The 270,738-nt window shown below is 58.1% G+C and overlaps 18 protein-coding genes, 1 long non-coding RNA gene and 2 other non-coding genes across 41 annotated transcripts in view; 8 read left to right on the top strand and 13 right to left on the bottom strand.

Annotated features, from left to right (window-relative positions):
• Positions 1–10,488, bottom strand: part of LOC134554288 (uncharacterized) — a 15,748-nt gene extending 5,260 nt beyond the window's left edge. Inside the window, exons 1-7 of the mRNA XM_063404827.1 lie at positions 10,421–10,488; positions 7,573–7,700; positions 4,891–4,994; positions 4,070–4,154; positions 3,059–3,158; positions 1,418–1,522; positions 133–271 (exon numbers count right to left, since the gene is read on the bottom strand). Of these exons, the coding sequence (XP_063260897.1) occupies positions 133–271; positions 1,418–1,522; positions 3,059–3,158; positions 4,070–4,154; positions 4,891–4,994; positions 7,573–7,700; positions 10,421–10,461 (702 nt within the window). The 5' untranslated portion in view covers positions 10,462–10,488. The remainder of the gene's footprint in view (positions 1–132; positions 272–1,417; positions 1,523–3,058; positions 3,159–4,069; positions 4,155–4,890; positions 4,995–7,572; positions 7,701–10,420) is intronic.
• A 266-nt stretch (positions 10,489–10,754) lies between these two features.
• LOC134553471 (thimet oligopeptidase-like) lies at positions 10,755–31,736 on the top strand. 3 transcript variants are annotated; one of them, XM_063403166.1, is made up of 15 exons: positions 10,755–10,912; positions 11,485–11,688; positions 16,198–16,346; positions 17,353–17,460; positions 18,236–18,338; positions 18,415–18,575; positions 19,739–19,874; positions 21,476–21,842; positions 24,411–24,612; positions 27,027–27,213; positions 28,387–28,515; positions 29,245–29,381; positions 29,466–30,669; positions 30,827–30,904; positions 31,003–31,736. In XM_063403166.1, exons 1-13 carry the CDS (start codon positions 10,897–10,899, stop codon positions 29,619–29,621), a joined length of 2,055 nt encoding a protein of 684 aa, XP_063259236.1. In that variant the 5' UTR covers positions 10,755–10,896; the 3' UTR covers positions 29,622–30,669; positions 30,827–30,904; positions 31,003–31,736. The 3 variants fall into 3 exon arrangements, with proteins under 3 accessions (XP_063259236.1, XP_063259237.1, XP_063259238.1); XM_063403167.1 differs by lacking the exon at positions 30,827–30,904 and having other exon boundaries at positions 30,986–31,736; XM_063403168.1 differs by lacking the exons at positions 18,236–18,338; positions 18,415–18,575.
• Positions 31,705–35,976, bottom strand: LOC134553473 (inactive serine/threonine-protein kinase PLK5-like). 2 transcript variants are annotated; one of them, XM_063403173.1, is made up of 8 exons: positions 35,758–35,969; positions 35,358–35,465; positions 35,073–35,189; positions 34,171–34,300; positions 33,825–33,912; positions 33,553–33,648; positions 32,605–32,803; positions 31,705–31,919 (listed from the first exon to the last, which is right to left on the bottom strand). In XM_063403173.1, the coding sequence occupies exons 1-8, from the start codon at positions 35,854–35,856 to the stop codon at positions 31,713–31,715; spliced, it is 1,044 nt and encodes a 347-aa protein (XP_063259243.1). In that variant the 5' UTR covers positions 35,857–35,969; the 3' UTR covers positions 31,705–31,712. The 2 variants fall into 2 exon arrangements, with proteins under 2 accessions (XP_063259243.1, XP_063259242.1); XM_063403172.1 differs by having other exon boundaries at positions 35,073–35,465; positions 35,758–35,976.
• A 363-nt stretch (positions 35,977–36,339) lies between these two features.
• Positions 36,340–42,348, top strand: LOC134553472 (ADAMTS-like protein 5). Of its 2 annotated transcripts, none has more exons than XM_063403170.1 (12): positions 36,340–36,539; positions 37,375–37,435; positions 37,790–37,935; positions 38,302–38,362; positions 38,439–38,547; positions 38,626–38,753; positions 38,842–38,965; positions 39,410–39,493; positions 40,279–40,584; positions 40,680–40,917; positions 41,177–41,248; positions 41,864–42,348. In XM_063403170.1, the coding sequence occupies exons 1-12, from the start codon at positions 36,391–36,393 to the stop codon at positions 42,333–42,335; spliced, it is 1,950 nt and encodes a 649-aa protein (XP_063259240.1). In that variant the 5' UTR covers positions 36,340–36,390; the 3' UTR covers positions 42,336–42,348. The 2 variants fall into 2 exon arrangements, with proteins under 2 accessions (XP_063259240.1, XP_063259241.1); XM_063403171.1 differs by having other exon boundaries at positions 36,343–36,539; positions 40,421–40,584; positions 41,864–42,249.
• Positions 42,349–46,105: 3,757 nt separating this feature from the next.
• LOC134553502 (proprotein convertase subtilisin/kexin type 4-like) lies at positions 46,106–52,435 on the bottom strand. Of its 2 annotated transcripts, none has more exons than XM_063403254.1 (15): positions 52,070–52,435; positions 51,585–51,689; positions 51,408–51,503; positions 50,690–50,818; positions 49,699–49,775; positions 49,507–49,595; positions 48,782–48,954; positions 48,500–48,703; positions 48,229–48,329; positions 47,849–47,952; positions 47,635–47,752; positions 47,295–47,465; positions 47,017–47,141; positions 46,669–46,788; positions 46,106–46,595 (listed from the first exon to the last, which is right to left on the bottom strand). In XM_063403254.1, exons 1-15 carry the CDS (start codon positions 52,313–52,315, stop codon positions 46,207–46,209), a joined length of 2,247 nt encoding a protein of 748 aa, XP_063259324.1. In that variant the 5' UTR covers positions 52,316–52,435; the 3' UTR covers positions 46,106–46,206. The 2 variants fall into 2 exon arrangements, with proteins under 2 accessions (XP_063259324.1, XP_063259323.1); XM_063403253.1 differs by having other exon boundaries at positions 48,491–48,703; positions 52,070–52,434.
• Positions 52,436–52,462: 27 nt separating this feature from the next.
• LOC134554317 (receptor expression-enhancing protein 6-like) lies at positions 52,463–56,736 on the top strand. Of its 2 annotated transcripts, none has more exons than XM_063404868.1 (5): positions 52,463–52,697; positions 54,822–54,915; positions 55,136–55,274; positions 55,432–55,600; positions 56,296–56,736. In XM_063404868.1, exons 1-5 carry the CDS (start codon positions 52,583–52,585, stop codon positions 56,343–56,345), a joined length of 567 nt encoding a protein of 188 aa, XP_063260938.1. In that variant the 5' UTR covers positions 52,463–52,582; the 3' UTR covers positions 56,346–56,736. The 2 variants fall into 2 exon arrangements, with proteins under 2 accessions (XP_063260938.1, XP_063260939.1); XM_063404869.1 differs by lacking the exon at positions 56,296–56,736 and adding an exon at positions 55,776–56,162 and having other exon boundaries at positions 52,506–52,697.
• A 75-nt stretch (positions 56,737–56,811) lies between these two features.
• C8H19orf25 (chromosome 8 C19orf25 homolog) lies at positions 56,812–58,126 on the top strand. 3 transcript variants are annotated; one of them, XM_063404880.1, is made up of 3 exons: positions 56,812–56,873; positions 57,695–57,867; positions 57,944–58,126. In XM_063404880.1, the coding sequence occupies exons 2-3, from the start codon at positions 57,720–57,722 to the stop codon at positions 58,123–58,125; spliced, it is 330 nt and encodes a 109-aa protein (XP_063260950.1). In that variant the 5' UTR covers positions 56,812–56,873; positions 57,695–57,719; the 3' UTR covers position 58,126. The 3 variants fall into 3 exon arrangements, with proteins under 3 accessions (XP_063260950.1, XP_063260952.1, XP_063260951.1); XM_063404882.1 differs by having other exon boundaries at positions 56,819–56,853; XM_063404881.1 differs by lacking the exon at positions 56,812–56,873 and adding an exon at positions 56,881–56,896.
• Positions 58,127–59,069: 943 nt separating this feature from the next.
• LOC134553547 (granzyme M-like) lies at positions 59,070–61,738 on the top strand. Its single transcript, XM_063403363.1, has 5 exons — positions 59,070–59,321; positions 59,397–59,541; positions 59,951–60,211; positions 60,430–60,612; positions 61,495–61,738. Exons 1-5 carry the CDS (start codon positions 59,071–59,073, stop codon positions 61,507–61,509), a joined length of 855 nt encoding a protein of 284 aa, XP_063259433.1. The 5' UTR covers position 59,070; the 3' UTR covers positions 61,510–61,738.
• A 74-nt stretch (positions 61,739–61,812) lies between these two features.
• APC2 (APC regulator of WNT signaling pathway 2) lies at positions 61,813–78,385 on the bottom strand. Its single transcript, XM_063404826.1, has 15 exons — positions 77,561–78,385; positions 73,987–74,145; positions 73,801–73,891; positions 73,559–73,727; positions 73,374–73,482; positions 73,171–73,284; positions 72,740–72,817; positions 71,494–71,574; positions 70,723–71,104; positions 70,311–70,406; positions 70,077–70,216; positions 69,549–69,626; positions 69,350–69,466; positions 68,203–68,417; positions 61,813–67,497 (listed from the first exon to the last, which is right to left on the bottom strand). Exons 1-15 carry the CDS (start codon positions 78,383–78,385, stop codon positions 62,112–62,114), a joined length of 8,040 nt encoding a protein of 2,679 aa, XP_063260896.1. The 3' UTR covers positions 61,813–62,111.
• Positions 78,386–80,376: 1,991 nt separating this feature from the next.
• On the bottom strand, positions 80,377–84,056 carry RPS15 (ribosomal protein S15). The gene is made up of 4 exons (XM_063404875.1): positions 83,984–84,056; positions 83,594–83,679; positions 81,583–81,817; positions 80,377–80,538 (listed from the first exon to the last, which is right to left on the bottom strand). Exons 1-4 carry the CDS (start codon positions 83,984–83,986, stop codon positions 80,425–80,427), a joined length of 438 nt encoding a protein of 145 aa, XP_063260945.1. The 5' UTR covers positions 83,987–84,056; the 3' UTR covers positions 80,377–80,424.
• A 2,196-nt stretch (positions 84,057–86,252) lies between these two features.
• On the bottom strand, positions 86,253–112,704 carry DAZAP1 (DAZ associated protein 1). Of its 4 annotated transcripts, none has more exons than XM_063403328.1 (12): positions 112,658–112,704; positions 107,143–107,183; positions 106,528–106,694; positions 106,212–106,277; positions 105,474–105,584; positions 103,064–103,112; positions 98,808–98,890; positions 95,298–95,451; positions 93,417–93,446; positions 92,854–92,994; positions 91,309–91,491; positions 86,253–87,203 (listed from the first exon to the last, which is right to left on the bottom strand). In XM_063403328.1, exons 1-12 carry the CDS (start codon positions 112,687–112,689, stop codon positions 87,031–87,033), a joined length of 1,230 nt encoding a protein of 409 aa, XP_063259398.1. In that variant the 5' UTR covers positions 112,690–112,704; the 3' UTR covers positions 86,253–87,030. The 4 variants fall into 4 exon arrangements, with proteins under 4 accessions (XP_063259398.1, XP_063259400.1, XP_063259397.1 ...); XM_063403330.1 differs by having other exon boundaries at positions 105,474–105,581; XM_063403327.1 differs by lacking the exon at positions 86,253–87,203 and adding an exon at positions 87,212–87,716 and having other exon boundaries at positions 105,474–105,581.
• GAMT (guanidinoacetate N-methyltransferase) lies at positions 112,138–117,382 on the top strand. 3 transcript variants are annotated; one of them, XM_063404850.1, is made up of 7 exons: positions 112,138–112,223; positions 114,172–114,385; positions 115,162–115,307; positions 115,387–115,450; positions 116,208–116,275; positions 116,358–116,468; positions 116,705–117,382. In XM_063404850.1, exons 2-7 carry the CDS (start codon positions 114,202–114,204, stop codon positions 116,843–116,845), a joined length of 714 nt encoding a protein of 237 aa, XP_063260920.1. In that variant the 5' UTR covers positions 112,138–112,223; positions 114,172–114,201; the 3' UTR covers positions 116,846–117,382. The 3 variants fall into 3 exon arrangements, with proteins under 3 accessions (XP_063260920.1, XP_063260921.1, XP_063260919.1); XM_063404851.1 differs by lacking the exon at positions 112,138–112,223 and adding an exon at positions 112,232–112,310; XM_063404849.1 differs by lacking the exon at positions 112,138–112,223 and adding an exon at positions 112,354–112,602.
• Positions 117,383–117,571: 189 nt separating this feature from the next.
• NDUFS7 (NADH:ubiquinone oxidoreductase core subunit S7) lies at positions 117,572–125,690 on the bottom strand. The gene is made up of 8 exons (XM_063404858.1): positions 125,580–125,690; positions 125,322–125,358; positions 124,854–124,922; positions 124,440–124,554; positions 121,812–121,991; positions 120,038–120,084; positions 118,437–118,525; positions 117,572–118,085 (listed from the first exon to the last, which is right to left on the bottom strand). The coding sequence occupies exons 1-8, from the start codon at positions 125,593–125,595 to the stop codon at positions 117,988–117,990; spliced, it is 651 nt and encodes a 216-aa protein (XP_063260928.1). The 5' UTR covers positions 125,596–125,690; the 3' UTR covers positions 117,572–117,987.
• A 203-nt stretch (positions 125,691–125,893) lies between these two features.
• Positions 125,894–125,967, bottom strand: TRNAN-GUU (transfer RNA asparagine (anticodon GUU)). Its single transcript has one exon. It is a non-coding gene; the product is annotated as a tRNA-Asn (tRNA).
• An 836-nt stretch (positions 125,968–126,803) lies between these two features.
• Positions 126,804–126,876, top strand: TRNAF-GAA (transfer RNA phenylalanine (anticodon GAA)). The gene has a single exon. It is a non-coding gene; the product is annotated as a tRNA-Phe (tRNA).
• Positions 126,877–127,261: 385 nt separating this feature from the next.
• Positions 127,262–138,764, bottom strand: PWWP3A (PWWP domain containing 3A, DNA repair factor). Of its 2 annotated transcripts, XM_063403255.1 has the most exons (15): positions 138,619–138,764; positions 137,742–137,820; positions 136,959–137,054; positions 136,423–136,514; positions 136,101–136,171; positions 134,599–135,567; positions 133,458–133,571; positions 133,125–133,195; positions 132,609–132,685; positions 132,077–132,137; positions 131,754–131,829; positions 131,479–131,529; positions 129,873–130,303; positions 129,152–129,240; positions 127,262–128,921 (listed from the first exon to the last, which is right to left on the bottom strand). In XM_063403255.1, the coding sequence occupies exons 3-15, from the start codon at positions 137,013–137,015 to the stop codon at positions 128,846–128,848; spliced, it is 2,235 nt and encodes a 744-aa protein (XP_063259325.1). In that variant the 5' UTR covers positions 137,016–137,054; positions 137,742–137,820; positions 138,619–138,764; the 3' UTR covers positions 127,262–128,845. The 2 variants fall into 2 exon arrangements, with proteins under 2 accessions (XP_063259325.1, XP_063259326.1); XM_063403256.1 differs by lacking the exon at positions 138,619–138,764 and having other exon boundaries at positions 137,742–138,142.
• A 4,425-nt stretch (positions 138,765–143,189) lies between these two features.
• LOC134553504 (calcium/calmodulin-dependent protein kinase type IV-like) lies at positions 143,190–160,633 on the bottom strand. Its single transcript, XM_063403258.1, has 11 exons — positions 160,384–160,633; positions 157,065–157,143; positions 156,715–156,777; positions 152,844–152,926; positions 152,692–152,764; positions 151,119–151,209; positions 150,952–151,026; positions 148,805–148,880; positions 147,651–147,777; positions 145,661–145,813; positions 143,190–144,648 (listed from the first exon to the last, which is right to left on the bottom strand). The coding sequence occupies exons 1-11, from the start codon at positions 160,521–160,523 to the stop codon at positions 143,446–143,448; spliced, it is 2,163 nt and encodes a 720-aa protein (XP_063259328.1). The 5' UTR covers positions 160,524–160,633; the 3' UTR covers positions 143,190–143,445.
• Positions 160,634–178,659: 18,026 nt separating this feature from the next.
• On the bottom strand, positions 178,660–243,882 carry EFNA2 (ephrin A2). 2 transcript variants are annotated; one of them, XM_063403367.1, is made up of 4 exons: positions 243,111–243,882; positions 185,766–186,055; positions 182,818–182,883; positions 178,660–181,513 (listed from the first exon to the last, which is right to left on the bottom strand). In XM_063403367.1, the coding sequence occupies exons 1-4, from the start codon at positions 243,461–243,463 to the stop codon at positions 181,392–181,394; spliced, it is 831 nt and encodes a 276-aa protein (XP_063259437.1). In that variant the 5' UTR covers positions 243,464–243,882; the 3' UTR covers positions 178,660–181,391. The 2 variants fall into 2 exon arrangements, with proteins under 2 accessions (XP_063259437.1, XP_063259438.1); XM_063403368.1 differs by lacking the exon at positions 243,111–243,882 and adding an exon at positions 225,475–225,891.
• Positions 193,290–195,460, top strand: LOC134554331 (uncharacterized). Its single transcript, XR_010081219.1, has 3 exons — positions 193,290–193,693; positions 194,605–194,753; positions 194,952–195,460. It is a non-coding gene; the product is annotated as an uncharacterized LOC134554331 (long non-coding RNA).
• Positions 243,883–245,188: 1,306 nt separating the features above from the next.
• On the bottom strand, positions 245,189–250,399 carry FAM174C (family with sequence similarity 174 member C). 3 transcript variants are annotated; one of them, XM_063404865.1, is made up of 3 exons: positions 249,837–250,379; positions 249,083–249,244; positions 245,189–248,442 (listed from the first exon to the last, which is right to left on the bottom strand). In XM_063404865.1, exons 1-3 carry the CDS (start codon positions 250,250–250,252, stop codon positions 248,439–248,441), a joined length of 582 nt encoding a protein of 193 aa, XP_063260935.1. In that variant the 5' UTR covers positions 250,253–250,379; the 3' UTR covers positions 245,189–248,438. The 3 variants fall into 3 exon arrangements, with proteins under 3 accessions (XP_063260935.1, XP_063260937.1, XP_063260936.1); XM_063404867.1 differs by having other exon boundaries at positions 249,083–249,199; positions 249,837–250,371; XM_063404866.1 differs by lacking the exon at positions 245,189–248,442 and having other exon boundaries at positions 249,079–249,244; positions 249,837–250,399.
• A 1,539-nt stretch (positions 250,400–251,938) lies between these two features.
• CIRBP (cold inducible RNA binding protein) lies at positions 251,939–256,607 on the bottom strand. Of its 4 annotated transcripts, none has more exons than XR_010081215.1 (8): positions 256,456–256,607; positions 255,667–255,775; positions 255,464–255,570; positions 254,914–255,052; positions 254,738–254,822; positions 254,568–254,632; positions 252,231–252,326; positions 251,939–252,091 (listed from the first exon to the last, which is right to left on the bottom strand). XR_010081215.1 is itself a non-coding variant. In XM_063404873.1 (7 exons), exons 2-7 carry the CDS (start codon positions 255,767–255,769, stop codon positions 254,199–254,201), a joined length of 516 nt encoding a protein of 171 aa, XP_063260943.1. In that variant the 5' UTR covers positions 255,770–255,775; positions 256,456–256,607; the 3' UTR covers positions 253,447–254,198. The 4 variants fall into 4 exon arrangements, 2 of the variants coding, with proteins under 2 accessions (XP_063260943.1, XP_063260942.1); XR_010081216.1 differs by having other exon boundaries at positions 252,231–252,323; XM_063404873.1 differs by lacking the exons at positions 251,939–252,091; positions 252,231–252,326 and adding an exon at positions 253,447–254,215.
• Positions 256,608–270,738: the final 14,131 nt, after the last annotated feature.

Raw genomic sequence — 270,738 nt, 5'->3', positions numbered from 1 at the left:
CCACAAGGAAATTCCACCTCCCAGGCTGCCCGAAATTCACATTTTTATTGAAAAAAAACAACTTCTGTGTATAAAAAAAATCAATTTAATTTAATTTTTAACCTTAATAAATCCCCAAATTCCCCGACTCACCGGACTGGGGCTCTCCTTCATTTTCTGTTCAGCGATTTTGAGGTTGGATTTGTAGGATTCGTTCTCCGGATCCAATTCCAGAGCTTTTTTATAATAAACCACGGCCTCGGTGTGTTTGTTCAGGCTGGAGAGTGCCAGGCTGGAAATAAAATAAAATAAATTAAATTAAAATTAAATAATAAACCACGGCCTCGGTGTGCTTGTTCAGGCTGGACAGCGCCAGGCTGGGGGGAAAGAAAAATAAAATAAATTAAAAATAAATAAAAAAAAAATAAAATTAAATAAAGAAAAAAAAAATTAAATAAAGAAAATAAAAATTAAAGTCCTAGAGGGCTTTTTGTCACTTTTTAAACTAAAAAAATTTGAATTTTTTTCCAAGTTAAAAAGCTGAAACTGCAGGAATTTTTTCAGAGTGGAACAAATTGATAAAATCTTCATTCTGGGGTGTTCAGGGGTTAAAATTCCATGGGGAAAGGTGGGAAGAAAATAAAAATTAAATTCATAGATGGGGTTTTTTTTGTCACTTTTTAAATCCAATTTTTGTCCCCAGCGGCTCTCTAAAAATTGAAAAATGTGATTTTTTTCCACTCTAAAATTCCAGCAGGAAAGGTGGAAAGAAAATAAAAATTAAATTCATAGATGGGGTTTTTTGGTCAAATTTTTATTCAATTCTTGTCCCCACCAGGTCTCTAAAAATTGAAAAATTTGAATTTTTTTCCACGTTAAAAATCTGAAACTGCAGGAATTTTTTCAGAGTGGAACAAATCGATAAAATCTTCATTCTGGGGTGTTCAGGGATTAAAATTCCAGCAGGAAAGGTGGAAAGAAAATAAAAATTAAATTCCTACAGGTTTTTTTTGTCAATTTTTAAATCAAATTTTTGTCCCCACCATCCATCCAAAAATTGAAAAATTTGAATTTTTTTCCACACTTAAATGATGAAACTGCAGGAATTTTTTCACATAGGAACAAACTGATAAAATCTTCATTCTGGGGTGTTCAGGGGTTAAAATTCCATGGGGAAAGGTGGAAAGAAAATAAAAATTAAATTCATAGATGGGGTTTTTTGGTCACTTTTTAAATCCAATTTTCCCAATTATTGTCCCCCACCATCCATCCAAAAATTGAAAAATTTGAATTTTTTTCCACGTTAAAAAGCTGAAACTGCAGGAATTTTTTCACAGTGGATCAAATTGATAAAATCTTCATTCTGGGGTGTTCAGGGGTTAAAATTCCATGGGGAAAGGTGGGAAATTCCCAAAAAAAAGGGAATTTCATGGCTCACCCCATCCTGCCGTAGGCTTTGCTGTAGCCCGGGTCGATGGCGATGGCGCGCTCGCAGTCCCGCACGGCCCCCGCGTAATTGCCCAGCTTGCTGTAGGCAGCAGCTCTGGAAAAATGGGAAAAATGGGAAAAATGGGAAAAAACAGGGGGAAAAATAGGGAAAAAATGGGGGGAATATGGGGGGAAAATGGGGGGGAAATGGGGGGAAATGGGGGAAAACGGGGAAAAAATGGGGAAAAAATGGGGGAAAATTGGGGGAAAATTGGGGGAAAATTGGGAAAAAAATGGGGGGAAAATGGGGGGGAAATGGGGAAAAAATGGGGGAAAATGGGGGGAAAATGGGGGAAAAATGGGGGAAAAAATGGGGGAAAAATGGGGAAAAAATGGGGAAAAAATGGGGAAGAAATGGGGGAAAATTGGGAAAAAAATGGGGGGAAAATGGGGGGGAAATGGGGAAAAAATGGGGGAAAATGGGGGGAAAATGGGGGAAAATGGGGGAAAAAATGGGGGAAAAATGGGGAAAAAATGGGGAAAAAATGGGGAAAAAATGGGGAAAAAATGGGGGAAAATCGGGGGAAAATGGGGAGAAAATGGGGGAAAATCGGGGGAAAATGGGGAGAAAATGGGGGAAAATCGGGGGAAAATGGGGAGAAAATGGGGGAAAATCGGGGGAAAATGGGGGAAAAACGGGGAAAAAGGGGGGAAAACGGGGGGAAAACGGGGGGGAAACGGGGGGGAAACGGGGGGGAAATGGGGGGGAAATGGGGGGGAAATGGGGGGGAAATGGGGGGGAAATGGGGAAAAAATGGGGAAAAAATGGGGGGAAAATGGGGGGAAAATGGGGGGAAAATGGGGGGAAAAAAGGTGGAAAAAATGGGGGGAAAATGGGGAAAAACAGGAGGAAAAAATGGGGAGGAAATGGGGAAAAAATGGGGAGAAAATGGGGAAAAAATGGGGAAAAAATGGGGGGAAAAGGGGGGGGAAATGAAGGGGAAAAATCCTCAATTCCCATCCCAAACCCCCAATTCTCACCCCAAATTTCCGAATTCTCACCCCAAAACCCCCAATTCCCCCCCCAAATCCACGTTGCAAACCACAGTTATAATCTTAGTGCTATTATTGAATTTTGGAAGGATTTTTAAATTTAATTTCCAGCTTAAATTCAATGTTTTCTTGGGACTCAGTGCCTGTCACCACACAAACCCTGCAATTCCCCTTGTCCAGGGTTCCAAAGGGGAATTTTTGGTTAAAAATGGGATTTTGGTATTTTTGGGGTATTTTATTTAAACCACACACTCAGAATCTCTTTAACTTTGGATTTTTTTTACTGTGTGATATTCCACATTTTTATTTAAACCACACACTCATAATTTTAGTGCTATTATTGAATTTTGGAAGGATTTTTAAACTTAATTAATTTATTTTTTATTTAATTTATTTAATTTATTCAATTTATTTAGTTTATTTAATTTATTTAATTTATTTAATTTATTTAATTTACTTTTTCTTTAATTTCCAGCTCAAATTCAATGTTTTTTTGGGACTCAGTGCCTGTCACCACACAAACCCTGCAATTCCCCTTGCCCAGAGGTTCCAAAGGGGAATTTTGGGTTAAAAATGGGATTTTTGGTGGTTTTGGTACCTGTTGCAGAAGTAGACGGCGTTGGCCGGGTTTAACTCGATGGCTTTGCCATAAAAACAAACGGCGGCCTCGAAATTCTCTGCCTTCATCTGCTCATTGCCTGGGAGAGGGGAAAAGGAAAATATAAAATATAAAATATAAAATATAAAATATAAAATATAAAATATAAAATATAAAATACATATTTTATATATAAAATTTATACAATATAAAATATATATAAATATAAAAATATATAATATATAAAATAAATATAAAACACAAATTTTTATATATTTTATAAAATATAAAATATATATAAAATACAAAATATATAAATATATAAAATTCCCTGAGAGGGGGGAAAAGGAAAAGAAATATAAATATAAAATACGTATTTTATATATATAAAACATATAAAATATAAAATATATATAAAATATAAAAATAATATAAAATACAAGAATATGAAAATATGAAAATATGAAATATAAATATATATAAAAATATAAAAATGTAAAATATATAAAACATATAAAATATAATATGTAATATATAAAAAGTTTAAAATGTAAAGTGTAAAATAAATAATGTAAAATAATGTAAAATATATAAAATATAAAATAATATAAAATATAGAATATAAAATATAAAATATAAAATATAAAATACGAAATAACCCCACGGGTTATTTTGGCTGGCTCGGGTGGGGAGGGATGAATCCAAGGTCAGCCCAGGAAAATTGGGTGGAAATTGGGGAATTTGGGGAATTTTTTGGGGGAATTGGGGAATTCTGGGTGGGAATTTGGGAATTTTGGGGGGGAATTGGGAATTTTGGGTGGAAATTGGAGAATTTGGGATAAAATCCCCACCAATCCCCCACTCCCAGCACCAAAAACCCCCCTGAGCAGAGCAAGAGGCAAAAACAGAAAAAATTCCCTTTTCCCCATCATTCCAAGCACTCCCCAGGCACCAGGGAATTAAAATCCCCTCCCAATTAGCACTAATGAACCCATTAATTATCCAGGGCACCTTCAGTCTTGAGCCTCTCAGCCTCGGCCACGTCGTCCTCCGAGGGCGTCACCGGCTCCGAGTTCGTCCTGGAATTTTCCAGCTCCTTCCAAGGAGAGGGAGAAGCTGAGGATTCCCAAAATTCCCATTTTTCCAACCCAAAATTCCCATTTTCCCAGCCCAAAATTCCCATTTTTCCAGCCCAAAATTCCCATTTTTCAACCCAAAATTCCCATTTTTCAGCCCAAAATTCCCATTTCCCAGCCCAAAATTCCCATTTTTCCACCCAAAATTCCCATTTTTCCAGCCTAAAATTCCCATTTTTCCAATCATCGATTCCCATTTTTCCAGCCCAAAATTCCCATTTTTCCGGCCCAAAAATTCCCATTTTTCCAGCCAGCAATTCCCATTTTTCAACCCAAAATTCCCATTTTTCAACCCAAAATTCCCATTTTTCCAGCCTAAAATTCCCATTTTTCCAGCCCACAATTCCCATTTTCCCAGCCCAAAATTCCCTTTTTTCCAACCCCACGAATCCCATTTTCCAGCCCAAAATTCCCATTTTTCAACCCACAATTCCCATTTTCCAACCCAAAATTCCCATTTTTCAACCCACAATTCCCATTTTCCAACCCAAAATTCCCATTTTTCAGCCCAAAATCCCCATTTTCCCAGCCCACAATTCCCATTTTCCCAGATTAAAATTCCCATTTTCCCAGATTAAAATCCCCATTTTCCCAGCCTAAAATTCCCATTTTCCCAGCCTAAAATTCCCATTTTTCAGCCCAAATCGTTCCCCCTTCCTGGGGAATCCAAGGGAATATTCCAGAAGTTTTTCCCACTTTTCCTGCCACAGCCTGGAATATTTCGGGGAGGGTCTGGGACAGCGCCAGGCTCTGATCCTCCATGGAGACCCCAAACGCCGTTTCCAGGCACTGGATGGCCACTGGAGAAGGAGAATTAGGTCATTAATTAATGAATAAATATTAATTTAATGTTAATTAATTCCTCATCTCTCAGAAAAGCAGGGGGAAAAATAACCCAGCTTCCAAAATTATTCTAGATTTCAACTCTGGTGGAGGCAGAGCCCCCAAATTCTCCCAAAATTCTCCCAAAATTCTCCCAAAATTCTCCCAAAATTCCCCAAAATTCTCCCAAATTTGGTCCTGATGGAACCAGAGCCCCAAAATTCTCCCGAATTTTCCCTTTCTAACCAGACTCACCTTCCAAAAATCTCCCAAAATTCTCCCAAAATTCTCCCAAAATGCTCCCAAATTTCCCCTTTTGGAACCAGACCCACCTTCCAAAAATCTCCCAAATTTCAACCTAATGGAGTCAGAGCCCCCTCCCATAATTCTCCCAAAATTCTCCCAGATTTGGTCCTGACAGAGCCAGAGCCCCAAAATTCTCCCAAAATTCCCCAAAATTCTCCCAAATTTCCCCCTTTTGGGGCAGCCCCACCTTCCAAAATTTTCCCAAATTTCAACTTGACAGAGCCAGAGCCCCAAAAATTCTCCCAAAATTCTCCCAAAATTCTCCCAAAATTCTCCCAAATTTTGCCCTGATGGAGCCAGAGCCCCAAAATTCTCCCAAATTTTCCCTTTTAGAACCAGACCCACCTTCCAAAAATCTCCCAAAATTCTCCCAAATTTCCCCTTTTGGAGCCAGACCCACCTTCCAAAATTCTCCCAAAATTCTCCCAAATTTTCCCTTTTGGAACCAGACCCACCTTCCAAAATTCTCCCAAATTTCAACTTGACAGAGTCAGAGCCCCAAAATTCTCCCAAAATTCTCCCAAATTTGGTCCTGACGGGGCCAGAGTCACCTCCCAAATTTCTCCCAAATTTCACCCTGACGGAGCCAGAGCCCCAAAATTCTCCCAAATTTCTCCCAAATTTCTCCCAAATTTCAGCCTGACGGAGCCAGAGCCCCAAAATTCTCCCAAATTTTCCCTTTTGGAACCAGACCCACCTTCCAAAAATCTCCCAAAATTCTCCCAAAATTCTCCCAAATTTCCCCCTTTTGGGGCAGACCCACCTTCCAAAATTCTCCCAAATTTCAACTTGACAGAGCCAGAGCCCAAAAATCTCCCAAAATTCTCCCAAATTTGGTCCTGACGGAGTCAGAGCTCCAAAATTCTCCAAAATTTCAACTTGACAGAGTCAGAGCCCCAAAATTCTCCCAAAATTCTCCCAAAATTCTCCCAAATTTCAACCCTGGTGGAGTCAGAGCCCCAAAATTCTCCCAAATTTTCCCTTTTGGAACCAGACCCACCTTCCAAAAATCTCCCAAAATTCTCCCAAAATTCCCCTTTTGGAGGCAAAGCCCCAAAATTCTCCCAAATTTTCCCTTTTGGAGCCAGACCCACCTTCCAAAAATCTCCCAAAATTCTCCCAAATTTCAGCCTGATGGAGTCAGAGCCCCAAAATTCTCCCAAATTTCCCCTTTTGGAACCAGACCCACCTTCCAAAAATCTCCCAAAATTCTCCCAAATTTGGTCCTGATGGAGCCAGAGCCCCGAATTTCTCCCAAATTTCACCCCTGACAGAGCCAGAACTCCAAAATTCTCCCAAAATTCTCCCAAATTTCCCCTTTTGGAGGCAAAGCCCCAAATTTCTCCCAAATTTTCCCTTTTGGATCCAGACCCACCTTCCAAAAATCTCCCAAAATTCTCCCAAATTTCGCCCTGATGGAGCCAGAGCCCCAAAAATCTCCCAAAATTCTCCCAAATTTCTCCCAAATTTCACCCCTGACAGAGCCAGAGCCCCAAAATTCTCCCAAATTTCCCCTAATGGAGCCAGACCCACCTTCCAAAAATCTCCCAAAATTCTCCCAAATTTGGTCCTGATGGAGCCAGAGCCCCAAAATTCTCCCAAAATTCTCCCAAATTTCTCCCAAATTTCAGCCTGATGGAGCCAGAGCCCCAAAATTCTCCCAAATTTTCCCTTTTGGATCCAGACCCATCTTCCATAAATCTCCCAAAATTCTCCCAAATTTTACCCTGATGGAGTCAGAGCCCCAAAATTCTCCCAAATTTCCCCTTTTGGAACCAGACCCACCTTCCAAAAATCTCCCAAAATTCCCCAAAATTCTCCCAAATTTTGCCTTGACACAGTCAGAGCCCCAAATTTCTCCCAAATTTCCCCTTTTGGAACCAGACCCACCTTCCAAAAATCTCCCAAAATTCTCCCAAAATTCTCCCAAATTTTACCCTGATTGAGTCAGAGCCCCAAAATTCTCCCAAATTTCAACCCTGACGGAGCCAGAACTCCAAAATTTTCCCAAATTTCTCCTAAATTTCTCCCAAATTTCCCCTTTTGGAGGTAGCCCCACCTTCCAAAATTCTCCCAAATTTCACCCTGATGGAGTCAGAGCCCCAAAATTCTCCCAAATTTCCCCTTTTGGAGCCAGACCCACCTTCCAAAAATCTCCCAAAATTCTCCCAAATTTCGCCCTGACAGAGCCAGAACCCCAAAATTCTCCCAAATTTCTCCCAGATTTCCCATTTTTGGCCCCAGCCCCACCTTCCAGGCTCTCCTGGGCGTCGGGGCTCATGGCTCCCCCCTGGAGTTGGCTGTGCAGGAATTGGATGATGGAAAAGGCCAAACGCCTCTGGTCTGCCATGGCGGGAGAGGGAACGGGGAAAAACAACCTGGAAAAACGGGAATTTGGGAATTAGGAAAGAGCCTTCCCCAAAAAACACCTGGAAAAATGGGAATGAGGGGGTTAGGGATGGAAAAAACACCTGGAAAATGGGAATGAGGGGGTTAGGAATGGAAAAAACACCTGGAAAAACGGGAATGAGGGGTTAGGGAGGGAAAAAACACCTGGAAAATGGGAATTTGGGAATTAGGAAAGAGCCTTCCCCAAAAAACACCTGGAAAATGGGAATGAGGGGGTTAGAGATGGAAAAAACACCTGGAAAATGGGAATTTGGGAATTAGGGATGGGAAGAGCCTTCCTGCCTTCCAAAGAAACATCTGGAAAAACGGGAATGAGGGGGTTAGGAATGGAAAAAACACCTGGAAAATGGGAATGAGGGGTTAGGGATGGAAAAAACACCTGGAAAATGGGAATGAGGGGGTTAGGAATGGAAAAAACACCTGGAAAAATGGGAATGAGGGGGTTAGGAATGGAAAGAACCTTCCCAAAAAAACACCTGGAAAATGGGAATTTGGGAATTAGGGAAAGAGCCTTCCAAAAAAACACCTGGAAAATGGGAATGAGGGGGTTAGGGATGGAAAAAACACCTGGAAAATGGGAATGAGGGGGTTAGGGATGGAAAGAACCTTTCCAAAAAACACCTGGAAAAATGGGAATTTGGGAATTAGGGATGGAAAGAGCCTTCCTGCCCTCCAAAAAACACCTGGAGGGATGGGAATGAAGGGATTAGGGAAAGAGCCTTCCCAAAAAACACCCGGAAAAATGGGAATGAGGGGGTTGGAGATGGAAAAAACACCTGGAAAAATGGGAATGAGGGGATTAGGGAGGGAAAGAACCTTCCTGCCTTCCCAAAAACACCTGGAGAGATGGGAATAAGGGAATTTGGGAATTGGGGAATTGGGGAATTTGGTATGGAAAGAGCCTTCCTGCCTTCCCCAAAAAACACCTGGAAAAACGGGAATGAGGGGATTAGGGATGGAAAAAACACCTGGAAAATTGGAATGAGGGGTTAGAGATGGAAAAAACACCTGGAGAGATGGGAATGAGGGGGTTAGGGAGGGAAAAAACACCTGGAAAATGGGAATGAGGGGGTTAGGAATGGAAAGAACCTTCCCAAAAAACACCTGGAAAATGGGAATTTGGGAATTAGGGATGGAAAGAGCCTTCCTGCCTTCCAAAAAACACCTGGAAAAACGGGAATTTGGGAATTAGGGAAAGAGCCGTCCCAAAAAACACCTGGAAAATGGGAATGAGGGGATTAGGGAGGGAAAAAACACCTGGAAAATTGGAATGAGGGGGTTAGGGATGGAAAAAACACCTGGAAAATGGGAATGAAGGGGTTAGGAATGGAAAGAACCTTCCCAAAAAACACCTGGAAAATGGGAATGAAGGGGTTAGGAATGGAAAGAACCTTCCTGCCTTCTCAAAAAACACCTGGAAAAATGGGAATGAGGGGATTAGGGAGGGAAAGAACCTTCCTGCCTTCCAAAAAAACACCTGGAGAGATGGGAATAAGGGAATTAGGGAATTAGGGAATTAGGGAATTAGGGAATTAGGGACGGAAAGAACCTTCCTGCCTTCCGAAAAAACACCTGGAGAGATGGGAAATAGAGAATTCGGGAATTCAGGAATTTGGGAATTAGGGATGGAAAGAGCAGAACCCCCTGGAGCACCGAGGGGTTCACCTGGAAAAATTCCCATTTTTCTGCTCCCCGAGCACGGCTCGGTGCTGGAAACCAAATCCAAGAAGGGATTCTTAGAAGGAATTCGTTATTTCGAAGGGATTCTTTAGAAGGAATTCAATTTTAGAAGGGATTCTTTAGAAGGAATTCGTTATTTAGAAGGGATTCTTTAGAAGGAATTCAATTTTAGAAGGGATTCTTTAGAAGGAATTCGTTATTTAGAAGGGATTCTTTAGAAGGAATTCAATTTTAGAAGGGATTCTTTGAAGGAATTCAATTTTAGAAGGGATTCTTTGAAGGAATTCGTTATTTAGAAGGGATTCTTTGAAGGAATTCAATTTTAGAAGGGATTCTTAGAAGGAATTCAATTTTAGAAGGGGTTTGGGCTGTCCTGGCAGGGCAATCCCACAGCAGAGACCCCAAAAGCGCAGCCCGGGAGCTCCCGAGGGGTTCCAGCCCCGGAACTTGAACCGGGTTTGCGGCACATCCCGGCTGATTTAATTAACAAATGAGCGCGAGTTAATGAGCCCGGGAGGCACCGGGACAGCGCCGGGCCCGGCTGCGCTCCCGTTCCCGGGACCCCCAGACCCGCCGGGCGGACCGGGGGAGGCACCGCGCCCCCGGTGCCCGTCCCCGCTTCCCAAAGCCCCGGGAGCTCCGCCCGGACCCTCCCCCGGTGGGGACAACCGGAGACCCCCGGTAACACCGGTGCCCCCCGCCCTGTGCCCTCACCGGGACCGGGACGGGCGATTCCCAGCACGGCACCAGCAGCACCGGGGACAGAGAACTCCTAACGGGAGGCACAGCCCGCCCCCGTCCGGTGCCGCCCCGCCCCGTCCCGTCCGGTGCCGCCCTCCCCGGCCCCGGTGCACCCGGTACCCCGGCGGAGCGGAACCGCGGCTGCCGGCGGGCAGCACGGCCCGGCACCAGCGGTCCCGGGGACAGAGGGGTCCCGGCGGGGGCCCCGTCCCGGTGCTGGTGCCGGTCCCGGTGCCGGTCCCGGTCCCCCCGGTCCCCCCGCGCTCACCGGACACTCGCCTGGGCCGGGCGCGCTCCCGCACTGCGCATGCGCCGCGCCCTCCGCGCGCCGGCGCCGCTCCAGCCCCGCCCCTCTGTTATAAGCCCAGAGGGGCGTGGCTTATAGCGGAAGCCACGCCCCCACGGGTACCATAGAGATGCGGCGTTGTCACGGCAACGCGCGGGGGCGTTGCCATGGGAACGGGCGGGCGGGACCCGGGGATGCTCCGCGCCCGCCCCGCGCCCGCCCCGGGGCCGCTCCCGGTGGGCTCGGAGGGTCGCGGCGGGGATGAGCCGCCCCCTCTCCCCGGTCCCGGTGAGGTCCCGGTGAGGTCCCGGTGAGGCCCCGGCGAGGCGGGAGCGGCCCGGTCCTCCAGGCTCCCGGCATGCCCCGCTCGGGGCACATGCTCGGTGCGTGGGGCCGGCCCGCGCTCCGCCCGGCCTCGTCAGCACCGCGGGGCCTCCGGGACCGCCGGCACCGCCGACATGGCCCCGCCGACAGGTACCGGCGGCACCGGGAGCACCGGGAGAGGCGCGAGGGGCTGGAACGGCGTGGGGAGAGCGGCGGAGGGGAGAGGGAGGGGGCAGCGGAGCCGGGCCGGGGGCAGCGGAGCCGGGCCGGGGGCAGCGGAGCCGGGCCGGGGTCAGTGGGAGCGGGCTGGGAACAGCGGCACCGGGCCGGGGGCAGCAGAACCGGGCTGGGGGCAGCAGAACCGGGCCGGGGGCAGCAGGAACGGGCCGGGGGCAGCAGAGCCGGGCCGGGGGCAGCGGAGCCGGGCCGGGGGCAGAAGCGCCGGGCCGGGGCAGCAGAACCGGGCTGGGGGCAGCCCCTCAGGGCGCCCGTGCCCTCCTCTTCCCCCCGAGTCACCTCCGTGCCCCACGGCCCTGTCCCCGAGCAGGGACAGCCTTGGCCCGGGCTCCCGGCGGCGCACGGGGTCGGGTTTCGGTGCAGGATTTATCCACCCAGCCGCAAATTCCCAAAATACCCGCGCTGCCCGCGGCTCCGCGCACTCCCCGGAGCTGACCCGCTCCATATTCCTCCTCCCCGTGCTTTTTTTTATTCCTAAAATCAAGGGAATGTGGTGGACAGCCAGGCGCCGCGGCTGGTGGCCAGCCAGCTGCGCTGGGACCTGACGGCCGAGCAGATCGAGGCCATGGCCGCGGAGCTCACCGAGAGCACCAAGCTCGTGTACGACCGCGTGGGAGCGCAGGAGCGCGGGGAGGTCTCCTACGAGAACACCCTCAAAGCCCTGGCGGACGTGGAGGTGGAATACACAGGTAGGGATGTCGCGATAATGGGGAGGAATCGCTGGAGGTGAGGGGCTGGGGTGGAATTCCCAGAAAAGCTGTGGTCCTTGGGAGTGTCCAAGGAAAGGTCAGGGAGCAATTCCAGGGTCTAAAGGGGCTCCAGGAGAGCTGCAGAGGGATTTGGGGTGAGGGATGGGATTCCAGGATGCAGGGAATGGATTTAAACTGGGAAAAGGGAGATTTGGGTGGGATTTTGGGAAGGAATTCCTGGCTGGAATGGGATGGAATTCCCAGAGGAGCTGTGGCTGCCTCTGGATCCCTGGGAGTGTCCAAGGAAAGGCTGGAAAAATGAAACTCCTCCAACTTGGGGCCACTTCCAGAACCTAAAGGGGCTCCAGGAGATCTGGAGAGGGATTTGGGATGAGGGATCAAATTCCAGGACGCAGGGAATGGATTTAAACTGAACAAAGGAAGATTTGTGTGGGATTTTGGGAAGGAATTCCTGGCTGGGAGGGTGCTGAGGGAACAGGATGGAATTCCCAGAGGAGCTTTGATCCTTGGGAGTGTCCAAGGAAAGGTCAGGGAGCAATTCCAGGGTCTGAAGGGGCTCCAGGAGTGCTGGAGAGGGATTTGGGGTGAGGGATCAAATTCCAGGACACAGGGAATGGATTCAGACTGGGAAAAGGGAGATTTGGGTGGGATTTTGGGAAGGAATTCCTGGCTGGAATGGGATGGAATTCCCAGAGGAGCTGTGGCTGCCCCTGGATCCCTGGCAGTGCCTAAGGAAAGGCTGGAAAAGAGAAACTTCTCAACTTGGGGCCACTTCCAGAACCTAAAGGGGCTCCAGGAGATCTGGAGAGGGATTTGGGATGAGGGATCAAATTCCAGGACGCAGGGAATGGATTTAAACTGAACAAAGGAAGATTTGTGTGGGATTTTGGGAAGGAATTCCTGGCTGGGAGGGTGCTGAGGGAACAGGATGGAATTCCCAGAGGAGCTTTGGTCCTTGGAAGTGTCCAGGGAAAGGTCGGAGAAGCTCCAGGGAGAAATTCCAGGGTCTAAAGGGGCTCCAGGAGAGCTGGAGAGGGATTTGGGGTGAGGGATGGGATTACAGGATGCAGGGAATGGATTCAGACTGAACAAAGGAAGATTTGAGTGGGATTTTGGGAAGGAATTCCTGGCTGGGAGGGTGGGGAGGGGCTGGGCTGGAATTCCCAGAGGAGCTGTGGCTGCTCCATCCCTGGAAATGCCCAAGGAAAGGTGGGAAAAATGAAACTCCTCCACTTTGGGGTCACTTCCAGGACCTAAAGTGGCTCCAGGAGAGCTGCAGAGGGATTTGAGATGAGAGATGGACAGACAGGACACAGGGAATGGATTTAAACTGGAAAAAGGGAGATTTGGGTGGGATTTTGGGAAGGAATTCCTGCCTGGGAGGGGCTGGGATGGAATTCCCAGAGGAGCTGTGGCTGCTCCATCCCTGGAAGTGTCCAAGGAGCCACCCGGGATTAGTGGAAGATGTCCCTGCCCATAACTTTGAGGTCGCTTCCAGCCCATTCCGTGATTATTTAGAATTTTTGATGGATTTTTTTATTTTTGCTGTCACCTGCTTTTCCCTCCCCGCCGGCTGCCAGCACAATGTTGGGTTTTCTCCCAGTTAATGTTTATACAGCACAAAGAGCAGATTTGGGAGAGCAAATTGACCCAAGGACAGCTCCCAAGGCTGTCCCGGCTTTCGTGTGGCACCAGCAGGAACAAATGGCAGAAAAAATCCAAGGAATTCTCAGCTCCTTCCTCCTCTCTCCCTGGGGCCAGGCAGAAATAATAACGTGTGCCTTGTTTCCTGCTGGGAATTTTTGGGGAGAGTAAATCATGCTGGGATTTTCTTGGGAGTAAATCCTGCTGGGTTTTTTTAGGGAGAGCTAAATCCCACTGCGATTTTTTGGGGAGTAAATCCTGCTGGGATTTTTTTGGGAGTAAATCCCACTGTGATTTTTTTGGGGAGTAAATCCTGCTGGGTTTTTTAGGGAGAGCAAATCCCACTGGGATTTTTGGGGTGAATAAATCCCACTGGGATTTTTTGGGAGAGCAAATCCCATTGTGATTTTTTGGGGAGTAAATCTTGCTAGGAATTTTTGGGGAGTAAATCCCACTGGGATTTTTGGGAGAGCAAATCCTGCTGGGATTTTTTTGGGAGTAAATCCCACTGGGATTTTTGGGGTGAATAAATCCCGCTGGGAATTTTTGGGAGAGCAAATCCCATTGTGATTTTTTGGGGAGTAAATCCCGCTGGGATTTTTTTGGAGAGCAAATCCCACTGTGACTTTTTGGGAAAGCAAATCCCACTGCGATTTTTTGGGAGACCAAATCCCACTGTGCTTTTTGGGGAGTATGTCCTGCTGGGGATTTTTTAGAAGAATAAATCCTGCTAGGATTTTTTGGGACAGTTAATTGTGCTGGGATTGTTTGGGAGACTAAATCCTGCTGGGATTTTTTTGGGAGAGCAAATCCCACTGTGATTTTTTGGGGAGTAAATCCTGCTGGGATTTTTTTGGGAGTAAATCCCACTGGGATTTTTTTGGGAGAGCATATCCTGCTGGGATTTTTTGGGAAAGCAAATCCCACTGCAATGTTTTGGGAGAGCAAATCCCACTGTGCTTTTTGGGGAGTATGTCCTGCTGGGGTTTTTTTGGAAGAATAAATCGTGCTAGGATTTTTTGGGGAGCAAATCCCACTGTGATATTTTGGGAGAGCAAATCCTGCTGGGATTTTCTTGGGAGTAAATCCTACTGTGATTTTTTGGGGAGTAAATCATGCTGGGTTTTTTTTGGGAAAGCAAATCCCACTGCGATTTTTTGGGAGAGTAAACCCCACTGTGATGTTTTTGGGGTGTAAATGCTGCTGGGATTTTCTTGGGAGTAAATCCCACTGTGACTTTTTGGGGAGTAAATCCCACTGTGACTTTTTGGGGAGTAAATCCCACTGTGATTTTTTGGGGAGTAAATCCCACTGTGATTTTTTTGGGAGTAAATCCTGCTGGGATTTTTTTGGAGAGTAAATCCTGCTGCGATTTTTTGGGAGAGCAAATCCCATTGTGATTTTTTGGGGGAGTAAATCCCACTGTGATTTTTTGGGGGAGTAAATCCCCCTGGGATTTTTTGGGAGAGTAATTCTTGCTGTGATTTTTTAGGAGAGTGAATCCCACTGTGATTTTTTGGGGAGTAAATCCTACTCTGATTTTTTAGGGGGTAAATCCTGCTGTGATATTTGGGAGAGTAAATCCTACTGGCATTTTTTGGAACAGTAATACAGCAATACTGCTCTGATTTTTTACAGGGGGGTAAATCCTGCTGGGATTTATTTTTTTTCCAAAACCGTGCTGTTTTGGTGTCTTTCTGGACAATTATTTGCAGCAGGGTGACAATTCAGGCAGCCCCTCCTCGTGACACCTGTGCTGGAGCTGTCTGGGGCGGGGAGCAGCCCCATCCTCCTCCTCCCCCTGTTCTTTTTTCCTAAAATAACAGAAAAAAAACAACAATTCCTCTTGCTCAGCAGGAGGAATGTTCAGCTCAGCAGGACTGTCAGCATTTCCCTGTCCAGCAGCTCCTGGGGGAGGATCCAGGTGCCTGCAGAGCACCTGGAGTGCTGCTGGTGGAGCTTTGTGCAGGGAGAGCAGCAGGGAATGTTCTCCCAGTTTTCCCAACTGGAATTGTGGCAGGGCAGGGCCCTGCTGGATTTTAGGGAGGGGTCTGCAGGACAGGATTGTCCCACCTGGAGCTGTGAAGGAGCTGCTGGATCAGGAGGGATGGAATTCATTGGGTCCAGCTCCCAGCCCTGCACAGGACACCCCAAACCTCCTGTGGGGGGCTGGCAGGCACAGAATTCCCGTGGATTTTGGGAGGAGGATTGTGGTGGGAATCCAGCAGGGAAGGGCCAAAAACCTGAGTGAGATCCCAACTCTCCCTTACCGTGTGTGGGAAAGGCTCTGGAGCTGCCAGCCTGGTTCTGGAGCTGCCAGGATGGTTCTGGAGCTGCCAGGATGGTTCTGGAGCTGCCAGGTTGGTTCTGGAGCTGCCAGGATGGTTCTGGAGCTCCCAGGCCTGGTTCTGGAGCTGCCAGGCCGGTTCTGGAGCTGCCAGGGTGGTTCTGGAGCTGCCAGGGAGGCTCTGGAGCTGCCAGCCCGGCTCTGGAGCTGCCAGGGAGGCTCTGGAGCTGCCAGGATGGTTCTGGAGCTGCCAGGATGGTTCTGGAGCTGCCAGGATGGTTCTGGAGCTGCCAGCCCAGCTCTGGAGCTGCCAGGGAGGCCCTGGAGCTGCCAGCCCGGCCGTGGAGCTGCCAGGATGGTTCTGGAGCTGCCAGGCCGGCTCTGGAGCTGCCAGGCCTGGTTCTGGAGCTTCTGGCCGGGTTCTGGAGCTTCTGGCCCGGTTCTGGAGCTGCCAGCCGGGTTCTGGAGCTGCCAGGCCGGTTCTGGAGCTCCCAGCCGGGCTCTGGGCATGCACTGGGACGTGACCCCACCATCCCAGTCCCCCCCTGTGCTCCCAGTCCGTAGGAACATGCTGGACTTCCCCCAGCACGTGTCCCCCTGCAAGGCCATCCGCGCCGCCAGCACCGAGGCCGACAAGAAGCTCTCGGAGTTCGACGTGGAGATGAGCATGAGGCAGGACGTGTACCAGAGGATCGTGTGGCTCCAGGTGCGTCCCCTGTCACCAGGTGTGGCACTGGAGCCCCCCTGGCACTCCAGCAGATCCTTTTCCCCCGTGGCAGAGCTGAGGAGGGAGGGATGTGGGGCAGGGCGGTGACGTGTTCTGCCACCGGGCAGCAATGGCAGGACAAGGGGACACAGGGAAGGTACAGGTTGGATATTAGGAAAAAATTCTTCACTGAAAGAGTGATAAAGCACTGGAATTGTCTTGCCAGGGAGGTGGTGGAGTCACCATCTCTGGATGTGTTTAAAAAAAGACTGGACATGGCATTTAGTGCTATAGTCTAGTTGAGGTGTTAAGGCATAGGTTGGATTTGATGATCTTAGAGGTCTCTTCCAACCTCATTATTCTGTGATTCTGGGATTCTGTGATTCTGTGATTGATTCTGTGATTCTGTGATTGATTCTGTGATTCTGTGATTGATTCTGTGATTCTGTGATTCTGTGATTGATTCTGGGATTCTGTGATTGATTCTGTGATTCTGTGATTGCGTGACTCTGTGACTCTGGGATTCTGGGATTCTGGGATTCTGGGATTCTGTGATTGATTCTGTGATTCTGTGACTCTGTGACTCTGTGATTCTGGGATTCTGGGATTGATTCTGTGATTCTGTGATTCTGTGATTCTGTGATTGATTCTGTGATTCTGTGACTCTGTGACTCTGTGACTCTGTGATTCTGGGATTCTGGGATTCTGTGATTCTGTGACAGTGAGGGGTAGGAAATTTGAGATCGAGGGCTCTGTCCCTTCTCAGAGCCTTCACCTCCCCTTTGCTGTTGGTAAATCCAACCCACCTTAGCACTAATTCCCCCCCAAAATGCTGATGTGGCACGAAGGTGACGTGTTTAAAGCAGTCCAGGAGGTGACAGAGGAACCACCAGAGCCTTCCCTGGGGGTGTTTCCATCATCTCTGGTGCTCCCAGAACTCCCAACCTCCTGCAGCTCCTGATCCTGCAGCTCCCTGAGGACGAGGAAATTCCTTTTCTCCTTCCAGGAGAAAGCAGAGAGCGCAGCCCTGAAGCCCGAGGCAAAGAGGTACCTGGAGAGGCTGATCAAGCTGGGGAAGAGGAACGGGCTGCACCTCCCCGAGGAGACACAGGAGGTGAGAGCACGGAATCCCGGCGTGGTTGGGGTTGAAGGGACCCTAAAGTCCATTTTCCACTGTCCCAGGTGGCCCCAAGGTGGCCTTGGACGCTTCCAGGGAAGGGGCAGCCACAGCTCCTCTGGGAAATCTGTGCCAGGGCCTCCCCAGCCTCACAGGAAGGAATTTTTTCCTAATATCCCATTTAATCCTCCTTCCTGTCAGTCTGAATCCATTCCCCCGTGTCCCTGTCACAGGGAGAGGGGCCCTGGCAGGGCTCAGGGCAGGGTCTGAGGCTCAGGTTTGGGTTTTGCCCCTGATTCCGGTGATTTTGGGTGATGTCTCCTGCCCCCACTCCTTCCTTTCCATCCCTAGGAACAAAGTGGGAGTGAAGGAATTCCTGGGGAGCTGAAATTGGGGAATTAGCCCCAGATCCCCACGTGCCAAGGGCTGGAGTTGGGGCGAGGGGGTGGCTGAGCTGCTCAGGGGCCTCCTTTCTCACCATGCACCAGCAGAGGAACCCAAAACGGGGTTAAAACCAGAGGAAAAGGTGAAATGAGGAGAGAGCAGGTTGTTACTGCAACACCTGCAGCTCCTGAGGCAGCAGGGGACAGGCAGGACCTTGCTGAGGTGGCTGATCCTGCCAGGTGTGACCCCAGGGAGCCTTTCCTGGCTCCCTGCACACCAAAATTAATTCAGGCTGGCTCAGAGCCAAGGGCAGGCTCAGTGCTGGGCAGCCCAGCAGGGTGGGGACAGCTCCTGGCTCTGACTTCTCTCCTGTTTTTACATTTTGAAGAAAATCAAAGCCATCAAGAAAAAGCTGAGCGTGCTGTGCATAGACTTCAACAAGAACCTCAACGAGGACACCACCTTCCTGCCCTTCTCCAGAGAGGAGTTAGGTATGGAGGAGTGCACGGGGTGATCCCAGAGCATTCCTGGAGATTCCTGAGCTCTCCCTGGCTGCTCTTTTCCCAGGGGGGCTCCCTGAGGATTTCCTGAACTCGCTGGAGAAGACGGAGGACGGGAAGCTGAAGGTCACCCTCAAGTACCCGCATTACTTCCCCCTGCTGAAGAAATGCTACGTGCCCGAGACCAGGAGGAAGGTGGAGGAGATGTTCAACTCCAGGTGCAAAGAGGTGGGTGGGTGTCACAGTGGACACGGGGAGAACCACACGAGGACACGCTGGTGAGCCAAGCAGGAAAAGAGAGCGAGTTTATTTACAAAACAAAGTTTTATACATTTTTTATGGTGCCCGTGGATTGGAGGATGGAATTCCACCTCTCAATCCACGTTGGTCGAGCTGTCAATCACATTTCTCTTCTTACTTAGAAATATGTAAACAATAAAAGACAGTTAGCAAAACATGGCCAGTGTTTATAGTAGAAAATGTGATAAGGTGAAATTTCTGACTCTAATATGAAGAATATAACAGAAGGCTTAAAAAAGTCTTCAAAACCAGGGTGACAGGTGGGCACCTGCTGCACCTGGTTCTGAAGATAAGAGAGGAACTCAGGAGACATTTTCTGGGTTGTGAGCAGATCCGGGCAGTAGGCAGGTGTCACCCTGGTTTAAAGACTTTTTTAAGCCTTCTGTTATATTCTTCATATTAGAGTCAGAAATTTCACCTTATCACATTTTCTACTATAAGCACTGGCCATGTTTTGCTAACTGTCTTTTATTGTTTACATATTTCTAAGTAAGAAGAGAAATGTGATTGACAGTTAGCTCGACCAACGTGGATTGAGAGGTGGAATTCCATCCTCCAATCCACGGGCACCATGGGAAATGTATAAAACTTTGTTTTGTAAATAAACTCACCCCTTTTTCCTGCTTGGCTCACCAGCGTGTCCTCGTGTGGTTCTTCCCGTGTCCACTGTGACAGGCAGGATCTCCTGCAGTTTATTTACAAAAAGAAATTTATATACACCTCCTATGATGTCCATCCATTGGAGGATTAAAGTCCCACCTTTCAATTCCACTGGCCAAACTTTATTACCTTTATTCCTTCCATCTAGAAATATATAAACAAAGAGAGACAGTTAGCTAAACACAGCCAGTGTTTACATGAACAGGCATGAGAAAGGCTGCATATTCTCCTTCAATATGAACACTTGGCATACAGGAAAAGCTCATGGCAACAGGCACCCAGCGGATCTCCCCTGGGGTTTGGGTTTCTTTCCTGTTGGAATTCTGCTCATTGAGGATTTTATTTCGAGCATTTAATGCTGACTGTGGCAGGAAGGAGGATAAAACACAATTTTTCCCTTCTCCCCATGTGCTTCACTCTGTGCCTTGCAGGAGAACTGCCTGATCCTGAAGGAGCTGGTGGACCTGAGGGCTCAGAAGGCAAATCTGCTGGGCTTCAGCACCCACGCCGACTTCGTGCTGGAGATGAACATGGCCAAGAGCAGCCGCACGGTGGCCACGTTCCTTGGTACGGCCTGGGGCGCCCCGGGGACAGCCTGTGCTGCTCTGAGCCCACAGCCCAACCTCTCAAGGTTATTGTTTCCCTGAGATTCTCCTTGGGGTTGCTGTTCCCCAAGGTGCTCAGGGTTCCCCCAAGGTTGCTGTTCCCAGAGTTAATCAGGTTTTCAGGCTTCTCTTTGCCCTGGGTGTTTCACACCAGAGGCAGAGACGACAAGCTGAGTCCCCAGTGCACATTTCCAAGGTTGTTTATTCTTCATTATCTCAGTTCTTTCTCAGCTCTGCAGGGCATCCCCAGCAGAGCAGGACTGGGCGGGTCAGAGAGCCCCACACCTTATGTACAGTACCCCTGACCCAACCACTGTCTGAGACGTATTTTTTATTTACAAAATTTTACCAATGTCTACTCCCTATGCTAACAGGTCATTTCTACTCTAAACCAATCTCTAAAACCCAACTCAGCACAAAATGGGGGATGAGAGCAAGAACAAGGAGCACAGGGGCCACTCCCCAATTCCTCCATCTTGTCTCTTCAGCCCTCTCAAGGTTATATTTTCCTTGAGATTCTCCTTGGGGTTGCTGGCCCCAAGGTGATAAGGTTTTTCCCAGGGTTGCTGTTCCCTGGGAGTTTCCCCTGGGTTGCTGTTCCCAGAGTTAATCAGGTTTTCAGTCTTCTCTTTGCCCTGGGTGTTTCACACCAGAGGTAGAGACGACAAGCTGAGTGCACCAGTGCACATTTCCAAGGTTGTTTATTCCTCATTATCTCAGTTCTTTCTCAGCTCTGCCAGGCCTCCCTGGCAGGGTCCCTGATCTCAGTTCTGTCCCAGCTCTGCAAGGTGTCCCCAGCAGAGCAGGACACGCGGGGGACTGGGTGGATCAGAGATCCCCTTATGTACAGTACCCCTGACCCAACCACCGTCCAAAATGAACTTTTTATTTACAAAATTGTACCAATACCTACTACCTATGCTAACACGTCAGTTCTACTCTAAACCAACTCAGCACAAGATGGGGGACGAGAGCAAGAACAAGGAGCACAGGGGCCACTCCCCAATTCCTCCCTCTTGTGTCTTCAGCCCCATATACTGAGAATCCTAATTTCTATATTTATATTCTATAATAAACCATCCGCTACTTATTCTAAATTCTTAGGATTTGTGATTCTTCCTGCATGTGAGTGTTCACTGCCATGGCAGGGATCAGAGTCAGTGTCCTCCTGGGATCTGTGTGGGTCTAACTGACCCCCCTGGACAGATCCCAGACCCCCTGGACAGACCCCAGACCCCCCCTGTACAGACCCCAGACCCCCTGGACAGACCCCAGACCCCCTGTACAGATCCCAGACCCCCTGGACAGATCCCAGACCCCCTGTACAGATCCCAGACCCCCCTGGACAGACTCCAGACCCCCCTGGACAGACCCCAGACCCCCTGTACAGACCCCAGACCCCCTGTACAGATCCCAGACCCCCCTGGACAGACTCCAGACCCCCCTGTACAGATCCCAGACCCCCTGGACAGACCCCAGACCCCCCTGTCCGGTCTCCAAACCCTCCAGGGCGGCCCGAGGGATGTTCTAGACTCCAACACCAACCCTGCCCTCCTCCCCCAGATGAGCTGGCCCAGAAGCTGAAGCCCCTGGGGGAGAAGGAGCGGGCTGTGATCCTGGATCTGAAGAGGAAGGAGTGCGAGAAGCGCGGGCTGGACTTCGACAACCGCATCAACGCCTGGGACATGCGCTACTACATGAACCAGGTGGAGGAGACCAAGTACAGCGTGGACCAGAACCTGCTCAAGGAGTATTTCCCCATGCAGGTGGTCACCACGGGGCTCCTGGCCATCTACCAGGAGCTGCTGGGCCTCACCTTCCACCTGGAGGAGAAGGCTCAGGTGTGGCACGAGGACGTGCAGCTCTACACCGTGAAGGACACGGCGTCCGGGGAGACCATCGGGAAGTTCTACCTGGACCTGTACCCACGGTGAGGCCTGGGGAGGGGGAAATCCAGGGCCAGGGGGGCAGGGACTGAGGAAAAGAAGGTTCCAGATTCTCAGGGTTAATTTTCCCTGAGATTCTCCTTGGGGTTGGTGTTCCCCAAGGTGCTCAGGGTTCCCCCAAGGTTGCTGTTCTCAGAGTTAATCAGGTTTTCAGTCTTCTCTTTGCCCCAAGTGTTTCACACCAGAGGTAGAGACAACAAGCTGAGTCCTCCAGTGCACATTTCCAAGGTTGTTTATTCTTCATTATCTCAGTTCTTTCTCAGCTCTGGCAGGGTACATTATCTTAATTCTTAATTCTTAATTCTTTCTCTGCTCTGCCAGGTGTCCCCAGCAGAGCAGGACACGCGGGGGACTGGGCGGGTCAGAGGGTCCCAGACCTTTTGTACCATTCCCCTGATCCAACCACTGTCCACAATGAACTTTTAATTTACACCAATCATACCAATATTTACTACCTATGCTAACAGGTCATTTCTACTCTAAACCAATCCCTAAAATCCAACTCAGCACAAAATGGGGGATGAGAGCAAGAACAAGGAGCACAGGGGCCACTCCCCAATTCCTCCAGCTTGTGTCTTCAGCCCCATATACTGAGAATCCTGGATTCTACATTTACATTCTATGATAAACTAAATACTGCTTATTTTGAATTCTCCCAGCTTGTGATTCTTGGTACATTGTGGGCATTCACTGCCATGGCAGGGATCAGAGGCAGTGCCCTCCTGGGCTCTGTGTGAGGCTCTGACCCCCTGTGCAGACCCCAGACCCCCTGTCCGGTCTCCAAACCCTCCAGGGTGGCCAGAGGAATGTTCTAGACTCCAATACCAGATTTGTGGAGGGGAGGGGGCGCCGTGTGCTGAGGCAGGGGTGTCACCAAGGGGGTGTCACTGTCACTGTAGGACACACAAAAAAAAAGACTCCAAATATTTCAAAAGGCAAAGAGCACAGAGAAGCTTTATTGTCTAATTCTTACAACTTTTTATAAGGTGTTCCCATACATGATTGGTGAATAGGAACAACACCTCCCCAATCCCATTGGTTAAACTAGAAAAGCAGCTAAAATGGGGTTTTTTTTGACTAGAAAAGCAAAACACCACCTGGAGAACAGATTGTTTTGAGAAAGGAGAGTCGTTTGCCAAGATTATTTTGAGAAGAAGCTTTCCTGAGAAAAAAAAAGGAGAAAAAAGTCAGCAGCTCCTAGCAGGCTCAAATCTCTCAGCCCCAGAAAAATCAGAGGGGGTCACTGAGCACCACAGGGAGGGGGCCATGGCTGTGTGTGGCTTTGGGGAGATCCCTGAGCCTCTCCTGGATCTTTGAGAGGATCCCTGAGCTCTCCTTGATCTTTTGGGAGATCCCTGAGCTTCTCCTCCCTCCCCAGGGAAGGGAAGTACGGCCACGCCGTGGCTGTGTGTGGCTTTTGGAGGATCCCTGAGCCTCTCCTTGCTCTTTTGGGACGATCCCTGAGCCTCTCCTGGATCTTTTGGGAGATCCCTGAGCCTCTCCTTGATCTTTTGGAGATCCCTGAGCCTCTCCTTGATCTTTTGGAGGATCCCTGAGCTCTCCTGGATCTTTTGGGAGGATCCCTGAGCCTCTCCTTGCTCTTTTGGAGGATCCCTGAGCCTCTCCTTGATCTTTTGGAGGATCCCTGAGCCTCTCCTTGATATTTTGGGAAGATCCCTGGGGCTCTCAATCTTTTGGGGGATCCCTGAGCCTCTCCTTGCTCTTTTGGGAGGATCCCTGAGCCTCTCCTCGATCTTTTGGAGGATCCCTGAGCTCTCCTCGATCTTTTGGAGGATCCCTGAGCCTCTCCTTGCTCTCTTTGAGGATCTCTGAGCCTCTCCTCCCTCCCCAAGGAAGGGAAGTACGGCCACGCCGTGGCTGTGTGTGGCTTTTGGGAGATCCCTGAGCCTCTCCTTGATCTTTTGGAAGGATCCCTGAGCCTCTCCTTGATCTTTCTGAGGATCCCTGAGCCTCTCCTTGCTCTTTGGGAGGATCCCTGAGCCTCTCCTTGATCTTTTGGAGGATCCCTGAGCCTCTCCTCGCTCTTTTGGAGGATCCCTGAGCCTCTCCTTGATCTTTTGGGAGGATCCCTGAGCTCTCCTGGATCTTTTGGGAGGATCCCTGAGCCTCTCCTCGCTCTTTTGGAGGATCCCTGAGCTCTCCTTGCTCTTTTTGAGGATCCCTGAGCCTCTCCTCGATTTTTGGGAAGATCCCTGAGCTCTCCTTGATCTTTTGGGGGATCCCTGAGCCTCTCCTCCCTCCCCAGGGAAGGGAAGTACGGCCACGCCGTGGCTGTGTGTGGCTTTTGGAGGATCCCTGAGCTCTCCTCGTTCTTTTGGAGGATCCCTGAGCCTCTCCTTGGTCTTTTGGGAAGATCCCTGGGGCTCTCAATCTTTTGGGAGTATCCCTGAGCTCTCCTCGATCTTTGGGAGGATCCCTGAGCCTCTCCTTGATCTTTCTGAGGATCCCTGAGCCTCTCCTCGCTCTTTTGGAGGATCCCTGAGCTCTCCTCGATATTTTTGAGGATCCCTGAGCCTCTCCTCCCTCCCCAGGGAAGGGAAGTACGGCCACGCCGCCTGCTTCGGCCTCCAGCCCGGCTGCCTCCTGCCGGACGCCACTCGCCAGATCTCGGTGGCCGCCATGGTCGCCAACTTCACCAAACCCACGCCGGACGCGCCTTCCCTGCTGCAGCACGACGAGGTGGAGACTTATTTCCATGAGTTTGGGCACGTCATGCACCAGCTTTGCTCCCAGGTGAGGCCTCCCCGCTCTGGTGTGGGTTGGGTTTTCCCCCCTGTTCGAATTTGGGAGGAAATTCTGAATTTGGGGTCACTCTGGAAAGCAAACTCAAGTGCAAACAAAAGCAACTCCTCTCCCCAGCCAGGAGGGAAAAGACTTCCTGGAAAAATCTCTTTATTTAACAAATAAAATGCCCACAAGCATAAAGAGTGAATAATATGAAATAATAAAACCTCTCACTGCTCTGAAGAGAGATCACGGGGAAATCTTTGCTGTGGGTGGCTCAGCTCACTCAGTTTTTATCAGTCCCAGCCCCTCTGGAGTCCAGACCCCCTCAGTGCTTCTGTGGGGTTTTCAGTGCAGAGCAGATTTAAGGAGTCCCAAGAAAAAGGGAAATAAAGCAGTTTTCTGCCCTAGCTAGGTAAAACTACCTAAAAAGCAAAGAAAGATCTCTGTGCTTCAAAGGCGGGCTCCACCTCCCTGAGGAGACACAGGAGGGGAGAGCAGGGAATCCCGGGGTGCTTGGGGTTAACGGGACCCTAAAGCCCAAATTCCACTGCCCCAGGCTGGACATTAGGGTCAGGGTCAGGGTTAGGGTCAGGGTTAGGGTCAGGATTAGGGTTAGGGTCAGGGTCAGGGTCAGGGTTAAGGTCAGGCTCAGGATTAGGGTCAGGGGTCAGGGTTAGGGTCAGGGTCAGGATTAGGGTTTGGGTCAGGGTCTGGGTTAGGGTCAGGATTAGGGTCAGGGGTCAGGATTAGGGTCAGGGGTCAGGGTCAGGGTTAAAGTCAGGGTTAGAGTCCGGTTTAGGATTAGGGTCAGGCTCAGGGTCAGGCTCAGGGTTAGGGTCAGGGGTTAAGGTTAGGCTCAGGCTCAGGGTTAGGGTCAGGCTCAGGCTCAGGGTTAGGGTCAGGGGTTAAGGTTAGGCTCAGGCTCAGGGTTAGGGTTAGGGTCAGGCTCAGGGTTAGGGTCAGGGGTTAAGGTTAGGCTCAGGCTCAGGGTTAGGATCAGGCTCAGATTTAGGGTCAGGGGTTAAGGTTAGGCTCAGGCTCAGGGTTAGGGTCAGGGTCAGGCTCAGGGTTAGGGTCAGGGGTTAAGGTTAGGCTCAGGGTTAGGGTTAGGGTCAGGGTTAGGCTGGCCTGAGATCACTGGAGGGGCTCCAGTGGGATCAAACATTCCTCCAAAGCCCCCTGAGGTTTGGGATCACTGGGGGGGCTCCAGGGGGGTTAAACATTCCTCCAAAGCCCTCTAAGGTTTGGGATCACTGGGGGGGCTCCAGGGGGTTCATTCTGGCCATGTTCCTCAATATCGCTGTGAGCCTCGCCAGAAAGACACACAGAGTCCAGAGTTTGGGGAGATCAGAGCAGCAGGGAGAAATCCTCCTGCTTTGTTTATTCCTTCCTATTATAATTTCTAGCAAGGTGCCCATGGATTGGAGAGTGGGCATTCCCACCTCTCACCCACATTGGTCAAGGAGGCTCTCATTCAACCTCCCCTTCTCTTGGAGAAGGAATTCAAAACAATATTTACAAAATATTTACAAACCATGATCTCCTGTTTACATTAATGAGCATGAGAAGATGCACACTTCTACTTTAGTATGAACAAAAAGCGCTCAGCAAACCAGGAGGAGCTCACGAATGCAGACGGAGTTTGCCATGTTCAGTGGCACACACGTGGAGCAGGAGTTTGGGTTAGGGTTAGGGTTAGGATTTGGGTCAGGGTTTGGGTTAGGGTCAGGGTTAGGCTCAGGCTCAGGGTTAGGGTTAGGGCCAGGTTTAGGCTGGCCTGGGATCACTGAGGGTCTCCAGGGTTGTTTATCCCAGCCGTGTCCCCCAGGCCGAGTTTGCCATGTTCAGTGGCACGCACATGGAGTGGGATTTTGGGTTAGGGTTAGGGTTAGGGTTAGGGTTAGGGTTAGGGTCAGGGTTAGGGTTTGGGTTAGGGTCAGTCTCAGGCTCAGGGTCAGGGTTAGGCTGTCCTGGGATCTCCAGGGTTGTTTATCCCAGCCGTGTCCCGCAGGCGGAGTTTGCCATGTTCAGTGGCACACACGTGGAGCGGGATTTTGGGTTAGGGTCATGGTTAGGGTCAGTCTCAGGGTCAGGGTTAGGGTTAGGGTTAGGGTTAGGGTTAGGGTCAGGGTCAGGGTTAGGGTTGTTTATCCCAGCCGTGTCCCCCAGGCCGAGTTTGCCATGTTCAGTGGCACGCACGTGGAGCGGGATTTTGGGTCAGGGTTAGGGTCAGGGTTTGGGTCAGGTGTTAAGGTTAGGGTTAGCGTTAGGGTTAGGGTCAGGGTCAGGGTTGTTTATCCCAGCCGTGTTCCCCAGGCGGAGTTTGCCATGTTCAGTGGCACACACGTGGAGCGGGATTTTGGGTCAGGGTCAGGGTTAGGGTCAGGGTTAGGGTTGTTTATCCCAGCCGTGTCCCCCAGGCCGAGTTTGCCATGTTCAGTGGCACACACGTGGAGCGGGATTTCGTGGAGGCGCCGTCGCAGATGTTGGAGAACTGGGTGTGGGAGAAGGAGCCGCTGCTGCGCATGAGCCGCCACTACCGCACCGGCAGCGCCATCCCCGACGAGCTGCTGGACAAACTCATCCGCTCCCGGCAGGCCAACACCGGTGAGGGGTGGCATGGGCCGGGGCGTGGGGTAGGGTTAGAGTTAGGATTAGGGTTAGGGTTAGGGTTAGGGTTAGGGTTAGGGTTAGGGTTAGGGTTAGGGTTAGGGTTAGGGTTAGGGTTAGGGTTAGGGTTAGGGTTAGGGTTAGGGTTAGGGTTAGGGTTAGGATTAGTCTTAGAGTGTGGGTTTGAGTTGGGGTTAGGGTTAGGATTAGTTTTAGGGTGTGGGTTTGGGTTAGGGTTAGGGTTAGGGTTAGGGTGTGGGTTGGGGTTAGGATTAGTCTTAGGGTGTGGGTTTGGGTTGGGGTTAGGGTTAGGATTAGTTTTAGGGTGTGGGTTTGGGTTAGGGTTAGGGTTAGGTTTAGCCTTAGTCTTAGGGTGTGGGTTTGGGTTGGGGTTAGGGTTAGGATTAGTTTTAGGGTGTGGGTTTGGGTTGGGGTTAAGGTTAGGATTATGGTTTAGAGGTTAGGGTTAGGGTTTAGGGGTTAGGGTTAGAGTTACGGTTGGGGGTTAAGGTTAGGATTAGGGGTTAGGTTTAGGCTTAGGATGTGGGTCTGCGTTTGGATTTGGGTTAGGGTGTGGTTTTAGGGTTAGGTTAAGGTCCTATTAATGTTAGGGTTAGGGTTAGGGTTAGGTTTAGGTTCAGGCTTAGTCTTAGGTTGTGTGTTTGTGTTTGGGTTCGGGTTTTATTTTTTATCCCCATATGATCCCTCCCTACTGAAACCAGCAGCGGGCAGCAGCCTCCGTGAGGCCCCTGCTGCCCCTTCCAGCCTCACTTTGCCTCCTCCTCTTCCTCCTCTTCCTCCTCTTCCCCCTCTTCCCCCTCTTCCCCCTCTTCCCCCTCTTCCCCCTCTTCCCCCTCTTCCTCCTCTTCCTCCTCTTCCTCCTCTTCCTCCTCTTCCTCCTTCTCCTCCTCTTCCTCCTCTTCCTCCTCTTCCTCCTCTTCCCCCTCTTCCTCCTCTTCCCCCTCTTCCTCCTCTTCCTCCTCTTCCTCCTCTTCCTCCTCTTCCTCCTCTTCCTCCTTCTCCTCCTCTTCCTCCTCTTCCTCCTCTTCCCCCTCTTCCCCCTCTTCCTCCTCTTCCCCCTCTTCCCCCTCTTCCCCCTCTTCCTCTTCTTCCTCCTCTTCCTCTTCCCCCTCTTCCTCTTCTTCCTCCTCCTCCTCCTCTTGGCTCCAGGGCTCTTCAACCTGCGCCAGATCGTCCTGGCCAAGGTGGACCAGGCTCTGCACACGCAGACCAAGGCCGACCCCGTGGAGGTGTTTGCCCGGCTCTGTGAGGAGGTGCTGGGTGTCCCCGCCACCCCAGGTACGGTGCCACCCTCCCTGCCCTCTGCGGGGCCCTCTGGGCTGGGGACAGCTCCTGCTGGGCTGCAAAAGGAAGTTCCTCCCTTTGGTGTGGGGTTTTTATCTCCTTTTCTTCCTGTTAGAGCTGGGATTAACACATGGGAGTCGCAGTTTTTTGTGTTTATTAATCCTTATCTGTGTTACAGTCTCACCATTTGTGAGCTCTGGCTAACAAGGTAGAAAATTGAGGTGTCTCTAACTCTTTCCAAGGTTATTTAAGTGCTAATTACCCAATAACGAGATGACACCTCTATTATTTATACTTTTGACTCAATAATTGACCACACAAGGTCCACAATGAAACCTTTTTCACCCAATTAGAAAAAACCACCAAAACCAAGAAGAAGAAGGTGAAGAAGGACTTAGACAACACCCAAAATCCTCCATATTGCCCCATATTTATTCCTAAATAATATATTACTAAATAATACATATTTACATATACTAAAACCTCAAATTCTACATTTTTCACCCTATGAGATCACACAACACCATTCAAACCACACAGCCACAACCCCCCTCAATCTGGGGGAAGCTCCACAGCCTCAGTTCCTGCCTCGGTGCCTTTTAGCACAGAAAACCCAAATTTTTTTGCCTCCAGCTCTCCACCACCTTGAGCTGTGCCAGCACCTTCTGTGCCAGCGCTGCAGGGTGATTTTTATTCCCTTTTTAACCCCTCGTGTCCCCTCAGGTACCAACATGCCGGCCACCTTCGGCCACCTGGCGGGCGGCTACGACGCGCAGTACTACGGCTACCTGTGGAGCGAGGTGTACTCCATGGACATGTTCCACACCCGCTTCAAGCAGGAGGGCATCATGAACTGCAAGGTAGGGCCAGGGGGGGTTTCTGTGCGTGCCAGTGGTGGGCAGAGCCGGGCTGGGGGTCCCAGCCGTGCCCCTGTGCCCCCACAGGTGGGCATGGACTACAGGAGGTGCATCCTGCGCCCCGGAGGCTCCGTGGACGCGTCGGACATGCTGAGGAGGTTCCTGGGCAGGGAGCCCAAGCAGGACGCGTTCCTGGCCAGCAAGGGACTGAAGGTGGAGAGCAGCTCGGTGCCTTCAGCCTGAGGTGGCCCTTCCTGGCCACCCCCGCCCGGCTGCTGTCACCAAACACCCCCCGGGCCACCACTGCCTGGAGCTGCCCCTCGTGGGCTGTGGGAGCCTGGAATGGTGACACAGAGGTGACGTGCCCCTGTCCCCTCGGGGCTGGGGGTGGCCCGCAGCATTTGGCTGAGTTTTGAACCTGATTTCTGCACCAGGGTGAGTTTTGGCCTCGTTGGGAGCCGGGGAGGAGGGGGAGAGGAGTTCCCAAACTTGAAGCTTTGTTTTTAAATCCCTTCTCTTTTAAGAAGCCTCGTTGTTTTTGTTGCTGTTGCCACCTTGGCTTGGTTTGTGCCCCAGCTGTCACCAGGGCAGGGACAGTCCCTCTCTCCCCATCTTTGGGCAGCTCTTGGCTGTGCTGCAAAGATGGGGAGATCCCAGAGCTCCAAACCCAGAGGGAACTGACTGGGACCTCCTGCCCTGAGCCCCTCGGGGACCCTCCTGCCTGGCAGGGGACAGAGGTGGCCGGCGCAGGCGTTCCCAGGACAGGGGGACATGGCCTCTGTGTGCTGCCAGATGTCCCAGGGCCATCTCGGGGCCACCCTGGGGCCACCCCAGGCCAGCCCGGGGCTCAAGGCCGTGGCAGCTGAGGCTGTTGCTGTTGCTGTCAGCTCCGAGCCGGGCTGGGACAGGGGAAGGTCGGTGTTTATGACTGAAAACACGGAGCTGACAGCTTCAAACAACACAAATCCCGGGATAAAAATACCCCTGGGCCTCGTGCCAGGCCTTGAGCTGGGCTGTGGCGCCACGGGCAGGGACAGCAGCCAGCCCGGGCTGTGTCACCTGCCCCGGGCTGTCCCCAGCGTGCCCCAGACCCTGCGTGGCACAGGCTGTGGTGGCACAACAGGGCAGAGGCTGGGTTTGGCTTGGGAAAGGTTTGGGGCGGCTTCCTCGGGGGCTGAGGAGCTCCAGGAGGGGCTGAGGAGCTCCAGGAGGGGCTGAGGAGCTCCAGAGGGGCTGAGGAGTTCCAGGAGGGGCTGAGGAGCTCCAGGAGGGGCTGAGGAGCTCCAGAGGGGTTGAGGAGTTCCAGGAGGGGCTGAGGAGCTCCAGAGGGTCTGAGGAGCTCCAGGAGGGGCTGAGGAGCTCCAGAGGGGCTGAGGAGCTCCAGAGGGTCTGAGGAGCTCCAGGAGGGGCTGAGGAGCTCCAGGAGGGGCTGAGGAGCTCCAGGGGAGGCTGAGGAGCTCCAGGAGGGGCTGAGGAGCTCCAGGAGGGGCTGAGGAGCTCCAGGAGGGGCTGAGGAGCTCCAGAGGGTCTGAGGAGCTCCAGGAGGGGCTGAGGAGCTCCAGAAGGGGCTGAGGAGCTCCAGGAGGGGCTGAGGAGCTCCAGGGGAGGCTGAGGAGCTCCAGAGGGTCTGAGGAGCTCCGGGGGGAGCAGGGATTTGTGTCCCACCCCTTCCAGCCTCGGGGGCACCGTGTGAGGTTTGAGGGCTGTGGGATCCATCCCTGCCACTCCGCCGTGGCTTGGGGACATGAGTGACCACCACCACCCCAGCCACTGCAGGCTGTCCCTGTTCCCTCTTTGTCACCAGCTGGGATGAGGCTCCCCCCTGGTGCAGACAAGGTCGCTGCTGCCACCTCCCTGCCCCCTGGACTGTCCCCTGTGCCACTTGGTGCTCGCTGGGGCCACCTGGAGCATCTTGTCCTTGTCCCCCCCAGCTCCGTGTCGGAGGCGTGGCCGGGCGGCCCCCGGGTGTTTTTAGTGTCCTGTTTTACTGAGCTTTCCTCGTTTTCTCCGACTCTTCTCTCCAGAGAGAGAGAAACGAAGCCCAGCAGGGAAACCACGCACTTTCCTCCCTCCTTCCCAGCCCACGGCTCCCTCTGTCCCCTCTCCAGCGTCCCCGGGACGTGGAGCTGCACCTCCCATCCCCACCCCAGGCTGGCAGGGAAGAGAGCTCCTTTTTTGGGGGGTGGGTTTGGATTTCGGGGTTGTTTTTTTGGTTTTTTTTCCTGTTAACAGTTTTAAGGGCAAACTGGTGTGTGTGTGTGTGTGTGTGCCGTTCGTACTGGTCACGTCCCGCCCCGCTTGTTCCCATGGCTGGATTTTAGACGGTTCCCAGCACTAATAAAGGTTTTCCTCCGCGGATGTTCGGCCTCGGCTCCTTCGGGGAGGGGCGCGGCCGCCCCCAGGGGTGACAGAGGTGACAGGGACACAGCCACACCCCCGCCAGCACCGCAGCCCCCGCAGGAGCCGGCACAGGGGCTCCTGTCCCACGAAGATGGGCACGGAGTGGCAGGCGCGGGGTGACAGCGTGCGGGGCGTGAAACCCTGGGGGGGACAGCTGGTGACCCCTCGTGTCCTTCAGTGTCCCTCAGTGTCCCCCCCTTGTCTCTCAGTGTCCCCACTGTCCCTCAGTGTCTCCCCCGTGTCCCTCACTGTCCCTCAGTGTCCCCTCAGTGTCCCCCCCGTGTCCCTCAGTGTCCCCCCCGTGTCCCTCACTGTCCCTCAGTGTCCCCTCAGTGTCCCCCCCGTGTCCCTCAGTGTTCCCCCCCGTGTCCCTCAGTGTCCCCCCCCCGTGTCCCCCAGTGTCCCCACCATGTCCCCACCTTGTCCCTCAGTGTCCCTCAGTGTCCCTGCTGTGTCCCTCAGTGTCCCCACCATATCCCTCAGTGTCCCCCCCGTGTCCCCCCAACCCTCAGTGTCCCTCAGTGTCCCCCCCTTGTCTCTCAGTGTCCCTCAGTGACCCCCCCGTGTCCCTCAGTGTCCCCCATTGACCCCCCTGTGTCCCTCAGTGTCCCCCCCCATCCCTCAGGGTCACTCAGTGTCCCCCCTATGAACACCCCGTGTCCCTCAGTGTCCCCCGTGTCCCCCCCGTGTCCACCCCTGTCCCTCAGTGTCCCCCCCATGACCCCCCTGTGTCCCTCAGTGTACCTCAGTGTCCCCCCCTTGTCTCTCAGTGTCCCCCCCGTGTCCCCCCCTATCCCTCAGTGTCCCCGTGTCCCCAGCCGCTCACCTCTGTGAGGAAGGGGTGTCCCCGCACGCCCTCCAGGCTGGCCCGTTCCGCGGGCTCGGGCTCCAGCATGCGGGCGAGGAGGGCGCGGGCGCGGGGCGAGAGCTGGGCCGGCAGCGGGTACCGAGCGCCGCGGATGCGCCGGAACAGCTCCGGGCGGCGGCGGGCCTCGAACGGGGCGTGCCCGGTCAGCGCCGTGTACCTGGGAGGGACCGGGAGCGTCCCTGTCCCCCTGCAGTGTCCCTGTCCCCCTGCAGTGTCCCTGTCCCCCTGCAGCGTCCCTGACCCCCTCCAGTGTCCCTGTCCCCCTGCAGTGTCCCTGTCCCCCCGCAGTGTCCCTGTCCCCCCTCCAGTGTCCCCGTCCCCTTCCAGTGTCCCTGTCCCCCTCCAGTGTCCCTGTCCCCCCTGCAGTGTCCCTGTCCCCCTGCAGTGTCCCTGTCCCCCTGCAGTGTCCCTGTCCCCCTCCAGTGTCCCCGTCCCCCTCCAGTGTCCCTGTCCCCCCTGCAGTGTCCCTGTCCCCCCGCAGTGTCCCTGTCCCCCTGCAGCGTCCCTGGCCCCCTCCAGTGTCCCTGTCCCCCCTCCAGTGTCCCTGTCCCCCCTCCAGTGTCCCTGTCCCCCTCCAGTGTCCCTGTCCCCCCTCCAGTGTCCCTGTCCCCCTGCAGCGTCCCTGTCCCCCCTGCAGTGTCCCTGGCCCCCCTCTGGCCCCCTGTCCTCTCTCCATCCTCCTTCCACCCTCCCGTCCTCCTTGCATCACCCCCTGTCCTCCCTCCAGCCTCCATCTTCTTTCAGCCCTCCGTCCTCCCTCCATCTCCCCTCATCCCATCCTCCCTCCCTCTCCCCTCCCTCTCCCTCTCCTCCCTCTCCCCTCACCCTCCATCTCCCCCATCCCACCCACCCTCCCTCCCTCTCCCCTCCCTCTCCCCTCCCTCTCCCTCTCCCCTCCCCGCTCACACAGCACAGCCCAGGGCCCAGATATCCGAGGGCACCGCGTGTCCCCTGCGGTCCAGCACCTCCGGCGCCAGGTAACTGAGGGTCCCGCAGAGCGCCCTGAGGGCAGGGACAGCCCAGGTGACCCTCGGGGACACAGCCCAGGTGACCCTCAGGGACACGGGCAGGGTGACCCCCGCAGCCCCCCGGCCCCGCTGACCCCCAGGGTGACCCCCGCAGCCCCCCGGCCCCGCTGACCCCCAGGGTGACCCCCGTAGCCCCCCGGCCCCGCTCACCCCCAGCGCCGCCCGGGCGGTGCCGCCCGCCGGGCCAGCCCCAGGTCCGCGATCTTCACCCGCATCCGCTCCGTCACCAAGAAGTTGCCTGTGGAGGGAGGGACAGAATCGTGTCACCCGAGGGTCACCCCCAGTGTCCCGGGTCTCCCCCGGTGCCTCGGGTCACCCCCGGTGTCCCGGGTCACCCCCCGGTGTCCCGGGTCACCCCCAGTGCCTCGGGTCACCCCCGGTGTCCCGGGTCACCCCTGGTGTCCCGGGTCGCCCCCCGGTGTCCCGGGTCGCCCCCGGTGCCTCCGGTCACTTCCCGGTGTCCCGGGTCGCCCCCGGTGCCCCCGGCCCTGCGCACTCAGTTTGAGGTCCCGGTGCACCAGGCCGTGTCCGTGCAGGTATCCCAGCCCCGAGAGCAGCTGCCGCAGGTAGAACCGAACCTCCGGCTCCGACAGGCGGCCCCGGGTCCGCACGATGGCAGCGAGGGACTGGGGACAACGACAGGGGAGGGGGACAGTGAGACAGGGGATGGGGACAATGAGACAGGGACTGGGACAATGAGACAGGGACTGGGGACAGCGACAGGGGAGGAGGACAGTGAGACAGGGGATGGGGACAATGAGACAGGGACTGGGGACAGTGAGGAGGGACTGGGGACAGCGACAGGGGAGGGGGACAGTGAGACAGGGACTGGGGACAGTGACAGGGGAGGGGGACAATGAGACAGGGACTGGGGACAGTGACAGGGGAGGGGGACAGTGAGACAGGGGATGGGGACAGAGCAACAGGGGATGGGACAGAGTGACAGGGGATGGGGACAGTGAGACAGGGACTGGGACAATGAGACAGGGGGTGGGGACAGTGAGACAGGGGATGGGGACAGCGACAGGGGATGGGGACAATGAGACGGGATGGGGACAATGAGACAGGGACTGGGACAGTGAGGAGGGACTGGGGACAATGAAGGGGGTCGGGGGACAGAGTGACCAGGACGGAGATGGAGTGACAGGGCCTGGGGACAGAGCGAGGCACCGGGCTGGGCCCTGCTGAAGCCCCGGCCTGAGGGTGCTCAGATTCAGGGTCCAGGGGCTCGGTTTTGGGGTGTTTGGGCTCAGTTTTGGGGCACAGGGGTCATTTTCGGGGTTCAGGAGCTCGGTTTTGGGGTTCAGGGGTTCATTTTCGGGGTGTAGGAGCTCAGTTTCAGGGTGCAGGGGCTCGGTTTTGGGGTTCAGGGTCTCGGTTTCGGGGCGCAGCTCTCACCCCCCGGCTGCAGAGCTCCAGCAGCAGGTAGAGGTGGCCGCGGTCGGCGAAGTGCCCGTGCAGGCGCACGATGTGCGGGTGGCGCAGGTGACGCTGCAGCTCCCGCTCCCGCTCCACCTGTACCGACAGCAGCCCCGGGGGGACCCTCGGGATCCGGGGACCCCCGGGCACGACCCCGGGGTGGGGCGGGAACCCACCCAGAGACCCGGGCAGGGGCTGTGGGGCTCCGCGGGGACCCCGTGGGCGCTGTCCCCTCTCCCTGGGGAGTGTCCCCCCCGCACTCACCCTGTCCCCGATGCCCGGAGCCGCCAGCCGGGCTCGCGGGATGGCCTTCGCCGCGTACCGCCGCCCGCTGGTCACCTCTGTCACCTGGTAGCAGCGGCCGAAGGCGCCCTGCGAGTGACCCCGTGGGAATGGGCAGCGGGGGGGGGTCAGGTGAGGGTCCCGGGGGTTGGGGTGCCCACCCAGGTACCTCTCGATGTGGGGCCAGGAGCCCCGGGCACCGGAGCTGCAGGGGCTCGGTCCTCTGCCTCAGTTTCCCCTTCCCCAGAGGGGATGGGGTGGGTCCCCCTTGGGGAGGGGGACACCTCGGGGACACCCGGGGGTTGCGGGCGTGTGACCCCCCCGGGTGCCCAGCGGGGAGGGGGCGCTGGGGCGGCTCGGGGGGGCACGGAGGGGGATTTACCTCTCCCAGGAGCCGTCCCCGCTTGTAGAGCGTCCCGCTGGCCTCGTCCCGGAGGAGCCAGCCCGGGGGCGGCTCAGCCGCGGCGCCCCCCGAGCCCATCCCGCCCGCTCTGCCCGGCACCGGGGACACCCCGAGGGAGGGACACCCGCACCCCGCCGCTGTAACCCCTTCAGCTCCGGGCTGCGGGTGCCCACGGCGCCCAAGGGGGCTGGGATCCCCCCCCCGGCACCCAACACCCACCGCTCTGGCCCCCCAAGCCCCCCCAGAAGACCCCGATGACGAAGCGGAGACCCCCTCGGGAGTCCCGGCCCTCGGGGATGCCCAGCCCCGGAGGGGTTCCAGATCGGGACACGACCGTGCAGGGGGGTCCTGGTGCCCCTTCCCCTCTGCCGCTGGGGCTGGGGGGGTCCCGGGGGGACCCTGATGTTGTTTTACAGCACCCGCGCCCCCCCGGGACGCCACCAGCCCCCTCCCGACCGCCGGAGCTCCGGGCCCCCAAGGGTTAACGGGCGGCCGGGGAGGGCTGGGCGCACCTTTGGGGCTGGATATTAATAACGCGGCGGGGAGGGACGGGAGGCGAACGGGGAGGGTGGGGGGGGAGCCTCGCCCGGCCCCCCCGGAGCTGCGCAGGCGATGCCCGCTGGCCCCGGGTCCCCCCCGCTCGCCGCCGCCGGGACGCCGCGCCGGGACGGAGCCGCCGGGACGCCGCGGACGAGGGGCGGCATGGCCGGGGGGGGCTGCGGGGGCGGCTCGGAGCCCCGCCGGGGACCCCACGGTGCTGGGTAAGCTCCCGATTTCTGCTCTAACCCCCGCGGAAACCCCCCCGCTCCCCACCCCCGCGCACCCCCGGAGCTCCTGCGGGGAAACTGAGGCACGCGGCGCCCCCCGCGCTTCCAGCGGCATCACCCACCCGGCATCGCCCGAGCCTCGGCGGGGCCCGGACCCTCCCAACACCCCCCCGGAGCGGCGGCACCGCGACCCCCGGCCCTTCCCCTGTCCTGCTGGGGGGGACCCAGAGCCGGGGGCTGCCGGTGGCCGCCCGCGACCCCCCGGGCGCCGCGGGAGCTGCGCGGCGGGACGGAACCGGCTGGGCCGGGGATTCCCCGACACGGGGATGGGACCCCCGCACCCCCCGGCACCTCCCGCACGGCCGGGCTGGGCGCTTTGCGGTGCTGCAGGATCGGGCGCTTTGGGCCGGGGGGCCCCGCTGCCCCCCACGGCGGGGCCGGATCCGGATCGGGGAGCGACGCGGAGCCCCGGCGTGCAGGTCTGGTCCTGCCCCGGCAGGCAGCGATCCCGGCCCGGCGCCCGCCGCGGGGCCCTGGGGGCGGCGGGGCCGTCGCCCGAGCCGGGGCTGCGCGGGCCACGCGTGGGGGACACGGCGGGGCCCACCCGGCGTCACCCACTGGGTGTCCCCCCCGCGCTGGTGGCACCAGACCCCACATCCCCTCCCCGGGGACCCTCGCGCGGGGTCTGGGCCTGTCCCCACCTCACCCCCGTCCCCCTGGGGGGGGCTCGGCCGTGGCCCCGCCTCGGCGGCGATGCTGGGCTGGGGGACAGCCCGGTGCCACCCCCCTGTCCCTGGGCACGGTGGGCTCAGGGCTCTCTGCTCCGCAGGTCCTGGTGGCCGCGGCGGCTGCTGCTGCTGGCCTGGCTCAGCCTGGTGGGCACGGCACAGGTGAGGGGCTGGGGGACAGGTGAGGGGCTGGGGGACAGGTGAGGGGTTGGGGGGCAGGTGAGGGGCTGGAGGACAGGTGAGGGGCTGGGGGACAGGTGAGGGGGCTGGGGGACAGGTGAGGGGCTGGGGGACAGGTGAGGGGGTTGGGGGACAGGTGAGGGGTTGGGGCACAGGTGAGGGGCTGGGGGACAGGTGAGGGGGTTGGGGGGCAGGTGAGGGGCTGGGGGACAGGTGAGGGGGTTGGGGGGCAGGTGAGGGGTTGGGGGGCAGGTGAGGGGTTGGGGGACAGGTGACGGGGTTGGGGCACCCCTGGGCTCCTTCACCCCAGCACTGACCATCACCTTCCTCACACAGGACCCAGCCCTGGGGACACCAGCGAGGGTCCCCGAGCCCCCAGCCCCTGCTCGGCCCCGGGGGTCCTGGGGGTCCTGGGGCCCCTGGAGCTCCTGCTCCAGCTCGTGCGGTGACGGCGTCGCCCTGCGCAGCCGGAGGTGCCTGCGGTGAGTGGGGCCCGGGGCAGCACAGACCCCCCCGAGGTGTCCCCAGGCTCCCAAACCCCGTGTGGCACCCGTGGCACGGACTTGCCACCCCTCCTGTCCCCGCGGGCCCTCAGCGCCACCCAGAGCCTGGTGCGCCACCCTGGGGTGCGGCTCCAGAGGGATGAGGGACACTGGGGGACACTGGGGGACACCGGGGGACATCGGGGTCCCCTCTTCTGCTGCCCTGTGGGGACGTGTCGCTCCCAGCACCGTGGAGATGGGGGGTCCCTGTGGGTGACACGGGGGGGACACGGGAGGGACACAGAGGGGACACGGAGGGGACACGGAGGGGACACGGAGGGGACACGTCTGTCCCTGTGCCCGCAGGAGCAGCGAGGAGCAGCCGTGCCAGGGGGACCCGCGGCAGTACCGGCTCTGCCAGCTCCAGGTGAGCGCCGCGACGCCGCCGCGGCTGTCCCCAGTCCCCACCGCGGCCCCCCGGCTCTATCCCGGTGCTCCCGCAGGGCTGCCCCGGCGGCTCCGTGCCCTTCCGGGCCATGCAGTGCTCCCTCTACAACAACCGGCCCGTCCTGGGCGCCTCCGCCCGCTACCGCTGGGTGCCCTTCCACGGAGGTGAGTCCCGGGGCGTCACCGGGGGGCTCCCGGCTGTGCCCGGCATCCCCCCGACCCCTTCCCACCCTGCTCTGGCAGCCCCCAACCTCTGCGACCTCAACTGCCTGGCCGAGGGCCACAACTTCTACTACAGCTTCGGCCGGGTGCTGGACGGCACCCGCTGCGGCCCCGGCTCCCCGGACCTGTGCGTCGGCGGGCGCTGCCTGGTGGGTGATCGTGGGGACCCCCAGAACCCCCCAGAGCCCCCCGGAACCCCCAGCCCCCGTTCTGAGGGGGTGTCCGGGCTCCCCGCAGAGCGTGGGCTGTGATGGGATCCTGGGCTCGGGCTCACGCCCCGACGCCTGCGGCCACTGCGGCGGCGGCCACGGCTCGTGCGTGCTGGTGCACCGGCTCTTCCAGGGCTCGGACCCCTCCTCCGGTGAATGAACCATTGCCCCGGCCCCCTCCATGGGTGAATGCTTTGGCTCTTGGCTCCCCTGCCCTCCTGTCCCCACCCGTGTCCCCGAGGCATCACCCCGTTGTCCCCGTTGTCCCATCCCCTCTCCGTCTGCCCCATCCCGAGGGTCGTTGTCTGTGGTCCCCCCTGTCCCCAACACGCAGGGACAGGGACTGGGGGCAGCCCCTCCACCTGGGGGGATTTAACTCATGGCAGAGGGGTCACTCCTGGGGTGGGTGGGGGCGTTGTTGTGTCCCCAGGGGTGTCCGGGGGTGCTGGGGGCACTCACAGTCCCTCTGTCCGCGTGTCCCTGATGTCCCAGCTGGGTTCGTGTCCCCTCTGTGCCCCGTCCCCTCCCTCTCTGTCCCCCCGTGGTGTCCCCTGGGCCCTCCCAGGCTCTGCCCTGACTCTGCCCACCCCACCCAGGATATTTGGGATACGTGAATGTCACCAAGATCCCGGCCGGGGCCACCAACATCAAGGTGACGGACAAGAGCCGCAACTACCTGGGTAGGACCTGAACTGCCTCTGTCCCAGTCCATCCCAGTTCATCCCAGTCCATCCCAGTCCATCCCAGTCCATCCCAGTTCATCCCAGGACATCCCAGTCCATCCCAATCCATCCCAGTCTGTCCCAGTCTGACCCAGTCCGTCCCAGTTTGTCCCAGTCCATCCCAGTCTGTCCCAGTCCATCCCAGTCCATCCCAGTTCATCCCAGGACATCCCAGTTCACCCCAGTCAGTCCCAGTTCATCCCAGTTCACCCCAGTTCATCCCAGTCCATCCTAGTTCATCCCAGTTCACCCCAGCTGGCCCGGGCTGGTGGCAGCCGTGTGTGTGGGCAGGGCAGGGCAGGGCAGGCAGGGCAGGGCAGGGCAGGGCAGGCAGGGCAGGGGTGGCCGTGTCACGCCGCTCTGTCCTGTGTTTGTCTCGTTTTTGTCCCATGTTTGTCCCCTGCCGCGCTGTCCCATGTTTGTCCCGTGTTTGTCCCGTTTTTGTCCCGTGTTTGTCCCTGCCGTGCCGCTCCCTCCCTTGGATGCTGTTTTGAGCATGGCGGGGTCACTGAACTCGCGAGCGCTCGGGGCGATTTTCCAGAGGCTGCGGCCGCGTTTTGGGCAGGGCTGAGCTGGATCGGGGCCAGAGCAGCCACAGCAGCTCCAGGACAGGGACCCCCATCCCCGCCCCCGCCCCCTTTTACGCAGCTGGAGCCCCTTCCCCATCCCGGGTTTGGGGGCTCACGGCCGGGTCCGCACACCCGGGCTCGGCTTCGCTCGGGCCCCAAGCCAAGATCCTGCAGGAACGCGAATTCCCGGAGCCCCGAGCGCCGCTCCCCGGCCCACGCCGCCCTCCCGCGCCGGGAGAGGCCCCGCCGGGGACCGGGCCGGGGGTCCCGGGGGCCGTGCGGGGCTCGGTTTGGCCGGAGCCGCTCCCTCCCGCAGCGCTGATGGCGAGCGACGGGCGCTACGTCCTCAACGGGGACTGGGCCATCGCCTGGCCGGGGCCCTACGAGGCCGCCGGGACCCTCCTGACCTACAACCGAGCCCCCGACGGCACCGAGAGCCTGGAGGCGCCCGGGCCCACCCGCGACGACCTGCACGTGCTGGTGAGGGCAGGGGGACACCGCGGTGGGGACAGCGCCACCACCCCAGTCCAGGCTGGGCTTCTCCCAGCGCCCTGCCCGTGTCCCCCCCTCACCAGGTGCTGCTGCAGGAGCCCAACCCCGGCATCGAGTACCAGTTCTGGCTGCCCCGCGGGCACCCCCAGCTCGGTGCCACCAGCCCCCTGCGACAGCCGCAGCCCCGCGGCGCCGGCAGCCCCCCGCCCCCGGAGCCGCCGCTCAGCCCGGCCCCCGCGCCGCCCCCGCAGCCCGGGGGCTCTGCCACGGAGACACCGCCCAGGAGCGCCCCCGGCCCGGGCCAGGACGGGGCTGCCGCAGGTACCTCCTGGGGGTCTCCTCGGGGGTCCCCACAGCCCCCCTCGCCCCTGCTGGGAGCATCCTGGGCCGCCCAGGGGGAGCGGTGAGATGGGGACCCTAAAAACAGACCCTAAAACCCCTCGCCAGGGCTCTCAGGAGCCCCCTGTGACCCTCTCTGGGGTCTGGACCCCCAAGCTCCCCTCCCGAAGGGGCGTGAGGGGGTTTTGGGGGGTCAGGAGTCCCCTCTGCCGCCCGAGCTGTCGCAGCTTTGTCCCCGCAGGGCGCTGCGGGAGGTGCCGCCAGCCCAAGGGGCGCTCCCAGCGCATCCAGCACTTCTGCCAGAGCGACTTCGGTGAGCGCCGGGCCGGGAGGGGCTCGGTGGGATGTCGGGGGCGGGACAGGGCTGAGGACACCGCAGGGACAGCGACAGCAGCGGGAAGGAGCTCAGGGTGACACCGGGGGGCGGTGCTGGGGACGGGAATGGGCTCAGGGTGATGCCAGAGGCAATGCCGGGGGTGGAAAGGGGCTCAGAATGGTGCCAGGGATGATGAGAGGAACAGGAAGGGGCTTGGGGTGGTGCCAGGGATGATGCCAGGGGTGGGAAGGGGCGTGGAGTGCTGCTGGGACAGAAAGGGGCTGATGTGGGTGACAGGAAGCAGCTCAGGGCACTGCCAGGACAATGCCAGAGGTGGGAAAGGTGTCAGGGCGATGCCAGGGGTGATGTCAGGGATGGGATTTGGGCTGATATTGGTGATGAGAAAGGTCTCAGGGCACTGCCAGGACAATGCCAAGAGTGGGAGAGGCCCCAGGGTGATGCCAGGGGTGATGCCAGGGATGGGATTTGGGCTGACATTGGTGACAGGAAGGGTCTCAGGGCACTGCCAGGACAATGCCAGGAGTGGGAAAGGCCTCAGGGCGGTGCCGGGCACAGGAAGGGGCTCAGGCTGCCCCCTCCTCCCCCGGGCAGTGTTCCACGGGCTGATCCTGGCGCAGCTCGTGGTGGGGCAGGAGACCCGCTACGAGGTGGAGGTGAAGGGCCGGTACCGGCAGCGCTTCCCGCTGGTGGCCCGGGAGTACCTGTGGGTGCCCAACACCTGCGGCTGCCCCGCGCTGCGCCCGGGCACCGAGTACCTGCTGATGGCGCGGCGCCACGTGAACCACGAGCACACCCTGAACCGCCTCCTGCTGCAGGAGCACGGCTACGCCCGGCCCTGGACGCCCCGCCAGGCCCGCCTGGTGCGGGAGGCGGCCCGGCACTGTCCCCACCCCCGGCCACCCTGAGCCCGCCCCGGGGTCACCGCCCCCGAGGGCGATCCGGGCACCGGACCCTTCCCACGCAAAGGAAACCCCCCCTCAATCCATCGCGCCGTCCTTGGGGTCCCCGCGTGGCAGCGGGGAGTGGAGGGGGGGTGGTAATTTATTATTTTTGCAGGAAATAAATTGTTTATCCCCTCACTCGCTGCGTGTCTCTTCCTGGCTGGCGACAGCCCAGAGGGGTCCTCCCATTTCAGGAGGTCCCCTCCGTGTCCCCATGAGCTGGGGGTCACCTCCATGTCCTTCCAGTTCAGGGGGTCTCCTCCGTGTCCCTCCACTTCAGGAGGTCCCTGCTGTGTCCCCACGGGCAGGGGAGCTCTTTGGTGTCCCTCCAGTTCAGGATGTCCCCTCTGTGTCCCTCTGCTTCAGGGGGTCCCCTCCGTGTCCCTGTGAGCTGGGGGTCCCCTCTGTGTCCCCACGGGTGGAAGGTCCCCTCTGTGTCCCCGTGAGCAGGGGAGCTCCTCAGTGTCCCTTCATTTCAGGATGTCCCCTCTGTATCCCTGTGAGCTGGGGGTCCCCTCCGTGTCCCTCCATCTCAGGGGGTCCCCTCTGTGTCCCCTCGCGGAGCCCCAGGGGCAGCTCCCCCCCGGCGGCTGTCGCTGTGTCACTGTGTGGCTGTGTCACTGTGTGGCTGTGTGGCTGTGTGGCTGTGTCGCTGTGTCGCTGTGTGGCTGTGTCGCTGTGTGGCTGTGTCGCTGTGTCGCTTTGTCGCTGTCCCCCTGGCCGGGTGCCAGCTCTGCCCGCCGGGGTCGCGGCCCTCGCGCTTATCTCCCTTCCGGCGTGTCCCCCCCTGCCGTAACCCAACCCTCGGGCTGGTGGCGGCCACCGCGGGGCCCCTGTGGGGACAGGATGTGACCGAGGGCGCTGGGGCACCCCGGGGGGCTCCCTCGGGGTGGGTTTGGAGCTGCTGCCAGGGGAAGCTGAGACCTCCCGGCTCGTGTGGGACTGTCCCCAAAGTGGGGTCCCGATGGCCCTGGGGTGCTCCGAGGGGCAGCTGCCAGCACAGGAAGGTCCTTGTCACATCGGGGGACATCACCACGAGCCGGAGATGAGCCCGGGACCAGCCGGGGAGCCCCGGACGAGCCGCAGCCGGTGCCGGTAAAGCCTGAGTGGCTCCAGGTGCCCCGCGGTGCCTCCGCCCTGTAAAGATTCTCCTCCCACCCCACCTCACGTTAATTTGGGGCTGCTGGGGGTGGGGGATTTGTCCCCGGCAGGGTCCCAGCCATGGCGGGTTTGGGGGCCACCCCACGCACGAAGAAGCTCCCCCGGGAGGACCCGGGGCTCTCGACCCCGCGGGCTGCGGCCCGCGGCCGGGCCAGGAGCCGGCAGAGAGAGGGGGAGCAGGGGGAGCGCGCCCCGCGGGGGTGGGCGCGGGTCCCCGGCTCCCCCACCACGCCCGGGAAGGGGCGGCTGGTCCGGCAGGGACCCGAGGGCTGTCCCGGCCCCGGGGGGAGTGGTGAGCGCGTCCCTGCCCGGGGAAATCCCTGCCGGGGGCGGGGGGCTGCCCTGGCTGTGCTGACCGGACCCCTCTGCCCCACAGACCCCGCGGGACCCCCAGCGCTGCCCTGCCCCGGCCGCTCCTACTTCTCGGGGCTCCCCGAGGCTGAGCATTGGGAACCTGCTGTCCCCGTGGCCCCCAGCCTGTGAGTGTCAGGGGGAGCCCCCCAATATGTGTGGGGGTCCAACAGCCCCCCAGCACTGCCCACCCTCTGCCCTCCCCCTCCAGGCCGAGCCCTTGGGCCACGACCCCTGGGAGGGACGGCCCCCGGAGGATCCGGAGCAGGCTGCAGCACACCCTGGTCCTGGAGCTGGTGAGCTGGGGAGGGGTCTGGGGGGCTCTGCAGGACCCGGCGCCGGGGGCTGAGCCCGGCTCCCCGGGGCTGAGCCGGTTCCCGGTTCCCAGGACGGGACCCTGCTCTACTCCTCCCTCCTCGCCCGGGGCCAGCAGGGCGCCACGGCCACCTTCACCATGGGCTTCCAGGCCACCTCCTACAAGGTGGGTGTCTGGGGGGGCTGGGGAGCTGTGGTTTGGGGCCGGGGGTGACGTGGCTCTTCACTGCCACCCCAGTGTCACCTCTGTGACAGTGTGGCTGAAGGGGAAGGGGCTCTGAGGTCCCACTGGTGAGGGTCCTGCTGAGGGCTCACCTTGGGGGTGCTGGTGCTTTTCCAAAATGCTGCTCCCCCCAGGTCCATGTGAAGCTGCGTCCACACGTGCAGGAGTTCTTGGAGAGCCTTTCCAAGACCTATGAGGTACCCAGAGCCCCCGGGGCCTGTGGGGTGTCCCCTGGGGGTTTGGGGGGACTCGAGCAGCCCACGCAGGGACCTTCACCCCCTCTCTGCCAGATCTTCATCTACACCACTGCCAAGAAGGACTACGCCAAGAAGCTCCTGGAGGTGCTGGACCCCAAGAAGAAGCTGATCAGGTGATGGCTCTGGCGGTGCCCTGCTGGGGACCCCCTGTGGGACAGAGCGGGGTCCCCACGGCTCTGTGTCCCCTCCAGGCGCTGCCTCTCCCAGTCGGACTGTGTCTGCTCCCAGGGCTGCTACTGGAAGGACCTGACCTGCCTGGGCAGGGACCTGGCCAAGACGGTGGCCCTGGACTACACCATGCAGGGCTTCCCTGCCCAGGTAGGGCAGCGCTGCCCCCCGGGGGGGATCTGCGTGTCCCGGTCCTGCGGGATCCAACCCTGCTCCCTGTGCCCCCAGGCCGCCAACTGGATCCCGGTGCCACTGTGGTCTGGGGACCCTGAGGATGAGGAGCTGCTGCGCCTCATCCCGGTGCTGGGCCGGCTGGGCCAGGAGGTAGGACTGGGGACGGGGACAGGGAGGGGACAGCGCCCTGGGGACGGGGACAGCGCCCTGGGGTCGGGGACAGGGAGGGGACAGCGCTCTGGGGACAGGGACAGCGCCCTGGGGTCGGGGACAGGGAGGGGACAGCGCCCTGGGGTCGGGGACAGGGATGGGGACAGAGCCCTGGGGACAGCCCGGCCCTACCCCGTCCCTCTCTCCCTTGCAGGAGGACGTGCGCCCCGAGATCCAGCGGCAATTCCAGCCCCAGCCGCCGCCCACTGAGGATTAGGCCAGCCTGGAGGAGCAGGAGGGGGAAAAAAAACCCTGGAGAGGCCGTGGGGAAGCTGGGGGGCATCCAGCGCCCCCTCCCATGGAACTGGGCGGGATGGGTGTCCCAGGGCTCTGCCTTGGGGTCTGCAGGGATCCCAGCTCACCCCTGGGGGTGTCCCCAAGGAGAGCCCCTGCCCTTGCAGACAAAGCTCCATCGCTGCTCCCTCCTCTCCCTGCTCTGTAAAGTCCAGCCAAGGCTTTCACGGGTCATTATAAACTTGGAGAAAGGTCTGGCTCTGCCTTAATTCCCAAAACTCTTCAGCTGAGCAAACACGCTGCACTGGGGGTGACACAGAGCACGTCCCCAGTGTCCTGGGGCAGTCCTGCCACAGGGCCGGTGTCCCCGGAGGGCCCCAGCTCCCTCTGTGCCACCCCTGCCCGGTGCCACGGGTGCCGGGGCACAGCTGCCACCGCGCCTCTGCCCATCCCCGTGGGACAGAGTGGCACGGGGGGTGCAGCCACCCTGAGACCCCTTTTTGAGCCCTAAAACTGCCGGTGAACAGGAACCGGGGACTTTGGAGGGGTCTGGGCTGGCCTCTGCTGGCTCCTGGCCGGGCGCCTGCCATGGCCACACGGCTGCAGCTGTTTGGGGACATGTCACATCTCGTCCCTCCGCGCCTGGGAAAGGGCACAGGGCTCCCGGCCCCTCTGTCTGTCCCCAGGGTGTGGGAGGAGCCCCCCGCCTGTCCCCTCGCACAGCTGGACCCGGGCTGGGACCATCCCCGGCGCTGCCGGGAAGGGGAATCAGCCCTGGGGGCAGAGCGCGGCTGGAAAAAGCAACAACCGCTTTATTTGGGAAGCCAGGCGCGATCCCAGCTCTGCCCCCGGGCTGTGTCACTCTGTCACTCTGTGTCACTCTGTGTCACCGGGCCGGTGTCACTCTGTCCTGGCGGCGCGGGGACAGCACGGAGCTCCTTTCCCGGCGCGCAGGGCCGTGCGGTAGGTGGGGTACAGCACCCCCGCCAGCACCAGGCTGCTGCAGGCGAGCACGGTGAGAACCACCAGGGACCAGCGCAGCCCCAGCGGGCTGGGGGAGCTCTCTGCCGGCTGCTGGCAGGTGTGGGTGCTGTCCTGGAAGGTGCGGCCCGACGGGCAGGACGTGCAGTTGTCGGCAGAGGCGCCCTGGCAGGTGTAGCAGGACGGGTGGCAGCTGGCACAGACGAGGGCGGTGTCCCCAGGGGTGGCACTCCGGGCCCGGCCGTAGTAGCGTGGGGGGCAGTAGGACAGGCAGGAGCCGTGGTGGATGTACAGGGAGCTGCCACAGTCTGTGGAGAGAGGCTGGGGTGAGGTCCTGGGGGACAAGAGCGTTGTCACTGTCCCCCCCAAAGCCTCGCTCACCCCTGCAGGCTCCCTGCTGGTCCCTGCTCAGACACTCGTCGGTGGCGGTGGCCGCGGAGCGCCGGGCTGGCATGTCCTCGTCCGTGCCGTGCAGGTGCAGGATGAAGCTGGTCAGCTGGCCTGGGGACAGGAGGGGACAGGGGGCTGGGAGCTTTGGGGTTGTGTCCTCCTCCCGGCCCTGTGCTGGCCGGGGGAGACCCTCAAAGCCAGCACAGGCTCCTGTGGGAAAGGAGGGCTGGGTGCCAGCAATAAGACAACAAATTGCCCATCCAAGTGGGGGAAGGGAGAATGACCAAACACGGGGTGAGCCCAGTAAAAATGGGGTTCACCCCGCCATGGGGCTCCCACCTGTGTTCCGGTCATCACCCCTGTTCTCCAGGTGGAGCGTCCAGGTCCCCTTGGGGTTCTCGTCCCAGAAGTGCGTGGACATGAAGGTCCAGTCCTTGTAGCCGTCCTGGCTGGTGTCGTAGGGGCTGCAGGAGGAGAGCAGAGCTGGGAGTGCCAGCCCAGGGGCCTGGAGGGGCGGGGTGTGCCCTGAAGGGTCACCCTGTTCTCGCTCTGAGGGGACATTTCCCCATGGCAGGGGCCCAGAGGAGTTTTGGGGAGTCCCCTGGCCCTGTCCTTACCGCACTGTCACCAGTGTGGACGTGGTCCCCATGGGGCTGCTCAGAGCCACCACCAGGTCCCCCCTGCGGCTGTAGCTCAGGGACAGCTGGACCTGGACGTGCTCCAGCGAGCGGATGCTCTGGGAGCAGGAGGAGACATCTGTGGAGATGCTGAGCCTGGAGCCGATGTCCCTGTCCAGGACGAGCTGCAGGTCAGGGCATTCCCTGCATGTCACATCCCACCCTTCCCCGTGGCCTCCCAGCACAGCAGCCCCTGTGCAGCACAGACACTTTTTGGGGTCCCTGTGGTGGGCACAGCAGGGCCCTGTGGGAGGCTGGACCTGCTGTCACTGTCCCTTACCTGGGGACCTGGACAGCCTGGACCGAGCACTTCTCCTGGGGCCGCGTCCCCGTCCAGGTGGCGGCCGCCTGCACCAGCAGCCCCGCGTCCAGCAGCCCGTAGCCGTAGTAGTGGCTCACTGGGACACAGGTGCCACCCAAGAGAGGGACCCGTGAGCCCCTCGGTGCCGTGGGGGGCTGCGGGGAGGGGTCGGAGGGGAGAGCCCTGCACTCACCCCGGCGCCCCACGCCGTTCTGGGCCCAGTCCTCTGCCTGCAGGTGCGCGGGTTTGGAGGCCCGGATGATGAGGTGCTGCAGGTCACGCCACGTCAGGGCTGGGCTGGAAGCGAGGAGGATGTGGGGACAGAGGTCCTGGTTGGTTTTCAAGGGGGAGGTTTGGCTCTTCTGGGGTGGGTAGAGCAACTGTCTGACCCCATGATCTCCTTCAGTGCCAAAATGGGAGCAAAGGGCTCCAGAGGAAAATCATCTGCTCTCCCACAGCCCTGGGAGAAGGCCGAAACTCTGCCCCCCAACCTTCCTGCTGTCCCTCCCTTTTCTCATCCCTGCTCAGGCACCAGCTCTCCCTGGGTGCTGTCCCTCTGTCTGTGTCACCTACTTGGCCTCCAGTGCCAGGGCCACCATGCCGGCGGCCAGCGGGGCTGAGGCCGAGGTGCCGGTGTGTTTGTCCGTGCAGCGGTGGTGCAGGTCAGTGGTCACCTGGGGGGGACAGGGGGGCTCAGAACTCTTTCCAACAAAGCCACCTGAACTTGGCCACCTTCAGCAAATTCTCCTTTGTGCATTTTGCGCTCTGCACAGGCACCGAGCTAAAGGCAGGCTGGGCCCTGTGCCTGCCGTGGCACAGCTCTGGTGGCACTCACAATCTGCACCTTGCTGGTGGTCCTGCTGCTGTAGGTGGTGGTGAGGATGGCGGAGCAGCTCTCGCCGTAGCGGGGCCGCTGCCCGTCGCCCAGCACGCTGCCCACCGACACCGTGTAGATGCTGTTGGTGTACCCGTCGCAGTTGCAGTTGTCGTAGTTGATGCCACCGTTGCCTGAGGCCCAGATGAAGATGGAGCCGAGCCCGCCCCGTCCCTGTTGAAGGGCAGAGGAGGTGAGCATGGTGTCCCCGTGGTGTCCCCGTGGTGTCCCCGAGGGCGGGGCTGGCCTTACCTGCATGACCCCTCTGCGGAAAGCGGCAGTGGCCAGGATTCCCGGCCCGTCCACCGTCCTGCCGTCATCCTCGGGGCCCCAGCTGGCGCTGTAGACGTGGATGTGCTGCGGCTGCAGGCTCAGCGCCTGCGCCTCCACGATGTCCATGATGTTCCCGTCCAGCATCCGCACGCCTGAGGGGCACCGGGAGCCGCCGTGGCCAAGAGGCGGCAGCACCCGCCAGGGCCTGCGGTGGCTCCGAGGGGACAGGAGCCACGGGGACAGGAGCCACGGGTGTGCCATACCCCGGGAATGGCCTGGGGGCACCTTGCCAGGTCCCCCCACAGCTTCCAGCAGCTTTCACATGACCCTGCCCTAAGGAGATCAGGCCCCCCCGTGCTGCTGCCGTGAGCTGGTTCCCAAAGCTCCTCGTTAAGCCTTTTGTCATTAAGCCCGGGGAGTGCTCCCGGATTTTAACCCCACTTTGACACCTTCACTTCCACAGCGGAGCCTGAGCCTGCCCTGCTGGTGCTGGGCTGGGCACTGAACCCCCGAGGGTGATGTGGTGAGCTCCAGTGCAGGATGAGCACAAAGTGGCACTTGGGGACAGAATGGAGTCCTGGGGGGCCCTTGGGGGTCCCTCGCTCACCCCTGCAGCACCCTGGGCCCCCCGTAAACCCCAGAGCAGCCCCTCCTGCATTCTCACAGGGCGCTGGAGCTGATTTCCAACTTCCCTCCCTCCTCACCTCCGATTTTGGCGTTGTAGGCAACGCCTGCGCCGCAGATCCCGTTGTTGGCCACCGCTGCCACCTCCCCTGCACAGCGTGTCCCATGCCTGGGGGGGACACAGTGACCCTGTGAGGGGTGGGGGGGCTGGGACAGCGCCGGCTCCCCCCAGAAATGACCCCCCCAACTGTGGGGAGCTGGGCAGGACCCACCAGTTCTTGTCGCCGTCGCCGTATCGGGGCTGGGGATCGGGGTCGTTGCTGTTGAAGTCGTAGCTTGCCAGCGGGTCCTGTTACAGAGCGAGGTGTGAGCCCAAGGGCCCGGCAGGGCTGTGACAGCTCGGCACAGGCGCCTGGCACCCGGCCCGGGGCTGGCACCGCCTGCCAGCCCGCGGGGACAGCGGGGCCCCTCCGTGCCCGGCTGCGCGGGGAGCTGGAGCTGAACCGAGCCCCGAGGGGGAAGGGAGCAGCGGGAGGGGCTGCGGGAGCTGGGGAAGGGAGAAAAGGAGGAGCAGGAGCGACCTCCTGGCTCTGCACAGCTCCCTGACAGGAGGGGACAGCCAGAGGGGGTCAGGCTCTGCTCCCAGGGGACAGCAGAGGGGACAGCCCCAAGGTGTGCCAGGTGGGACATCGGCAGGAATTCCCTCATGGAAAGGGTGGTCAGGCACTGGCGGGGGCTGCCCAGGGAGGTTTGGGGTCGCCATCCCTGGAGGTGTCCAGGGGAAGCCTGGAGGTGGCACTCGGTGCTGTGGGCTGGTGACAAGCTGGGGCACAGGTGGGACTCGGTGATCCCAAAGCCCTTTCCCAACCTCAGTGACTCTGGGATTGGGCAGAAAGGGGCGAAAGCAGCACAGCTTTGCTGTTCCCCTGGCAGAGCCCAGAGCCACCTGAGGGTGACAGGACAGAGGAGCCACCACCCACGGGCGCTGTCATCGGCACCGGGGCTGCCTTTCCCTCCCCGTGGAGCCTTTACCAGCTTTACTGGCTTTGCAGCTCGCTGTAATTACCCCAATTCCGGGGGCTCCCATGCGTGTACAAGTTCTAACATTTCCTCAGAGCGAGATTTCACTGTGGGGAGGCTCCAAACCTTGGATCCAGCCCCGGAGAGGCCGAGCTCCCTCCTCACACTCCCGGGGGAGGGACGAAGGCAGCGACTCCCACCCTCCCTGGAGGAGCTGCTCCCTGCAAACCCCCCCAAAATTACATAGTTGGCAGCCAGGTCGGGATGATCCTTCTCCAGCCCATCGTCCAGGACCGTCAGCACCACGCCCAGCCCCGTGTAGCCTCTGCTCCAGGCCGTCAGGATGTTCAGGTCGGGATGGATGTCGTTGTTCTGGAAGACAGATTAAATGTGACCGGGGTCACCCTGCAGGGCTCCTGCTGCCTCATCACTGCCGGCATTATGGTTTGTGTCTTGGCAGGGCACTGGGAAGGGCAGTGGAGGGATCCTGCCCCTCTGCTCGGCCCTGGGGGCACCTCTGGGGTGCTGTGACCAGCTCTGGGCTCCTCAGGACACGGAGTGGGCCCAGCAGAGGGTCACAGAGCTGAGGAAGGGGTTGGAGCATCTCTGGCAGAGCAAAGCTGAGGGAGCTGGGGCTGTTCAGCCTTGAGAGGGGCCCTCAGCCCTGCCTGCACTGGGGGCTCGGGAGGGACCAGGCTGTGCCCTGTGGGGCCCAAAAATGGCACCAGAGGAATTCCTGATCCCAGGAATTCCCCCTGCACGGCAGGAAGAACTTCAGTGTGTGGTGACCAAGCCCTGAACAGAGAGCAGAGAGGCTGTGGAGTCTCCCTCCCTGGGGATATCCCACAACAATCCTGTGCCCTGGGGATGGTGCTGAGCAGGGAGGTGGCTCGGGATGCCCCACTGCGGTCCCATCCCATGATCTGGGCGAGGATGAGGAGGGGAGGCAGCCTGCTCTCACCATGTACCACTGCTTGGGGAACCAGGGGTCCGTGGGCACCACGCCCGTGCCTCTCTTGGAGCGCCTCTTCGCCGTCTGCTGCTCAAACCACAGGACCTGGGCGGTGGGAGCAGCGCCGTGGGCACCGGGCAGCGCCTGCCCGCGGCCGTGCCCAGCTCCCCGCGCCCCCCTCCCTACCTGGGGGTCCCTGCTGAGCCGCGTGTGCCACCCCCAGTGCCTGCTCAGGGCTCTCTGCCGGGTGCCGCGGTGGCTGAAGTGGTGGAAGGGCTCTCCCTCTATCACCTGCGGGCACAGAGAGCGGTGCTGGGGGACAGCGGTGCCAGCCCCGGGGTCCGTACAGGTTGGAACGGTGACTTTGACGTGAGCTGTGGTGTTAAAAGCGTCCCTTGGAGGCAGAGTGGAGCCCCGGGGAGGGGCTGTGTGCCCTCGCTCACCCTGCCTGCCCAGAGGCCCTTGGCTCTGAGGGTGGGGGGACACTGGCACGGTGTCCCCCGATGCCCAGCGAGCGTTTGAGGCCAGCTTGGAGCAACCTGGTCTAGTGGAAGATGTCCCTGCCCATGGGACAAGCGAAGGACACAAACAATGGGGCGGGTACGAGCGAGAATGTCGGGCCAGGGGCACACGGGGTGGGCCGGGCCCGCCTTTCCCCGCCCAGGCCGCACCTGGCCCAGGTAGAGCAGCCCGTGCCGGCGGGCCAGGGCCCGGGCGTCCCGCAGCCCCGCCGCCACCCGCACGGCCCAGCTGCTCAGGAAGACGCGGGGCTTTGCGGGGGCCGGTTGGGCGGTGGCGGCCACCGTGAATAGCGCGAACAGCACCGGGAACAGCGACAGCGACAGCGACAGCGCCGGGACCGGGCCGGGCCGGGCCGAGCCGCCATGAGGCCGCGCCGCCGCTGCGCGCGTTGCCATGGCAACGACCGGCCACGCCCCTCCGCACGGCCTCGCCTGATTGGCCCACCTTAATCCCCGCCCCGCCTTCTCATTGGCCACGCCCCAGCGTTAGTCCCGCCCCTCCCCCTGTTGTCCCCGCCCCGCCGTTTTGCCCCGCCTCCTTTCCCCTGGCCACGCCCCCGGCCCCGCCCCCCGCGGCCGCACTGACCGGGGCGCGGGGTCGGGCCGGGGCCGCTCCGGGGCCGCCGCCGCCGCTTCAGCACCTTCATCATCGCCACCGCCGCCATGGGCTCCGTGCAGCAGCGCCTGGAGCGCTTCCTCCACAGCCCCGGGCCGATCGGAGACCTGCTGGGCCAGCTGGAAGCCCGTACCGGCGTCCAACGGCTCTACCTGGCCTCAGGTGCGACCGGTACAGCGGGGCCTCCCCGGTTCTCCCGTTCTGTCCCCTTCTCCTCCGTATCCTGGGGCGCCTTGGCAGCTGCTCACCGTGGCTCTGGGCTCAGCACGGGGCACCGGGAGGGCAGGCAGGGCCGCCCTGGTTTGGGGGTGCGGAGCGGGGCCGGGCTGGGAGGGGGCTGGGGGTGCCGGGGGTGGTGTCGCTGTCACCGCGCTGCCCTCGCCTTCCGCAGGCACAAAATCCCGAAATCCCAAAGCTTGTAGGGTCTGAATGTCAGAGAGACCCTCGAGACCCCTGCCCCTGACTGAGAGGGTCCCCGTTCTGGGTGAGCCCCCAGATCGTGGTGGGTCAGGGCGGTGGGAATGGGAGCTCGTCCCCGTGTCCCACTGCTGGCGCATGGGGATCCGGCCTTTAACCGGATCCCTGTTGTTCATTAATGAGGAACCAGCCGGATTCTCCCTGGGGTTCCTCCTCCTGGCACACCGTGCCCCCTCTCCTCTGACCCTCAGCCCTGTGCCCTCGCTGCCAACTTGAACTGGCCTCACCCTCGAGCTCCAATTTGAGATTTCATATCAAACCTCCCATGGGGACTCGGGGCTTCCCTGTTTCCCGTGTCCCTCCAGGCCTTTTGGCCTCCAGGTGTGATTTCCTGGCCCTTCACCTGCAGCAGGGCTGCTGCTCCCGCTCTGAGGGCAGGAATGTCCCTGAAGGAGCCCGTGCTGTGCAGGCTGTGGTGCCACTCAGGCGTCTTCTGAGCAAAACAACCCCGGGGGTTTGATCAGGCTCAGCCCTGATGGACTCCTGGGGTAGAACAAGAGTGGAGGCACCAAAAAAGTGATGGTTCTGCATTCTAGATCCCTGTCCTGGAAAGGAGAAGCTGTTGCTGGACTAAAAATTTCCCGATTTCTCCCTCCCATGGCTCTGGAGCAATCCCTAATTTGTGTTTGGACCCATGGGCTGGGGTCTGGTGCAACCTCTGGGCACCACCACCTCCAGCCTCTCCCTCGGCGGAGCCTTTTCCTGGGTTTTTGCTGTTACATAAATTTCTCTGGGGGTTAAAATCCTGCGAAATCCCTTCTAAGGCTCTTGGGGAATGAAACCCAGCACTGCCTGGACCTGCCTGCCCTCCTCGGAGGGAGCTTTGGGATCGCTCCAAAGCCGCGCTGCTCCTGCCCATCTCCCGGGAAAGACCCGGAGCTGTGGCTGCCCCGGATCGGGGCCGGAGCTCAGCCCAGGAATGCTGCAGCGAGCAGAGCTGGGATAATCCTCCCTCCAAGCCCCAGCAAGGACTTTTAATTGGCCAGCACAGACAGGTTAATTCCCAGCTCTCTTGCCGCCCATGGAGGGGTTTGTTCCAGCGCTGGGGAGAAGCTGCTGGGCTGCACAAAGTGCTCCATCCCGTGTGTCCCTGAGGTTTTCCTGCCCTCTGAGCCCTGCTGTGGAGGCTCTGCCGTGGTTTCCACCCCAAAACCTCCCTGTCCCACCTTCCCCACCCGCCCTCTCTCTGACCCAGCCTCCTGCGAGTGTCCGAGCGCCGCGCAGGCTCCCGCGGCTCGAGTTTAATTAATTGAACGATCTAATTGAGCAGCAGCGAAGCGGGGTCGGATTGCCGCTCCCGGGGGAGCCGAGCCTGCCTTGGCCGGGGCTGCGCGGCCGCGGGAGGAGCCGCGGGAGGAGCCGCGGGAGGAGCCGCGGTCCGGGCGCCTGGGCCGGGAGCAGGGCTCGTCCTTGAGCCGGAGCTCTGGGAACGCCGAGCGGGTGCGGGGGAGACGAGCGGAGGGAGCCTTGACTTTGGACCGTGGCTGTGTTTGCTGCCAGCGTCTCCGGTTCCTGCCGGAGCCCTGGCGCCGCTCCAGGGGTGAAAGTGCTGCAAGATTGGGGTGGTAAAAGTCCCATTCGAGCCAGGGGAGGGGACGGACGGTGACAGGAGGAGGTCACGGGGCCCTCGGGGTGGAGCAGGCTCCGCCACGTGCCTCGGCACATCGAGGCATGGTGGAATTAATTGGGGTTGGTCGTTATCTCCTGTTCCCGCCCTGGGATGGAGAATCCCACTCAGGAGACCCAGCGGCGTCTGCCCCTGGTGACAGCAGGCACCAAAGCGCCACCACCGTCCCCTGTGCCCCGCAGGCTCCGTGGCTTTCCTGGGGCTGTACCTCATGTTCGGCTATGGAGCTTCCCTGCTCTGCAACCTCATCGGCTTCGTCTACCCCGCCTACGCCTCGTGAGTACCTGTCCCACACCTGGGGAGCCTCCCCTGCCCCTCGCCGAGGGTCTCCCTGCTCACTGAAGGGTTCATTATGGCTGGGGAGCTCTTCCTGGGAGCGCTGGGACCGCGCCAGCCCAGCGGGCAGGTCCCCTCCGGGGCTGGGAGGGTTTGGGAAGGTTGGAGCCCGTGCCGGGCCTGCAGCAGCCGTGTCCTTCCCTCCCCTGTCGTGCCGCAGCATCAAAGCCATCGAGAGCCACAGCAAGGAGGATGACACCACGTGGCTCACCTACTGGGTGGTGTACGGCGTCTTCAGCGTGGCCGAGTTCTTCTCCGACCTTTTCCTCTACTGGTTCCCCTTCTACTACGCCGGGAAGGTAAAACGGGATCCTCCCGTCCCGGGGCTCTGCCCGGGAGCAGAGTGGGCTGCACCCAGCTCAGACCCTGGCACCTCCAGCGATCTGCGCCCTTGGGCGCTGCTGTCAGACCCATCTGGGGGGTCCCGGAGCCACTTAGCCCCTCGTGTCCCCACAGTGCGTGTTCCTGGTGTGGTGCATGGCCCCCGTGCCCTGGAACGGCTCCCAGGTTCTCTACCACAGCGTCATCCGGCCCTTCTTCCTCAAGCACCACAAGGCCGTGGACAACATGATGGGCGACATCGGCACCAAGGCCCTGGACGCGGCCTCCGCTGTCACCCGAGAAGGTGACTCGGGTCTCCTGTCCCTCCATCCTGCCCCGTGTCCGGGTGGGGCAGGGGCGTGGGCAGCTCGGTTTAGTTCCCAGCCAGCGATCGTTTCCCGGTGCCCGTGGCGGGAGCCCCGGGGTGGGTCAGGGTCCCCTCTCTAACCTCTCTCTCCTCTCCGCGCTGCGCGGTCCAGTCCTGCAGACTCTGGCCAAGAGCAGAGCCCGGCTGGCGGCCGGCGTGGCCCCGCAGCCCAGCCTGCCCGTATGTACCGAGCCGCGGCTCCCGGTGCCGCCGCGTGGGGACCGGGCCGGGCCGTGCCGGGCGCCCTCCAGTGCCCGTGCCCGCCGCGGCGCCGCTCGGCGCCCTCTGCTCCCGCTGGCACCGGCGCGGCTCCCGCACGCCCGGCCCTTTCTCCCGTGGCGTGGGTAGAGCAGAGCTTCCCTCCCGCTGCTCCGTAGCCAGACCCCGTCCGTGTGTCCGTCCGTCCGTGTGTCCGTCCATTGTGCATCCCCTGTGTCCCTCAGCGCTGCTGCCGACCTGGGGCTCCCCTCCGGAGCCTCCCCGGGTGCGGGGAGGGCAGGGCTGGCTGTCACCGCCGTGCTCAGCGGGACAGCGAGGGAACGGGCCGGTGACCGGGGCCGGGCCGGGCCGTGCCCCCGGGACACCGGCCGCTGCCCCGGGGACGGGCACTAACGCCGTCCGTGTCTCCGCAGGCTTCAAAGCACACCTGAACCTGGCAGAGTTTGCACAGAAGGCGAAGTGAGAGAGGCATCGGCGCCTCTGGTACCGGCACTACAGCCCCGGTACTGGGACCGGTACCGGCACCAGCGGCCCCAGTACCGGCACCCAGCACGCTCCCAGTACTGGTACCGGCAAACCCCATTCTGGCACCGAAGTCCCTCATACAGACGCCGGTACCGGCACCGTGCTCCCGGTACTGGTACTGGCATCCTCCGTTCTGGCACCGAAGTCCCCCATACAGACGCCGGTACCGGCACCGTGCTCCCGGTACCGGTACCCTGTGAGCGGTACCGGCCAGCGGGGCCGTACCCGTCCGGGACCCCGAGTTTGTCCAGTCCGAGCCCGTTGTTCCCCAGCCCCCCAATAAACGCCGGTGCCCACCGAGCGCCGCTCCCGCCCCGCGCGTTCCGTGACACCGCGCGGCGCCTTTAAGAGAACCGGGGGGCGGAGCCTTTGGGAGTGGGCGTGGCTGTCCTGATGACGTAGATGGGGCGTGGCGGAAGTGCGGCCGGACGGTGGCCGGAAGGGGGGTCGGTCTGTCTGTCTGTCGGTCCGTCCGCGGTACCGGGAGGGGTCGGTCTGTCCGGCGGGGGGGATCAGGGGGCTCTGTCCGTGTGTCCGGGGGGCGGAGGGGGCCGGGTTATCTCTGCGGGGGCGGGGCTCTGTCTGTCCGAGGTGGGGCAAGGAGAGGTCTGTCCGTCTGTCTGTCCGTCCAAAGGGCGGGGGAGGGGGGAGTCTGTCCGTCTGGGGAGAAGGGAGTCGGTCTGTCTGGCGTGGTGGGGGGGGCAGCACAGGAGAGCTTTGTGTCTGTTTGGGGGTGGGCAGGTGTCCGTCTGTCTGTCTGTCTGTCTGTCCGGAGGGGAAGGTGCAGGGGGTTCTGTTTGTCCATCCGGGGGGACAGCGAGGGGGCTCTGCCTGCTGCGGGGTGTCCGTCTGTCTGTCCAAAGGGCAGCACCGAGGGTCAGTCAGTCTTGGAGGGATAGAAAAGAGGGAGTGTCTGTCTGTCTGTCTGTCCAGAGGGGAAGGTGGAGGGGGTTCTGTTTGTCCATCCTAGAGGACAGCGAGGGGGTTCTGCCTGCTGCGGGGGGTCTGTCTGTCTGTCTGTCCAAAGGGCAGCACCGGGGGTCAGTCTTTCTTGAGGGGATAGAAAAGGGGGGCTGTCTGTCTGTGTCCGTCTGTCTGTCCAAAGAGCAGCACCGAGGATCAGTCAGTCCTGGAGGGATAGAAAAGAGGGAGTGTCTGTCTGTCTGTCTGTCCAAAGGGCAGCACCGGGGGTCAGTCTTTCTTGAGGGGATAGAAAAGGGGGGCTGTCTGTGAGTCTGTCTGTCCGCCCGGGCTGGGCGCAGCGCCCTCACCCTCCCCTCTCCTCAGCCCCTCCCCATGAGCCTCCCCCGGGATGAGCCCCAAGGCCAAGCGGGTGCTGCCCACCCGCCCTGAGCCCCCCAGCGCCGAGCAGATCCTGGCCGACGTGCAGGGCACCGACCCCACCGACCCCGTGTTCGTCCTCCCCGCCGAGCCCCCCCAGGAGAGCGGCCCCGCTCCAGGTGAGCCCCGCCTGGGGGGGAAAAGGGGGGCGTGGGGACCCCCCGAGCCCCGCTGAGCCCCGGCTCTGCCCGCCAGGCTGCCCCGAGCCCGCGGCCGAGGAGCGGGAGCGGCTGTACCGGCAGATCCGCGCCTACGTGGGGATGAACCAGCGGCTGCAGCGCTCCCGGGAGCAGCTGCGGGAGCGGCGCCGGGAGCTGCAGAGGGTCGGGGAGGCGCTGGACGGCGGCATCGCCGAGATGAGGCAGAGGGCGTTCTGAAGGATCTGCCGTGCTGCGGTTTCACTTTCCCAAAAACTTTTCCCTCGGGAGGATCCGGATTTGCCGGTGACCTTTTCCCAGGGATCCTCCCTCCTTTGCTGGAACAAAGGCTTGTGCCCCTCCTGCTGCCCCCGAGCCGGCTGCCATGTCCCCCGTTGGTGGCAGGTCCTCTCCTCCCTACGACTTTTCCCTCTGGTACTTCCCCGAGGATGACCACGTCGCCTCCCGCATCGCGGAGCGCCTGAGGGAGGAGGGGTTTCGGGGCTTCACCGAGCACCAGGACCTGGTGGCCGGGCGATCTGTCATCGTGTCAGCCGTGGAGGCCATCGAGGCCAGCCGCGTGGCCATCCTGCTCCTCTCGGCCAAGTCCGTGGGTGACCGGTGGTGCCAGCGCGTGTCCCAGTGGAACCTGCTCTGCAGCGTCCGCCAGCGCGGCCCCAGGGTGGTCCCGGTGTGCGTGGGGGTCTCCAGGGCCGAGGTGCCCCCGTTCCTGCGGCACCTGGTCCCGCTGGAGTACCAGAACGAGTTCTTCTTCCCGCGCCTCCTGGCCAGCCTGAGGTCCCGCCCAAGGAGCGGGGCCGGGCGGGTCCCGCCCGAGGGGACGAACTGAGGGACCCCCGGCGGGGCTGGGCGGGGGCGGGCACGGCCCCACGGTGTGAAAACCCGCCCTGTTTCGCTAATAAAGGTGGTGGGAATGGGTCACTGCGGGCTGTCATAAATCTCAACCCCCTCCCATTTCTGGGAGCTGGAGCTGCCGCCTCCTGCCCGCAGAGCCGAGCGCTGGCGGGGCCGCGGGTGTTGCCCACCCCCTCAGGTGTCACCTTGCGGGTGCTTCTTCCCCTTCCTGCCCCCGAGCGGGATCCGTTCGCCGCTCCCGCTGCTCTCACACGCGGCCCGGGGCTGCTGCAGCTCGAGAGCAGCACCGGGAGGCGCGGGGCGGGCGCGATGGGGGCGAGGCGCTGCCTGGGGCCGCTGCTGCTGCTGCTGCTGCTCCTCCTGCGGGGAGAGCCCCGCGGCTCGCAGGCACTGGCCGGGGACCGGAGCTGGCTGCAGCCCTCGATCATCGGGGGACACGAGGCCAAGCCCCACTCGCGGCCCTACATGGTGTCCCTGCAGTTCGGGGGGGTTCACGCCTGCGGGGCAGCGCTGCTGCACCGGCGCTGGGCGCTGACGGCTGCTCACTGCCTGTCCGGGAGGTGAGTCCGGCCCCGGGGAAGGGACGGCGCTCCGGTGAGCGGCACCGGGCTGACGCCGCTCCCGGGGCGCGGCAGGTCGTGGCACAAGGGGGTGCTGGTGGCGGGGCTGCACAGCTGGCGGCACCGCGGGCCGGACGCGCAGAGTTTCGCCATCCGGGCTGCGTGTCCCCACCCCGGCTTCGACCGAGAGAAGATGGAGAACGACCTGCTCCTGCTCCAGGTAGGGCCGGGCCGGCCGCGGGGAGGGCTCCGAGGAGCGGCGGCGGTGCCGGGAAGCGCTGCGGGGAAGGGGCGGGAGTGATCGCACGGTGCCGGTGCAGCTGCGCTCGCAGCCGAGCGGCTCGCTGACATTTCCGCTTCTCACCCCCGAGAGATTTCACACCCAGGTGTCATCTCCCCGCTCCCGTGGGCGCTGCACCGGCTCCGTGCTCCCCTTCCCCCCGCGGCCTCGGGGGGCTCCTCCTCAGCCCCCCACTTGCTCCCTCTCGGCCCCTCACCTGCGGTATTGGGGGCTCCCCCCAGCCCTCCATTGGGGTGCTCCCCTCTGACGCCCCACCCGCGGCTCTGGGGCGCTCCCTGCCCGCCCCTCTGCCCACGGGGAGGGGTCTGACACCGCCCCCCGCCCGCAGGTGGACGGGACGGTGACACTGAGCAGGACACGGCGGCTGATCTCGCTGCCGAGGCGGGAGCCGAAGCCGGGGGCGCGGTGCAGCCTGGCGGGCTGGGGGCTCACCCACCCCAAGGGCGAGGGCCCGTCGCCCACCCTGCAGGAGCTGGAGGTGACGGTGATGGACACGCGGGTGTGCAACAACAGCCGCTTCTGGCGCGGAGAAATCGGCCCCGCCATGATCTGCTTCCAGGGGCAGCCCCCCGGCTCGACCCCCGCCAAGGTGAGAGTTTGGGGCTCCAGGGGCTGCGCAGGGTGCGGGGAGCTCCGGAGGCTGCAAAGCTCTGCCCACCCCCAGCCCAGGTGCGGGGGGCTCCGGGGAGGACGCTCACCCCGAGCAGGTGAGGTGTCCCCCTGGCCATGGTGGGAGGGACACCCAGGACAGGACAGGTCCCTTGTCCCCTGGCCGGGGTGCACTGGCCGGTGTCCCCTCCCCTCCAGGGTGACTCCGGGGGCCCGCTGGTGTGCGGGAAGTGGCCGGCAGTGGCCGGCGTGATGTCCTTCGGCGGCGAGAACCCCACCGACCCCTCCAAGCCGCCGGTGGCCACCTCGACCGTGAAGCACAAGAAATGGATCCAGAAGACGCTGCGGAGGGGCTGCAAACCCAGCGAGCTCGAACACACGGTACGGACCAAACGCTCTTTCCTATTTACACAGGTTGGCTTTTAATCGGGAATACTGTCCAGACTCTGGTAAAATAACATCCTTAGTACATAGATACAGCCACGGCCCGCGGAGCCCGGCGGGGCTGTGGGGAGGGCGGTGGTTCGGACCCTGGGGGCGGTGCTGACCCTCCTGCCTCCCCTGCGCTCCCTCACAGCCCCCGGGAGTGCCGCTCCTGGGATTTTCCTCCTTTTCTTCAGTCCCGGCCGCTGGTCCCTCCGTGCTGGCCACTGCCAGGGCAGGGGGGCTCCAGTGGGCACCGGGGTGTGCCCGTCCCCAGGACCCCAGTGCACCCCCCTGGGGACCCCCTGCATGTCCCCACGGTCCCGGTGTCTCCCTGGCTCTGCTCTGTGTCCCCAGAGCTGCACAATGTCCCCACAGCCACCACCCAGGTGTGTCCCCATAGCCCTGTGTCTGTCCCTGCAGCCCCCAGTGGCACTGGGGGGGCACAAGGGTCACCCCACCCAAAGCAGGAGTGATGCTGCAGGATGGGGAGGTATCCGAGGGGTCTGGGACCCCCTGAATTGGGGGTTCCACTGCAGCCCATCCCGGGGGGTGAGGCACTTCCCACACACCCCAATTTCGGCCGGGCTGGCAGCAGGAGTGGGGGTGTCCCCAGGGTTTTGGGGCTGGGACTCCTTGTGCTCATGGGCGTGATCCAGTCCTGGATGGATCCGTGTCCACATCCCCAAGGACACACCGGGAATCCCGGCTGCCAGCCCAGGCTCTGCTGCCCTGGTGGTGAGGCTGGGGGGCTGGGGGTGAAGGTGAGGGACCCCAGACCCTTTCCTGGGGGTTGGGAATCCCAGTGCCAGCTCAGCGTGCTGTCCCCTCCCGGAGCAGCCCCCCAGCCTGTGACAGCACCACGGGATGAGCTCATCGGGACCCCCGCCACCCCCGCGAGCCCTGCCCAGCTCCTCCTGCACCATTTCCTGCACCATTTCCTCCTGCCACCACCTCGGACCGGCACAGGTCACCCGTCAGCAACCAGGAGCCTCCAGCAGCACAAACGGGGGTCCTGGTCCCCATGTCCCCTCCAAAGCCTCTCCCCTGCGTCCCTTCCCCTGCTAATAAACGAGCTGCCCTCGCTGGCAGAGCCAGAGCTGGTGCCAGAAGAGCTGGAGCGTGTGGGGTTTTCCTGGTTCTGGATCATGTGGGATCAGGCTCTGGCCCAACCCCTGGGCGAGCACGATGGGGGCACGAGGGGACACCTCAGCTTGTCCCTGGATGTCCCTCAGGGGGAGGAGATGGTCCACGAGAACCACCCCAGCTTGGGGTGTCAGACCCGGAACATTCCCAGTCCTGTCCAGTCCTTACTGGGAATTGTGATGCTCCAGCACAGCAGGACCCCAGCCGGGGTTGGGGTGACTCAGTGCTCCCCAGCTGTCCCACATCCCCGTGGGTGTCCCCAGCACAGCTCCCGTGGCGCTGGGGGTGTCACAGGACCCTCCCTGGGACAATCAAGCTTGGATTTTCTCGGCCGCCTTGTCGGCCGCCGCCGTCACCGCCATGGGGCTGGGGACGTAGTTGAAGGGGGTGACACGGGCGGCCTTGCTGGGGGAGCCGTGCCGGCTGCCGGGGAAGCTCCCGGCGGGCGCCTCGTGGCCGAACGAGATGGGCACGGCGGCCTTGGCGGGCGCGGGGGCTTCGCCGTCGCCGGTGGCGCGGGGGTGCGGGGGTCCCTCGCGGCTCTCCAGCGTGGGAGAGGTGCTGGAGTTGGTCTTGGAGGTGGCGAAATCCTCGGTCTGCACCACGGCGTCGCTGGTCTTCCTGGCCGTGCCGGGGCTCCCGGGGCTGCCGGGGGGCTCCTCGTCGGCGGAGCCCGCCAGCGGCAGCGCGGAGGAGGGCAGCGTGCTCTTGAGGATGTGCGGGATGTCCTCGTCGCGGATCCGCCGCCACGTGCCCTTCATCATCACCACCGGCGGCTTTCCCGGAGGGCCCCCGGGAGCCGCCTCGTTCTGCCGCCGCCGCGCCGCCGCCTCGGAGCGCACGGAGGACGGGCTGGCCGCCCGCCGCGCCACGCTGATGTTGGGAGAGGACGAGTAGCGCTTGAAGGGCTCGGCCGCGGGCGCTCCGGTCTTCACCGGCAGCCGGGACGGGCTCTCGGAGCTGGTCCGGCGCGGCGGCTTAACCCCGGGCGCGGCTTTGGCGCCGGGCTGGGCTCTGGGGATGAGCGGCCGCTGGCCGGGGGTGGCCGGTTTGGCCGCCTTGAGCTCGTCGCAGCGGGAGGAGCAGAGAAACACGGCCGGGAGCGCCGCTCGGCTGCGCTGGGGGGAGCCCCGGCGGGGCAGCGAGGCGGCGGGCGGCGCCGGGGACAGGTCGGAGCGGTGCCGCAGCAGCAGGCTCGAGGATTCTTTGATGAAGGTGAGCTGGCGCAGGAAGCCGGAGCGGTCCGAGTCGCTCCCGCTGGAGCGGGCGGATGACATCCGCACCAGGTTGAGCCGGCTGCCCCCCGGCCCCCCGGGCCGAGCCTTGGAGCCGTCCACCTGCTCCTCCAGCACCGGCATGGTCCCCCGGCCCGGCAGCACCTTCCTGCTGGGCTTCTGCATGAAGGGGATGCGCACAGGCGACTTCTGCGTCTTGGACTGCTTGGGAGCCGGGGATTTGGGGGCCGGGGCTCGGGCCGGGGGTCCCGGCGGGGAGGAGGAGCCGCTCGCCTTGCCCGCGGCCGGGCCGCCCTGCTTGGTGACCTGCGAGGGCGACGGCAGCTTCTTGGGGGCGTGCTGGGAGGGCGTGGAGGTGCGGGAGGAGCCCGAGGAGGGGGGCCCTTTGCCGATGCGGGCGGGCGGGGTGGTGCTCCGCTTGGGCAGCGCCAGCTCCCCGCTCTCGGGGGCTTTGCCCAGCCGGTGCAGGCTCCGCGAGCGCTGCTGGCTCAGCGAGAGGTTCTTGGCCGGCGGCGCCTCGGGCTTGGCCGCGGGGCTCCTCTTGGGCGTGGCCCGCGGGCTGGGGGCATCTTTGGCCAGGCTGGGCATGTAGATGACGGTCCTGCCGCGGAAGACCACGGGCAGGTTGGGCACCGGCTTGGCGGGCGCCGGGCTCCGCTCCGCCCTGGAGGCGGCGCGGCCGGCGGGGCGGGCACCGGCCGCGTCCTTGCGCTCCGGGCGGCCCTTGCTGCGCTCCCTCCTCGCCGGCTCCCGGCCCGAGGCGCTGCCGGGCCGCTGCTTGTCCTGCCTGCCCAGCGAGAGCTGCAGCGTGGAGCCCACCGAGAGCCCCGACATGAAGGACAGGATGGAGTCGGACTCGGAGGAAGGCTCCCGGGACAGGGAGGCCGCAGCCTGGTGCAGCCAGGTGACGATGGAGTTGGCTCCCTCCTGGATGGCCTGCCACTCCACGCTGTCCAGGTCGGAGCCCCGGTCGGAGCCGGCGTCCTCCTCGGGGTGATGCCTGCTCTCGGCTTTCCTCTCCCTCCCGCCGGCGCCCGGAGCCTTCTGCTTTCTGTCCACCAGCCTGCGGCGAGCCGCGGGCCGCCGCCGCTTGGGCATGGCCGAGCCGATGCATTTCTGCAGCAGATCATCCTCCGAGTTGAGGCTGGGGGAGCTGGGCGAGCCCCCCTGCGCCTGCCCCGCCGCCGCCGCCCGCGGCCAGGCGGCTTTGCCGCAGGGCTGGCCCCGCTCCTCGCCCTCGGACAGGTTGGCGTCGCTCAGGGAGCTCATGGAGGAGCTCAGGGAGTAGCACGGCGGCGTCTCGTCCGCGATCAGGTTGTTTTGAGGCTTCGCTTTCACCGGACGAGGCGCGGGCTCGGGTTCCTTGTGGGGGACGGAGCCTCCCCAGCGCTCCCTCCGCGCCGCCCGGCCGGGCTGGGCTCTGCTGCCGGGCCCGTCCCTGCCCGCCTCGGGCAGCTCCTCCAGGTCCGGATCGTAGAAGCAGTAGACGGCTTCCTCCGTCGGCGTGGTGTGGCACAGCGACTGGAACACCACCCCATCCTCCAGAGCGTCCTCCTTCCTGCCGGGGGCACCGCTGGCCCTGCCCACCCCCAGCTCCAGGCTGGACGCGCCCTTCGGGAGGGTCTGGCCCCGCTTCCCCTCCCTGCGGCCCGGGCCCGCTTTGCCCTTCCCGGCCGAGCCGAGGCGGGCGGGGGCTGAGCTGCCGGAGGCGGCGCGGCGGGCCGGGATGGTGCCGGGCTCACGGCGGCGCTCGGGCGGGCCGTGCTCGCCCTCCTCGCCCGCCGGGTACCGCAGGGTCTCGTCGCTGAGCGAGGCGGCGCTGGAGAAGTTGACGGGGGTCCCGTCGGCCGAGTCTGTGAAGGAGTCGTCGTCCTTGAAGAGGTCGCGGGCGGCGGCTCGCAGGTGCCTGGGGACGCCGGGGTGGGCGTGGGCCGGCACCAGCATGTACACGGGGACGTGCAGCGGCTTCTTGGTGTGCGGGTGCAGCACCTGCCCGGACAGCAGCGAGGTCTTGACCTTGCGGAAGCGGGAGGGCATGGCCGAGCTGATGCACTCCTTGAGGATCTCGATGTCGTCGTCGTCGGGGGGCTCGGGGCGCTCGGCCCTCCGCCGGCCCTCCAGGTACCGCTCCTCCCGCCGCTCCTCCCGCTTCTCGTGGGCGGCGAAGTTCAGGCTGTTCTTCTCCGGGAAGGTGGGGATCAGCTTGAGCTCCACGTCCTTCTGCACGTAGTGCTCGTGGAGGGGCAGCGCGCTCAGGCTGGAGGCGCACGAGAAGTTCTCGTTGGGTTTCTCCACCGTGAAGTAAACCATGGAGTCCAGGTCCTGGGGCAGCTGGAAGCGCTCCTTGAAGTCGGTGATCTCCATGAACTTCTTGACGTTGTTCTCCCACTGGATGTTGAACTGGCTGGTCTCCTTCTCGGGCTGGCAGCCCAGCTCGAAGAGGGGGGTCTTGCTGCGGCTGGGGGGCATGGTCTGCCCCGGGCTGTCGGGCAGCTCGCTGGGGCTGATGGTGCCGCTGATCATTTCGCTGCATGGGTCGCTCTGGATGGAGCTGGCAATGGAGGGGCTCTCGAAGCTGCCCAGGGAGCTGACGGAGCTGCAGCGGCTCATCACCAGCGGCGTCTCCTGGATGTAATTCTCCGAGGAGCTGGAGGGCGTCAGGTCCTCCTGGCGCGAGGGCGAGGCCTCCCGCAGGAAAACCTTGTCGCGCTTCGGGAAGGGGATGGTGATGGGCTGGGAGATCCCCGCCGGCGTGGTGGGACCCAGATCCGCCGCCTTCTCCTTTTCCTGCCTCCCGTCCTCCCCTTCGGCGTCCCCCTCCTCCATCTCCAGGATCTCCAGGGAGGAGTCGCTATCCAGGTCGTTCTCGCTGTGGCTCTGCCCATCCAGCACGTTGTCTGCCGAGGAGAGGGAGGACAGGGAGCTGCAGCGGGAGAAGCAGATCGGGGTGTCCTCCACCGAGTACTTCTGCACCGACTCTTGCTCCGCCGACGCTGGCGGCTGGGCCGGCAGCTTCTCCGGGATCTTGCTCAGGGGCTCGGCCGCCTGCAGCAGTGCCGGGGGGAGCCAGGCTTGCTTCCTGCCCAGGAGGGAGGGCTGGTGGCCAGCGGCCGCGCTGCTCTTGGCCAGGGTCTCAAACATGGGGACGTGCTGGTAGGACGGAGAAAGCTTGATGGTGCGAACGTGGGGGTCGGTGGGGGGCTTGGTGCCTGCCTCCTTCTTCCACTCCGTCTCCTTCTCCGGCACCTTGGGGCTGGGGAACGTCACCGCCTTCTTGGCCCGCTCGGGCAGGTCCCGCTGCTCGGGTTTGTCCTGCTCGGCCGGGTCCCGCGCGGGGGGCTCGGCCCGTTCGGGTTTGCCCAGGATGCTCTTGAGGTCGAGCCGGCTGGGCCGCTTCTGGTAGCGCTGCAGCTCGTCACGGTAGTCCAGGAGAGCAGCCCTGGGGCAGGGCTTCATGTGCTCCTTGGTGCAGTAGCCGTCGCTGGTGCTGCCGCTGTTGAGGCTGTCGGTGGACAGGCTGGTGTAGGCCGTCTTCAGCCGCAGCAGGGTGTGCGCCCGGCCCAGGCTCTCCCGCTTGGCGAAGCCGCCGGCGTCCGACAGCCGGCACGGCGAGCAGGACTGGGCGCGCGCCTCGTGCCCGTCCTCGGGGCCGTACTGCCAGTCCAGGCAGTGATCCTCGGAGCTCAGGCTGAAGCTGTCGTCCGAGGAGTTGTGCATGGTGGAGATGTCCTCCACCAGCTTGTCGATCTTGGCCACCGTGCTGGAGATCTTGTTGGCCAGCTTCTCGGCGGCCAGCGAGACGTCGTCCTCCGGCAGCGGCGGCTTCTTGGGCTCGGCCACTTTGCCGCTGCCGTCCTTCTCCGGCTCCGGGCAGCGCCGCTGCGCCAGCGCCCGCGGCAGCGCCTGGCCCTGCAGGAAGGAGGAGTTGAGGAACATGGAGAGGACGGAGGCGCTGGCTGTCTCCACGCCCGTGGAGATGTTGGGCACCTCGTCGTCGTCGAAGCAGCCCGAGTCGGAGGCGTAATCCTTCACCAGGCTCTCCATGTGCCGCGGCGGCTTCTTGGCGCTCTGGCCCTTCAGGCTTTGCTTTTCCATGGTGTCAAAAGTCTCAGCCAGGTGTTTGGCGTCCAGCTCGGCCTCCAGTGCCTTCTGCTTGCGCATGTAGAGTGAGGGCATGCAGGAGCCCGGCGACACCACGGCCGCGTCCTTGTACTTGGGGGGCCGGTTGGTGAGGAGGTTTCGCAGCGCGGCCGCGCTGCCCATGGCGATCATCTTGTGCTTGGAGTGGATGAGGTTGCGGAGCATGCTGACCGCCCCCAGGTCCCACAGCAGCTCCTGGTCGCGGGGGCTGCGGGCTGACAGGTTCCAGAGGGTGCCGCAGGCGTTGCTGACGATGGTCAGGCTGTGCGAGCGCAGGTGCTGCAGCAGTGTCTGCAGGCAGTTGTGGTCCCGGAGCACCTGCCTGTGGGACAGAGGGGACCCCCCAGGCCGTCAGGATGGTCCTGGACCCCTCCTTGCCCCATTCTGGGGGTGCAAGGTGATCCCACCCCTGCCCAGCCATGACATCTCCCCGTGCTTTCAGTAGGGTCTGCAGTGTCCCCCAGTCCCGCAGCACCCCCAGCCATGGCATCCCCCAACACCACCCGTGGTGCCCAGGGTCTCCCATTCCCATCCTATCACCAGCCATGGCATTCCTCAACACCACCCATGGTGCCCAATGAGACTCCATTTCTGTTCCCATCCTACCCACAGCCACGACATGCCCCAGTGCCATCCCTGGTGCCCGTGGTGCCCTGGACCCCCCATTCCCATCCAACCCCCAGCCATGTCACCCCTCAACACCATCCATGGTGCCCAGGGTCCCCCATTCCCATTTTACCCCCAGCCACAGCAGCCCCCAGTGCCATCCGTTGTGTCTGTGGCACCCTGGACCCCCCATTCCCATCCTACCTCCAGCCACAGCATCCCCCAACGCCATCCGTGGTGCCCAGGGTCCCCCATCTCCATTCCCATCCTATCCACAGGCACGGCATCCCCCAACACCACCCATGGTGCCCTGGACCCCCCCATCTCCGTTCCCATCCTATCCACAGGCACGGCATCTCCCCAATGCCATCCCTGGGTGTCCCTGGTGCCCTGTGTCCCTCAGGTGTGTCCCCACCCTCACCTGTAATCCTCCCGCGTGGCGATGAGGCTGGAGACGTTCCTGAGGATGCCGCCGCCGCTCTCGATGATGGCCAGGGAGTTGCTCTGGCACTTGTAGGTGAGGGTGCTGACCAGGAAGCCCAGGGCCCCGTCCACCCCGCAGATGGCCGCCTTGTTCTCCGTGCTGTGCGCCGAGAGGTTCCACAGCGCGCTCAGGACGCTCTTCAGCGTCGACTCCTGCCCCGGGAGGGGACACACAACTCCTGTCACCCTGTCCTGTCACCCTGTGCCCGCTGTCACCCACCCCAGTGGGGACACACAACTCCTGTCAGCCCTGTCCTGTCACTCTGTGCCCGCTGTCACCCACCCCAGTGGGGACACACAGCCCTGTCAGCCCTGTCCTGTCACCCTGTGCCTGCTGCCACCCACCCCAGTGGGGACACACAGTCCTGTCAGCCCTGTCCTGTCACCCTGTGCCCGCTGTCACCCACCCCAGAGGGGACACACAGCCCTGTCAGCCCTGTCCTGTCACCCTGTGCCCGCTGTCACCTGTCCCGGTGGGGACACGCACCCCTGCCAGGTCTGTCTGTCCATCCTGTGCCTGTTGTCCCCTGACCCAGGGGACACAGAGCCCTGCCAGGTCTGTCTGTCCATCCTGTGCCCGCTGTCCCCCACCCTAGAGGGGACACAGCCCTGCCAGATCTGTCCTGTCACCCTGTGCCCGCTGTCCCCCAATCCAGTGGGGACACACAACTCCTGTCAGCCCTGTCCTGTCACCCTGTGCCCACTGTCCCCCACCCCAGTGGGGACACAGAGCCCTGCCAGGTCTGTCTGTCCATCCTGTCCCCGCTGTCCCCCACCCCAGTGGGGACACAGAGCCCTGCCAGGTCTGTCCTGTCACCCTGTGCCCGCTGTCACCCACCCCAGTGGGGACACAGAGCCCTGCCACGTCTGTCTGTCCATCCTGTGCCTGTTGTCTCCTGACCCAGGGGACACAGAGCCCTGCCAGGTCTGTCTGTCCATCCTGTGCCTGTTGTCCCCTGACCCAGGGGACACAGAGCCCTGCCAGGTCTGTCTGTCCATCCTGTGCCTGTTGTCCCCTGACCCAGGGGACACACAGCCCTGCCAGGTCTGTCTGTCCATCCTGTCCCGCTGTCCCCCGGGCTCACCTTGCCGGCGTGCAGCGCGCAGCGCGTCAGCCCGGTGACGCTGCCCACCTCCCGCAGCACCTTCTTGCTGTTGATGTCAGCGCGCCAGGACAGGTTCCTCAGGATGCTGGAGACCACCTGGAGGGGCAGAGCAGGGTCAGGGGGCACCGGGGTGTCCCCCTGGCTGTCCCCCACCCCAGGGACCCCCCCCAGCACCCACCTGGTGCAGCTCCTCGCTGTCGGAGCCCAGCTGAGCCACGATGGCCTCCATGCAGCCCCGGCGGGAGCACAGCGTGGCCTGCGAGGAGGAGGAGGAGGGCGATGAGGGTGACGCTGTGACCCCCAGACCCTGCTGAGCCCCCCCAAACCGCCGCCCCCTGTGGTAAGCAAGGACACAGGCGTCGCGGAAGATTTCAGAATGTACCAGAAAGGCAGCTAAGACTCTTCCTCCCCCTCATCCATAGAGATAAGCGAAAAAAGTCCCTCTGAGGGATGCAACTCCCTCTAACTTCAGCAGTTTTCCATCTCCCTTTACTAACGACTAAGACCCACCATCCCCTTGTGACATAGCAAAACCCCTTCAAGTATTTAACTCCAAGATACAAGCTAATAAATCACCATTTTAACCATCCACCGTATTAGTGTCAGCGTTTGTCTATAACCCAAAGAGCTAAAGCAAAGCTCAGCCGCCGTGCTATCCTTTAAAACCGAGTCTCCAGCCTTCTACCTAAAAACAACAGCCCCCCACCTTGTTGACCACGTCTCCGAAGGTGAGGTTGGTGAGGGCCATCCCCGCGTAGCGCCGCAGCGCCAGGTTCAGCGGGTCGTTGGTCATCTTGTGCATCTCGTAGTCCACCTGCAGCAGCTCGGCCACCGCCTGCAGCCCACCTGAGGACGGGGCAGGGGTGGGTTGGGGTTCCCCCACCTCCAGCACCCCCTCGGGGTGCGGGGCGGGGGGGAGGAGCCCCCTCCCCGCGCTCACCAAGCTCGTTCATGGCCCGCCGGTACTCCTCGTCGAAGGACAGCTTCATGATGGCACAGGTGGCCTGGCAGATCTGGGGCTCGATGGGCACCGGCACTGGAGGGGGGGATGAGGGTCAGTGTCCTGTGCCACACACCGCTCCCAGCCCCTCCCAGTCCCTCCCAGCCCCTCCCGGCCCCTCCCAGCCCTTCGCAGGCCCTCTCAGCCCTTCCCAGCCCTTCCCAGCCCCTTCCAGCCCCTCCGACCACCTCCGACCCCCTCCCAGTCCCTCCGACACCCTCCCGGCCCCTCCCAGCCTCTCCCAGCCCCTCCGACCCCTTCCCAGCCCCTCCGACTCCCTTCCAGCCCCTCCCAGCCCCTCCGACCCCCTCCGAGCCCCTCCTACCCTCTCCCAGTCCCTCCCAGCCCGCACCAGCGCCCTCGGGGCCGCGTCCCCCGTCCCGGCTCTGCATCTGCAGCCAGTCCCAGCAGGTCTCGGAGTAGGAGCGGATCTGCTCCAGCACGTGCAGCACCCGCATCTCCTTCTTGGCCTGGCCCTCGTCGGGCTGGGAGAAGACGATGTTGTGCAGGGCGGCGTTGGCTCTCATGCGGGCGTCCTTGGCGCCCGTGGGGCTCTCGGGGGGCCCCGGCTCTCCGTCGGAGTCGTGCAGGATCTGGATGAGCAGGGGCAGGCAGCCCGACTTGCGCATGGCCAGGCAGCTCTCCTGCGAGCTGGACATGGCCAGCAGCGTGCGAGACATGTCCTCCTTGTCCCGCGTGGCCAGCATGGACAGCAGCCAGAACACCACCTCCACCTGCGGGGGACACGGGGTCACCTCAGCCTGCCCTGGCCGGGCTCAGCCCATCCCGGCCGGGCTCAGCGCATCCCAGCCGGGCTCAGCCCACCCCGGCCGGGCTCAGCCCATCTGAGCCGGGCTCAGTCCATCCGAGCCGGGCTCAGCCCATCCGAGCCGGGCTCAGCGCATCCCAGCCGGGCTCAGCCCATCCGAGCCGGGCTCAGCCCATCCCGGCCGGGTTCAGCCTGTCCGAGCCGGGCTCAGCCCATCCCGGCCGGGTTCAGCCTGTCCGAGCCGGGCTCAGCCCATCCCGGCCGGGTTCAGTCCATCCCAGCCGGGCTCAGCCCATCCAAACCGGGCTCAGCCCACCCAAACCGGGCTCAGCCCATCCCGGCCGGGCTCCTCACCTTGGTGTTGCCGCCCTCCTCGGGGTGGGTCGGGGGGTCCAGGCTGCCGTCCCCCTCCATGCCCGGGCCCTTCCCGCAGAGCTGCAGAGGAGGGCGCAGGTGAGGGGGGGCTGCACTGCCCTCGCCCCCCTGCCCAGCCCCTCCCCATTTTCCTGCCACCCCCTGCGGTCCCCGGGCGTTGTTTCCGTCAGTGCCAGGGTGGATTTTAAGCTAAAATCGGGGATGGTTGGGACGGGGGCGCTGCCGCAGCCCGGGCTCGGGGAAGGGAGAGCGGGGGCGGGTGAGAGGGTGGGCAGCGGGGAGGGGGCTGGGGCTGGGCCTGCAGAGCGGGGGAGGGGTGGGAATGGGGGCTGGGAGGGTCTGGGGGTGTCTGGGGGGCCGTGGGTGGTGGTGGGAGGGGGATGATGATGGGACTGTGCTGATGGCAGGCTTGGGGTGACAGTGTGATGATGGTGATCGCAGCCTCTGGTGGTGACAATGGCAGAGCTGCAGGTGACAGTGTGACAATGACAATGGCAGCCTGTGATGGTGACAGTGGCAGGGCTGTGGGTGACAGTGGGACAATGGCAATGGTAGGGCTGTGGGTGACAGTGGGACAATGGCAATGGCAGCCTGTGATGGTGACAATGGCAGGGCTGTGGGTGACAGTGGGACAATGGCAATGGCAGCCTGTGATGGTGACAATGGCAGGGCTGTGGGTGACAGTGGGACAACAGCCATGGCAGCCTCTAATGGTGACAATGGCAGAGCTGTGGGTGACAGTGGGACCATGATGATGGTGGGGCTATTGGTGACAGTGGGACAATGGCGATGGCAGCCTCTGATGGTGACAATGGCAGGGCTGTGGGTGACAGTGGCAATGGTGGGACAGTGTGGCGATAGTGATGGCAGCCCATGACGATGACGATGATGATGGAGCTGTGGGCGACAGTGAGACAGTGACAATGCCGAGCCTGGGGGTGACACTGGGACCATGCGGATGGCAGCCCGTGACGGTGACGGTGACGATGACGACGGCAGGCTGCCCGCCCTGGCGCTCCGTCGGCGGCAGATGCCGCGGGAGCCCCCGCGCATGGCCTACTTCTGGTCTCCATGGCAACTGCCCATTTCACGGTGCCCGAGCCGCACAAAGCCCTGGCTGTGCCGGTGGGGACAGCGCGGGGACAACGTGGGGACAGCGGCGGGGGTGGCCCCCTCCTCCACCCTCCCCAGCCCCGCAGGGACAGCGACACCCCGGCCCCGCTACCTGCGGCTCCGGCGGCGGCGCCTTGTCCTGCGCCTCCATCAGCTCCTTGTCGATCTGCTCCAGCCGGGACGCCCGGATCTGGGGGGGCACAGAGGGGCTGGGAGAGGGCTGGGACCCCCCAGGAGCACAGAAAACAGGAGGGAGGGGTGTGAGTGTGCAAGGAACGGGGGTGTGAGGGTGTGAGGAGCTGCTGTGGGTGTGAGGAGCTGCTGTGGGGTGTGAGGAGCTGGTGCGAGGTGTGAGGAGCTGCTGTGGGGTGTGAGGAGCTGCTGTGGGTGTGAGGAGCTGCTGTGGGGTGTGAGGAGCTGCTGTGGGTGTGAGGAGCTGCTCTAGGGTGCCCAGAGCTGCTCTAGGGTGCCCAGAGCTGGGCCCATCAGTCTGGGCCCCCCCCGAAGCGGAGCAGGGGGAGTTTGGGGTGTGCAGGACCCGACCTGTGCCCGCTGCACCATCTCGTCGGCCGTGCCGAAGCGCTCCTCCATCAGCGAGCGGATGTGCTGCGCCTCGAACTGCAGCTGCTGCCGGATCAGATCCATCTGCATGGAGAACTGGGGGGCCACGGGGGGTGGCGTGAGCGGGGCAGGGCCCGGGGGGCTCCCCGTGGCCGGGGGGGACGCGGGGGGTGTCCCCCACTCACCGTCTCTACGTGGGGCAGCTCGTCCAGGCGCGTGGCCAGGCTCTGCAGCTGCGAGTAGTACCAGACCTTCTCCTTCTCCTCCTTCTCGATCTCCCCCAGCAGGAAACACCTGCAGAGAGGGGAGGATCCCCCCCATCAGCACAACCCCCGGCGCCCCCAGCCCCTTTTATCCCCCCGGCCATCACCTCTCGCGGTCCAGCTCCTCCAGCATGCGGAACGTGGCCCTGCCCAGCTCCCCGGGGCCGTCCCGGTGCGGGCCGGGGGCGGGCGGGCTCTCCTCGGCGCCCCGCCCGGTGCTCATCACCTCCGGGGCGAACTTGAGGTTGTAGAGGCTGGTGATGTCCATCTGCAGGGCTGGGGACGGGGACAGCGGGGTCAGGGGGGGTTTGGAGGGGTCACCCCATCCCCACCCTGCCCCGGCACCCACCTTTGAGCTGGTCCAGCACCTCCGTCTGCCCCGAGGACACCATGACTCGGGCCTCCTGCTCCAGCTTGCCCTGGAGGTGCTTCAGGACCTCCTGAAACAGGGATGGAGCCATGGAGGAGGGGGAGACACGGATGGGACCCCCCCATTTCGGGGCCTTTGCCTCCCCCCAGCCGGGCCCGTCCCCACCTTCATGTCCGAGGTCTCATTTTCCAGCTTGGAGAGGTGGTTGGAGTTGTCCTCCAGCTCCCGCCGGAGGTGGCTGTTCTCCTTCTTCAGCGCCTCCACCTGCCGCACCAGCTGATCGTACGAGGCGATGGAGCCGGACATCTTCACCTCCTCCAGCGCCTGCGGGGGGGTTCGGGGGTGGGCAGCACCGGGGGGGGGTCCCCAGCACCCTCACAGCCCCCCGGCACCCACCGCCCACCCGGGACCGCTGCGCAGCACCCGCACCCCCCGAGCCCCGGCAGAGCCGGTGCCCCCCAAACCCCCCCAGAGGGGCGTTCCCGGCTCAGAGTGGGGGTCCAGCGCCGCCCCCCCCTCCAGGCAGGGCCTCCCCAGCCCCGCCAGCCCCCGCCGGGTTCCCACCCTCGGCAGAGCTCCGCTCTCCGCTGCCTTTGTCTCGCTTTTGTCTTCTCCCGCTCCCAACCTTCTCCCGCTCCGCTCCCTCCGGCACCGGGGGCAGCCCCGGCCCCTCCACGGCCCCCCCGCCCTGCTCTGACCCCCCCAAAACCCTCTCAGCCCCCCCTGTGCCCCCCCAGCCCCCCAAACCCCCCCTTGCCGCAGCACCGCCCCTCGCACCTGCCCGGGGGGGACACACGGCGCTGTCACAGGCGGGGAGGGGGCGCCGGGGACCCCTCGTCACCCCCCCGAGGGTCGGGCCCTCGTGTGAGGGGGGGGCCTGGGATGGGGGGCAATGGGGGGGCCGGGGCTCCCTCCTCCCCTCTGCTGCCCCCACCCCCCCACAGCAGGTCAGGGGGGCAGCGATCGACCCCCCCCCAGCTCTGGCACCCCCAAATCCGCCCCACAGCGGCTCCCTGGGGCCCTTCTGTCCCTGTGAGTCCTTTGGGGTGTCCCAGCACCCCCATTCCAGCACAGAAGCCCCACCAGGCTGTGGTGGGACCCAGCAGCCCCCCAAGGCCCCATCGACACCCCCAGGAGCCACCCCGGGACCCCCAAACTGCTCCTTCGCCCCTGCACCCCACGGTGGTGGGGGGTCCCACATCCTGCCCTGTGTCTCCCACCACCCAGACCTGCCTGGGGTTCCCAAGGGAGACAAAGACCCCCAATTCCCCCCAGCTGCTGGAAATTCCCCCCGGGAGAGAAAAAACCCCGGGAGGGTGGGAAGGGAGAGGGTGGGGAGCAGGGGAAGGGTGGAGGTGTGGGGTGGGGGGTGAGGGGTTGGGGATGGGGGGTGGACGGTGAGGGATTCAGGAGGGAGGGTTGGGTGAGGGATGAAGGGTGAGGGATTTGGGAACACGGACTGCAGGATAATGGATTTGGGAATATGGAATGCAGGGTGAGGGATTTGGGAACACAGACTGCAGGGTGAGGGATGCAGGAACATGGAATGCAGAGTGAGGGAAGCAGAATGCGGGATGAGGGATGGGGAATGTGGAATGGGGGATGCCACACGAGGGAGGTGATGGATGAGGGATATGGGATGTGGGATGCAGGATAATGGATGCGGGATATGGGATGCGGGATAATGGATGCGGGATGCGGGATGCGGGATGAGCACGGCCTGCTGTTGCTATGGTGACAGTGATGGGGGAGCACAGGCGGTTCCCGGCCCTTCCTAAGGGCTCAGACGTGGAGGATGGGGGTGTTCAGCCCTGGGGGGGATAATGGGAGCCGGGGGCTTCCAATCCTCCAGGGGAACACGTTCCCCCCTCCCCAGCACCCCAAACCTGCGGGTACCCACCCAACTGCTCAGTCAGGGCCCCCTCCCCTGGGGGACCCCCACCCTGCAAGAACCCGGGGTGCTCCCACTGCCCCCCGGGGGGTCAGGGCTGGGATATTCGGGGGGTTGATGGAGGGGGGGACTGAGCCGTGCCCCCCCAGTCCCTGGCAGGGCCTGCGAGCGCAGCGGCTGCAGCGAGATCTGCAGCCTGCAGGGAGGGGCTGGGGCCGCACCTGCATCCACAGAGCGGCGAGACACAGCGGGAAAGGGGGCCAGGGCTGCGGGAAAGGGGGGCCAGGGCTGCGGGAAAGGGGGGCCAGGGCTGCAGGAAAGGGGGCCAGGGCTGCAGCTTCATCCCAGCACCGTGATGGTCACTGCCCCACAGGACCCGGTGTCCCCCATGGGCTGGATCCCAGGCGGGGCCATGGGCTGACCCTGGGGGATGTGATAGCTCAGGGGTCCTGGTTGTGTCTCCTCCAACCCCCAAAATCTGCCTCTCCCTGCTGAGGGCACCCCAGGAGTGGCCGAGGCGGCTGGTGGGGCCTGGATCCATCCAGCAGTTTCCTGGCAGGGCAAGATGCTGCAGCAGATGAAGCAGCAGCTGCACTGCCCAGCACACCCTGCTGTCCTCCACGCTGGCCAGGGTGCCCACTGCCCACCCCACTGCCCACCCCACTGCCCACCCCACTGCCCACCTCACTGCCCACCCCCTGCCCACCGCCTCGCCGTGCTCTGCATTGTTCACCACCGCAGTGTCACCCACCGGCCACTGCTCGCCACATGTGACACCACCTTGGCCAGGGCCACCTCGGCCTGGGCAGAGCAGGGCAGGGCCTGGGGAGCCCTGGGGGTACCCCAAGCTCCCTGCACCCCTCGGCTCCAGCCTGGCAGCAGCTCTGGGGGCGAGGCTGGGGACAGGGACCGAGCGCGGCCACATCGCCACAGCCACAGCTGAGCCCCCGGCCGGCTGCGGCTCCCCGAGCCCCCGGGGACATTAAACAAACAGCGTGTTGTCACCAACCGGGGCTGATCGACCCGGCCCCGGGGACCCCCGACCGCAGCAAACCCCCCCCGGGGAGCGCAGCCCCCCCTTCTCGACCCTGCAGGACACACGCAGGGACACGGGGACATGGGATGTGTCACCCCCTCCTCACACAGCAGCCCCCGCACAGCGCCTGCACCCACACACCAATGTCATGGCCTGGGGATGGATGTGGGGCGCTGGTGGGGCGAGCATTGGGGTCTGCAGCACCCCCCACACAGCCCCCCCACACTGCAGGGCCGCCCTGAGCCACCCCACACCCGCGGGAGTGGGATGTGCTCGGGCCAGCAGCCACCTCCCCACCCCCACCCGGGGTGACACCCCTGCCCGGGGACACGGCCCTGGGACCCCGGGGGTGCCCCGGGGTGGGGTTGACGTGCTGGTTTAGCGGCCGAGGTTTTTGAGGGACCGGTTTGGGAGGTGGATTTGGGGTGCGGGTTGTGGGGAGGGTTTGGGTGAGGTTTTGGGGCTCCAAGCCCGGGGCTCAGCCGCAATCCCCGGCCCAGCCGCGCTGGGGGAGCATCGGGAGGGGGGGGTCTGGGGGGAGCCGAGCTCGCATCGGGGCGGGGGGAGCTGCTGTGAGCCCAGGGGCGACCCCCCCGCCTGCCCGCAGGATGGGGATGGGATGGGGATGGGGATGGAATGGGGATGGGGATGAAGGTGAGAATGGGGACGGGGGGGGTGCTGCTCCCTCTTCCCCCCCTCCCGCAGAATCCCCGCCGAGCCGCGGCATTGTCCGGCCTTTGTCCCTGCAGGATGCGGGGAAAAACGCTGCGCGACCCTCCCGATTCGCCCTGAACCCCCCGATCCGCCCTGACCCCTCCTGCCCCCCGATATCCCCCCGATCCCCGCGATCCCGCGGGTCGGAGCCGCGCCCGCCGCAGGATGCGGCGCAGCCGGGGCCGGGGGCATCCCCGCCGCGGGGAGGGGGCGCAGATCGGGGCCCCCCCCGGCGCATCCAACCCTCCGCAAGCCGACACCGCACCCCGATCCCCCCCGGCCCCGCCGCGCAGCCTCCCCCGCTGCCCCCCATCCCCGGCGGCCGCAGCGGCCGGAGCGGCCGGGACCCCCGGGGGGCTCGGGGGGCGCGGGGGGCGCGGGGGGTAGGTGCGGCCGTACCTCATCCCCGGCGGCGCGGAGCGGTGCGGGGCGGTGCGGGGCGGCGCGGGGCGGTGCGGAGCTGGGCGAGGCTCCGGCGCGGCCCCGAGCAGCCGCATCCCGCCCCCGCCCCCCCGCTCCCGGTCGGGATTTTCCAGCGGCGCCGCCGCCGTTAGAGGGCGGCACCGGGGGCTCCCCGCGGCCCCCCCGCTCTCCCCGGGACTGCGCCGGGCAGGGGGAGACGGGACCACCGGGGTGGGCTCCGGTCCTCTCCAGCCGCCTCTTTCCAGCCTCCGCAGAAACGCGGGGATCTGCCCCGTCCCCGTGTCCCGGAACGCACCTGCCGCTCCCGACCGGGCCGGTCCCTCCACACCGAACCGGCCCTGCCACACCGACCCTGCCCCCTCAGACCGAACTGGTCCCCACAGACAAAATTTGTCCCCCTCGAGCCGCCCGGTGCTGTCCCCAGGTCCCCGGGGACCCACCCAAGGTGCGGCAGCACCGGCTGAGCCCCGGTGTCCCCCCGGGATGAGCGGGACCCTCATGACAACCCCTGTGCAGCCGTGACCGCGGCTTGAGCCGTGTGCTCAGGCCACTGTCACCCACCAGGCCACTGTCACCCACCGAGGTCAATGTCACCTACCGAGGCCACTGCCACCCACCGAGGTCAATGTCACCTACCAAGGCCACTGTCACCCACCGAGGTCAATGTCACCTACCGAGGCCACTGCCACCCACCGAGGCCACTGCCACCCACCGAGGTCAATGTCACCTACCGAGGTCAATGTCACCTACCGAGGCCACTGCCACCCACCGAGGTCACTGTCACCCACCGAGGCCACTGTCACTCACCGAGGCCACTGTCACTCACCGAGGTCACTGTCACCCACCGAGGTCACTGTCACCCACCGAGGCCACTGTCACCCACCGAGGCCACTGCCACCCACTGAGGTCAATGTCACCTACCGAGGTCAATGTCACCTACCGAGGCCACTGCCACCCACCGAGGTCACTGTCACCCACCGAGGCCACTGTCACTCACCGAGGTCACTGTCACCTACCGAGGTCACTGTCACCCACCGAGGTCACTGTCACCCACCAGGCCACTGCCACCCACTGAGGTCACTGTCACCCACTGAGGCCACTGTCACCCACCGAGGTCACTGTCACCCACCGAGGCCACTGTCACCCACCGAGGCCACTGTCACCTACCGAGGTCACTGTCACCTACCAAGGCCACTGTCACCCACCGAGGTCACTGTCACCTACCAAGGCCACTGTCACCCACCGAGGTCACTGTCACCTACCGAGGCCACTGTCACCCACCTCCCAGCTGTGATGTCCCGGCCCTCCGGGCAGCAGCCCCTGGGGCTGAGAGTCACTACACGGCCACAGCTGGACAGTGACCACAGCTGGACAGTGACCCTGGCAGGACAGTGACCCTGGCAGGACAGTGACCACAGCTGGACAGTGACCACGGCAGGTGACCCCGGGTGGACAGTGACCCCAGCAGGTGACCCTGTATGGACAGTGACCACGGCTGGACAGTGACCCCGGCTGGACAGTGACCCCAGCAGGTGACCCTGTATGGACAGTGACCCCAGCTGGACAGTGACCACGGCTGGACAGTGACCCCGGCTGGACAGTGACCCCAGCAGGTGACCCTGGGTGGACAGTGACCCTGGCAGGACAGTGACCCCGGCCCTCCCCGCCGCCCCCAGCGAGGGTGGGAGGACTCTCAAGGTCACATCGCTTGAACCAAAAGGGACCCAGAGCCAGGGAACCTTCCCCGAAGGACAAACGGCCCCGGCAGCACCGGCCACGGGAATGGGATTTGGAGGGGATGAGAATTAAAGGGCTGGAGCTGGGCCTCGAGGGACCCCTGAGGAATCCTCAGGACCACCCTGGGGACAGATGGTCCCTCTCCCCCGATGGCTTCACCGCGGGACCTGGCGTTGGTGACGAGCACTGGGTTTATTTGGCTCAGTTCAGGGAAACTGGATCATCCAACTCATCTTCCTTCCCACCATCACCCTCATCCCTGAGAGCATCCCCCAAAACATCTCTCCCTGCCAGCCTGAGCTGCGAACCCCCAGTTCACCCCCCACCCAATGCCACTGCGAGATCCCTGTCCCCAAAATCCTTTGGGTTTCCAAATTAAGGATGAGAAATTAGTGGTTTGGGGTTTTGACATCCTGTGATGGGCCTTGGCAGCTTCTCCCGGGACTCAGGCTGGTTCTGAGCCCTGGGAACGGCCCCTGCCTCCCCCCAATTCCACATTCCCAGTGTTTATATTAACAAATAAAGTTAAATACATGGAAATGCTGTAAATAATGAAGTGCCATTCCCCACTTCCCAGCGAAGAGCCAGGAATTTCATCCATTTACTACACCCACATGAAGATTTCTTTGCTGCAGGTGCAAGCAGTGCCAAAAAACCTGGGAACACTGAGGAAAACATCCAAATCAGGGTGGAATGATGGGTTTACCACACCCCAACGCCCAGCCCGGGAACGGAGAGGCAGGAGACAGAGGGATCCGGGTGGAATTCCTTTATTTACACTGCCCCAGGCTCCCTCCCGGCGCTACTTGAGCGGGATGAAGCGGGAGGAGTGGGTGGCGCCGATGCCGGGCCGGCCGTGCTTCACCGGCTTGTACGTGATGGAGAACTCGCCCAGGTAGTGGCCGATCATCTCGGGCTGCAGAGGAGAGATCCGGGCTGGGGACAGCGCCGGGGGCACGGGGACATCCCCCGCTGTCCCCTCCCGGGGCTGGCACCTCCTCTGGAGGTGGAGCCAGAGGGGCTCCCCCGGCTCTGCCCCTCCCAGGGAGGTGACACGGAGCAAGGAATGGCATTTAAACCCCACTGGTGATATCAAGTGACACCACCCCGTGGTAATTCCACTCCTGGGAAAGCTCAGGGATCTGTTTCACCCCGAAAGGTGCCAGCAGGCTGGGAGCTGGGCTGAGCACATGGATCACTGCACAGCCATTCCAGTGCTTCAGAGCCTCACTGAGACCCCACTGGGAGCTGCCCCTCCCTGGGATGACACCTCCAGCCCTGCTGGAGCCAGCCCTGCTCCAAGGATCATCCTGGAGCTCTTAAAATAACACCTCCGGGCGTCCCTCTGAGCCAGCCCTGCTCAAAGGAGCATCCTGGAGCTCCTAAAATAACACCCCCAGGTGAGCCTCTGAGCCAGCCCTGCTCCAAGGAGGAGCCTGAACCCCCAAGGATGACACCTGTGGGTGACTCTCCAGGCCAGCCCTGCTCCAGGTGTCCCTTGAGCCAGCCCCGCCCCAAGGAGCATCCAGGAGCTCCCAAGATGACATTTCCAGGTGTCCCTTGAGCCAGCCCTGCTCCTAGGAGGAGCCTGGACCCCAAGGATGACACCTGTAGGTGACTCTCCAGGCCAGCCCTGCTTTAAGGAAGAGCCTGGAGCTCCCAAGATGATTCCTCCAGGTGTCCCTTGAGCCAGCCCTGCTCCAAGGGGGATCCAGGAGTTGCCAAGATGACATTTCCAGGTGTCCCTCTGAGCCAGCCCTGCCCCAAGGAGCATCCAGGAGCTCTCAAGATGACACCTCCAGATGTCCCACAGAACCAACCCCACCCTGAGGAGCAGCCCGGACCCCTCCCAGACACAGGAACGAGCAGGATTTACAACGAGCAGGATTTACAGAGAGAGTCAGAAGCGAACCCCGGCCCTGAGCTCAGTGCCAGAGCCCCCTGCCAGGCCCCAGCTCACCTTGATCTCCACCTGGTTGAAGGTCTTGCCGTTGTAGACGCCCACCATGCTGCCCACCATCTCGGGCAGGATGATCATGTCCCTCAGGTGGGTCTTCACCACCTCGGGCTTCTCCATGGGCGGCGCCTCCTTCTTGGCCTTGCGCAGGCGCTTGAGCAGCGAGTGCTGCTTGCGGCGCAGGCCGCGGTTGAGGCGGCGCCGCTGCCGCGCGCTGTACAGCTGCATCAGCTGCTCGCTGCCAACGGGGACAGGGGGGCTCAGGGGACAGCCCGGGGACAGCCCGGGACCCCAGAGCCAGCCTGGGGACAGCCCAGAGAGCCCACAGAGGAACCCAGGACACCCCCACAGGGACCCCACACTGAGCCTGGGGTACCCCCCCAGGAGACTCCCAGAGACCCCGAAGAGAGCCTGGGGTGTGGCTCAGGGATACCCCACAGGGACCCCAAAAAGAGCCTGGGGAACAGGTCCAGGAGACCCCCAAGGATCCCAAACTGAGCCTGGGGTGTGGCTCAGGGACACCCCCAGAGCCCAGGGTACAGCCCCAGGAGACCCTCAGGGGACCCCACAATGAGTCTCGGGTACAGCCCAAGGACACCCCACAGGGACCCCGAACAGAGCCTGGGGAAAAGCCCCAGGAGACCCCCAGGGACCCCAAACTGAGCCTGGGGAACAACCCAGGGATTCCCCCAGGGATCCTGAACAGAGCCCGGGGTACCGCCCCACGAGACCCCCAGGGGACCCCGCAATGAGCCTGGGGTACAGCCCAAGGATACCCCACAGGGACCCTGACTGAGCTTGGGGTACAGCCCCAGGAGACCCCCAGGGGACCCCACAGTGAGCCTCGGGTACAGCCCCACGAGACCCCCAAGGATCCCAAACTGAGCTTGGGGTACAGCCCCAGGAGACCCTCAGGGGACTCCCAAGTGAGCCTCGGGTACAGCCCAGGGATACCCCACAGGGACCCCACACTGAGCCTGGGGTACAGCCCCACAAGACCCCCAAGGATCCCAAACTGAGCCTGGGGTACAGCCCAGGGACGCTCTCAGGGACCCCAAACAGAGCCTGGGGTATGGCACAGGGACACTCCCAGGGACACTGAACTGAGGATGGGGGTACAACCCAGGGACACCCCACAGTGACCCTGAACAGAGCCTGGGGAACGGCCCAGGGGACCCCCAGGGGACCCCAAAGTGAGCCTGGGGTGACCCCTCAGGGCCCCACACCCAGGGTGTTACCCAGACTCAGGTTGGGGCACAGCTCCAAGAGACCCAGGGACCCTAAACTGAGCCTGGGGTACAGCCCCAGGGATCCCACACTGAGCCTGGGGTACAGCCCCAGGGACCCCACACTGAGCCTGGGGTACAGCCCCAGGGACCCCACACTGAGCCTGGGGTACAGCCCCAGGGACCCCACACTGAGACCGGGGTACAGCCCCAGGGACCCCACACTGAGCCTGGGGTACAGCCCCAGGAGACCCCCAGGGGACCCCAAAGTGAGCATGGGGTACAGCCCAGGGACACCCCCAGAGTTACCCACACTGAGCCTGAGGCACAGCCTCCTGAGACCCCCAGGGACCCCAAACTGAGCTTGGAGTGTGTCCTGCAGAGACCCCCCAGAGATCCCATAGTCGGTATTACCCAAACTAAGGCCCAGGGAGACCCCAAGGGTGAAGGTGAGCCAGGGGAACAGCCTGAGGAGACCTCGGGCACCCCAAACTGAGCCTGGGGTATGGCCTAGAGAGAGCCTCAAAATAACCGTGTTACCCCAACCGAGCCCGGAGAGCCCCGGGACCCCACACTGACCGTGTCACCCCCTGAGGGACTTTAACCAGCCCAAAAAGCAGCCCCTGAACACCCAAACCGCCCGGCATTGCCGCTATTTGAACACAACCGGAGCGTGGGGCAGGAACAGCTCCCCGAGCCCCGGACCCCAGCCCGGGGGGCTCCCGGACCCCAGCCCGGGGGGCTTCCCGAGCCCCAGAGCCCAGCCTCGGGGGCTCCCCGGCCCTTACTAGGACATGTCGAGCAGCTGGTCCAGGTCCACCCCGCGGTAGGTGAATTTGCGGAAGGTTCTCTTCTTCTTCTGCTCCACCTCCGCCTGCAGCGGGACAGGCGCGTCAGGGCAGGGGGATCAGGGGGTTTAGGGTTCCCCGTTCCCCGCCCCGCACACGGGAAGGCCGCGGCCCCACCGAGCTCCGCGGGGCGCCCAGGCCGCTCCCTCCCCTCAGCCCCGTCCGGCCGCGGCACCCGCGGTTTCCGCAGCGCCCAGGGAGGCCCATTGCCCGTCCCCCAGAGAAACCCCGAGCCCCGGGCGGCGCCGCCGCGGCGGGTGAGGCCCGGATGGGGCGCGGATGGCGGCGGATGGGGCCCGATGGCGCCGGCAGGGCCTTCCCCGCACCCACCATCTTGGCCGGGGCTGCTCGGAAAGGCCGGGCCCGCGCCGGAAGCGGCGGATCTCGCGAGAGCTGGGAGGGACGGGCGGAAGAGGCGCGCGTGGGCAGCGCTTCCGCCCTCACCGCCCTTAAAGGGGCCGCGCCCACAGAGCGGGGACACTGTGGGGACACCTGTGAGGGACAGCGCGGGGACAGCGCGGGGCACCTGTGAGGGACACCCGTGAGGGACCCACCCGCCTCTCCCCCCCTGGACCTGCCCCTCCTGATCCCGGGAAATCTCAGATCCAACGGAACCGCTCCTTCCCGCCGGCCCGAGGTGACGCCAGCAGTGACAGGTCGCGGTCACCGGGACGGCAGCGCCACGGGGACAGCCCGGACCTCCGAGCATCCCGAACCTTTTTGGTGTTTTGGAAGCCACCTTCACCTTCCCGGGGGATCCCGGGGGCTGCGGTGAGGACAGGCCGGGTGTAGCGGAGCAGACCCGGCTGGTTCGGCACGGGCTGGCCCGGTTCGGCCCCGGCAGGTCCGGATCTGAGCGCCCACACGGGCCTGGGAGAGCCGGGTCTGCACAGACGGGCTCCAAATCCGAACGCTTTTGTCCCAGAGGAGGGGGAAGGTGTCCCCGGGGGTCCCCGGGGGTGCTGTGCCATTCCCGCGGTGTGTCACGCTCCTGCTGCTCCCACAGGTGACACCTGCACCCGCTGGAATGTGTGTCACATCAAATCAAATCAAATCAAATCAAATCAAATCAAATCAAATCAAATCACATCAATTCCAGCAGGAATTCTGAGCTCAGGGATGTAACGGGGCGAGGAGCAGACAACGAGGATTCCAGCCCGGAGGATTCGCAGAGAGCAGAACCAGATCCACGTAAAACACAAAATCCCCAACGAACTGATGCAAGTCCTGCTCCACAGCACAGATCCCCACTCCCGCCTCATTAACAGGGATTAATTACACCAGACAGGGCTAATGAGCACAGACACAGCCCCGGGAAAAGGGTCCATGGGCAGGGTTTGAGGCTGTCCTTGAGCCACGGGACAATTCCAGCTCAGGAGATCCTTCCCTACAGTGAGCCCACGGTTCAGAGCCAGACCCCGGGCTGATATTCCAGGAGATGCAAGGCAAAGTTAGACACCGATATCCACTGGAGATGCTGATAAATCCATAAATACCCCATTTTCTGCAGTGCCTTGAGGTGAAAGGCAAAGAGCAGCATTTGTGTCACTGCCACCATCGTGTGTGACCCAGCACGGGGCCAGGCCAAGCGTTTTAGGAACCTTTATCAGGTCAGATCTGATCCAGATCAGAGCCCCTCACATCAAATCAGACCCAGTCCAGAGCAGAGCCCTTTACCAGGATGGATCCACTCCAGGCTGGAGAATCTTTGAAGTTGGATCAAAGCCCTTCCCTGGATGGATCTAATTCCAGTGGAAGCCCTTGGCCAGGACGGATCCAGTCCACGCTGGAGAATCCTTGAGGCTGGATCTGATGGATCAGATCCTTCCCTGGATGGATCTGATTGCAGTGGGAGCCCTTTGCCAGGAGGGATCCATTCCAGGCTCGAGGATCTTTGAGGCTGGATCAAAGCCCTTCCCTGGATGGATCTGATTCCATTGGGAGCCCTTTGCCAGGAGGGATCCAGTCCAGACTGGAGGATCCTTCACCTGCTTGGCCCCAATCCGAGCCCTTCACCACGTCAGGCTGGATCAAAGCTCTTCCAACAGTCTGGATCTGATCCAGGCTGGAGGATCCTTCCCCAGGTCAGACCCATCCAGGAGTGTCCTCCTGGCAGTGCCACCCTGCAGGGCGGGCACAGGGCACAGCTGGTGACACCAGACCCATCCAGGAGTGTCCTCCTGGCAGTGCCACCCTGCAGGGTGGGCACAGAACACAGCTGGTGACACCAGACCCATCCAGGAGTGTCCTCCTAGCAGTGTCACCCTGCAGGTGGGCACAGGGCACAGCTGGTGACACCAGACCCATCCAGGAGTGTCCTCCTGGCAGTGCCACCCTGCAGGGCGGGCACAGCTGGTGACACCAGACCCATCCAGGAGTGTCCTCCTGGCAGTGCCACCCTGCAGGTGGGCACAAGGCACAGCTGGTGACACCAGACCCATCCAGGAGTGTCCTCCTGGCAGTGCCACCCTGCAGGGCGGGCACAGGGCACAGCTGGTGACACCACAGCCCCAGCAACGCCGCCCCCGAGGCCTCCCAAGGGACTCCTCCACAAACCCCACACTCACAAAACCAAAAAACCAGAAAAATGGAGACAGGCTGGTGTTTCTAATCCAAAGGTTCTTGTCTTTATTCAAACCAGGGCTCGGCACTGCTCAGTGCCAAACGCACCAAAACCTTTTTTTGCCTGAGGGAAATCCACACGCGGCGCTGCGGGCGCGGCGCTCCCCGAGTGCCTCCGCAGCTCCTGCCCCGGCCCAGCTCTGCCCCCCAGAACAAACAGCAAAATACACTCAGCAGGTTTCTGTCAACTCCCAGAGTTTGGAACCCTCCGCCCCAGCGCTGCCGTGGGGAGGGAGGGAGGGGCTGCAGCTCTTCCCCCCCTGCCTCCGACAGCGCTCACGGAAACCCTGTTTTAAATTAAAAAATAAGCCAGCATACATAGTAGAAAATTTCTCTTAAAAATTTCACAATCTGTAAATGTATATATTTTTTTTTTCTTTTAAACATAAAAGTTTACAATATACGGTAAAACAAAGGCTCAGGAAAAATAATTTCAAAAAAAAGAAACCTGAAGTTTTGAATTAAAGCTGAAGACATTTTTAAAACCCTGTAATTTGAACCAGTGACATTTTCTTTATTTGTGCTGATGGGTTAGAGAAAGGAAAATCTTTAAAAACTGCAGTCCAAACACCCACAGCTCTGCCTTCAGAAGCCATCTGCCCCCACCCGCCCCCGCCCCACGAAAAAAAATTGTTGTTAGGTTTTTTTTCTTCCATCAAGTAATGTGATTGTCACAAGTTCAGAAGTCTGGGATCCCGGGGTTCAGCTGGGCCCAGAGGTCCCTGTGGACAGCACTCCCTGATTGCCAGCCCAGGCTAGCGCCGGTAGGGGTGGAATCCTTGCACGTTGTGGTTCTGTCCCCGGCCGAAGCCGCTGCCGCCGGCCGGGGGGCCGCTGGAGGGCTGCACCGAGGGGCCTCCGTAGGGAGGGGGCTGCTGGCTGGGGTCAGAGAAACCTTGTCCAAACCCGCTCAAGTCTTGCCCGTACCCTGGGGAGGAGGGAAAGGCACAGGGTGAGCTTCAGGAGCAGCCACAGTCCCAAACTGACACCGCTCCCTCCCAGGAACACACCCCGGAACAAGGCCCGGGAGGAGCAGCAGCTCTGGGGTCCTGCAGGGATTTCCCTTCCTCTTCCATTTCCAGAGGAAATGGGCAAAGAGCAGAAGGGAAAGGTGTGCAGGAAGGGGAGCTGTGTCTGGGGTGATCCCAGCCAGGCTGGGATCACAGAAACCTTGTCCAAACCCGCTCAAGTCTTGCCCATACCCTGGGGAGGAGGGAAAGGCACAGGGTGAGCTTCAGGAGCAGCCACAGTCCCACTGCTCCCTCCCAGAAACACACCCTGGGAGGAGCAGCAGCTCCAGGGATTTTCCTTCCTCGAAGAGAAAATGGGCGAAGAGCAGAAGGGAAAGGTCTGCAGGAAGGGGGAGTTGGGTTTGGGGTAATCCCAGCCAAGCTGGGGTCAGAGAAACCTTGTCCAAACCCGCTCAAGTCTTGCCCGTACCCTGGGGAGGAGGGAAAGGCACAGGGTGAGCTTCAGGAGCAGCCACAGTCCCAAACTGACACCGCTCCCTCCCAGGAACAAAACACACCCCGGAGGAGCAGCCGCTCCAGGGATTTTCCTTCCTCTTCCATTTCCAAAGAAAATGGGCAAAGAGCAGAAGGGAAAGGTGTGCAGGAAGGGGGAGCTGTGTTCAGGGTGATCCCAGCCAGGCTGGCAGCTCTGCTCACAGCTCTGGGGTGCTTGGGATCAGTTTGATTTTGATCAGTTTGGGTTTTATTGGCTAAAAGCTGTCAGATCCAGCACAGGTGAGAGATGGAGCTGGGAAGTTTTCATTGAAACCTCTCACACTGAGGATGTACAAATCAGATTTTGGCTTTGCACACTTAAAAATCTTCCTGCACTGAACAGACAATCCTACAATTCCCTTTCAAAACACACATAAATATTGGGACCTGCACCACAGACCACTCTGGAGTGAGCAGAGTTTAGGGACAGGGAGAAAAACAGGGGTTTTCTTTCCAAGAGGAAAGACTGGCTGGAATTCCTGCTACCAACACAAAATTTACAACTAGATGTAAATTAAGACGACTGAGGAATTGAGAAATTTAATTCAAATTCTCATAATTAAATATGACTCTTAATCCTGGCATCAGTGCCAGCCCCTGCTCTGAAAGATGCTATTAAGGCTCCTAATTACCAAGAGCATTTTCTGCAGTGCTGCCTCTCTCTGTGCAGGCTTAGAGCAGGTTTAACTCTCTTAATCCCAAACAAAGTCTCTTAGCACGTCTCCAGCAGTTCAATTTCCAGCTCTGCCTGTCCCTCAGGACTTGCTGGCACTAATGAGCACTAAAACACAGCGAGCTCAGGCTCTGGGAGCTCCAAATGCTGCTCCTGGCATTTGTTCAGACACAGATATGCAGGCACACAGAACTGCAGAGGGGTTGTTTGCCAAGGGGTGAGGCTGGGAGAGGAGAAACAGCCCTGGTGTGGCTGTCCCTGCACACAGAGGTGCAAAGCACAGCTCAGACAGGGCTCGGGTTGTTCAGGGTGAAGGGAAGCCACAGCACAGACCTGCACAGGCACTCAGGGCTCTGTGCCCTCCCTGCGCCTGCTCCAGCCCCTCTGCTGCCCTGGGCTGTGCCAGGTGTGAGGTTTGAGCCCGGATCAAACCCTGCAAACCCGGATCAGTCACCAGGATAAAGCCTGGCCAGGCTGAGGGAGTGAGCAGAGGCAGGCACAGCTCCCTGCGGGGTTTTTCCCCTGGGCTGTGCCAGTTCTGAGGTTTGAGCCCGGATTAAACCCTGCAAACTCGGATCAATCACCAGGATAAAGCCTGGAGAGTGAGCAGAGACAGGCACAGCTCCCTGGGGGTTTCACCCAGCTCAAAGAGCTGCTCTGCCCTGCCCCAAACCCCAACACCCGAGCCCTGCCCTGACACAAACCCCAACACCTGAGCCCTGCCCTGCCCCAAACCCCAACACCTGAGCCCCATCCCTGCCCTGACACAAACCCCAACACCTGAGCCCTGTCCTGCCCCAAACCCCAACACCTGAGCCCCATCCCTGCCCCAAACCCCAACACCTGAGCCCTGCCCTGCCCCAAACCCCAACACCTGAGCCCATCCCTGACACAAACCCCAACACCTGAGCCCATCCCTGCCCTGCCCCAAACCCCAACACCTGAGCCCCATCCCTGCCCTGCCCCAAACCCCAACACCTGAGCCCCATCCCTGCCCCAAACCCCAACACCTGAGCCCTGCCCTGACACAAACCCCAACACCTGAGCCCTGTCCTGCCCCAAACCCCAACACCTGAGCCCATCCCTGGGTCTCACCCTCTCCCCCAGGGAATTCTCAGGTCCCAGGGACCTGCCTGAAGCTCCTCTCCCTCTCAGTCTGACCTTGGGGTGCACACAAAGCTTTGGGGTGTGCCCTGAAGGGTCTGGAGTGACAAACCCATCCCAGTGAGAGCTGAGGGGACTGCAAGGACAAGCCTCGAGAGCGCCCTGCATGGAGGTAATGAGTTTTTAATTGTTTTAAATGACTGTAATTAATTAATTTGATTTTGCAGGGTGAGTGTTGGTGCTGACACTCGTCCCGGGTGCACACACTGAAGGGTTTAGGACACTGCTCAGCATAAACCTTACAGTGCCTTACACTCATTAGGGAACTCTGTGGCTCTTTAAAGCCCACAAGCTTTACACATTTATGCAAATATATGCAAATCAGGGACACTTCCAGGGACGGAGCAGCCACAGCTTCTCTGGGAAACCATTCCAGGGCCTCACCACCCTCACAGTGAGGTTTTCTCTAATATCCAGTCTAAATTTACTCTTTTCCAGATCAAAGCCATTCCCCTTGTCCTGCCACTACAGCTCCAGATGAAGAATTCTCCATCAAATTCTTCTCCATCAGATCCTTCCTAAACTTCCAACACCTCACAAACTCTGGCTCCTCCCTGACTGGAACTGCCTGTGCAGGGATTTGTGTTTTATTCAGAAGGGTCCAACCCACTCTAAAAAGAGTCTGCAAAGAGTCAAGTTCTGGCAGAACAAGAAAAACTTCCTGAGTCACAAGGGTAAAACTATCCGTGAAATCAGCTGTGTAAGAAACAAATAAAACATTTCCAACTCATCAACATGAGAAAATGTTGATGAGTTGGAAAACAAACACATCTCAAAGGCTCATCTTCCTTCAGAGGCTGCTTTACATTGCTGGAACTTTGAGTATTATCTATTTAAATAAATTTTGTGGAATTTTCATCTCATTGCAGGAACTTGAGGCAGCACTGCCACATGGAGAACGTGTTCCAGCAGAGAACAGCCTGAATCCACAGGGCTGTACATGAAAAATTCCCTTCAGGAGTTAAAACTGACCAATTAAAATCCCTTAAAAATAACAGTACAGAGCTCTTTGGAGAGGTGTCTGTAGAGATATTTGGAGAGCACTGCTGAAGAACAGGGCTGAAAGAGCAAGATGAGAATGAGAATTCCCTCTGAGCTCCCTCGGGGAGCAGCAGCAGCAATTTTACTCTGGGGCACAGGCACTTGTGCAGCAATTTCAAAAAGAATTTGTTTTTTTTTTTTTGTAGCACTTCCTGCCTGGTTTAAAACTTGTTAGCTCAGTACCTCAAAGTTACCTACAGAGCACAGCAAAGCTTTGGAGAGAGCTGCAGCTTGGGAGGAATGGGGAAGGGATGGGAAAAGGGAGGAAAAGGCACTGGTTTGGATCCTTACACATGCACTGCCTGTCTCTCCACGCTGCTCTTACTCTTCAAGCCTGTTCTCCAAGGTCTGGAGACACAAAAAAAGTTCTCTACAAGCTCTGTGAAGCTCTTGGAGTGGAAAGTTTTAGCTACAGGTTTGGGGAGAGTGGAAAGCAGGAATTCATCCTGGCAGTGCACGAATCCCTGAAGGTTATTTTACAGCACAAAAGCAACACTTTAGAGCTAAGAAAACTCCCTCTGGCTAGAATAGTGCATGATTTAAGGATGGCTTGAGCTGGTGGGAACATTCCCATCCCGGAGAAGCGCCTGCAGCAGTGCTGGACACAGTTAGGATAAAGGGCAAGAGGATAAATCCCAGCAGTTACTCACCAAACTGACTGTAAGGGAATTCTGGCTGAGCAGTCGGGGGTTTGCTCATGTCCTGAGTTGCCTGAGATGGAGGTGGTGGAGGAGGAAAAGCGAGCGGAGCTGCCCCCGGAGTGGCAGGAGGAGGGGGGACTCCAGGGGGGGCAAACTGGTCAGGTGGAGGAGGTGGAGCACCATAACCAAAACCTGCAGGGACACAACAGGTGAGCATTGACAGCCTGCTTGGCTTTAGAGAGAAAACAATTTAAACACAACATTTTAAGGCTACTAAACCCCAGGAGTTTGTGACCAGTGGCTGCAGAGATTCACCTCGAAAATTGGCTCAAAGATCTCAGCACCTCACCTTGCACAGGTGGCAGAAATGTCACAGAAAAGGCAGAGGCTGCAGCAGGCAGCACAGAGGAAGGGATAAAACACAACTGGGGGCCAAACTCTGAGCTCACAGACAGCAGAAATGAGGAGGAAGCTGTATTGTCCAAGATTTTAGGAGGAAAAAGTATCTCCAGATACTGGGTGCTCTTTTCCATCTTCTTCTTTAAACCAGGTTTGTGACAAACTTTTGAAAGGTAGGTGCTAAAATCCTATTTGTAATTCCAGCCCCAGTTATGACCTTAATTCCTTAAGCTCCTCCAAAAAGCCCTGACTGTGTTTGGCCCAGGTCACCAGCAGTGAGCTCTGAGTTTTCTCTCAGATGTCCTAACAAAGGTGCACAATGTATCTAAAATTTATTTAGCAACACAGATTTAAACTAGAGAATAGAAATGATTACTATATCCAAGAATAAAATAATAAATATAGTTAATTATAGCTCGGAATATATAATCTAGGAAAAGTCATTAAGGATAGGTGGAACATAGGGGGAACACAGGAGCTCCAAGTTTTCTCTCAGATGTCCTAACAAAGGTACACAATGTATCTAAATTTATTTAGCAACACAGATTTAAACTAGAGAATAGAAATGATTACTATATCCAAGAATAAAATAATCCAAGGAAAAATAATAAATATAGTTAATTATAGCTCAGAATATATAATCTAGGAAAAGTCATTAAGGATAGGTGGAACATAGGGGGAACACAGGAGCTCCAAGTTTTCTCTCAGATGTCCTAACAAAGGTACACAATGTATCTAAATTTATTTAGCAACACAGATTTAAACTAGAGAATAGAAATGACTATTGTATCCAAGAATAAAATAATCCAAGGAAAAATAATAAATATAGTTAATAATAGCTTGGAATATATAATCTAGGAAAAGTCATTAAGGATAGGTGGAACACAGGGGGAACACAGGAGCTCCAAGTTTTCTCTCAGATGTCCTAACAAAGGTGCACAATGTATCTAAAATTTATTTAGCAACACAGATTTAAACTAGAGAATAGAAATGACTATTGTATCCAAGAATAAAATAATCCAAGGAAAAATAATAAATATAGTTAATAATAGCTTGGAATATATAATCTAGGAAAAATAATTAAGGATAGGTGGAACACGGGGGAAATCAAAGTCCAGGAAACAACGAGGAAAAGCTGAATTTGGGGTCACTTACTAAATGGTGGAGGGGTGCCATAGCCCTGTGGGAATCCTTGTGGAGGCGGGAATCCCCCGGGAGGTGTGGAGACGATGTATGAGGTAAATGGTGGTGGTGGGGGAGGAGCTCCTCTGCCTGGAGGAGGGGGTCCATATCCACCTGCAAAAGGAAGAAAAACCCAAAATACTGAAGCAGATGAATGCCAAGGAGCTGCTGCTGGAATCAGCCTCCTCTAGATGGGGTGAGGATTGCAAACACAGGTTCAGCCTTCTACGAATCCTCACTTTGGGAAATATTTGTCCTCCAAGTATCCCCACTGTAAATAATTGCAGTTTAGCATGTAATCCCTCGAGAACAAATGAATGTGGCTGCAACAGCAGGATGTGTGTCAGCTCCCATTACTGAGCTGCTAAGAATTCACTGTCTTCCCCTCTGTTCCTCCAGGACAAATTCAATCAAGCTTTTAAATGTAGGTTAAATCCTACAGAAAGCCACAAATCGCTGTGAACGCTCAAAGAAGCTGCGCCCGTGCTCGGAAGGATTTTTTTCCTTTCAGAATTGGTGCCATATAATGTACTTACCAATTGCCTGTCCAGCTGGCACCCACATCCCTACAACAGAACAAAAAAAGAGCCTCAGACATCAGAAAAGCTGCGCACTCCGGAGCAGGGATGATGCAAGAGGAGGGATTTGGCTCTGGAGTAGACTGGGTATCCTCCCCGTGTCCCTCTCAGAGCTATTTTTATGGCCCAAGCAACATCGTGGGGCTATTTCTGAATGTGCAATTCTGGAAAGACTCTGAATCATTCAGCAAATTCAGGAGAGACAGCAGTTCCCAACCCCAAATCAGATGGAGCATTTGAGAGCTGCCACATACCAAGTGCAAGAAACTACAGCATTTCAGAGAACAAAAACCCAGAAAACCCCAGCAGACTACACATCCAAGGGATTCTTAATTTACTACCGGGTTTATCCGAGTTATTTTTGCAGTTTTTGAAGCATTAATAAAAAGCCTTTCCCATCCCTTGCGCAGTGCTGAGATTGAAGGCTAAATCTCCTGTCTGTTCTGACATTAATCTTTTCAGGAGATCAGATATCATTTTCCCTACTAATCACTGCATGGAAAATAATGGGAGTTCCTCAGTTTGCAGATTAGCACATCTGTGCACAATGTCAACCCTGGGCTGCAGCTTTCAAGTTAATCAGCACCGTGGGGAAAGGAGCAATCCCAGTGCTGCATTTCCATCCTTCGGAGCAGGGATGGAGCAGCCACACTCCCTGCAGCCCCCCAGGTGAACATTGCTCATCTCTCAGAGCTGGCAAGTCACAGCAACTCAATTATCCCTCTGCATTTCTCCACAAGTTATCAAAATTGTCTTTGGATGAACTCAGCGTGTTTATCCTGCCTATGGAATCTCAGGGGGGTTGCAGGCATCGAGCTCGGGCTGCTGCCGAGCCCTGCAGGGCTCCTGGTGTGCTCTGAGTGCTCCCTGCACCACAGCTCCTGCTGCTTTCCCAGGCAATAAAACTGAAAGGCAAGGCCATGCATCTCCCCCTCATCCCTTTCAGATTTTCCTGAGAACTTCCTTTGAAACTCAGCCTTGAAAAGCCGTATTTCAACCCAATTTGTCAAATCTGGGGTGTTGTGCAGAGCTCACTGCACAGCTGCAGTCACACCTGGAGCCTTCCCAAGCCCTGAAAATTCCCTGTGCAATTGGGAGCTTCAAATCCATGGGGATTCCACGTGGGGAGAGGCAGCTCCAAAGGGAGCAGGTGAAGCACACCTGGGATATTTCCAGACCTGGGCAGGAGGTGAAGCACACCCAGGACACCTCCAGACCTGGGGAGCAGGTGAAGCACACCTGGGACACCTCCAGACCTGGGGAGCAGGTGAAGCACACCTGGGACACCTCCAGACCTGGGGAGCAGGTGAAGCACACCTGGGATATTTCCAGACCTGGGGAGCAGCAGGTGAAGCACACCTGGGACACCTCCAGACCTGGGGAGGAGGTGAAGCACACCTGGGACACCTCCAGACCTGGGGAGCAGGTGAAGCACACCTGAGACACTTCCAGACCTGGGGAGCAGGTGAAGCACACCTGGGACACCTCCAGACCTGGGGAGCAGGTGAAGCACACCCAGGACACCTCCAGACCTGGGGAGCAGGTGAAGCACACCTGGGACACCTCCAGACCTGGGGAGCAGGTGAAGCACACCTGGGATATTTCCAGACCTGGGGAGGAGGTGAAGCACACCCGAGACACCTCCAGACCTGGGGAGCAGGTGAAGCACACCCGGCACACTTCCAGATCTGACACAAACAAAACAGATTTTTGGGAAAAGCAGTGCAGAAACCTCGGTAAGAACTGTGGGGGTGGGAATTCACCCCTGCTATCAAACAGATAAAGCTGCAAACACCGCCTAGGCCAGAACACAGTGAGCTGGGGGTGTGAGGGCAGTACCTTGGGGGCCGTATCCCTGCTGCCAGGTGGGAGGAGGCTGCCCTGCCCAGCCGTTGGCAGCGCTTGGCATGATCCTGCTCCCCCACTGGCTGGCCCCTGGTGGCCCCGGAGTCTGGCTCTTGCTGTCCCGAGGCTCAGCACGTTTCACCTCCACCTGGACAAAGAGAGGCGGCGCTCAGCGGGGCGGCGGCGGCCCCGCGCCCCCCGGCCCCGCACACACACCCGCAGTTAACGCTTAAGGCTACACTTAGCATCTTATGACTTATGTCTAAGTACTTAATGATTAAAACTTAAAGGCCAGTAATTTAACAATGTTTCTCAGGTACAGTGTAGGTGATGGTAAGGCATTACGAGTCCTACTGTCGAGGGATTCCGAGAAAAGCAGCCTAAAAATCGCTTCGGTCTCGTTGGCTTGAATCTTAAAACAGCAGTACCCTCTTACAGCAGCTCTGCACTGCAAACAGCACAATCATGGACATTAAGGACAGACTGATTTCATGTTCAAGGCAGGAGATATGAAGATGATGTTTTCAGTTAAAAAAACCAGAATTTTGAGTGAAGAGGCTGCTCTGAAAAAGGGTACTAATGCTTTAACCAAACATGTTTGGGGTCCGTTTGGAAGTGACACTTTAACCCACCCCAGCTAACTGCAATTTCAGCTCTGCTCATACCTGAGAAACACACATTTTTTTTGTATCTTTTTTTTGTATTGTTGTCTTTTTTTTTTTTTTTTTAACTTAAGATTTTATTTAAATGTCTAATGGAAGATAAAGACTTACCTTCCCCAGGCTAACGCTTAAAGAATCTCAGTTAACTCAAACAATGTCAGAGGGAATGGATGTGATAAGAGAATCTTACATTACATCTAACAAAAAAGTAAACAAACATGCAAGTAATAAAAATGGACAGTTGAGTCAATAAGAAGCAAATCTTCATACTGTGTTAAGTCAGTGACAAAACCCCTCCTGTTTTAAAAATTAGTAACCACAGTGCTTAACTTATTTCATTCCAAGATAAAATGTCCTAGTGTTCCCAGCCATGGAATAAGTGCATTTGACCTACTTAAAATAAGCTGCACATTCAACATAAACCTCTCAAAAAAAATCCAGTTCTGATTTAATGAAACCCTCTCAGCACTCGCTGAATTCGAGGCTTTTTTTTTTTCTCATTTCATGATTAATTTTAATGGGTGCCAGAGTACAAAGAAAATAATTCTCAATCATCAATGGGCCTGAGTAGTATGGAAAATAAAGTATTCAGAATTCTTCCTGCCGTGTCTTAAAAGCCATTCATGTCGGAGAACAAACAGGAAACAGGCACAAGGCAAGGACAAAGCCCCTCACACCCCCCTTGCCAATGCCCCAAGGACATGAGACATGACAGTAACCAAATCTCTGTCAGCTCAAGGCCCTTCCAGAGAGGAACCAAGGGAATTTTTCAAAGGACTCAAATTAATGAGTCTTAACACATTTGCCTTGAGGGAATTCGGTTATTGCTTACAAAAGCAGAGGCCTTCTTGCAATTTTAATTTCACCCCCCTCCCTTTTCAACAACATATGGATTCATTTCAGCAATACCTTTTTAATTACCAAAAAGACAGAAATACCATTTTTAAAGCAGGCATGATTAGGCAGTGAAGGAGAGAGCAGGGGATCTGGAGCTCATTAATCCTGGTGGAAGAATCCCATTAATTTTTCAGTGCACACTTGGAAGCGGGGAACTGCCAAAGTGAGGACTGAAAATTCCCTGTGCAATAGGGAGGCTCGAATTTCACACCTGCAGCTCTGTTACTCTGAGCTAAAAATCCCTGAATCCTGCTTTTTGTGGTCACTGAAAGGGGGGGAAAACAGGCAAAAATCAAATATTTCAGTTTGGAATTGGGTTTGTTTGGGGAACACTGAGGACTCCGAGTCCCAGCGCGGTGTCCCAAAGCCAGCAGCACTGAGGTGACACCTGCAGGCTCCCCCTGGGCTCTCCACCCTCTCCCAGCACCTCGTGGGTGTTTATTTAAACATTTAGTTTAAAATCTGGATCTATCCTAAAGCTGTGCAAGGACTTAAATTTACCAGAATTTCCTATGGTTCATTTTCCTCTAAATCACTTTTTTCTCTCTATATAAAACTTGGGTGTCCTGCAACAATTTCTTTTGCTTTTAGGTTGTTTTTTTTCTTTTTTTCCACAGTTGCTCCCATTTTAGGGCTCGCTGAAGGCAATTCCAAGGGCAGATCAGGGAATTGGGGGGACACAGGCGATCCTTGCACAGCCCTGTGTGATTTGCTGCTCACACCAGGAACCAAGAACTGATGTTCTGGATCCCCCCAGCACCTTCCTTTATTCCATTTTCAGGAAAACCACCCTGCCCTCCACCCCAAAACAAATTCAGAGGAATTATTACACTGCAAAATGAACCAGAACTGCACTGATGTGCAGAGTGTGGCCCCTGCTAGCTAAGGAAAGGCTTTTGAAATATCACCACGTAAAAGACTTTAAAGACAATTAAAAGCTCAAACAAAATGCAATAATTTAAGGATTGTGAGAACCTTCTGCGTCTCCCTGAACCCCCTGACTCTAAGTTTATCAGATTTAACATTTAGTTTAAAATAGGATATATCCTGAAGCTGTGCAAGGACTTAAATTTACCAGAATTTCCTGTGGTTCATTTTTCTTTAAATCCCTCTTTTCTCTCTATATAAAACTTGGGTGTCCTGCAACAATTTCTTTTGCTTTTAGGTTTGTTGTTTCTTTTTTTTTTTTTCCACAGGTAAAAGCATGTTCCTTGCTGAGTAACATCAAAGGAGCCTAAAAAATCCCTCCCTATCCAAGCCCCGTTTGCTGACAACACAGTATGAAGATGAAACAACCAGAGGTCACTTAACTGCATTGTGGTTAAATACTATATAGAGTACGTGGGTTGGTATCAAAGTTTCACAGTAAGTGACCCAATTTTTTAAAAAACCAATCCTTCAGGATGTTTTTTTTTTCCTCCCTTTTTTCTTTTAAAGTTTAAGATTATATAAAGCAGATTGTCTGCCACCACCTCGAGATTTGAGCATCGAGTACACATCTGAAGGAGTGGTATCTTAAACCAAGCCTTGAACAACTCGGATTTCACTGGGATTCTGCTTTTCCAACGGCTGGAATTCACTGATTCCTTTCCCTGCACCACAGCAGTGCTCACAGCAGAGGCAGCGAGCACCAGTTCATCCCAGTGACGCCAATCCCAGTTTATCTGCTCAGCCAGAGCAGCCCCCAGGTCTGTACAAACAAGGCCTCACCCCAAGCAGAGCCCACAGCCTGAATCCTCAGGCTTCCAAACCCTCCCTTCCCCAGGCTGCCCCCATCTCACCTCCCCTTCTCCAGCAAACTCAGACTTTCCCCACCTCCGTGGATAAATTTGAATTTGGACTGCTGCGCCCTCCCATCACCCTTAAAGCTGGATTCCCCAGTGAAATCGTTCGTTGCCCAAGACTTGGTTCTTTCTTAAGGTAAAATAAAACTACAACTACACACTTTTTTGCCCATGATGTCGTGAAAATGCATGTTGACAGCCTGGTCCACTGATTGTTCGTCCTCGAAAGTAATAAATCCAAAACCTAGCCAACGACGAAGAGTGAATCAAGGTAGCAGGGTGTTGTGACACAAAACAGGATGATGAACAGTATTAGGGGCAGACCAAGGGTTCAAGCAGGGGTTTCAGATAACGACACTTGTGTTCAATTGGCATAAAAACTCTGAGGAAATTGCAATGGATACTTCCTGTGAAGAGGCTTTAGTGCCTCATCTCGATTGCGTGCATGCAGCTTCGAACTGAGCTCGTTAACCGGCTTTTAATTTGATTTTATTCCTCATCCACCTACCAGGAAATGGAAAAAAACTGCTAAAATCAAAATATTTGTGGGACAGCAGATTGAAGTCAAGCAACTTTGCTGCTCCTCCCTTTGATTCAGCCTAGTTTCCCAAGGAAAACCTATCAGATATCCCTGTTCCCCAAAGCTGCAAAGCAACTTGCTCCCAATCCCTTAGCCCAGCTTCCAGTTAGGGAATATTTTCCGTGGAAAATAAGAGAGTTAGTTTTGAAATGTAGCTGTTAAAGCATGAGGAATTTTACCACTCCATGGATGAATGAGAAGCTTCAGGAACTAACAACCTACATCAGAGGTTCTCAAGTTTTCCACACCTTGGAGGAAAAGCAGGGAACGGGTGTTACTCCTTCCCAACACAACCCCCTGCGAGGTGCTGCTCACACACAACGTGGCCTTGCTGCCACGTCCTGAATCTGTTTAATTTCTTGTATTTCCTGCTGGTTTCCTTTTGAAAATCCACACAAATCCCCACTCCTTTCTGCCCCCAACGATGGGCGGCTCATTCCCTTCCCCCTGAGCACAGCCCTGGCTGCTGGCAGCTCGGAGAAAACTCTGGGGAAGGAGGCAAAGCTCCCCCTTTTGGAGGTGACTCTGAGAACCTCTGCACGCAGGTTGTAGCTGCTGACACAGCCGAGAGAGTGGCAAAATAGTGGTTAATCCCCAGGACACGGCGGCTGCTTCATGCCATCACCCCCTGGCTGCTGGTGGGGACAACCCAGGGCAGGGAGGGACACATGCAGTACAGGAGTTGTGCCATTCTTTGGATCAGCTACGGAGAGGGGGAAAGGGGGGAGAGCAGTAAAAAATTAGAAAAGAAACCCGAGGTGCGGCGTGGGAAGCGTTTATGGAACATGGATGCGGTTCTGCTTTTCTGAAACCCAAGATTTCCCCCTTGGTTTGCGTTTTGCTTTGCAGCTAGTGCTGACAGCAGCCAAATCTTGCTCTAAAGCGTTACAGAATACAGGATCTAGCACAGGAATGTCTCTCCACGCTTATCCAACTGCGTTGGGTAAGCCCAAAGAGGCCTAGTGTAGAGAAAGTTTATATATATATATATATATATAAAAATACACAAAGATACAGGCCAAAATAGATTCCAGCAGGTCAAATTCTGCTGTCAGCAACAAGAGCAAAAGACATCACTAAAATAAACTGAAAATAAAAAGGAAAAAACTTGGCATTTCCCACACACAAGAGACTGGCAGTATAAACGAAGTTTTGTGGAGCTGTGATGAAAGCAGCCTCGAAGCTGAGGGCAGCATTTCATCACAATATATTTGTCTGAGTTAACCAGAAATCCGAGTGTTGGAGCCAAAGGAAAAGTGTTTGTATTTAAATCACGTTTGGTGTTCCAGCCTTTGTCTAAAAAAGAGATGGGGAAGAAAAACAATGGGGTCCATCTGAATGTGAAGGTTGTTGTTAAATTTGATTCCAAAGCTAAAGGAGGGGGATGGATTGTGGGATGAGGATGGAGGGGTGGAACAGAGAGAGCAAGAGGTCGCTGAGGAAATAAATTTTAAAACGGGGATTTAAAAGGGTCAGACAGCACAAGATAAGGAAGAGTGAAGAAATCAGAGTAGAGGTGAAGTTTTTTTGAGCAGAAGTGATGAAACCCACCACCTGCAGCTTCAGTTTCTGGAGGACAGGGCTCTGTAAGGGCTGGAGAAATGAACTGCACCCAGCAGGAATCCAAGAGCACCAGAGCACAGTGACAGCTCTGCAGCCACGGGAGGAGGGGAACAGACACAGCCAGAACCTGGAAATGCCTCCCTGGCTGCTGGCTTGGCCAAGAACAGGACCCAGGGGAGGCTGGGACTGCCCCAAAGCCACTTTGCTCCTCAGAAGTGTGACACGGCTGTGCTGGGGCTGGGGAAGAGCCTGGATGAGGCAGAGCAGGCAGGACTGGGAGGAAGCAAAGCTCAGGGGGATACCTGACCCCAGCCAGCTCCTCAAGGACATCACCTGAGAGTTTGGTGCCTCCTGAGGAGCTGGAGGTGGATGGGTTCTCCTACAGGGATCATTTTTCCTCCTCCTACCACTAAACCAAGGTGCACTTCCAAAGGAAGGGTGGTAAAGTGAATGGGAAAAGGCAAAATTCAGAAGAGTGTGAGGAGGGATGGCACTGAAGTGGCCTCTGGAATTTTATAAATAGTCATTAAAAGGATAAGGGGACACAGCAGCAAGAGAACACAGAGAGAAGTCAAGAGAAAATGTGTTCTGGGATGCACAACCAGGAGTTCCCAACACAAACTCGAAGAATTTTTCCTAGCACCCTCCAGGGACTGCCAAGGCCATTTTGGGAGATGACTGTTAGTCAGCACACTAAAAAAAGCCTGGAACAGCACAGAAAGGAAAGGCAGAGAGACAGGATTCAAGAAGTGCTCAAGAAGTCTGATGAATTAGGGGAGGAATTCTTCTGTGGGCAGAGACACGACCCTTCCCCACCTGGCACTTGTGCTTTGCACCCCAAGCCCTCCTTTGCCTGTTTTTAGTAAGCTTGAAGCAGAGAAGCCATTAATTGAGACAGGATTAATCCAGAGCAGGCATGATGTTGAAGCACCTTTTGCACAGAGGCTGCAAGGCTGGGATTAAATATTGCAAAGATAGAGATGATACAGAAATTACTGAAATATTTCAGAACTTCAGCCCCAAATCACATTCGGATGCCTTTGTCTCCTCTACCCAAAACCAGCTGCTCTAGAGCACTGAAACAGATGAATTTATGTGCTGCTTAAATCAAAGGTATCTGTTGGAAGAAGATTAGGATAGCTAAAGCAAGAAAACAAAAAAAAAACAAATATATTGAAACTTCGTTTACACTCCAATAAAAGACAAAGCCCGTCCCTCCTCTGACTGCGGAACTGGCCTGTACCTCTGTGATAAATTATCACCTAGAGAGAAGAAATCTAAAGAGATATCGTTAATCACAGTCAAACAATTCACAGAGAGAAAAGAAACAAAAAAAGAACTTACTTAACATTACCATACTTTACTATGAAACACTTAAATATGTCACTAAGGATGTATGTCTAAATTAAAAATAAAACTAAGACTTAACAGCTTAATAAATATGAAGTGAAGGATATATTTCTTAATAATGAGGCAGAAGAGAAATGAAAAGTTCAGATGGCAAACTATTCTCTAGCATGTCCAACATGCTACAGGGTGGGAGCACAGCTAAGCTTCACGTGCCAAAATATTGCCTCTTCCTTGGCAAACAGGTGGTGGATGCAAAGGGATGGGGGTGACATGGAATTGCTTCATATTTTGACCAAAGGTTCCCAGCTTGATTCAATATCTCGTGAATCTTTCAGGTTTTTTGGGGTTTTTTTTTCCCCTCCCCTCTTCAAAAGCAATCTGGTATACAGGGGTTGTATATCCCAATTAAAAAGATACACGTATATATATATTTCAGAATTATTTTGTGATGTTTAAGAGGAGTTTTTCTTTAGTTTGAGGTGAAGCCATTAACCAAAACAAAAAGCAGGTGATGGATGGATTCTGTCCTGTCTCGTGCTCTGCCTGGAGCACCCCACATGCACTTAGAGACCCCAACGTACCTTTCATGAGGAACAGGAGGAAAATCTGCTTATTTTTCCCCCCTCAAAAGTACCTTAAGCCACAGGAGTGGCTCAAGAATCAAATTTCATTCAACTACAAAAAAAAAAAAACCCCAACCCATCAATGAGCATGAAACATCTGAGTTGAAATGCACAGACACAAGTGAAGCTGGAGATGAAGAGTCTAGACTTGAAGTGATGTTTGCCCAGTGAATTATTCTTTTTCCTGAGGCAACATAGGGAAAAAAAAAAAATCTACCTTTTCTGATGGTGTGAAATAGTTTGCCATCTGACTATAGCAGAGTATGAAGAAATTTCAAGGACAAACTAGATCAGCCTTTACCTCGGGGCCTCTGTTTCTCTGCGTCATAGATCATTACAACTTCAGTGACCTGGAAGAGAGAAGGGAAATTCTACTCCCTGTGCTGCCAGGGGAGGGCTGGAACAGGCACCACGGGCTGGTTCCTGCTCTCTACCCACAAAGCACAACCCAGCTGCAGCCTCCAGCCCAGCAACAGCACAAAAACACCGACTATGGCTCTTCCTGGGAGTTTAGAAAGCCTGAGTTCATCTCTACTGGCTCATCACACTTAATATTTTAATTTAACATCGAGGTTTTGTATTATTTGTATCCACTCTGTGGCTTATTACACGCCCCAAAGGTTTGTTTTCCAACAACTCATCAGTGTAGCTTTTTAAAACAGGATTTTTCCCTATTTTTAATCATTTTCACTTTTCATGGAAAGCAGCTTGAGCTGCAGGCACCTTTAGGAACGTGCAGGGTTCCTCTGATTGAATTACTGGAGCACCAGAGAGGCCCAGAGCACCAAACAGCTTTACAAAACCCCTCTAAGTTCTGGATGAGCAGTATCAGTGTGAATTTAACCTAAAAAAAGCAAAAATGGAAATTGCAAGCTGTTCAAGGGCTTCAGGATTATTCTCGGAATGAGCACCACAGTGAGCTACAATTTCAACAAAACCTGAGGTGTGATGTTTATGTCAACATTAAAACAGCTGAAGGGAACGGCTCTGAAACCTCTCAGATGCACAAAGTGCTCACAAAATGAGTGTGATTTTGTGGATTTTATCTCAAAGATAATCTTAGGATATTTTTACTCGTGAATAAAAATGAGTTTAAAGTCTGACACGATTTTCTCTTTACTAACAGCTAGAAAATATTCGGGTGTGAGTTGCTGCACTCACTTGAGCACAGCCCAGTGGATGCTCCCAGCTGGGGCTGGGACATGGGACAAGGGACAATCAGAGCCAGATTTGTCCCTCCCCTGCTCCCTTTGGACCCTCTTCATCCTGGCCTTAATTATTTAGCAATTATCAGGGCTAAAAACCCCTGCCTGCCTTGGGCTCTTCACTCTGGTGGCCACAAAAACATTTGTGAGACCCCACTGCTCCAAGGGGACTCGGTACAACTTCAGGAGGGTTTTTCTGATTTCTACTCCAGGAGGGTTTTTCTGATTTCTACTCCAGGAGGGTTTTTCTGATTTCTACTCCAGGAAGGTTTTTCTGATTTCTACTCCAGGAAGGTTTTTCTGATTTCTGTACTATGATCAAAGTGCTACTACTTACTCTGAAGGGCACTTACAGTTGTGGCTGTTGCCTTCTACATCTGCAGGACAAACCCTGTATCTCCCCAGCATCCAGGGCACAGCTGGAAAGCCAAGTCTGTGAGGAAGAGCCTTTAGAAACTACATCCCACAGCTGTGGAATGTGCTCCCTGCTTTTTATTATTATTCTACTGCAGCTTTTCAAGCTAAAGAAACAGTTGTTAGCTGTTGTTTTTTGAGTTTTAAGTAGATTATCTTAAGGGAATTTTAAACATTGATTTAACTCTTGGTAAATTTAAGGATTTGTTTCTCAATAAATTGTATTTTTTTTGCCACTAAGAAATATCAGAAAAAGGTTATTGAAAAAAGTATCAAAAACTACACTAAATGCCAGTCAAGTTGATTTTTACCAGCAGTCCTGAATTTAACTCAGGCAATCCTTAACTTCCTCAAACTTATTATTTAATTCAGTCATTTACCATATTTAACTCGCAGTGAGAGCTGGGATAAATGGGAGTTAAAACTAAATAAAAAGGAAATAAAAACATAACACAGAAGACAGCAATTTCAGTCCAAGGTTACAAACTGAATTAAAGAAGGTGCAGGAGGAGCAGTTTGTCTCAGCATGGAGGTTCTAGGGACACCAGAACTGAGATTCCAGATGGTTTGAAAGCAGCTACTGCTCCCAAAATATATATAATATATATATATATACATATATAAAATATAATGGCAGGAGACCCAAATTTAACTGATCTGTACACACAGACAAATACCAGGATCTTAAAACTCAGCCCATTGAGAGACTCACTGCTCCCAAAAAATAATCAGCAGACATTTTTAATTGCCCGGCTGAAAGTTATCAAGAGAAAGGGGGGGAGGGGTGGAAACAATAAAAATAATAATTAAAAAAATCATTCTTAAGCCACCTCAGGAGTTTTTGGAAGAAGGGACAGAATAATGCATCAGGTAGATTTAAACATGAGGGGACAGAAGCAGCAAAGAAAACTCCACACGAGCAGCGGGTTCTGCCAAGGGACATTTCCAGATGATGAATGCTCACTACAGTTTCTCACAAAATGCTTCAGGTGCCCCTCCAGAAATTTGTCCAAATTACCCCGAAATTTGACAGCTTGAGGGAATGTGAGAGGAGGCAGCAGGGAGGGGAGGCACCTTCCCCCCAGGACTCACCACTCCGAACTTCTTGAAGTATTCCCTGAGCTCTGTCTCGCCACAGTTATGAGGAATCCCACCAACAAAAATTTTATTGGATTTATTGTTATCGCTCCTGGATCCTTTCTGCTAAATCAAGGAGGAGAAAATTCAGTCAGAAGGATAATAAGGGGGGCTGCTTCTAGCATTTTACACTGAACCATGAACAGTGGGCTCTGGCTGAGGGGAGAGCTCCTGAAGGCACAAAAGAGAGGAATATTCTGAGCTCAGAGGTTTGGTGTCCCCTGTTCTTCAGAGGAATCCAGGGCCTGTGTTGTGAGGCCACTGACTCATTTTACACTGAAATCTGCAGGCTGTGGAGTGGGCTGGAACAGCATCAGCCCTGCCCGTGCCCCTCCAGACACTGCTCTCAGATCTGAAGAGCTGCACTAAAAGCATCGCTGAGAGCTTGGGGAACACCACACCCAAACTGGCACTGCTCTGTGCAGGGCCTGCCCACGGAAATCTGAGTAAAAGACAACTTCTGGGAATAAAATTGACACTTGAGTTCTGTGTACAGACTTCTGCCTTTAAATCACGGATATAACCCAGAGGAATTCAAGAGAACTCGGATACAGGCAGGACTTCTGCCTTTAAAACACAGATATAACCCAGAGGAATTCAAGAGAACTCGGATACAGGCAGGACTTCTGCCTTTAAAACATAGATATAACCCAGAGGAATTCAAGAGGAGGACACAGAGGGATCTTTCCTTACCCATCCTTCCTTCGGCCGTGTCCGCTCTGGCTGCATCCCCCGAGGTGTGCATGGCTTTGGATCAATCTGGAAGAAGTTCCAGTTTGGTCAGACCTCAGCACGCAGGGTTTTGCTCTAAATGTTACATTTGTGGCAGCTGAACCCTGACTGCAGCTCCTCAGAGCAACACAAACCACGGAGTTAGAGTTGCCTTACAATAAATCATTTAAACCAACAACCAGGTTAATTCTGACACTCTGCAAATAAGGAGCCAGAATTTAAAGCAAATCTTTGAATCTGGTGCAGGAGAAAAAATAAAAACACAAAAGAAACTTACGTTTCGGCCATCTAACGTATGAGGTCTGCTGGCCAGCACTGTTCCCACACAGTTGGGATCTTTAAATTTGACAAATCCAAATCCTCGAGATTGATTTGTTGTTTTGTCTTTCATTATTACACAGTCTACAACTTCTCCATACTGGGAGAAGTAGCTACGAAGGGTTTCTGTTAAAGAAAAAAAAAGCAAATATTAAACAGAACCAGATATTAACAGCACCAGACTGTGTTTGCAATTATGAGACAACAGATCAGCAAACAGGGAAAACAACTTCAAACTCATCTTTTGAAAATGATCACATCTTACTTCCTGTAAACAAATGGCAGACAACTGTTTATTTCCATTTATACAAATGGAAAATAGTAGGAAAGTGATTATAAAAAGGGTTGTCTGTTGAGCTGACAGAAACTTTAGCACCAAACAATATAAACCTAAAAGTACAAATATATTAAAAATATACATAATTATATATCTGAGCTGTCTGTACAGCAAGGTTTATTAATTAGCAGAGGAGGAAGAGGAGGCTCAGCCCCCTCTCCTCCCCACAGCAATGCTGCTCAAAGCTCCAGGCTGAGTTTTCACCACGGCCCAAGGCCTGCAGCACTCGTTGCTCACCTTGTGTCGTGCTCCAGTCCAGGCCACCCACGAACAGCTTTCTGCAAACAAAGCACAGGGCAGCTTTAGGGCTGCAGCACAAGCTCCATCCTATTGCAGGCACAAATTCTGGACAGGTTTGGGGGTTCCAGGGCCTCCAACACGCCCTATGAAGCCGGCGCTGCGCTCCAAGGCGCCGATTAAACCAAACCCTTCCTCCAGCCCTGCTCTCTGCTCCTCCCTCGCTCACCACAGAGCCTCACTCAGCTCCAGCACCTTCTCGAGGGGTGAAAGCAAAAGCAGAACTGCCTGAGACAGAAGTCAAACCTGTGCAGCAGGTACTGAACCACAGAGCAGCTCTAATCCAGCTCCAGTTGGGAAACCACTGTACAACCCCATTTCGAGACAGCGCCGAGAGGGGAGAAAGTCATGGCTAAACCCCAAACTAAACTGCTTAGAACTGATTCAACTCTTCCTCTGCAAAGAGCACCCAAATCTGCAGGGTTTCGTGTCCCAGCACGCCCAAGGACCTGGGCAGGTGCTACAAGAGCTCCATGCCAGGCTCTTTATCAACTCCTGGGTGTGACAAAACCTCCAGCACTCATTTACTCAGTAATTAAAGGTTGGTTAGAGCCACCTCAACTCTTGGCCTTTGTCAGTACCAAGAATCAACCCCAAAAAATCCCCTCACCCCCATCTGCAGCTTCCTCCTGAGGAACAGCATCAACCTCTGCTCTCTGGGATAAACAGGAACAGCTGGAGCTGTGTCAGGGGTTGGGATGGAGCTCAGGGAAAGGTTTTTCCCCTAAAGGTGCTGGGGCACTGTCCAGGCTCCCTGGCCCCAAGGCTGCCAGAGCTGCAGGAACATTTGGACAATGCTGTCAGGGACAGGCTGGGATTGTTGGGATGTGTCTGTGCAGGGTTTTCATGATCCTTGGGGATCCCTTCCAGCTCAGGAGATTGTACAATTCTGTGAAAAACTCTGCTACTAATGGCTCCATGGCTCTGCACAGACAAGCACTGGGTTATTTTAGGGGGAAACGCTCTAGTTCTGCATCAGACCTTAAAGAGAAAAATCACCTTCTGCTTTGTCTTCTACTCACCTTCACCCATACCAGGGTACAGCTGAGGGTGGTGGGAATTCCTGCATCCAAACGTACACAGGCAAAGCTGAATTTCTCCGAATATAAAAAATTAAATGTCCTCTCAGCTGCTCTTTTCAGGAGCAGGTAACGGCAGGGAGAGCCCAGTCATCCCCAGTGGGAGCTGTAGGTGCACTGGGAGTTCCAGGGGAGTGAAAGTTCCCTGGAAGTTGGGAACTGGAAGTTCCTGTGGAGCAGGGCAGCTCACTGACAAAACCAGCCCGTCCCTCTCCACTTTGATTCACTTGTGTGTGACAGGACACGGTGCCACAACCCTTCTGCACCAGCAAAAGTGACAACATCCAACTCTACACAGCACCTACCAGCCTTGTTCCACCGAGGCAAATTCTGCTCCAGAGTTACAAGCAGAGACGTGACACGAGTCTTGTATTTGACAAAAACAGACCGACTGTTAAGCGCTGATCAAAGCCTCTCCTTGAGCAGCCAGCAAACAACTGAGCTGGTGACACGCGAGGCAAAGACAGCGCTCAGTGTCACAGCAGACAGTGCTGCCTCTGCTGTGTTATGGTAATGCCAAAGGACGTGTCAGCAGCAGCCCTGCCCTGCCCTCTCTCAGAGCATGCCTGTGTTCTGTGCCATGGTTGGGATGATGAAGTTTCCCTCAAGGATTGGAGAAGTGTCCCCAGCTCCCTCTGGCTCCTGGCACGGGCTCAGGGCTTTGCTCAGCAGCAGCCAGTCCACAGCAACAGGTCCTGCCCTGTGCCCAGCCAGCCCCAGCCCCTGGTGCTGCCACAGCTGTCCCCTGACCACCTTCCCTTTCCACAAACCCCTCTCTTGTGCCGTTATTTTTAGGGGAAATAAGTAACTCTGATTTCCTAATAGCAAAGTAAAACCAGCCAAACCCAGACCTACTGCTGTATTCATAATAAAGTTTTGATGTGTGGTTAGGGATATTTTCTTGACCAAACACATTTGAGCTAAGGGTTTGTTTTGGGGTGTTTTTAACTAAATTCGATAGCTTGGTATACAAGAGTAATCTACTTTACATCCTTGTAAAAGTACCAGCTGTGTTGTGAGAGAACACCAAGCTGCCTGCAAGGAGGGAGGTCACTGAAACCTTCCAATTCCACCATGAATTATTTGTAGTCCTCCTACATGGACTCAAACAGCAAAGCTGGTTGCTCAACGCCAGCTCCAGCAGCCGTATGGAAATCCACAGCCTGGTTTCTACACACGCTGGGGAACACCAAAAGCCAGGAACCCTCTGCCTTGGGATCCTCTGTGGTTTGAAGATGCTGAGCAGGGCCAGAGTTTACAGAAATCCAGATGTGGAATGGCACAGGACAGCTGTGAGGCAGGACGGGGGTGTGAGTGCTCCTGCCCCACGCTCAGCTGCATCCACAGCCCTTTCCCAAGGTCTCACCCACACCCCATCCCAGGAAACTCTTGGTCCTAACACTTTATGGGCTGGCAGTTATTAAATTCATAGAAATGTATACAATTCATAGAATATCCTGAGTTGGAAGGGGACCATGACCCTTGAGCCCTTCACAGACACCCCCAGCATCCCTGGGAGCTTTGTCCCGATGCTCCTGGAGCTGTGGCAGCCTTGGGGCTGTGCCCATTCCCTGGGGAGCCTGGGCAGTGCCCCAGCACCCTCGGGGGGATAAAAACCTTTCCTGATGCCCAGCCTGACCCTCCCTGGCACAGCTCCAGCCGTTTCCTCAGCCCCTGCCCTTCGTCCCACAGAGCAGAGGTTGCTGCTGCCTCTTGGGAAGAAGCTGCAGGCCCTGCTCAGTCTCCCCTCACACTCTTCAGTGTTTTTATTCACACCTCCATAAAGCTCCACATTTACAGACTGGACACTCCAGTCCATCCCCCCTGGAATGCAAAGCCCCTCCAGCACAGCCAGGTGACAGCACAAGCCACCAGCCTGGTTTTTGGGCAGGTGAGTCTGTCCACTGGCAGGTGCAGCACTCCTGGAGCAGCAGAATCCCCCACAGGGATCACCCCAGGAGCAGAAATTTGGATAATGACTCCTCAGAAGCTGAAGTTGTATCAGAAGTTTTAACCCAGTGTTCTGCTTCGCTGCTTCCTGTGAGAATTTTAATTCCTCATTTATTTTTGTTGCTATAAACATACTTGCTGCTGGAGCAGATCTACTCAGGATTAGTAAAAAAGGTAAAGGTATTTTAAAACCACCAAACTCTTTGCCTACATAAATAATCTTGAGTTTGATTAATAGCTCTGATCAACACCTCAGCACAGCTCCCAACAGCTGCAGGACAGAAGGATCAAGATCAGCACTTTTCTTCATCCAAACCAGCCCCAAATACTAATTAATTACAACAAATAACACTCACAAGGCCCCTCCCCACCAATGCCAACACACCTGCAAGGCTTCCAGCTTTCTTAGGTGTTTTCTCTGAAAATTTCTGCCTAGAAAAGCAGCTGAACTCATAACTTCCCATCCAGACTTGTCTCTCACCACAGCTTTAAACCAGAGTTTCCTTCCGAGGGCTGGAGCAGCTGAGTTTGTTTTACGCTCTCACCTTTCCCTCTGAGCGCTTTTGGGGGAGGAGAATAAAGCAAATTTCCCTCTCTGATTAACCCTCAACCCTTCCCTATCTGATTACAGCTCCAAAGGATCCCAGGCTGTGACTGGGAACAAAGCCTGGGACAGCCAAGCTTGCTCAGAGGGGAGCTGATGATATTCCATGGAATAAGCTGGAGCCTGGCACTCACCTACAGCTGGGGAAGTCACACCTGATCAGGTCTCTCACAGGGCACCAGGCAGGGATTAAGGCCCACGAGCAAATAAAAACACTTCCAGAGCAAAGCCCACATATTTAAACAGGCCTCATGCAGTGTGTGTTGGAATGGGATCATCTCTAAGGTCCCTTCCAACCCAAACCATTCCAACAGTTTCAAACAAGGTGATCAGTCCTAGCAGGCAAATTCTGTGCCAAAACCTGCACTGGAAGAACCAGACAAGGAGTTTTTAATTTGGTTTTTGCTGCTTTGAGTCCTGCCATGCCCAAGTGTGCAGCCTGATCATTTCAATGTCACCAGGGTACAGCTCTCAAGCAGAGCAATCCTGAGTGCAGCTGGATAATCTCTAAGGCCCCTTCCAACCCAAGCCTTCCTGTGATTCTAAAAGCACCTCACAAGGACCAGGCCTGTGTCAGGATTTCGGTTTGCAGCCACAAAACCCCCGGGAATGGTTAAAACCGGGATTTTCCTGCCTGGAGCACATCCCGAGCAGAGGGGAGCTCGGGAGGGCAGCCCTGCAGGGGGACACGGAGGGTGAGAGGAGGCTCCTGGTGCCACCTTTGCCCTGCCACCTTCCCCCTCCTCCAGCCCAATCCCCTCGGCGTGGCCCTGATGAGTCAAAGTTCCCAGCGGGGTCACAGAATCACAGAATCCCCCTCAAGGACCATCGAGTCCCATTCCTGGCCCTGCACAGAACCCTTCAACAATCCCACCCTGTCCCTGAGAGCGTTGTCCAAGCGCTCCTGGAGCTCTGGCAGCCTTGGGACTGGGACCATTCCCTGGGGAGCCAGGTCAGTGCCCCAGCACCCTCTGGGGGCAAAAACCTGCCTGACAATCACCCTAAACCTCTCCGGACACAGTTCCAGCCGTTCCCTCGGGTTCTGTCACTGGTCCCAGAGAGCAGAGATCGCAGCTGCCCCTCTGCTTCCCCTCGGGAAGTTTTAGACTATGATGAGCTCTGTCTCCCCTCAGTCTCCTCCAGGCTGAACACACCAAGTAACCTCAGCCGCTCGTCCTAATGTTTCCCTTCAAGGCCTTTCACCGTGTCCGCTGCCCTCCTTTGGACTCTCTCTAACACCACGGGTATCTTTCTTACACTGTGGCGCCTAAAACTGCGCGCAGGACTCAAGGTGAGGCCGCACCAGCAGTGCAGGACAATCCCCTCCCTCGAGCGGCGCGTTGTCCCCGCGTCAGTGGGCAGGAGAGGAGGACGCGGATGGACACGAGGTGGGACGCGGAAGGGACGCAGGCGGGACGCGGTGCGGGCCGGGCCCCGGTGCGGGCGGGCGCGGGAAGCGCCGCGGGCCGGACCCGGTGCGGGCGGGACGCGGTGCGGGATCCGGTGCGGGCGGGCGCGGGAAGCGCCGCGGGCGGGTGACCTTGGGCGCGCGCACCTGCCGCAGCCCCGCGCGCGCGCCGGTCACGTGACGGGAGGGGGTGTGCGCCCTCACGGCCCCAACATGGCGGGACCGGCCCCCCCTCAGCACCCCCGGCCCGGGACCGGTCCCCCCCTCCTTAACACCCCCCGGCCCGGCACCGGTCCCCGCTTAGCACTCTGACCCGGGAGAGCCCCGGTGAGAATCCTCTGCTGAGGTTGCGGGAAAAGGTGACCGAACCGCTCCCCGCCCCGTCCCGGCGCGTCGCCCTCCCCTTCCCCTCACCCGATCTCATCGGCGCCTCCCACGCTGTTCATGGCGGCGGCTCCTCCGGGACCGCGCCCGGCTCTTCCCTCCGGTGGCGGCGGTGCCAGCGGTGGGTCGCGGGGCCGCGGGCGGGCGCTCCCGGCCGTGTCCCGGTTCCTGTGTCCCGGTTCCCCCCCCGCCGCCCCCGGCCCGGCCCGGCCCCCCCCGCCGCGCGCTCGCGCTCCCTCAGCGCCGCCGCTGCGCGCGCACCCGCCCCTCGCTACGGGGTCTCCGGGGCCGCGCCCTGGGAGGGGCAGAGGGGGGCGTGGCCGCGCGCGCGCGGGGGCCGGCGGGAAGGGCAGTCCGCGCGCGCCGGAGGGGCGGGGCCTCCGCTGGGTGGGCGGGGTCCCAGTGCCCACCGGGAATCCCAGTGCCCACCGGGAATCCCAGTACCCACCCGGGAATCCCAGTGCCCACCCGGGAATCCCAGTGCCCACCGGGAATCCCAGTGCACACCCAGGAATCCCAGTGCCCACCCCGGGAATCCCAGTGCCCACCGGGAATCCCAGTGCACACCCAGGAATCCCAGTGCCCACCCCCGGGAATCCCAGTGCCCACCGGGAATCCCAGTGCCCACCCGGGAATCCCAGTGCCCACCGGGAATCCCAGTGCACACCCAGGAATCCCAGTGCCCACCCCCGGGAATCCCAGTGCCCACCGGGAATCCCAGTGCCCACCACCAGGAATCCCAGTGCCCACCCGGGAATCCCAGTGCCCACCCCCGGGAATCCCAGTGCCCACCCGGCATACCAGTGCCCACCCCCGGGAATCCCAGTGCCCACCTGGGAATCCCAGTGCCCAGCCCCGGGATCCCATTGCCCACGCACGGGGTCGTGTCACCCACCCCCGGGATCCGCAGGATCCCACTGCCCACTCGCGGTGTCCCACTGCCCTCCCGTGGGTGTCACCGCTCACCCTCGGGTGCGGTGCGAACCGGGGCCGGCAGCGTGCGTGGTCCTGCTGCGGGGACAGCGCGGGGCACAGGGCTGTGTGCGGCCCGGAGGGTGGCACAGCCCCAGAGAGTGGCACAGCCCCAGAAGGTGGCACAGCCCCGGAGGGTGGCACAGCCCCGGAGGGTGGCACAGCCCCGGTGTGCAGCCCCGGAGGGTGTCACATCGTGGGGCACAGCACCGTGCACAGGGAAAACCCCTTCCCCCTTGTCCCCCTCGATCCAGCCGTGCTCCAGCACACAGCAGCGCTGGTCATTCCCACTCCGCACGCACCACGCGGTGTCACCGGGAGCGGGGACACCCCCTGCACCCCCGATCACCGCAGTGACCCCCAGGCCACGCGTGACCTCTCAGGCCTGCCAGCCCCGGCCTGCCCCGCGGTGCCCGGTTCCCGATAAGGGCTCCCATTCCCGATAAGGGCTCCCATTCCCGATAAGCGCTCCCGATCCCTGGAGGGGCCCCAGCCGGCTGTGCACACTCAGCACTTTCCAGCAGGGTTATTTAAAGCCGGCCAAGAGCCCCGCGGCCCTTTCTTTCCCTCAGCCCGTCCAGCTGCACTCCCCTCCCGCAGCCATGAGCTCCGGAGCAGCGGCCGGGCCGATCTTCGCCGAGGGCGAGGACTGCAGGGCGGCCTGGAGGGAAGCCACGGCGGGCTACGACGAGCCCGACGCCCACCTGGAGATCCTGGGCAAGCCGGTGATGGAGCGCTGGGAGACCCCCTACATGCACTCGCTGGCCACCGTGGCAGCGTCGAAGGGTAACGGGGACCCCGCGGGCTCCGGGGTGTGCTGGGGGTGCAGCTGCCCCAAAAGCAGCTGGCCGGGGGGGAGATGTCCTGCGGGGGGACCCCGCTGCGTGTGCCCCCTGCTGCACGTGGCTCCCATGCAGTGACAGGGACAGCAGGGCATTGTGTGCTTGTGTCAGGGTGATGCATTCTTCAAAAGGGATGGGGACATGGGGAGGCAGCCACTTCCCCTCCCAGGACCTGTTGCTTTTGGGGCTATTTCCCATCCAGACCCTGCTGATTTGGGGGCTGTTTTCCCTCCCAGGACCTGCCGCTTTTGGGGCTGTTTCCCATGCCAGGACCTGCTGCTTTTGGGGCTGTTTTCCCTGCCAGGACCTGCCGCTTTTGGGGCTGTTTCCCATGCCAGGACCTGCCGCTTTTGGGGCTGTTTCCCATGCCAGGACCTGCCGCTTTTGGGGCTGTTTCCCCTACCAGGCCCTGCCGCTTTTGGGGCTGTTTCCCTGGCACAGGGAGGGTTGGACGTTGTTTGTTCCCACTGGGATCAACTGGGGGAGTTTGGTGGGGGCAAAGGGGCACGGTGGGGGGCAGCAGGTGACAGGGACAGGGGGACAGCTGGAAGGGCAGCAGGTGACAGGGACATGGGGCTGCTCCCAGCTTCTCCCCTCAGTGCCAGCAGCACCACGCGCTCCCAAAGAGCCCAGTTTGGGGAAGGGATGGGTCAGGATCCGGGGCTGGGGGGTTTGGAGGCAGGGAAATCGCAGAGCTGCGAGTGCCGGCTCCGCCTGCAGGCGGCCGCGTGCTGGAGGTGGGATTCGGGATGGCCATCGCCGCCTCCAAGGTGCAGGAATTCGCCATCGAGGAGCACTGGATCATCGAGTGCAACGAGGGCGTGTTCCGGCGCCTGGAGCAGTGGGCAAAGGCACAGCCACACAAGGTCGGGGCAGGGCGGGCTGTGCCGGGGCCGGGGGGTGCCTGTGAGCCCCCCAGCTCACCCCTCTGCCCCCCGCCCGCAGGTGGTGCCCCTGAAGGGGCTGTGGGAGGACGTGGTGCCAACGCTGCCGGACGGGCACTTCAGTGGTGAGACAGCAACGGCAGGGGAGGGGCTGGGCTGGGGGGGACCCCACTGCAAACGGGGCTGTGCAAAGCCCAGGGCGTCCCTGAGCCGTGGAAAGGGGGAGCAGCTGACCCGGGGGGCAGCTGGAGCTCACATCCTCCCGTGGGGCTGGGGACAGGGCACACCCGTGTCCCTGGGTCCTTGTCCTGGGGAGAAAATCTTTGTCCTGGGGTGGATCCTTGTCCTGGGGAGCAGATCCTTGTCCTGGGTGGATCCTTGTCATGAGGAACAGATCCTTGTCCCATGGAGCAGATCCTTGTGCTGGGGAAATGGATCCTTGTCCTGGGGAGAAAATCCTTGTCCTGGAGTGGATCCTTGTCCAGGGGAACAGATCCTTGTCATGAGGAACAGATCCTTGTCCTGGGGAACAGATATTTGTCCTGGAGTGGATCCTTGTCCTGGAGTGGATCCTCGTCCTGGGGAACAGATCCTTGTGCTGGGGAAATGGATCCTTGTCCTGGAGCAGATCTTTGTCTTGGGGAAATGGGTGCTTGTCCTGGGTGGATCCTTGTCCTGGGGAGCAAATCCTTGTCCTGGAGTGGATCCTTGTCCTGGGGAAATGGATCCTTCTGTTGGGGGCCATCACATCGCTGCCCTCCAGGGCTCAGAGACACGGAGATAAATTGCAGTAGGAACACAACCACACCAGGCCACGAGGGGGATTTTCCCGGGCCAAGGATCCCCTCAGGGCCCCTCCCAGCTCCCCGTGTCCCCGGGCAGGGATCCTGTACGACACCTACCCGCTGTCGGAGGACACCTGGCACACGCACCAGTTCAACTTCATCCAGGTGACACCTCTGGGGCGCGGAGGGGCAGCGGGGGCCGGGGGCTGAGCCGGGGGAGCTGAGCCGGCCCCGCTGCCCCGGGCAGGGCCACGCCTTCCGCCTGCTGCGGCCCGGGGGCGTCCTCACCTACTGCAACCTCACCTCGTGGGGAGAGCTGCTCAAAACCAGGTACAGCGACATCGAGAAGATGTTCGAGGTGAGTCCTTCCCCTCCCCAAGCGGTGCCCGGGATGAGCCAGAGCTCCCCGTGGCTGTGGAATCACCCGCGGCGCTGGGGACGGACAGGGAACGCCAAAAGGGAGCTCGGAGGGTTTTCCCCCGCTGCTGGCGCTGGGGACGGGCAGGGAACGCCCAAGGGGAGCTCGGAGGGTTTTTCCCCGCTGCTGGCGCTGTGTCCTTCACACGAGACACCCCAAGGCTGCTCCTCCCGCAGGAGACGCAGGTGGGGCCGCTGCTGCAGGCGGGGTTCAGGCGGGAGAACATCAGCACCAGCGTGATGGAGCTGCAGCCACCCCCCGAGTGCCGCTACTACTCCCACGGCAGGATGATCACCCCCAGCGTCCTCAAACACTGAGGGAACCGGCCCTCGATGTGCTGAGGAGGAGGAGAAAAGCTCTGAGCTCCTTTAAAGCCCCTGAGATGGAAGCTGATTCATCCAGAGCTGGGTGGAGGTTTGGGGTGGATTCCAGGGGACAAAAGGACAGGAATCTCCCGGGAGCCCCCTGCCCTGGAGGGGTCTGGTGGGCTCTGTGGAAGATTTCACCCTGCTCTGTCCCCTCAAGACTTCAAATTCTCAATTGAGCTGGAATTTCAGAGTGTGGTTCGGAGCCTTTGGCTAAATGAGTTCCAGAACCAGCCATTTCCTCTAAAAACTGGATCACTTGGAGAAATCACAGCGTGGCTTCCCACAAGATCAGATAATCCACACCAGGTGGCAGAAATGGGGCAGTCTGAGGCATTTCAGCTTCTCCTGAAGCCACTCCCCAGGGAAGTTTCCCAACATTTTCAGCCAAAGCCCAAATCCTGACCCCAACACCCCCTCACAGCTCAATAAATATTTCCTCTCTCCTCAGAAGGGATAAAGTCCATTAAAAGGAATGAAATACCCAAACTGCTGTTCCCGAGCGATTTATTTGTCTTTCCAAAGGGTGTTTGTCCCTCAGGCATGACCATTCCTCATCCCAGGACAGGCTGCTTTATCCCTGCCCTGCTCAGGAGCTCCACATTCAGGTTTATTCATCACATTCTGATTTTAAGCATCAGTATTTGACTTGTTACAGAAACAGAATTAATTTCTGGCCCTTGTTCACAACAATATTACGGATTTATTAGATCCTTGTAGGAACTACCAACAAGGAGTAGATGGTGAGTAAGGGATGAGGTCAAGGATCACCTGGACGTGTGTTGCTCTCAAAACTTCCCAACAAAACAAACAAAAAAGTCCTGGCAACACCTTTATGTCACGATATGACATCACCTTCCCTGACAGATTGCTCAGACCAGAAACAAACCAACTTAGCAGTGTAATCAAATTCAGCTCCTGCTTTTTAGCCCAGTTTTTTTCAATTCCTCAGATCAGAGGGGTTTATTAAAGACAGAAAAGCCCCTGGAACAGGTAGAGTTTTATTAGAAGGCGCGTGAGGAGCCCGAGTTGTGCGTGACTGTGAGCAGTGAGTGGCTATTTTATATATATATATATATTTATATATATAAAGGCTATTTCCTGTACCAGATCTGCATCCTCCTCTCCCTCTTGATCTTCCTCTGCAGCTGCAGGATCCCGTACAGCAAAGCCTCAGCTGTGGGTGGGCAACCTGAGAGAGGGAAAAGGGAAAGAGGGGAGGGAGGTCACAGGGCTGGGACCTGCAGGGAGCAGAGCTGCCAACCCCAGGACTCATCCCAAAGCTGACTCGTGGCTGGCACAGGCAGGAGTGTAAAGAAACTGAACTGATGGTGTTTATCAAGATCTTTATCAAACAATTCTTTGATTTCAAAATCAAACCCCTCTCCCACCCCACTGACGGTGCTGCCACCATCACAACCCTCCCCACCCCACAATCCCTGAGGCTGCTGCAGCTTCCCCACCCCTGGAACAGGAAAACCTTTCAAACCTGCAGAGGATTCCCCTCTCCCTGCCCTGCTCCCGGCTGGAGCTGCCCCTTTACCTGGCACATAAATGTCCACGGGCACGATGCGGTCACAGCCCCTCACCACCGAGTACGAGTAGTGGTAGTAGCCCCCGCCGTTGGCACAGCTGCAGGACAGGGACAGGGACAGGGACAGGGACAGGGACAGGGACAGGGACAGGGAGGTGAGCAGGACACCAAGGGAAGGTGGCCCTGGGCAGGTGAGCACTGCCAGGCTCGGAGCCACCAGCTGAGAGCTCACAGGTGACACTGCCCCGTCACGAGCCCTGCCTGGGATGTTTTTAGGTGAATCCAACCCAACTGAACTGTTCCCATCAGCCTCCCAAAGCAGATTTCACACCCTCCCTCTCTGCTACAAAACCTTCTGTTTTGACTCAGAGCTTTCCCAGAATCTGTCCTGTTCCAGCCTGGACCAGCTGCCCTCAGCCCCAGTGTGGGGAAAAGAAAATTGTGAGAATCATGGAATTGTTCAGGTTGGAAAAGACTCTGAGATCATGGAGTGCAGCTGATCCCCCAATGGAGCAGATTCCAGCTGAGTTCCCCAATGGAGGAGATTCCAGCTGAGCCCTCATGGAGCAGATTCTAGCTGAGCCCCCCCAATGGAGCAGATTCCAGATGATCCCCCCAAAGGAACAGATTCCAGCTGAGTTCCCCCCATGGCGCAGATTCCAGCTGAGTTCCCCCCCCAATGGAGCAGATTCCAGCTGAGCCCTCATGGAGCAGATTCCAGCTGATCCCCCCTAATGGAGCAGATTCCAGCTGAGCCCCCATGGAGCAGATTCCAGCTGATCCCCCCTAATGGAGCAGATTCCAGCTGATCCCCCCTAATGGAGCAGATTCCAGCTGAGCCCCCCTAATGGAGCAGATTCCAGCTGAGCCCCCCTAATGGAGCAGATTCCAGCTGAGTTCCCCCAATGGAGCAGATTCCAGCTGAGTTCCCCAATGCAGCAGATTCCAGCTGAATTCCCCCCATGGAGCAGATTCCAGCTGATCCCCCATGGAGCAGATTCCAGCTGAGTTCCCCCATGGAGCAGGTTCCAGCTGAGTTCCCCAATGGAGCAGATTCCAGCTGAGTTCCCCCATGGAGCAGATTCCAGCTGAGTTCCCCCATGGAGCAGATTCCAGCTGATCCCCCAATGGAGCAGATTCCAGCTGATCCCCCATGGAGCAGATTCCAGCTGATCCCCCCTAATGGAGCAGATTCCAGCTGAGCCCCCCCAAGGGAGCAGATTCCAGCTGAGCCCCCATGGAGCAGATTCCAGCTGAGTTCCCCTCATGGAACAGATTCCAGCTGATCCCCCAATGGAGCAGATTCCAGCTGAGTTCCCCCATGGAGCAGATTCCAGCTGAGTTCCCCCATGGAGCAGATTCCAGCTGAGTTCCCCCATGGAGCAGATTCCAGCTCAGCAGAAACATTTTGAAAGCCAAAAGCAAACTCTGGCATTCTGGACACGCACATTTGGCAGCTGCAAACCCCCTGAATCCACCCCTGGGAGGATTCACACACACAATTCCCAGGAGGATCCCCCTGCTCTGCTCTAGGAGGCCTCTCCAAGAACCTGGAAACACAAACAAGCCAAGAATTCCCCCCAGGGCACCGAGGATGTCCCGGCACTCACCTCCCCATGGACACCACGTAGCGAGGCTCTGGCATCTGGTCATAGACCTGCAGGACAGGGAGATTTGGGATGATTCCCTCCTGCCCAAGGTCCCCGTGGTCCCTGGTACTGCTGGAATTCTGGAGGGTGAGGGTTTCAGGCATTCTGTGCTAAAAGGAACTGACCCTGAGGCCGTGGAGCTTCTGAAATTGAGTTGTGGGTGTGTGGTTTGAACAGTGCTGTGTGATCTCACAGGGTAAAAACCTTAGAATTTGGGGTTTTAGTATATAGTAATAAATATGGGGCAATATGGAGGATTTTGGGCATTGTCTAACTCCTTATTCACCTTCTTCTTCTTGGTTTTGGGTGGTTTTTTCTAATTGGGTGAAAAAGGTTTGCATTGAGGACCTTGTGTGGTCAATTATTGAGTCAAAAGTATAAATAATAGAGGTGTCATCTCGTTATTGGGTAATTAGCACTTAAATAACCTTGGAAAGAGTTAGAGACACCTCAATTTTCTACCTCGTTAGCCGGAGCTCACAAATGGTGAGACTGTAACACAGATATGGATTAATAAATTCAAAAACTGCGACTCCCATGTGTTAATCCCAGCTCTAACAGGAAGAAAAGGAGATAAAACCTGTTACATTCCCCTGGGGAATGGTCTCTGCCCCCTCAGGGACCCCTAGAGCCTGTAACTGTGTAGTTTAACCCTTTCTGATCCAATTGGCTGTGTCCCAAACTGCCCCTCCCTGGCAGGAGCTAAGAAAAGACCCTCTTCTTCCTCACTCATCCTCTTTCCCTCTGGACACCACCTGGAATAAACATCTTGAACCACAGCTGGGGGTCAGAGCCTCTTTTGGGATCCTTTATCCTGTCCATGAAATATTCCTCCAAATCCCCCAAAGTTTGGGATCACTGAGGGGCTCCAGGGGGATCAAACATTCCCTCAAAGCCCCCCAAGGTTTGGGATCACTGGAGGGGCTCCAGGGGGATCAAACATTCCCTCAAAGCCCCCCAAGGTTTGGGATCACTGGAGGGGCTCCAGGGGGATCAAACATTCCCTCAAAGCCCCCCAAGGTTTGGGATCACTGGAGGGGCTCCAGGGGGATCAAACATTCCCTCAAAGCCCCCTGAGGTTTGGGATCACTGGAGGGGCTCCAGGGGAGTTAAACATTCCTCCAAAGCCCCCCAAGGTTTGGGATCACTGGAGGGGCTCCAGGGGAGTTAAACATTCCTCCAAAGCCCCCCAAGGTTTGGGATCACTGGGGGGGCTCCAGAGGGATCAAACATTCCTCCAAAGCCCCCCCAAGGTTTGGGATCACTGGAGGGGCTCCAGGGGGATCAAACATTCCCTCAAAGCCCCCCAAGGTTTGGGATCACTGGAGGGGCTCCAGGGGGATCAAACATTCCCTCAAAGCCCCCTGAGGTTTGGGATCACTGGAGGGGCTCCAGGGGAGTTAAACATTCCTCCAAAGCCCCCCAAGGTTTGGGATCACTGGAGGGGCTCCAGGGGAGTTAAACATTCCTCCAAAGCCCCCCAAGGTTTGGGATCACTGGGGGGGCTCCAGAGGGATCAAACATTCCTCCAAAGCCCCCAAACTTTGGGATCACTGAGGGGCTCCAGGGGGATCAAACATTCCTCTAAAGCCCCCTAAAGTTTGGGATCACTGAGGGGCTCCAGGGGGGTCAAACATTCCTCCAAAGCCCTCTAACACCTGACCTAGCACTGGAACCTCAGAGGGGCTAAAAATAAGATTTATTTCCCCACCCAACCCAGGGCAGGGCACAGCACCTTGCGCAGCGCCGGGGCCATTTTGTTGGTGAGGGTCCCTGCCACGATCATGACGTCGGCCTGGCGGGGGCTGGCGCGGAACACGACCCCGAAGCGATCCATGTCATAACGAGGGGCTGCCATGTGCATCATCTCCACTGCACAGCACGCCAGCCCGAAGGTCATGGGCCACAGCGAGCTCTGCGGGGGTTAGAGAGCATGAAATAAATGTAAATAGGATGGTTTAGATTGTGGGAGTGTGAGAGCAACGAGTGAGGTGGGAATGAGGGCAGGATTGGGGTGTGGGATACAATGATGAACAATGGTGTGCCTAGCTGGGGACAATCTCCCTTATTTAAACAAATTAAACAAATTAAAACATCTCCCTTATTTAAACAAAGATTAAACAAAACCCTCCTGCTTGCCAAAGGTGAAGGGACAGTTCTATTGGCTGTATGTAAATGCTGTGAGATTGGTATCTTGTGTTAGATTGGTCCAACACAGACTATTCAACTTGGAAAGAATTTATTGTATTCAGAACCTCCTCCTCTTTTCCCTCTCTTTTCCCCTCTTTTCCCCCTCTTTTCCCTTCTCTTTCCCCTCTCTTTTCCTGCTCTTTCCCCTCTCTTTTCCCCCTCTCTTTTCCCCCTCTCTTTTTCCCCTCTCTTTTCCCTCTCTTTCCCCTCTCTTCCCCCTCTTTTCCCTCTCTTTCCCTCTCTCTTTTCCCTCTCTTTCCCCCTCTCTTTTCCCTCTCTTTTCCCCTCTCTTTCCCCTCTCTTTTCCTGCTCTTTTCCCCCTCTCTTTTCCCACTCTTTCCCCCCTCTTTCCCTGCTCTCCTGGCCTGCTTTAGCTGTGCTCAGCAGCTGCAAGCCAGGCCCTCACAATAAACCAGGTGCTACCACAACTTCTTTGCTTACAGAGACACTTCATCACCAACTCTGCCACACCAAGGAGTTTCTACACACAGGGACAGGCGGTGGCTCGGGGACAGCGGGGGTGACACGAGGAAAGGGATGGGTTTGGGGTGTGGGGGGCAGAACCCACAGCTGGGGGAAGGGGTACAGGGAGAGCTCTGTGTGCGGCAGGGGCGCGGCAGAGGGGCTGCCCTGGCACTGCTACAGCCACCGCAGAGGCACGAAGGGACAGCAGAGGGACAGCAGAGGAGGGACAGTGGAGAAGGGACAGCGCAGAAGGGACAGCAAAGGGACAGCAAAGGGACAGCAGAGAAGGGACAGTGAAGGGACAGCGGAGAAGGGACAGCAGGGAAGGGACAGCAGGGAAGGGACAGCAAAGGGACAGCAGAGAAGGGACAGTGGAGAAGGGACAGAAGAGGAGGGACAGCTCAGGGACAGTGGAGAAGGGACAGTGGAGAAGGGACAGTGGAGAAGGGACAGCTCAGGGACGGCAGAGAAGGGACAGCGCAGAAGGGACAGCAGAGGGACAGCAGAGGGACAGCAGAGAAGGGACAGTGGAGGGACAGCAGAGAAGGGACAGCTCAAGGCTCTGAAGAAGGGACACTCAGGGACAGCGGAGAAGGGACAGCTCAGGGACGGCAGAGAAGGGACAGCAGAGGGACAGCAGAGGGACAGCAGAGGGACAGCAGAGAAGGGACAGTGGAGGGACAGCAGAGAAGGGACAGCTCAAGGCTCTGAAGAAGGGACACTCAGGGACAGCGGAGAAGGGACAGCAAAGGGTTCTGAAGAAAGGACAGCAAAGGGACAGCAGAGGAGGGACAGCAAAGAAGGGACAGTGGAGAAGGGACAGTGAAGGGACAGCAGAGAAGGGACAGCAAAGGGACAGTGGAGAAGGGACAGTGGAGAAGGGACAGCAGAGGGACAGCAAAGGGACAGCAAAGGGACAGCAAAGGGACAGCAGAGAAGGGACAGTGGAGGGACAGCAGAGAAGGGACAGCTCAAGTCTCTGAAGAAGGGACACTCAGGGACAGCGGAGAAGGGACAGCTCAGGGTTCTGAAGAAAGGACAGCAAAGGGACAGCAGAGGAGGGACAGCTCAGGGCCCTGAAGAAGGGACAGTGAAGGGACAGCGAAGGGACAGCTCAAAGCCCCACAGGGACAGTGGTGATGGAAGAAGGGACAGCTCAGAAAGAGCAGAAAAGGGACAGCTCAGGCCCCTACAAGGACAATGGTGACAGAAGAAGGGACAGCTCAGAGCCCTGAAATATGGACAGCTCAGGAAGAGCAGAAAAGGGACAACTCCGAGCCCCACCCCACAGGGACACTGTTGATGGAAGAAGGAACAGCTCAAGGCCCCCCACGGGCAGTGGTGGCCCAAGAAGGGACAGCTCAGGGCCCTATGGGGACAGTGGTGGCCAGAGAAGGACCAGCCTGGCTAAGGCAGAGCACAGCAGCCCCAGGGCGCTGTCACTCGTGTCACCTTTCCCCACAGGCAGAGCAGCTGCTCAGGGCAGGGACAATTCCAGAAAGTTCCTTTTCCTGCCAAAGGGCAGCTCCAGACCCCCCACACACCCTCAGCCTCTCTCCCGCTCTGTCACTGGACCCCAGTGTCACCCTCTGGCCACAGAACTCGGCCACGGGAGCTCGGGGCCTATTTTTATCTTGAGCAGGAGGTGCCTCCCGTCTGTCACCCGCTGTCCCCTGGTGCCAGGGCAGCCTGGTGGCCCGGGACTCACCCGCCGTGCCCAGTTGACCAGGTCATCCAGCTTGGTGATGACGTACTCGCCGCGGCTGCTGGGGACGTAGGATTTCCTCTGGACAACAGCAGAGCTCTTCTGCACCTGGACAGCCCTGAAGGGACAGCACGGGGCCATCACCCTCAATAACCACCCAGTTACTGCAGAATCAGCCTTCAGCCCCCTCTGAGGGCTGTGATTCCCTGAGGAACGACGATCCCACCCCTCTGTGTGCAGCAGAGGATTCTCCCCGCTGTGGATCTGCGGGTTTGGTGCTCAGGCAGAGCCCCCCAGGCCAGAGAGCCCCCGGCTGCTCCCCCCGGGGCTCCCGGAGCCCCCCGGGTTCCAGCAGGGAAGGGAGGAGCCCCCCGGGAATGGTGGCACCGCTGCTGTCCCCAGGGCAGGAGGTGTCACCTGTCAGTGCCATCGGCCGCCGGTGTCTGATGGAGCAGCTGAGCGTGGACGGGAGTCACAGAGCCGGGCCTGGGGACAGAGAGGGCGACAGGGTGACACAGGGTGACACAGGGTGTCAAAGGGTGTCAAAGGGTGTCAAAGGGTGACACAGGGTGACACAGGGTGACACAGGGTGACAGGGTGACACAGGCTGTCACAGGGTGACAGGGTGACAGAGGGTGACAGAGGGTGACAGGGTGACACAGGGTGACACAGCCCCCGCCATGCTCCTCCCGGGAGCCAGCGCTGCACAAAGCCCAGCGGGGAACGAGACCCCCAGCGACCCCCAGAGCCGGCGGAGCTGTTCAGCCCCGGGTCCCCCCATGGCAGCACCCCCCGCCCCGGTGTCCCCCAGCCCCGGTGTCCCCCCATGGCAGCACCCCCAGCCCCGGTGTCCCCCAGCCCCGGTGCCCCAGCCCCGGCGCTCACCGCCAGCCCAGCACGCCGTGCGCGGGGAGCCGCAGACCTGCAAGAGAGCACGGGAGAGCTCAGCCCGGCTGAGGGGGCCGGGAACGGCCCGGTGTCCCCTCAGGGCTCCCTCCCGGTCACTGCCTCGGCGGAGGGCCGAGGCCTTGCTTCGGTACCCAAACCGGTCCCTATCCCAGTCCGTCCCGGTCCCGGTCCCCGTCCCCGTCCCCGTCCCCGCCCCCGTCTCCATCCCCGTGCCCCTGTCCCGGCCCCGCTCACGGCCCAGCGCCGCCATCTCTCCTCAGCCCTTCACGCAACCTCTGCGCGCGGTGCACCCGCTAAAGGGGCCGGCGCCGCACCGCCTCAGCGCTCCGGCGGGAAACGCGTCCCACTGCAAGGGGTTCCGGAGGCACCCGCTGGCCCCGCGGCAAAACGATCCAAAAACGATCCAAAAACGGCCCCAAAGCGGCCCCGAGGCGGTCCCCGGCGGGCGGGGCCGGCCCGGAGCTGCCCCGGAGCCGCCGCAGGATTCGGCGGGAAGGGCCCGACCCGGGGCTGCGGAAACGCCGTCGCGCAGGAAAATGAACGCTGGGCGTCCCTGGGTGGGCTCGAACCACCAACCTTTCGGTTAACAGCCGAACGCGCTAACCGATTGCGCCACAGAGACCGCGCTGCCGCCGCTCTGTGCCGCTCCCCGCCTCGCACCTGTCCCGTGTCGCGTCTGTCCCCGTGTCCCCGTGTTCCGTGCCCCACATCACGTCCCCGTGTCCTGCCTGTCCTGTGTCCCACATCCTGCCCTCGTGTTCTGCCTGTCCTGTGTCCCGTGCCCGTGTCCCCCGTGTCCCCTCCCGTGTCTTGCCTGTCCCGTGTCCCCAGCCGTGTCCTGCCTGTCCTGTATCCTGTGCGCGTGTCCCCCGTGTCCTGCCTGTCCTGTGTCCCACATCCCGCCCCCTTGCCCTGCCTGTCCCGTGCCCGTGTCCCCCGTGTCCCCCCATGTCCTGCCTGTCCCGTGCCCCGTGTTCCCCCCCGTGCCCTGCTTGTCCCGTACCCGTGTCCCCCCGTGTCCCCTCGTGTCCTGCCTGTCCCGTGTCCCGTGTCCGTGTCCCCCTGTGCCCTGCCTGTCCCGTGCCCGTGTCCCCCTGTGCCCTGCCTGTCCTGTGCCCCCGTGTCCCCCCCTTGCCCTGCCTGTCTCGTGCCCGTGTCCCCCGTGTCTCCCCTGTCCCATGCCCGTGACCCCCTGTGTCCCCCTATCCTGTGTCCCGTGTCCCCCTGTCCCCCCGTGTCCCCCCTATCCTGTATCCCCTGTGTCTCCCCTATCCTGTGTCCCGTGTCCCCCGTGTCCCCCCTGTCCCATGCCCGTGTCCTGTGTCCCGTGTCCCCCCTGTCCCATGCCCGTGTCCTGTGTCCCCCGTGTCCCCCCTGTCCTGTGTCCCCCCGTGTCCCCCCACCCTGCGCGGCGCCACGGGCGGTGACGGGCGTGGGGGGGCGGAGCGCGCTCGTGCAGCCGAAATAGCTCAGTTGGGAGAGCGTTAGACTGAAGATCTAAAGGTCCCTGGTTCGATCCCGGGTTTCGGCAGAACCTTCTTTTCCTGCCGGGACCCGCATAGCAAAATCGCTCTTTTCACCCCAAAACTGCCCCGAGGCTTCGGAATTTGTTATTCCCTCCCCAAACTCTGCACCTGATCATTTTAATATCCTGGAAACGCACACGCACAGGCAGAGAGGGGTGAAGGAGCGCAGGTAGAACGCTGGATTAATGATAAATATTATTAAAGATATTAAATAGATAAATATTATTAAAGATATTAAATAAATATGAATTAATGATATGAGTTAATGATCTTACGCTGAGCATTGAGGAGGCAGCTGAGGGAACGTGGATAAATTAACACTGGACAATCACAAGCAGAGGTGGTGTGTGCCAACCCATTTTAAATAAAGCACAAGAACAAAAACCAAGTGAGTTTATTTCCCCGTGATTAATAATGTGAAACTGAGACAGAGACAGGATATTAGAGCTTTATCTGATGTACAAAAACAACCTTCACCTGCCGTAAAACCGAGGTGGAAGCACACCACCCACCACAGATTAAAATAATTCAACAGAAGCAGCGTCTTTTGATGATTCACACCATCCCACTTTATTAAATCCACATGATTTGTACATGGTGAGGCTGAGCTGGTGCCGTGACCGGCGGGGCAGCACTGGAAGGGGCTGGGACAAGGTCAGGATCGTCCCTGGAGGTGTCCAAGGCCAGGCTGGAGGGGCCTGGAGCACCCAGGGACAGTGGGAGCTGTCCCTGATGGGTTTTAGGGTCCTTTCCACCCCCAAAACCATCCCAGGATGCCAAAGCTGAGGTGGTTCTGCCTCTGTGCACGGTGTGGGGCAGCATCTCAGCAGCACTTGAGGAGTTTTGGTGGAGAAGGGAACACAGGGTTGATGTAAAGGAGGGAAAAGTTGATCCCCATCTCCAAACTATCCCAGAGCACTGGGATGAGGGGCAGGAGTCTCTCCCCAAGCCCTCATCAAAGTGCCACTCACAGCTCTGAGTGAACTCCATCGTTAATTTTTTATCTTATCCCACAAAATTCATTCTCCCTCCTCACAGGTTTTAATAAAACCTTCACTTCCTGGCCTGTCCCTATAATTGAGGTACTTGAGATAACGGGAATGGGGATTCCGTGGGAAAACTCATTAGAGAGCACAGAGCAATTAAAAGTGTAATTAAAATGTATTCAGATAATTACTACAGCCAGGATAGACATCTGGATCCCAATTTCGACTTCTTCATTTCAAATCATCTTGGGTTTTACTGGACAAGCAAGGAGATCACTTTTCATTATCACAGAGAAACCCTAATCAGGGGGGTTTATGTATCATTTATCATTATTCATCATTAATTAGTTCTTGGTGACACTGCTTCCATGTGCCACAGCTCCAGCAAAGGTGGGCAGGATTAAATTGGGAATTTAGATGAGAAAAAGACAATTAAATCCTCCCAAGATTCATGGCCTCAGAAGAGGCAATAAACCAGCATTGCACTGGTTCAGTGTTAGAGGAAAAGGGAATGTTTTTGTTTAAGCAAACCTGGCTTGCTTCTCTGTGGAATTTTATTTGTCACAACAAACCAAAACCCCCAGATCTTTGTGTTTCAGCTCACACAATCTGATTTTCCACCTTTGGAGATCCACGAGGCAGGAGGGGAAACCCCTGGGAACATTTCCTGCCTGGAACCCCCCGGTTTTATCAGGAGCAACGAGGTCACAAAGCAGGACAAGATCCCTTTCCAGGCTGGGTGTTTGGCTAAAAGAACCCACGTGGAAGCAGCAGCAGCTCTGCACAGCACTGGGGGGCTCTGGCAGCCCCCCAGGAGGGCACTGATGGGTGAGGATCAGGCAGATCCTGACCGAGGCCACGGGAAGCAGCAAAGGCTGAGAGCAGAAATATCTGGGAATACACGCACAGACTTTACAAAGAATGCCACGTTTTATACAAATCACCAGTGGTTATTTACAGCTGGCCCCAGGGCAGCCCAGGGCACTCCTCAGCTCTCCGCAGGCTCCGGCTCCGTCTTGAGCTTTTTGTTTCCCAGCACTTGCTCATCAAATAATTCTCTCTCTCTGGAAAGGAAAATATAGAGGTTTTTAAATTCAAACAGGGTGTTATTGTCCAGATTATATCACCTGGACAAATTAAATTTGCAGTGTTGGAGTAGCTCAGCTGGGATGTTTTCCATGTTTGGTTCACCACAGGGGGAGGACACTGAGCTCTCCTGCCCTCCCCTCAAATCGTTTTTGTATCCAACAACAGAGGAGTAAAAACCCTTGGAAAATCCTGAAAACAAATCTACCTTTTGCTCACAGGTGGTCCTTTAATGTACTTCTCTTCTGCCTTCTCATAATCGATGTCATCCACAGCAGCAATGGCACAGATGATGGCCTAGAAAAGCATCGAGTAATTAATAATAATAATCAATTAGCAAAACTGAATCGCAGCCAGGGATTTAAAACTGCCTCAGCTGAGCACGTTTTGAGAAAAGGGTTCCTCAATCACTTGGAAAACTTGGATGAAACTGCTCGTTGAGTGCCTGAAATTCTAAAATAAATAAAATGAAATTGTTCTGTATCATCCCCTGGGAGTATTTTTATCCTCTGATTTATCCTCATATTAAAATATTCTTCACGGTATTTTTGTTCCTACACGAGTTAAGGTTCTCCTGGGAAAATTCCTGGGAAGAACACAAGGTATCCAAAAAACAGCCAACACACACACAGGATCAAGAAAACCCTGACAAGTTGCCAAATTAACATAAAAACCCCAAAACAAAGCTCTGAAGCACTTCAGAAGTAATTAAAATACATCAGAAAACTATCAGCCTGCTTTTAAAAACAACAAACTACCTGAGGCTTCTCCTTTCTGTGCTTAAAAATCAGCATTTGAGTGACTCAGGGGCGAATATTTCTGCCTGGGAGTCATTCCATAGGAACCACGTCACACCAAAGGGATAAATAATAGGAATTAGTGTCATTTATCCCTCCTAGGCTCATTTTCCCTGTTTCACACTCCCTCACCTCAGGTAGAAGCACGTCTGAGATGAACCTGATGCCATCCCCCAGGATCTGGTGCAGGTTTTTGGTGTCCATCTCCCTGTACACCTCCTTCAGGTACCCCACCACCAGGTCCAGCTGCTCCTCGTCCTCCAGGTAAGTCTCCACACAGGTCATGTAGCGGCTGGAACTCAGGAATTTCTTCAGCCAGCGCGATTCCTTCCCGCTTTTCAAGATGCCCAGGAGATGTTCCTCAGCCCCTTTGGTCTTCACGATGAACTCCACCAGCTTCTTGTTCTCCCTGTCCCTGGCAGCTCTGGTCCTGTCAGGGAGGAGCTTCCTGGGGGGTTTCTGTGGGGAGGTGTCTGAGGAGGATTCTCCAGCCCCTGCCTCCTCTGTGTTTGGGAAAGCCATCTGCACCACGCTCTGGTAGCCCTCTTTCCTCACTGGGTAGCCTGAGAGAGAAACCACAACAATTTCTGTGTAAATGTGTAAAGAGTATGACCAATCCTTGTGATCCAACCTCTCAGGGTCTTCATTCCCTGAGATTCTCCTCGGGGTTGCTGTTCCCAGAGGTAATAAGGTTTTTTGTCTTCTTTTTGCAATACGTGTTTCACACTGAAGGTAGAGACAAGCTGAGTGCACCAGTGCACATTTCCAAGGTTATTTATTCCTCATTATCTCAGTTCTTTCTCAGCTCTGCCAGGCCTCCCTGGCAGGGTACATTATCTTAATTCTTAATTCTTAATTCTTTCTTTGCTCTGCAAGGTGTCCCCAGCAGAGCAGGACACACGGGGGACTGGGTGGATCAGAGATTCCTGGACCTTTTGTACCATTCCCCTGATCCAACCACTGTCCAAAATGAACTTTTTATTTACAGAATCACACCAATACTTACTACCTATGCTAACATGTCATTTCTACTCTAAACCAATCCCTAAAATCCAACTCAGCACAAAATGGGGGATGAGAGCAAGAACAAGGAGCACAGGGGCCACTCCCCAATTCCTCCATCTTGCCTCTTCAAGCCCATATACTGAGAATCCTGAATTCTACATTTACACTCTGTGATAAACTAATTATTTTTAATTATCTCAGCTTGTGATTCTTCATACAATGTGGGCATTCACTCCCATGGCCAGGGATCAGAGGCAGTGCCCTCCTGGGCTCTGTGTGAGGCTCTGACCCCTTGTGCAGACCCCAGACCCCCTGTCTGGTCTCCAAACCCTCCAGGGCGGCCACAGGAATGTTCTAGACTCTGACATTCATAGGCATATCAAAAGGAAATGAAGAATTTTAGTGCTGGGAGGAGTTTTTTCTTCCTTCCCTACCAAAGAGGTTAAAAAACCACCACCAAAATATTTATCTGCTTTAAAAAAAAATAAAAATATTAGGGAGCTGACATGGACTTTACAACATAAGGAACCAGTCACAACTCCATTGTTCTCTGATTCCATGACCTGTCTCGAACCACCAGCGTTTATTTAATTTATTAACCCCTTAATTGCAATAATGAGTTGTAAATTTACCAGCCCCTCTCCGAGTTGGTGCCAAACTCACTTTTGTGTAAATGCTGGAGCCACATTCACCCAGCCAAGAGAAAAATTCCCAAAGGGATGGATTCACTTACTGATATCAGCAGCAAAATACTCCAGGAAGGAGCCGGTGAAGGAATGGCAACCTAAAAACCCAAAGCAGGAGCAGGGGTCAGTTCCACCAGCCCAGGGATCAAAGCTTGGGGTTCCCTTTCCCTGCTGGATCTCAGGATGAGATCCCAGAGAAGCTGGGAGTGCCCAAGGCCAGGCTGGAGCAGCCTGGGGCAGTGGAAGGGGGGGCTGGATGGGGTTTAGGGTCCTTCCCAACCAAACCATCCTGGGATTTGGGGGTTCCATGGTCCCTCCTTACCCACTCGGATCCGATAGTCCAGGATCAGCTGCAGGCACCACTCGATTTCCTTGGAATAGTTCTCCTTGGCTCGTTCCTGTAAAACAAGGAGGATTTTCTGTCCTCAATCCTGCAGCTCTGCAGCAGTTCCAGCCCAGGACACCAAGCAGGGGACTGAAATGGCCCGTGACAGTTTTTTCCTCACAGTAAAACAGCTCCTGCCAGAACTGTCACAGGGATGAGAGTGGCTTGGAGGGGGTCAAGCCCCACATTCCCCCTCAGGGCCATTTATATCCTGAATTTCCCACTGTATTTGCCCAACCCCACATCTCTGGGATACTCACAATGAGCTCCTGCTTCTCCTCACAATCAAAGTGCTTCAGGCTCTTCAGAGACACTGAGAAACTTTTAAAGAAACACAGTCAGAGAGAGGTGCAACTCATCTCCCTGTTTATTTATACAGCTCCCTGAAAATCCCTTTCCCCATTAAGGAAAATCCCATTAAGGAGCACAAATTTTAATGTTTTTTGCTTCCACAGCAAGTTAAAAGTCTGGAATTTTCCAACAAATGAGAAATACCTGGTTAAGAGAAAAGTTAAAGGCAGCCCATTGTTTCCTGAAAGTTTGAGCAGCACAAGGAGAACGTTGGCTGCATTCCAGGGATTTTTTTTTGTTTTGGTTTGGTTTTGTTTTCGATTCCTCAGCCCTTCCCAAGGACAGGGAGTTGCCTCAACCTGCAGCATGACAAAGCACCTGCAACCCTCACCTGCCTCAGCCCGTCCCTCCCACATCAGCCTGGACAGGGCTGTCCTCACCCCGCACCGGGAAATGGACACAGAATAACAGAGCCTGGGAATTCAGAAAATCCACATTTACCCTTTTTTCTTCTCATTTGTGGTGCCATCTATGAAGAGCACACAGGCCCTCCGGTGCTTCCTCTTCACTGCTTTCACCTGGAGAGAGGAGAAAGCCTTAAAAATCCTAATCCTGATAAAGCAGGGATATTTTTCCTTGGATATCACCCACTACAACTCACAATTAATTTTTTCCCATTGGTGCAACTTTCCTTTATTACACAAATACGAAAAATTCAAGTGGAAGCAGCGACCAGTTAACAAAGGAGCATTTTTAGTGCACAAAGAGCCTCCCCTTTCTTTTGCAAATTGGGAACAAAGTGTTGCTCATGACAAAAGGATTGGGAAGATCCTGTGCTCTGGACAAACAGGTGTGAATTCACCACAGTTTGAGGGCTTTTAGCACCAATTTACTGCCATTAGTTTTGAAATGTTTCTACTGGAAGGTTTTCAACATTTCCACCAAGGGCAAAAGTCACTCCAGAAGTGGGAATTGCTCCTTATCAGCGAGATAAGAGGAGGCAGGAGCTGCTCTTACCACCGCTGGCCAGTACGGATACCGCCGCAGCTTGCACCACACCAGCATCCCCTCCTCGAAGGATTTGGGTTCTGGCACGAAAAAGAAAAGAAAAATTTCCTTAAAAACAATAAAACAAGGCAGATGCTGCCCCTCTCTTCTTCTGCTCCAGGAGTTTCTCTTCAGTGCTTTTACAGTGAGCCCAAAACGCAGCACAGGGAGTTCTGAACAGGGATTTTCATTTCATTCTGCAGCAAAATGCCCGATGGACACAAGAAATGCATTTTATCCAAGCTGGATTCCCCCTGGATTGCTCACAGAGGGAAGAGCCCCAGCCCTGTGCTGCTGTCTCACCTCGATGGGACAGGACACTGGGGAAGTTTTCCTCCTCTTCATCGGCCAGAGGGGACAGAGGAGGAAGGCTCTCCGAGGAAACTCTCCTGGAAGATGTCCCAGAGGGCTCCAGCCCTGCCAACAGCACCAGGATCCAGGGGTTAGCACAGGAGCAGCTCCAGAGTGCCTGGGTGTGACCCAGAGAGGACCTGACACACCTGAGTGTGACCCAGAGGGGACACGGGGTCTGACACACCTGAGTGTGACCCAGAGGGGACACGGGGTCTGACACACCTGAGTGTGACCCAGAGGGCACCTGACACACCTGAGTGTGACCTGACACACCTGAGTGTGACCCAGAGGGGACCTGACACACCTGAGTGTGACCCAGAGGGCACCTGACACACCTGAGTGTGACCCAGAGGGCACCTGACACACCTGAGTGTGACCTGACACACCTGAGTGTGACCCAGAGAGGACCTGACACACCTGAGTGTGACCCAGAGGGGACACGGGGTCTGACACACCTGAGTGTGACCCAGAGGGGACCTGACACACCTGAGTGTGACCCAGAGGGGACCTGACACACCTGAGTGTGACCCAGAGGGGACCTGACACACCTGAGTGTGACCCAGAGGGGACATGGGGTCTGACACACCTGAGTGTCACCCCACAGGGGACCTGACACACCTGAGTGTCATCCCACAGGGGACATAGGGTCTGTCACACCTGAGTGTGACCCAGAGGGGACCTGCCACACCTGCACACACCTAATTAGGGAATCCTAATTCCCTGATCCTGTGGATAAAAGAGGGAAAGGGGAAGGAACGGTGCTGGTTTCAGGACCCTGCACCTGCTCAGTTAAAAACATTTAATCTCACCTTGTCAGAGAGCAGCAAGGGAAAACAAGTGTGAGCTCCCAAAACCCCAAACCCCAGCTTTCCATGGAAAACCCCAAGAATTCCAGACAACCCAACCACCACCCAAGCCTGCCCTGCACTGAAGGGATCAGCATTTCTGCTTGCCAGGAACAGAAACCAAAAGGAAATAAATCAGCAATTCAAGAGCCACTTCCCCAAAAGCAAAGCAACATTCCAGGGTGAGGAACAGCACCCAACACCCACACGGGATGAAGTTTCCCTTCCCCAGGGGATTTGCCCACCTTCATCTTCCTCAGAATCAGGGGCTTTGCTCCCAGCCTGCTGTGAGGGGTCTTGGTTTTCCTCCTCCTGAGGCTGAGGGAAGGCACCAGAAGGGCCAGGGGAGGATCCAGGGTGGTTCCTGCATTTCCTGTCTGTGCCAGAGGCCGCTCCTGCCCCATCCAGGTGTTTTCCACCCTGGGCCTCTCTCCTCCCATCCAGCTGCTTTGCCAGGCTCTCGCTCTCACTGCTGATGCTTCTCTCCAGCTCATCCGAGGCAGTTTCACAGGAAGAATCCAGGAATGTTCTCCCAGGCTGAGCTCCTGTCTTTCTGGAAGCTTCCACAGTGCCAGATTTAGGTGGAGACCCCTCCTCAGGAGCCTCCTGTGCTTGATCCTCAGGGGAATCATCCCTCAATCTTTTCCTTCCTTGCTGACTTCTCCCAGCCTTTGGCTTACAGGAGACTCCACTCTGGATTTTTTCTTGTCTGGGTGACGATTTGGGGTCTGGTTTTTGGCAGTTTTGGCTGTCAGGGGCTGGTGCCACACACGAGTCCCTGGCACTGCACCTGGCAGGGTTTGTGCCACTTCCAGGTGCTCTGGAAAGGTTTGTGCCACCTCCAGGTGCTCTGGAAAGGTTTGTGCCACCTCCAGGTGCTCTGGCAGGGTTCGTGCCACCTCCAGGTGCTTTTCCACTCCCCTCAGGAGCCGCAGAACCCGCCCTGCTCACGGTTTTGGGGTCATCCTTCACCCCACAGTTCTTTTGGGGTTTTCCTTTCCTCTTGGCAGCCTCAGGTTCTGTTTTTTTAAAGCGAGAGCGCAAGAAGAAGCCGCGGGAGGGGGCGGATTCCTGCCGGGGAAATTCGGGATTTGCTCCCTCTGCAGGTGGAGTTTGACCGCCTGACTCAGTCTGGTGCAGAATATCCAAGGCGATTTTAAGGGAACAGCGATATCTCAGCTCCTCCACGGCCTCGCTCACGCTTTTCTTTTGCTCTGAGGAGGAAAAAATAGTCAATAAATGAAATTATCCTCGTTATTCTGTCATGAACAAAATGTATTGTTAAAGAAATAATAAGTGTTACTTGTAGTTTTTCTTTTAAGGTGCATTTTTTTACTACTTAAATCACCCATGATTCCCAAGGCAAAGGATGGAGACACACAAAAACCAAGCTGGAATTGCCTCCTTTTGAAATGAATATTTTATTTTTTTTTTTACCACCCCAGGGAAGAGGAAAATTATAAATTTTAACCTATTCTCCAACTTTATGGAAAAGGGGAAAAGAAAGTAAGTGAAATACACAAGTTTTATCCCCCCAGGCTGAGTTTCTGCAGCACATTTGGTGCCGAGTTTCTCTGGATACTGTTTCACCCCCAAAAGATACAAAGCAGCACATTTGGGGCTGAGTTTGTACAGGTATTTATCACCCTAAAAATACACAAAGCAGCACACTTGGGGCTGAGTTTCTCTGGGTATTTTTCACCCTAAAAAGACACAAAGCAGCACATTTGGGCCCCTCCCTCCTCACCCAGGGTGGAGGCGATGGCCTTGATCCTCTCCTCCGTGAGGGGAACAGCGTTTGCAGAGCTCACACTGACCCTGGAACACAAAAAGGTGACTGGAACCAGCACCATAAACATTCTCAGCACCACAAAACTGCCCTCAGACAGCAAAAAAACCCCAAAACCCCCAAACATTTCCTCCCCCAGCCTGTCCTTGTTAGGGTTAAACATCTAAACCTTCTGCAAATCCAGGATCCTGTTTTATCTTCAGATAAAAGGATTCCTTTCTTCCACTTGTTTTTTAACCTCTAAGAATGAAAATGTGTGAGAGGAACAGGGATACTCAACTGCCTCTCCAAGCCAAGGATTTCAGCTTTAAATCCCATCCTTTTCGTGGTGGCAACGGGACTGCTCCCAGCAACTTCAGGTTGGCACAAAACCTGTGTTAAAAGTGAAAAATCTTCATTTTAAATCCTTGACCAACAACAAAACGTTTACGTAAGGGCAGTGACAGTGCCTGGGAGCAGCCTTAGGATGGTGGAATGATAAAATCCCAGGATGGATTGGGTGGGAAGGGAATTCAAATCCCACCCCTGCCATGGCAGGGACTCCTCCCACTGTCCCAGGTTGCTCCAAGCCCTGTCCAGCCTGGCCTTGGGCACTGCCAGGGATGGGGCAGGCAGAGTTTCTTTGTGAAATCCATTCCAGGGCCTCTCCACCCTCACAGGGAGGCATTTTTTCCTAATATCCCACCCAACCCTGCCCTGTGGCAGTGGGAAGTTATTCCCCCTCTGTCCCTCTCCATTTTCCCTGCTGGCATCTCCACAGCTCAAACGAGTTCAGACACGTTTCACCTCCACAAACATTTCCTCATTCCTGCTCACCTTGGCTGGCCACAAACGCCTCTTCCACTTGCAGAGAACAAACTCTTGGTCTGTCATGGTCGAGCTTCAGGTGGAAAAAGGCAATTCCCAGGTGTTCTGAGGGGGAAAAAATGGGAATCAAGGATTTACCCACCTTTGTCCACTGTGGTCTTTGTTTTCTGAAGGAAATACAGGATTTAATCACAGGATCAACGACTAGGTTGGATCCAAGATAATCAAGTCCATCCCAATCAAATGTATTACTACAGTTATTACTGGTTTACCTTCAGGATCACTGCACTGGTATCACCCTGCAGCATTCTCCAAAATTATATCTTAAATTCCATTTTTTCTGTAGAAGCTGTGGCTGCCCTATCCCTGGAAGTGCCCAAGGCCAGGTTGGACAAGGTTTGGAGCAACCTGGGATAGTGGAAGGGATGGAACTGGATGGACTTTTAGGTCCTTCCAACCCAAACGATGCCAGGATTCAATAATTCCATAATTCCAGGAGCACAAATGGCTCTCACTGAGTGTCTTGAGTGAGGAAAACACTATCAGGAATTAAATAATGCAGCCCTGGGCCTGCCCAATCCACAGCTTCCTGCGAGCAAACCCTGAAAACAGGGAACTACACCCTAAAAATAACACGCCAGACAGACTTTTTACACGTAATTCGATCCCAATTGTTACACACGATTGGGAAACAGAAACTTGAGCAGAGCGGCCTAGGAGCCCTCAGGGGTTCCTCAAGGGCTTTTTGTAAAAAAAAAAGACATAGTAAAGATAAGATCTTCCTGTACTTACAGGGTCCGGGTGCTGGGACCGCCGGGGCTCCGGGACCGCCGGGGGCTCTGGGACCGCCGGGGGCTCCGGGACCGCGGCCCTGCGGAGGACGAGGGGCCGTTAGTGGCTCCCGGAACGGCGGGGCCGGGGCGGGACCCCCGTGAGGCTCCGCGGGGACAGCGGGAACCGCCCGGGCCCGGAAAGCCGCGTGAGGGGAGGGACGGGACCGCCGAACCCCCGGGACCGCCGTGAGGGGAGGGACGGGACTCTCCCCCAAACCGCCCTCGGTGTGGGGAGGAAAGGGACCCCCACAATCCCGCACTCGGTGTGGGGAGGGAAGGGCTCCCCACAATCCCGCACTCGGTGTGGGGAGGGAAGGGCTCCCCACAATCCCACCCTCGGTGTGGGGAGGAAAGGGCCCCCCACAATCCCGCCCTCGGTGTGGGGAGGGAAGGGACCCCCACAATCCCGCACTCGGTGTGGGGAGGAAAGGGCTCCCCACAATCCCGCCCTCGGTGTGGGGAGGAAAGGGCTCCCCACAATCCCGCACTCGGTGTGGGGAGGGAAGGGCTCCCCACAATCCCGCACTCGCTGAGGGACGGGACAGAGCCCTCAAACCCGAAGCAGTCGGGACCCCCCTCCAGAAGGGACGGGACCCCCAAATCCCCCTCTGTGAGGGATGGAACCCTCCAAGCGTCCCGGTGAGGGGAGGAACGGGACCCCTCAAATCCTCCCCTCACAGGGGACGTCCCCCCCAAACCTTCCCTGCTGAGGGGAGGGACGGGACCCTCGCTTCGCCCGGTCAGAGGACGGACGGGACTCCCAAACACAACCCCGGTGGCGGTGATGGTCCCCAGCCCCTGGTGCCCGCCCCCAGCCCCCGTTTTGTTGCTGTTACCGTGTAACAGTGTCGGTAACGCTGTTACCGTGCGCGCTCCCGACGACGCCGCCCCGCCGCGCGCGCCGCCGCCCTCCACATGAGGGTCTGCGCATGCGCCGCGCTCGTCGCCCGGCGCTGCTCCTCCGGACCAATCAGCGAGAGCCGCCTGGCGTCCCGCCCTCCCCGCCGCCGCCAAAACACGAGGATCAGCCAATCAGAGCGCACGCTGCAGCCTTAGCCGCGCCCTTCTCGTCTTCCATTGGACGGTTGGGAGGAAGCCACGCCCTGTCCGGGAAGGGCGGGCGCAGGTGAGGCATGGCAACGGGGCGGGTGACGTCATTGCCGCGAAAGGTGACGTCATTTAATGGCTTGGGATGGGCGGAGCTTAAAGCCCGCCCGGTGCCATCCCCGCCCTGGGCACCGTCCAGGGCCACCCCCGGGGCACCCCCGGCGCCCTGCAGGCTCCATCCCGGCTGGATCCAACCCAAAATCTTGGAATGGGATCCCCAGAGCAGCTGTGGCTGCCCCTGGATCCCTGCGAGTGTCCAAGGCCGGGCTGGACGGGGCTTGGAGCACCCTGGGACACGCTGGAAGGTGTCCCTGGGTGTTGGAGTCCAGGATATCCCTCTGGCCGCCCTGGAGGATTTGAAGACTGGACAGGAGGGTTTGGAGACCAGACAGGGGGGTCTGGGATCTGTACAGGGGGGTCTGGGATCTGTACAGGGGGCTCAGTTAGACCCACACAGATCCCAGGAGGACACTGACTCTGATCCCTGTCCATGGCAGTGAACACTCACATGCAGGAAGAATCACAAATCCTAAGAATTTAAATGGTTTATTATAGAATATAAATATAGAAATTAGGATTCTTAGCATATGGGGCTGAAGAGACAAGAGGGAGGAATTGGGGAGTGGCCCCCGTGCTCCTTGTTCTTGCTCTTGTCCCCCATTGTGAAAAAGGCATATTGTATGTGTGGCTCTATGCAGATATTTACTATATGTAATATGCTAGGTCGAAAAGTTATACTATATTAACATTAGAATAATGTAGTGAATGTAGTTTTTGTAATTAACAATAAGTTGTAGTACAATAGAAGATGTATATGTGTGTGATATTTTTTTTTGCTCAAGAGGAAAAATTCCTCAGCACAGAGATAACTTTCACAGGGGCCCCTAAACCTTGTAGTGAAGAAGAATTTATGACCTCTTATCCACAGATCCTAACTTTCTCAAGGACGTATACTCTCATGCGTTCTTTTAATTAACAGAAAGCTTTTGTGACAAGAAACAACTGAAAATTACTTGTTTTACGTAAGATATGAATAGTCATAAACTGAAGGCTTAAAAAAGAAGACTTCTCTTTGTTCTGGGCCCTTCTCCTTCCTAGCCTTTGTCTGGGAGGGAGGGGGGACGGTAGTCCCAGGCTACCTTCTTTGCTCTTGTTGTCTCATTATTTGTCCTGTCTCTGAAAACTTTTTGAACTTTTATTATTGTATTAATTTTTTTGTAACCAATTTTTATTCTTTATTAAATATTCATAAATTTCAAAAAAGCGAGTGATTGGCGTTTATCACACCCATCTTGTGCTGAGTTGGATTTTAGGGATTGGTTTAGAGTAGAAATGACATGTTAGCATAGGGAGTAGGTATTGGTACAATTTTGTAAATAAAAAGTTGATTGTGGACAGTGGTTGGGTCAGGGGTACTGTACATAAGGTGTGGGGCTCTCTGATCCACCCAGTCCCCCGCGTGTCCTGCTCTGCTGGGGACACCTTTCAAAGCTTGTTAAGAACTGAGAGATAATTAAGAATAAACAGCCTTGATAACACGAACTGCTGGACTCAGCTTGTCGTCTCTACCTCTGGTGTGTAACACTTAGGGCAAAGAGAAGACTGAAAACCTGATTAACTCTGGGAACAGCAACCCAGGGGAAACTCTCAGGGAAGAGCAACCCTGGGGGAACCCTGAGCACCTTGGGGAACAACAACCCTGTGAAAAACGTGAGATGATTAATTCATGTTCTTATGATAAACTGGAAAATTATAAAGCTGTATAAATTTATATCAGGTAAAAGTCTATGTTTCAGGAGGTTTCTGCAGCAGATAGTGAAACTGAGCACCCTGAAAATCAGGCGTCTCCATTCAGAAGGGAACAAAAGACTTTGCAGCCTTCTCAAGTATTGGGAGGGGACCTGTTGAGATGAGCCGGATCAGCAACTCACACCTCGGGAGCCACTTTCACAGACCATCAAGCAATATCACCCATATCTCAAACATTCATCAACTATAAGGATCCATAGAAACTGAATATTAACACATGGACTTGGGAGGGGAGCTCTTTTTCAATCCGACCGGAGACGAATTTGGGTTTGAATAACTAACCAAGAAACAAAGGGAAGTATGGGGAAATATTGCCAGAGGCAGAATAAAGAGTATAAAAACCGAGCCTCGAACATGGCAAATTCGTGAACCCAGCTAGAGACACCGACTGCCAGGTCCTGTGTCTCTGGGGTCACCCTTGGCTCAACTTTTCCCGGGAGAACTTCTGTCAAGTAAGTTTCGCTGTTCGTGGGGTTCGTATTGTTTTGTTTTTATTGTTTAAAATTATTATAATTTGATTCTAAATTTTGTGATTTGGATGTTAATAAACCAAATTACTGAATTTGGCAATAAATTTGTCCTGGCGTTTATAACAAACCCCAAGGAGAATCTCAGGGAATCAACAACCCTGAGACCTGGGGGTAGCAGGAGATGATCCTTAAATTCCCTTCCAACCCATCCCATGGCAAACTTTAGCCCCGGCATTCCAAGGAAAACAGCAAAGGCGGAGCCCACGCTCTGAGATTTGATGCTTTATTCGCTGTCTCTACTCGGTTATAAACACCCGGCTGTCACCACCACACTGAAGGACTCACTCAAACACACCCTGCAAAGAGCAACGGGCCCGAGGGCGCCTCCCTGGGCTGCTCCCAAGGGTGCATTTTTTGCTCTTTAAATACGGATACCTGTGGAATAATAATAATAATAATAAGAGACAAACTGCCCTTCTGGTTTTGCTTGCAGGCCCCCTCCTTCCTCCCAGTGCCTTCTGTGGCTGGAAATCGTTTGTGTCAGTGATTTCTCAGCTGTAATTCCTGTTTTCCTGCAGGATTTGGGATCCTGCAACTTTCACTCAGCCTTTTCCCTGCTTGGAAGGCTCTGGGGGTGCCCAGCCTGGTCCTGCGAGAGGCTTTAATCAGCATTTTGTGTCAAAAGATAGAAAATAGTCTTTAAAACCTGGGTTAGGGAAGAACAAGGTGGAATTCAGGTCCCGCCAGAGACACGACACAGGGTGGGAAGGACACGCCGAGGACGGGCTGGGCTCTGGAGCTGAGCACCCTGCAAGGCTCAGCCCTCAGGGTTAGAAACAGGAGAGGGGAAAACTGCCCCTCCTGCAAAAAAATGCAAAGAAAAAGGAGAATTCCCTCGTGCTGCAGAGTCCCACGGGATCAGCGGCTTCGTTTCCCCCTGGGCCGCCTCACTGGGCAGCTGCTTCCAACAAAAAGAGAAACTCAGGTTTAAAAAGTGCCGCTTTGGCCAAGCCATGATGTTTTTTCCCAATTAAAACCCCTCTTGAGCCCCCAATTTCTCTGCTGTCTTTGGCTCCCCAAACCCCACTGAGCTCCGGGGTGGATCCTGACTCGGAGCTGTTTTGATTTCTGCTCGTGCTGGAGATAAACTCCAAATTCTTTTTTCCTCCCCCTGCTCTGACCTCAAGCTCCTCACCCTGCTCTGTCACCCTCAGATCTGTCACCGCTGTGTCACCTTCGGCAAAAAATCCAATTTTGGGGTTTTTTTCCCCATTCCTGTCCCAGCTGCTCAATTCTACACCCCCATCCTGGAGGAATGAACCTCCTGTAGGAGTTTATTCTCCTCCAGGTGGGATTTTTACCCTGAACACACAGTTCCAAGCCCAAAATGTGGGGCTGGAGGTCAAGGTCACTGCATTAGGGCTCAAACCTGGCAGGATCCCACCAGCTCTCCGTAATTCCCACATGGAATATGGCTTTTCTTGTCCAGTCACTTGCTTTGTATTAAAATCTGAAAATCCTTATCCTCTTCCCTGCCTTTAAAAAAATTCCTTTTCTAGAAGTTTGTCTGCTCATTTCATTAAAAAATAAAACTTAAAAATGGTACAAACTCATTATCCTCCCTCAGGGAGCAGCAGTTACCCGGCAAAAATCTCACAATATTCAAGGATTTTGTAAATTCCTGTGTTAAAATTGTGCCAGTCCTGACCTGGAACGCCAAGGGGAGGCTGGACCAGCATTCCCAGTCCGTGACCACCAGCAGGGACCCACAGCAAGGCTGGAGGTGGGGAACACCCCAAAAACCCAACCAGGGGCTTGGCTGCAGCCTGGGAACCACAAGGGAAGCACTGGCACGGGCTGTTCTGCAGAGAGGATCCAAAATTTGGGGTCAAAGGCTCCTAAAACCCCTCCTAACACAGCAGCAGCCCCTCGGCCGGGCTGGTGGCACCGCTGGGGATGTCACAGCCATGGCAGCAAAATCCAAAAAAACCCAAATTTTCAGGATTATTTATCCCCTTAAAGACATTTGCAGGGGGAGGAGGGAGGATTGCTCAGCTCTGCTGTTTGCCCCTCGTTTTTCGGGACCTTTCCGAGCCACCCAAACCGCTGCAGAGTGGGAGGACAAAGTCACCGCCCCGTCCCCTCGGCCGGGCGGGCACAGGGACAGGGACAGCGACCGGGGGGTGACAGGACGGGACACGAGGGCGTTCCAGAGCCCAGGCCACGGGCTCGGGGCTCTGCGGGCCGGGGCTCGGCGGTGTCACCGCTGTGGGGCCGTTAACTGTGACAGCCGGCGCCTGGCACGGCCACCGGGGCCACCGGGGACACGGCGGGGTGGTCACTCTGGAACCTGGGCACTGGGGACACTGGGGACATGGCGGGGTAGTCACTCTGGAACCTGGGCACTGGGGACACTGGGGACACAGCGGAGTGGTCACTCTGGAACCTGGGCACTGGGGACACACCGGGATGGTCACTCAGGGACACGGCGGGGTGGTCACTCTGGACCCTGGTGGGGTGGTCACTCTGGAACCTGGGCACTGGGGCCACTGGGGACACACCGGGGTGGTCACTCAGGGACACGGCGGGGTGGTCACTCTGGACCCTGGTGGGGTGGTCACTCTGGAACCTGGGCACTGGGGCCACTGGGGACACACCGGGGTGGTCACTCAGGGACACACCGGGGTGGTCACTCTGGACCCTGGTGGGGTGGTCACTCTGGAACCTGGGCACTGGGGACACACTGGAGTGGTCACTCGGGGACACAGCGGGGTGGTCACTCTGGAACCTGGCTGGGTGGTCACTCTGGAACTTGGTCACTGGGGCCACTGGGGACAAGGCAGGGTGGTCACTCTGGAACCTGGGCACTGGGGATACACCAGGGTGGTCACTCTGGAACACGGCCACTGGGGACACATTGGAGTGGTCACTTGGGGACACGGCAGGGTGCTCACTCTGGAACTTGGCCACTGGGGCCACCGGGGACATGGTGGGGTGGTCACTCTGGAACTTGGCCACTGAGGCCACCGGGGACATGGCGGGGTGGTCACTCTGGAACCTGTTGGGGTGGCCACTCTGGGGCACAGCAGGGTGGTCACTCTGGAGCACAGCCAGGTGGTCACTCAGGGACACACTGGGGTGGTCACTCTGGAGCATGGCAGGGTGGTCACTCGGGGACACACCAGGGTGGTCACTCTGGAGCATGGCCGGGTGGTCACTTGGGGACACACCAGGCTGGTCACTCTGGAGCATGGCCGGGTGGTCACTCGGGGACACACCAGGGTGGTCACTCTGGAGCATGGCCGGGTGGTCACTCGGGGACACACCGGGGTGGTCACTCTGGGTCACACCGGGCTGGTCACTCTGGCGGCCGGGCCGGGCCGGGCCCCGCTGTCCCCCCTGGCCGCGGCCGCCGCGGGCGCAGTCGTGGTGGCCGTGGTTGCCCAAGCGTCCGGAGGCCACCACGGCTTTCATGGCAGCCTGGGATGGAGACAGAGGCAGAAAATCAGGGAATTTTGGAATATCCAGAGGGCATCACCCAGACAAAACCCTGGCACCCAGGACACCCCAACAATCCCACCCCGAACCCTCCCGGAGCTCCGGGAGCCTCGGAATTCCCGGGGGGAATTCAAAGTGAATTCTCTGGGAATTCTCTGGGAATCTTTCTTGGGAATCCCCAACACCCTTGGGAGAGGAACCTTGCCCTAAAACCCATCCCCAAAATCCCCTGGCACTTTTCCTTGGGGTCCCAGGGGGTGTTTGGCAGAGTTCTGCCCTCCAAGGGCGCTCTGCAGGCGCTGTAGCCATGGATGGGGACGTAGCTGTCCCCAAGTGTCCCCAGATGTCCCAAGTGTCCCCCTATGGAACCCCGGCCAGTGAAAATTTGGAATTTTCGGTGCTGGCAGGCACTGACCCCTCAGAAAACTCCGCACTGGAGCTTGGAGAAAGCTTCCAAAATTGAGAGATAAAATTGGGATTGTGGGTGTGGAGTTTGAATGGAAGTGTGGGACATCACAGGGGGGAAACTCAGAGTTTAAAGGTTTAAATCATATATAAAAATATATTAAAATATATATAATATATATAAATATATTCATTTTTGTATATTATAAGTAATATATATAAAGCAAGATGGTTTTAGGGTGGAGGTCATTCCCTCTTTTTCACCTTCTTCTCCGTGGGTTTGGTGGTGTTTTGTAATTGGGTAGAAAAATCCGCATTAAGGGCCAGGGGTGTTTGGTTATTGGGTTAAAAATAAAAATAATTTAGGTGTTATTCCCTAATTGGACAATTTGTGCTTAAAAGGCCTTGCAGAGAAAGAGAGACAGGGCTCCATTTTTAATTTGTGAGCTGGAAGTGCTGTAGAACTCATGGCTTGTGAGACTGTAATACAGATAATAATTAAAAATATCTGCAATAACATCTCGAACCTTTAATCCTGACTCTGGCCAAACAGAAAATACAGAAAATAAAATCAAGCTCCCCTGCTGACCTTCAGTTTCCTCCTGGCGTTGAACTCCTGCAGTTTTCTCTGGGTGCTGTCCATGTGAGCGAATTTCGCCGCCTTCCCGGTGACCCAGGGGTGCTCCAGGGCCTGCTGAACCGTCAGCCTCTTCTGCGGGTCCAAAACGATCAATTTTCTGACCTAAAAGCACCAAAAATCAGGGATTTTGTCATTTTGGGAAATCAGAGTAAAGTAGGAAAGGATTGTGGTAAATAGGGAATAATTGTTGTAATATATTGTGTAATATTTATTGCAATATAATGTGTAATGTATGATATATGATATATGTTATATGATATAAATTATATAAGATATAATGTACAATATACAATAATTCAATATAAAATATAAAATATAAAATATAAAATATAAATTATAAAATATAAAATATAAAATATAAAATATAACATATAATATGTTATATATGTTATATATTATATGTTATATGTTATATATTATATGTTATATGTTATATATATTATATAATAATATATTATATAATATATATTATATAATATATATTATATATTATATATTATATAGAATAGAGAATATAGAATATTATATTACATACTACATGTAACACATTCATGTTACATGTTACATGTTATATGTTATGTGTTATGTGTTATATGTGTTATATGTTATGTGTTATATATTAATAAATTGTAAACGCAATCATAAAAATTAGGAATAAAGAAAGAAAGAAGTAAAATCAATCATAAAATTGATCCTAAAAATTAGGAATAAATCAAGGAAATTAAAAAAAGCAAGGGTGCATCATAATAAATAAATACATAAATAAATCATGAAAAATGAAATAATTAATGTGAATCTGTGGTAAAAAAATAAATCTAATGAAATGAATATATGTAGCAAATGCATGAAAATAGAATCGTGAATTGCACTAAATCAGAACTAAAAGTATGTGGTTAATAAATAAAAAATAAATAAATGCAATAAATGGATAAAAATAAAATCATAAAGTAAGCGGAATCAATAATGAAAAGAGTGATAAATAAGTGAATGAAAATTTATAATAAATAAGTGAAAATTTGTAATAAATAGATTAACATTAAATAAATAAAAAAATAAATATCATTGGGATAAATAGAATTGAAGAAATTAATAAATAAATGGATAAAAATGAAATCATAAAATAAGCACAACATGCTATGAATAAATAAAGTAATTAATAAATAAAGGGATAAAAATGAAACTATGAAAGAAATAATAATCATATGCAGGAAATAAATAAAAGTGATTTAATTAATAAAGAAAGGAAAGGAAAGGAAAGGAAAGGAAAGGAAAGGAAAGGAAAGGAAAGGAAAGGAAAGGAAAGGAAAGGAAAGGAAAGGAAAGGAAAGGAAAGGAAAGGAAAGGAAAGGAAAGGAAAGGAAAGGAAAGGAAAGGAAAGGAAAGGAAAGGAAAGGAAAGGAAAGGAAAGGAAAGGAAAGGAAAGGAAAGGAAAGGAAAGGAAAGGAAAGGAAAGGAAAGGAAAGGAAGGAAAGGAAAGGAAAGGAAAGGAAAGGAAAGGAAAGGGGAAAATTGAAATAAAGTGAAATAAAATAAAATTTTAAAAATTAAAATAAAATAAAGTAAAAAATAAAACATGAAATGAAATGAAATATAGAATAGAATAAATAGAATAGAATAGAATAGAATAGAATAGAATAGAATAGAATAGAATAGAATAGAATAGAATGAAGTAAAATAAAATTAAATTAAAATAAAATAATATATAAAATAAAATAAAATAAAATAAAATAAAATAAAATAAAATAAAGTAAAGTAAAATAAAATAAAATAAAGTAAAATAAAATAAAATAAAATAAAATAAAATAAAATAAAGTAAAATAAAATAATGTAAAATAAAATAAAATTAAAATTAAAAAAATAAAGTAAAATAAAATAAAATAAAATAAACACAAAACAAGATATAAACTCCCCAGTTTCCCCAGTTTCTCCAGTGCCTCACCAGGTCCTTGGCGTTCGGGGACACCTCGTCCCACCAGGGGGACACGAACTCGTAGTCGCAGGTGAGGATGCGGCCGTACATGTACTGATCCCCCCGCGGGTCAAAGAACGGCTCGAAGCCACAGAGCCTGGGGGACAGGGCCGTGGGACACCGGGGACACCGGGGGGACAGAGCCGTGGGACACCGGGGGACACCGGGGACACCGGGGGACACCGGGGGACACCGGGGGACACCAGGGGACAGAGCCGTGGGACACCGGGGGGACACCGGGGAACACCGGGGGACACCGGGGGACACCGGGGGACAGAGCCGTGGGACACCCGGGGACACCCCCGCCACCCCCCCCCGCTACACCGGGGACATCCCTGCGGCACCGGGGACACAGGGGACACCCCCGCGGCACAGGGGACACCCCCGCCACCCCCGCGGCACCAGGGACAGCCCCGAGGCACCGGGGACATCCCTGCGGCACTGGGGACACCGGGGACACAGGGGACACCCCCGCGGTGCAGGGGACACAGGGGACACCGGGGGACACCCCCACGACACAGGGACACCCCCGCGACACTGGGGACACCCCCGCGGTACCGGGGACACCCCCGCCACCCCCACGGCACCGCGACACAGGGGACAACCCAGCTCCGCCACCCCCGAGACACAGGGGACACCCCCGCGGCACAGGGACACACCCCCGCCACCCCCGTGACACAGGGGACACACCCGCCACCCCCGCGACACGGGGACACAGGGGACACCCCCGCCCCGCCACCCCCGCGGCACAGGGGACACAGGGGACACAGGGGACACAGGGGACATCCCCGCGACACCGAGGACACAGGGGACACACCCGCCCTGCCACCCCTGCCGCACCGGGGACACCCCCGCCACCCCCGGGACACAGGGGACACAGGGGACACAGGGGATACACGGGACACAGGGGACACCCCCGCTACACTGGGGACACCCCCGCGGCACCGGGACATAGGGGACACCCCCCGCGGCACGGGGGACACCCCCTCCACCCCCGTGACACAGGGACACAGGGGACACAGGGGACACCGGGGACACAGGGGACACCCCCGCCCTGCCACCCCCGAGACACAGGGGACACAGGGGACAGCCCCGGCCCGCCGTGTCCCCGCGGTGACACTCACAGGATGTAGGTGATGACCCCCACACTCCACATGTCCACCTCGGGGCCGTAGGGGCGGCCGTGCAGGACCTCGGGGGCTGCAAGGAAAATTTGGGGTCAAAGGCACCCAGGGAGGGGGGTCCGGGCAGAGAAACCCCCTGGGAATGGGGAAATGTGGGGAGAAATGGGGAAATGTGGGGAAAAGAGGGGAGAAATGGGGGAAATGTGGGGAGAAATGGGGAAATGTGGGGGAGAAATGGGAAAATGTGGGGAGAAATGGGGGAAATGGGGAGAGAAATGGGGAAATGTGGGGAGAAATGGGGAAATGTGGGGAAAAGAGGGGAGAAATGGGGGAAATGTGGGGAGAAATGGGGAAATGTGGGGAGAAATGGGAAAATGTGGGGAGAAATGGGGAAATGTGGGGAAAAGAGGGGAGAAATGGGGGAAATGTGGGGAGAAATGGGGGAAATGGGGAGAGAAATGGGAAAATGTGGGGAGAAATGGGGAAATGTGGGGAAAAGAGGGGAGAAATGGGGGAAATGTGGGGAGAAATGGGGTGAATGTGGGGAAATGTGGGGAGAAATGGGGAAAAGAGGGGAGAAATGGGGAAAATGTGGGGAGAAATGGGGGAAAATTAGGGGAGAAATGGGGAAATGGGGAGATAAATGGGGAAATGTGGGGAGAAATGGGGAAATGTGGGGAGAAATGGGGGAAATGTGGGGAGAAATGGGGAAAATGTGGGGAGAAATGGGGAAATGTGGGGAGAAATGGGGATAAGAGCAGATAAATGGGGAGATTTGGGGAGAAATGGGGAAAAGAGGAGAAATGGGGTGAATGTGGAGAGAAAAGGGTAAATGAGAAGAGAAAGGGGGAAATGAGGGGAGAAAGGGGTGAATGGGGAGGAAAAGGGGAAATGTGGATAGAAAGGGGGAAATGTGGAGGAAGGTTTGGGGTGAATGTGGAGAGAAATGGGGAAAAGAGGAGAGAAATTGGGGAAATGAGGAGGAAAAGGGGTACATGAGAAGAAAAAGGGGATACATGTGGAGGAAAAGGGGTAAATGTGGAGGGAAAGGGATAAATGTAGAAAAAAGGGGATACATGTGGAAAAAAGGGCTAAATCTGGCTCTGTGACAGCCAAATGTGGCACGGCCATCCCTGCACGGAGCTGTGCCTGCCTCAGGCAGGGAAAACCCCTGGAATGTCCCTCCTGCCCCCGGTTTTCCTCTCCTTTAGTTTTCCTCTCACCCTGAACGTTCCTCCTGTCCCCAGTTCTCCTCTTCCCTGGAATGTCCCTCCTGTCCCCTGTTGTCCTCTCCCCCAGTGTCCCTGCCTCCCCCCTGTTCCCAATTTTCCTCTCCCCACAATGTCCCTCCCTCCTGTTCCAAATTTTCCTCTCCCCAGAATGTCCCTTCCACCCTCCCATCCCAAATTTTCCTCTCCTCCAGAATGTCCCTCCCTCCTGTTCCCAACTTTCCTCTCCCCAGAATTTCTTCTACCCCAGATTTCCCTCTTCCTCAAAATGTCCCTCCCACCTCCAATTTTCCTTTCTCCAGAATGTCCCTCCCTCCCTCCCTCCCATCCCCAATTTTCCTGTCACCAGAGTGTCCCTCCCATCCCAAATTTTCCTCTTCCCCAGTGTCCCTCCCTCCCATCCCTGATTTTCCTCTCTCCAGAATGTCCCTTTCTCCCATCCCAAATTTTCCTCTCCCCTAAAGTGTCCCTCCCTCCCTCCTGTTCCAAATTTTCCTCTCCCCAAAATGTCCCTTCCACCCCACATTTTCCTCTTCCTCAAAATGTCCCTCCCTCCCATTCCCAATTTTCCTGTCCCCCAAAGTGTCCTTCTCTCCCATCCCTGATTTTCCTCTCTCCAGAATGTCTCTTCAACCCCAGATTTTCCTCTTCCTCAAAATGTCCCTCCCACCCTCCCATCCCCAATTTTCCTCTCCCCAGAATATTCCTCTCTCCCATCCCGTTTTCCTCTCCCCCAAAGTGTCCCTCCCTCCCATCCCAAATTTTCCTTACCCCCAGAATGTCCCTCCCTCCCTCCTGTTCCAAATTTTCCTGTCCCCAGAGTGTCCCTTCCACCCCACATTTTCCTTTCCCCAGAATGTTCCTCCCTCCCATCCCCAATTTTCCTGTCCCCCCACCCCTGTCCCCCCTCCCGCTCACCGCAGTACCCCGGTGTCCCACACACGGTTTTCATGGTGTCCTGTTCATCCACGATCTTGGAGAGCCCGAAGTCACCTTGCAGGGACACGAGGGAGTGGCATTGTCACCAAGGGAGGGGTTGGGGACCCCTCTGGTGCCACCACCCCCCTCCAGGACCCCCAACCCACCGATCTTGAGGGGCGCGTCGGGGGACAGGTCTGCGTAGAGCAGGTTCTCGGGCTTCAGGTCCCGGTGCACGACCCCGTTCTGGTGCAAATACTGCAAAAAAGAGGAAAAACGGGGAGTGAAAATTGCAAAAAAGAGGAAAAATGGGGAGTGAAAATTGCAAAAAAGAGGAAAAATGGGGTGTGAAAAGGAAAGGAACGGCCTCGGACACAATTTGGGAGGTGGCAGCAGCGACTGGGACCTGTCACAAACTCGGGACCAGCTCGGGGACAGCCACCACTGGGGCGGATCCGCTTCCAGTTGGGAATTCCTGTTTTTTAAATGCTGCTGTTGCCATGGAAACTCTGGGATGCAGAGCAGCCCTCACCTTCCTCCCCTTCATCCCCCCGAAGGGAGGATCCGGATTTTCCCAGGGGTGCCTTTGGAAGGCCGAGGGAGGGTGGACAAATGAAGTGTTTGGGATGGGGCAGCTCTGGGATCCTCTCCCCAGGGATATTTGGGATGGGGGCAGCCCTGGATGCCTCTTCCCAGGGATATTTGGGATAGAAGCAGCTCCAGGCACTTCTCCTCAGGGATATTTGGGATGAGGGAAGCTCTGGGTTCCTTTCCTCAGGGATATTTGGAGTCAGGGCAGCTCTGGGTGCCTCTCCCCAGGGATATTTGGGATGGGGGCAGCTCTGGGTTCCTTTCCTCAGAGATTTTTGGGATGGGGGCAGCTCCAGGCACTTCTTCTCAGGGATATTTGGGATGGGGGCAGCCCTGGATGCCTCTCCCCAGGTATATTTAGGATGGGGGAGTTCCAGGTGCCTCTCCTCAGGGATATTTGGGATGGGGGCTGATCCAGGTGCCTCTCCCCAGGGATATTTGGGATGGGACCAGCTCCAAGTGCCTCTCCACAGGGATTTTTGGGATGGGAGCAACTCCAGGTGCCTCTTGCCAGGGATATTTGGGATGGGGGCAGCTCTGGGTTCCTCTCTCCAGGGATATTTGGGATGGGAGCAGCTCTGGGTTCCTTTCCTCAGGGATATTTGAGATGGGGGAGCTCCAAGTGCCTCTCCACAGGGATTTTTGGGATGGGAGCAACTCCAGGTGCCTCTTGCCAGGGATATTTGGGATGGGGGCAGCTCTGGGTTCCTCTCTCCAGGGATATTTGGGATGGGAGCAGCTCTGGGTTCCTTTCCTCAGGGATATTTGGGATGGGGGAGCTCCAGGTGCCTCTCCTCAGGGATATTTGGGATGGGACAGCTCCAGGTGCCTCTCCCCAGGGATATTTGGGATGAGGGCAGCTCTGGGTTCCTCTCCTCAGGGATATTTGGGATGGGGGAAGCTCTGGGTTCCTCTCTCCAGGGATATTTGGGATGGGGGCGGCTGTGGGTTCCTCTCCTCAGGGATATTTGGGATGAGGGCAGCTCCAGGCACTTTTCCCCAGGGATATTTGGGATGGGAGCAACTCTGAGCACCTTTTCCCAGGGATATTTGGGATCAGGTGCCTCTCCCCACGGACATTTGGGTGCAGCCCCCCACTGCCACCCCCAGACCACCCCCAGGACCCCCTCCCTGGGCTGTCCCCGTTACCGAAACGGCCTCCAGGATCTGCTTGACCACGTGCGCCGCGTCCCGCTCGCTGTAGAAGCCCCTCTCCACGATCCTGCGGGCACACGGAGCCTTCAGCCTCTCCATCCTCCTCCTCCCCATCCTGCTGGGATCCCCCCGGAGCGGATCCGTACCTGTCGAAGAGCTCTCCCCCCGTCACCAGCTCCAGCACCAGCGCGATCTCCGAGGGCGTCTCGAAAATCTCCTTCAGCTTGATCTGGGAAGGGCGAGAGCGGGGAATTGGGGATGAGGGGTGGGGGATGTGGGAATGTGGGATGGGGAATGTGGGATGTGGGATATGGGATATGGGATATGGGATATGGGATGTGGATTATGGGATATGGGATGTGGAATGCGGGGTGAGGAATGTGGGATATGGGATGGGGAATGTGGGATAAGGAATGTGGGAATTCGGGATGTGGGATGTGGGATGTGGGATGTGGGATATGGGATATGGGATATGGGATATGGGATATAGGATATGGGATATGGGATGTGGGATATGGGATATGGGATGTGGGATATGGGATAAAGAATGAGGGATGTGGGAATGTGGGATGAGGAATGTGGGATGTGGGATATGGATTATGGGATATGGGATGGGGAATGTGGGATATGGGACGGGGAATGTGGGATGAGGGATGTGGGAATTCGGGATGTGGGATGCGGGATATGGGATGGGGAATGTGGAATGTGGGATGTGGGAATGACGGATGTGGGATGCTGGATGTGGGATATAGGATACGGGATGTGGGATGTGGAATGAGGAGTGTGGGATGAGGAATGTGGGATGTGAGATGTGAGATGTGGGATGTGGGATAATGAATGTGGGATACAGGATGTGAGAATGTGGGAATGTGGAATGCTGGATGTGGGAATGTGGGAATGTGGAATGTGGGATGTGAGATGAGGGATGCGGGATAAGGAATACAGGATGTGGGATATGGAATGTGGGAATGTGGAATATGGGATATGGGATATGGGATATAGGATGCACCCTGGCTGTGCCAGGAGGAGGCTGTGCCCACCAGGGAGAGGGGGCAGGGCTATTTCAGGGCAAACATTTCCCTCCTCCACTTGGTTTTTCCCCACTCTTGATTTGCTTTCACCTGAATTTTTTTTAACCATTTGCAGCAGCCCCGCTCGCTTAACATGGATTAAAGACGAATCTGGGAATGTGCAGAGCCTGGGTCCTGCTCACAGCTCCGGGTTTGTTTGTCAGAGGAGGAGCTCCCTGAGAACATTTTAATTTTGCACTGCACAGGCACCTCAGAGCCTCCATCCAGCCCGAGGTGTCAGAGCGACTCCAGCTGCATCCCATGGGATGAATTCTGATCTGCCTGGGATGAGGGAGAGCCCCACACACCCCGTGAGGTCACGGCCACTCTGGGATCAAGGCTCTGGAAATGTCCCTGGGGCTGCTCTGCAGCAGCAGAGGCACCAAACTCTTTTTTCCTCCTGACTCCTTCTGATTCAGCTCCCACACGAGCCCTTTGTGCCTCCACAGAGCATCTGGAATTAACAATTCTCTCTTAAACGCAATTTTTCCTTTTCTTTTTTTTTCCCCCCTTTTTTTTTTTTTTTAAAAAAAATGGAAACCCAAGAATTTCATGCTTCTTAAGACTTTTGTGACACCGCGAATTTCATGGGGCTTTAATCATTCCCTTCCCAGGCTGGGTGACAAGCCGTGATCCCCCGCGGGGTGAGAGACACTATGTGGCAGCTTATTGCATTATAATAATACACGGAGCACTATAATTTTCCTATTAACTTCAAAAGTTTACAATCCTATTATCAGCCGCCGCCGAGGTCGGTGCCGCACGATAGCGGCGCCAATAACGGAGCGGGAGCGGCTCCTCTTCAAACATCACTTGAACTTGGGATGAGCAGAACCCCGCGGAAAGCTCGGGGATTTAAATATTCAAGTGGGCTGGATCCTCCTCCTCCGAGGAGCAGCTGCCTGCAGAGGGGAGGGAGGAAATTGGATTTGCTGTGGTGTTGCTGATAACACATCAGAGAGGAGCCTCTTCCCATCCTGGGCTGCTCCAAGGGTGTGATTCCCATCCTGGCTGTTCCCCCTGCGTCTGCTCAGGTGTCCTGGGATGGAGGAAATGTCTCCATGGAAGAGGCTGAAGCATCAAATCGCCCCAAAATGCCCCAAAATGGGCTCAGTCCGAGCTGGCTGAGAGGTGTAGACACAACCTGACCCCGCTGCTTTGAGCTCTTTATCTCTGTTCTTGGGGTGTTTGGGATTTCTCTCGGCTTCATCTCCTTGAGTGAAGATTTTGGGGTTTCTCTGGTGAGCAGAGCTCCAAGGATGGGCTGGGAGCAGCCGTGCCCAGGGTTTGAGGGATGCTGCAGCTTGGGCAGCAGCAGCCAGCGGCAAGACAGTCCCAGGAATGTCCCAGGAATGTCCCAGTGATGTCCCAGCGATGTCCCAGCGATGTCCCAGCACTGTCCCAGTGATGTCCCAGTGATATCCCAGTGATGTCCCAGTGCTGTCCCAGCGATGTCCCAGTGATATCCCAGTGATGTCCCAGTGATGTCCCAGTGATGTCCCAGCGATGTCCCAGTGATATCCCAGTGATGTCCCAGGAATGTCCCAGCGATGTCCCAGTGATATCCCAGTGATGTCCCAGTGATGTCCCAGTGATGTCCCAGTGATGTCCCAGCGATGTCCCAGCGATGTCCCAGTGATGTCCCAGTGATGTCCCAGTGATGTCCCAGCGATGTCCCAGTGATGTCCCAGTGATGTCCCAGTGATGTCCCAGTGATGTCCCAGTGATGTCCCAGCGATGTCCCAGTGATATCCCAGTGATGTCCCAGTGATGTCCCAGCGATGTCCCAGTGATGTCCCAGGAGTGTCCCAGTGATGTCCCAGCGATGTCCCAGTGATGTCCCAGTGATGTCCCAGTGATGTCCCAGCGATGTCCCAGTGATATCCCAGCGATGTCCCAGTGCTGTCCCAGTGCTGTCCCAGCGATGTCCCAGCGATGTCCCAGTGATATCCCAGTGATGTCCCAGTGATGTCCCAGCGATGTCCCAGTGATGTCCCAGTGATGTCCCAGGAGTGTCCCAGCGATGTCCCAGTGATGTCCCAGCGATGTCCCAGCGATGTCCCAGTGTTGTCCCAGTGATGTCCCAGCGATGTCCCAGTGATGTCCCAGTGATGTCCCAGCGCTGTCCCAGTGATGTCCCAGTGATGTCCCAGTGCTGTCCCAGGAATGTCCCAGCACTGTCCCAGTCACAATCCCAACAGCAGCAGGGTCTGTCCCGACCCTCAGCCCCACAGCAGCTCCCAGGTGGATTTTTTGCTGTCATTTCCTTAACTCAGGTGTTCTTCAAGATCCTTTTACAATTCCCAAGCAGAACCAGCAGTCAGGAATGAGCCTTTTCTTTTTTTGGGAGGTGGGGGCACGGAGCCCTGCAGCCCCTGGAATTCCAGAGGGGCTCTGCTGGCCCTGGCTGGATTAGATCCACTCTGGGCACTGCAAATCGCTGCAGCCCCTCTCCCGTTATCCCCCCGGGGCTCCCGTTATCCCCGGAGCCCTGAGCAAGGGGGAACAGCCCCAGGCTCTCCTTTCATCTCCCCTGGCAGGATTCATCACAGACCGGCGATTTTCCCCGGGATTCATTTGATCTCCTGGATGGAAATTGCTTTCCTGGTGGAAATCTCGAGCCAGGCCATGGGGAGGGGGAGGATGAGGGGGTGAGGGAGGTTCTGGGCCTTGGATATCAGAGCTGGGAGCTCAAAGGAGCTGCAAGGAGCAGGAATTTCACATGGCAGCGGGTGGGGACCCCCTGGATGGTGTCAGGGAGGGGACACAGGGTGCAGGAAGGGTTTTTTGTGGGGTGGTGCCTCCATCCTGCACCAAGATGGGATGAGGACAAGGACACTCCAGCCCTTCCCTCAGCACCAGGCTGAGCTGAGGGCAGAGCCACCCCCAGCAGCCGTGGAGCCCACCCAGAGGGAGGTGACAGCCGTGTCCCCAGGGCCCCACTCACGATGTTGGGGTGCGAGAGCCGCAGCAGGACCCCGATCTCTGTCCTCACGATCTTTTTGTCGATCTGGGAAGCAGAGCCCGTGCAGAGCTTGTGTCACCCGTGCTGCCAGGCCCGGCTCTGGCTCCCCACCATGCAAAGACCCCCCTCAATCCCTCCCGGGACATTCCCATGCCTGTCCCAGAGCCCACCCCCATCCCGTGTGGGACCCCCAGGTTGTGGGAGCGATGCCCGGTGCCAGCCCCACGCCCACCCTGGTGCCCAGGGACAGGGGGACAGTGACACCGCCAGCCCTCCCCCAGCTCCCTGGTGCTCCCCCTTCCCCTCCCCAGCCCCTCCCCAGCCTCACTCACCGTTTTCTTCAGGATCTTGGCAGCGTAGGGAGCTCCCGTGCCCTTCTCCTGGCAGCTGAACACCACCGAGGTGGCTCCCCTGGGGGGGCAGGGGGGACGTGAGGCTGGCACTGAGCTGGGGGTCCCGCTCCCCCTGTGCCCCCCACCAGCAGCGTTGGCAGTGCCAGGCCCTGGGAGCTCAGCGTGGATCCCGCTTTTCATGGATCCCGCTTTTCCATGGATCTCCCTCCTGCATCCCCCTCTTCATAGATCTCGATTTCCATGGATCCCCCTTCTCCTGCATCTCTCTCTTCATAGATCTCGATTTTCATGGATCCCTCTCCTACTTCATCCCCCTCTTCCTGGATCCCGCTTTTCACAGATCCCCCTTTTCATGGATTTCCATGGATCCCCCTTCTCCTGCATCCCTCTCTTCTTGCATCCTGTTTTCCACGGATCCCCCTTCTCCTTCATCCCCCTCTTGCGTCCCCCCATTCCTGAATTCCCACCCCACATCCCCTTCCTGCACCCCCCCGATGCTTCCCTCTCCCTCATCCCCCTCTTCCCGCACCCCCCTGCCGCATCCTTCCCGGTTTTCCCGGGCTAAGGCTATTTTAATTAAACCCGAGTTCTACAGCGGGGTTTAAATCCTTAAGCGGCTTTCACGACAGGACGGAGCCGCCGTGTCCCTGCTCGCAGCGACAGCAGCGACACTGCCGGGGCCCCGTCCCGGCCGGTTCCCGTCACCGTGCCCGGTGAAAGCGCCGCGGGTGACACGGGGACCGTCCCCGCCGTGTCCCCGCCGTGTCCCCGCAGCCGGCGGCCGTCTCAGCTCGGGTTAATCGCGTTTCCCGAGCTCCGGACGCTGAAATCAGCCCGGAGCTCCGGGGCTCCTTTGCGATTCCATCTCCCCGCCTGGCTCCTGGAGCGGATTCATTCCTGCCCCCGAGCGTTTTACCGCGCTTTGGCTTCGCCGCCTTCTTGGCCGGAGCTCAGGCTGTGCCTGGAGGTGCCCGGCAAGATCAGATCTCCAAAATCACCGACTTTCACACCAAAACCTCCCCTGAGCCCACCAACATCCCCCCCCGCCTCAGCCCCCGCGCTCCCGGGCGCTCCTGAAAGAGAGATTTGTCTCCGAACCCGGAGCAGATTTTGCGACTCATCCGGCTGAATTTGGGAACGGCGTTCCCATGGCAACGGCAGCGCCGGGTACCGGATTCCTCCGGGATGCCGCGGGATCCACCCGGGATCGACCAACCCAAACCCCGCCCAGCTCCAAAACATTTCCCCCCTTTCGCCAAACATTCTCCGCGAAACTTTCGTTTACAAATAAAAAACTATTTGGAAACGAATTGTTGCAGCTGGGCGGGGAGGGGAGGAGCGGCCACCACCTGCTGCAGCTCAGGAAAACGGGCAAAAGCTGCAATTTGACCCCAAAATGGCCTCGCTGCTGCTGCTGCGACCACCACAACAACGCTCTTCCAGCGGGAAGAAGCCGCGAGTGGAATTGGAATTGGAATTGGAATTTCCCAGCTGGGCTGCACACGGGGCAGGATCCTCCGCCCCTTCTCGGCAGCTGAATTCCAGCCAGGATCTGTCACCTCTCACCCTCTCTCCGCGTTTTTCCGCACGGACAATTCCCAGCCTGATTCCCGGCGCTAACGAGGTCATTTAGGAGCGCTCGGCTCGGCGTTTAGGAGGGCTCGGGGCCGCTCCTGTGCCCGCTGTGCCCGCGGCGCTGCCCCTCACGCGTCCCCAATTAGGGCAGCGCTCGGAATTCGCCACACCTCGGCCCCCCGGCCCTCCAATAAATATCCCCAATCAGCCTCGCCTGCCACGGGAGGTAATTGCATTTGCTTTCCAGATGAACTGGAAAATGTGGAACGATGGGATCTGCCGAGGGGCCTGGAGCAGCCCCGGGCTGGGTTCTTGCCCTGTCCCCACATCCTCACCCGGCTCCCTCCATCCCTCTCCTGCTCCCTGGGCTGTCCTGGCCAGAGCCGGGTCCAGCCTCGCCCGGAGAGGCTCGAAGGGAGAGCAGAGCACGGAGAGTGGGATCCCAGCAGCAAAAACCCACCCAGATCCCCCCGTGGGTGGGGAGCTCCAGGAGTGAGAGCAGCTGGGTTTAAATCTGGTGCTGGAAGTGGATGGAGGGATGGAGGGATGGATGGATGGATGGATGGATGGATTCCAGGGGTTCCAGCCCTGTCCTACATCCTCTGTACAAGGCTGGGTGCTGCCAAACCCTGGGCTGATGTGGCCACACCTCGAGACACACCCTTCAATTCCTGCTTTCACCAAAACTGCCGCTTTTTCAGGATTCTCTGAGGATGGGGAGCCAGGGGCAGCTGGGGCTGGCCCAGCCTGAACCACCAAATCCACTGTTCCACAGCCGGGGCTCCGAGGCAGCGCTGCCTCCCCACAAACGGGATAATCACCCCCCCCACCACGGGCTCTTGGCACCCCCTGGCACCTCCTGGCACCCCCTGACACCCCCTGCCTGAGGGGCACCGGGACACCTCAGCCGGGATCAGAGCCCTCAGATGGGCTCTCCAAGCCAAATCCAGAGCTGGGGATCCAGGCTCTCTGTGGGGCCTGGCACTGCCTGGCCTTTGCAGGACCCTGTTTGCCCACCCCAGAGCCTTGGGGTGCTCAGAGGGGAGAGGGGTCTCCCCATGACATGAGGAATATTCAGCTCCGCAGGCCCAGGGACCCCCAGCCCAACCTGGAAACCCTCAGTGAGCGCTCCCAGACCCTCCTGCAGCATCACAGCCCAGCCCAAGCGCCAGGTTACAACAGAGGGGAGGGTCTGGGGCCATCCCTTCCCTTTATCCACCCTCCACAGCCCTTCCACACCCATCCATCTCCCCTGCTTGTCCATCCCTCCGTTCTCCCATTCCTCCTCATCCATTCCTCTCACATCCGTCCATCCCCTTTGTATCCGGCCCTCCCTTCCTGCATCCTTCCCTGCATCCCTTCGGCCCCCATTCCCCTTCATCCACCCCTCCCCGGACCCCTCCAACCCCCCCATCCATCCCCTCTGTATTCCCCCACCCCTCCTCACAGCCCTCCATCCCCTCCTGCCTCCCTCCATCCCCCCCTGACTCCCTCCATCCCCTCCTGCCTCCCTCCATCCCCCCCTGACTCCCTCCATCCCCTCCTGCCTCCCTCCATCCCCTCCTGCCTCCCTCCAGCCCCTCCTGCCTCCCTCCAGCCCCTCCTGCCTCCCTCCAGCCCTCTCCCTGCCAGGACCGTCCCTGCCCCAACCAGGACCTGCTCCCACCCCGGGGGGGTCCCTGCCCCTCCCAGCCCCTCCCCGCCCGCTCTCCCCGCCCGGTACCGTCCCAGCTCGGGGCCCACGACGTAGAAATCTTCCAGTGCCGCCTCCCGGTGGGATCCATCGATCCAGAACTCGCTGCCGTTCTTGGAAGAGGGCATGGTGGGCTGGGGGAGGGAGCTGTGAGAGGGAGACCCCGGCATGGATCGCCGCAGCCCCCCCGCGCCGCCTCGCCCACACCCAAATATCCCCCGGCGCTTCCGCGAGTGCCCAGATGGCTCAGGAAAAAAAACACCAAAAAAAAAAACAGAGCTCGGGATTATCGAGCGCAGTGGAATTACGGCCACAAATCCCCGGTGCCGGTTCCGAGATAATTCCCCCCGCTGTGGGATGTGTCCCCCCCCCGGCTTTTCCCACCACCCTCCTCCCCCCTTGTCCCGCCTGTCTGGGGATCCCCCCTGGCCTTGCAGAGCCCCCACGGGCTGGTTCACACCCCGACCCCCGCAGCCTCCCCAAGCCCCCCCGGCCCTCCGCACGCCCCCGGTAATTCCGGGGTGGGGCCGTGGCCCCGCTCTTACCGTCACCTGCGGCGCCGCTCGTGTCCCCCCCGGCGCTGCCTCATCCCCGGGGCGGGGGTGCGGAGCCCCCGGGGCTGGTGCTGAGCCCACCCGCGGCCCCCCGGAGCCGTGCGGGCCCCGCCGGTGCTCCCAAAAACCGCTCAGCTCCTCGGCAGGGCTGCACCGAGCGGTGTGGGGTTGGCAGGAGGCGGGGGTGGGAAAGATGGAGGGATGAAGGGGATGGGAGGATTCAGGAATGGAGGGATGCAGGGACACGGGAGGATTCGGGAATGGTTGGAGGCAGGGATGGGAGGATGCCGAGATGCGGGAGCACAGGGATGCCGGGCAGCACGGATGCCGGGATGCCGGGACGGGAGGATGCGGGATACCGGGCAGCACCGGGAGGCGGCGATGGGAGGATGCGGGATACCGGATACCGGCAGCACCGGGAGGCGGCGATGGGAGGATGCGGGATACCGGATACCGGCAGCACCGGGAGGCGGCGATGGGAGGATGTGGGATACCGGGCAGCACCGGGAGGCGGCGATGGGAGGATGCAGGGGTGCGGGATACCGGCAGCACCGGGAGGCGGCGATGGGAGGATGCGGGATACCGGATACCGGGCAGCACCGGGAGGCGGCGATGAGAGGCTGCCGGGCTGCCGGGAAGCGGGAGCGCCGCGCTGCAGGGAGAGAGGAAGGTGGGGATGCGGGGCTGGGGCCGCGGAGCACCGGGACCCTCCCAGGCAGCATCACCGGCTCCGCCGGTGGCTCGGCCGTGCCACCCCCCGGCCCGGCGCCGCCACTGCATCCCCCCCGCCGCCCCCCATCCCCCCCCGGGGCTGCGGGACCCGCCCGGTGCTCGGGAAGTCCGGGCGGCCCCGAGCAGCGGCAGGGCCCGGCCCCGCGGCGGGGTCAGCGCGGGGGCACCGCGGCCGCTCCCCGGGAGCACCGGAGCCCCCCGGGGCAGCGCCCCCCGTCCCGGCCCGCGGCCCCCGGAGCACCCGGAGCCCCGCACGCACCGGGCCGGGCCGTGCCCGCCGAGCGGCCGCAGCCGGGAGTCCCCCGGTGCCGGGGGTGGCGAACCGGCGGGCGCGGGCGCTGCCCGGAGCCGCCGCACGGTGACGCCGTCGCCCACCGGATGGGAACGGGGGGGACGGAAGGGAAATGGGGAGGTGGGAGGGGACGGGGAGGGGCTGGATTGGGATTGGAGAGGGATTGAGATACGGGCCTGGAGTGGGAATGGGCTGGGAGGGTGGGAATGGGACCGGGACTGGGACTGGGACTGGGACTGGGAATGGGACTGGGACTGGGAATGGGACTGGGAATGGGAATGGGAATGGGAATGGGAATGGGAATGGGAATGGGAATGGGAATGGGAATGGGAATGGGACTAGGACTGGGAATTGGAGTGGGAATGGTGGGACCCGGCTGGAGGAGGGGGATGGGCAGGGGGGTGGGGGTGAGATGGGACCGCGGTACCAGGGATGGGTGGGTTTAGGGTGGGATTGGGGAGGGGGTGGGGCCTGGAACAGGACGGGAATGGAGATGGGATTGGAGATGGGACTGGAGATGGGATGGGATAGGGCAGGGCTGGGACTGAGAATGGGGTGGGAGTGGGGATGGGGTCGGGATGGGGTCAGGGATGAGGTGGGAATGGGAATGGGGGTGGGATGGGAGTGGGGATAGGGCCGGGTGAGATTTGGGTTGGGACTGGGGCCAGGAACAGAATCAGAATGGACATGGGATCAGAGAAGGAGATGGGATGGGGCCAGGGATGGGACTGGGCTGGGACTGTGGATGGTGTTTGGATGGGGCCAGGGATGGGAGTGGGGATGGAATAAATCCAGGAATGGGGTGGGAGTGAAGATAGGGCTGGGTTTGTCTGGAAAAGGATAGGAATGGGGCTGGAATGGGGCCAGGAACAGGGTGGGAGTGGGGATAGGGTTGGGGTGCCATTGTCCCCGTGTCTGGGGCCACCCACACTGTCGGGGAACCCCATGGGCTGTTCTGTTCCCCACAGCAAAGGGAACAGGAAATCCCTCCTGAACATCCAAGGCCAGAAAACAGCAGATTTTCATGTTTTCCTATTAAGAATTGGAAATAGGGAGCACCTCCCATAGGACAGTGACCCTCCAGCGGGACTGAGGGGCAGACAGGCCCTGAGGATGCTTCAGGACCCCCCCAAATCCCTCAGCACAAGCAGGAGACCCCCCCCAGAAGGCCCCTCCATGAAGGTCTCTCCAGCATGAAATGTTCTCCTTGTCATGGGCTCCCCGAGTATTTATTAGAATATTTTATCATATCTGAGGGAGGCAAACTCAGCCCTGCTTGATCTCCTCCAGTTGCAACTCCCTTTTGAAAGGGATGCTCGTACAGGGAGTGACCTGCTCAGTGAATAAATTGACTCCGTCTCTCCCAGTCCTGGAATGTTGTGGAGACAAGGGTGGGCTGGAGAGGCTGCTTTGCATAATTAATATTTATCACTCGATCCCCAACGAGCACAATTCCCCTCGTTCATCCCCAAAGAGTGGGGGGCTGCCTTGGCAGAAGGGGAGGCAGCTCCTTCCCTTTGGAATTCTCATAATTGGGCTCCTAACGAGGGGTCCAATGCCCCCCACAACACCCACAGGCCCCCATGGGTGGGCACAGAGGGAGATGAGGACCCCCTGCACACCCCCAGCACCCCAAAATCCCCATGAGGCTTGAGGGTGTCCTTTGCAGCAGCTGTCCCCAGCCGGGACACATTCCCAAGGCGCAGATCTTTGGGATCCTTGGGAATTGTCCCGTTCCCCGCCGGTTTGGCGGGACGGTGGGGCTGGATCCGCGCCTCCAGCCTTTTGTCTGAGGGAGAGGAATTAATGATTTTGTTCTCTCATTACCCCGGACTAAAAATCCATTTCTGAGCAGCATAAATTTCGGTGCCTGAAGTGGCTATTTTAATATCCCGGGAAACATTTCTCTCCCTCTCTCGCCCTTTTTCCCGATCATTTCTGTCTCATTGGCAGCCATCGACGTTCCGGATGAAGCACAAGATGGAGGGACATCATCCAAACGCGGCAAAAGGGTGGAAAATGGGACGGCGAGGCTGAAGCGGGGTCCCCACATCTCCCCCCAAACCCCCCGGGCTGGGGGTCTGGGACAAACCCCAGCGCTGAGTCTGAGCACGGCCCCGCCAGGGACCCGCTGCCGCCGTGCGCTGCTCAATTGTTTGGAACATAAAATGGAAATTAATACACGGGGTGAACCCCCCCGGCATCCCCCGTTCCCCCCAGCGCCGCTCGCCTCGTTAATTGAACGGCGCGAAGCAAATGAGGTCAGAGCTCACTTGAGCCAGACAAGGACACGGGAACACGCGCGGCTGCCGGCGAGGCAGGGCTGTACCTGCCCGTGTTTAGCATTCCTGCCGGGATCCGCTCATTAAAAACCTAAAAGGCGGCTTAAGCAGCCCATTAGAGCCTCGCCGGGCTCCGGAGCCTTCTCCTCGCAGGCGCGTTTGAGGGGAGAGCGGCACCGCAGCCGGGCACGGGAGGGGGTTCGGGGTTCCTGCCCCATCGCCGGCTCTTCGGGGGCCTTTGGGGCTCTTCTGGGGGTCCCTGGAGATGCCGGAGGCAGAGGGTGAGAGAGGCGGGAGAGACGCTGAGGGTGAGGGACAGGAGAGGTGCTGGAGGCCGAGATGTTACTGGAGCATCCCAAACCCCGTGCCTGGCTCAGGCCGCCCCTGCCCCATCATCTCCTCTCTTTCCAGGAAAATTCCCTCGGCCGGGCTTTGGGAACAGCTCCCACGCCGTGCCTCAGTTTCCCCGGCTCTGCCTGTGGGTGCTGACCTTTCCCATTCCCGTGCCTCAGTTTCCCCGGCTCTGTCTGTGGGTGCTGACCTTTCCCATTCCTTGCCGTGCCTCAGTTTCCCCGGCTCTGCCTGTGGGTGCTGACCTTTCCCATTCCCGTGCCTCAGTTTCCCCAGCTCCACCTGTGGGTGCTGACCTTTCCCATTCCTTGCCGTGCCTCAGTTTCCCCAGCTCCACCTGTGGGTGCTGACCTTTCCCATTCCTTGCCATGCCTCAGTTTCCCCAGCTCTGCCTGTGGTTTTCCACCTTTCCCCTTTTCCAGGTGTCCCCGGGGATGTTCCCAGCTCCATCCCCAGCACCGATTCCTCCCCTGGGCTCAGCCCCTGCTGCTCCAGCCCTGCCTGGCCACGGATCACCGGGATTTTGGGAAGAGGTGGCACAGGAGTGTCCCTGGGGGACCCCTCGCAGCCTCCCCTCACCCCGGACAGCCCGAGGGGCTCCGTGCCAGGGCTGCGGGCACCGATCCCTCGGGATGCTGTCACTGATGCTGTCACTGCTCCGGGAGCTGGCTGGGGACCCCACTCCTCTGTGCCACCCCAAACGGGACCCCAGCAAGCGGGGGACACCCCAGGCCACCCCGGGGCTCCTCAGGAGCACCCACACTCCCAGGCCTCGCTCAGGTGGCACCCCAGAGCCACCTTGTGTCACCTCCTCTGGGCTTTGGCTTCCCCAGCCGCTCCATCCTCATCCCAATGACCTCAAGGAGCCAACCCAGAGCCCACCCAGCGTCTCCCCTCTCCAGAGGAGGCTCAGGCATCCAGCATTCCCTCTTTCCCAGCACCTCCCTGCATCCTCCTCCAGTTCCTCCTCTTCCCTTTCTCCCTCTCTTCCTTCTTTTTTTTTTTTTTTTTTTTTTTTTTTAAGACAAGAAATGAGTTGTCTTCCCGCAGATGTGACTAAAAGCACTCTGGAAATGTCAGCCACTGCTGGAAAGGGACCCAGATAACATTTAGCTTTAGGTAAGAGAGTAGATTTTCTCTGCACTAATTCATATTTATAAGCTCTCGTGTTCCCGGGGAGAGCGCGGCGCTGATGGCACTCGCTGATTGCCAGCGCGCGGAGCAGGGAATTGTTTTCATATCCGAGATTAAAGAGTGGTTTCTGCTCCCAGTGGCACCTGTGTATTTACACTGGTCATTCTCAATTCGTTCTTATAAGATTAAGACTGGAAATGGGAAATTGTTATAAAGTGCCGAGCCCGGAGGGGTCGGGGGACGTGGCTGGGACGGGGCAGAGCCCGGAGGCTGCGCCGGGATCAGACCAGGCCAAGGAGGGGCACGAGGGCTCTGCTCTGCTTGGGTGGGGAAATTCCATCCAGAGGGAAATTCCTCATCCAGATCCTATGGGATGGACACTCTGAGTGACCCCAGAAGGGCTGGGGGGGACGGGATGGGGCTGGATGGGGATGGAGAGGGATGGAGTGGACAGGGATGGACAGGGATGGACAGGGGTGGACAGGGGTGGACAGGGATGGACAGGGATGGACAGGGATGGACAGGAGTGGACAGGGATGGACAGGGAGGGACAGGGGTGGACAAGGAAGAACAGGGATGGACAGGGAGGGACAGGGATGGACAGGGATGGACAGGGAGGGACAGGGAGGGACAGGGATGGACAGGGATGGACAGGGACGGACAGGGATGGACAAGGGTGGACGGGGATGGAGAGGGATGGACAGGGATGGACAGGGATGGACAGGGATGAACGGGGATGGACAGGGACGGACAGGGACAGACAGGGATGGACAGGGGTGGACAGGGGTGGGCAGGGAGGGACAGGGACGGACAGGGGTGGACAGGGACGGACAGGGATGGGCTGGGATGGACAGGGGTGGACAGGGATGGACAGGAGTGGACAGGGATGGGCTGGGATGGACAGGGATGGACAAGGATGGACAAGGATGGACAGGGGTGGACAGGGATGGACAGGGACGGACAGGGATGGATGGGGATGGACAGGGATGGGCTGGGATGGACAGGGGTGGACAGGGACAGACAGGGATGGACAGGGGTGGACAGAGATGGACAGGGATGGGCTGGGATGGACAGGGATGGACAGGGATGGACAGGGATGGACAGGGACGGACAGGGACAGACAGGGATGGATGGGGATGGACAGGGGTGGACAGGGATGGACAGGGACAGACAGGGACGGACAAGGATGGACAGGGGTGGACAGGGATGGACAGGGATGGGCTGGGATGGACGGGGATGGACAGGGGTGGACAGGGACGGACAGGGATGGACAAGGATGGACAGGGATGGACAGGGATGGGCTGGGATGGACAGGGATGGAGAGGGATGGACGGGGACGGACAGGGACGGACAAGGATGGACAGGGGTGGACAGGGATGGACAGGGATGGGCTGGGATGGACGGGGATGGACAGGGGTGGACAGGGACGGACAGGGATGGACAAGGATGGACAGGGGTGGACAGGGATGGACAGGGATGGGCTGGGATGGACGGGGATGGACAGGGGTGGACAGGGACAGACAGGGACGGACAAGGATGGACAGGGGTGGACAGGGATGGACAGGGATGGGCTGGGATGGACAGGGATGGAGAGGGATGGACGGGGACGGACAGGGACGGACAAGGATGGACAGGGGTGGACAGGGATGGACAGGGATGGGCTGGGATGGACGGGGATGGACAGGGGTGGACAGGGACGGACAGGGATGGACAAGGATGGACAGGGATGGACAGTGGGAGCAGTGCAGGCAGCAGGATGGACACAAGCTCGCCACAGATTAGCTGAGAGCTTTACTTCTATTAAGATTAGGTAAAAGATTTATTTCTATTAAGATTAGGTGAAAGATTTATTTCTATTATGACTCAGCGGAAGATTTATTTCTACTATTATTATTTTTCAACACATCCCGGGGTTTGTGTCAGCTGATTAAAAGCAAACAAGTAAAGCTCCTCTTCTCCGTGGCGGATCAAGGATTTGGGAACTTTTAGAGCTTTATTTAGTTTTTCTCTGTTTTATTTAATTTTTTTTTCTTTAAATCGTGTTTGCGAAGTGGCTGAGCAGCTCCAGAGAGAGTTGGAGCGTAAACATGGGGGGAAAGGAAAAAAAAACAACCCGGGTTGTGTCAGGGATTGAGGGGCTGGAATTAGGGGGAGGAAGGGGCAAAAAAAAAAAAAAGGGGGGAGGAGGCGGAGGGGGCTGCAGGAGGGGTTCGGGGTGGAAAGGGAAAAAGGCGAAAGGAGAAACAAGACAATGGCAGAAGGCACCCCGGGGACTTCCTGAGAGGTTTTAGAAATTCAAAATACGCCTTAGAGCCTCAAAGCTGTGTCAGTCACAGCCCCGGCGCAGGGATCACTAAGGCTGCGGCCAAACAATACCAGATTGTGTGAGGAAGGTGGGAAAATCGGGGGTCTCAGCGGCTCCCGCTCACACCAGCGGTTCCGCCCGTCAAGCACGCGTTCCACATGAATCAATTCTGGACAGAGCCGCGGCATAATCCCCGCCAGCCTCGCTATGACAACTTGAAGGAGAATTCGGCGGCTGAGTGACAGCAGACGGAGAACTGACAAGGCAAAAGGCCGCAGGACTTTCCTGCCCTTTTTTCCCGTTTTTTTCTCTTTTTTTCTTTTTTTTTTTTCCCCTTTCATTCTGCCTTTCCCCCCTCCCCGCTCTCCCCATCCCAGGAACTTTTCCCGGGCTGCTCCTCGGGGCTCACACGTGTCCCGGGGCTGCTGTGGGGGCAGAGGGGCTTCGCTCCCTCTGTGCAGCCCCTCTGCCCTTTCCCTGCTCCCGGGGACCCTTCCCACAGCGGGATGCGGTCACCTCTGCCACCCAGACAGCCACAGGGGGACACGGGGCTGTGACCTCCAGCCGGGGTGTCGGTGACAGAGGACACGTGGCGCTGGCACCTGGCTGCAGCTTCAGCACAGAAGTTGGGGTGGGACCCCAAAATTGGGGGCTCACAGCATTCCCTGTGGGGCTGGAGGGGCGGGGGGAGCCTGGCAGAGCAGAGGGGCTCCCCCAGCCCAGCCTGTGAGGTTTTAATTACTCCAGGCTCATTATCAGAGGGGTATAACGAGCCCTGTGGGGTTTCTGGTTAATCTTGGGCCGGGGTCACTTACGTGGGAATGTTGGGGGTCACCTTCAAGGGGGTCCTGACAAATTCCACCCCCGACCCAGGGGACATCGGCAGCAGCCACCACGTTGTGCCAGCAAAGCCACCAGCAGAGGCAGGGCTGGGCTGGGGGCCAGGGGGAGTTTTTGGGGAGGGCCCCAGCACCCCTGAGCTGCTCCAAGCCAATATTTAAAGATTGCAGTGCTCAAAGCCGCTCCTGCATCCCCGCAGCCGAAGGAAGCACTAATCACCTCCCTGCGCCACCCCCCCGCGCTCCCGCCTCGTTAGGTAAACGAGTGTATTATTAATAATCATATCAAGGATAAAAAGTGCTTTTGTCACCTCTGGATCCCGCTCCTTTCCAGGCTGCCCTGTTCCGGTTCCACATGCCTGCTCGGGGAGGAAGGAGGGAGAAAGGAAACTAATTAAAAATTGCCAGTGTCTTATGTCGGAGCGTTTGGGTGCGTTGGGTGGTGAAAGACGAGCGGCTTGTTGCAAGAAAATCAATTTTACAGTTACAGGAGCAGAATAAATAGAGGTGGTGCGTTAAGGCAGGAGGATGAGCAGCCTCTGGGGGCTGCAGCTCCGCAGGGATACGGGATGAGCCACCCCGGGATGCTCCGGCTGTCCCCGTGTCCCCATCCCGCCGCATCCCAGCTCCATCACCCGGCAGAAGGTTTTGCTCAGAACCTGGTGAAAAACCACCCAAAAGAGCTCCAAAATTCAGGCTAGGTGCCACAGCAGGACAGAAATTAGAGTTTTTTCCCCAGAAAGCTCAGAATTGAGCCCAAAAAACCACCCAGGGCGTGGCTGTGAGGTGCACATGGACTTGGAGCAGGTCACCTCATCCCGACCCCGGGCAGCCCCGGCACGTCCCGGCTCCCGCTCGGAATCCATTCCCATCCCCGCCGCACGAGGCTCCATCTGTATTTTATTCCTCTCGCCTCTCCGCAGGCCTGTGGCTAAAATCTATTGGTTTCGTGCACGATTTCATTGTCTTTTTGGGGTCAGGGAAGCGGCGGAGCAGCCAATTCCCCTTGGCGGGGGGGTTAAACGCTGCTGGCCCCGCGCAGCGATCCCGAGGGGGCCCCGGGGCCCGGGAATGAGGGAGCAGCAGCCGGGGGTCCCCGACAAAAATGAATTTTATGCTAAACGAGAGGCGGGAGCCGCCGGGAGCGGAGCTGGAGTGGCGCAGGGGGTCCCGATTTGGGATCTCGCTGCTGCTTCCAGAGCTGCCAGCCGGGACCCCTCCTGCTCTGCTGGATGCAGAAATCCCTTCCCATCTCCACAATCCTCTTCCCAGATCCCTTTTTTCCCCTTCCTGGCCTGGCTGGGCTCGATGTCCCTTTCCCAGCCTGATCCCAACCCCATCAGGATTGTCCTTCCTTTGCTCGTCACACCAGGACACGCCGATCCCTAATCCTCAAATCGTCCCTCGCCGGTTTTACATCCATCTCTAAGCTCCTCATAATAATTTATTAAAAAAAAAGAAATTAAAGAAGGGAAGGAAATAAAAGCCCCTCTGTGGGTTATTAGGGGATATTTTGGTTTTAATTGAAAAGTACCCGGAGCAGAGGGGCCGGATGTGGATCCTCCTCAGTGTGAGGGATGGGACCAGTTTATCCCAGATGTCACGAGCATCCCATTCCTGGGAAAAGGAGGAGGGAAGGAGCCTGTGAGGGGTCTGGGAGTCCCCAGGAGGGGACAGGGGGTCCCCAGAGTTTTGTTTGCAGGGTCGGCCTGCTCTGCTCTGTGGATCCCTGGATCCCAGGGAAGGCGTTTGCCGGAGCCGCCGCTCAGCTCCCGAGATATTCCTGGCGTTTGCTGGGCTGGGAATTTTTGACCAGGAGCTGCCTGGAGCAGGCTCTGGCCTGAGGAAAGGGAGGTCTCTGGGTGAATCAGCATTTCCGAGCTGTGCCAGGCATCCCAAATCCCCACTCTCCATTAGCACCTAATAAAAACGGAGCTAATTATGAATTAGCGCGGGATGAAAATGTTTTGGTTTCTGCTCCCGGGGAGCTGCTCAAACCCCTCGGCCAATTTGGAGCAGAGGATGGACAGGATCCCTCGGGCCCGGGGCTGCTGAGGGGACAGAGCTGGGGACACCCAGAGCTGGGACAATGCGGAGCTGGGGACACCCAGAACCCAGGGCAGAGCCGCGGGCACTCAGAATTCGGGGAGCCACCAGGGCACGAGGGATCCTTCCACGAGGGATCCCTGTGGGAGGCTCGTTGGGATCGGCAGCATCCCCAGGACCAGGGGGATGCTGTGCCCACCGTGAGGGGCCCACAGCCCCTGCCCAGCCCCAGCGTGGCCCTTTCGGGGTGCAGGAGCCTCCTGGGCTTCCTGGGCCACCAGGAACAGCCCCAGGCTGGCACCCGCCTCAGCTCGGCCGGGCGAGGAGCTCGTTGTGGATTCACGGCACTCCCCGGCACAAATGGGTTTAAACTACCTTAAGTGTTTCAGCAGGGAACTGGCGCTGGCGGTGTAACACTGTATTACCACAGCATTAGGAGTGAAGTATTGATCCTAATCCCCTGGTTCAAAAATAGGATTATCAGAAGGGGAGGGGAGGGAGGGAGGGAGGGGGTGCAGGAGGATCCCGGTGCCCAGCCCCCGGAGACCCGGGCTCTGCAACGGAGGGAGAGGTCGGGGCAGGGCGGTGGCACCCGGGCGGTCACAGCCCGGGTATCCAGGTATCCCGGGTATTCAGGTATCCCGGGTATCCGGATATCCCGGGTATCCCGGGTATCCCTCGCCCCTGGAATGGCTGCGTCCCTCCCGATCCAGCTGTGCCCCGCAGGGATTTGCCTCCCCCGAGTTTTTTGGGAAGGGGCACGGGGCGAGCGGGAGCTGCCACTGCGGGGCTTCTCCTCGGTGGCAGCAGCGGTTCTGTCTGACTGTCCCCAGGAGCCCATTCCCGTTTCCATTCCCACTCCCATTCCCATTCCCATTCCCATTCCCATTCCCATTCCCATTCCCATTCCCATTCCCATTCCCATTCCCATTCCCATCCCCATTCCCACGAAACGCCATCTCCCCGACTGATCGATTCCCACTCCTGTGCTCTTTATGGATTGATTTATTGATTGATTGATTGATCGATCGAGCGAACCGGGCCCGGGGCTTCGAGAATTCCTCTTGCTGCTCCTCCTTTGACTTCTTCACCTTCTGGAGCTCGGCGAGGGGGGAGCGGCTGCTGCCGTGGGGCACAGGGGGGTGGGGAGGCTGCGGGAAGTGGGGTTACAACCGAGTTACACCGAGGAGTGGGGTTACAACCGAGTTACACCGAGGAGTGGGGTGGCACCAGGAGCAGGTGACACCGCGGAGCTGCCACCGCGCCCGCTGTGCCCCCGAAGCCCCGGCGCTGATGGCGCTGCTCGGTCGGTGATGGAGAGGAGGTGATTCCCTGGATTCCCCGCATTCCCTGGGGTGTGTCCCACCCCCCGGCTGGAGCCGTCTCCTTGCTCTAGATTAATGCACATGGCAGAGGCTGGGCAGGGATTTGGGCTCCTCTGTGCGGGAGAAAAGGGAGGGTCTGTGCAGCCCCCACCCCCTCCTGCCTCCTCTACCCCAGCCCCGCTTTTCCTCGAGCCCCCCGGCACCGGAGCCGGTCCCAGGGTGACCCCCCCACCCCTCCCGGCCGTCCCCTCCCCGGCCGTGGCCTCTCCCCGCCTGGCTGACTCTCCATACAGTTCCCATTTCACTCCTAATCTCCCCTCTTAGTTTTTAATCCCCTCTCTCCTCCCAGGCTGCCTTTCCCTGTCCTCCCTCGCCTCCTCTCCCTCCCTCTCCCTTCGCCTCCCCCTCCCCGCAAGACAAATTACCCTTAATGATATGCTGAAGGCCATGACACCCATGTTGTCTCTTTGTCATCCTTCGCGGTGCAGCGTGAAAAGATAATACAAACCGCGGCACTTATCTACAATTGAGCGCCAAGACAACCTGCTAATCCCTTAATAACGCGGCGCCGGCCCCACGGCTGCGCTCCAGCCGCTGAATGCCAAATCGGCCAAAATCGCCGCCGCTGCCACAGCCCCCGGCCCGGCTCGGGGTGCCCCGGAACCCGGCGGGGACGCGGTGGCACCGAACCGAGGGGAAAAACCTCGGTATTGGAGCCAAAAGGTGCGGGGAGAGGGTGGGCGGTGGGTAGAGGATGGGGGGTAATCGGTGATCGATGGGTGCAAAAGGTTCACGGGGGGAAGTGGGGAGATGGGGGGAAATAGATTAAAAAAGGATGGGGTGGTTGAGTGGCAGAGGATGGGGGGAAATAATCAATAAATGGGTGCAAAGTGTTGGGGAGATTGTCAATAAATGGACCTAAAAGGATTGGATCATCGAGTGGCAGAGGATGGGGGAAAATCCCACTAAAATTCACCTAAGATGTTGGGGAGATGGAGGAAAAACCTCGATTAAATGGGTAAAAAATAGGTGGGGAGATGAGATCATCATGTGGCAGAGGAAGGGGGAAAATCCCTCCTAAATGGACCTAAAAGGTTGAGGAGATGCGAAATTCTCAATAAATGGACCCAAAAGGATGCACTGATGGGACCATGAAGTGGCAGACGATTGGATGGAGGGAAATTCTCAATAAACGGATCCAGAGGATGCAGTGCTGGGAGTGGGAGCACGGGGTGGGCACCGGCTCCGAGGGGGGACAGGCTGGATCCCTGAGGGTCCCATCCTGACCCTGCTGGTGCCCATGGAAAACCCATCCCAGGTGGCTGATCCTGGTCCAGCTGCAGCCTGCAGGACATCTGGGCACATCTGGGCATCCCAGAGGGGTTTGTGCCTCAGGATCCCATCTGTGGAGTGGAAACCTGGGCTCAACAACAGCCCCAGGTGTGACATCCCTGCAGGTCCCATCCCAAATCTGCAGGTGTCCCACCCCTGATGGCCGATCCCATCACAGAGCACAACACACACCTGATGTGCACCAACATCTGGGCACATCTGGGCACCCCAGAGGGGTTCATGCCTGGTGTCCACCCCTCAGGACCCCAACTATGGAGTGGAAACAGCCCCAGGTGTGACATCCCCGCAGGTCCCATCCCGAATCTGCAGGTGTCCCACCCCTGATGGCCGATCCCAGCACAGAGCACGGCACACTCTCAACGTGCACCAACATCTGGGCACATCTGGGCACCCCTGAGGGGTTCACAAGCAGTGCCCACCCCATAAACCCCACCAGAGAACGAGCATTGCTGCCCCCAGCGTGTGACAGCCACCATGGGGGACACCGGGACACCCCACACCGGCACCCCCAGCCCCACACCGCCCTCAGGGGCGAGAATCACCCCTTCATTTCCCTCTCTCTTTCCCCTTCCCACCCCCGCCGTGATTTACCTCTCCCCAGAGGAGCCCAAAAGCTGTAAACACACTTTTATTTGTCAGTCGTGTCCCCGCAGCCGCGCGGCTGTTGGGAAGGTAATAAATGATTCCGGTCCTCTTGGCTTGATGATGTCGGGATTAGGAGCCCTACATATTTTATGGAAACCTCTACATGATCTTCCTTGATAAATCATTTAAATAGGAGTGTCTTTTCTTGGTGTGGGATATAAAATATTTACCGGAGCGGGTGAAGGCTGTTCATCCGTGTTTACCCTCCCGCTTCCCAGCCCGGCTCTGGTGACAAACAGCTCAGCTCTTCACCAGCTCAATGGCACCTCGGCTGTGACACGGGGACAGGCTCCTTGGGGTTGAAAGATGGGGATTTTGGGGATTTATGCGCTCCCCCAGATGCATTTTGTTGCAAAAAGAAGTGATTTTGGTGCAGCGTCAGAGTATCCTCCCCGGAGCACCCACCAGTCCCGTGTCAGGGTGTGTTTGCCATGGCATGATCGGCTCCAGCCTGCAAAACCGGGGTCCTCACCGGGATGGGAGATCCCTCAAGGGGAATTTCAGGGATTTACGCGTTCTCTCAGCTGTGTTTTGTTGCAAAAAGAAGTGATTTTGGTGCAGGGTCAGAGCATCCCCCCCGTAGCCCCCACCAGCCCCGTGCCAGGGCGGTGCCATCCATGGCAGGACCAGTTCCAGGCGACAAAACCGGGATGACCGCAAGGATTGGAGCTCACCAGGGGGAATTTCTGGAACCAACACATTCCCTCAGCTGCATTTTGTTGCAAAAAGAAGTGATTTTGGTCCAGCACCCCAAAGCATCCCCCCTGCAGCACCCATCAGCCCCCCTGCCAGAGAATATTGAATATTTTCCATCAGCTCCAACCCACAAACCCGGGATTCTCCAGCATCTCCCACATTCCCGGGGAGATGGGAGACCCCCACCCCACCCGTGCCCACCTCACCCCCACCTCCAGCCCCGGCAGCCTCCGCAGCGGCGTCCTGCTCCCCTCTCCATTAGCATTCATGGCAATTCTTTTCATTTGTTACCTGGTAGGGGAATGAAAACACGTTGTTCCCCGCAGCGGGGGGTTTCCTACGGCGAGCCCCAACTTTTCAATCATTCCTCGGCAGCGCCGTGGCCCCCCCGCCCCCCGGGCAGGAGCCGGCGCTATTAAAAGGCTCACCCAGGGGCATGTATTTTCCATAAGACGCCGTGTACATGCTGTGCAACATTCAGGAGGATCATGCTGGAGCAATTGGGCCGGATATAATGCCGGTTACCTTGCGGGAGAGGAGCTCCGAGGGGAATGGATGCTCGCTCCGTGCCTGGGGGAGAAATCGCTCCCCCGGCAGAGCTCCGGGGCCGCGGTGCCGGTGCGGGTCCGGCCGAACAGGGCTTGGAGAGGGGGAAAAGGAGAGGGGAAGGTGGGCTGGGGGTGGGTGAGTGACCTCCCGAGGTGTCCTCACCCATCGCAGCTGGGGGTACCGGGAAGAAATCCTGGGAGGCACCGGGATGGATTTCCTCGAGAAGCTGCGGCTGCACCATCCCTGGAAGCGCCCAAGGCCAGGTTGGAGCGACCTGGGACAGTGGGGGATGTCCCTGCTCATGGCAGGGGTGGAATGAGCCGGGCTTTAAGGTCCCTTCCCACCCAAACCATTCTGGGATCTGCTGATTCCATGATTCCCAGGAATCCTCCACGGACGGGGGGGCTGCAGCAAAACCCCTCCAACCCCTTCACCACCGCCCCCTCCTCTCCCCGGGGTGGGGGGAATTAACAGCTGAACAAAACCCAATATCCAGTGGCCGGAAAAGTTCCATTTCCTGCCCTGCGGACTGCGCGGAGCGAGCGGCCCAGCACAATTCCACCCCCGGCTGTGCCGGCTCCTGCGAATCCACGGCCACAAAGAGCCGCGGGTTGTCACCTGCCTGCCCCGATTGTCACCGCACGGCCCCGCATGCCGGTTCCCCGGGAGGCAGCAGCGGAGCCGGTGCTCTCTCCTCGCCTCCCGCTCTCCTCTCCCGCGGCGTTCCCATAAATCATCCCCCGCTCTGGGATGCTCCAGGTGTTTCACAGCTCGTTCCAGGAGCGCTTCTGTGCCGCTCGTACCTATCGGGAGATGAGGATGGGAGGAGAGGGATGGCCGGGGAGGCGGGGAGGGGACAGCCGGAGGGGACACAGCCCCGGAGGGGACACAGCCCCGGAGGGGACACAGCCCCGGGAGGGGACACCAGCCCGGGAGGGACACCCCGCGTCCCCCTGCGAGCCGGAGCCGGGGCAGGAGCCGCCGCCGGAGCTGCCGGAGGGACGGGACGGAGCCTGGGAGGTGCCGGTGAGCCCGCGGGGAGCGCACGGGGCCGCGGGGTGTGGAGGAGCCCTGCGTGGGACGGGGCTGGGGCACGCAGGGGTGAGACCTGCTGCAGTGCTTGGAGGGGGCTGGTGGCCACTGTGCACGCCTAGGTGGCCACTGTGCCAATCTCAGTGGCCACTGTGCCAATCTCAATGGCCACTGTGCCAATCTCGGTGGCCACTGTGCCAATCTCAGTGGCCACTGTGCCCGCCTCGGTGGCCACTGTGCCCACTCGGTGGCCACTGTGCAGATCTCAGTGGCCACTGCCAATCTCAGTGGCCACTGTGCCCACTCGGTGGCCACTGTGCCAATCTCAGTGGCCACTGTGCCCGCCTCGGTGGCCACTGTGCCCACTCGGTGGCCACTGTGCAGATCTCAGTGGCCACTGCCAATCTCAGTGGCCACTGTGCCAGCCTCGGTGGCCACTGGGCCAATCTCAGTGGCCAGCTCTGTCCAGGAGCCCTGCAGCTCCCGCCAGCCCCAGCGAAGGCACAAGGCCATGGGGGACACAGGGTGCCAAGGGGACAGCCTGGCCACTGGGGATTCATCTCAAGGGAGCAAATTCAAGCTGGATGCAGGAGAAAAATTGATTTTTATCCCAGGATGTTCCTCGAGCAGCCCTGGGGAGTGCTCGGCCTTGTGGTGACCCCTCCCGTGGCACACAGTGGCCATGGTTGCCCCGAGCCACGGAGGCATTCCTGCTGGAACAGGCACTTGTGAGGCACAAAGTGGGAAAATCCCTCTGGAAAGCCCAGCAGGGCCTGGCAGAACGTCCCTGGAGTGAGGACCAGGGGAGGGAGGGAACTGGGGACCGTCCTGAGCCTCCTCATGGTACAAACCTGGACCGGAGCACCGGGCGAGCTGCACCCCCCGTGCTGGAATGTCACACCACGGGATATTCCACGGGCCAGCGGAGCACGGAGCACCCGCTGCCTCCAGGGGATTAAATGAAAAAAACCCCAATTAATGCTGAAATGCTGAAAGGGAGCAAGGAGCAGCGGGAGCAGAGATGGAATGGGGCACTCAGGACCACCACGGGGGCTCGGGGTGCCCGGGGGTCACGGTGCCTTTGCTCTGGAGCAGGTGGGGAGCATCTCCCACCCTGATCCCACGGAACCAGCCCCAGTTTTTCCTTGGAATGACTCAGCTCCAGTCATGCTGTGACGGGGATCCCGCAGCCCAACAGGACCCAGCACACGGAGCAGATCCAGGCCCAGCCCAGCTCTCCATCACCATCAAACCTCGGCGCCTCCGTACCAGAGACGGGCTCAGAATGATCCATTCAGGCCCTAAAGCCCCACGGCTCCATTCATTAATTACCAACCACCATCAGTCTCAGCCTCGCGCTTGCCCCTTCGCTATTTTTACCTCCCTATTTCCAACTCTCAGCCTTAAAAAAGTCATGAGCCGGGTCTAAAAAAACCTCCTGAGCGGGTCTAAAAATTCACTTTTTGGTCAATCCCTGCCAGGCTCTTTCCCTGGTGGTTCCCTCTGACGGAGCACGGGGTGTGTGTGGCACCCACGTCCCCGGCAGTGGGTGGCATCGCTCCCGCTCCTGGCACACACACGGCCCTTATTAAAAAGCAAAATTAAGTCTTTCACCCTCTGGTGGCAAAACTTCAGAGCTCGGATCAGCTGTGGGAGCCTCAATTAATTACCAGCGGGTTGTTCCTATTGCTGCTAATTATGCTGGAATGGGCACAAAATGCCAGGGAAGGAGCGCGGGCCGCTACGAAAAAATTTGGGATTTAAGTAAAAAAAGAGCAGAGGTAGAGGACGCTCCTGATGTCACCTCAGAGCAGCCTGTGGTGGCTTTGGTGGCCTGCCAGGATGTCACCTGTTGGTGTCTCACTCCTGGGGAAACTGAGGCAGTGGCAGGTGAGGAGCCGGGGCTGCGGGAGCTGCCAGCCCTGAGCGCCCACCCACCAGGCAGCCTCGCCTCCTGTAATTAAGTACTATCAACAATTTCATATTAATTAATTTAATATCCATTATTATTAATTAACAGGGCAATTAAATCCTTCCCGTAATTAACACACCACCCAGAGGAGAGGTCTGGCTGCAGAGCCCTGGGGTACCAAGGGGAAGGGGCTGCACAGGGAGCAAGGAGAGACCCCCTGGACCCCCCCAAGAGTGGACACACAGAGAGGGAGAAGTGATTCCTCAAAGCAAGGGCCTCACACGACATTTATTTGCATTTTATTATAAAAAAATACAGAATCCAAACGGGGAGGGGAGAGGGAGGGGTGAGAAATCCGGTTACCATCAGCACGACGTCGAGGACGAAAGCGGAAATGTCGAAGGACGGAGCGAGGCGCGGCGGGGACCGGCACGGGGACAGCGCCAGGGCAGGGGGGGCTGCCCCAGGGGACCCCCGGCCCTCCCCCAGCGCCGGCCCCGCTGCCGCCTCCGTCCTTCCACTCTCCCACAGTCGCTGTACACAATATAGATATTTATATATATAATCTATATATATATAAAACACAGACCGAAGGCCAGGCGGGGGCTGCCGGCTCCGCGGCGGAGCCCGGCGGGTGCCCCCCGCATCCCCCCCCCATAAACACAATGCTTTTGTCACCTTCGGGAACCACGACCTGGTCTGGACACACGGGACAGGGACAGGGACGGCAGGGAATGTGAATTTTTTTTTTCAATTATCTTTTTTTAAATTTTTTTGGGTAATTTTCTTTTTTTTGTCTTTTTTTTTTCCCGTTTCTTTTTTTTTTTTTTTTTTTTTTTTTTTTGGATGGTCGAGATGAGCTTATTGCAAGATTCCAGCTTCCTAGTCTAAAAAATAAAAATAAAATAAAAATAAGATAAACCCTTCCATAAAATCCATTCTCAACAATACATAAAAAAAACCGCTCACAGTATAGCGCTGTATGTACAGGGACGGAGCCCCCCCGGCCCCCGTTGCAGGAAGGGCTGGGGTCCACTCGGAATTGGGGGGCTCCAGCCAGGTCTGAGCCCATCTCTGGCACCCCCTGGGACCACCGACCCCCCTGGGAATAGGGGAGGGGGCACAGGACCCCCCCAAGGTGGGACAGCCCCAGATTTAAGGCGAGGAGGGGTCACACCCCAGGGCTGCGGGGTGACCCCTCCCTGGGGATCTGCCACCCCTGGGGTCAGGGCTGACCTCGGATTGAGGGGTTGGGGGGGGATTTATTTATTAATGCAAAGGAAAAGGGGAAAAATCCCCAAGCCTAGACCCAGAACGTCGGGGGGCAATAGGGGAGCACCAGGAAGGTCCCACAGGCAGCCACCGGCCCCCCATGGGGGCTCCTGTACCCCCAAGGCATCGGGGGGACACGGAGCAGGGCGGAGAAGGAAAATCCACAGCACAAACTCCTCCCGTCGGAGCCCTCGGAGCGCTGCCCACGGCTCGGCGAGCCCGGCCTGCCGGCTCCCAGCGCCCGCCGGTGCTCCCTGTGCCAGCCGGCCACTCCCGGCCTTCCCAGTGCCGGCCACGGGCAGTGCCGGCCCTTCCCAGTGCTCCCAGTGCCGGCCACTGGCAGTGCCAGCCTTTCCCAGTGCTCCCAGTGCCAGCCGGCCACTCCCGGCCTTCCCAGTGCCGGTCACGGGCAGTGCCAGCCCTTCCCAGTGCTCCCAGTGCCGGCCATGGGCAGTGCCAGCCCTTCCCAATGCTCCCAGTGCCCGCCACGGGCAGTGCCAGCCCTTCCCAGTGCTCCCAGTGCCAGCCGACCACTCCCAGCCTTCCCAGTGCCGGCCACGGGCAGTGCCAGCCTTTCCCAGTGCTCCCAGTGCCAGCCAGCCACTCCCAGCCTTCCCAGTGCTGGCCACGGGCAGTGCCAGCCCTTCCCAGTGCTCCCAGTGCCAGTCGTGGTGAGTGCCAGCTGTCCCCGGTGCTCTCTGTGCCGGTGCTCCCGGTGCTGGCCGTTCCTGCTGCTCCCCGTGCCCGGTGCTCTCCACACTGACCACTCCCTGCTCTCCATGCTGGCCGTCCTCGGTGCTCCCGGCACTGGCCACACGTCCTCGGTGCTCCCGGTGCTGGCCACACGTCCTCGGTGCTCCCGGCACTGGCCACACGTCCCCGGTGCTCTCTCCGTGCCGGCCGTCCTCGGTGCTCCCCGTCTCAGCTGACCACTCCCGCTGCCCTCCATGCCGGCCATCCCAGTGTCCATCCCGGTGTCCCCACGCCAGCTGTCCCTGGTGCTCTCCTTGGCTCCATCCAGTTTCCTCGGCCGCTCACGGAGCCACCCCGGTGTCCCACGGGGACGGCGGTGACATCCATGGCACGAGCGGAGGGGACAGGGTGACACCCCAGGCGCTCAGAGGGGGCTGTGTCCGTCCTGGCCCCCGTGCCCGGAGGTGTCCGGGGGTGCCCGGGGGTGCCCGGGGGTGCCCGGGGGTGGCGGGTCCGGCTCCGTGACGTCCTGGGGAGGAGTCCGTGCCCACGGGGCCGGTGGCACCGCCGCTGTGTCCGGTGCTGCCGGTGGCTCTGCCGTGAGGGCTCAGCAGGGACCCGAGCCCGGCCTGTGCGGGTCAGTCTGGCACCAGGAGGACCCGACGGGAACAACTCAGCAAATAAAAATAAAAATATTTTTTTCTTTAAGAAAAAACAAACCAAAAAAACTCAAAAAAAAAAAACCAAAAACCAGACGGACGAGGACTCTGTATTTGGTCTAGAAATGTAAAAAGCAACGCCCCACCGGGACAGCCGCAGCGCGGGGATGGGAATCGGGATCCATCCCCGGGGACAGCCCGGCACCGCTCCCGGCGGGACGGCCGCGCCACGGCGGGGACTTCAGGCGGCGACAGCATCCTCGCCGAGCAGCACCGACCCTCCCTGGGCACCGTCCAGGCGATCCGGGGCGGGCGGGATCCGTCCCCGGGCCGATCCCGCCCCGCGGAGCCGCTCCCGGTGTCGGTGCTACGAGCCCAGGAGCGTCCAGACCACCGGCACCACCGCCAGCGCCGCCGGCGGCACCCTGAGGCTGCAGCAGGAGTTGTTGCTGGTGAAAATGGGCTCCGGGGATTCGTACAGGGAATCGTCTGTGGAAAAGGAAGGAACAGAGCGCGGGTGAGCCGCAGGGGTGGCTGCGATCCAGGCTGGAAGCGGGGGCGCGGGGATGCTCTCGGCACCCCGGGATTGGGATCTGGCGGCATTCCCAGAGTTGGGCACTTCTCCAAATCGCAGCGTCCCCAAAAGAGCAGCTGCCACCCCCGGGACGCGACACGGGGACATCCCCGCGGGGATGGGCAGCGCGGGAACGCCGAGGTCCCTCCCCAGGGCGGGGAGGGCACAGGGCGCTCCGGTTCCTGCCCTTCTCCCGGGATTACGGAGCGTTGTACCCGCCACGTGTGTCACAGGCTGGTGGCATTGTCCCCGGGGTTTGGCCGGGGGTGGACCCGCTTGGGGCAGGGTCACACCCGGCCAGGGCAGCCCGGAGCACACGGGGGACACACGGGGGACACACGGGGGACACGCGGGGGACACACGAGGGGACACGCGGGGGATACGAGGGGACACACGGGGGACACACGGGGGACACACCGGGGACACACGGGGGACACACGGGTGACACAAGGGGGACACACAGGACCCCCTGTGGCCACTCCTGGGGCTCAGCTCGCTCCAGTTTGTCTCTGGATTATGGATTTTTATGGATCTGGAGGCAGGAAAAGCAGTCTGGTCCTGCCTGGGGATGCTCCAACACTCCACCCCCCTGATCCCCCCGTCCCCCCAAATTCCGGAGGGTCCCTCGTGTCCGGATGAAGTTTCCAGACCCATCCCAAGGCCAGGGGTGCCCCCTCAGGGACCCCCCACCATCCCCCAGGCCCAGCCTCTCTCCCCCTTCCCTTCTCCACAAGACAGAACAAAATCCCAATATTATTAAAAATCCTAAAAAATAATATCGGGAGAGATTTTTTTTTTTCCCTGAACGGAACATGATGAGTTTTTACAGACGGTTCCGTTATGCTGGGTTTTATTTTAAAGCCACCAAAGGAAGGGAGGCGAGAGCCATCGGTTACCCGGTGACATTCCGCTGTCCCCGGGGAGAGCCGCTGCCATTTGCTAATTACACGTTAACAGGAGAGAAGAAAATTATTAATTTGTTTTTTTAAATGGCTGATTTATGCGAGTCGGAAAAGTAGCCACTGAGCAGGGATGATTATTGTTATTAATTTTTATTTTTTTTCCCCTATCTCTCTGTCTGGACAGTGCTGAGATGACTCCAGCAGAGCTGAGGGGCCCTGTCCTCATTGCTGTCACCACCCAAAGGCCACCACTTGTCCCCAACCCATGGGGCAGGACGTGGGGACCCCCCCAGGGACCCCCCAAACCTCTCACTTACTTGTTGGCCGAACATAAACCTTCAGCTTCAGGCAGGGCCTGTCCACCGTGTTCGGGGGGGACGCGGCTGCGGGGGGGAAAAGGGGACAGAGGGGGTGAGTTTGGGGTTGTGTGGCAAAACAAGGGTCAAGGATCTGAATAAAAATAATAAACATTGGGAGGAGGGGAGGAATTGTAGTAATTATCAGCGTGATACTTCCTCTCAGGATGAGAAAATGGGATTATTTTATATATAGAGAAAAAGATTTTTAATTTTAATTATTTTTATATATAAAGAGATTTCATTTTAATTTAATTTTCTCTTTTTTTTTTTTTTTTTTTTAATTAAAGCAGGGTGGTTTTACCCTTTTCTTTTCCGATTTGGCACTTCACTTCAAGGGGGGAAGGAGAAGGTGCTGAGCCGAGCAGGACTGTGAGCATCACAACTGCTCCATCCGAACTCCATCCCAACAACTCCATCCCAACTGCTTCATCCCAACTGCTCCATCCCAACTCCATCCCAACTCCATCCCAACTGCTCCATCCCAACAACTCCATCCCAACTCCATCCCAGCTCCATCCCAACTCCTCCATCCCGACAACTCCATCCCAACAATTCCATCCCAACTCCTCCATTCCAACTCCATCCCAACTGCTCCATTCCAACAACTCCATCCCAACTCCAGCCCAGCTCCAGCCCAGCTCCTCCGGGGCTGCTGCCGTCCTTCCATGGGGTTGGTGGGTTGTTTTTTTTTTTACCTTCCCCTTTTCTTTTCCTTTTTGACACCCCACGGACTCCCATCCCACGGAATCCCATCCCACAGAATCCCACCCCACAGAATCCCATCCCACAGAATCCCATCCCACGGGCTCCCATCCCACAGAATCCCATCCCACAGAACACCATCCCACAGAATCCCATCCCACGGAATCTCATCCCACAGAATCCCATCCCACAGAATCACATCCCACAGAATCACATCCCACAGAATCCCATCCCACAGAACACCATCCCACAGAATCCCATCCCACGGAATCTCATCCCACAGAATCCCATCCCACAGAATCACATCCCACAGAATCCCATCCCACGGACTCCCATCCCACAGAATCCCATCCCACGGGCTCCCATCCCACAGAATCCCATCCCACAGAATCCCATCCCACAGAATCCCATCCCACAGAATCCCATCTCACGGAATCCCATCCCACAGAATCCCATCCCACGGACTCCCATCCCCTCCTGCTGCATCCCCGCTCCCTCCCCGGGGCCGGTGAGTGCCCTTGACCCGCTCCAGAGGCACGAGCGTGTCCCGGTGCCGGCGGGTTAATGGATTCCAATCCGTGGGCTCGAGGAGGAGGTAATTTCTTTTCTTTCATGTCTGGCTAAATACGGTTCCTCAAAGAGGCATAATTTCTAATGTTCCGCATGACGGGAATTCTAACCGGGTTAGCAATGATCAGCTTCCCATTTACTCCTGTGTAATCTCTCCCTAACGACATTAAAAAATAAAATAAAATAAAATAAAAGCTGGGAGGGGGGTGTTGGTGTTGGGGAAGAGAGAGAGAGAGAGTTGTGGCCGCGGTTATTGCGCCGGTGACATTTTACGGGAGGGGAAGAGAGAAGGGGGGAAATGGTAATTTAATACAGATAAAAGGGACAAATTAAGTGGGCTGAAAACAGCTGCTTTAGGAAAAAGAGGAGGAATGATGAGGCGGGGGAGCGTGGCCGTGGCTCCGGCGAGGGCGGCGGGGTTGGGGTCGCGCTGCCGTGTTCAGATTTGGGTTTTATCCCGGCACTGCTGGATCGTTTTTCCAGCGGGATCCTCTCCCCCTGCTGCTCCTGCAGACGCTCAGAATTCCCTGCCAGGGCCCTCGTCCTGCAGCAGCACCAGAGCTTCCCCCAGAGCAGCTCCGGGGTCAGGTTTGGGTGAGAAAGGGAGCCCAGATTCGGGAGAGCACGGGGATACACGGGAGAGCTCAGGAATTACATGGGAGAGCACAGGGATACATGTGAGAGCATGGGAATTACACATGAGAGCATGGGAATTGCATGGGAGAGCATGGGAATTGCATGGGAGAGCACAGAAATCACATGTGAGAACATGAGAATTACATGTGAGAGCATGGGAATTGCATGGAAGAGCATGGGAATTACACGTGAGAGCATGGGAATTGCATGGGAGAGCACAGGAATACATGTGAGAGCACAGAAATCACATATGAGAACATGAGAATTACATGTGAGAGCATGGGAATTGCATGGCAGAGCACAGGAATACATGTGAGAGCATGGGAATTGCATGGCAGAGCACAGGAATACATGTGAGAGCATGGGAATTGCATGGGAGAGCATGGGAATTACACGTGAGAGCATGGGAATTGCATGGGAGAGCACAGGAATACATGTGAGAGCACAGAAATTACATGTGAGTCTGAGACCAACGAGTGAGGTGGAAATGAGGGCAGGATTTGGGGTGTGGGGTACAATAATGAACAATGGTGTGCCTAGCTGGGGACAATCACCCTTAATTAAACAAATTAAACAAATTAAAACATCTCCCTTATTTAAACAAAGATTAAACAACACCCTCCTGCTTGCCAAAGGTGAAGGGACAGTTCTATTGGCTGTATGTAAATGTTGTGAGATTGGTATCTTGTATTAGACTGGTTGGTCCAACACAGACTATTCAACTTGGAAAGAATTTATTGTATTCAGAATCTCCTCCTCTTTTCCCCTCTTTTCCCCCTCTTTTCCCTCTTTTCCCTCTCTTTTCCTTCTTTTCCCCTCTCTTTCCCCTCTCTTTTCCCCTCTCTTTTCCTGCTCTCCTGGCCTGCTTTAGCAAGGCCCTCACAACAAACCACCTGCAACCACAACTTCTTTGCTTATAGAGACACTTCATCACCAACTCTACTACACCGAGTAACTCCTACACCCCGCAATCCTCCCACCCCATCCCCACTACTCACAGATGTAATAGTACTCGTGGCCGGGTCGGAACTCAAAGCCCAGCGAGAAGGGCGTGAAGAGCTGGAACTTCTCAGAGAACTTGAGGGGCCCGTTGGGGGAGTCGGGGCGGTTGCACTCCCAGCGCTTGAAGCCGCGCTGCCGGTGGTCGCAGGACGCGTGGCCCTCGTAGTTGACCATGTAGAGGATGTACCTCTCCATCCGCTCCGGCAGCGGCTCCTCGTAGTGAGGGCAGTAGATGTCCAGGTAGTCGTTGATGCTCACCTCCACCGTGTAGTCCCCGCGGTGGAACCTGTGGAGGAGGCGGGGCAGGGGGTCACTCTCAGGGTTGCTGTTCCCTGGGATTCTCCTCGGGGTTGCTGTTCCCCGAGGTAAAAGGGTTTTCTCTTCCCTGAGATTCTCCTCAGGGTTGCTGTTCCCTGGGATTCTCCTTGGGGTTGCTGTTCCCTGAGGTAATAACGTTTTCGGGACTCTCTCTCCTTCTCAGGGTTGCCGTTCCCTGAGACTTTCCTCGGGATTGCCGTTCCCCGAGGTAAAAGGGTTTTCTCTTCCCTGAGATTCTCCTCAGGGTTGCTGTTCCCTGGGATTCTCCTCGGGGTTGCTGTTCCCCAAGGTAATAATATTTTCGGGACTCTCCTTCTCAGGGTTGCTGTTCCCTGAGACTTTCCTCGGGATTGCCGTTCCCTGAGGTAAAAGGGTTTTCTCTTCCCTGAGATTCTCCTCGGGGTTGCTGTTCCCTGAGGTAATAAAGTTTTCGGGACTCTCTTTCCTTCTCAGGGTTGCTGTTCCCTGAGACTTTCCTCGGGATTGCCGTTCCCCAAGGTAAAAGGGTTTTTCTCTTCCCTGAGATTCTCCTCGGGGTTGCTGTTCCCCAAGGTAATAATATTTTTGGGACTCTCCTTCTCAGGGTTGCTGTTCCCTGAGACTTTCCTCGGGATTGCCGTTCCCCAAGGTAAAAGGGTTTTCTCTTCCCTGAGATTCTCCTCGGGGTTGCTGTTCCCCGAGGTAATAAAGTTTTCGGGACTCTCCTTCTCAGGGTTGCTGTTCCCTGGGAGTCTCTTTGGGGCTGCTGTTCCCTGAGGTAAAAGGGTTTTCTCTCAGGGTTGCTGTTCCCTGAGATTCTCCTCAGGATTGCTCGGGGGAGGTAATAAAGTTTTCAGGTTTCTCTTGCCCTAAAGGTTCCACGCCAGAGCCAGAGAAGACAAGCTGAGTCCCCAGTCCGTGTTTTCAAGGTTGTTTATTCTTAATTATCTCTCAGTTCTTTCTCAGCTCTGCAGGGTGTCCCCAGCAGACTGGGGCAGATCAGAGGGTCCCGGACCTTTTGTATGGTCCCCTTGACCCAACCACCATCCAAAATGAACTTTTTATTTACAAAATTTTGCCAATACCTACTACCCATGCTAACATGTTATTTCTACTCTAAACCAATCCTTAAAATCCAATTCAGCAAAAGATGGGGGACGAGAGCAAGAACAAGGAGCACAGGGGCCACTCCCCAATTCCTCCAGCTTGTGTCTTCAGCCCCATATACTAAAAATCCTCGATTCTACATTTACACTCTGTGATAAACTAGCTACTACTTATTTTAAATTCTTTCACCTTGTGATTCTTGGTACAATGTGGGCATTCACTGCCATGGCAGGGATCAGAGGCAGTGCCCTCCTGGGCTCTGTGTGAGGCTCTGACCCCCTTGTACAGACCCCAGACCCCCTGTCTGGTCTCCAAACCCTCCAGGGTGGCCAGAGGGATGTCCTGGACTCCGACGGGTCACGGACTCGTTCTCACTTGTTTGGAGACCCCCCTGCCCCTCCCCGGCACGCTGGAATCACAGAATCACACGGTGGTTTGGGTTGGAGGGGACCTCAAAGCTCATCCAGTCCCCAGTTTCTGTGCCCTGCGTGGTGTCCTGGGCTGGAACTCAGCCAGAGCTGCTCTTTTCGGGACAGAAAATCCTCCCTGTTTTGCAGGAGCGAGCCAAGGAGAACGAATCCAAGGAAATCGAGTGGTGCCTGCAGCTGATCCTGGACTATCGAATCCGAGTGGGTAAGGAGGGACCATGGAATCCCCAAATCCCAGGATGGTTTGGGTGGGAAGGGACCCTAAACCCCATCCAGTCCCCCCTGCCATGGCAGGGACACCTTCCACTGTCCCAGGCTTCTCCAAGCCCTGTCCAACCTGGCCTTGGGCACTGCCAGGGATCCAGGGGCAGTCACCCTGTCCCAAGGCCTCACCTCTCCGTGATCCTGATCCCACCCCAAAGCCCCCATTAACCTCCAGATTAACCCAGATCCTCTTTGTTTCACGCCAACAAACCGGCACCGTTTGGTAGGAATCCACACAGAAATGATTATTCCTGGCAGCGCCGCAATCCTGGTGTCACTGGTGCTCTTGGCACGAATTTTCCGAGAGATCAAGGGATTAGCAGCAGTGCAGAACCCCGTGGCACAAGCCAGAAACCCCCCTCCCCAAATTCCAGCTCCTTGGGGCAGCCCCTGTGACCCCCTCCCCAAATTCCAGCTCCTTGGGGCGGCCCCTGTGACCCCCTCCCCAAATTCCAGCTCTTTGGGGCAGCCCCTGTGACCCCCTCCCCAAATTCCAGCTCCTTGGGGCAGCCCCTGTGACCCCCTCCCCAAATTCCAGCTCCTTGGGGCAGCCCCTGTGACCCCCTCCCCAAATTCCAACTCCTTGGGGCAGCCCCTGTGACCCCCTCCCCAAATTCCAGATCCTTGGGGCAGCCCCTGTGACCCCCTCCCCAAATTCCAGATCCTTGAGGCGGCCCCTGTGACCCCCTCCCCAAATTCCAGCTCCTTGGGGCAGCCCCTGTGACCCCCTCCCCAAATTCCAGATCCTTGGGGAAGCCCCTGTGACCCCCTCCCCAAATTCCAGACCCCTGGCACCACAGCTGGTGGAATTCAAGGCCAAATTCACCCTTCCCCACTGGAAACTTGGCTTTCCCTCCTTGTTGAGTGAGGTTTTTTCCTAATCAATTTAAGGTTCCCCCATCAAGAAGCCCCCCAAAACCTCAGCACCGCCAGGGACAGGGGTCACCCCTCACCTCCAGGGCTGGAGGGGTCAGCACAGCCCTGGTGGGCCGGGGACAGTGACCACAACCCCCTCGACCCCCCAAAGCAGCATCCTGGGGGCTCCCAAACACCCCCCGAGGCTGTGGCAGCTGCTGAGGCGCCCTCAGCTCATCCAAAAATGCCCCAAAATTCCATCCCCACCCCTGCGGGTGGGAGTGACCCCAAAAAGGGAAGGGGGGGCAGGAGGGAGGTGGTGTGGGGAGCAGGGGGGGTCCTGCAGCCCCCCTCCAGCTCATTACCTGCCTCATAAGCTCTCTGATCACACAGGGAACGCGCTAATTAAGGAGCAGGGTTTCTCCCTCTCCTTCCCTCTCCTTTCCCGAGCCAGTTGTGCCAACCCTGCCCCTGGCAAGGTAACATTGGAAAATGTAAAATTAATACAAAGGGCTGGAATTTACTGGGAAACAATTTTCAAACGCGCTGAGAACAATAAAAAATATTTAAAGGAAAAAAACCAACAAAAAAACCTTCCTCTCGCTGCCTTTTATTTAAAAAAATTATTTATTTTAATGATCGTTACTAAAGCCCAAGCAAAGGCGGGGAGGGGGGCCCCCACGTATCAAGGGAATAATAATATTAATTATTATTATATTTTTGGGAAAAACTCACTTCGAGGGCCTTCGCCTGCCTGACAAATTGCTGAATTAAAGCTGATTAAAGCTGAATAATGGCCCAGACGGAGATGGGTGTGGGGGAGCTGCGGGGAGGGGTCACCTTCCTTTGGGTGAGGGGGTCTCTGGGGACCCCCAGCATGGTGCACCCCACTCTGCACGGGGTCCTGGGCTCCCCCAGTGCATCCCAGTCTGATGCTATGGGATGGGATTGATGCCACTGGATTGGGATTGATGCCATGGGATGGGATTGATGCCATGGGATGGGGATGATGCCACAGGATGGGATTGATGCCATGGGATGGGATTGATGCCATGGGGTTGGGATGATGCCACTGGATTGGGATTGATGCCATGGGATGGGATTGATGCCATGGGATAGGGATGATGGGATAGGGATTGATGCCATGGGATTGGGATTGATGCCATGGGATGGGATTGATGCCACAGGATGGGGATGATGCCACAGGATGGGATTGATGCCATGAGATGGGACTGATGCCATGGGATTGGGATTGATGCCATGGGGTTGGGATGATGCCACGGGATGGGATTGATGCCATGGGATGGGATTGATGCCATGGGATGGGATTGATGCCATGGGATTGGGATTGATGCCATGGGATGGGATTGATGCCATGGGATTGGGATTGATGCCATGGGATGGGATTGATGCCATGGGATGGGGATGATGCCATGGAATGGGGATGATGCCATGGAATGGGGATTATGCCACTGGATTGGGATTGATGCCACTGGATTGGGATTGATGCCACGGGATGGGATTGATGCCATGGGATAGGGATTGATGCCATGGGATTGGGATTGATGCCACGGGATGGGATTGATGCCACAGGATGGAAATGATGCCATGGGATTAGGATTGATTCCATGGGATTGCGATGATGCCACGGGATGGGATTGATGTCATGGGATGGGATTGATGTCATGGGATGGGATTGATGCCATGGGATGGGGACGATGCCACGGGATGGGGACGATGTCATGGGATGGGATTGATGCCACGGGATGGGGATGATGCCACGGGATGGGATTGATGCCATGGGATGGGATTGATGCCATGGGACAGGGACAATGCCATGGGATTGGGATGATCCCAGCATCCAGGATAACACCATGGATGGGGATGATCCCAGCACCAGAGGCAATGCCATGGGACAGGGATGATGTCATGGGATGGAGATGATCTCATGGGATGATCCCATCTCCAGGGATGACACCATGGGATGAGGACAATTCCATCACCAGGGATGATGCCATGGAATGGGGACAATGCCATGGGGTGGGGACAATGCCATGGAATGGGGACAATGCCATGGGGTGGGGACGATGCCATGGGGTGGGGACGATGCCATGGGGTGGGGACGATGCCATGGGGTGGGGACAATGCCATGGGGTGGGGACGATGCCATGGGGTGGGGACGATGCCATGGGATGGGGGCGATGCCATGGGGTGGGGGTGATCCCATCCCCAGGGATGCACCCCAGGACAACCCACAGCTCCATGGACACCCCAGCTCTGGAGCTCCACGTTCCCACCCTCCTGCACCACGAGGCCCCAGCACAGGACACGCCACCCACCAGGCCTGGCTCCATCAGATTTGGGTTTAATCAACAACTTCCCGTGACACCCCTGCCCCTTTCACCATGGGAGCAAGGGAAAATTGTCCAAAATTAAAATCTCGGAGCTGGTGAAGCCCCTTTGGCACTACCCAACCCCTGTGTCCCCACACCAAGATGGCAATTCCACACTGAAAACACATTGGCTTCCCAAGGTTTTACTTCTTGGATATTCACTGTGGAGGAGAAAAACCCTTCCAAGAGGAGAGGCACCTGCAGATGGAGACCCCTGGCCCCTGCAGAGCCAATCAGGAGAGCAAATCCCACACCCAAACCCTGGTCCTGGTCCCCCAACCACAGCCTGTGCCTCAGTTTCCCCTCTGAGCTGCAGCAGCACCCTCCCAAAATTCCCAAATTCGGGCAGCGACCCAGCACGGGAACAAAGCGGATTTGTCTCTCTACACCCTGCGAGACCAGCCAGTGTCCCAAGGGTTAAATAATTCAGATTTTTCTTTCCTGAACAGCTTGAAAAGAGATATGATTGCGCCCGCTGGAATACGGGGAGGGGGGGGTGGATATTATGGATGGAAAAGAGCTATTTAAGCTGAGGAACGGTGTTGGCACATAAACAAATGGGTATAAACCAGCCATGAATAAATTGAGGCTGGAAATTAGGAGGTTTGGAACCGCTGGGGGCCGGTCGGGGCTCACGGGGGCAGAGGGGCGAGGGGGGGAGTGAGGCAGGGGGGGCCAGGTATGGGGGTCCCCCCCTGCTCCAAGGGCACCCGTCCTTGCGGGGCCAGGCGCTGAGAGACTTAAAAATCTCCCTTCCGCTTTCATCTCCCGAAATCTCCTTCATTCAAATAGTCACAGCGTGATCAGGAGTAATAAGCCTATTACAGAGCAAAATAAAACACAGCAGCTCCCCCCCCAAACCAGTCCAGCCCCCACCCCCCCTCCCCAGCCCTCCCGCCCCTCTTTGGGGCTATTAAACACAACCCGATGGAAATTCAGCTGCGGAGCAGCCAATGTCAACCCCCCTCAGCCCCCCCAGCCCTGCGGGGTGTGTCCCCAGCTCAGGAAATGGGGACAAAGCGGCTCCCGGAGCGGGGGGGTGGCAGGGAAGGGTCCCCAGGGCTCAGGCGCCCACCGACCCCTTCCAGCGGCTCCTTTCCGCATTAATCCTGTCGCTCGGCTGGTGCCTGGCATGGCCGTGGCCGGCAATGGACTTCACGCCGGGAACGTTTAAGCCGGTTTTCCATCTGTTCTTCTCCTTCTCCTCGGGCAGCCGGGACCGCCGAGCCCGGCGTCATCCCGCGGGATGGACACGGGCAGGAGCGGGACGCGGCCACCGGGAGGGATTTGGGCCAAGCGCTGGTCCCGGTGTCCCGGGGGATGATCCCTGCTCCCTGCTCGAGAGGCAAAAGCCGCCCAGGGAGCTGGGAGAGGATGGAATTGGAGCTGGGAGAGGATGGAACTGGAGCTGGGAGAGGATGGAACTGGAGCTGGGTGCACCTGGACAGCTGTGCCCACCCAGTCCGGCGGGTTTGGCCACCCCACACCCCACGGCACTGCCCCATCCCACCGCCCCGCCAGGGCCAAGGTTGATTTTAATCTTATTTCCAAAGCCTCCCCCGCACCGGCACCTCCCAAACTCCCTCCAGGCTGTGCCGGAGGATGACAGCATCCCACCACGGCCAAGCCCTGGCGCTGGCAGGGTTGAGATGACATTCAGGGGACGTCCTGTCCCCATCGACCCCAACCCCGGTGATGACTCCCGGTCCCCGGAGGCTCCGGCGTTGTCCCCGGTGCCGCGGTGGGACAGGGCGGGGACGGCGTCGTGGCTCACGGAGCGCCGGTAATGCGGTCCGGAGGGACCCCGCCGTACACACAGCACCTAAATTATTTAATTTCTCCAAACTGCTGCACCTTTATAAATCATTAAAAGCTCCTTTTGATCTGTGTTAATGAGGTTTCCTGAGTGCGGGGCTTGGGAAACGCTTCGGCGCCAGAAAAGCGACGCCGCTGATTAAAAAAATAAAGAGGGGGCGAGGGGGGCGGGACGGGCACGGGGCGGGGGCACGGGGAGGTGGGCAAAGGGTGGGGGGCACAGGGCAGGGGGCACAGAGGGTCCCCAGGGCCCAGCCAGGCAGTGGAGGGGCCTTAGGGATGCCTGTCATGTTTATGTTCTTTCCCTTCCCTTTCTCTTTCAGTTTCCCTTTCCTTTCCACTTTTCCTCTCCTCTCTTCCTTCCCCTTCCCCTTTCCTCTCCCCTTTCCCTTCCCTTTTCCCTTTCCCTTTCCCTTTCCCTTTCCCTTTCCCTTTCCCTTTCCCTTTCCCTTTCCCTTTCCCTTTCCCGGGGCTTTCCAGCCAGGGAATCCCGGGAACTCGCCGGTCCCAGCTGCCACCACATCCCTGGGAAATGCTGGTGCCAAACCACGGGCAGGGCTGGGGCTGTTGCTCCTCCCGGTGCTTCGGGAAACAATTCCCAGTTTGGGGAGCAGCGGGATGGGGTGAAACCCCCCAGGGCTGCCACCGGGAGCCGCGGCCAGCGGGAGTGTCCGGTCGCAGCGGTGCCACCAGCGGTGACCCCGCCGGTGACAGCGGGGGAGCGGCGGGAGCGGCGCGGCGCCGGCCCTGACAGCTTTAATGCCGGTATTTATTTATCTCCGCTCCGAACCCCGAGCCCGCTCCGCGCTCGGGAGCTCAATCACCGGGACCGGGAGTGACGGCGGCGGCTCCCGCCGGGGGCAGCTGGGTCTGGGCTGAACACCGGCTGAGAGCCCCGGGGCTGCCCCGGTGGGGACAAGGGTGGGGACAAGGATGGGGACAAGGATGGGGACAAGGATGGGGACAGGAGAGGGGACAGGAGAGGGGACAGGGGTGGGGACAGGGGTGGGGACAGGAGAGGGGACAGGAGAGGAGACAGGGATGGGGACAAGAGAGGGGACAGGGGTGGGGACAGGGGTGGGGACAGGAGAGGGGACAGGGATGGGGACAGGGATGGGGACAGGGGTGGGGACAGGGATGGGGACAGGGATGGGAATGGGGTAGCGACAGGGATGGGGACAGGGATGGGGACAGGAATGGGACAGGGATGGGGACAGGGATAGGGCAGGGGTGGGATGGGAATGGGGTAGGGACAGGGATGGGGACAGGGATCGGGACAGGGATGGGGACAGGGGTAGGGACAGGAACAGGGGTGGGGACAGGGATGGGGACAGACACAAGGACAGGGATGGAGATGGGGACAAGGATAGAGATGGAGATAATGTGGGTAGAGACAGGGATGGGGACAGGGATAGGAATGGGGACAGAGACAGGGGTGGCAGGGGGGACAGGGATGGAGATGGGGATATGGAGATAAAAGCTGGTCTAGGGACAGGGATGGGGATGGGATCAGGGATGGGAATGGGGACAGGCATGGGAACAGCAATAGAGACAGGGATGGAGTGGGGATGGAATCAGGATATAGCCAGGGACAGCGATAGGGATGGAGATGGGCACAGGGATGGGGATGAGGACTGGGACAGGCACTGTGGGCAATGAAAACAACTCCCATGCAGAACTAGGGGCACCTCCCTAGCCCTGGAACCCCTGGAGCTGGTCAGGAACCAGCACTGCCGCCGCTGGAGCAGGGGAGCAGCACCCCCAGCCCGGCTGAGCCGGAGCTCACACCTCCATTGACGGATATTTCCCTTTCCCTCCTTTTAAGGTAAATGACAGAAAATCCCAGGACAGCCATCAGCCTCTTAGGTAACCTCGTCCCGCCTCGGCCGCGTTCCCACAGGATTCAGCGGCTCCTGTTACCTGGGGCAACGGCGGGGAAATGACGGCTGGCATCTAAATTGCCGTCATTATGCTCCAGAGCCAACACTCCCCATTTACACTTTATTGTCATCTTTTGCTTTAGGGAGATGCTGAGATATTACAGGATGGGGTGACAGAGCGGGATGAGATGGGATGCACGAGGAGAGAGGCGCGGAGATAAATGGGGACCCCCGGAGCTGTTATTTCAGCCTGATTGCGGATCCGGGAGCGGAGCCGAGCCCGATCCCGCGGGCTGTGGGGAGGCTTCAGAGCGCAGAAGAAAATAAAATTTGTTTAAATGCAAGCGCCAGCCTGGCGGGGCCTGGGCACGTGGTACCTGGGAGAGGATTCCCACCAAGCGGCGCCGAAAACGCCGCGGAGGCAGCTCAGCCTCCTCTGGCTGCGGGGATGCTCATGGAATAACGGGAACTGGTCTGCACCGGCGGCTGGAACTGGGCTGGGGCTGGCACCACACTGTGGGGCTGGCACCCCATTGTGGGGCTGGCACCCCATTGTGGGGCTGGTACCCCTTTGTGGGGCTGGTACCCCAATATTGGACAGGTATCCCACTGTGGGGCTGATACCCCATTGCATTCCTGGTATCCCTTTGTGGGGCTGAAACCTCAATATTGGACAGGTATCCCATTGTGCGGCTGGCACCCAATTGTGAGGTTGGCACCCCTTTGTGGGGCTGGCACCCCACTGCACGCCTGGTACCCCTTTGTGGGTACCTCAGTATAGTCCCAGTACTCCATTGTAGGGCTGGCACCCCATTGTGGGGCTGGTATCCCTTTGTGGGGCTGGTACCCCAATACTGGACAAGTATCCCATTGTGGGGCTGGCACCCCACTGCAGCCCTGGCACCTCTTTGTGGGTACCTCAATATAGCCCCAGTACCCTGTTGTAGGGCTGGTACCCCATTTTGGGGCTGGTACCCCATTGTGGGGCTGGAACCCCAATATTGGACAGGTACCCCATTGTGGGGCTGGCACCCCATTACCTCTCCTGCATCCCATTGCACCCCTGTACCCCATGGTAGAACTGGTACTCCATTGTGGGTCTGGCACCCCATTGCACCCCTGGTACCCCATTGTGGGGCTGAAACCCCAATATTGGACAGGTATCCCATTGTGGGGTTGGCACCCCACTGCACCCCTGGCACCCCTTTGTGGGTACCTCAATATAGCCCCAATACCCCATTGTAGGGCTGGCACCCCATTTTGGGGCTGGTACCCCTTTGTGGGGCTGGTACCCCACTACACCCCTGGCACCCCTTTGTGGGTACCTCAATATAGTCCCAATACCCCATTGTAGGGCTGGCACCCCATCATGGGGCTGGTACCCCAATATTGGACAGGTTTCCCATTGTGGGGCTGGTACCCCATTGCCTCTCTTGCACCCACTGCACCCCTGTACCCCATTCCAGGGCTGGCACCTCATTGCAGGGCCACTCCAAGGATACTCCTGGGTACCCCAAAGCAAAACCTGTGCTTGTTTCTCCAAAATCCAAGTTCATTCTCCCTCCCCATCCCATTTTTTGCCAAGTTGCAGAAAAGAAGTGCAAAACCAGACTAGGGGTGTCACCCTCCCATCCTCATCCTCACACGGGGACTGAGGTGAGGCAGGGCCAGGGGGAAGGAACGGGGCCTTTCAAGTGTTTGCAGTGAAAAAAAGAAAGAGAGAAAAAAGCAAAGAGTTCAAAAACTGAGCAGCTTTCCAAGGAAGAGCCGGGGCGGCTTCGCCCTCAACCCCTCTGCGCCGTGCACGGGATGGGGATGGGGAGATTCCTTCCCACAGGAGCCCTCCCTGAGGGGACCTCAGAGCTCACAGAGTCACCCCACCAGAGCCACGACCCCACGGGTGCACCGGGAACTCCACAGGACCCAGCACGACACGGACACGCCGTGGATGGACCCTGCCGTGATGCCAAGCACGGATCAGACAGGTTTTTCCCTCAGACTCATGACATCACCCTCTTGTCCAGAAAAAACACAGGTGTCAGTCGCAAATCGTGGTTTTGGCACACAAATATTCCATTTTCCGCGTGCCACAGCCCATCCAGGGGGACCAACCCTGCTGCCCAGGCAGGTGGAGCCTCTTTTAGGGGAGCTCTACCCTCGCCCTGCAACCAAAGCTCGCTGGAACAGCTCCAGCTGCTGCAATTCCCACCACTCACCCCTCATTAGCATGGATGCTCGTTAGCCTAGCACTGAGACTAATCAATACTGCCATTAACCGACTCCCCGGAATTAATGCGCTTGAACCTGGCAGGCCGCAGGATATTGGTCATTTTTCCACTTAACCTGGCAGGAGGAGTTTTTCTCTTTGCTGGTGGCACTGGATGACGGAGGGAAGCTGGGACAGCTCATACCTACAGCCCCCGGCTGCTGGTTCACCACCAGCTTTGGGTTCACCACCACTTTTTGGTCATCCCGAGGTTTGTTGGATGCTCCCAAACCTCAGGGAGTGCCAGCAACACAGGGAAAGGGCAGCTCTGTCCCAATCCATGGGGTTGGAGACCCTGGAGAGGGCTCTGGGGACACCCAGATCGTGACCCTCTGGTGCCACCTCATTCCTGCAGCTGCTCCCTCCCTTCTGCCCCAGGTTCCTGCCCCGGAGCCCCGGGCAGGCACTGCTGAGCTGCTCTCCCGGGCACCCCAGAGCCACCCTCCCCTGCTGCTGCCGCCGCCTCGCAGCGCCTCTGGCTAAACAGAGATCAGAAATGTTAGATCTTTCTTAACATCTCCTGCCAGCACTGTCAGTGGCCCTCTCCAGAGTACCAGGGCCCTCTGTTATGTAAACACAGCACATTCTCTGTCAAAGATTAAAAAAAAAAAAGCCTCATTTGCACATAAAAGCAGCCTCTGCACTAGTTACGGGCACTGTGGCATGTAAGGAAGACTGTAGGTTAAATTCAATAATAAAGTGGGGCGGGCAGAGGTCCCGCTCCAGCTCCTTCTCCCTCAGCCCAGCCCTGGCTGCTCCGGCCGGACCTGTGGCCACCAAGCAGAGCTGGCCACGAGCCCCTGGGACGGGACTGAGGAGACACCATGAGCCCCCGGCTGGGCTGTGAGTGACCAGCACCGTGCCAGGCCACCCTGAGACCCCACCCTGCGCTCCCTTCATGCTCGTGGCACCCCAGACTCCATCACCCCCACCTTGGCCTTGGCACCCCACCCAGAGCGGGGCCTGCTGCCCCCACAGCCCTCCCCAGGCGTTTTTGGGCGCTGGCACCGCCCTCACGCCCCGGCTCTGCCATCCAGGGCAGCTCCTGGATACCGAGGGAACCACTGAGATCGTGAATGTGACACCGTGGATGTGACACCCCTTGGTGCCAGCCCTCGGTGACGCGGTGCCCACCGCAGTGGGAGGCATCAGGGGGGTCTCCGGCCACGGCTGCCCCTCCCGGCCAGCCCTGGGGACGGCGGCAGCCAGCCGGGCCCAGGGCTGGATCTGCACAAATCGAATCAGAGCAGAAACTGCACTGCCGGGGAGGCGAGGGCTGGGAAGTGTCTGGGTAATTGTGTTAGTGCCAGCAGCGCCGCGGCCGAGCCGGGAGCGGGGGCACGGCGGGGACGGTGTGCAGGGGTGGGCACAGCAGGGTGGCACAGAGCAGTGGGGACAGCAGGGTGGCACAGAGAAATGGGGACAGCAGGGTGGCACAGAGCAGTGGGGACATCAGGGTGGCACAGAGCAGTGGGGACACAAGGGTGGCACAGAGCAGTGGGGACACAAGAGTGGTACAGAGCAGTGGGGACAGCAGGGTGGCACAGAGAAATGGGCACACAAGGGTGGCACAGAGCAGTGGGCACACAAGGGTGGCACAGAGCAGTGGGGACAGCAGGGTGGCACAGAGAAATGGGCACACAAGGGTGGCACAGAGCAGTGGGCACACAAGGGTGGCACAGAGCAGTGGGGGCAGCAGGGTGGCACAGAGAAATGGGGACAGCAGGGTGGCACAGAGCAGTGGGGACATCAGGGTGGCACAGAGAAATGGGGACAGCAGGGTGGCACAGAGCAGTGGGGACATCAGGGTGGCACAGAGCAGTGGGCACACAAGGGTGGCCACAACAGGGTGGACGGGATGGCATGGGCATACAGGGCATGGCAATGCCAGCACAGGGGCTCACTGGACCCCCGGATCCGCCAGGACCAGTGGGAGGAGTGAGGGTCCAAGAGGGATCAGGGCGAGGGCCAGAGGACCCAGACAGCTGCAGAAGGGGCAGAGCCAGGTGACAGGAGGGGTCATGGTGGCGGCTGACAGTGAAGGTGACAGGGCCACCGGGCTCCATTCCCAAATCACTGTGTGTCACCACCCAGCACACGTGTCCCCACGGCCATCAGCCTGGCAGACGTGTCCCCACAGACCCCAGACTGTCCCATTCGACCCCACAGACACCAAGGTGGCACACGTGCCCCCAAGGACACCAGCCTGGCACCGGTGTCCCCGTGCACGCTCAGCCCTGGCCTCACCAGCCCCGCTCACGTCTCTCGCAGCCGGACGCCGGGCACGTGCCAGCCGTGCTCGGGACCACGCGTGCTCATCCGTGCTCCGGCTCACGCTGAGCGCCCTAATTACCGCGTCTGGCCAGGCGGGCGGGCGCTGATAACGGGCACGGGACGGAGCTGCTGGGGGTTATCAGCCGGTGACAGCCGGGCCCCCCGCCGCCCGCAGCCCGCGGGGACAGCCGGATCAAGGCGCCCTTTGGGGGGCTCTGGTGGGGGATGGGGTAAGCAGCCCCCCAGGGGTGACCTCGTTAGCACGGCCGAGCCCCAAAATCGTTGTGGCTGGGCCTGGCACGGTGCAGGCAGAGCCTCGGGATGTGGGGGTCACCAGCGGCACGGTGTCGGTGCCAGGCTCTTGTCCCATCTGCTGTCACCTCCCCGCTGTCCTGGGGGTGAGGGACAGCCTTTCTTGGGGCACCCACCCTGCCAGTCCCGCTGTCACCAGGCTGGAGGGAGATTTTGGGTGTCCCTGGTGCTGTGAGGGGCTGGAGGAAAAGGCACTGAGGCGATGGATCAGTGTCACACTCCGGTCTCTGAGCCAAACCAGCCGCTGTCCTGGTGCTCCCCAGAGCTGCTCCATTGGTCCCATCCCAGAGCTGGGACATGGCACGGTCCTGCTGTGACACCAGCAGGGTATCCACTCCTTCCGTGCCTCAGTTTCCCTGCCCAGGGCTGGATCTTCCTGCACGGCACAGGTCCAGCGGCAGGAGCGACAAACAAGGAGCACATTCCCCATCCCAAATGGCTAAAGACACACAAATTAACACAGATAAACACAGATTGGTGCATTATTTCACTCGTTGGCAGCTCCATTTTCAGCTAGCGGCCGAATTCTGGGATGGGGGCGGCAGGGCGGGGGTTGGCGGGAGCACCGGTGACTCTTTAACCTTGGAACACTCGGACAGGCAGGGAATTTGGGGCGAGCAGCCGAGGTAATTTGATCGGCGGGAGCCGGGCGAGCGCTGGCCCCGCAATCACCGGGAAAACGCCGACGCGGTGGAAATCGGCCGGCGCTGCCCAGCGGGACGGCACGGCGGGGACACGCTCAGAAGGACGGACACGGCGGGCACAGGGCAGGCACCTGCCTCTGTCCAGTGCCACCCTGGTGTCCCCAGGGGCTCCAGAGCTGCGGTGACCCCCAGCCTAAGGACGCCGCTGTCCCCCCATCCCGGCAGTGCTGTAATTCATCACGCCCGCCCCTGACAGCTCCCTTTGACGGGGTCTCCGGGGGGGCCGAGCGATGCCTTTTGTCTGCCCAACAATTAATTATTTCCTGGCTAATGATGAACTCCGACTTGCCAAGCAGGGAGCGGCTGCGTGAGGGAAGGAGCCGGCCCTCCCTCACCCCGCCATGCCCCCTTCCCCATGGCAGGGTGGAAGGGTGGGGTACCCAGTCTGGGCTGTGGGACCCCCCTGTGTCTCACCATCCTTCTCATTGGCACGCTGGCCCCCAAAAAGGGCGTCCCCAAAGCAGGAGGACGGTGCTGGGGTGGCAGGACGGGTCCCCCTCGGGCGGTGCCGCAGCAGCAGGTGCTGGCAGCACTCTAAGTGCCAGTGGCGGCAGCCCTGGAGCGCTCCGGGAGCGGATAAGCGGCTGATGGGGCCGAGCTAATGGAGAAAATCCATTTAGGATCACTCGATACCCTCCCCTGGGCTTTCATTACACCTCGGGGCTCTGCAGGGCACCGGGCCCTGAGCCGGCCTCTGCCAGCCCTGATCCCATCGCTGCCGGCTGGATGTGGCTGGATGTCTCGGCAGAGGCCAGGGAGGGACGTGGGGAGGGACGAGGGGAAGAACAGTGGGGAGGAATGAGGGAAGAGATGCAGGAAGGGATGCAGGAAGAGATGTGCATGGGGAGGGATGCAAGAGTGATGTGCATGGGGAGGGATGAAGAAGAGATGCAGGGAGGGATGCAGGAAGAGATGTGCATGGGGAGGGATGCAGAAAAATATGCAGGGAAGGATATGCATGGGGAGTGATGCAGGAAGGGATGTGCATGGGGAGAGATGAAGAAGAGATGCAGGGAGGGATGCAGGAAGGGATTAAAGAAGGGATATGCATGGGGAGTGATGCAGGAAGGGACACAGGGAGGTTCGTGCACAAAGCCTGCAGCCCTGAGCTTGTAGCTGCAGGTGACAAGAGCAACGCCAGCAATCCCTGCGAGGGACAGGGACAAACCGGGGCGCGACGGGGCCCTGCCCTGGAGCAGCTCCCAAGGAGCCCGGCCTGGCTCGGCGCCGCAGGCAGGAACAGGGACCCCCGGGGCTGCGGGCACTCAGGCCAGGCTCCCCGCGGCGGGAAAGGCGACAGAGCCATGAAAAGAAGTAAAATAATTATCGGGCACTGGCGGCTCAGGCTCCCGCCCGGCGCGTTCTGTTTAAGGCTAGTTAATAGCCAGTGTTCTCTGGTTAGGCCTGAATGACATTTCCAGAGTTATAATAACTGAGCTATTACTCGCCGTATTGATGCATTCCCCCCGCCGGCAGCGGCTCATCCCGCGCCGTGCCGCCCGGCCGCCGAAAGCTCCTTTAGTCAATAGCACTTCTATTTTTCATTACTCCCTGGAAATGTGGCTCTTGGAAGCTCATCCGTCATTCAATTACGCCCTGGTTCAGTCCTATCATACACGTGTCATAAAGTTCCTCAGATCTGAACTGCTGTTAATTTTCTGCGCCATCCCAAGGGGATGCCCGGGACGTGCCTGGAAAGCAACCAGGCAGCCGAGGGCATGCCGGGTACGGGCGCTCCCGGCAGCGGGGGCTGCGGCAGTGCCCGGGCACGGGGGGGTCACCCCGGAGCTCAGGCTCTGTCCCTTCCCAGGCCTGGTGCAGCACGACCTTGGCAGAGCTGGGAATTTGTTCCTTGGGCTGGTTTATTCTTTTATCAGGTGTTGGTTTAACAGGGTGAGCTCACCCCCCTCCCCTTCCCCTTTAATCCTACCGGCATCTGTGTTCGGCACGTCCGTACCCAGAATAATCACCTGCCTGGCAGATTTGTCACTTCACCAGATGTAATCGGGGAACTTTTCCTCTCTCTTTTTTTTTTTTTTTTTTTCCTTTCTTTCTTTTTGAAACTCTCCTTATTTTCTGTTTCTTAGAAGCTGCAGCTCGCGGGCACAGGCGGCTGCTGCTGCAGGCGGTACCTGCTCCAGGTCACCCTCCCCAAACCCAAGGGTTTGCTGTGCTCAGTTCTGCTCTCCAGCTGGGTTCTGGCTGACTGGAGGATGACAGAGCAGTGGCACAGAGGGTGACGCCAAACGCTGTGCCACGATGGCTGTTCCTGCCATCCTCTACTGCCAGGACGGGCACAACCCCTGAGCCAGGGGGGGAAACGGGCAGAGGATGAGGATGGGGGATGTTGGAGATGGGGGATGCTGAGCCAGGGGGATGCCAGGTCCAGGGGGATGCCAGGTCCAGGGGGATGCCAGGTCAGGAGGATGCCAGGTCCAGGGGGATGCAGAGGTTGCTCACAGCATGTCCCTGCACAGATACCAACAACCTGCAGCTCCTTCAGAGCCTTTAAAGCTCACACCCAAGAGGTGATGTCCATCCTGCTGCCCTCCACACCCCCCAGGCACCATTCCTGCCTTCCCACCGTGGAGTGGTGAGAAGAGAGATCCCTGCCCGGGCATCCTGTCCAGTGCCCTCATCAGTGCCTGGGTGGTCTCAGCCACTCCACGTGGCCTCGCAGCAGGACGATGACCTGGTCACTGTCCTGCTCCTCCATGCTCTGGTCCCGCGAGGCCTCCCACGCGCTGCTGTCCCCAAGCTCAGGACGGACACACGCCTGGGTGGGACGGACACACAGCCCGGGTGGGACGGACACACAGCCTGGATGGGACGGACACACGCCCGGATGGGATGGACACACAGCCTGGGTGGGACGGACACACGCCCGGGTGGGACGGACACACAGCCCGGGTGGGATGGACACACAGCCAGGGTAGGACGGACACACAGCCAGGGTAGGACGGACACACAGCCTGGATGGGACGGACACACGCCCGGGTGGGACGGACACACAGCCCGGGTGGGACGGACACACAGCCCGGGTGGGACAGACACACGGCCGGGTGGGACAGACACACAGCCAGGGTAGGATGGACACACAGCCCGGGTGGGACAGACACACAGCCCGGGTGGGACGGACACACAGCCAGGTGGGACGGACACACAGCCAGGGTGGGACGGACACACAGCCCGGGTGGGACGGACACACCGCCCGGGTGGAACAGACACACAGCCAGGTGGGACGGACACACACCCGGATGGGATGGACACACAGCCCGGTGTACGCCAACCCCCTGTCACTTGTCAGCCCCCGGGACAGCCACGCTCCTGCCCGGCCCTTTCCTGCTCCTTGGACGGCTCTGAAGGGATTGATAAACGAACATTCCCATCGGGAGCAGCCCAGCCTCGAGGCTGCCACGGCGCTCTCACAGCCCCGGCACAATCCCCAGACTCTCTCATGCTGGAACAGCCTCTACCCCAGCTCTGGTGTGGGAAACTGAGGCAGGGAAAGCTCTGTGGGTGTGTGAGCTGGGCAGCTCCCGAGCATCCCGTGCCCACGGCCTCCCTCTGCCCGCCTGGCATTTCCCTGCTCTCCTCCCAGGCCGGGCTCCCCCTGCGCTCTGGGCTAATGAGCGGCCTAATTGATCTCTGACGAGGCACCGGAGATCGATGCTGGATCCCGCTCCAGGCTCTGCAAAAAGCCATTTCTGCTGCCCGGCCGGGCAGCGCCCGCAGGGAAGCGCCCGCAGGGAAGCGCCCATCGATCGGGGCACGGATCGATGGGGTGGGGAGGGGATGGAGGGGAGGGCGGCCACCCCCGCCGAGGGGACAGCGGGGAGCACCCCCCGGCAGCCCTCGGCTTCAGCCCCGGGGCACCGCAGGCTCCAGGAGCTCCTCCCGCACCCAGCGGGGCCACGAGGAGGCTCCTTGTCACCATTCCAGGTGACACAGGGGACAGCCAGCAGCCACAGGGCCGGGATGGAGTGTCCCGGTCCCCCGGGAAGGGAGGGGACAAACAGAGGCACGGAGCGGTCCCGGTGAGGTCACAGTGCCAGCAGATCCGCGCTGATTTCCTCGCCTGACTCTTCTCCCTTTTATTCCTTGCCCTTGTGTCCCACAGGCCAAATTTGACCTAATTTGGCGCAACCGGCCGGGGTCTTCACTTCTCGGTGCCCCCCTCCTCTCCTCTCCTTTCAGTGGGGTTTAAACCTTTTCACTCCATCCATTCACTCCAAGACTAATCAGATTAAAGCCCTGCCCGGGGTGCTGCCTCCCCTCGCACAGATTCATCCCCTTTTCCCCCCTCCTCTCTCTTCACCCCCTTTTTTCCCTGTCAGGTTTTGGCAGCCAACGCCAAGGTCTGGGCACGGCCATGCCAGGGGTGAGCGGTGGCACCAGGTGTCCTTGTGTCCCCAAGGAAGGACACAGAGTGGGAGTTCTGGGGGGACACAAGAGGGAAGATTCTTCTGGAGTGATGGGGGGCACAGCAGGGATGAAGAGGGTGGCAGGACAGGGATGAAGGCAGCAGCAGCCACAGGTCTCCAAAGCCATCCTGCTCTTTGAAGAATCCCTCCCTCCTCCTCAGCCTGGCTTCATATCCCAGGTCGAGATAAATGAGCATTTAATTCAGGAGAAATTTGGGGGAAAAGGTTTTGTTTTTTGTTTTTTGGGGTTTTTTTTACTTTTTCCCCTCTTTTCACCCAGAATCATGAGTGGGTGAGGGGTGAAGACAGGACCCACCCTGGAGCCCCCCAGACACACACAAGACCCAACACTGGAGTCACCCACCAGCCCCCACACCCCAGGACCCTCCACTCCACGGCAGCTTTGGGGAAAAAAATAAAACAATTCCCTGCTAGAAACTTCCTGGCCTCATCCCACGTGCTCCAGCCCCAAAAATCACCCAGTGCCCCCAGCTAAAAACCTTCACCGTGGCTTTGCATTCCCCCCGGCCCAGCTCTGCACACAAACGCATTCGCCACGGCCCCCTCCCCGGCAGGGATTGTATGCAAAGGCGGAGAGGGGGAATGAATAATTCATCCCCGCTGTCTTTCAGAATTACACTGTGGAAAAATAAATCTGAGACTACTATACGTATACAAAAAAAAATAATAATAAAAAATAAATAAAATAAAGGAGGAAGGGGCGCGGGGAGGCAGCGCTGGGTTCGCGGCCCCCGCGGCCGGGGAGGGATGCGGGGATGAAAAGCGCCGGCGCGCCGTGGCTCCTCTTCCATTGAGCGACTCCACATTCAGGTCCGTGCGGAAACCACCGGAATCCCTTCCTGTGCTTTGTTCTGCTGCCCTTTCAGCGGGGGCTTACGGGGCTGGGCAGGGGGCGGCGGGGACGGGGGGCGCGGGGCTCGGGGGGGCGCTTTGAAGAAAGGCACTCATGCGTTCGGCTGGTTGAGTTCAAGGGGCGGCGGGTGGGGGGCGAGGGGGGCTGGGGTGGGTGAGAGGGGGCTGCCCTGGCCGAGGGGCTGCCCTGGCCGGGGGGGCTGCACTGGGGTGAGCAGGAGCTGGGTTGGAGTGAGTGGAGGGCTGCCCTGGGTGAGTCGGGGGCTGCCCTGGCTGAGTGAGGGGCTGCCCTGAGTGAGTGAGGGGCTGCCCTGGGTGAGTGGGGGGCTGCCCTGGGTGAGTGGGGGGCTGCCCTGAGGTCAGCAGGGGGCTGCTCTGGTGATAGGGGGGCTGCCCTGGTTATGGGGCTGTGCTGGGGTGAGCGGGGGGCTGCCCTGGGTGAGTGGGGTCTGCCCTGGGTGAGTGGGGGGCTGCCCTGGGTGAGTGGGGGGCTGCCCTGAGGGGACCAGGGGGGCTGCCCTGAGTAAGTGGGGGGCTGCCCTGGGTGAGTGGGGTCTGCCCTGCGTGAGCGGGGGGCTGCCCTGGGTGAGTGGGGGGCTGCCCTGAGGGGATCAGGGGTCTGCCCTGGGTGAGTGGGGGCTGCCCTGAGGTGAACAAGGGGCTGCCCTGGTTATGGGGCTGTGCTGGGGTGAGTGGGGTCTGCCCTGGGTGAGCGGGGGGCTGCCCTGGGTGAGTGGGGGACTCCCCTGGGGTGAACAAGGGGCTGCCCTGAGGGGACCAGGGGGGGCTGCCCTGGCCGGGGACCCAGTGTGCCCCACCTCAACTCAACCAGAACCCCCTCAACGCCCCCCTGGCAGCGCCTCTGCACTCCCAGCACGAGGGAGGGAAGCTCTGCCCCATCCCCGAGGGGTCCCAGCTGGGGTTTTGACCCCTCCCGGTGCCCAGAACACCCCGAACGGGACCGTGCCCGCATCCCCCCTCGCAGCTGGCGGGGCCCACGTGCTGCCGCGCCAACGGGGAGGGGAGGAAGCGGGAGGCGCTTTAATTTGGCTATTTAAAAATAAAGAAATAACGCAGGCTTTGAAAGCCCGGAGGGGTCCCAGCGGAGGGACCTCATCCCCCCTTCAAAGGCCGCCTCTGCTTTCTTCCCCCCGCTCGCAGCACACAAAGGTGCACGAGCACTTTCGTCTCTGTGGAAAGACCTTTTTAATTGGTTCCAGGCAGAAGGTTAAAATCTCTCCCCTTCCCTGTGCGCTTGGCTAAGAGGGGAAAGGGGGGAAAAGGGGGGAGGCAGGGAGGAAGGGTTGTGTGGAGGCAAAACAACCCTGCTCGGTGTGAAGGGGCTGAGCCGGGGGCCACCCGGGGCAGTGTCCCCAACGCATGGTCCAGGGTCACTGAGGGTGATGGGGATCCAGGTGGGAGCAGGGGACACCCGGGGGGCTGTGGTGGGGGCACTAAGGGGGCTGTGCCAGCCTCTGGGGCAGGAGGTGCTCCCGGGAAAAGGGAGATGCTCGGTGTGAGGTTGCTCGGTGCTTCCATGGGAATGCAGGGCTTGAGGGTTTCCCAAAAAAAGCAGGTGGGAACCTGGTGCCTGGGGCCTTCCCATGGGAGGGAGGCTGGGCAGAGCAGGAGGGCACCCAAGGGGCTGCTCCCACCCCCACGTGTCTCCCCAGGACCACGGAGAACCCTCGGCACATCCCCATCCACAGCGGGGTGACCCCAGGATGGCATCCCGGAGCATCCACATGGAATGGGATCCCCTCGCCATTCCCACCCCATGTCACTGCCACTGCCACCCTCCTAGGCCTGCCATCCTTCCAATCCTGCCATCTTTCCATTCCTGCCATGCTCCTATCCCTGCCATGCTCCTGCCACTGCCATCCTTCCATTCCTGCCGTCCTTCCATTCCTGCCGTCCTTCCATTCCTGCCGTCCTTCCATTCCTGCCATCCTCCCAGCACTGCCACTCTTCCAGCATTGCCATCCTGGTCCTGCCATCTTCCCAATCCTGCCACCCTCCTATCTCTGCCATGCTCCTGCCACTGGCATCTTCCCAGGCCTGCCACCCTCCTATCCCTGCACTCATTCCAATCCCACCATCAACCCAGCACTGCTATCCCCCTATTCCTGTCATCTCCCATCCCAGTCCTCCATCCTCCATCCCAATACTGCCACCCTCCCAGTCCTGCCACCCTCCTGTCCCTGCCACCCTCCTGTCCCTGCCACCCTCCTGTCCCTACCATCCTCCTGTCCCTGCCACCCTCCTATCCCTGCCACCCTCCTGTCCCTGCCACCCTCCTATCCCTGCCACCCTCCCAGCCCTGCCACCCTCCCAGTCCTGCCACCCTCCTGTCCCTGCCACCCTCCTGTCCCTGCCACCCTCCTGTCCCTGTCACCCTCCTGTCCCTACCACCCTCCCACCCTTGCCACCCTCCCATCCCTGCCACCCTCCCAGCACTTGGGTTTCCTTTCACGGAAGGGGGAGCTGAGAAAAACGCATCAATTATTGAGCCGGGGCGGCGAGCCCGCCGCGTCCCCCTTGCTGATGCCGCTCAGGTAGAGCCGCGCGAGCCGCAGTCAGACACCTCTAACACGATTAAGCTGCAGGGCTCTGCCAGCGCGCTTCAAGGTCAACTTCTCCGAGGCTGACAAAAGGCACGGCGGGCAGCGGCTCCCCCCGCCCCCGCCCGGGGCGGCGGCACGCCGGGGACGGGCACCGGCAGCCCCCAGAGATGGCACCGGGACAAGGGGAGCTCCAGGGCAGGATGGCACGGGGTCCCACGGGGAGGGGGATGCGGTGCTGGGGCTCCCAGTGGGATGGGGATGCAGTGGTGGAGCTCCCAGTGGGATCAGGGTGCAGTGGTGGAGCTCCCAGTGGGATCAGGGTGCAGGGGTGGAGCTCCCAGTGGGATCAGGGTGCAGTGCTGGGGCTCCTGCTGGAATGGGGATACAGTGGATGGATCAGGGTGCAGGGGTGGAGCTCCTGCTGCAATGGGGATGCAGTTCTGGGGCTCTTGCTGCGCTGGGAATGCAGTACTGGGGTTCCTGTTAGGATGGGGATGCCATGCTAGGGCTCCCAGTGGGATCAGGGTGCAGTGCTGGGGCTCCCAGTGGGATCAGGGTGCAGTGCTGGGGCTCCCAGCGGGATCAGGGTGCACTGCTAGGGCTCCCAGTGGGATCAGGGTGCAGTGCTGGCACTCCCAGTGGGATCAGGGAGCCGTGCTGGGGCTCCCAGTGGGATCAGGGTGCAGTGCTGGGGCTCCCAGTGGGATCAGGGTGCAGTGCTGGGGCTCCCAGTGGGATCAGGGTGCAGTGCTGGGGCTCCCAGTGGGATCAGGGTGCAGTGCTGGGGCTCCCAGTGGGATCAGGGTGCAGTGCTGGGGCTCCCAGTGGGATCAGAGTTCAGTGCTCGGGCTCCCAGTGGGATCAGGGTGCAGTGCTGGGGCTCCCAGTGGGATCAAGGTTCTCTGCTGGGGCTCCCACTGGGAAGGGGACCTGGCACGGGGCTCCCAGCCCAGGCCAGGGCCCCTCTGTGCCCCTCTGCAGCGAAGCCGCCCCTGTCACGCCGAGCAGCAGGAGCGGGTCCAGCCCAGCCAGCTGCACGTGGAGCGGGAATTGGATCCAGATGTTTCCCCCAGCAGCCGGAAACCGCTTCCCCCCACCCCGAAAACGCTCAGCAGCCCCTTCCACCGCCCCACGAGGCCTGGGTGGGGACCAGCCCTGGCCAGCACAGCCTGGCACAGGCAGCAGAGTGACCAGGCAGCTCGGGAGGGGACAGGGGTGGCACTGCCAGCTCTGCCGTGGCGTTTGGGTACTCACAGTGACACGAACCCTGGGCTGGCACAGCCACGCTCCACCCCCTGCTCATCCTCATCCTCATCCTCATCCTCATCATCCTCATCCTCATCATCCTCATCCTGCTCATTCCCTTCCAAACCCACCCCGCTCTCGTGCATGGCGAAGGAGGGGCAGCTCCACGAGCCCCCTGCAGCAGAACAGGGATGGGTGATCACCAGGATGGGCGTCCTCTGGGTTGGGCACTCACCACGACAGTCAGGAGGCAACAAAGCCATAAAAAAACCCCAAATCTCATCATGGGAGGGCTCAGCTCTGATATCAGGGCTCACATGGGTTGGGGAAAGGCTGACAGGGGCTCCAACATGGGTCACCCCCAGCACCATTCCCGAGAGGTGTCCCAAAGGACACCACACCCACAGGTCCCTGTCACCACCTCCTGCTTTGGGGAGAGTTCCCAGAGCAGTGGGATGAGGACGCAGCTTTCTGGCCCTGTCACAAGAGTGAAGAAAACCACCTAAAAACCCCAAAAACCCATTTGAGGAGCCAGAACCCAAATCTCCTCCCTCTCCCGTTATTTAAAGCCCATCCAGCTCCCAAGTCCTGCAATGATGCAAGAATCTCAATTACCATTAAAAGAATGCGTTCCTGCTCCTCCATTACAGAGAAAAGCCTGAAAACCAACCCTTGGGAATTCCACAACTCTAGAAAGAAGAAAAATAAAATATTCATGTAATTTAGATTATTTAAAACGTGGCAGTTGGTAAACCAGTCTCTGCACTGGAGGGAGCTGGGGGTGTTCACACCTTGCAGAAGGCCAGGAATGGGTCAGGGCTGGAAAACCCAGCAGTGGCCACGCAGATCCCGGTGCTACCCCGGGCACCCCACGCCCAGGATCCGGCTTTAAATGGGTTTTTAAACACCTCTGAGCTTGTGGGATGCAGCGCTGAGGAAGGACAGCGGGTTATTTTTATCGTTGCATTAGTTCCAGTTTAATTGCCGGGATGTCATTAACGGCACGGAGCAGGGCCCGGGCGTGGGGACGCTGACGTCGGTGTGTCCTGTCCCAAACCCCTGCAAGTGCCACCAACAGAGCTTGGTGACAACCAGGGACAGGAGCCATTGGCCAGGGACAGGGCCAGGAGCCATCAGACAGGGCTGGACCCTCCCAGCTCAGATGCTCCTTCTCCTCCAGCTCCACCCAGCAGCTCCAGGGAAGAGCATTGGGGCTCCCTCCAGACCTCCCTCCTCCTCTTCCTCCCTCCATGGTGGGTCCCAGTTCCCTCCAGTGCTCCACATCTGGGAATTCTCCTGCTGCCTCTGATTCTCCAGCCCTGAGGCTCCATCACATCCCACCAGCCCATCCCACATGGGATCATCCCCTGCCTGCTCCCTCCACCAGCCCCTCTCAAATTCCCACATCTCCACCAGGGCCAAACACCCCTGGCCTGTGCTGGGTCACCCAGAGCTGGGATTCACCCTCATCCCTTCCCTTGGCTACTCCCAGCAGGAAACCTCTCGCTGGTGCTGACCCAAAACCTTCCCAGCCCTGCAGCAGAGCCAATCCCAAGTGTCACACCCCAAGGGTGGCACTGCCATCGCGGGGACCCTGCGCTGTCCCTGTCCCCTGTGCGTTCACACACAGCAGGAGAGCACAGGGGAGCAGAGCCACTGCTGGGAAATCCCCTTGGAGGACACCAAAGCGACCCCACTGATGTCCCCACGCAGGGATGGGGACACTGGAACTGCCCTCCCACACCTGCCAGCCGTGTCCCAGCCGGGTGTGATCCCAACGCTTTCTTTCCATCGGGAAAGGCGAGATTGTGCCACCAACGGCTGCCCAGAGCTTTGGATCATGCCCAGCACAGTGTCCCCAACCCACCAGGCACCGGCCAACCCCCTCCCAGCCCAGCAGCCCTCAAAATTCCAGACAGGATCAGGCACAGGATGTGGGATTTGCTGGGAGCAGCTTCCCATGGAAGGTCGAGGTTGCCAGAAGTGCCCGAGCAGGCTGGGCAGGGACGGGCAGTGTCACAGGGAGGTGACAGTGGCTCAATCCCAACAGAGGAAAGGCTCCCAGCAGGGAAAAGCTGGCCAAGGAGGATCAGGGCCAGCTGGACACTGTGGGGAGCAGGGATGCAGAGCTGCACCCACAATCTGGGACACCCCCGCAGCACCAGTGCCTCCCAGTTCAGCACTGGGGAGGTGACACCTGGCAGGGACAGAGCCCCATGGCTCCTGCAGAGACCGGTGACGTTCCTGGGTGGATTTGCTTTATAGGGTCAGGGAGGAAGGAACCAGCGCGGAGATATTGAAGTGGCGCTTCAACCATCGGAAAAAATTAGAGTCACAATATTAATTAATCCTCAAAGCACTTTACGAACATTAACTAATTAAGCCTCCCAACCCCTCAGCGAGGTGGGAAAGGTATCATTGTCCTCGTTTCACAGCTGCGGAAAGCGAAGCGCGCAGAGGTGACGTGACTCGCCCAAGGTCGCAGCCAGCCAGGCAAAGGTGGGAACAGGACCCCAAAATCTGCCCCTCGCTCCTCAGCAGGGCTGGGCACCCTGGAGCCCAGGAAAGCTGGATTCCAGCACCCCAAGCCACGTCCCAGCACCCTGACCCCCACCCAGGGCAGGGTGGAGAGGGACAAAGCAGGACCTGCACCCACAAAGGGACGTCCCGGGTGAAAAACCCAGCAGACCCAGGGGCAGGGAGTTAAACCAGGAACCACCGAGGGGTTTTATGGAAAGCCCCACCAACCCTGCGCGGTTTAAAAGCGATTAGAGCCCTGCCTGGGTTATCAACCGGCGTCTCAATCCCGCAGCATCGATCCGGATAATAGCCAGCAATTGTTCAGATACAATATCATAAAGTCACTTTAACTACAGCCATAAAGCTTCCCCTGCCTGCAGCACCGCTGGGCTCCCCGCGTCGCGCTGGGGACAGCGCCGGGGCCTGGCACTGCCAGCACGTGCTGGGGGCTGAGGATGGTGGGGGGACCCCTGTGGGTCCCCCTGAGCAGGGACAGGATCCTCAGGGATCGCCCCCTGCTTCCACTGCTGGGAGCGGAGGGAATGTGGATCCCCCCCTTGGTGTCGCTCCTGGGAATCGGCAGTGCTGGGGAGCTCCAAGGCAGATGCTGAGAGCTGATGTTTCAAGTTTTAATCCGTGGGATTAATGGGAATTGGGAGAAATGGGGGGGGATCCCCTAAATCTCCCCGTACAGCAGCCAGGATCCCCCTGCTCCCATGATTTGTCCTTGTCCCCAGCACGAGGAGCTCCCGGCTGGGCGGTGTCGGGATCTGACTCCTTCACCTCCCACCCCAGGGTGCTCCCACCCTGTGCTCCCTGCCCTGGGTCCCCGGGAGTGCCCCTGGAGAACACGGCTCCGAAGGACACCGCCGGAGAACCCGGATCCCTCACCCGCCGCCGCCTCACCCTCCGCTTCCCACCGCTTAATGAGCACAAAATATTTCCATGTTGCCAATTACTTGGTTCGTTTGTGCTGCTGCGAGCAGCGCTGGTGCAGGGAAAATCCCCCCCGGAGCCAGCCTGGCCCCCAGGGAGCAGGGAGAGCCCTGGCTGGGTGTCCCCAGGGCTGGGCATCCCCACCCTCACCGCGCACCTCGCCCTGGGGTCACCGTCATCAGCACCCCCCTAGTGACATTCCTGTGACATTCCCACAGCCCCAGTGTGACACTGATGGCCGCAGTGGGAAAGCAAGACTTTTCTAGAATTCAAAAAAGCCTTTGAGGGACTTGGAAAAGGCTTTGGAACCATTTTTTTTTTTGGTTGTTCAGCAGACAATGGTTTGGGGTCCAACCTGTTGGTGCCAGTTTCCAGCACGGAGAAAACCCCGAGTGGCAACAAAGATGTGCCAACCTCTTTGGGTCCATCCCTTCTCCCATCACATCCCAGGCATGATTCCCAGCTGGATTCCCTCTCCCCCGGCCGGAATTGCTGCTGTGACCATCACCACAAAACCATTCCAGCAGGTCAGTCCCGGGAGCCGCGTTCCTCCCACCTGCGCCCATAAATCCTCCCTCCACCCGGAGCAAGGAAGTGATTTATAAGGTGGAATAAATATTACAACGTTCAAGGAAAAAATATAAAAAAGTCACAAAAATCCATCCAGCTGGATTCCCCTCCCACGGGAACGGAGTCTCAGTGACACTGGGATTTTGGGGCAGTGGGAGACATGGTGAGAAGAGGCCGGGATGAATTGGGCTCTAGCGCTGCCAAACCACCTGGATGCAGGATGGACGCCGGAATCAGCCATGGATCTGAGCCACCATGTCCCCACACAGATCCCAAATCAGCGTGGAAGGAGCTGGGGGGCTCCAGCCCCTCCTCAAGGAGCCCTGGACACAAACAGGGGACTTCACTGCGGACATCCCAATCGCTGCTCCCAGCTGAAATTCCCGCATGCGGCCCCAGAGCGGGCGGACGCGCTGTGCAGCAGGACATGGCACTGTGAGAGCCCTGTCCTTCTCCATCTCTCAATCATTCCACCAACATTAATTCCTTAATTTAGCCCCTGGCAGCGATCCTCACCTTACCCACAGAGAAACTGAGGCTGGGGGAGGGAGAAGCCATTTGTCTCCGGGTAATGAGCTGGAAGCCGGATCCGGGATCACCCCCAGCTTGCAGGATGAGAGTCCCTGCTCCCGATCCAAAGCTTTCTATCATAAAAGACAACATTATGATTTATGATTATCATTAATCAGCTTTGAAATGGAAGTCCAGATTTTCCTGGAGTCCAGATCTCGGCTGCGACACGGAGCTCCGGACATTCCCCCACTGCCGGCGCTCGGCATCCCGGTGTCGGGAAGAGCCAAGGAACAATGGAAAACTGCAGATGGTGGTGGGATGAGCTGGGAAACAGCGGTTGGGTGGCTGGAACTGAGGTCCAGGAACCATCACGGAGAGGGGAAAGCTGGGAATGCCAGGAAGAGCAGGCAGGGAGAGCAGGGAGCTGGAGGTCACCGCGGCAATGAACGATAGGAAAGTGGGCAGTGGTTGGGCTGGATGCTGCCTCCAGAGCACACATCCTGCAAAGGCAATCCCTGTTCCCAAACCTGCTTCCAACTCTGCCAGTTTAGCCTTAAATCCCACCTCAAAGGGTCAGGAGTGACGCCAGGGCCGTGGCGGGGCGCAGGATCCTGGTGTTCCACAGGACTCGGCACCGGCGCGGCTCCGGCCAAACCAAGCCTGGCGACCCCGCGGTGATCCAACAGAGATGTGGACAGAGCCGGGAGCCAGAAAACATTTCTGTTCCAGACAGGCTTGGATTCTCTTGGAAACCACACAGGAGCACCATTTCGACCAGCATTTACAGCCGGGGTGGGTGCCAGGATTCCCGTGTGCCAGTGCCGCATCCGACGGCGGCTCTACAACAATGGGACAATCACTGGGAATGTCACAGGCACAACCCGAGCCCCTCAGCCAGAGCCAGAGGGAGGCAGGTTCTCCCAACCACCGGGCATGAAGGATCTTGAAAAAGCCAAGGAGACAGCCTGGAGCATTCCCAAGATGGACACCGAGCCCTGGAGCACGAGGCTGCTCCCGAGGGAAGAACCTTGCAGGGTTCAGGATAACAGAGATTTCCCAAATAAAGGATTTTGGAGCTGACCCAATCCTCACCCAAATCCCCCAGCAGCAGCACAGGGAGGGGACGGGGGAGAGCCCCCACCCTAAAATGGAGATCCCAGGAGCTCACAGAGGGGCGAGAGAGCGGCCGGACACACAAAGAGAGGGAATTCCAGTCACAGGGTTTGTACGGGTTTTTTTAAATGCAGAAAAATGGTGGAAAGGCAGGAAAAAGCAGAGTAACGGGAAAATTGAAACATCCAAACACCAGGAGGGAGGGGAATCCTCGGGGAGAGCATCTTTTCCCAGCAGCATCTCTCCCACCTCTCGCCCCACTCCCCTGGATGCCCGGGGCTGAGAATTGGGAGAAATTTGGGAAAAGCCCCTTTGGAAGGGTCGGCACATTGGCCCTGGCTTGGGCAGCTCCAGCTCAGTGTCAGGTAAAAATAAAACACAAATTGTTGCACAATGTGAGAAGAGGGGTCAGTGAGCAAACCAGGTTTGTGGCATGGGAAGCTGGGAATTCCAGAGGAAAGGCCTGGATTTGGAAAAAGCTGATATTCCTGGGGTGAAGGGATGGAAGGGCTGACAAAAGCCCCTTCAGATTTCAGGGAAAAGGCAAAATAACGGCTGTTGCATTGTCTAAAAGCACCGATCATTCCAAAATAACCTTGGAATAAAAACGCCCATCCCAGAACAGGGTGGGGACGGAGGGATGGGAACGGACACACGGACACACGGACACACGGACACACGGACACGGCCCGGGCAGCTCCATCAACCAACCCAGCATGTCCCAACCCTTCGGGAGCCGGGTACCCCTGGCCCCCCTCCCGCCGTCCCGGGGGGCTCTGCCCCGCGTTTTTCCACTCAATTTCCTTCCCGCGTCGGCAGGAGATAAATCCCTCTGCCGAGGCAGGCGGCCGGAACGGCAAAGCCAGCGGTGCCAAGTTTAATAAGCAACCCTGATCGAGAATCCAGATAATAATTGGGATTATCGAGCTGGCTGGGAAAGAGCTTCCTCAGCTCCTGACGGCACCGGCGCCCGGCACCGGGGTGACAATGACACCCGCGGGGTCCCCAGCCGGGCTGGGGCATCGACGGGAGATTGGGATGCTCCCGAGGAGCAGCAAAAACCCATCCATCGTCGAATAGTAAAATAAAATCAAAATAACAAACCCCTTTTTGAGTGCTCCATGCGCTGTCAGAACTTGCAGCACAAGGGAGCCTGCGCCCCCAAAATCCCACGGGAAGACCCCGAGGGCCTCAGCTCCGTCCCCACTTCTGCAGGAGCTTCCCTGCATCCCGATTTTGGGGGGGGACACGCGGAGCCGGCGCCGTCCCAGCGCCTGCGGAGAAGCTCAGCCGCCGAAATAATCCCGTCGCGGTTGGATTTTGTGCAGGGCACGAGGTCCAGGGGCTTTCTTTCCTCAGTGGAAACAGGATTGGAAAAGGAAAGAATTGGGATTTTTTTCGAGTTCTCTACAGGGTCAGGCTGATTTTATTTTACTGCAAATATAAATAGGGGTTTTGATAAATAATAATAATAAAAAAAAATACAGTCTAAATAAAACCCCCCTGGAAGACACGGCACGGAATCCGGAATCCTGGCAGGAATAGCTACAGCCGGGCTGAGTGCTCTGGAATATTTGTATTTGCTGTCTAAACACTTTATCTCTTTCCCAGCACATGGGTGAGTTTTGCTCCCGTGTAATGTTCAAGGAAAAATAAACCGAGACGGATAATTCCGCCTCTTCTGCAGGGGCAGAAAGAAAAATCCAACGAAACTCAGTTGCACTGGGGAAACAGCAAAATATTTCCAAGAAAATTCAGCCGAACGCCAAGGAAAGAGACGGAGGAGGCGATCGGGATGTGGCGGGAGGAGGAAGCTGGGGGTGAAATGGGGCTTCCCCATTCCCAGTTATTAAAAAACCCCATTCCCATTTATTCCCCTTTTTTCCCAAATTCTGCGGCGCTGGGAATCGAAGCCGAGAGAGGTCTGGGTTTGGCACAAAAGATCCGAAATCCGGAATTGGATTCCGGGGGGATTTTGGGGCTGGTGGGGAAGGGGCTGAAACAAAAAGTCCATTCCTGGAGTCGGACAGAAAAAATGGAATCGAGCGATGGCGTAAAACTGTGCAGACCCTGGGAACGCTTCGGCAGCGTGGTGGGAATACCAGTGATGGGAATACTGGTGATGGGAATACTGGTGGTGGGAATACTGGTGATGGGAATACTGGTGGTGGGAATACTGGTGATGGGAATACTGGTGGTGGGAATACTGGTGATGGGAATACTGGTGGTGGGAATACTGGTGATGGGAATACTGGTGGTGGGAATACCGGTACCGCCATCCACAGGGAGCTGCAGCTCCGGGTCCAGCACCGGGATGGTTTTTAGTGGGACCGACCTGGCACGGGCAGCTCCGGCATGTGCCTGGAGATCACCGCAGGAAAAATAGGAAAATCCCAAAAAACAAGGCCGGAGCAGCTGGAAACATCAAGGACAGAGGAAAACTGGGAGGTTGGGAAGAGGTGATGTGCTGAGGGAGCGTAGGGATGTATCCCACAGGATCCCACCGTGATAAAATTTATCCCATGGGATCACGGCACAGGCGTATCCCAAAGGATCCCACCACGGCACAGGTGTATCCCAAAGGATCCCACCACGGCACAGGGGTATCCCAAAGGATCTCACCACGGCACAGGTGGATCCCAGAGGATCCCACCATAGCACAGCCCCACCAGGACAGGGCTCGGCCCCGTGGCCGTTCCTCTCCCAACAGCGGCATCGCTCGCTGCTCCGCTGGGCCTTGGGAAGCAGGGAAAAATTTAAAACGGAAGGAAATTTTTAAAAATAGTTGAAATCCCTGTTTCTGCGTCCCTCTCCCTTCGTTAATGACCCAAAGGAAAATGTTGAATGGATCCGAGCGGGGTCGGAACGGGAGCGCGGGTCTGGCTGCCCCGGCGCCGATTGGCTCCACCAGAGCCGGGCGCCATCGATGCCGGGCTTTGTGCCGCAGATCCAGATGGATCCACGGGCGAGCCGGGCCAGATGGGTGATCCCAAAACTGCCAGCACCTCCATCCCCTAGGAAAAGCTCACTCTGGACCCCTCACTGCCGTGGGCACCCCTCATCAAGGGCACAGGGAAGGGGAACTCATTCCCCTACCTTCATTATTATTCCAGGGAGTAAATTTCCCTCCCTTGGAATATTTTCCCCCACTGCCTCATGCCCCTCTGAAGTTCAGGACCCCCAAAGCCTGGGGCAGGGTGGAGGTGGGGGCTTTCCCAATCCCTTTGGAGAAAGATCCTCTTTACTCCCATCGCATCCGCGGCACACGGAGGAGCCACCGCAACCCTGAGGGACACGGGGGACATTCCAGGAGCAGAGCAGGATCCGGGATGTGGAGCCCAAGGTTCTGCTCCGCATCCCAGCAGGGACAAGGACGCTCCTGGACACTGCCTGGCTCCCTCCAGCCAAAGTGGAGAATCCCATCAGGATCGGGGCTCATCCCAGTCTCTTGCCGAGGGATGGGATAAGGTCAAGAGGGAAGCGGAGGAGTGGAGCAGGATTTGTCCAGCACATGGATGGGATAAGCTTTGAGGACCCCTGGTTTGAACACCCCTTCCAAAATGAAGGATGTGCCCTAAAGGTGACACCTGTCCCAGGAGGGGCTGGCAGGGAAGTGTCACACCAAGGGAAATGCCAGGAACGCTTCCGGGCTCCAACCCCGCCTTCCCAAAATCCACAGGGCTTTGATTTCTTCACGGGTTTGGGGCTCAACAAGAAAATTTTGGCAAAACCACTTCCCAGCCGACCTTTAGGATGAAGCTCCAGGCCGTGCAAATCCCCCCAACCAACCCCAATTCACACCGTGGGGCAGCACAGCTGAAGCCACCGGGTGACCCCGGCGGTGACCCCGGCGGTGACCCCAGCCCTGCCCTCACCCCCTCCCAGCACAGCCCCCTCACATCCCCCCACAGCCCCCGCTCCGCTCGGCTTTTGAGCCGGGAGCCTCATTAGGAGGTAATTAGCTCCGGAACAATGAGAAGCTCTTTAGCAGCCCAGGCACAGCGGCAGCAACAAGCCAAGGGGGATCGAGGGAGGAGAAATAAATAAATAACAACACTGTGACCACCCGGGAACAAGGCAGGACGGAGCAGGGACACGGCCCAGCGCTGCCCCACCGGCTCCATCCCACTGACCTGCTCTCAGCCTCGTCCCTTCCCGCTTTTCCTGCCGGGATCAAACCAGCCCTGGTGCATCCCACACCCAAACAGCCCCACGGGCGCTGCGACAGCTCCTGGAACAGCCAAGAGGGCCCAAATCCAGAAGGGTTGGGCTGGTGGCAGAGTCTGGATCCACAGACACCCCTAAATCCAATCCTGGCTTTGGCAGAGGGAGCTTCAAAAATGCCTCTGGAATTCATCTGGCACAGGACAAAGCGGCCACCGGCTCGCCCCAACACTTCTCCAGCTCTGGAGAATCATGGAATCACTTGGATTGGGAAAGAGCTCCAAGATCTTTGGATTCCAAGCCACGATCCAGCCTGGACCTGTGGGGCACGGTGCTTCCCCCTGCACTTGCAGAGGCCAAACAGGGCCTGGTCCTGTTTTTGGGATGGATCTCCCAGCAGAGGGAAGCGGCCGGACATCAGGATGAGCGTCAGGTCATGGAAAAAGGGGAAAAGGAATTTAAACTCCTCTTAGGGGCTGCAGGTAACAGCACTCCGAGCTGCTCGCCTTCCATAAATCCCATTAAATCCAACGAAGCGGGGCAGGATCCCTGCCCCGAGTGGGGAAAACCAGCTCGGATCAAAACGGAGCCTCAGAAATCATGATTAATATCTAACACAAAAGAACCGAAATTGTCACCATCAGGAACGAGGAGCTATTTAAGGAACAATTGCTGCAATTTTCCAGCCAACCCAGCAGCTGAACCTTGTCAGGCACAGGCAGGTACGGCTCCAGCCGGCTCCTGATGTGGCAGCGGGACGGACACAGCCGGACAGACGGACAGCCCAGGTAACCCCACAGCCAGGCACACCCTGGAGCCCCCAGGTAGGAATTCCAGGGGAATGTCACACAGGGGTGGCACAGCATTGCTGGACGGGGGGGGTTGGCATTGGTTTATTTGTCTGTGTAAAGTGTATTTACATGGGGGGGGAGTGGGTGAACAAACACCCACATATGTAAATAAACATATCATTTATATAATATAAATATATTTGTAGGTAAATATATATAAATCTATATGTATATAATAAATACATGTGTCTTTCTTTATACAGCAACACTTTAGAGCTTCCCAAGGTATCTGAGGGCATCTCTCACCCCCCATCTCACCACTGCCCACCCTCTGTGTGTCCCCCCCATCAGGACACCCTGGGATCCAGGGGAGGGTCCTGGGGACCGCCTGACCCCCCCCATCAGGACACCCCGGAATCCAGGGGAGGGTCCTGGGGACCGCCTGACCCCCCCATCAGGACACCCCGGGATCCAGGGGAGGGTCCTGGGGACCGCCTGACCCCCCCATCAGGACACCCCGGGGTCCAGGGGGGGGTCCTGGGGTCTGCCTGACCCTCCAGCAGCTCCGCACGCCCCCAGCCCATCCTCGCATTAGGATGCGGCGCATGGCCGGCATTTGGATACCAAATGTGCAACCAGCAGGGAATGTAATTGCGGTCCCTGGAAAGGGACAGGCGGAGACGGAGACGGGCACGGAGAGAGAATCCTGTCAGCGACGCCGGCCCGGTGGTGTCTGCTCTCCATTAACCACTCGCCGCAGCCCTGGGCTGGTGAGGAATTGCTAACACGGCTTAACGGGCTGGAAAAGAGGGGTGGGAAGGGCTGGGAGTGATCTCGGCACAAAGGGAGAACAGAAGGAGGAAAACTAAAAGAGTGGGGATTGCACAGGACCGGGCAGGGCACTGGCACACCCAAACACCCAGCACTGCTCTGGCACCCCGAGAGGGGGCTCAGCCTCGTGGTGACACAGGAACAACCCGATTGCCGGGGTTAAAATTCACATTAAAATCACTCCAAGCGAGGAACAGGGGATGTTTCTCTCACAGGTTGATGTGGGCCCCGATACGATGCCCACGGGAGCAGGGAGGGGGGACAGAGAGAACTGGGGACGTGCAGCAATGGGGGAGACCCCAAAAGTCCTGGCCAGAGCCAGAACACAGAGGTTTTGGGATCCAGCCCCACTCCAACATGGAGACACGGGTGGGATCCTCCAAGCTGAGCCCTCTCGCTCGGCCACCCCTCTGCAGCACCAAATTCCCCTGGAAAAAACAGATGTGACATTGTCTTCGCTCCCTTGATGGAGAGGTGGCACACGCAGCCACCAGCGGCCTGGCCACAGCCCCTGGTGACACACAGGTGGGCAAGCTGGCCCTGACTCAGGTGGTCAGTGGGTCATGGCCACGGCTCTCCTGGCTGTGACCACCACGGACAAAGCACCGGCAACCGTCAGGCACCAGGGCTGCATCTCCAGGGGATGGGAATGCAGGAAAAAGGGGCACAAAATCCAATAGGATTTGGAACAGGATCTAAATCTCCTCCAAGACATGCCCCATTCACCCCAACCCCACCACCCCTGTGGGAGAAGCACCTTTGCCCCAACAGGACCCTCCCAAGTCCTGCTCTGCCATCACCACCGGCCCTGAGCATCACCTGGCTCTGTAAATCCCCCTGCCAGAAACCATTTCTCCGGTTCCCGATCCCAGGATTGGGGAGTGCAGAGGAGCAGAACAGAAATCCCAGCTGTGCTCACAAACCACACCGAAAAATAATACAGAAATCAGCAAAAGCAGCGTTGGGAGGCAGCGCCGTGACCTCGGCGTTAAACCAGGCCACGATCCCGCCCGGTGCCAGGGATCTGTGCCATGAACAGAGGGAGGAGAACCCCTGGTACTTTTCACACTCCCACCGTGGATCCAGGAGCACGGCAGTGACCGTGGGATTGCTGCAGGAACACCACCAGCACTCGGGAATGACGATTCCCTGCCCGTCACTCGGCTGTCGGCAACAAATCCCAAATCCTTCCTTGGCCTCCCCGGGGTTTCCAGCACGGCCACGAGGCCGCGGGTCAGGGTCACAGGACTGGGGACATTCTGAGGACAGCTCACTCCATCCCACAGATCCTTTCCCCCATAGCACAGAGGTTTTCCCAGATCCCCGATTTTTTCCCGCACGGCGCCGCGCGCCAAGACATCCACCCTAAACCCGCTGTGGTGTGGGGGCAACGGGGGCCAAAACTGGACACCCCAACCCTCTGGTGATGCTGGACACTCCAGCACACCCGGATCGACCTGGCTCCCAAGGCAAACCCACCGTGGGGTCCCACGGGCGAGCAGCTCCCGGCCGGAAAACGCGGAGCGACAGCGGGAAGAGCCCTGGGTGCCGTGCCAGACCCCTGCCCGCAGTGCCGGACCCCTGCCCGCAGTGCCAGACCCCTGCCCGCAGTGCCAGCCCAGGGAGGAGCCCCAAGGTCCCATCCATGGTCACATCACCCTGGACACGACCAATGGATCCACCCGCGACCGGCCCGGCCACGGCCAACGGATCCACGCCCGGAGAGCGACCATCGGCAGCGCCACGGAGCAAAAATCCACACTTCCACACCGTACCAAAACTGCCCGTTATTATATAATTCTACCTCCATCATCCTGCGTTTTTTTCTCCTGGATAACCCAGGAGTTCCATCCAGCCAAACGTTTTCCCAGCGCATCCTCACAGAATCATTTAAAAATAAAAATAAACCTTGTAAATCCACAGCGAGTGGTTAAATCTCTCCCCAGAACAGGGAAATTGCAGCATCCCGAGGTACCACTTATTTTTAATTTAGCCCCAATTATGAAATATAGAATTATTCTAATCTGGGCAAATCATATCGACCATGAGATTTATTCCTGTCTTTTATAAAATATAGATTGCTGTAAAAACCTGAGGAAAAATATTTAGCGGCAGAGAAGGTCTGTGGGTTCAAACATTTTAACCTTGGGTCTTTTCCTCCTTTTTTGTCTTAAACCCCTTTTTATTTCCCCCTTGCTAAATAAGGTGTTGGCAAGAGGGAGGGGGAGAAAGAATGAAAATGAGGGACCAGAAAACACATAAATACGCTTTTTCTTCATTTTTAAGAATGAGACAGTCTTGTAGTAACCCCAGAGGAAAAAAATAAACCCACCGCTGGGTTCAAAAAGGGAATAAGCAGGAAACTCAACGGCAATTTCAATCTTTGCAACCCCTAATAAATTGCCTCGAATTCCGAGAGCCGAAGGCGCAGGCGGGGAGCGCTGGCGACGCGGGGCGCTCCCACATTGGGGAAATTTGGGTCACATCCCGGAGCCAGGCGCTGCGGACGTGCCTGCTGAACCCACCAGCCATTGTCTGCTCTCCCCTCCCAGCCCCTCGCCCTTCCCTCCGCTCCATTTTATTTCCCCCCCGCTCCTCGAAAATATTTTCCCTGCCAACAGCGGATTTAGAAATGTATAAATGTATAAATATGTGTGGAATAACGATGCGCCGTGGATTTTTTCCGGGAGAAATTGTCGGCGGCTTCTACCAGGGGGTGAAGGGGATGGAAGCGACGCCATCACCGGCGCTGGGTCCCGGGACGCCCGTCCCCAACAACCAAGGGGCTGCTTTTGGCCATTGGCACCACCATCGGAGCCTTTGGGTGCCAAATCCCATCCCCAGGAGCCTTTGGGTGCCAAATCTCAAACGTCAGAACCTTTGGGCGCCAAATCCCAGCCATGGGAACCCTTGGGTGCCAAATCCCAGCCACCGCCCCAGTCACCCTCATCTCTGGGATGCCGGAGTTGGACCGGGGGCTTGGCCCCTCACACATTTAGGAGAACAAAAGAAAAGACCCCAAAGTGTGGGAGATCGGGGGGCGAGCACCAGGAGCTGAAACCAAAAACTTCGCAACGGGCAAAAAGAAGAAAAAAAAAAAATTAGGGGTAAAAAAAAAAATAATTCCCTGGCTCTTACAATCCCCCACAAAAATGTGAGGGAGATAATAAAATCCATATGCACCGCGGGCGGCCCGCGGCGCAGGCACCACCGCCAAGGCACTGCTACCAAGGCACAAAGGGACGGGCTCGCCCCGATTTTGGGGTGATGAGAGGGGCGTGGGGTGTGTCCCCCCAAAGGGACGCGTGGAGCTTGGATGGGCACCGGGTGCTGCTGAGGGTCCTCGGCTCCGAGCATGTCCCAGCGCCAAAACACCGCCAGGAACTTTACCCAACTGCGCCGGTGTCATCGAGGGAGAGAAGGTGGCACCGAGGGTCCCCTCCTGGATGGCAGCAGGGGAGGAGTGATCCGGAGGTGGTCACGTCGCTGGCGGCCCTGGGGACGAGGACCAGGCCACGGCGTGCCCCACGAGGCCACTCGTCACGCAGGGAGCGAGGGGGACAAAGAGCCCCCCGTTTGACCCAGAAAACAGCCCAAAGCTGGGGGCCACGGGGGCTGCACCCACCCCTCACCGCTCACAGACACTGCCAGGCTTGGGACAACTTTGAGGGATTTGGGGGGTTTGATGGCTGGGTTTTGTTTTTACAGGAATCGCCACAAACGGGCCCGTTCGGACCCCAAAGGGTGTCCCCAACAGAGAGGGTGGGGGGTCCCGAGGGTCCCAACCACCTGAGCATTTCCCAGAGCAGAATTCCTCCCGCTTGCGACTCACCGACAGTTTTCGGTTCCTCAAAAAATCACGAACAAAGAAATACGACAGAAACGAAACTCTTGCCCCCAAAGAAAAAAAAAAAAACACTTGGTGGGGAAAAAACATACAGAAAAATCGAAATTCCAACTGGAGTCAGGAAACGAAGCCAACCGTGGGGATTGTGCTTCCAGGATGGGAATGACCCGGGAGCAGCAGGGCCGGCCATCCCCAGCTCCGCACGCCCCATGCCCCCCTCAGGCCCGTTTTGCCATTTCCCCCCCAAATCGCTCTTTGCGACCCCCCCCGCCGCAGCCGCACCCGCCTCTTTGGGCGGATTTCGGGTTTTTTTTTTTTTAGCAGAACCTTCATCCCGAGAGAGGGACCGGGGGGGGAACGGGGTAGCGGGGGGAGGAACTTGAACTTCACCGAAGTTTGGCGCGGAGGGGCCGGGGGCGCCGAGGCGCAGCCCCCGCCGCCCCCGGGAACGCGCCCCGCGCCCGCCGGTGCTCCCGGCGCTGCCGCAGCCCCCGGGGACGGCCCGACCGGGGCCCCGAGGGAACTTTCCGGAGAGGGAGCCCCGGGGACCACCCCCCCTTCCCGGCCCGTTCACCGGAGCCCACCGGGGGCTCGAGGGGAACCCGACCCGCCCCGGGCGGCGGCGGCCGCTGTCACCGGGCGGCAGCGGGTGTGTGCGCGGGGGGAAACACCGACTGGAAGTCGGGCGCCGAGGCCGCCCCCGCCGCCCCCCGCCTCACCTGGGATTGCTCCGGTTCCAGTAGACGGCGAACCGGTCCGAGATAACTTTCCCAGTCTCGTCGGTCCAGACGCAGACGCCGAGGAGCGCGGCGAGCAGCGCGGCCGCCCCGCAGCGCACCATCGTCCCGGCGGGCGGCGGGCGCGGCTCCGGCCGCTTCACGGGGCGGCGGGGCCCTGGGGCCGGCCGGGGACGGCGGGCGGGCGGCGGGCGGCGGCGGCGGGCGGGCGCCCAGCCCTCACCATCGCCCGCGGCCCCGGGCGCCGTCAGCGGGGGGACTCGGGGGCGGCCGCGGTGCGGCGGCGCCGGGGCAGCCGCATCCCGCGCTCGGGCGGCGGGGACCGGCCCGGTTGCCGCGGCACCCCGGGATCGCCCCGGTACCGGGAACCTTCCCCCCCACCACCACCACCTCCCGCGCCCGCCCCCCCCCCGCACCCAACTTCGGCCAAGTTCCTCCGAGCCCCGCGGCGCCGCCGCCGCCGCCCGGTGCCGAGCCCCCGGTGCTGCCGCCGCACCTGCGGGCTCAGCCCCGGGCCCCGCCGCGGGCTGCTCCGCCCCGGGGACACCGGAGAGACAAAGGCCGGGCCGGGAGGCCGCCGCTCGCTCAGTGCCGCCGCGCCATGCTGCGCCCACCGCCCGCGCCCCCCGCCCGCGCCCGCCCCCGCGCCGGCCCCGCCCCCGCGCCCCGCCCCGCCCCGGGCCCCGCCCCCGCCGCGCGCCGGCCCCGCCCCCGCCTCTGACACATTGTTGCCACCGGCGGCCGCGCGCGCGCCCGGCGCGGGCCCAGGGCGGGGCTCCCGCGCGCCCCCGCGGCCACGCCCCTGCGGGGGGGGGGTCAAAGGGGGGGGGGGGGAGCGAACCGGTACCGGAGGGAGGGAACCGGTACCGGGGGGAGCGAACTGGTACCGGGGGGAGAGAACCGGTACCGGGGGGTGCGAACGGTACCGGGGGGAGAGAACCGGTACCGGGGGGAGCGAACGGTACCGGGGGGAGGGAACCGGTACCGGGGGGAGGGAACCGGTACCGGGGGGAGGGAACCGGTACCGGGGGGAGAACCGGTACCGGGGGGAGGGAACCGGTACCGGGGGAGGGAACCGGTACCGGGGGGAGGGAACCGGTACCGGGGGAGGGAACCGGTACCGGGGGGAGAGAGCCAGTACCGGGGGGAGGGGGATCTGCGGGTGAGGAGGGTCATAGCAGCCCGGGGGGGGCTTTGGAAGGGGAGGGGTCGCGCTGGCAAAGCCGGGGGGCTTTGAAAAGGGGAGAGGTTCACTGGCAGGGACTGGGATTTTGGAAGGGGGGGTCACATGGGTGGGTAGGGGGGCTTTGGAGGCAGGAGAGAGGTTTGGGGGTCTGTTACCCTGAGGAAGGGATGGGTTGATGGGGGGGTTTGGGGTGCCCTGGGGGCGATGGGTGGGAAATGTTAGGAAGGGGCAGTTGGGGACTCGCCCTGGAGGGATGGGAATGGGGATGGGGACAGGGACATGTCCTGAGACCCACAGGTGCTGAGGACAGACAGACAGACAGATGGTGACAGGGAGAGTCCCCCCCTCTGCAGGGACATTTTTTCACCTCTGATATAAGGATAAATTAAACAATAATCCATGGTAAGGGGTCACTCTGCTTTGTCGAAATCTTTTAAAACAGTGATGGGAATAACAGAGACCCCTGGAGCTGCTGTGGGGCCATGTCCAGCTCTGGGGAGGACATGGGAAAATCCAGCGGGATTTTTGGTCACAGATGTGCCACCCTGAGCAAGGACACCCCACAGTGCCAGAACCACATCCCCAAGCCAGAACACCCTACAGCCCCAGAGTCACATCCCTGAGCAAGGACTCTCCTCTTGGGCTGTCCAGGGGGGCTGGACCTCACTGGACAGGACCTGTTCTGCTCCCAGACCCCCTAGGTCCCCCCAGGTTACAAAAACTGTTTCAGAAGGATGAGTGAACACAGGACCCTCCTCCCCAGGGACCATGGAATGTCCCCCTGGGTGTCCTGGGTGTTTAGATCCCCCCTGAGCCCCTCAGAGCCAGAGCTGGCTCCCAGCAGAATTCCTCAGGTGCCTCCAGATGCAAAGACACTTCCAGTTGGATTCACAAAGCACCAAGGTGCCCATTAAGTCCATCAGGAGGAGCAGTTCCAGCACATCCCGCTGCCTGTCCTTCTGCTCAGCATCCAAATATCCCTGTAAATCCGTCTCCATCTCACGAGCTCTTTGGAGTTTGTCCGTGCTGAAAGGGAGGGAGAGGCCCGGTGTAAAACACCTCCAGTGCCACACAGAGAGGTGGGATATAAATAAAATATGGATCCTCCTCATTATTTATTTAGCAAATCTGTTTAGGAAAAACTCCACGGACTGCGGGGCTCCGCATTCCCTCCCCCTGCCCCAAAGGAAAACAAACAGAAACCAAATTATTTTGGAATGATGCCGCCGGAGCATCCTCTCCATCAAGGTTATCCATCTCCTCATCCCGCTCCCATCAGGATCCGTCTCCATCAAGCCCCCGACAGCCAATCTCCCTCCTGTCAGCGGGCGCTGCCGTAAACCCGGACACTTGTCTGTCAACTTCATTTGTTCCCATTTCTCCAGCCAAGCCACTAAAAGCCTTTCCGGGCTCTCCGGGAGGTTCCTCCCGGTTTGTGGGAGCCTCTGGCACAGCCACATTCCAGGGGCAGCTCCAGGGGCACGGCAAAATCCAGAGCTGCCCCCTCACAGAGCGATCCCAGGGTTTGTGGGTTGGGGAATGGGGGTGACACAGAGGGCACTGTGCTGGCCAAGGGTGGGCCATGGGTTGGGGTGCCAGGTCAGTGGAGATTCCCAGTTCATCCCAGCTCGGCTCAGGGCATCCCAGTTCATCCCAGTATATCCCAGCTTGGCCCAGTGCATCCCAGTTTAGCTGAGTTCAACCCAGTGAGTCTCAGCTTGGACCAGTTCAACCCAGTGCATCCCAGCTCAGCCCATTTAACTCAGTGCATCCCAGTGCTTCCATGCTCAGCCCACTGCACCCCACCTTGGCCCAGTGCATCCCAGCTCAGCCCAGTGCATTCCAGTGCATCCCAGCTCAGCCCAGTGCATTCCAGTGCATCCCAGCTCAGCCCAGTGCATTCCAGTGCATCCCAGCTCAGCCCAATGCATTCCAGTGCACCCCAGCTTGGCCCAGTTCAACCCAGTGCACCCCAGCTCAATTCTGCTGGAGCTGTGGGGGATCCCAGCTGAAATTCCCTGGGAAATGGGGTGATCCCTTGGGATGGGGCAGGAGCAGCCCCACACCCGCTCTGCTGAGTTCCCTCCCAGCCAGGATCAGTCCCAACACGTCCCTGCCCCAGGCCAGGGGGGGCCCAGCCCTGCTTTGCATGGAACGACTTCTCCTTCCCCACTCCCGGTAACGGGAAGGAAAACCTTTTCCAGGATTTTTCTGGCTTCTCCAAACAGCACCGGGTTGTTTTTCTAACCAAACAAAACCAACTATTTGCCTTAATTACTGCAAATCCTGCAATTTCCAGCCCCCAGCTCCATGCAGGGGGCAAGGCTGGATGCAGGGAGGGATAATTCACACCCGCCTTCCTCTGCATTAATTGGATCGGCCAGGAAATTATGGAAAATATTTGCTACTGACAAAAAACCCCTTCCCACTAAAGAGGTGAGGAGTCGCAGGGAAAGGGCCGTGAAGCACCGGCACAGAGCAGAGACAGGATTCCGGGAATGGAGCTGCAACAGGAAAAAAAAATGGGGACTGGGTGGGTTCTTGGAGCTTCCCACACTGGAAGGGATCAGAAATCCCAGCTGGCAGCAGGATCCAGACGCCCGGGATGGAGGAAAGAGGGTGGTGCTGATGCTCCCAGCTAAGGGATCCTTGGTATTTTGTGGCATCCACAGGCACCAGCCCCCATCCATGGGCTCTGACCCCATCCATGGGCTCTGACCACATCCACGAATTCTGACCCCATCCATGGGCTCTGATCACATCCATGGGCTCTGATCCCATCCATGGGCTCTGACCCCATCCATGAATTCCAACCACATCCATGGGCTCTGATCCCATCCATGGGCTCTGACCCCATCCATGAATTCCAACCACATCCATGGGCTCTGATCCCATCCATGGGCTCTGATCCATCCATGAATTCCGACCCCATCCATGAATTCTGACCCCGTCCATGGGCTCTGACCCCATCCACGAATTCCAACCACATCCATGGGCTCTGACCCCATCCATGGGCTCTGATCCCATCCATGGGCTCTGACCCCATCCACGAATTCCAACCACATCCATGGGCTCTGACCACATCCATGGGCTCTGACCCCATCCATGGGCTCTGATCCCATCCATGAATTCCGACCCCATCCATGAATTCCGACCCCATCCATGAATTCCGACCCCATCCAAAGTCACCGATCTCCCAAAGATCAGCAAGGGGCCCATCCCTCAGGATCCCCAGGCTCCTGGGGCTGGGGCACACCCATCAATGTGGCCACAGCTCCGGCTCCCACGTTTTGCTCCCTGGAGCCTCCCAGCCTCCCTGAGCTCCCAGTTTATTCAGGACACCGAGTAAGCTGCCAGAGACACGCAGAACTGCAAAACCCCACAATCATCCCCCAAATGTGGGACACAGGAGCTCCTGTGTGGTGCCCCGGGATCCTGGGCAGTGTCTCCCTTCCAGCGGGGTGGCAGAGAGCCGCAGCCTGCGGGTCAGGGTGGGAGCCCGGGAACACCCAAACCCCTCCCGCAGTCTGGGCACGCCTGGCCCGGGGCCGTTCACACCTTCCCCCCGCAGCACCGGGCGCGTTCTGCCGCCTCGTCCGATGCTCGTTAAAACACCCAGCCCCAAAATCCAGCTGCGGATAAATCCTTCCCACGCCAGAGCCGCGCTGCCAAGAGAGAGCGCGGCTCTCCTTGGCGCGGTGGCATTTGGTGACCGCTGTCCCTCTGCCATCGGGGGCGGTGGCACCGGAGCGCCCGCTCGTAAAGCAATTCCCAGCCATGAATGAACCCACAGCCCCCTCGCGAATGGGGACGGCACCTGGAGAACCAGCCGGGAAAGCGCCAAGGGCCAAAATCCTGCGGTTTTCGCCCCAAAGCTGAGGCGGCGGCGGCGGAGCGGCGGCACCGCATTGCTTAGGCAATACCCCCCTCTAGTGCCGGTGCCCCTCGCGGCCCCCCGGGGCTGTCACCGTGCGCTCGGGTCGCCGCTAAAGCGACACAGCCCCGGCGTGGATTGGGGGAATTGAACACCCGGGAAAACAAAGACCCCCACAGATCACGGCTCCACAACCCACTCAGCCCCTCCAACATCGCATCCCCCTAGTCCTGTAGCCCCCAAGCCCATAACCCTGCAGCCCCCAGCCCTCCCAATCCGGCATCCCCCAATTCTGCAGCCCCCCGGACCTGTACCCCACAGCCCAGCAGCCCCCAGCCCCCCCAGTCCTGCGGCCCCACAGCTCTCTGGGGACAAGGGGCCGAACAGGCGGAGTTTTGGGGAGGGTCTGCAGCCCCTCACCCCTCTGGGGAGCCCCCATCCCTGCACAGACCATTCCCAGGACCCCATTAACGGCGCAACAGGGACACAGCAGTGCCAGGGCCACCGTGTCCCTCTCCCACGGCCACCGTGTCCCTCTCCCACGGCCACCGGCCCCGCACGCCGGCCTGAAGCCCCCGGCCCCGCTGCCCCCGCTGCCATCCGGCTGCGCTCCGGGAGCTTTTGAATATGGAAAGCGCAGGGGAAAAGCGTTTTCTGTTCGGCCAAAACCCACCCAAGTGGAATGGGGAGGGGCGGGGGGAGGGAGGGCAGCCCGAGGAGTTAATCCACTTTGAATTGCAGCGGCTCCAGCCCGCGCTCCGGGCTGACAGCTTGACAGAGACGGATTGGCAGCTCCCGAGGTGAGACATCCCGGCCGAGCCACGGAGCCGCAGGAAAACCCGGCTTGGAGGGGGCAGGTTCCACCCTGTGGTTTTCCACGAGGAGGGAAAAAAAATTAAATTAAATAAATAAAGGTGAGAAGGAAGGGAGAGCAGGGAGCTGGAACAGGTCCAGGTTCCCTGGAGCCTCCCTGTCACAGGGAACCCCGGGTGGCTCCTCAAGCACCCCCAAACCTGACGCTGGGGTCTGCAGGCACAATCCCCCAGCCACTGCCACAGCATCATCCCCCAGCTTCCCTCCAGTGGCTGAGGCACCTCTCAGCTCCCACAGGACTCAGGGCAGGCTTTTCCCACCGGGATCCCCGCGGAGTCACTGGAATACAGATCAATGACAAACCGGAGTGAAGGAGAAGGGGCACCGCAGGGTGATGTCCCACAGGGCCACACACCTGCTCGGGTGGGTGACGGGCGAGCACAGCCCCAGGCAGGGCATTAAATCCCTTCGTTTTGCAGGAAAAAAATACATTTTTCCAGGCAGGAAAGAGCCGGGAAGGTGAGGCCTGGCTCTGCCTCGCAGGGCTGCTGCCTGTCAGCAGCCGGGAATCACTGAACTACGACGGATGTCTCGGAGGGATGATAGGGCAGCGACCCTCATATTTTCTGCGGCGAGAGCTCCTGTAAGCTCCCTTTGTGCTGGAATGATGGGAATTCATTACAGACCACCCCCCGCCGCGCTCTGGCTCCCAGGGGAGGGATCTGCCGGCTCTCTCCAAGGCTAAATGGGATTAGGTTATCTCCCGGCACGGATACCCAGACAAGAGCACACCAGGAACCATCCCCGAGCATCCAGCCCGGCACTGGCGGGGCTCGAGGTATCGTCATGGCTCCTCCAGCTGAGGATCCACGGAGGATTTGCTCCCAAATGGACATGGCCAGGAGATTTACAGGTGATGCTGATGCTCGAGATGTTTGGTGTCACTGTGTGTTTTGGGGAAAAGAGTCAATCCATTGTGTGGCTGCCATCAAAGGACCCTCACCTTAATCCTGAGCCTCACCTTAATCCTGACCCTCACCCTGAGATCAGCCTGGGATCAACTGTTCAGCAAAGCATGGCACAGGCTCTGCCAGCCCCATTCTCCCAGTTTTGGTGCCAGCAGCCCCAGTGCCACTCTCAGCTCTGGATCACGGCACAGGGAGCGGGGCTGAGCTGGGCTTCACCCTGGGAGAGGTGACAGAAGCCAGAGGGAGCATCGCTGTGCCCAGCCTGACACTGCTGGCACCACCGGTGCAGGATCTGCTGCAGGAGCAGGGTTCCCCAGGCTGGGCCAAAACAGCCTAAAACACCAAAAGCTCCATCTCAGGGCTGGCAAAAGCAGAGGCTGAGTTGGGGTGTGAGCACCCTTACTCTGGTCTGCCCCACTCTGGAACAATCGATGCCCCTAAAGACCACCACGACCTCCTCCTGAAGCCACAACAACCTCCCAAGGACCACAACAACCTCCCAAAGACCACCACAATCTCCTGAAGCCCCCACCACCATGACCACCTCCATGCAGATCCCAGCACAGCCCTGCTGGGCCCCCCAAACCCTCCCGGTGCCCCCCCTCGGCACAAGAACCAGCTGCGGGGTTGGTGTGAGCACGGCTGCACTTGCTCCATTCCCTCTCCCTGTGGCTGCTGGATTCCCTCAATCATGTCAAACAAACCCAGAGAAAAACACGTTTGACTGCATCAAAGTTCAAACCTCCACCTGGCCGCGTCCCCGAGCAGGGACCCTTTAAAGCTGCGAAGATGTAAACTCCCCCAGGTCTTCATTATGTCTTACAGGCCCGATATTATATCAGATTATGGAATCATTAGACAAAAAATTGTACTCAGCGCTGTCCGGAGGGGCCTCCAGTTACCTTGTCTAAATATAACAGCATCATTTTTAACTGAGGAGCTGGTACAGTCCCTCGGGCCTTCATTATATTTCATGGGTCTGGGCTGGAATATCATCTCCCTCATCGGAGAACTCATCCTGCACTTGTGCCAAGGCCAAGGCCAGCAGGGCCGGGTGTCCCCTCCATGGGACACCTCCCATGCCACGGGGCACCCCCCTCACCCCTCATGGCAGAGAACGGGCACCGAGAGGGGTGGGCTGGGCTGAGAGGACTGAACAAAGGATGGAGAGGAGGAGATGAAGGGAGAGCAGCGTCGGGGAGGGGGGGATCAGAGCCAGGTACGTGCCCAATTATTTTAATTGCGTGTAGGTGCCCTTCCGGCTCGCTGATGCGACACATCAGTGTTTACCGCGCCGAGCAGAACCAATTATGTTCGAACATCGAGGGGCTGAGAGACAGCAAATAAACACGGCAGCGTGCGGGGGGCTCCGCCAGGCTCCGTTTGCACCCGTCCGTCAGTGCCCAGCCAGGCATGGACCGGCACAGGGGGGCTCCAGGGACGGGTCTGGGCGCGGAGCCCCCGAGGCCGCCGGCAGGAGCGCGGCGCCCGGAGGGGAGAGGGAATAGATCTGTTTGGGGGAAAAAAAATAATAAAAAAAAAGGGGCAATGAATAAAGCTGTAAAGCGATAGTTTCTGGCGGGGCTTTGACACGAGTTGTCAGAGGCGGTGGTGCGTGTGCTCCTGTCTTTACAGTAAATAACTGTCAGCAATTAGGAAGCGGAGGTGGTTCGGGGGAGCCGGGCGGCTCCGCACGTCACTCACGGGGGGTGGGAAGTGGGGACCACCGGCAGCGGCCCCGGGGCTGTTTCCCCTCAGGGAAGAGCTGCCTTTGCCCCCAGCTCACCCACAGCCCCCAGGGCTGGTTGAATTCCCAAACATCGGGGACAGCAGCTGTGTGGGCAGGGGCACAGATCCTAAGGGTCTTTTCCAACCTAAATGATTCTATGAGTCATGAAATCCCGGGATGGTTTGGGATGGAAAGACCCTAAAGATCACCCAGTCCCACCCCCCTGCCATGGGCAGGGACACCTTCCACTGTCCCAGGTTGCTCCACCTGCCCAACCTGGCGTTGGACACCTCCAGGGATGGGGCAGCCACAGCTGCTCTGGGCAACCTGTGCCAGGGCCTCCCCACCCTCACAGGGACAGATTTCTTCCTTATACCTCGTCTAAATCCACCCTATTTTATCGCAACAGGTCCTACAACGCATTCCCAGGACCTCCATGATCCTTGTGCATCCCTTCCCCCAGGGATACCCAATGATTGCACGATCAGTGATGAACCCAGCCCTGAGCCTCATCCTCCCCCGTGCCCTCCCCACCACTGACATCTCCATCACCTCCCTCCTCTTCCTCCCAACCTCCCCGGCAATAATTGGCTCTGGTTCCCAGCTCTGCCTTTCCCTCCTCCCGGGTTTCACTCCCCTCTGCTAAGAGCAGCTGCAGCCTCCGGAGCTGCGAGTTCTCTGACACCAATAACCTCTGTCTTTGTGCTCGGGGGCTCGGCGGCCGCTGCCGCTCCCTCCCGGGCTGGCACAGCCCGCTCCCCCTGGCCTCCAGCAGCCCCGGCTTCAGAGGCTCGCTGGAGCTCAGCCCCCGGAGCTGGGCCCCGGGGGAGCGGGCGCGGGGGACCCCCAGCTCCCGTTCCTATGGCGACCGAGGATGCCGATGTCGCAGCCCGAGGCGGTACCTTTGGTCCTCACGGATCAAACTGCAGGGCAAGCGGTGCCGGGGAGGGGACACGGAGTGCAGGGAATGCAGTGACTTGAATTAAGAGCAGGAGAGCCCGCGGCTCCCCTCGGAGCAGGGCGGGAGGAGGCAAAACTTCTTTTGGGTGGGTTAAAACTCGAAATATTTCTTTGTTTTCCCTGCCCTTGGCCTCTCCCAAGCTTTGGGGAGCACACACCCGGTGAGGACAGCGGGTGGGGTCACCAGGGTGGGCTGCTGGGCACCAATCTTATGGATGTCGGCCCTGTTGTGCTCACCAGGGGAGCCTGAGGCCAGGAGAATCCTGACAGGCTCCAAATATCTGTCCCTCAGTGTCTGACAGGCTCCAAATATCTGTCCCTCAGTGCCCCCTTCAGTGGCCCAGGGACCACCTTCATGCCCTCCTGTGCCCACTGGTGCGGGACAGAGCCCAGAAGGGGGTGAGCGAAGCCCAGCTCTTCCCTGGATGAGCAGCAGGAGCTGGGGGGACCCTCAGCATCCAGCTGCCTTCACACCAGCAAGGAGCAGCAATGTGAAAGGGAAAAGGTGACTTCTCCCTGGTTTTGTGTCTGTTCACAGCCTCTTTTCATCCCTTTTCCATCACCCTCCTTCCTCGCTGCTCTTTCCGCTCCGGAGCATTCCGTGCTTTGCTGGGGCATTAAGAGGCGGCAGCTCAAACTGTTTAGTGAAGCATTAAAGGGGCATGAAAACACTCACATCACGGGAGCTGAGAGCCCTGGAGCATCCTCGGGAAAGAAAAAAAAAAAGCACCTCCCAGTTCTGGGAAATAAGACATATTTCTGTACAAAACCAGACAAAACCCATCTCCCGGCTCTGACGTTCCTCAGCTTCTAAAGGCAACCCCTCCCCATTCCCATCCAGGTCACTCGGGAGCAGCTGGGCCACCGCCCTCACAAGCCACCATCTGCCACCATCCAGTCACTCACCAGCCCCCCGGGATACCTCAGACATGTCCCAAAACAAGATTCACATGATTTGGACATGTTAAAACCATTACTGCTCGAGCAGGTGAAAAGGAACCGATTCCTCACTCCCTCCTTCCCAAATCCAGATTTCTGCCCCTCAGAATCTGCAAACATCTTGGGGCTAAAAAGGGATTTTCCTCCTTTTAAGGGGTTCAGAACCCATTGGGCACAGGCAGAGCTCAAGTGTCCCCTGTGCCCCATCCCAGACTCTGAATTCAGTGCCAGATCTGGGAAAATCAGGAAAAATCTGGAAATCGGAAACCTGACTGTTCCATGGAGAGCAAAGAACTGCTCCACATGAGCCCCTCAGCAGCTGGATGAGAGTTTTTCCTTCTTCCTTTAACCAGCCACAGGGAAAGTGGATTCCTTGGGAGGGGCTGCTGTCCTTGTCCCGATGTCTGGAGGTGGGAGTGGTGCCAGAGCCCCACACCCAGCCCTGCTCCCTGTGGGAATCATGAGGAACACCGTGGAGCTTCACAGCAGGAATGAGAGGATTTGGGGCTCCCTCTAAGAGACCACTGTCCCTTCCCAAGCTCAGAAATCAATCCCAGAGCTTCCATTCCCACCACTGCAAAGGCCCAAGGTGTCCCAAGCATCCCCAAACGGGGCATCCCCCAGTTCCAAGGGCTCCAGACAAGAAATGGGATAAACTGGAGAACTTCCCCAGGGAAGCACCACTCCCTGTGAACACATGGAGTGGGAGGAACCAAGCCCTGGTCAGGGCACAGGACTTGGGTGTGCTGGGTTGGTGCTCCCAGCTTGGAGAAGGTTTGGCACAGGCTCTGCTCCAGCCACAACTCTGAGAGAGCTGGACCAGTTCTCCCATTTCAGCAGGATGAGGCTGCTGGTGCTGCTCCCAGATCCATCTCCCCCTTCCCTTCTTGTCATGGATTTGCATCTCTCCTTTGGACAGCTCCTTTCCAGCACAGGAAGGGCTCTGCTGGGGTCTCCTCCCTCCAAGGGCTCCCCTCAGGTTCCCCCCACCAAGGGCTCCAAGTGGGGTCCCCCCTTCCTTCCCCAGCAATTGTTATGTTAAAATCCCCAGGACATGTTTCTGCAAAGAATTAAAGGAGGGTGAGGAGGGGATTGTTTTCGTCAGTGTCTCACCGAGTCTCTGACCTTGAGCGTGAATAAAAACAAGAAAAAAGGAACTTTATGCAAATCTCCCGCACTCGGCACAAGGGGGAAAATAATAACGGCAAATGGAGATTAGGAATGCAAATCGACTTAATGAAGAGGCAGGGGCTGGGCAGGAGCTTGTTTTGCTCTTGTGCAGACAACTCACCCCGTCTGGTCCTCCTCTACCCCAGGTCTGATCCTTACAAATTGTACCAGAGTGGGGAAAGAGAAGCACCAAGAAAGGTTTAATTTCCTAATCATTGTTCATCTCCCCTGTCCACGGCTGCTCCTTCCAAAGGCCTCTCACACCTCCCTTGAGTCAGCTCCCAGATATTCCCTACCCCAAACTGGCCCATTATCCTGCAGATCCCACCGTGGATCCCACAGTCTCCAGTCCCACATTATGGGGGTGCAGCTGCTTCAGGGGTCTGAGGGGACCTTGTGTCCCTGCTGCTGGAGCCACAGCTCCAAAGTGTCACCCCAGGTGGGTCTGGCACTGTTGGACCCTCCTGCTCTCCACCAACCCTTTCACAAGGCTCAGCCTCACCACTTGGATTTTTTCCTCTCCTTTTCCATTCCCTCACCAGCTTTGTCAGCCCAGGCTGCTGCACTGGGGCGTGGGAATGGCTCCCACATCCCCATGGAGAGGCCGTGGGACAAGTCCTGGTCCTGGCAGGGATCTCCAACACAGCCCACAGGGAAGGTGTGAGCAGCCTGGACACAGGACACGGGCCCACGAGGAGCAGCAGGAGGCCACTGGCACCTTTTGAGGGGGATTTGTTCACACACAGGGAAGCTGGGATGGAAATGGCTCAGGGTGGCCCTCAGCAGCACATTTCCAAGGTTATGGAATGTAATTGCGTCTTCCCACTCAAAAGGCACCTTAGAATCACAGAATCATACAATATCCTGAGTTGGAAGGGATGCACAGGTAAATGTCAAACCGCCAGCTCTCCACAGGACAATCCCAAAATTCCACCTTTGCCAGGGCACGACGTTCCTGGGCCGAGCTCTGCTTTACAAAACCCCGAGCTCAGAGCCACATCCTCCACCAGCAGTCACTGGAAGGTGCTGAACACCCAGATCCCCCTGGGAAGGTGATCCCAAAGCTGCTGCCGGGTCTGTCACCACTGGATCACACGGCCCCAGGTGATGCTTCCTCACTGGAAGTTTGGAATGGTTTTCCTTTCTCTACAAAGGAACAGCCGAAGTCAGTTCTATTTAAATGAGTCTTGCACTGTCCTGGAGATGAAATCAGGCCCCAATCCCATTCCAAATTATGCTGGGATCACGAGGAATAGCCTGAGCTGGCTGAAATGCAGGCAGGATTAATTCCTGAGGCGCCAGAGCCCCCAGCATCCCACTCCCCCCCAGCCTCACTCCTCTTGGCAACCAGAACAGATCCCACAGGCCTGAGGCTGCCCTCAGGACACATTTAAACCTCGGCCTAAAGGTGCTGAAAAATTCCTGGAGTGTTTAAAACCGAGTGAGGTCCCAGGGGCAGCGACCTCACCAAGGCCTGGAAACCATCCCTGGGCTCTGGGTCGTGCTTCTCCGCCAACGCCAGGGCTGGTGATGCTTCCACCCCACAAACACCCCCCTTCCCTCCCTCCAAAACAACATCCACGGGAGAGTTTGGCTGGGAACGCAGCGCTTTAATCTCCTGGAAGCCTTTGACAACCTGTCTCGTCCTGGCTTTTAGCTGCGTGAGAGCTGCTCGTTAATGGAGCATTAACCTTGGAGAGCTGCTGCAATTACTCCAACACTAATTCTGACAGTTTTTGGTGTATCTGTTTGTTCTTTTGACAGGCAAAAGGAATTTCTTTTTAAAAGCTGTTTGATACATTTGAGACCTTCTGTCCACATTTCCCTTTTCTCTTTTTTTTTTTTTTTCCTGCTGGAGATGGGAAGGTGGGGGGAACGTGCGGGGAGGGAGACGCCGCCTTCCCCGACACCTCGCTCAGGCACCAGCCGGGATATTTCCCCCCTCCCAAGCCCTTCCCACCCCTGCTTTAAGTCACAGAAGCGTTTGGTCTCTCCTGACCTCATTAGGGTAATTAGGAAACCTTTTGAAGCTGGGAAAATGGCTCTGAGCGCTGGGAAAGGAGGAGAGCAAAGAGGCTCTGAAGGAGCACAAGGATGGAGAAAGGGGGAGAAAAACATCTTGAGCGGCGAGGAGGTGACCTGAAGCTCTGCTCCCCTGGAAAGCTCCTTAAATTGCCTCTTTTAAGAGGATGGAAATCCAAGTCCTGGTTATCCCATAAGACCTGGGCAGCCAGAGAGCAGGGAAGGAAAAGGGTGGTGGGGCAGGCGTGGGCTGAGCCGAGGATTCCTCTTCCCTGTCTGATCCATCACCACTTCCCCGGGTGCCCTTTGGCAAATCAGCTCTTGCTGTGCCTTAATCCTTCCTTCATTTGAAAAAACCATTCCCTGCATGTTATTTTCCATGTGGGAAACACAGGCTTTGGAGGGAAAAGGGCTCCCTCTGACTGTGCAGCTCCCAGGAAAACCAGGCTGCTCCTGCACCATCCACCCTGGAAGTGGTGCCAACCCAACACCTTGATCTGAAGTCTGATAAAGCCACGGCCCACCTCAGATGGAGGCAGAAGGTGATTTTAATTTGAACTCAGCTGCTTTCCAAACCCACCTGAGCCACCAGGTAACTCCTGGGTGACGGGAGTGGGAATCTTCCTAAGAACATCCATCCCTCTCTTCCTCTAACAAACGTGGGAAGCGTTTTCCCTGCACTCATCTGAGCCAGTCGAGAAGCCCAAATGATCACTGTGGCGAAGCTAAAGTTATCACAGGGATAAAACCTCCAGTTCTAAGGGAAGAACGCGCTATCACAGCCCTTTGCTACCAATCACAAAGGGCACAAACCCGATGCCTCTCTGTGTTCTGCAGAAAGAGGGGTTTGATGTGAGAGAAAAGCGGATTAAAATAACACTGGCAAGAAAAAGGATCAAAATACACCGATACACCCCGGCACGAGCGAGTCTGAGGCACGGTGCCCGCGGTCCTGCTGTGCCTCCAGCACACACAGAGATGGAAACGCTGCCACCAATCCTGCTCGGCTGCTTTGAGGGTCTCCTTTGTAAGATGAGCCCCCCAGCCACCCCTCCATCCCTCCAGGAGAATGTCCCTGCTCCTCCAGGGTGTCCTGAGCAGGTAGAGCCAGACCAGCCCCACGTTTCAGCACAGAACACTGGAGTGGTTTGGGTGGGAAGGGATCTTAAAAATCATCTAGTTCCACTCTCTGCCATGGGCAGGGACACCTTCCACTATCCCAGGTTGCTCCAAGTCCCGTCCAGCCTGGCCTTGAAGATTTCCAGGGATGGGGCAGCCACAGCTTCTCTGTGCCAGGGCCTCTACACCCCACGGGGAAGAATTTCCTCCTTTTATCCAGTCTAAATCAGCATTTTTTGGTTTAAAACCGTCACCCCTTGTCCTACTGCAACAGGCCCTGCCATACACCAACTGGAATTGGACTTGATGATCCTTGGGATGTCCTGGAGAGGCACCTGGGGGCTGCAGGTAGAGCAGCACCCCAAAAAACCTCAATCCCTTCAGCTCCTGCTCACAGCGTTAATGCCCATCCGTTTTTCCCTGTCAGGAACAGCCTTCCCAGCAGTTCTGCAGGAGCGGGGGTGGCTGGGCTCAGCTCAGGCTGAACAATGAAATAATTGGGATTATTTTAAGTACATGAGGTTTTATTCTTTTAAAGAGCGAGAGTAATTAACCACCGGAACGTAACAGCAGCGTAGCGGGGTGGAGTGAATGCTCCAGGGAGGGGCTGGAGCCTCTCCAGGGAAACCTCCTGCCTTCACCTCACACGGAGCAGGACAAACTCCTGGCACTCTGCAGGGGCTGAGCCCTGGAATGGGCTCTTCTGTCTGCAAACCTGTAAATCTCAGCCCCCTCATTTCCAGGCTCTGATGATGTGGTGGATGGAAGCATTTTGAGGATGCCCAGGTGCAATTCCTGGGGATCCCAGCGTGGCAGGAGGGAATCTCACGGGCACTGGGAGATGCTTCCAGTGGGAGAGGCAATGAGGAGGTTGCCCCACACCAGTTCAGTGCCATTCCAGCTCCATTTCCCAGCACGGGATGTGACATTCACAAACCTCTTCACACTCAGAACCACAAGGACTGGGAATAGGGTGACCACACAACCCCAGCGTGGCCTGGATGGGGAAGAACTCCCAATCCTTTTCCACTCCCTGGTGAGCTGCTCTAACCCATCATGCCCATTATCCCCACTTGCCACGCTAATTAAAGCTGCTGTAATTGTCTGCAAACACCTCTCCATGGGCAGGGGCTCTCCAAGCCCTGCTGAAGCAGGATCTATTCAAATCCACAGCAATCCCACAACCCGTGGAATTGCTTCCACAAAATCAGACCTAAAATCCCCCTTTTCTGGCAATTCCAGCCCATGGGTGCATGGAAATTCCATCCCCCCAACAGGTATCCCTGGACATGAGCTTCAGCTGCTGACTTTGATCCAGCATTGTGAGAAGCAAACATGGGATTGTAACATCCAAGACATCATCTCCAGTTTAATTTTTCCCCCCCTCCCACTGCAATCACACATTCAGGAGCACAGATCCCCTTTCATGTTTACTAATCCTTAGATTGCAAAAACTGTCGTGTGAATTCCTTCTCCAATTAGCTGTGGTACTCAAAAATAAAATATTGTTCTGTTGCCAGCACAGTTCTGATCATTCCTGTCCTTTATACTTTTATTCCCCAGAGTCACTTGAAAAGCGGACGCTCCTTCCTCCTCCCCTGCAAAGCCCCCTTGGAAAATTTTTAAAACAAAAAAACAAGCAGCGATTCTAAAGGAAAGGCTTTGGTGGCTGAAGTGCCACTTCCATTCACCTTTCCATGATGGAAGGGAAAAAATAAAGATCAGAAGGAGGATTTAGACAAAAAGCCAACTAAGTAAAGGTAATTTCTGATACAGGAAAATCTGCTCGTTGTGTAGAGGCGCTTTGTTGAGTGGAACAGAGGAGACATCAGAGCCTCTGCAGTGGATTTTCAAAGGTTCCCAGCTTCCTTCCCAATGTGCCACCCAATTCCACACCAACCCAGAGACACATTTTGGAATGCCATGGAATGAAGGTGAGGAAGACCACCCAGCCCCTGCCCACAATGAGCCCCAGAGGGACACAGCCACAGGAGAATTGTGAGTGCAGCTGAAAATGTTTATGGGGAAATTCCAAGAGCCACCCAAAGTCACCCCAAAGTACCCAGAGCCACCCAGTGAGTGGATTAGAAATAAATGGGGCAAAACTTATGATACCTTCCCCTCACCACACTCATCTCCTCACCCATCCAGGGCTTTGTCCCAGTGGGATCAAGAGCCTGGCGTGTTCATGGGGACAATCTGTGACCCAGAGAGCTGCCCATGGAGATAATCCCAGGATAGTCTGGGTTGGAAGGACCTTAAAGCTCATCCAGTTCCATCCCCTGCCATGGATCCACCAGACCAGGTTGTTCCAAACCCCATCCAGCTTGGCCTTGGTTAATGCCACCTAAAAAACCCCCAAGGTTCATTTGGTACTGGAGGAATCCAGTGACAAAGAACTCCAAAATCCATGAATGGAGCATCCTTTATCCATTCTGTATTTTTCTCTTGTGCTTTCTTGGGGGGCTGGAGGGATTTGGACCATCTCATCTCCCATGCAGTGACCAGAAAAATCACACACAGACACACAAAAACACCAAAAAAAAACCCCCAAAAACACAAAAAACACAAAAAAACCCCACAAAAAACCAAAAAAACCCCAACTTTAGACAGACACCGTCATTAAAACCAGGGGACAGCCAGTGAGAGAAGAGCTGTGTGTGCCAGCAGTGCTCCCTCCCCGGGCTGTGCCGCAGAGGTGATTTCGCACTCCGCAGAGCGAGGAGCCGCAGCAGCAAACAGGCTCTGGAATCAAAAGAACTCCCTGGCACTCCACCGGCCCCGCAGCTCCCATTCCAGGCAAGGAAATTTGCATCCAAAACATCAAGAGCACTTTACCTCGAGTTTAAAATAAATTCCGAGCAGATCCATGCCGCCAGCTTGTGTTTGTGACTGGAATCCCAGCCAGCGCCAGCCGGAGCCTGTCCCCAGCGAGAGCCTGGGAAGAGGGGATGGCACAGAGCAGGGAACAGGGACGAGGGGAGGACAGCACAGCTGCAGCTGGTCCAGCACCACGGGCCACAGCAATTAGTGCTAATTGGGGTAACAGCCCCCTGAGCCTGAAAAGGAACAAGCACTTGGTTCACATCCTGTGGCAGCTCCCAGCACCGCACGCAGGCAGAGCTTGAAAGAACAGAATCATGGAATTTTTTAGGTTGGAAAAGACCCCCAAGGTCATGAAGTCCAACCATGTCCCCAGGTGCCACACCCAAGGGTTTTCTGAACACTTCCAGGGATTGTGACACCACCACTGCCCTGGGCAGCCTGTGCTGGGCTGGATCCTTTCCTTTTGAGGAAGGAATTCTCCCTCATACCCAGCCTAATAGGGCAGGGTGATGTGTCCTGGCCATGTTGCTGCACAGGGAACGCTGTTAGTTCATTAGCACTGCAGTTAATTCAGCCCAGGAAAGCCAGGGTGGCCCCAGGGTGCTGCTGTGCCAGGGCTGGGTGTTCATGTCTGTGCTGGAGCCGGTGGCATCACTCCATCAAACCAGGGCATCCCGAAACCTTGTCAGGCCCACAATCATAAAAATCTTTCCCAAACAAGTCCTGACTTGGAACTGGCTCAGGTGGAGTCAGGGCAAGATCTCCTGAGAGAGACACACCCCTGAGAGAGAGACCCCCCAATAACTCCCCAGGAGCCCCCCCAAAACCTGCTGCTCCCCCACCCTGATGCCGACACAGCCCCCGAAGGGCACTTCCAGCTCATCCCAGACGGCTGCTGGAGGAAGATTTGCCTTTCAAGGCACCAGGATTTATCTGCAGCTTCCCCAGGTGCCGGAAGGGCCCCGGCAGCTGCAAGTCTGGTCTGTGAGTGCCACCTACAGGGATCCCCCGTGCCCCAGCTCCTGGTGCGCCCCGACCCCGCTGCCCCCCAGAACCCCACCAGCAACGAGGGCAAATCGTGGGGCAAATAAAACCCTCCTCCCTCCTGGGCTGCTCCAGGACGTGAGCAGGACACGGGGACACGGGCAGGGTGGCAGAGGGGGACAGGGGAATGTGGCTTCTGTTTTCTCAGTGCCACTGAGCCACGAAACCGGAATGAGAAGGATGAGAAGCAGATGTGAGAGTCAGGGAACGCCCTTGGTTTAGTTCTGGAACTAATTCCTAGCAGGGACATTCCCATTTCAGCCTGGAGGAGACTCAGGGGACTCCTGAGGGGCTGCTCTGATCTCTGCTCTCTGGGACAAGGGGCAGGAGCTCAGGGAACGGCTGGAGCTGAGTCTGGGGAGGTTTAGGGTTGGATATTTGGGAAAGGTTCTTCCCCCAGGGGTCCTGGGCACTGCCCAGGCTCCCTAGGGAATGATCTGGTGATTTCCCAAGGCTGTCAGAGCTCCAGAATGTTTGGACAAGGCTCTCAGGGATGCACAGGGTGGGATTTCTGGGGTGTCTGTGCACACCATCAAGCTGGACTCGATGATCCCTGTGGGTCCCTTCCAACTCAGGAGATTCCATGATTCTATGATCCAGAGAACTGCCTGTCCTTACTCACTCCCAAATAAGCAAAATGGAATCTGGTTCTGCTGCTGTGTAGAGGCCGGAATTGGCCTTACCCTTATTTGGTCTTCTGTACAAAAAAGGGGATTAAAGTGAGAACAGGGAGAAAGGAGGAGACTTCAGAAAACTGAAACCAACCCAGAGATGATTCATGGAGTCACAGAATGGTTTGAAAGGGGCCTTAAAGCTCACCTCATTCCACTCCCTGCCATGGACAGGGACAACTTCCATAAACCAGGCTGCTCCAAGCTCAATCCAGCCTGGGCTTGGACACTTCCAGATGAGACACAAGGAGAGCACAGTGTCACTGTCCTGTGAGCGGGAGCAAGGCAGGGGAAAAACCCAAAGGACCCCACAAATCCATGAGCCCACCACAGCAGCCTCATCCCACGGGCTCAGCAGCTCCTGAACACAGCAGGGTGGGCTGGAATGTTTTATTCCAGCGGTTCCAGGTACAATGACAAGAAAACCACAGATCAATACAGGGCCAACGGCTGTTTAAAGACAGATCAGCAGTTCCAAGGGGGTGAAACACGAGCTGCTCCTTGGGGAGTTCAGACAGCAACATGCTCAAGTGCTGTTTATTGACTGCCACCACAGGCCCCTCTCCCAGCACTGCCAGGGCTGCAGGTCCCATCCCAGGCACACAACAAAACCCACAGAGCTGATCTCACCCCGCTCCCACAGATCCCATTAACCCTGCCAAGGGCCAGAATCAGCAGCAGAGCATCCCAGAAAGCCTCCAAGATAACACAGGGATGATGTAAACTTCAGAAAATTGGCTTTGGCTTAATTCAGAGCAGATTGCTGTAGTCAGTCATGTCGCACACGGGTGGTGGCTGTTACAGCTCGTGGTCCTGGCTCCTTTTGGCTGGGATGAGGAGGAATCCTGCAGACCAACATGCACATGGAGCCTCCAAAAACACCCTGATCCATCCAGGAGAAAGGAAAGTGCAGCAGTGGCTGGTGAGGCCTCAGCCTGCCCAGGGCCAGGCACAGGCAGGTCCGTTTGTACTCCTGTGTTTAGCCCGAAAAACTAAACCTGGAAAGGTACTGGAAGATCCAAATGGTGCAAACAGACCTAAAATGAGGGTACCAAATACACATGGAGAGACTGAAAGAGTAATGGAAGGAACACCTGAACTGGTCCTTTGTGGAAATGTCACATGAGGTGTTCAAAGCTGCTGTTATTAGCAGGATCCACCCCAAAAACACCTGCCCTGGCCTGGCACTGCTCACCCTGCAGGAAGTGACAGCTCCAGCTGGTTCCTCCTGGGGAAATGGGATCGTGCTGAACACCCCAAGGAGTCTCAGATCTGTCACTTGGTTTCCTCCTCTTAGGAAAGGCCTCCAAGGACTGAGAGGGAAGCAGGGATGGAATGTCACACTCTGCAAGGGGTAAATCCAGATGGCAGCTGCTGCTGAGGGGCTGGATGGAAGTGGAAACAGCTTCACAGAGTCCCTGATTACAGCTCCAACCTGTCTCCAGCCCAAGACCAGGACAAGTGACAGCCCCACAAGGACCTCTGTTCCCTGCACCCTTTAAAGGCGGCCAGCAGGACTCTGAAAACATGGAAGTGGTGCAGAAATTCCAGGCTGGCACCTCAATTTCCTTCCCTGGTACCTACAGAGCACAGCCCAGCCTGCTCCACGCCTTTCCCTGCTCAAACACAAACATCTGTTCCAGCCAAAATTAATTCCAGCAGAATTATTTTCAGGGCAGGACCTACTGCTTGAGGTTCCCTCTGCTCCGAATCATTTAACATTAAACAAATGCTCCACTCCTGCGAGGTGAGGAAACCTGAGAATTGCAAACCCCACCTGTCCAACAAGAGGGGAGCTCAGGTTCATCACTCCAGGTAAAGGAAAGGATGAGGAATGTGTTGGTCAAACACTGGGCATGGCAGTGGATTGGGAAAATCAGGCTCATCTGGCTTCAACAGCACAAGGAACAACTTTGCAGAAGGAATAAAAGGGAATTACCAGCACATGCAGCTCTGCAGGATCGAGAGAGATCCCTGACCATGGATCACAGATTATCCCCAGGGAAGCTTCAGCTGGAGCCATCCCAGCAATTCCCACATGGAACCTCTGCCTGCCCCCGTTTGCAGCAGCTACAACAAGAAGGGAACACCCAAAACAAGCGTGAAACGACCCAAAGGACAGGAAAACAGGGCACATCCAAGCACTGTGTGCACACGGCAATGTTATTAAAAATATATATATGTGTGTTTTAAAATCCTTTGTGCACATGCAAGACAGAGCTGCCATGGGGGTGGGATTTCCCCAGGAAACCTCACCTGTCCTGAAGAGACAAAGCAGAGGATCCCAGCACTCCCTCAGCACCTCAGAGATCCCCCCAGCCTCTCTCCCTGATCAGCACATCCCTGCCCCTTCTCCAAGTGTCATCCCTGCCCCTGATCCACAGGGGATTTTTGAGCCAAGGGAAAGGAGCCAAAGACATTCTAAATATTCACCCTAAAGGTGAATATTCTAAATATTCACCCTAAAAGGTGCCACAGGGACCCTCCCTGCCCGCAGGGCAAGTCCCTGAGGTTTTCCAAACAAAGGCACTACCAGCTTGGGGGGAAGTGGGAATGTGCTGCCAGTTTCCAAGGAAAGGCCAGGGACAGCAGCACTTGGCACCAAGTTTTCACTGGTTTAGCAGCAGATCCACCCAACAACAACCTCCTGACACATTCACCTTCGGTCCTACACAATCAGATCCTAAATATCCACCTAACAATGGGCTGTAGGAAAGATCCCAGTTGAGTATCAGCCAAGGGAGTGAAACTCCAGGGTCCTGGAGAGGAGATAACACAGCCAGGACTGTCCTGAATCACAGCCAAGAGGGGTTGGGATCCCCCTTTTCCAGTCATCTGCTGCTCCAAGACACTCCCTGGCTCACACCCAGCTCCAACTCAGGTATCACAAAATCCAGAGCTTGGCAGATGTCACACGTGTCCTTGGTGTCACACGTGTCCCTGGTGTCACACGTGTCCCTGGTGACCTCACAACTGAGGCTGGGCAGAGTCCAGGCATTCCCAGCCCTTTTGGTGGCTCTTTTGGAGAAATATTCCTTTGGGTTGTGGCCCCCTTTGTTTGTAAACACATCTGTAAACCCACGAATGACCTGGATTATCCCAGTAACTGCCAATCCTGCAAAATTGTACTCGTTTAACTCCTTCCCAAAGCTCTTCTGTCTGGATTATCACCCTCCCACCCCTGTTTGTGTAACAGACACCCAGAGCTCTCCCAGCTCCTCCCAGGAGCTGATTACAGAGACACTTCCCAAAGAAGTAACCTGATACTGCGTGAAGGAAAGGGGATCAGCCTGGAAAAGGAATGTGATGCTTCCAGGGCAAGGAGAGAGGGATGTGAGGCACAGGAGCAGCTCTTGAGCTCAGATTTCAGGCTGAAAATCATCCAGGAGCATCTCCCTTACCTCAGCCTTTCCCCGTGCAGTGAACAGCTCCCACCTTTCCCCAGAAACATCCCCAAAAATACACATGAAATAAACAGGTTTGGTCCCCTCTCCCCTGCCCCAGCTATGGAAGGGCTCGAATTGTTAATTAAGTCACTGTAAGCAGATATAAAACTTGAGCACTGGAGATTCCACTGGGATTGGAGCCTCCATCATTCCAGGCAGCCGATGCTGCTGGTCCCGAGTCATCTGGAAAAAAAAAAAGGAGACACCCAAAATCAGGGGGAGCTGAGGTGACATTCCTTGAAGTGATATTCCTCCCCAGCTTAAAACAACCTCCCAAAAATCAAACCTGTGGGATGTGAACACAACGCTGGGAAAACAGGAATGGATATCCCTGTGAGACTGGGAGTTTGAACTGTGATGAGACTTGGAAGCAATTCCCAAAATAGAACAAAAAAAAAACCAAAACAAACCAGGAATTTTGCTGGGAAAACAGGAATGCATGTCCTGATGGGACTGGGAGTTTGAACTGTGATATGAGTTGGAAGCAATTCCTAAGCTGAAGGAAAAAAAAAACCCCAAGAATTTTTGTTTTCCTGTCTAACACAGGGAGGCCCAGACTGGGCACAAGAGCTGCCTCTCCCAACAGCTCTATGACCCCACAGCAGTGTCCAAACAACCCTGTCAGTGAGACTTTCCCGGGCCAGAAAATGAGGAAAAGTGAGATAAATCCGTGTGCCAACACAGAGACCACACACACAGACGTTTTAATTTATGCAGATCTGCTTGTAGGAGCTGTGCCAGAGCTCCCACGGCTTTGGGAAAGGAGCCTCAGCCCCTTGTGAGGAAAAGAGCAACGCACAAAACACACAAAATGCTCCCTCACCGCCTCAGGTTGCGGGTTTCAAACACGGTGTCCTCATCGCTGTCGAGGGAGCCCAGCTCGATGTTCTCGTCCTGGCTCGACAGCAGCCCGTACTTCTTCCTCTGGGGCTTCTTCAACCTGAAATGAGTTTTGGGCTCGTTTCTGGCGCCCTCGGACCTGGGGCTGAGGGACAGGGAGAGCACAATGAGTGAGCACTGTCCCCACCCAGCGGGATCGGAGATGGCTTAGCGCTAATTACCTCGGGTAATTAACAGTGCTGGGGATTTGCAGCTACGTTTTGGACTCGCTGCCAAAGGGATGTGTAGGGAAGCAGAGCCCCGGCTGGCAGAGGGAGGGAGAGACAGGGATTCAGGGAAAATGGGCACAAACACAGGGATTGGGGTAAGCAAGGGACAGGGGACACCATGACCAGATTTGGGGCGACCCAGACCAAAACCGGGACTGCCAGGAGCACGGCCATGGGGGACAGGGACCGGGACAACCAGGACAAGCCACAAGCAAGGGGGACTGTGTCCAGAACCAGGACAGAATCAGAATCAGGGTGACAAACCTGACAGGGGAACCAGGACAAGCAGGGTAGATCCCGGGGCCAGAGAACACTAGAACCGGGACAACAACCGGGACAAACTGGGACACAGGCCGGGACAACGGGAACAGGGACTGGGACCAGCAGGAACACCAGGATGGGGACAAGACCAGGAGCGGGACCAGCAGGACACAGCCCCGGTGGGGTGCCCGTTCCCCCCGCACTCACCGGAACGCCCGCAGCAGGAAATAAAGCGCAGCCAGCGCCGACACAACGCTCAGCACATAAACCGCCCGCCTCAGCACCGGCAGCCCCGAGCCCACCGACAGCCTCGGCCCGGACTCGTGCTCCGACTCCGTCTGCGTCTCGTTCCGCGTGGCCGCCCGCGGCGGCTCCGTGCTGTTTCCCGGGCTGGGCGAGGCGGCGCGGCCGAGGTGCGGGATGAGGAGGAAGAGGAGGAGGAGGAGGCGCGGCATGGCCGGGCCGGGGCGGCGGAGCGGGAGCGGCGGCCGCAGGAAGGCGCCGGGACGGTGCGCGCGCCGCAGGCACCGCCCGGGCCCCGCGGAGCCGCTCGCGGGTTCCGGGGCTGCGCCGTTCCGGGCCGGCCGTGACCCGCTCACGGAGCCGCTGCGGGGCTCCGACATTTTTGCCTTCAGGGTCGTTGTTGTCCCTTCACGGGTTGCGGCCACCTCGGCGGGGCCGCCATTTCTCCCTTACTGCAGCACCCCGTCCGTCAGAGGCGCCATTTTCCACTCAGGGTCATCTTCCTCCCTCAGGGCCGCCACTGCCCTGTGAGGGCTCTCATTCCTCCCTCAGAGCCGCCATTTCCCCCTCAGGATCGACATTTCCCCCTCATAGCAGGACTTTCTCCCTCAGAGCAGCCACTTCCCCCTCAGGATCGATATTTCCCCCTCATAGCAGGACCTTCTCCCCCAGAACCGCCATTTCCCCCTCAGTGTTGACATTTCACCCTCAGAGCAGCCATTTCCCCCTCAGGATCGACATTTCCCCCTCATAGCAGGACTTTCTCCCCCAGAACCGCCATTTCCCCCTCAGGATCGACATTTCCCCCTCATGGCAGGACCTTTTCCCTCAGAGCCGCCATTTCCCCCTCAGGATTATTCCTTCTCCATTCCCGCCCCACGGTGAACACAGCTGAAAACAGGAGTATTTTGAGCATTTCAAGCATTTCTATCCTCCAGCTCTTTCCTTTGCAGACACTTCCTGATGATCAGGGTTCAGTCACTGCCCTTCAGCCCTGCTCCACTTCCCCATTTTTCCTCAGGGAACGGCTCCAGCTGTCCGGATATACAGGGCTTACTTTAAAAATAAAAGGCATTTTGGCTGAAACTGGGTCACCCGGGCTCACGTCAGACCCACGGCACCCAAACGCTTTCCCGATGACGCCACTGGGTTCCACATCCAGCCCCTGGATCCAGCGATTCCCTCACCCATCCCAGCAAGACATTCATTAACTCAGTGCCATAATTAGCAATGCCAAAAATAACAGCATCTCCAACCAGGCTCTATTTTTGCACCTGTTCATTATTTCTCCCTGCGTCTAAGCATCCTATTTAGGGAGGTCTTACAAAGCATTATTTTAAAGCATTTCCAGCCTGAATTCTTTTAAGCCTCACCTGACTGCATTTTTATCAGCCAAGACTTCTCACACTCCTCACCCTTCATTATATTTTAAATCCTCCTGCATTAACATGCAAAAATCCTCACTGGTGAATTGCTCAATATAACCCCCAGAAGTGTGTCATGGCTGATTGCTTTTTTTAAATGCTGTTCACTTAGATAATTTCAAAAAGGTTAAAGGAGGAAAAGTAGGTTTTGTGAAGTGAGCTCAATAATCCCCTCCTGCAGGCAGGAATGTCTGGAGACTCTTATCAGTGGAGAATAGAGAACTGATGGCTCTTGGACAGCAAGTCCTCAGGGCTCCTGGGTGAGCCCATCAACAAATTCTGAGTTTATCAGTTTAAAAAAATGAGGAAAAAAGGGCAGGATGAGGCAATCAACTCCTCCTTAACAAAAAAAAAAAACCGGCAGAGGCAGCTGAGATCATCCAAAATTCTCACTGCTCTCACCCTGCAATCTCCTGCCAGAAACACAGAGTGTCAGCCTCTCCCAAGACAAATCCTCACCATTATTGAGCTGCCACATTTCTGGGATTTAAGCAGCAACAAGACCTCATTTTCCATGAGGATCACACATCAGTTTGCTTGGAGCAGACTGTGTCTACCTCCCAGCACTGGTTTGCTCTGTGCTCTGAACTGGGCTGTGCACCAGACAAATACTTTGGCCAAAAACGTTCTGTTTCCCACAAAAAGTACCACAGAGATTTGTTTTTTCCGCATTTCAGAGTTTTATTCTGGCTTGATTGACTTGGTTCATGTAAAAATGAGCAACACCACTGCTCTGAGCTCTTCATCTCCCAACTCCAGTGTCTGTCCTCCTGTCTTCTCTGACGCATCTCAGTGCTGAAATGAAACAGAGACAAGAGAATTGGAACGTGGATAAAGACACAGGAATGGAACAGGGTTACTGCACCATTTTAGAGCTCAGGGCTACAGAACAGGGACACAGCCAAATGAAAAAAGCTCAGGAAAGGGATGTTACCTGGTTGGCAAACTTGCTCCAGCATCCCTGGAACGCAGCTCTGGTCACTCAGGATCCTCTGGGCCTCCGAGGCGTGTGCCGGGTCCCTTCAGCCTGCTAAAGCAGAGAGGCATTAACAAAGAGCCCTGGGCAGAGGCTGCTCTCGCCCCCAACCTCCCCACACAGCTCACAGCGCACGAGGGTCTCACAAGCCATCGCTGAACCCATCACACCACAAAGCACAGTCTGGGAAAACTGTTCCGGGCCGGCTGCTGCCCGTGCTCAGCCAGCCCATGGATTGGATCCCCTAAGCAGAGAGTTAACACTTGGACATGGCTGCTTAGGAAGTGTGGGCCATGGGAAAAAGTTAATGGCAACAAGTAGGATGGCAAAGAAAGCTACAATTAAAGTGAGCAACTTAATGAAGTCTAGGAAGAGTCTCAATAGATGAACACATATCGAGTCAGGGAGTTCGTTCCAATCTTGCTTCCGTACCTACAGCAAGACACGGCTGCATGCCCAACTCTGATCTGTGGAACTCAAGGTGTGCCACAAGCCAAAGGTTGCATACGGCATGGGTTAAACGTTTTTCCAGCAGCTGACCAAAATTGTCAAAAGGAGTATTTCACAGGTACATTAGACTTTCAAATGAGCTCTCAACAAGAGGAAGGATGCGGACATGAGCAAAAGGAGTTACCTCGAATTACAGGACTATTTCCACATATGAACTAGCCAAGAGAGCAGCTCTCGTCTCAGAGGTTTCTGTTGGAGGCACAACACTTCTTTTCTCCAAGGACACTGCAGTTTCCATTTGCTAGCAAAGAATTCTTAGAACTTGTAAGCAATGACACAGCTAAGCTAAGCCCGGCATTCCCCTACATCGCACACGCGCTCGGCACGCAGGGAACAGCCCAGGGACTACAGCACTTGGCTCTTCTCTACAGCTTCCCAGTGTAGGCTACAGCAGCTTTGAAGGAAACATCCATTATCCTTCCTAACATTCCAACTGTGCTTCGCTCCTAGCACGCCCTCAGGTTTGTACTTCCAGCCTCTACAGACAAGGTTTGACTGTTTTATGTGAAATTTGTTGGCCAATTCTGATGTCAAGACTGATTTTAAGATTTCAATCGTCCGGCTGGCTCTGTCACTATCACTAATCTCCTTCTCTCGCTCCCGAGACTGTTCTTCATCTCCAAGGGTTGTGTTGTGCAATGAAATGTAAATGTCAGGAGCAGAGTTCATTTCAGACGGTCTTTTAATAGGCTTCGTAAAGCCAAAGAAAACTGTATACAGGAATCCTTTACCACTTCAAATACAACAGCAATGGAATATGCATATTTCTTCCAGTAAAAAAGGACAATATAAATAAACATTTTCAAGAACCTCTTTATGGTAAGTTTGCAAGTCTAGTTCTGGGTCATTTACATCATTACAACAGTAAAAATACCGTTATGCGGGTTGAACATACAAGCACGTTTCTCTTTAGATATATCAAGGTGGTTTGCCTTCCAACGGAACCCAGGCTGCATTCCTACCTTGCTACACTAAAGGAATGTTACAAAAAGACGAAGGTAATGCACTTTAAAAAAAAAAAAAAAAAGGAAAAAAAAAAGTCCACAGCTTGTTCAGCTTCTAGTGAACATTGGTACAAGGTCCTTTCTAGCTCTAAAGAAACTGAATTGGGGCCCCAACTTTAAAAAAAAAAAAAACAGAAACGAACACCATGGCTCATTCATGAAGGATAAAATAAAATCTGAAGTGCTTTCAAAAAAGATTAAAACCACTTGAAAGCAGAGCTTTCTCCAAGACAGTCTAATCAGACAGTCTCGTCTCAGAAGCTGCCAGGCTGTGTATGACAAGATCAGAACTGATAATACTACAAAAGTGAAAATACAAGTAGATGTACTACACAATAACCATTTCAGCGAAGCTCCAAAAATCTTTATAAATACAGCCATTGGAAGGACGATCTTGAGTCAGGAAGGATTTTTACTCGTTGTGTGTAGCTGAGGACAAGAAGCAGGCACAATTGTAAAGGCACTGAAGCAAAGACAAGTTCCAGCATTTTACTCCCTTTGCATTATTCCGAGGCTACGGCTACTTGGCTACTGAGATCCCCCACCCGCGGGTCAGTGCGTTAGGGCAGCCAGAGTTTGGGCTTCAGGAACACCTTTTTTTTTTTTTTTTAACACTTGCTTTGCCTTAGATCCGAGCAACTCCTGCACATGCATTAATTTAGAATCTCCCGGCACCACCACGTCCACAGGCTGAGCCTGCCCCAGCTCCAGGCTCAGGCTCAGCAGGTTCAGAGCTCCTACAGCACACGGACTCAGCGCTCCCGGTTGAAGCAGGACTTACCGTAACTGTCGTAGCTGTCTCTGTAGGAGCCTCCCGAGTTCCTCTCTCCATAGCCACCTTGACTCCTGCGGGACAAACAGCACCTGCTTTACAGCTGCTCAACTCCTTCTCTGCTGGTTTGAGCTCCATCACAGCTTCCCCACGACCCCCAGTGCTGGCAGAGCCCTTACCTGCTATTATAGTAGTCTCTGGAGCCATTATAGCCACCGCTTCTGGAATCAAATCTGCTGCCACCATAGCCTCTGTCTCCACCTCCTTGGAAATACAAGGAAATGAGGGGTTTTTAACCATTCTGACAAGTGACACCCCCCTAGCCAGACGTTATCACTGAACCCCACGCACTCACCTCTGGAGAAGCCACGGCCCCGGCCTCGGCCCCCGCGGAAGAAGCCCCGGCCCCCCGAGGACCCCCCTCTGTAGCCACGGGATCTGTTCTCGGAGGATTTCCCAGCCTGGTCCACTCGGATCTGCCGCCCGTCTACAGACTACAACACAACCACAGTTAGCCACACTGAAATAGTTAAATAGCAAAGCACACGTAGAACGAGTTGCACACCTTGGCTGAGCAGCGCCAGGACTTACTGCTCCTCATGAAATAAATGTGTATTTCATGGCACAATTAAGCTAAACAGGCAAAGAAACTGATATGCTAATTGTATTCACAGGAATGCCTGTGAAGTCACTATCTGTCATCCAGATTCCATAACAAACCCTTATCAATTTATATTCCTAATATATATATATATGTGTATTTTAACATATAAAATCGGATTTTTTACTTTCACGTCCTGTAAAACACTGGTAATTATCTGTTTTTCCATACAGTCTGAACAGCAGCACAGCTTAGATTCTCTTCCTTCATCAGAAATAAAGAAACAACTCCAGAGCCTCCTCACCTTTCCATTCATGGCCATCATCGCGTCTTTTGCATCATCGATATTTTCAAAAGTAACAAAGCCAAAACCTCTGGATCTCTGAGTCTCTCTGTCTTTCACCACCACGACTGTGAAAAGGAGAGGCAAGGAAATAAAAACCCATCAGCACCAGGGAAATTTAACAGACTAAGGGAAACTATCCCAGCTTGACTCTGCAGCCTCACCTTCAGAAATCTGTCCGTATTTAGAGAAGACTTGCTCCAATGACTGCTCATTGGTGTCGAAACTGAGCCCGCCGACAAAGAGCTTTCCCTCATCTGATGCCATTCTGACCTGCCAAACCAACAGAACCGAGTCAGCGACTCGAAAAACCGACATAATCCCTGTGAAGTCTGAAACACTGAATCCTTCTAACAGCACCTATAACAACACCGATGCGAGCCCACACTCCTGGACGCCTTATGCGCCTCTGAGGCCATGCCTTATGTGGTCTTCCAGCCTCATGAGGGGTCTCCCTCAGGGTCAGGCCGGGAGCGAGGGCCCACCCGGGGCTCCGCGAAGCTCAGGACCAACGGCATGGGAGCAGCACCGCGGCCGGGCCCGGCAGAACCCGCGGCCGGGCCGGGCCCCGCCATCCCCCGGTGGGACCCCCGGTCCCGGCCCCTCCGGGCCCAGGGCGCATGCGCGCCGCGCCACGCCCCCTACCGGCCTTGGCCGCACAGCGCCGCCCGCCGCCCCCTCCTTCCCGCCCGCCGCCATTTTGCACGGCCGAGGCCCATCGCCATTTTGTTTCCACGCGCGCCTTTCCCCCCGCCGCGGCCCCTTCCCCACCACGGCCCAGCCGGGCCCGCTCCGCCTCAGCCCCCGTGCCCGCAGAGGGCACCGATCGGCGGGTCGGGAGCCGCGGCCCAGCCTCCCGCGGGACCCGGCCCTCCGCCCGTGGGATACGGCTCCGCCCGCCGCGGCCCACCCGGCCCGGTGCGGTCGCGGACGTCCCGTGCGACTGCGCTCACCGATGCCCGGGCGGTGCGAGATCCACACAACACTTCAAAGCCTCAGCGAAATGTACGGCGAGCCTGGCGGGGCGGCGCCTTATAAACTCCCGCGCCTCATCCCGCCTATCTCATGAATATGCAGATGAATCCCGCTGCAAGGCGGGGCGACACGTCACCAAAGCGCTGCCGCCGCTGCACCACCCGATTGGGCGGGATCTCATTAATATTAATGAGCCACGGCGGGGGGCGACGGTAGGGGCGTGCAAACAAAACAGCAGCGTGGCCCCGCCCCCTCCACCCACGTGGGGGCGTGGCGCGGCGGACGGCGCCCATTGGCTGCGAGCGCGGAGGCGGGCGGGAGCGCCCCTGTGAGAGGGAAGGAAGTGGAGGCCGCTGATTGGCGGAGGGGCGCGGCCCGCCCCGCCCCCCCGGCGAAGGGGGCGTGTCCACGCTGGCCCAGTTTCGCGCCCTTCTCACACTGCGGCGGCGGCCGCAGACAAAGGGCCCCCTCAGGGGCCGCCGCCATTTTGGGTGCGTTGCGCTGCCCCGGCCGGTCCCCGGCGGCTCCTCCCGCTGCGGCCCATCCGGTCACCGCCCCGCTCGGGAGCCCGTCCTGTCCCCGAGGACTGGCCCCCGGAGGGGCCGCCTTCCTCCCTGCCCGCGGGGAAGACCGCTCAGCCGCTTCCGTGTAGTGTTGTCCTATAGACACTTGGGAGATGATGGTGGGAAGTAGCCAAAGCAACAAAGTTTTCTTTGAAAGGTCTTTGCTCAACCTGTTTTCTCGAAGATTGAAATCTTAAAGAGCCCATCCTGAGGTTTGACAAAGATGAGAATGCCTTCAGCAGTCAAAACTTCCTTATTGAAAGAGGAAACTTGCAAAGCCAAAGTTGTGTCTCATCGAGAGGCTGCACAGCTTTGAAAGGCCTAAAAATAAAAACTTCCAGTGTTTTATACAACAATTACAATCTCATGCAGAAAAGTGTTTGGAAACATTGGAGAGGAGGAGACACACGTGAAGAAACAGATTGGAGAGGAGGAGATGCATGGGAGGGAACAGCAGTGAGAAGGAAATGGGAAGGAAACGTGGCAAGGACAGGGCTGTGGTGTCACAGTGTGTCCGAGGACAGGACTGGACACATCAGGGGACACTCTGTGTGTCCCCTGTCCCAGGGGTCACTCTGTGTGTCCCCTGTCCCAGGGGTCACTCTGTGTGCCCCCTGTCCCAGGCAGGACCAGCCACGTCTGCTCTGCCTCAGAAACTCCTTGTAATTCACGTTGTGGTTTGCAGCAGGAGTTTGCAGCCACCAACCACCCTCCTTCCTTCCTTCTGTCCTTCTCAGTATTTCCAGTCAGAGCTAGGCTGAACAGAAGAAAACCACCGGAGTACAGAAATCACCACTGTTTGGAAACCGGTTTTCAAACCAGGCACTGAGACAGAAGAAAAACAAACCATGGGGAGATGCAAAGTGCTCTGTCAAGCAGTGATCACCCATTCCCTGCCTCCCAGAGTGTGGAAATCAGGCTTTTCCTCCCTGATTTGTTGGGGTCCCTTTGAGATCTGCAGGGAAAGGGCAGTTTGTACATAGGTTATACAGTAATTACGAAACCCAAGGACACCACATCTGTGGTTTTTCTGAGCTCACAGGGCCACAGGGACAGAATGCTGACACCAAAGTGCTCAAAAGCACATAAAAACCACCAGTATTGATGACAGACCAAGCCAATATTATTATTTTCCTACCAGGAAAAAATTTACTCACTTTCCTAGGCCTGGAGAAGCGAGGAGACGCGTCTGCTGTTAGAGCAAATTGATTTGTGCCCTTCAAGAGAGGAAAAGATCCCAACCCTGCAATCACAAGCACAGCATTTTGATTAAATTAGAGACCCATTAACGTGAGCACTTCTGGTCCGTGATGAGGGCAGATAAAGTGACCTTGATGCACAGAGCCATTTTCCAGCCTGGGCTGCTGGACAGCCAAACCCCAAGGGACAAACACCAGGATTCGCTGGGACTGGACTCCACACAAAGCCAGGCAGGTCGGGTGTTGTGAAAATAACACCGAGAACCTTTGCTGCTTCAGGGGAATTGGAGTCCCAGCAGGATGAAGGGAGCAGAGGAGCTCATGTGACAGGGAATGGCGAGCACAGCCCTGCTTGGATGTGTCCCATAAATGTGATTTCTGTCTCCCTGCGTGTGTTGATGCCTTTGCTTTGACAGAGTCACCAGTGACACGAGGCCAGAGCACTGCGTGCTCCAGCCCCGGTGCTGCTGCTGCCAGGAGGGTTCAGTGCTCCAGATCATTCCTGGCCCAGGGCATCAGACATGGCATCAGCTGTGGATTTGATGATCCCTGTGGATATTCCATGATCAGGCTGCACGCAGGGGCCACAGCAGCCCCACATCACCAGCCCGAGGGGCTCGGGGACATCTCTGCATGTCCCACAGGCTGGGCTCTGGCTGGAAGCAGAGCTGGGAGCAGCCAGGCAAGCAGCTCACCTGGCAGGCTGCACCAGTCGTTAGGGCAGTTAATTAAGCACTGAAACAGGATTCTCATCCTTAGAGCAAACCTTCCTGCAGCAGAAGGGCCCTGGCCAGGGGTCCAAACTACGTAGGAAAGGAAGTTTACTCCTGTGTGAGTTCCAGACCTGAGAACTCGTGAGTGTTTTCCCTGGCTGAGGGAAATTTGGTCAGCTGGTTCTGGCTGTGAGCAGGGCTGTGGCTGTAGTGACCCAATATGGCAAAAGTGCCAGCACTTCCTTAGGGAGTGCAAATATCCGCTCTGGAGCAGAGTTCTGTGTGTGCACAGGTGCAGCCATGGGAAATTGTGAATCACCAGAGGCTGGAGGGACCTCAGGGATCACCTGGAGCTGATTCAAGCAATCCCCACACGCATGACTGATGTTTTTATCACCTATTTTTTAAAGCTTCCAAGGGCAGAGGTTGTAGGACCAAACATCCTGTTAATGCAAATCTGATTTCCTGGAAGTTCCGCCCATCCAGCAGCACAGCGGGGATGGTGCCACATGGAAACGTGGGGGAGCAGTGATAGGAGGAGTCGTGCTGCCCTCCTGCCTTTACCCCGTGCCATTCCCGCATCAACACGAGCCTCTCTCCTGCCTCCAGCACACCCCGCACCCGGGCAGATCCTTCCACAGCACCAGGGGCTTCTCTGGGGGTCCACACCTCGCTGTGGTGTTTGTAGGGACCTTTCCCAGTCCCTGCACTCCCGGCCCGGGGCACACGGAGCTGCCCAGAGCCGTGCCCAAACCTGCTCGGCAGCCCCGGCAGCAGCTGGGGAGCCAAGGGCAGCCCCCGCCGCGGGCACTGCTCTGATGAGGTTCCCAAATCCCAGAGCAGCTCCTCCGGTGCTGCCGCCGCCGGCCAGGGCTGGGGACGGGAGTGCCCCGAGGGGGAGGATGGGGCACTGGGTGCCTCTCGTCCTTTGGGGCTGTGCATTACCCGGGGCTGGGAGGGAACAAAGCCCTCCAGGCAGCCCCCCCGCCCCGCTCTCCGGGCTCTGGCAGCGCATTCCTGCCCTGAGCCTCGGCGGAGCCCCTGGGACCACCCTCCCTGCTCGCAGGCACAGCGGCGGGGGAGCCCTGCACGCCCCAGCACATCCTGCGCGGCGCAAGAGCCGCCGCCTCTGCCTTTGTTTTTGCTGGGGTTGCAGGAAAGGAGGGAATGCGAGGCTGGAGTGAAGCAGGGCTCATCCCTGGGCCTCCACCCCGTCCATCACCGAACCTCTGGCTCCTTCCTGGTTTTCCTGCAAGATCAGCTTATACCAGGAGCAGGGAGGTGCAACAGGGAACCCACACGGAGTCCTCCCAGCACAGGAGCCCTCCGTGTCCCTGCCACTGGAGCCCTCGCTGTTCCCACCCTCCGCAGCCTCGCACTCGGGAGCAAAACACCAAACCAGGGCTGGATTAGGGAACTGGCAGTCCCAAAGCGCCCCAGGGAAAAGAATATTCCCTTCTCCCTTACTACTGTCCCCGAGGGAGTTGCTCATCCAGCTTTGCAGTTGGAAAGAAAAGCCCTGACGCAATCCCGGCGTTGCCATGGCGAGGAGCGCGGCACTGCTCTTCCCTGTGACCGGGATTTACCGGGCTGTGGGACAAAGCCACAGGGACAGGGAGGGGGGACAGGATCCGCAGGGATCAGAACCATAGCGAGCACGGGGAACGGATCCACAGAGAGCAGAAGGATCCACAGGGAGCAGCGGGATCGGATCCGCAAAGAGCAGAAGGATTGGATCCACAGGGAGCAGCAGGATCGGATCCACAACAAAAAGGTGCACGAGATCAGGGCTGGCACGAGTTGCCCTGAGGTGACGGGGGAGTCACAGCAGAGTCAGGATACCCGAACTGGGGTGTTAAGGAATGAGCTGAGGTCAGGGGGGATTCACAATCGGAGATACTCCAGCACCCAGCTGAAGTTGGGGGGAATTCAGGGCTGGGAATGCCTGTGCACCCCGATTGAGGTCAGGGGGGATTCGGGGTTGGGAATGCCCGTGCACCCCGGCTGAGGTGAGGAAGATGGTGAAAATAAAGCATGTGGTAACCATGGCAACTATGGGACTGCCTTGGCGCTGAGCTGCAGCTTTATCAGGGCTGGTGCTTCCCAGGCAGATTATGGAAAACCAAACCTTGTGTGTCAGACCGTCCCTACCTGCCCAAACACAGCCAAATTTAGAAACAACTGCTCCCAGCATCTCCAGCAGCAGCCTCGTCACTCCTAACAGGCCACACTAGGGTGTTACTGTGGGATTTTTGCCCTTTTTCTCCAGCACTCCCAGCACAACATTCCAGCCGCTGTCACACATGATTGCTTTTCCAGCATAAACCCTTCACCTCCCAGCTCTGCCACAACGGAGAGCCCAGCCATGCCATGGGCAACGTGATTCAGGGCAGCAGCACCGGCCACTCACTCCCATGGGATCCAAAACTGCCTGGAAAACCCTGATGGGGGCTGCCCCAGCTGCTTCCCCATGGGTGGGCTCTCCCCCACATCTGCCAAGGTCTCCCTGCAGCTGCTCCAGGGTGGGAAAAGCAGCAGCAGCAGCAACGTGCGGTTCCCTGCTCCCACCTTCCCTCCTGTCACCCTCCCGGCTGCATTAAGGACTCAGTTCAGTTATATAAGCGCTCATTAATCATCATCTAAGAGTATTAGCAGCATTGAGTTCTTAAGGGCAGGAGATGCTACCCAAGGACGGGACAAACAGCCTCTGACCGCCTGACACCGGGTGACCTTGTGGCACAGAGGGCTGGAAACTCAGGGAGGGTTTATCACAGTCTGCAGGGGAAAAGCTGCCAAGAATCAGGAACATCGTATCCCTCCCCAGCAAGGGGTAAAGTACACACCGAGGGGGGCCAGCCCAGGTGTCGAGGGAAGCTGGAGCTTTTCCAGACCTCTTGGGCTCCTCAGTACACTCCCTCAAGCACTGCCTCACTGCGGTTTGCTGCCGCGATTTGCGGTGGGGCCGGTGGTCTCACACCCCCTACAATCCCAGGCAGGGTGGCCTTTGCTCCAGCTCCCTGCACGAGGTCCCCGGTGTCCCCCCTCGCTCCCTCTGCTCCTCAGCAGTGCTGCTGTTTCCCTGCAAGGGCACGTGAATCACCTTGAGCCCACAGCCCTCCCTGAGTGATTTTACTGCCATCGGCCCGGCGGAGCGAGCCGGTCTCTGCGGGAACAGCCGCGATTGCAGAAATCCCTGAACTGCAGCATCAACGTTTTTTTTCCTGCCCAGAAGGTTCCCGCGCCCTCGCATGAGCTCATCCTGCACCGTCCCCTTTCCGCGCCTCCCGTAACCCAACCTCTCCCAGCCCCGTGCCGCAGAGCAGGAATGAGACACGACAGCGGAGCAGATTCTTGGCTCCGTGGGTCACTCTCTCCCCGCGTTGCCTCTCGGGGAAGCTCCAAGTCATGCGACTCCTTCTCTTTTTTTTTCCCCTTAAGGTGGGGAAACGAGTCGGGAAAGTTCCCCCGCTCTCCCCCCGTCGCGCTGATCCCAATGGAGGCAGGTAGAGGCAGCGTCTCTGCCTCCAGCAGCACCACACCTGCCCTGGGAGCCGGGCGTTCCACAGGGAAAGGCCAGATCCTGGCACTGCACAGGCTGTGCCACCCAGCCCTGCTGGCCTGGGACAGGGGAGTGACTCCTGGAGCTTTATGGGGGAGCTTGGCAGAGCAGCAAAGACCCCCAGCGCCCATCGGGGTGAGCTGAAGGGGAGCAGGGGCTGAGCTCCCCAATGCCACATCCCCAGGTTGGCAGTGCCACGTAGCCCCGCACCGCTGGAAATCCTCCTCCCACAATGCCCAAAAGCGCTGGAAGCGGCAGCTGGCTGCTCCCAGCAGCCCGGAGCTGCCCCAGAAAGCTGAGCTCCCCCGGCATCGCTGCCGTGCCGGGAGCTGGACGTGACCTGCTTCCAAACGCAGCGGGATGGAGGATGGGAGGGAGCTGCGGGATCCGTGCCAGCCCCACGCCCCGAGAGCAGCAGAAGCCACCAAGAACTGACACCAGGCTGAGCCCCTTCTTCCCCATGGCTCTAAAAGCCCAGAAAATGCTTCCTTCCCTCCTGCCTGCTGCATGACCCCATCTCAGCTGGGGGGGTCGCAGGGTGGAGAAGAATTTCATCTTTACCACCATCTCAGAGCCCCCTCCCCTGCTGCCTCGCACTGGCAATCCCTCGCTCCAGCCCGGGGGGTTCTGGTGTGGCCGGGGGCCTGGCAGGGAGATCTACCATTGTTCAGCACCCCAGGGGTCCCTGCCGCGGCCCCCCGGCAGCGTCCCCCGGGTGCCGGGGTGCTGAGCGCTGCCGTGGCCGCGGCAGCAGAGGGCAGCCACGCTACACGCACCGATCCTGCCCACGCGGCTCCGCTCGCGTGTGCCCGCACAGCCCACGCGTGTGCCACGGCCGCGCCAGCAGCTCCGTGTCACCCCGTGCCCTGGGGTCCTGCCCGCGTCCCCCTCTTCCAGCTCCGGGCTGCAAACGGGGAGGATCCTGGCCCTCAGCACCCCCTCAGCACCCCACAATCCCACCGCAGAGCGTCAGGCTCTGCCCACGTCCACAGGGTTGAACACGTGTGGCCACTGCAGACGTGGGCTCCCCACGTGGACCCCCAAGTGCAGTGGCCGTGGGTGGCCTGGCAGAGGGTGCAGGGCACAGCGGGAGCTGCCTGGGGACAGGCACTGCCTGCCCGAGCCCCCCAGCCTCACACGGAGCTGCCACAGGGCTCGTCCCGGGGTCTGCAGCCACCCCGCTGTGCCGAAGGTGGTGGGTGGTCCCAGGACTTCCCTGGCACATGGCCCAGCTCTGCCCCCCACCCCGCGCTCCCCTCGTTCACCAGAGTCCCCCACACACACACCAGACCTCCTGCAGCCCCCCCAGTGGGGTCCCGCTGCCTGTGGGGGGCAGCCAGACAGTGCTGGGTCCCCCAGCCCCCCACATGTGGACACACACGCACAGAACACACGTGTGCATGAACTCACACACAGGTACCTGCACCCCCATCCCAGCACAGGGCGGCTGCTGGGTGTTTGTGGGGTCACCTGCCCGCAGAGCCCCACACGTGTGTGACCACAACCAGGGTGTGACGGTGCTGGCTGGACCCAGCACTCTGCAGGGTCAGAGGTGGTGGCAGTGTGAGGTCCCCCTGTCCCTAAGCTGCCCCTGTCCCCAAGCTGCCCCTGTCCCCAAGTGACCATCTGTGACAGGGTGAATCCCACACTGCCAGTGCCTCAGTTTCCCTCCCGGCACTGCTGCAGGAAGAACCAGCCGGTACCAAATAACCCCGTCTGTCAGTGTTGCCCCAGAGTGGGATCCCCGAGCCCCCACACCCCTGCACACGCAGAACACACATCGGTTCTTGCATGTATGCACGCCCAGACACGCGTGCACGATCTGCACCGTGCACACACGTGTGCAACCACACACCTGGGAAATGCCACGCGTGTGCAACCACGCGCCTGGGATGCCACGTGTGTTCAATCTCCCGCGTGGATCCAGCCGGTCCCCCTCACCCCACCCCGCCGTGGGCCTGGGCCCCTCGGCAGCCCGGCACCGCTGTGCCCTATTGCAGCCCAGCACCGCTGTGCCCCATTGCAGCCCCGCACCGCTGCGCCCCATTGCAGCCCAGCACCGCTGCGCCCCATTGCAGCCCCGCACCGCTGCGCCCCATTGCAGCCCAGCACCGCTGCGCCCCATTGCAGCGTCGCCGTGGCAACGCTCCAGATTTATCAATGGAGATGCTGCGGAAGCGCTCCGGGGAAGGCGGGAGGGAGGGAGGGGTGTTCTGTGGGAGCTGCCGGGGGACAGACGGACAGAGGGATGGCTGGGGGGGGCTGGGCTGCAGGACGGGCTGTCGCGCTAGCAGAGTGAGGCACACGCGTGTGTGGGGGTGCGCTGTGCACACGTGTGTGAGGGGGGCTGCAAATGAGGGTGGCTGAGTACTCTGCCTCTTCCCTGCACACCTTCCCCAAGGTTTTCACAGCCCTGGGGGCTGAAAGGGGGCTCTGTGCCCTGTGTGGGCACAGGGAGAGGGTCCTGAGGTGAGGCAGGCATTCCCTGCCTGATTTCCTTTCCTTTCCTGACAGCAGCGAGGGACAGAACCAGCAGCTCCCAGCTCCAAAAGGGGCCAGGGCTGATCCAGGAGGGGAGAACCCTGATCCCAGCGAAGTGGCCAACGTGCACCAGGGGTTGTCAGGGCTGTGGGGTTCCCCCTTCCTGGGGAAGTGCTGCTGGTTTCACACATGGGCCGTGACTCAGGCACCCGACTCTATTCCTGTCCTGTCCCTGACTCAGCATGTGGCTCCAGGCAGGACACGCTCTTGCCAGCCCCACACACCCGCCGCGGGGAAGAGGAAGCAGCTCAGGGACTTTCAGAGCAGCAATGTCCCCAGACAGTGTGGGGTCCATGCCCTGTCCCCCCACAGCGAGGCAGGAGCACCCAGGGCACCTGCAGTGACCCCCAGCCCTGCAGCCTTCGGCCTCACAGGCTCTCCCTCCTGCATGAGGCACCCGCATGCTGTGGGGATGGGCACAGCTGCCCACACCCTGCACACAGCAGGGACCTTCCCTGCAGCTCTTCCAGGAAGGGCTGGAGAGGAGGAGATGGGGATGGGATGGCAGGTTCACACCAGCTCAGCACTTTCACAGCTCTCCCCAGCCCCGTCACACCCGGCTCATCACATGCCTGCTCACACCCACCCCCCCCCCCCCCGCGCCCGCCCCAGGCACCCGGCCAAACCCACAGCAGAAAGGGTGGAAAAAAAATCCAGTAAGTGACTGACCGTTTTCCAGCCTCACCACAAAACATTCCTGACGTTCTGAGTGCGTGTGTGCACAAAGTTCCACGGTGCTGGTGGTGGTGGCATGGCCCCACCGAGGACTGGGGACATGGTGGACCCTCTGCTGGGGCACAGCATCACTCACGGCCACACTGGCTCTGCCCTGGCTGCAGCAGGGCCTGGGGGATGCACTTTTGGTCTGAGAACAGACAGAATTGGCTCAGTGATGGCACCTCCAGGCCAGGGGCTGCAGGACCAGGACGAGCCAGAGCTGGGCAGTCAGCTGCCACCCCAGAGCTCACTCCCAGCCCAGCGGGCAAGCGGCCAAGCCGCAGGATGCCTGCACAGGCCGGCCATGCCGTGAGCCAGGCAGTTGCCTATGGTTGGGTTTTACACCTGCCGGCCCAGGGAGAGGCCACACAGCCCCAGGTGAGCTTGGACCTTGGAAATCCCCAGCTGCCAGAGCCAGGTGCCCGCCTGGCCCTGGTCACTGCAGCTCCTGCAGCCAGGGCGAGAGGCAGATGTTTGGAGATCCCCAGAATCAGCAGTGCCCGTCAGCCCCTGCCCCGCATTCGGGATCCTCAGGTCTGTCCTGCTGGCTGCAGGGCAGGGTGTCCTGTGCCCCTGTGTGTGTCACTGCACCTGGCAGCAGCCCTGTGACTGTCCCCATGCCGTGACCGCCGTGGGATCGATGCCTGGGGTGCACCAGCAGCTCCCCGGTGCTGGGGCGCGGAGGAAGCTGCCAGCGCAGCTTCACACGGACTCGCCTGTTTGTTTGTTTAACACATGAGTCATTCCCCGATCACGGTGTCCCCGATCAAGGCGTCCCAGTCCCTGTGTCCCCGTCCACACCTGCCTGTGCTGACTCACTGCTGGCTGTGACCCCCCTCACTGCCACCCACCGCCCCCCAAACCCACCGAGGGGGCTGCAGCCCCTCAGGAACGCATGGGGTTCGCTCAGGTAGACAAACACCTCAGCAGCACCTGGTGAGGAACGGGGTTCAGGGGGTTTGGCTGAGGCAGCAGCAGCACCAGGTCACGGGCGGTGACGTGGGGGCAGAAGGCCACAGGCAGCGTGGGCAGAGTGGGTCGGGGCGAGCTCAGCAGAGCAGAGGTGGCTGCAGCAATCATTGCGAAAGTGAATCTGGTGAGCAGGGCCTGGGAACGGGCAAGCGGGGAGGGGGCAGCTGCTGCACCTTGCTCTGACTCACAGAGGCTGCCCGTGCCGTGGCACCGGGGCTCGGGTACTGTGTGCCACCACCAGCACAGCACCCTGGGCACTGCACAGTGCCACTGACCCCCAGTGCACTGCCTGAGGTGCTGCACGGCACTGCCGGCTCCTGGCACAGCACTCTGGGCATCACATGGCACCACTGATCCTCTCCCTCTGCAGCCACCTGTCCCTGCCCAGGTCCACAGTGCTGCCTGCATGACACCGTGGATCTCCAGACCCTTGCCCAGCACTGGGCTGACAGCCAGGGCAGCTGCAGAGCCCGGTGCCAGCGGTGGCTGAGCGCCAGGGGCAGGTGGAGCTGCAGCCACAGCCCAGATCTAGGGTAAACCTGCAGATGGAGCAGCCCTGGCCCCCCAGGCAGAGAGCAGCCCCCCGGGCTGGAGCTCAGGGCAGCGCCTGGCACCGCTGCTCAGGGGTGGGCACAGCTGGAGCCGCCCGAGACACCCGGGAAACGCGCCCAATCCGGAACCCCACGCCCAGCTGGGCGGGAGTCGGGGCGTGCACCGTGCCACCCCGAGCCCGGGGCATCCTCCTCTTGCACACCCAAAGCCACCGGCTCGCAGGGACCCTCCGTCCCCGCGGCCCAGCCAAGGGACACTTGCACCCACCGAGCAGCCCCACGGGCACCCCCAGCACCGCCACCCGCATCCCGCCGGGCCGGCCGCGGGTCCCGCGGGCTCCACGTGGACTCGATGGCCGGAGCGGCCGGGGGGGGGGTGGTGGGGAGCGGCAGGAATCCAACACTGAGTCACGGCTTCCTCTGCGAGCCGTGAGTCATCGCGGAGCGCCAGGCGCCCCGGCCGGCGTGCGGAGCCCGCGACGCGCACACGGCTGCATGTGAGGGCAACCCCCGCGTGGAGGGGGCCCTGCGCACCCCCCGTCCGTGGGATCGGTGCGAACACACACACAGATGTGCCCGAGGGCACAAGCACTCACACCAAGTGTGCACACACCCGGGGTCTTGAATGCCCCTGTCCTCCACGTGCACAAATTTGGGAGGACGCGTCTGTGCAAGGCACACACGAGTGCAGCCCCGCTCTCCACGCTGACCTGGAGCGCTGCCCTGTCACATTTGTACATCGGGCCGTGGGCTGGAGCCCACCTGTGGGGCTGGGGCTCACCTGTGGGGCTGGGGCTCACCTGTGGGGCTGCAGCAGCAGTTTCTCCTGAGGCTGTGGCTCCTTACTCTTGATACCCTGGAGACAAAGAAGAGGATGCAGGGAAACTTTGTCCAGCTGCAGATCCCTGCTGTGCCCCTGCTGCTTGCCAGAGCTTTCTGCCACCACCCACGCAGAGCCCTGTGCAATAGGTGCCCACAGCAGCGCATCTGTCCTTCCCACACAGTTGGACGTGGGGTGAACGGAAGGAGGGCTGCAGGACCTGCACAGCCACCCACGCACACGCAGCCGTGGGTGCACACGTGTGACCCGCACCCACCCTCACACGCAGCACCAGGACACCCCCACTTTGCCACCTGGCAGCTTGCACCCACAGCTCCCCGCTGGTACTCGCTGCACCCCGCCTCTCTGGGGGGGAGTCCCCGCCACTTTTTGGGGGAAATGTGATGAAATTGCACTCTGCAGAGCCGCAGCTCAGTGCCACGACCACAGAGCCGGGGGTGGGGTGGGAGTTGGGGGGGTGGGGAGGGATGGTCAAGGTTATGCCGCGCCAAGCCCGGCCCACGATGGAAACCGCCGGGGCCGGGCTCCTGCCCCAGCCCGGGGGAGCGAAGGGGGGCCGCCCCCGCCGACGTGGCAGCCGCTGCCCGAACCCCGGCAGGGCTGAGCCGGCGGGACCCCCCCGCCCGCAGCCGTGCGAACGAGGGGACCCCCGAGCGCAGCGCCCCGGGCTCTTGTGGCCCGGATCCCCCCTCCCCACACGGAGAGAGCGCAGGGACCCCCGGGCGGCCCCGGCTCCCCCCGCGCTCCGGATCTGCCGTGGGAGCGGGGGGGGGGGGGGGGTGTGGTTGCCATGGTAACGGAGCTCCCCGCGCGCCGGGATGAATGGGCCGGGAGCGCGCGCGATCTATGAATGAACGAGCGGGGCCGGGAGGGCGGAAAGCCCGGGATGGATCGAGGAGCACGGAGCGGAGCCTCGGGCTCAGCTCCGCCTCCCGGTCGGTACCGAACCCCTTCCCGCCGGTCCCCGGGAAGTCCCCGCCCGCTCCGAACCCCTCCGAGCTGCGACCTGAGCTGTGCCGGTAACCGGGACCTGCCCGGTGCCGTCCCGGTCTCTGCCTCCGGATCCGGGCCGGGCTTTGCCGCCGCGGCGGGCAGGGGTCCGGCGGGCCGGGGGGAACACCCGGCCCGGATTCCTCGGGCGGAAGGGAATGGAGCAGGACCTGACTTGTGCCCCCGGCCCAGGACAGCCCCAGACCTCGACTGGGTGGGCCGAGGGGCTCCAAAGCTGGACCCGACTTCGCGCACCCCTGACCTGGGCACCCCCAGGGCTGATCCCGGTCACTGCTGCTGCTGGGATTACCGAGGGGACCCCAGCACCGGGCTGCCCTTCCGGGCTCGGGGTACTCAGGGCAGAGCGGGGAGGGGAGGTGGGGGGTCCCTGGGGAATCCTCGGCTCCTCCGGGCCCCCTCCCTGCCAGCCGCCGGGCCCCAGCCCTGCCCGGCCCCCCCTGACCCCTCACCTCCGCCCCTGTAAGCGGTTCCCAGAAGGCAGGATGGGAGGGGGGGCAGGATGGAGGCGGGGGGGAGCAGGGCGAGGGGGGGCACCGCCTCATCTTCCCAGCAGGGTCCGGGTCAGCCCTGGGTGTCACCGTCCCCCAGGACAGCCCGTTCCCAGCACAGGCCCTGGGCGGGGAGGGGGTGGGGAGGGGGCATTCCTTGGCTGCCTGGGGGCTGAGTCACCCCCGGCCACCGCGGCCACGCAGAGACACGCCACGGCCACACACACGGCGTGAGCGGGGAGCAGAACACGCGGGGACACACGCGTGTGGCCGGGTGTGTGCAGATCTACGCAGCGCTGCCACCGCCGTGCCCCTGGGGGGACACACGCGTGGGCACACGCGGTGACATGAGTGGGAACACGCAGAGACACGGCATCCACTCTCGGGGACCGTGTGCACACAGAACGCACACGCATGCACACACATGTACACACACACACATTTACACACACGGATTCGGGGGCGGTGCAGGCACGTGCCCCTCTCAACCTCCGCCCGCACAGCACAGCCAAGGGCTGAGCATCCCCCAGCTGTCACCAGCACGCGTGGGGACCTCCCCCAGCACCCCGTTCCTGGGAGATGGAGGCCGGGGGCTGGAGGGGGGGCCCGGAGCCGGCTGTGGGGGCGAGCGGCCGAGCGCCGCCGGGGCTGCGTCACGGCTCTGACGCACCGTCGCTACCTGTGGGTCCCGCTGCTATAAATAGCCCCACGCACGCCCCATCTGCCGCTCGCACCGGGCGTTGTGACGGGGGGGACACCCCTCTCCGTGCCCCCCGTGCCACCGGGGGACAGGTGGCTCCGTGCCAGCCCTGAAAATCTGAGAGGTGGCTGGTGGGGGGGTGGTGGCACTGTGCCACCTGGCAGGGCCTGGGCTGGCAGGGCCAGCTCGGACGTCACGAGAGCTCCTCGAGGTCCTCGTAAACACGGTGACGCAGCGGCGCTGCCCTCTGGCCCCGCGTCCCCACCAGCTCTGTGCTTGCCCTGGTCCGTGGTGTGGGGATGAGACCCCCACGGCTGTGTCACCCCCACAGGCTGTGGGGCCGGGGTCACACAGGGGTGACCCCTCACCGTGGCCATTTAAGCGCCATCCCCTGTGGATACCAACG

Source organism: Prinia subflava, chromosome 8 (assembly GCF_021018805.1).
Source record: "Prinia subflava isolate CZ2003 ecotype Zambia chromosome 8, Cam_Psub_1.2, whole genome shotgun sequence".
Classification (NCBI taxonomy): Eukaryota; Metazoa; Chordata; class Aves; order Passeriformes; family Cisticolidae; genus Prinia; species Prinia subflava.
The sequence above is the reverse complement of the archived record's forward strand: the minus strand, read 5'-3'. Positions and strand labels throughout refer to the sequence as shown.

Excerpts from the sequence above, each read along its gene's own strand:
- LOC134553504 (XM_063403258.1), bottom strand. The coding sequence starts at position 160,523 with ATGCCGGGGTCTCCCTCTCACAGCTCCCTCCCCCAGCCCACCATGCCC. Across the intron at positions 152,927-156,714 it reads GGCTCTCGCACCCCAACATC|ATCAAGCTGAAGGAGATTTT; the intron begins GTGAGTGGGGCC and ends CGCCCTTCCCAG. Across the intron at positions 151,027-151,118 it reads CGACGCGCCCCTCAAGATCG|GTGACTTCGGGCTCTCCAAG; the intron begins GTGGGTTGGGGG and ends TGTCCCTGCAAG.
- DAZAP1 (XM_063403326.1), bottom strand. The coding sequence starts at position 112,689 with ATGAACAGCGTGGGAGGCGCCGATGAGATCGG. Across the intron at positions 103,113-105,473 it reads ACTTCAAGAAGTTCGGAGTG|GTCACTGAAGTTGTAATGAT; the intron begins GTGAGTCCTGGG and ends TCTCTCTTCCAG. Across the intron at positions 95,452-98,807 it reads ACGACATCATGGGCAAAAAA|GTGGAGGTGAAACGTGCTGA; the intron begins GTGTGTAGTTGT and ends CTCTTTGTCCAG.
- APC2 (XM_063404826.1), bottom strand. The coding sequence starts at position 78,385 with ATGAGGGTCCCGCTCATCCCGGGGGGACACCGGGGCTCAGCCGGTGCT. Across the intron at positions 68,418-69,349 it reads GCGCGCTGCACGCCGGCAAG|GAGTCGACGCTGAAGAGCGT; the intron begins GTGAGCCCGGGG and ends CTCCCGGGGCAG. Across the intron at positions 67,498-68,202 it reads GCCACGCGGGAGGATTACAG|GCAGGTGCTCCGGGACCACA; the intron begins GTGAGGGTGGGG and ends TCTGTCCCACAG.
- LOC134553547 (XM_063403363.1), top strand. The coding sequence starts at position 59,071 with ATGGGGGCGAGGCGCTGCCTGGGGCCGCTGCTGCTGCTGCTGCTGCTC. Across the intron at positions 59,322-59,396 it reads GCTCACTGCCTGTCCGGGAG|GTCGTGGCACAAGGGGGTGC; the intron begins GTGAGTCCGGCC and ends GGGGCGCGGCAG. Across the intron at positions 60,212-60,429 it reads CCGGCTCGACCCCCGCCAAG|GGTGACTCCGGGGGCCCGCT; the intron begins GTGAGAGTTTGG and ends CCTCCCCTCCAG.
- LOC134553471 (XM_063403167.1), top strand. Across the intron at positions 21,843-24,410 it reads TACCTGGACCTGTACCCACG|GGAAGGGAAGTACGGCCACG; the intron begins GTGAGGCCTGGG and ends CTCCCTCCCCAG. Across the intron at positions 27,214-28,386 it reads CTCCCGGCAGGCCAACACCG|GGCTCTTCAACCTGCGCCAG; the intron begins GTGAGGGGTGGC and ends TCTTGGCTCCAG.
- PWWP3A (XM_063403255.1), bottom strand. The coding sequence starts at position 137,015 with ATGACAGACCAAGAGTTTGTTCTCTGCAAGTGGAAGAGGCGTTTGTGG. Across the intron at positions 132,138-132,608 it reads ACAAATGAGAAGAAAAAAGG|TTTCTCAGTGTCTCTGAAGA; the intron begins GTAAATGTGGAT and ends TTTCTTTAAAAG. Across the intron at positions 131,830-132,076 it reads AGGAGAAGCAGGAGCTCATT|GAACGAGCCAAGGAGAACTA; the intron begins GTGAGTATCCCA and ends CTTGTTTTACAG.
- FAM174C (XM_063404866.1), bottom strand. The coding sequence starts at position 250,252 with ATGTCGGAGCCCCGCAGCGGCTCCGTGAGCGGGTCACGGCCGGCCCGG. Across the intron at positions 249,245-249,836 it reads TTCCTGCTGCGGGCGTTCCG|CCCCAGGTCCGAGGGCGCCA; the intron begins GTGAGTGCGGGG and ends CCTGTCCCTCAG.
- LOC134553472 (XM_063403170.1), top strand. The coding sequence starts at position 36,391 with ATGCCCGCTGGCCCCGGGTCCCCCCCGCTCGCCGCCGCCGGGACGCCG. Across the intron at positions 38,754-38,841 it reads GCGTCGGCGGGCGCTGCCTG|AGCGTGGGCTGTGATGGGAT; the intron begins GTGGGTGATCGT and ends GGCTCCCCGCAG. Across the intron at positions 41,249-41,863 it reads CTTCTGCCAGAGCGACTTCG|TGTTCCACGGGCTGATCCTG; the intron begins GTGAGCGCCGGG and ends TCCCCCGGGCAG.
- C8H19orf25 (XM_063404880.1), top strand. The coding sequence starts at position 57,720 with ATGAGCCCCAAGGCCAAGCGGGTGCTGCCCACCCGCCCTGAGCCCCCC. Across the intron at positions 57,868-57,943 it reads GGAGAGCGGCCCCGCTCCAG|GCTGCCCCGAGCCCGCGGCC; the intron begins GTGAGCCCCGCC and ends TCTGCCCGCCAG.
- CIRBP (XM_063404872.1), bottom strand. The coding sequence starts at position 255,769 with ATGGCATCAGATGAGGGAAAGCTCTTTGTCGGCGGGCTCAGTTTCGAC. Across the intron at positions 255,053-255,463 it reads TGATGGCCATGAATGGAAAG|TCTGTAGACGGGCGGCAGAT; the intron begins GTGAGGAGGCTC and ends GTTGTGTTGTAG. Across the intron at positions 254,823-254,913 it reads GGGCCGTGGCTTCTCCAGAG|GAGGTGGAGACAGAGGCTAT; the intron begins GTGAGTGCGTGG and ends TGTATTTCCAAG.
- GAMT (XM_063404850.1), top strand. The coding sequence starts at position 114,202 with ATGAGCTCCGGAGCAGCGGCCGGGCCGATCTTCGCCGAGGGCGAGGAC. Across the intron at positions 116,276-116,357 it reads ACCAGTTCAACTTCATCCAG|GGCCACGCCTTCCGCCTGCT; the intron begins GTGACACCTCTG and ends TGCCCCGGGCAG. Across the intron at positions 116,469-116,704 it reads ACATCGAGAAGATGTTCGAG|GAGACGCAGGTGGGGCCGCT; the intron begins GTGAGTCCTTCC and ends CTCCTCCCGCAG.
- LOC134554317 (XM_063404869.1), top strand. The coding sequence starts at position 52,583 with ATGGGCTCCGTGCAGCAGCGCCTGGAGCGCTTCCTCCACAGCCCCGGG. Across the intron at positions 52,698-54,821 it reads ACGGCTCTACCTGGCCTCAG|GCTCCGTGGCTTTCCTGGGG; the intron begins GTGCGACCGGTA and ends TGTGCCCCGCAG. Across the intron at positions 55,601-55,775 it reads CTCCGCTGTCACCCGAGAAG|TCCTGCAGACTCTGGCCAAG; the intron begins GTGACTCGGGTC and ends TGCGCGGTCCAG.
- LOC134553473 (XM_063403172.1), bottom strand. The coding sequence starts at position 35,856 with ATGGGCTCGGGGGGCGCCGCGGCTGAGCCGCCCCCGGGCTGGCTCCTC. Across the intron at positions 33,649-33,824 it reads CCGCCCGGGCGGCGCTGGGG|GGCGCTCTGCGGGACCCTCA; the intron begins GTGAGCGGGGCC and ends CCCTGCCCTCAG. Across the intron at positions 32,804-33,552 it reads TGGGCCCTGGGCTGTGCTGT|GTACACGGCGCTGACCGGGC; the intron begins GTGAGCGGGGAG and ends GGTCCCTCCCAG.
- RPS15 (XM_063404875.1), bottom strand. Across the intron at positions 81,818-83,593 it reads CAGCTGCTCGACATGTCCTA|CGAGCAGCTGATGCAGCTGT; the intron begins GTAAGGGCCGGG and ends CCCCGTTGGCAG. Across the intron at positions 80,539-81,582 it reads TCAACCAGGTGGAGATCAAG|CCCGAGATGATCGGCCACTA; the intron begins GTGAGCTGGGGC and ends TCTCCTCTGCAG.
- EFNA2 (XM_063403367.1), bottom strand. The coding sequence starts at position 243,463 with ATGGTTGGACTTCATGACCTTGGGGGTCTTTTCCAACCTAAAAAATTC. Across the intron at positions 182,884-185,765 it reads CCACGAGTACTATTACATCT|CCGCGTCCCCCCCGAACACG; the intron begins GTGAGTAGTGGG and ends TCCCCCCCGCAG. Across the intron at positions 181,514-182,817 it reads GGTTTATGTTCGGCCAACAA|ACGATTCCCTGTACGAATCC; the intron begins GTAAGTGAGAGG and ends CCTTTTCCACAG.
- LOC134553502 (XM_063403253.1), bottom strand. The coding sequence starts at position 52,315 with ATGGCAACGCGCGCAGCGGCGGCGCGGCCTCATGGCGGCTCGGCCCGG. Across the intron at positions 51,690-52,069 it reads GGCTGCTCTACCTGGGCCAG|GTGATAGAGGGAGAGCCCTT; the intron begins GTGCGGCCTGGG and ends CTGTGCCCGCAG. Across the intron at positions 51,504-51,584 it reads GGCTCAGCAGGGACCCCCAG|GTCCTGTGGTTTGAGCAGCA; the intron begins GTAGGGAGGGGG and ends CCCACCGCCCAG.
- NDUFS7 (XM_063404858.1), bottom strand. Across the intron at positions 121,992-124,439 it reads TGGTCAACTGGGCACGGCGG|AGCTCGCTGTGGCCCATGAC; the intron begins GTGAGTCCCGGG and ends TAACCCCCGCAG. Across the intron at positions 118,526-120,037 it reads TACGTGGTGTCCATGGGGAG|CTGTGCCAACGGCGGGGGCT; the intron begins GTGAGTGCCGGG and ends CCTGTCCTGCAG.